Source organism: Natator depressus, chromosome 4 (genome assembly GCF_965152275.1).
Source record: "Natator depressus isolate rNatDep1 chromosome 4, rNatDep2.hap1, whole genome shotgun sequence".
Taxonomy (NCBI): Eukaryota; Metazoa; Chordata; order Testudines; family Cheloniidae; genus Natator; species Natator depressus.
The window spans coordinates 2515983-2770166 of record NC_134237.1 but is presented as its reverse complement, the minus strand read 5'-3'; the positions used below and the strand labels follow the sequence as shown (position 1 = coordinate 2770166).

Here is a 254184-nt window from a genome sequence, read left to right as displayed (position 1 = left end):
TATATATGTAACCCTTCTGCCAGGCTGAGTTGACAGCTGCAAGGGCCAGGTTCAGTACATAGGGATTCCCTTTCAACAATACAATGCAAAACTGGCTTGAGCCCCCACCCAGTGACCTGGGAAAATTACACACACACCCCTGGGTGCCTCAAAGAGGCAATACTTTCCCTCTCACAAGCACAGAGTCTCGGTATAGCAAAAATCTTTAATAACATGAGGTAAACAACTCAGCATTAAATTGGGAAAACACCACAGCTAGGGTTCATAAACACAAACCATGAACCAGAAGACCCACCCCACAAGCAGATTGGGCTGTGTCCTTTCCCTTCGGTTCTTGAGTCCAGCAACCCAAAAGTCACCCCTCCCACAGTTTCTGTCCCTGGTCAGTGGAGCCCGCAGAGTGGTTCTTGAGTCCAACAACCCAACAGTCACCCCTCCCACAGTTTCTGTCCCTGGTCAGTGCAGCCCCCCCAGAGTTCAGCATTTCATCTGCAGAGTTTACCTCCCAGGTTGTGTGGAAGGGAGGGGGAGGTATGGGGGCACCTTACATGCTCCGCTGTTTATGTTAACGGCCAATTGCCACGCCTCTCTCTGGGGTTCTGCTGCAATCTTCACCACCAGCCGCGCCTCCCCGCCAGCCATCCTGCTGGTGGCTCACTAATATGTCTTCAGGCCCCCCCCACTTAACACAGCTCTCTGTGATTTCACCTCTTAGGAACTTTAGCAATAATGCTTAGACCTAGATATCAATGATTTCAGCTCTGCAGCATGTAACAAGACTCCTAATAGAGTCAAAATTAGCTCTGTTATTACACCATGGAATAGAGGAGAAGTCAAGGTAGTGTTTAAGGCCCACCCCACCAGATACAAATACCTATCCCCAACCTTTCTCAATTGCCTAGCAAGTGCTACTTAGTTGAGGGTGGGTCCCTCTGTCATAAAATGCCCTGTACAGTTCTACTGTCCTTGATTCACATCACCAGGATAACAACCCTTTATTACTTCTGCCCCAATAACAAAGAGCCTGGGGATCCCACAGCAGCCGAAGTGACCATTTGGGCAAGCGGTCCCATCATGCTAGGCAGGGTGGGTGTGCCCTTGTAAACAAGATCAGCCCCTGAAGTCCTTTTCCACAGCTCACCACCAGATGTCAGGGTAGAGCCCGTTCTGACTAGACAGACTAGTGTTTTGCAGGTGAACATAGTTTGTTACCAAATTGTTTACTTGGTCCATGTGGGGCTAGGTCCTATGGCCTTTGCTCATACGAGCAGTTCCACTGAAAACAACAGGAATAATCACACGAGTAAGGGCTGTGCCACTGGTTAATAGAACTGGCCTGATAACTGCCTCTGAAACATTCAGCCTGATTCCTTCCATCCTGCCTTTGCTGGCAGCTCCCTCAGCCTGCAGGAAATGTTCCCGGTGCCTGTGAGGAGAACTTGAGGGCAGCTGAAATTGGCCTGCTTGCATGCAGCGCAAGAGGGCTTTATCTGCTCTGCAGGCCACCAGTTTCAGAGTGGCCCAGGGCTCTGTGGTTGCTCAGGTTTTCAGCAACCTTTTAAAGACACAGGCAGGTTTTTACATGTTGCAGCATGAACCGGATACCCATGTTATGCCAGTTTATGATTGCTTCTCAATGACAATAGCTGCCTCAAAGATCAAACCGGGTGCTGGGCCAGGGTCACTGCTCCGGTAATTAAGCGGCATTGGGGAAAATCCATGGGGAAGCTGACCACTGCAGCAGCCAGTAAGAGTGGTCTCTTGCTTCGAGGACTCCCTTTCTGATAGGCTGATCCCCAAGTGATAGCGACTCCTCAGAAATGCCCAAAGCTGGGTGTTCTTATCCTTCTCTTGTAGAAGTGGAAATGAAGACCCGGAGTAGAGAAGTGATGTGTCCAAGTTCACAGTGAGTCGGGACAGTGTTGGCAAAAGAACCCTGGTCTCCTGGCACTTAGTTTCCTGTTTCTAGCTCTTGCATGTGGTCCCTCCCAGTTCAATGTTAAAGATTTCAGGGCTTGAAAACCCCACTTGCCCAGGGTGTGTTGGGCTCTGTCCTGGGTGCATGCCATCAACCTCTGCAGAGTTGCCACCTTCATTTAAAAAGGGCATGGAGAGGTGGGGGTGGAAAGTTCTTACGGTTGCAAAGGATCCTTTTCCAGTAATGTCTTCACAAGCCTGCAGAGATGACTCCAGCATCCCCACTGCTCTTAGGGGAGAGGCTGCTGCTGCTCCTACTGTCACTGGCTGAAGTAGGGTGTCCTGGGGGGACCCAGCCACCCCACCTGAGATCTGGGGGTTGTGAGCCCCATCTGCTGTCACTCCAGGAGAGGGCTTTGCTATAGAGTCCTCTTCTGGAGTGGGAGGAGGGTCCCCATGCCCATAGCTCTGTTCTCAGGGGGTTGTGTCTGGGGACATACCCCCATAGAAGACACCTTGGTGAGGGTGGCAGGAAAGGGGCTTTCCAGCACTGGTCCCAGACTGGATGGGATCTTCCTCTGCTTCAGCCCAGTGATCTTGGGCTTGGGAGGGTGGGCTGGGTTCCAGACCAGGAGGAGGGAAACCTCAGCTCTGTGCCCTTGCCCTGCCATGTCCAATGTAGGGCCAGAGTAAACTGAGTAGAAGGGACCTGTGGGGTCCCATGGCTGTGAGGCACCACACTACCACCTTCCCTGAGCATGAGGGAGCCTCGTCTGGGCCTGCTGTTGATAGGGTTGCCAGGTGTCTGGTTTTCAACCAGAACATCTGATCGAAAAGGGACTTGGCAGCTCTGGTCAGCACTGCTGACCGGGCCATCAAAAGTCCAGTTGGAGCGGGGCTGGCAGGCTCCCTGACTGGGTCAGCGTGGCTCCAGGGAAGTGGCTGGCATGTCACTCTGGCTCCCAGGCATAAACTGGCTTCTCAGCTCCTATTGTCTGGGAACCAGGGCCAATGGGAGCTGTGGGGGCAGTGCCTATAGGCGCGGGCAGTGCGCAGAGCCCCTTGGCCACGTCTCTGCCTAGGAGCTGGAGAGACATGCTGGCCGCTTCCTGGGAGCCACCTGAGGTCAGTGCCACCCAGGACCCACACTCTGAACCCCGTCCTAAACCCCAACCCCCTGCCTCAGCCATGAGCCCCCTTCTACACCCTAACTCCCTCCTAGAGCTCACACCCCTTGCCCCAGCTCTAAGACCCCTCCCACACCCTAATTACCTCCTGGATCCCCCACCCCCTCCCGTGCCCCACCCCCTGTCCAAGCCCTGAGCCCCCTCCCACACTCTGAACCCCTTGTCCCTAGCCCAAAGCCCACACCCCCAGTCCAGAGCCTGTACCCCCTTCTATACCCCAACCCCCTGCCTCAGCCTGGACCCCCTTCCTACACTCCAAACCCCTCGGCCCCACACCCCAGCCCGGAGCCCCCTCCTGCATCCCAAACCCCTCATCCCCAGCCCCAACCCAGAGCCCGCATCCCCAGCCAGAGCCCTGACTCCCTCATGCAACCTAACCCTCTGCTTCAGTCTGGCATCCCCTCCCACATTCCAAACCCCTCTGCCCCAGCCCAGGAGTACCTTCCTGTACCCCAAACCCTCATCCACATGCCTAGCTGGAGCCCTCACCCCCTCCTGCACCCCAAACTCCTGACCCAGCCTGTTAAAAATGAGCGAGTGAGTAATGGTTGGGAAGAACAAGTAACGGAGGGAGGGGAGATGGCATGAGTGGGGGCGGGGCCTCAGAGAAGAGGTAGAGCAGGAGCAGGGCCCCAAAAAGGGGCAGGGCAGGGCACCGGGCAAGGATGTTAGGTCTTCTGTGATTAGAAAGTTGGCAACCCTAGCTGTTGTTCAGTTCTCCGAAGACAGCAAACACACTGCCTTCCAGGCCACCGCAGGCTCCATTGATATGCTGCAGGTTAGCAACAGGCACCCCCAACTTGAGGCCTCTGAGCATCACCCTGGAGTGCCCAGCCCCTGGGCCACTGGAAATCCACAGATTTGCTGCTTCCAAAGAAACAGGAAAGCCCAGCTTCCCCCGTTCCACCCCACTCACTGCACTGCCGAACACACAGCGCTCTGACCTGTTTCTAGAGGAATCGAGCATAAGTGTATTTCACAAAGCACATGGATTCAGGGGTTGGAAACAAAGGGGTACATAGCAAATAAAACCATAACAGGCAGTCTAGAGCATAGACTTATTAACGAGTTACACCAATGGCTAATCCAGTACTGCTCATCCAGCGTCCTGGCAGCACGTGGTGCTTAGGCTGACCGGGACCTTCCTTTCACGAGACATGCAAGCTGTCCGTTTGCATCCCAGGTGACAGCTTCAGGTGTCCCTTTGCACTCCAAGATATACAAAACCAACCCTTTGTCTTTATGACTGGGCTGGACACCCCCTGCTGTTTGTTTCTGCCTGTAGATTTCCTCATCGCAATTTGCACCTGGCTCTATATGCACATAGGTGTACTGTATGAAGCCTACAATACACCAATGGCCAGACAGGGAGACAGGTGTTGGTTCCCTCTGCGTAAATGGAACAGTGTCAATGTATGTCACCTCTTGGTGACCTGCCTGAACTCCCAGTATGGCCACATAACTCCTTAAGTATTAGCTGTACAGCCGTTCTGCAATGATTATGGCACCCAGCAGGCTATTGGCTCTCAGTAGAGACCTCACATGCCATTCTTTGGTGAACTATTGTGCAGCTGTCAGACCCAGAGAGTTCCTGTAGTAACCCATGAACCCTCCATGCCCTCTGCCAGTTGGCATCAAGGGGCACCTGGGTCCCAGCCTCTCCCCCATAATTGTTTTATTTAGGGGCCAGAAGTAGCCTTGCATTAATTAGTGGCTCAGAGTGCAGTTAGTGAGAGGCTATTTTTTAGCATGTTCACACATGATTAGCAAGAATATATCTCAAGGGCAGACAGGTCGTGCAGGAAGGGGAGTGACACTATACATATCAGAAAGTGTAGAATCAAATGAAGTAAAAATCTTAAATGAACCAAACTGTACCATAGAATCTCTAGGATAGTAATCCCATGCTCTAATAATAAGAATATAGCAGTAGGGATACATTACTGATCACCTGACCAGGACGGTGATAGTGATTGTGAAATATTCAGGGAGATTAGAGAGGCTATTAAAAAAACCCACTCAACAATAATGTGGGATTTCAACTATCCCCATATTGACTGGGTACATATCACCTCAGGGCAGGATGCAGAGATAAAATTTCTTGACTCTTTAAATGACATCTTCTTGGAGCAACTAGTCCTGGAGAGGGAATTATTGATTTAGTCCTAACTGGAGCACAGGATCCAGAAGCTGGAAATGGGCGGCAGGGGATGGATCACTTGATGATTCCCTGTTCTGTTCATTCCCTCTGGGGCACCTGGCATTGGCAACTGTCGGAAGACAGGATACTTAGTCTGACGCAGTATGGCTATTCTGATGACTATTAAAACTCTGATGTTAAATTTCAGAAGATAAGGCCCAAGGGGACAAATAAGAATATGCCAGCACAGCAGGGTATAAAACCAGAACGTACTATGAGTATTTTAAAATGTACACAAAGCAAACTATGCAGGAAGAGATCAATAGTTTCAGTAGAAGTGTTTGTAGCGATGCCAGTTTGGTAATGCAGCCTCTGCTTTCAGAGTAGTTTGTAAAAGGTCATTTTCTGGTTCCTCTCAAACTGCGGTGGGTTTGTTATCAGATGATGTTAACAGACACAGGCCCTTGGGAGTAAGAGGAAACGACCATCAAACTTCTGACAGAGACAGGCACGGCTCCTTTTAGCTGCTGTGCCATTTATCTGACTGAAGACTGAAAAACCACTGCCCTCCCTAAGGATATGCAGAGCTTGACTGGCTTGACTTCAGAGCATTATTTGAGCTAAAAAAGAAGTGTGGTTTGAGCAGAGACTTAACTAAGACAGCTTGAGTTCCAACATCAGCTCCGACACTGATTCCCACCCTGGGGACTGGGCAAGCCCTAACTCCTTCGCCTCTGTGAAAATGAGCATAAGATTTGCCTGTCTCCCAGCAGCACTGTGAGGGGTTAATGTTTGCAAAATGTGAGGGAGATGAGCAGCAGTAAATGTCATTGAAAGTCCTATAGGAAACTGCAGGGTAACAGTTGCTATTATGTTTCTAATGCTCCGGTCACTGGCCGAATTTTGATATGCAGGGAAAGTCATAAGGCTCTAAACACTGGATTTACACACTGCATATTTATAAGGTGCCCATCACCTTGACTGGTGGGCCCCTACTTCATAAAGTGACATGAACATTCCCCATCTTACAGTACTTTGAGTACAAATTGAATTCTCTAAGAATTTACACATCAATCCACTAATTTGAGTTCCAATTAATTAAAAATGTGTCCTTTAAGGAATTAAGCACTCTGTTTCAGGCCTTTTTGTTGTTCCAAATGATGTTAATAATGGCAAACAGACTTCAGATTCCCATACAAATTCCATACTCCAATTTTTTGAAAAATGCCATGTGAGAACAAAAAATCTTTCCCTTGTATTTTAATTGGTGTCAGAGCCAGATGGCATTCTGCATGTTTGCTCTCTGGGATGTGGCCCCTTTCAAATATCATGCCTGAGTCACATTCCATTCCCCAAAAGCCAGATTAAGATAGCAAATGTGAGTCCTACAGAGTGGGGGCTGGGAAGGGGGAAATGAAGGGGGGAAGCCCCCTTCTGATTGGCTGTCTGCCTCACCTCCTTCAGGGGCAGGACAATGGTAATGATGCTGGTTCTGGCGGGACTCAACTGAGGGTGCCAATTCAGGACAAATTGCTTAAAGCAGGGCAGTTACAGCCCAAGACTGGGGTTTTTCCACCTCTAAGGCAAACCAAAGCAGCCAAACAGAGAGGACTTTGGTTTTACCCCACGGGCCAACCACAGATCACACAAGCAATTCCCGTAGACACTCCAGTTTCCCAGTATCCCCACCAGCGCAACTCGTTATGGGGACAAATGGTTATGAAAACCAATACCCCAGTAAAAGAAAAAAGGTACTCTAGAAGATCCCAAAGGACCAAGCCCCAGACCCAGGTCAATATACAAATCAGATCTTACCCACAAATCACGCTGTTGCCAATCCTTTAGAAACTAAAATCTAAAGGTTTATTCATAAAAGGGAAAAGACATAGATGATAACTAGAATTGGTTAAAGGGAATCAATGACATACAGTAATGGCAAAGTTCTTGGTTCAGGCTTGTAGCAGTGATGGAATAAACTGCAGGTTCAAATCAAGTCTCTGGAGAGCATCGCCAGCTGGGATGGGTCATTCAGTCCTTGGTTCAAAGCTTCTGTGTAGCAAAGTTCCTCCAGAGGTATGAAGCAGGATTGAAGACAAGATGGAGATGAGGCATCAGCCTTTTATAGTCTCTTGCCATGTGGTGCTTTGTTCCAAAGGCAAGCCGTCCATCACATGGCATGGAAAAACCTCAGAGTTCTGTCCACAGGCATGTCCCTGCACACCTTGCTGAGTCACAAGGCGTGTCTACCTTCTCTCAATGGGTCACTTGTGTAGCTGATGGACCTTAATGGGCTCATGAAGCAGGCTAGGCAGAGCCAACACCAACGTGTCTGGGGTGTCACCCAGAAGCCTAGCATAAATTTGAAATACAGACGGTATAGAGCCAATACTTATGACTTTAAATACAAAAAATGATACATGCATACAGATAGCAAAATCATAACCAGCAAACCATAACTTTTTCTTAGACACCTTGACACCCCCTTTATATAAGATTTGGTGCCACTACAGAACCTTGGTTGCAACAATGTCCTATACAGTCCCAGATTATGTCAATAATGTCACAGCAACCAATCAGAGCTCAATCTCCCCCTCCTCCCCTCTGCCCTCCTGTGAGCAATGGGTTGTCTCCTCTGCCACCGCCCCTCTCCTGCAGCTATAGCACATCCCTGGAGGGGAGTAGCCTGGAAGGGGAGCTACATCCCCCCAGGGTTGGGAGGGGTGCTGAGTGTGAGGTGGAGGAGCTGGGGGGTCAGAACTGGTGGGGGCTGGATGGGACAGAATTGGGGTCAGGTGGGGGCTGGACTGGTGGAAGGTGAAGACAGAACTGATGGGGGTTGGGGGGAAAGAACTGATTTGGAGACTAGGGGCAGAGGATTGATTTGGAGGTTGGGGGGCAGAATTCATTGCTGGACAGGGGATGGGCAGATGTGGGGGTGAGAACTCCTGCAGCGGGGGCCAAATCCTCATAGCCAATTTGATTTGGGAGCCTGGGCAGCACTAACACACTCTCTTTCTGGGGACGGGCAGGGGCCATTCACCAGTCGCAGACAGACTGAAAAAACAACAGAATCTCTTTGTAAATAACCACAGTTTTGGGGGCCAGTCTTCTGATGCGTTAGTGTCTGACTCATTTATTTTTGATGTCTTGAGGTTGGCAGTATTCTGAGTGGGAAGACTATTTTGGGAATGAGAAGAAATGATTAATTATTAATTGCTTGTCATCCCAAAATATTATTCTCAAGTGCGTGTCACTTTCTCCACTGAGCATACTTTTGTCCAGCATTCTTATATTTAGCGTTAATGTTAGTTTCCACTAATGTTAATTCTGCCACAAAAGACAGATCAGGCTCTAACATTAGCCAGCGTGGTTTTTTGATTTGAACCCTAATAGCCCCATTTGGAATTGGCTCATGAATATGCAAGAATTCATCTGGAGACAATACGGTGGTGTTCCTCAAAATATGTAAAGGCATCAAGGTGTGCCACAGCAGAGAAAAGGTGGGGAGCCACTGCTCTATCTTAACAGTTGTCAACGTTCCTCCCCCACTCTGAACTCTAGGGTACAGATGTGGGGACCTGCATGAAAACCTCCTAAGCTTACTTTCACCAGCTTAGGTTAAAACTTCCCCAAGGTACAAATTAATTTTATCCTTTGACCCTGGATTTCCACTGCCAACACCAAACTTTAACTGGGTTTACTGGGAAACGTAGTTTGGACACGTCTTTCCCCCCAAAATCCTCCCAACCCTTGCACCCACTTCCTGGGGAAGGTTTGGTAAAAATCCTCACCAATTTGCATAGGTGACCACAGACCCAAACCCTTGGATCTGAGAACAATGAAAAAGCATTCAGTTTTCTTACAAGAAGACTTTTAATAGAAGTAAAGGAATCACCTCTGTAAAATCAGGATGGTAGATACCTTACAGGGTAGTTAGATTCAAAACATAGAGAATCCCTCTAGGCAAAACCTTAAGTTACAAAAAAGGTACACAGACAGGAATAGTCATTCTATTCAGCACAGTTCTTTTCTTAGCCATTTAAAGAAATCATAATCTAACACATACCTAGCTAGATTACTTACTAAAAGTTCTAAGACTCCATTCCTGTTCTATCCCCGGCAAAAGCAGCATACAGACAGACACAGACCCTTTGTTTGTCTCCCTCGTCCCAGCTTTTGAAAGTATCTTGTCTCCTCATTGGTCATTTTGGTCAGATGCCAGCGAGGTTACCTTTAGCTTCTTAACCCTTTACAGGTGAGAGGAGTTTTCCTCTGGCCAGGAGGGATTTTAAAGGGGTTTACCCTTCCCTTTATATTTATGACAGGCATCAAGGTGTGCCATGGCAGAGAAAAGGTGGGGAGCCGCTGCTCTATCTTAACAGTTGTGGTCTGACGATTGCGGTGGTACGTACTTGTTGCAGTAAGACGTACTTGCTTGCTTTGTTACAGAAAATTATGTAGATAGTCTTTAGTCTGTAAACTTAAGATGTAAGAAAACTGTTGTAATCATTCCACGTTCCAAAGATACTTGCTATAGCTCTCCCTCGCATAAAACTCTGGCAGTGTAACAATTTTCTCTAAGAAAGAGTGAAAGTGATGAATACACAAGAGGGCCAGGAGAAGATGGAACATCCAGATTCATTTAACCCTATTCCCAGAATGGTGTAAAGATAAGGAAATAACAGGGCTGGAAAATGGAACTGGCAGGGGCTCTAAAGGATAAGGAGGGAGGCCAGGAGGGATAGCTCAGTGGTTTGAGCATTGGCCTGCTAAACCCGGGGTTGTAAGTTTAATCTTTGAGGGGGCCATTTGGGATCTGGGGCAAAAATTGGGGATTGGTCCTGCTTTGAGCAGGGGGTTGGACTAGATGACCTCCTGAGGTCCCTTCCAACCCTGATATTCTATGATTCTATGATGCATCTGAGAAGATCTCCTGCAGTCTGACATGAGAGGAGTTATTTGTCAGGTATGATAAACAAAGCAGTTCTGGTGAAAAAGATAGTCAAATCTTCGAGATAGGTGTACCAGGGGCATCAGAAGAACACAAATAAATCTCCATGGAATACTTGCAAGTGCAGGACATCTAACAAATTTCTCAGATCCATGTTTCTTCTTCTCTGAAAAGTGCATATTCAGCGACAACCCCCATTTACACTCTCTGTCAGAACTAGCGGCCAGGTTCTCCACTAGAGTGCGCCAGCCTAGCGCCATTCAGATCAATGGAGCTAGGCTGAGTTCCACTAGCTGAGGATCTGGATCTAGAACTTGACCATGAAAACACTGTATTAAAAACCTTCCATTTATGGTACAAAGTCAATTATACTTCTTAATTGAAAGGTGTCTATAGGAGTGATTCATAGATTTACATAAGAGTACCCTGTGGTGAGAATCTCAGTGTTATACTTTTTTTGTGTGGGTGGGGAGGGGAGGATGAAAATATTTTGGCTCTTTGATCAGCAGGCTTCTTGTGGGAAGACTGAACATCATTTTATATTCATAACAGTGTAAGTGTTCGTAGCCCCCCCATAAAGTCTGGTACAGGGCGATTTATATTATTCCTTTATGCAGTTAAGCAACAACCTTGGTCTAGGACACTTCTGGGGACCTGGTTCATTAGGAGGTGTGTGTGCCTACGAGAACAAAAAACCTAGACAATACTATGAGTGTTCAGTTTAGCAGTTATCTTTATAGTTTCGCCAGTGACTGCCTGTCATAGTAAACTCCATTCTGGAGGCATTAAATTGCCTTTGTGAGCTAAGAGGGAACTGTAGAGAGTCTAAAACATTTCAACACAAGGCAGCTAATCTACAACAGGGGCTCTCAGCCTTTCCAGATGACTGTGCCCCTTTCAGCAGTCTGAGCTGTCTTGCCTACCCCCAAGTTTCACCTCACTAAAAACTACTTGCTTACAAAATCAGACATACAAATACAGACATGTCACAGCCCATTGTTACTGACAAATTGCTGACTTTTCATTTTTACTGTATAATTCTAAAATAAATCACTTGGAATATAAATATTGTGCAGACAAACAAACAATCCCCCCTCCCAACCCGAATTCATAGAGGTCATGCAGGGCATCAATTATTAAAGTGACTAACTAGATAAATAAGTGAGAAATGGCCTTTGAGTATTGGGACTAATATATACTAAACTGCAAAAGTAATTTGTGTGACCAGACATCCTCATATTTTTCCAAGCATTTCTGTCAGAGAGCGTCATTTTTTCCATTAATGCAATAGCAGAGAGCTCACTAAGCCAGCCTGTGCATGAGGGAGGAATTGCAGATTTCCAATTTCTCAGAATAACTCTTCTGGCTACTAAAATTAGTTACTGCAAGTTCCATTTCTTAATGTTAACACTGACTCATCCAGCACCCTAAAACACACAAGCTTGGAGAAGGAAAGACAGAGAGCACTGACTATGAATGCAGAACACATGCATGTTTGACAGGTATAGAGATTACTGAGGTGCAGAAGGTTGACATGTAGCTATTTGCATCTCAGACATTCACAGTGTGTCGCCAATCTTGCCTTAAACAAACGTTCTGGAGTCCAGTAGCACCTGGTTAATGTCTTGCTCTGGAAGACTCGCAAGGAGAAAGCAGTTGAAGGATCTTTCACATGAAGCCAGATTCCTCCCAAGTTTCTGTTTTGACATTAAGGCAAGTTCTTTTTTCCATTTTGCTTTGCAACAGACTGAGGGGGTAATGCGAAGCATTAAGCCACCGAGAAATAATTCCTGCAAAGTGACTTTTGTTCCCATATTTCTTATTGATGAATCCTTGAGCACAGCAGCTGAAAGAAGGAACCGTGAGACAGCGGTAGCTGATATTTGTCACACATGTAATTGATGGAGGCCAGTCTATCATCTTGTATTACATCTTTAATTTTTGTGAATTCTTTCTCTATCCAAATTGTCCTTGGCCTTGATCCTGAGGCACGGGTTATCCCAAAGTGGTACGAGAAGATAATTAGTAAGATCGGATGCTGTAATCATCGTATCGCGTTGCAGGATGCCCCACGTAGATGCAAAGACTGGATTTTTCCTTAAGGTGTGGGTAGCCTCTTAAGGTATATAACAGAAGAGAGGGAACCAAATGGCACAGCTAAGCTTTTTTCCATCTCAAACCCAGCCAGAATGTATGCAGAACTACTGGATGGGAACCACCTTACAGGGCACAACATTTGGAATGCTAGATAACAGATACAAATCTGGCAATCCCATGCCTCCAGTTGCCCAAGATTTTTAAGGATCTTGTATGACAAGCAAGGCTGTTTTTATCCCATATAAATTGCATACTAAGCCTATTGATTTCAGCAAAGAGGAGGGGAGAGGCCTTGAAAGGCAATAGGCTAATGATGTGAGTTGTTTTTGGGAAGATATCATGTTGGCTACTTCTATTCTCCCCAGTAAATAGAAGGAGGAGATGCCACGTCTCTACATCCTTGAAAATTTCTTTTAATAGATAGTCCATATTTATAGAAACAATTTTGGGAAGATTAGGACAAATTTTAACACCTACATAAGTTATTTCCTTGCATATTTGAAATGGAAAAATGCTGAAACTGGTCCTTTGGATATATCCATTGCTTGTGATTTGTTCAAGTTACTGCAAAAACCACAGATCTTTCCAAAAATACCTGCTACATTCAATAATGGTGGGAGTGATGAGGACAGAGTCTTCCACAGACACCCTCCCCCCAAAGTTTTTCCAAATAGAACTACAGTGTTCCACAGCAGAAAGAGGCCTTCAATCTACCACAGACATTCAACTTCTGGCACCAACAGATCACTGGCTCTAATTGTTCAGGAACTTCTCTACCTTGCTGTGTAATGGGGTCTCTTTGAGCTGGATGGATCCCACACTAGGAGCACATGCACCCCAGGCACGGGAGATCAGTCTTTGAACAGCAGGGTGTGCTGGGCTGTGCCTGCATTGGGCATGTTCTTGTGCCCCCCCACAGGAACAAAGGGATCCCTCAGTTCCCTCATTCATTCAGAAGCCTAGATAAAGGGGACTCCATAAAGGCCAGACTATAGGGTAGGTTGTGGATCCACTCCGAGAACCACAGTTACTCTAAGGTGAGTAACCTTTCTTCAAGTCCGTGGTTCCCACAGCTGTACGCATGCAATGCACAGTGGGTACCATTGGCAGGGGCAGAGCTGTCCCCATGGCAGCTACCAGGAGCTGCAGCACTTGACGTCCATTACCCGCTCAGGTCTGGCCCCACCGCCCCTCCCCAGTTCTGACAGAGGGGTCATGGGCCCAAACCTGAGCAGCACTGCAACCCCTATGCACCAGATCACAATGCTGCTCATTCAGTCCTGGCCCTGCTGCCCCCACATCATGACGGAAGGACCCGGGGCCAAACCTGAGCTGGCAGGGAGGTAGCCAGGGCTGCTTCTCCTTGCCCCTGCCATGGGGCTGGATCCTGCACAAGGGCTCACCTGGGGGTCTGGATGGCATTGCTGCACTTCCAGCAGCCTGTGTCCCCTCCACTCTACCAAAAGGATTTGCTAAGTGTCAGCCCCAAGACCTACTTCAAGGACGAGGTGCTGCGGTGAGAGTCTGAGTGAGGGACCCGGCTGGGAGAGGGGCAGTGGGGCGCCCTGAAGGGCGAGCAGAGGCAGACATGACAGGCTCTGCCTAGGCCCCAGTGATGGGTCTCGGTGTGTGATTCTGTTTTGTTTCCTTGCTCTGGACAGGATTTTGTTGGAGAAGAAACTTTGGGCTGGAACCCGGAGGCATCATGCATTGTGCGTACTAGGTGAAAAATTTCTGGGGGTGTCCCTGTTCAATTCTGCAGCTGTGTGGTTCCAACTCTAGGAGACTGACAAGCAGAGCCCGTCTGGAACGTGGGATTGAGAAGTCCCTCCTGACTGTCACTAACTAAACGATTGTAATGCTGACCTACCAAGCTTGGCATCTGCTCATGCGGCCAGATCAAGGGCCCATTGCTTAGAGGAAATAAGGGAATTACTCCACGTAGCTACCTTGCAAATTCCAAATATTGGGATGCTGCTTCAGCTTTAGTATGTGGAGGGAGAGGTATATCTGCCATTTGATAGCAAACCGTATACCCTACATAGCCCTTTTTGATATTCTCTGGGACAAGATGGCTTGACCCTTAGAAGCGCCCAGGATGGCAATAAAAAGACAGAACAAAACTCCCTCTCTCGGTAATATAACAAGGCCTTTGAAATGGGTGAGGTGTGGATTTTATCTCCTGGAGAGGAATGGGGTTGGGAAAGGAAACAGGTCATTTAAGAGGTTGGCTGAAGGAAAGGCTGATTTGGATAGAGCTAAGCAGGCCATTGCCATGCTGGAGATGAATGCACTGGAGCTCTAAAATGAGAGCTCTGGTCTGTAGCACATGAGAGAGACGTTCGCCTGACCTGTAAGAGCTGAGAGAGGAAGGGTCCCTGCTGGATGGAGGAGAAAAGGTGTGTCCTGGTGATGGAGATGAGGAGTAGCCACAGAGAGGGGGTGCCGACTTTTGAAGCTACGTTAGTACCAAAAATGCGAGAACACACAGCAGTGCCGAGCGTAGAGACGCAGTGCCTATGGCAGTGCTGCAGACGTGGTTACAGAACCAGCAGGTGCCAGCACAGGGGTTGATGCTGATGCCAGTACTGATGTTGGCATCTGCCATTTGTGAGCATTTTCAGGCACAGGCACTACCTCAGGCTTGTGCTTGCCCAGGGCCAAGTCAGAGACTGAGCCAGACTCACTTGCCAGTTAGGTGAGCAGGCTTAGTGACTTGTTTCCCAGATGGTCAAGGTTTGGGCCTCTCCTTATGGGAAGAGGAGGACCTGTACCCATAATCATGCCTGTCCCTGGTCTGGGATGTCCACTGATTCAGGGAGCAGGTGGTACTGGTCTTTGGTGCTGCACTGGTGGTCGGTACTGAGGCAGTCTTCTGTGCCAGATCTTTGCCTGACAATACCAAGGATTTTTAGGTGATACTGACCCTGGGAACACAAACTGGCTGGCAGAGACTTAGCAGGGGGCACATGATACAGAGGCACATTGGTGCTAGCTAGCAAAGGGTTTGCTATTCTGTGTCAGCAACGCGTATCAGGCCTGACAAACTCACTCACCCAATACACTGCTTTCATAGTGCTTATCCACAAAGTGTCTTGTAAGGTATCAAATGAAAGCCAATGACATGCTGCTCATTAATATCATTGTACAATGTATTTATTGACACTATATAAGAAATTGTGCAAAACAATTGCAATATGTATACAATCTGTAACAAGGCAGCGTGGACAAGCCAAGTTTTCTGCCAGCCAAAGCATGTCTATGCCTCTATTGCTATCTCAGATGTAAATTAAGCATTGTAAAGCCAACACAATGGACACCCTATTTGCATGTGAAGTCAGCAGGAAAACAGGTTGACAGGAGATGTGAATACACTGGAGAACAAGTACTAGGGGAGAAAAGTCTTAGGTTGGGGGTTCATTTCAACGGGTTTACTGGACTGTAAGAGGAAGGCAAATGGACTCCCCTTTATCCATCACTGGGAACAAAAAGGACAGCAGTTTTTGTATCCATGAGCAGTGGATCCCAGCCAGGGGTGTTCGTGACAGTGCAAGGAAGTGTTAGAAAGGTGAGAAGCTGCTTTAGACAAGGATTTTAGCCTGTTAGGTTTTGACTCTAAGAAGTGTGCTATACCGTTTGTTTTACACATAAACAGTTGTTTCCACTTCTTGTCCTTATTCACTAGGTCTTAAAGCTTCTCCTTAGATAATAGTGAAACAGTCGTAAGTTTACTAACGTATTTCAGAGCTACACTCTGCTGACCCATATCCAGCCTCTCATCCACTGTAATCCCCAGGTCCTTTTCCGCAGAACTGCTGCTTAGCCAGTCGGTCCCCAGCCTGTAGCGGTGCCTGGGATTCTTCTGTCCTAAGTGCAGGACTCTGCACTTGTCCTTGTTGAACCTCATCAGATTTCTTTTGGCCCAATCCTCCAATTTGTCTAGGTCACTCTGCACCCTAGCCCTATTCTCCAGAGTATCTACCTCTCCCCACAGCTTAGTGTCATCTGCGAACTTGCTGAGGGTGCAATCCATCCCATCATCCAGATCATTAATGAAGATGTTGAACAAAACTGGTCCCAGGACCGACCCCTGGGGCACTCTGCTTGATACCAGCTGCCAACTAGACATCGAGCCGTTGATCACTATCTGTTGAACCTGACAATCTAGCCAGCTTTCCATCCACCTTATAGTCCATTCATCCAATCCATACTTTTTTAACTTGCTGGCAAGAATACTGTGGGAGATCCTATCGAAAGCTTTGCTAAAGTCAAGATATATCACATCCACCGCTTTCCCCATATCCACAGAGCCAGTTATCTCATCATAGAAAGTTGGTCAGGCATGACCTGCCCTTGGTGAATCCATGTTGACTGTTCCTGATCACCTTCCTCTCCTCCAAGTGCTTCAAAATGGATTTCTTGAGGACACGCTCCATGATTTTGCCAGGGACTGAAGTGAGGCTGACCGGTCTGTAGTTCCCTGGGTTCTTTTTCTTTCCTTTTTTAAATATGGGCACTATATTTGCCTTTTTCCAATCATCCGGGACCTCCCCTAATCACTATGAATTTTCAAAGATAATGGCCAATGGCTCTGCAAGCACATCAGCCAACTCTCGCAGCATCCTCGGATGCATTAGATCTGGATCCATGGACTTGTACATGTCCAGCTTTTCTAAATAGTCCTTAACCTGTTCTTTCACCACTGAGAGCTGCTCACCTCCTCTCCATACTGTGTTGCCCAGTGCAGCAGTCTGGGAGCTGACCTTATCTGTGAAGACCGAGGCAAAAAAAGCATTGAGTACTTCAGCTTTTTCCACATCATCTGGCACTATGTTGCCTCCCACATTCAGTAATGGTCCCACACTTTCCCTGACCACCCTCTTGCAAAACTGCTTCATGTGAAGGGCAGGTGGCAGTGAGGTGCCTCAAATTTGGAGGAGCAGAAGAGGGTAGATCTGCCTTGGAAGCTGATGCTTCCTCTTGAGGGTCTGAAGTTCACCTCACACTGTTTGAGGCAATATAGCTTCAAATGGGTGTCCCTGGAGTTGTTCTTACTCAAAACCACTGACACATGGCTCTTATCAAGACAAGACAGACAGCAGCTGTGGCCATAAAGGGGTGGAATTAAACTGGCATAGGACAGAGGTTTAAGCCAGAGGGCTTCAACTCTGTCATGGTTTTAGTAGACTCACTGTTGGTACCCCACCCCAACTGCTGGCATAGCCATTCTTTCCTCTGTAGCACCCCCGCCGCTAGTCACTCTCGTCCTGTGATGATCCACCTCATCTCAGGACTTGGCCCTCTGGCCAGGTCACATTTTAGTCCCAGCTCATCCATAGTAATAAATGTACAAAAGTTTTCCCAGACGTGAAGAGTAAGCTCAAAAGCTTGCCTCTCTCACCAACTGCAGTTGGTCCAATAAGAGATATTAGAGAGACCAGGTTGGAGACGTAAAAGTACAAGAGTCAAAAAATGCCCTGATGAAAAAGATCCTCTGACCCCTCTTGGACTATTCCTCATCCTCCCCATAAGATTTAGTCCTCTGCCCTGCTCTGGGCTCCATAATTCTTACACTGGGCTTCTATGCCCCTTTCTCAGTGCTGGTAGGAGAATCCAGGCACACCTCTGCTCCGAGTTCTGGACTAGGGACCCTGTATGAAATAGCTATGTCTGCTCCTTCATACACATTGCTGTTTCCCTGTGCTGCTTCTTACCTCCGAGCCCCTTGTTCTGCTTCGCTACAGTCTGAGCATAACACAGCCTCTGCTCTGGGTCCCAAGCCTTGGGCTTCTCCCTAGGTCCTCACAGCTCCATTCTCTGCTGGAATGCTGGCCCTTCACCATGGCTTCTTTCCAGGGCCCATCACAGGGATTGATTCTGTCCCTGTGACCTCCTTCTGTCTGCCTTCCCCAGGCTCTTCCCAGAGAGGGAACTCCCTACCTCCTCTCTCCTGCATCTTCCCTATTTTTATGAAAAATCTTCCCTATCCTTATTTTATGAAAGTGACCCAGCTCCTCTCCAGTTGGGTCTAACAGCAAATCAAGCCTGACACACTAGGTGCAGTCAGGTGAGCTAACTCAGCTCTCAGACACGTAACTCTTTATCCACCTATATGGAGCAAACACCCCAGCAAGGAGGATAGAGGTGCCAAGGGACAAATTTAGTTTAGATTGTTCGGTTTTCTTGGTATGACCAGAACAACATAATAAAAGAGGCTAATATTTTGAGGGGAATTACCCCTAACTAATACTCTAGAAGTAGATTGGGTTAAGGGTAATGCAAGGACTCCACTTGTTCTGTTTAGCTGCCATCAGTGGTAAGAGGGAACGAAGGGATGGTTGCAGCTGCTCTGTTCTTTGTGCTTTTGGGTGGCGTGGGTGGAACTAGAACATTCAGGACACTGCTATTCAAAAGCTTCTGAGCTTGGATACATGGGGCTCAGGTCAACTTAGAGTGGAAGCCACACTGACACATATTCGAAGAACTTATTTTCATTGGTCTGAATTTTTGTTCCTTATTCATTAACAAGGTTCCCACTTCTAGGGTATGAAACTATTTAATAATCATCCTATATAACTAATGTTACAGTTTAACAGTAGAAATCTTGGTAAGACAACATCTAACTAAAAAAAAACAAAAAACACTTTTAATCCTTCTGTGCAACCAAGTAACATTCTGAAACAGCTAACTTACTAGTTTATGCCTAGACTCTGCACTGGAATTGGCTATCATCTTCCTGAGCCCAGGAAGAGTCTCATTAAAGTGAATGGACACCCCAATGATGCTCTATGCTAGCAGTTCCTGATACAGCATCAGGGGCTTAGACTGTAATATGTTCCCCTCTGGGGCTAAAGTTATAATATTTTAACATCAGTATCATAAGACATCACTAAGGTGGAAATGCATTAAGCTGAAGTTCTTATTTGATAATAGTAAGAATTGAATGTGGGGAATGTTAAGCTGGCACTTTGCTTTTGCTACTGACTAATGCAGAAATAACAAGATATTTTATTCAAAGTAAGATGGAGTCATACATCAAAGTGAAAAGCGTGCATAAGTAGTTTGCAGTGTGTAGACTGATAAAAGCTAAAAATAGGTGTGGTATAAAACTTATTGACAATTAAAAGCTGTGGCTTTCAACAACAGAATCAAATGGTTACAAAACAAGTTTAAGCATTGTGGGCAGCAGGTAAGCTGTATTCCCGCTAGGGCCCACACACCACCAAGAAGAATCTGTATTGCAAATTCAGTGTGGAAAAGACAGTCCCCTGCCTATAGCAGCCAGCCAAGATCTCAGGGGAGGTAAAAGTTGTTTGTAACTAGAACAAGTTATCCTGGCTTTTTAATTAAAAAATAAAATAAAAAAACTTCATACCAGTGACTTTGCATTGGTAGGGGACGATGTGGAACATACAGCACGCTTAGAAATTTGGTCTTCTAAGTAAAATTATGCCACACCTAGGGAGGTTAGACACATGGATGGTGCAGCAATGGTGTAGTATAACCTGCAAGATCCCCACATACCAAGCTGCCTCAGCTGCTCTATGAAGTAACCATGCCATCTCAGACAAATTCTACATAGATAATAAAATCAAATTAGATTCAGAAATCTTCAATAGTGTAGTATCTTCCAAAGAAAAAGGAAATATAGACTATGAGAATATAAATGAATCTTACAGGTACATTCATAAACTTGACTACTACTTTAATAAAATAATGGTACTATGTCTATTCAAAAGTGGTATAAGAGCAAAATAGGCATTTTATTTAATCAGACTAAACTACACACAGACAGCAAATTTAAGACACTGTTTCCTCTTCAATCTGGCTTTCCTCTGTTCCATGTTCAAGTTTAATACTACCGTATTAGCAGTATCCCTTCCAGCGAATTTTGACATCCCTCCTATTTTCCCTGTAACCAGAACAAAAAAAAAAAAAAAAAAACATTAGAAGATAGATTCTAATAGAGTGGCAAACAAAACACACTTTCCACAGTGGAATTGTCTTCAGCTTCTTTCTACATCTTACAAGTAGAATCACATTCAGTGATGTTTTCAGCAAATCTTACTGCAAAACTACAATATAAAGTTTTATACATCATGCTTAAATGACTTATTAGAGAACACCTTATTTTTGAATCTGTCATCCATGCAAGACTTGGTAACAGTTTATAAACCTGAGGAGTTTTAACTTGTGATAGAGAAAGCTTAAAATGAATGCCAAAATGTCAGTAATCCAAGAATATTATCTTGTAGGACAGGCTCACACTCCCTGCAAAGTATCAGAGGGGTAGCCATGTTAGTCTGTATCCACAAAAACAGGGAGGAGTCCAGTGGCACCTTAAAAACCTAACATTTATTTGGGCAGGTTTCAGAGTAGCAGCCGTGTTAGTCTGTATTTGCAAAAAGAAAAGGAGTACTTGTGGCACCTTAGAGACTAACCAATTTATTTGAGCATAAGCTTTCATGAGCTACAGCATCTGATGAAGTGAGCTGTAGCTCACGAAAGCTTATGCTCAAATAAATTGGTTAGTCTCTAAGGTGCCACAGGTACTCCATTTATTTGGGCATAAGCTTTCATGGGTAAAAACCCACTTCTTCAGATGCATCGAGTGAAAAGAACCAAATTTAAACCTTACAAAACTGCCTGGCCTCATCCAAAAAACCACTGGAGAACGGTGGTGGCGGGGGTACATCTTCTGAACAGTGCATTCCCATTTTAGGAGGTCGTTTCTCCCCGTCCCCTGCCTCTTTTACACTTGTATCCCTCTTCAGCATTTTGAAGGGAGCAAACCAGGGAATGCAAAGTTAAGATCTAACAGAGTTTTGTTTTGGGGTACGATATTAAATTTGCTTTGTTTACAAATCAAGTTTTTCTGACTGCACTGAAAATGAGAAGAATTAGAAGCTGGACTTTTTTTCCCACCTCTTAAAGTGATGAGGTTTTACAATTGGAACTGGCAATTGTGTCGAAAAAGCAGAGCAGACCCTAGCTTCCATTTTGACAAGAGTAAAAACTTGTTTTAGTTAGTAAACAGGTGTAAGTGAGATACAAGGAATAGGTGTTTCTGTATAGTAACTTTCCTGACCATAACCACACTTTAGTACAATGTTGATTATAGTTTTTACAAATAATTTGTTCAACTATTCATATTGGTTAAAAAATACAAAGATCCATAGTGAATACAAGATGGAGTTTCTATTATGGCCTCTCTACCACAACAGAATCAAGCCATCTGTAGAACATCGAGATTTATTTTACTCATCATAGCAGTCAAATGGAAGATGCTCATCCTTACTTTTGAGGAATTCATGTTACAAATGGCTGAATCAGAAATCTTTTTATCTGAAAGTAACAGAGCCACTTACTGAGCTGAAATGATGATCAACTTTTCTAACATTAGTATCGGTTTATGAATACTATAAACAAAAAGTTCCAACCAAAGACACAGGGACTTCTTCTAAGTTACATTAAGGTCACTTTAGACATCTCTGGCTGTTTAAAAAAAGCCTTATTGCAGCACCACACCAATGTAAAGGGGCTTTAGTGCAAATGAAAATAAGATCCCTAGAGTTTAGAAAATGAAAGATTAGCCACTGCCATCATACAACTCTCATCTGAGCACCCATTTAAGAATAAACCAGGCCCAAACTTGCTCAGTTTAAAAAAAAAAAAAAAAAAAAGCACAAACCTGGATTTTATGGTTAAAAGAGAGCACTGAGTGTAAAGAGATCTGGGATGTATCCCTGGTTCTGTTGCAAACTTCCTGTAAAATAATGGGCTTGCCAAGCAATCTCCATGCGTCAATTTCCCATTCTGTCAAATCTCTTTATCTTACAAGGGTACTTGCAGCTTAAAAGTATTGTTTGCAAAGCTTTTGTAGATCTTCTGATAGATGATACAACAGAACTGCAAAGCAGCCATTCATTGCAGTCAGAATACTATCTCTAGTTGCAACTTACTAACTCCTATTTCTTATTCAAATAGGATGTACTTACCTATCTGCTAAGTCATTTCAGCCACTTAAGATATACCAGTCACTGTAAACAACTTACAAACTACTATACAGACATTAAGTTAAATTAAGCAAAGTTGAGGTTGGCAGGTAACTAGTGCAGGAGAAAGCACAATAAGCAGAGCTCACATGGACGAAAAGTCAAGCAACAAACATGTCAGAGGGTATACAAGCTTCCTGTATGAAAGTAAGAGCTCTTCCCACTGTTCTCCTTCCTGAGAAACTGGGAAGATTTGGACACTGCACTCTTCTGAAATTAAGTGACTACTGCATATATCCATAACTGTTTTTTCAAAGCTAAACAAGGGAAGTATGAATAAACATACTGATGAATAAGGATTTCAAAGTCAAAAGTTTTAAAACAAAGTCATTCAAACAATCAGTGTGCTACAAAGCAGCCAAGTAAGCAAACTGCCAAATGGGTTGTAATGAAACTTAAAAAAAAATCCACTTTCAAGCTGATACCCATGAATCTTCAGTCCAAAAGACATTTTTGAGCATTTCATAAGCCATCAAATATGAGGGTTTAAGGTACCATTTCATTTATATGAAGTGTCAATCCCATAATGCACACACAAAACCATATAAAAATTACACATGAGCAGTATACATCACTAGATACCATAAATTACTTCTTAATAGACACAGGGAAAGTAATCAGGACTTTGCTTAGAAACTTCTTTTGGATTTCTCTGTACCCTTACAAGATAGGGTGCTGTGCAGTGACCTATTTATGAATCTCAATTTCATCTATTTAGAACTACGTTGGAACTAAGTGGTAAACAGGAGAAAATTTTCATTAAGTATTAAAGTTGAGACAACATGCAGACAATACAGAAGGGAAACAAATTTCCTTTAAGATATTCACTGTATGAGTACTGGTATCAGGGTAGATTTGATTTAAATCACTAATCATTGGGAGGGTTTTGTTTTTTTTTTTAAATCATGGATTTTTATCCACCGTGACTTGTATTGATAGTATGTCTTGAGTAGACATATCAGAGCTAGCTTTAATCTAGCTCGCTCAGGTCCCAGACTAGTGAAGCTGTGTCAGCACTCACTTCAGCATGGGATAGGCCTGCAAGTAGTTATCCAGTGTTCCAGGTGGCCTTGTAGAGTCCATGCTGAAGTATGCCCTGCTGCAGCTTCACTGTTTTGGGACCAAAGCTAACTACTCGAGCAGCAATCACATTGTGATTTCAGTATAGACGGTATGAAGTGGGACAAAATATTTCCCCCCTCAACCATAGGCAATGCATGGTCATGTTCCTCCTCCCCCCCCCCCAAGTTTTCTGCTTGGCCCACAAGGGGAGGGGGGGGAGGAAGAGGTGCTTTGTCCTTCTCTCACTGGGCCTGCCCCTGGCACGCTCAGCCCCTGTCCCTGGCAGCCAGGCCTGTGTGGGGAGCAGAAAGGGTGGGACCAGCTGCTTTCCACGTGGGCTGCTCTGGGTCGCAGCGGCTGCCTGCAAGAGAGCCTGGCTGAGGTGGTGGCCTGCCCGGCCCCCTCTACTCCCTGCCCAGGCCTGGCTGCTAGGGACAGGGGCTGAGTGAGCCAGAAGCGTGCCGGGGGGGGTGGGGAGGGGAGAGGGGCTCTCTCTCAGGCAGCCACCATGCTGCACAGAGTCAGTGACCCAGGCTACCTTCAGCTGCTGTGAGAAGTGGCTCCCTCCCACTCCCCACCCAGGCCTGGCTGCCAGGAAGAGCAGCTGAACATGCTGGGGGAAGGGGGGTGGGGGGAAGAGAGGCACAACAGGAGAAGGAAAAAGCCCCGCCCCCCCCCCCAATGGTAATTCCGGTGGGGTGGGGAGAGCACAGGAGCTCCAGGCTGGGCTCAGGGCGAGGATGACACCGGGCACAGGAGACATGTGGGGCAGTCACATCTTCCCCTTTAGATTGTGCCCTTCCAGTATCAGGAGGCACGAGTCATCTATGCCCTCAACATTCGTCACTCAACCATTTTCCCTGCATAAGAAACTATGAAAGGTTTAAGTCTAGAGCCCCAAAAAAAGATTATAGTAAAAGCACCTCTGAGGCTGGGATAGCTTCATCCCACTCCCTCTTGGGGGATACCTTTCATGTTCTATAGGTCCCTGATTCTATGATGAGCTGGTAGGGTGTTGGGTCTTATCAAGCAGTGAGCAGGAGTTATGTAGCACAACAGAATAAAATTCCCACAAGCCACTAGTTTTGCAGGATACATAAGTGAGTGTGCAGCATCCGTGGCTAACAGAATCCAAACTATATCATTTCCATGTGACACCATAAAAAGTGTGCTATAGGAGATCAATATTTGAGGAAATACTCCTACACATACAGTTTAAGAAGTGTGAGAGAGCTGAAGTCTGTTTCAGTAACGCAGCCTGGAAAATGAAAAAGAGTCACTACTTTATGTGAAAAGTTTGTCATACTTCAGACAAAAAAAAGATAGGATGTGTCCAAGTTGCACAATTACCTGTTTGAAAGGCAAAGTGCACACTCATTTGGATAAGTGTGCCCATCAGTCCCACAAACTGGGTTAAAGTTCTTTGGACATCCAGGCAAACCATACAAGTAGCATTTTGGCTAGAGAGGAAACAAACTTATGAAACAGTCTAGGATAAGCAACTCCAAAACAGCATTTTGGAAACCTTTAAGCAATTTAATTGAATTTTTTTTTGGATTAAGCAATTTAACAAATCCTGCCATCTTCCAATGGCATACCAATGTACTTATATACAAAATAAAAATCAACATTTCATAAAAATTTGTGGAGGAGTTGTGAGATATTGCATCACTTTCCTAGTTATGTGGAAATGTATCACTTCAGGCTTCACATACTAACTGCTCCCTACCATTACTTAGCTAAATACTTATATTGCTTAACAGTCAAGGGGACCTTAGTCATCATTGCTAAAAAAGGAGTGTTTTTTAACCTTGGGATAACTAACGCACGGCAGCTCTCCCAAAATAGAAGTACAGTGAAGACAAAAGGTTTTAGTTTTTGCACAAAATAAACTCAGAGGTCAACCCAAGTTGGGTGTGTAAGGCTGGCCTCCACAAATTTACCTCCTGGTAAAACTGAAGTGCTTTGTCTTCACTGTGTGTTTACCTCAGGATCATTCATGCACTTCAGTTACCCTGAAAGATTAAAAAAGCCACCACAGCATTTTTCAGAGTAACAGCCGTGTTAGTCTGTATTCGCAAAAAGAAAAGGAGTACTTGTGGCACCTTAGAGACTAACCAATTTATCTGAGCATGAGCTTTCGTGAGCTACAGCTCACTTCATCGGATGAAGTGAGCTGTAGCTCATGAAAGCTCATGCTCAAATAAATTGGTTAGTCTCTAAGGTGCCACAAGTACTCCTTTTCTTTTCACAGCATTTTTAGCAGTGAAGACATGGTCACTTAACAAATCAACAGCGTACTGTAAGATGGAATCCATTCAAAATCACGTTTGCATAACATTTTAGGGCCAGAATAGGAGGTTTTATAGTGAGAATAAGCTATCTGGAGCTAGTTATCTTGCTATAAAATCCTACGCTTAAATTGTTAGTCAACACAGCTATGTTGGCCAGGGATGTGAGAAAGCCCCATGCTACATATCCCGTGCTGACCTAACCCCGGCTGTGGGCAGAGCTAGGGCAGTGGAGAACGTTTCCAGCAGCCTAGCGGCTGTGGCCCAGGGAGATGGTCTTCCTACACCAACGGGAAACCCCCCTGCAGGCGCAGGCCGTGTCTGCATTTCAGGTTACGCTGCCATGGCTACCACGCAGTAACTAGTGTAGACATATCCCTAGTTGAAGCATCAGCTACCCCGCTGTAAAATCTTCATCCTGAGGTGGCTAGCGGGGGTCAAGCTCCGGTGGGAAGAGGGGGACGCGGAGCACTGACTACAGCGAAGGACGCAGCTGCCGGCCTGGTCTCCGCCAGGGTTACAACGCGCGGCGGCTGAGGGGCCTGGGGAGCCAGACAACCCCCGCCGGCCCAGGCGGCCGGGGCGGAGGGCAGCCTCGACGGAAACGCCGCCGCACAGAGCCCGCAAGGCGGCGAGACCCCCAGCCGGCCGGGCCAGCTGGCGGCCCGCGGGGCCGGGCCAGGGGCTGCCCGCGCCGCAGCCGGGGAAGGCCCCACGCGCTGGCTCCCCAGCCCGGGCTCCCTGGGACGGAAAGGGGGGGGGACACCCGGGGCTTGCCCTGTGCCGGGGGGATGGGCACGGGCCCCTGCCGCTGCCCGCAGACACCCGCCGGGGGATGGTGCCAGGGCGGGGCGCTGGGAGGGGGGCAGGGTGCTGCGGGACCCGGCGCGGCAGTGCGGGGCGCTGGGGACCCGGGGGTGTTGGGCGGTGCCGCGGGCTGCCCCGGCCCCACTCACCCAGGCGGCGGCGGCGGCCCGCGCGGGCGGCGGCAGGAGAATCCCTGCGAGGAAAGAGGAGCGCAGTGTTACCATGGCAACAGCAAACCCCCCCGCGCCCGCGCCCGCCCGGCCGGCCGGTACCTGCCAGCGCCCCGCACAGCAGCAGCAGAGCTGTCGCGCGCACGACGCGACACCGCACCCCCATCTCCGCACCCAGCGGCCGGCGCCGCGGGCCGCCCGCTTATAGGGCACGTGCCCCCTCGCGTCACAACCCGCCCGGCCCACCCTGCACCACTGACCACGCCCCCGGAGACGACCCCCCCCCCCCGCACCCGGGGGATGTGGGCAGGGTCAGTGGTGCCCATGGGAGTGAGGAGAGGAGGTGGGGCACCTGTGGGGGAGGTGGCTCCTGTGGGGTAGAGGGGCTGGGATACCAGTTGGGGTGGGGTGCTGGCTCCAATAGGAGTGGGGGGATGGTGGCACCTGTGGGTGGGGGGATGGTACAATGGGAATGGGGGGTGGCTCCTGTGGGAGCAGTCCATAGGGCAAGGAGCCAGCAGGGACCTTGCTGCCGAGCTCAGCTTTCCCCCCAGGCTGGCTTGGGTAGAGGCATCCTGGTGCACCACCCCACAAAATTCAGTGACTCCCTTTGTGAGAGATGCCAGCTGTCCAAGTTCTTATACAGTCCCTAGCACCTCCCAGCCATCAGTGCAGCCGGCCTCCTCGCACCCCACGAGGCAAGAAGGCACGGTGCCCATTTTACAGAGCGTAAGCTGAGGCACAGAGCACATGACATTACATGCCTAAGCTCACAACAGGGAAACTGTGGCCAAGCCAGGAACTGAACCAAGCTCTTCTGCATCCAAGTCCATACAGCATGGTCCTGCACTGCCTCTCTTCTGAGCAGGAGATGGTGGTAGCTGCTCAATGCTGTGACAAGTGTGACATTTTATTATAGGCAGGACTGCTAGCACCACTCATTATTAAGGTTGCTTCCCATTATAAGGTCCTGTTTTCAGTTGTATGCAACAGGGGTGGCCAAATTTTCTGAGCCACATATGACAATCTTCAGAAGTTTGAGAGTTGGGGCTCACCTGCCAGGGCTTCAGCCACACAGGAGGCGCCTGCTGGGGGTCAGGGCTTCAGCCTCACGCCTGCTGAAGCCCCGAGCCCTGTCAGCCATGCCCTGTGGGACTGAAGCCCTGAGAACCCGTCCCCTGCTGGGCAAAAGCCCCAAGCCCCACCACCCCACCATAGGGCAGAAGCCCCAAGCTCTCCCCTCCCGCCTATTCTGGTAGGCAGAGAGTGTGTGTGTGTGTTGGGGGGGAAGTGGGGAGCTCCATGAGCTGCACTTTAACGGTAAAAGAGCTGCAGTTTGGCCACCCTGGTATATAACTTTGCCAAACTTTAACTATTTGGGCTGAAATTTTCCATGCCTCAGGCTATATTTTTTTCTGAAAATTTTCAGCCAAAACAGTTCATCCGTATCTGAGAATGAGGCTAAAATTCTTTGAGAAGCTCTATATCCTCATGCTTTGGAACAGAGGCTTGAAATTTGGCAGGGTGTGGCCTTTGTGTCAGACATGTGTCTTTTGCCAGCCTCATGACAATCCACCCATATTTGGCCAAATTATAAGCTTCTGAAAAATTTCAATTTGCACATGCTCAGTAGAGGTTTCTTAGAGTTTAACCGCGAAATTTCCTGAGGATTCCATCTGCACTGCACCTTCTTTAGCCCAGGGCTGAGCAAGTATTCTGCTGTAATTGCTGCTTTGGGCTGCTGTGAGCCATTCCAGGCAGTGTTTTCCCCAGGAATTGAAATTAGGGAGGGTGTTTGAATTTACAGGGGAGGGTGTCAGGGCCGATGAGGGGTGAGACCATGAGGGTGAAGGTGGGCTGTATGGCACCCTAGTAAAAACTGAAAAATGTTTCATGACCATTTTATTAGATTTAACTCAAGTTAAAATCACACAAATTAACAAGACTTCTATTAAGCACTACATCTACATCCTTCTTGGTTTCTTGTTAATGAACTTCTCGAATGCAATGCGTTCATCTTTCATGGCTTCTCATGTGTCCGGTACTTCCATTCCTTCAACTGATATGCTCATTAGTTCATTCACATGATCAGTCAGAAGGCGACTTCTTTCAAAACACAAAATTCTATTCAATGATGAAAAAGAATGCTCAACTGTAGCTGTTGTGACTGGGAGTAGCAAGAGATGAATTCCTACTTCTTTCATCCCAGGAAACATAACACAAAGATCCGGTCGAGCCACTAGTGATGATAAAAAAGAAGTTGAAGTCAAATCTTCATTCATTCATGGTATGATATTCCACGCTGTGTTCAAATTCTCCATTCTGTCCTGAGCACATGGCAGCCCCATTGCTGGAGTGCCTCACTCCACTCAACTGTTGGTGTTTTATAGGACAGGGATCTGTAAAAGCTACGTAGAGGTTGAGTAGAATCTAGAAGTCGCTGTTGTAGATTTTTAAGACTCAAGTCTGTGTACTTTTTCAGTTGTCTTAACAAACACTTCTTGTCCTCTTCACTTAAGGATTCAATATAAATGCCTTCATTAGTCAACTTCTGGACTGAAGTCTTTGCTTCTTCCAGTACTTTTTCAACGGATAGCTCTCTGATTGATCCAAATGTAGCTTCTATTGCTGGAGAAAGATCTACTACTGTTGTAGCAGATGCCTGGATGGCATTGTTTAATGACCCAAGTGGTTTCAACAGTAAACTTACAAGAGAGATAATGGCAATAGTCTTCTCTGAACGTAGTAGCAAAAGTAATCCACCAGCCTCACTACTTAGATCCATCTCATCTTGGTAGATACTTTCCAAAGCCAGTAATAATGGCTGGAGTAATTTTAAGACAACAGCCAAGGATTGCTGATGAAAAAGCCAGCGGGTTTTCCCAGGTTGGACTAATTTGAACTTCAGTCCCAGTGTATCTTCTATATTTTCCAAGATATTCAGTCTTTTTGGACTCTTGCTGAAAAAAGAATATAATGAAGACATTAAATTTATAGCCTTTTTAATGTCTTTTGAAGATTCTGCAGCTCATACTAGTGCTAGTTGGAGTAGGTGGCCTCTGCAGTGTATATTGGAGAGATTAGAGTTACACTTTTCTCTGAGCAAAGCTTGTACTGCACCATGTCTTCCAGAGAAGTTTGCAGCTCCATCAAATGCACAAACAACCATCTGTTTGGGGTCCAATTGACCAGCATTTAACTCTTCTAAGATGTGGGTTGTCACAGATGCAGCCGATGTGTTTTCTGTAACTTGAACATCTAGAAATGCATCTACTGGCCTACCACTGACATCAAGATAACATATACAGTGACTTAATACTTGATGCCCATTTGCATCGGTGCATTCTTCAGCCATGTATGCAAATTTTTTGAACATGGTGAGAGAGTTCTTCACTTTTTCAACTGTTGAGTCTTTCACTGTTGCACCGCATGCTTCTAGCCAGTCAGTTGAATGCTGACCACACTGAATGCTGATGAACTGAATGCTGATCACAAGGGAATGACATACCAGAGCAGTGTTGTTGTAGCCAAGTAGGATATTAGAAAGAGAAGGTGAGTGAGGTAATATCTTTTATTGGGCCAACTTCTGTGTGGCTTGAAAGCTTGTGGCACCTTAGAGACTAACCAATTTATTTGAGCATGAGCTTTCGTGAGCTACAGCTCACTTCATCGGATGCATACTGTGGAAATTGCAGAAGACATTATTATATACACAGACACCATGAAACAATACCTCCTCCCACCCCACTGTCCTGCTGGTAATAGCTTATCTAAAGTGATCATCAAGATGGGCCATCCGATGAAGTGAGCTGTAGCTCACGAAAGCTCATGCTCAAATAAATTGGTTAGTCTCTAAGGTGCCACAAGTACTCCTTTTCTTTTTGCGAATACAAACTAACATGGCTGTTACTCTGAAGCTTGAAAGCTTGTCACTCTCCCCAACAGAAGTTGGTCCAATAAAAGATATTACCTCCCCTACCTTGTCTCTCTGATACCAGAGCTTCCTCCTTCAGCCACCATGGTAAGAAATACCTGCCAAGCCCTGAGCAGTGACTTTGCCCAAAGGCTAGATACATACAGGCAATTCTGTGGCAGTGCATTTATTTCTGCACAGGGCTTGGTGTTTTCCAAGATAAAATAAAGTTCAAGTCTCCGCTGCAGTATTCCTTATGGACATGTGCATTAATACTGGTATGCTACCAGAATCCTAGAGCTATCCACTACATCCAGTCTATCTAGGTTTAATACCATGCCCATCACTGTGGACCTAATTTAGGAGGAAAAGTTTTCATAGTAATGAGCCGGAAAGGTCCCTTTGATCAGTTGATCCATTATCACAAAATCCAGAGTTGATAAACTTGCAAGAAACAGAAATATGTGAAAGTGTAGAAATTTATAGTGAAGATAACTGAACTACCATAGCTGCCCATATAGCTAAGCCCTGAGGCAATAAAAAAATCTATAATATAGCTTCATTTTATCAGATGCTGCAAAAATTAGAACACATTAATCTTAATCATTCAGTGGGTGTGCCAATTCCAGGTGCCTTTATGGTTGTACATGATCTATAGACAACAAAATGGACATTACGTTCCTGATCAGACAAATAGCACAACCAGTTCTGATCTTCATAAAATACTGGCTCCAGCTAGATCTTGAAGGTATTCAGCTCCTCCCAGATTCAGGCTCTGTGATTCCATGCACCAGCCAAGTGTATCTCAGTTAACCCATCCACAGAATGAGTGTTATAGTACTTCTCTACCCCACAAAGGGCTGCTGTGAGAGTTAAGGGCTAGAGCCACAAGGGTGGCTTAGGCTTAGTGTTGCAGACCCTAAGTTTAGGCACCTGACCACCTGTGGAATCCAGGAGTTAGGTGCCCAGGTTCCCTATACAATACATGGGGAGAGTTAGGCACCTGAGAATAGGATCCACAAAAGCCAGCTGAGTGGAGAGCCACCTAAGCTAACCAATAAGAAATGCTGAGGAGATGGATGTGGCCTAAGCCTTGCCCCTCAAAGGGATTTAGGTACTTAAGTCTGGATTGGAGGGTGGTGCCCATCTCCACTCAGGAGTCACAGCTGTGAACCCTCTGCTGGAGTTAGATGCCTAAACCCTCTCTCCCTAGGGTAGGTAACATGGTAGTATCCCCCTTACACACTTTAGCCCAGTGGTTAGGAAGACCCAGGTTCAGTTCCCTCGTTTGCCTGACTTGGAGCAGGGATTAGAACCCATGTCTCAGGAAAGTGCCCTGGGCCATGGGATATTCTGGGATGCAGCATGCCCCAGCTCTCTTGTTGAAGACATTCCAGTTTGTCCAATTAAATTGTCACTGGCCAGAGTTCAAGGGCCTGTTCTAGTTTCTGTTTTATTATGAGTGGAATGGCTTCAACAGGACAGACTGAAAATTCACCCACCCCAGAATACCCTGTAGCCCAGTGGTTAGAGTCCTACCTGGGAGACCTGTGCTCTGATCCTTGCTCCGAAGCAGGCGGGTGTGGGAATAAAACCTGGGTCTCCCACATCCTGGGTGGTGAAAGCTTTAACAACTTGCTATAAGAGAGCTAGCACCCCCTCTATCTATCTTTTAGGCAGGACCTGATTCAGCAGATGTGCTTTAAGACAGCCTCTGAGAACACCTGCCAGATCAGGCCTAGCCCATGGAGACAGGCAAAGGAATGCCTAATCTGAGAGTGCTGCTGGAATTTAGGCGTGAGTTAGGGCAGCTCTATCGAAGCCCACTGGCAGATTTTTAGGCACCTGGGGACAGGAGATTTGTTGGCAGAAATGTAGGTGTAATACCGCCAGACCCCAGTCGTCGGTGGGCAAGATCGAACCTGGGACCTCTGGAGCTTAGTGCAGGAGCCTCGACCACATGAGCTAAATGCCAACTGCTTGTTAGCTAAGGCTGTAGAGCAGATCATTTTCTCTCTCTCTAAGTGGTCTCAGTGCCACTAGATGGGACACACCACCACACCCAGGAGGTGTGTGGGTTATAGAGGCACTGAGGGACTTTAGGACTTCAGGCACTACAGGGTTAGGCAGCAGCTGAATGGGGGTTGTGAGGCTCTATATTTTGAATTTAGCTGCCTAAAGTGGAAGTTTGAACTTAAATCCTTTTGTGGATTTAGCCCAAAGTGTTTGTAAAGTGCTTTGGGCATGATGAAAGGTACTATACAGGCACACATTATTACTATGAACACACAAGAATTGGGTGGTTTTTGCCATGCCATTTCATACCCTGTTGTTGCACAGACACAGACATTTATGCTGTTATTTTTCTTTCAGAATGAAACCATTCCGAGTTGCAAGAGAGCTAAGAAGCCTCATTGACAAGTCAAAGTCCATGAGAGCAGCATTTCTTATTTAAACAAATCCTCTGTGAAGAAAAGGTTGAAATACCTTTCGAGGTAGCCTGATACATAGTTGTTTTCAAAATACTGGCTTGAAGAGCAGTCAGTATTGAGTTCCTCCACTTATCTATGTACTAAAACAGTCAAGAATGTTAATTGGCTGTGTCCCAGTAAACCATTTATTCCAGCATTCAACAGAGACTCTTTGTAGACAAACTATCAGTGACTGTCTCTCACAATTTCAGCAGACCTTTCCCTGTGCGGGTATTAATCCTTTCATGCCAGGAGTTAGAATTTCCAGTGCTACATGTTGACAGTCTTATTTATGGTTAAATGTAAGGTCAGTAAACAATTTAAAGCAAAAGCAAAGTTGTCTATTAACTACTTTTCAGTCCACTTAAATGTGCACTTTTCTGAGTGGCTTTGTTGGCATATTTATTCGAGATTCACATGATGTGTCGGCTGGAGGAGTTGAGAAATATCTATCTGCTAGTTGCCCATGTAAAGTTAGATTGGCTTAATTCAAAGTACTGAAATATAAGCCTATATTTCTCTGGAGACCAATGCTTTGATGTCTTCAGCTTTTATAGTAACACAAAACAGCTTCCACTCTATTGTAAGATAAGATTAGAATTGTGTTAATTCTTTGGTTCCAGGATCAGGTCATAAATGACATCCATTTTTTTCAGGTTCTTTAAAGTTTAAAACAAAACATTTTTTCTTATGCACACAAGGAATTATGAGTTTGTTAAAAGGCATCATGATACAACAGCCATAACTCTGACCCATGGACTGTTTTTTAAAAAACTATATTTTTGTTATTCTGATTTTCAGAATTTAATTAAATATTTTCCTTTAAGATATACTGCTAAGTGGGAAGCTTTATCAGCTAATAAAAATATTAAATAATATTTAATTTTTATCAAAGTATTTATAAAGTACTTATAATTGCTTAAGAACATGTTATATGTAATTTAATCAGAAAGGTACTCCTGTTCATTACATTGTTTATGAAGAAACTGTAAATGCTGTATTCAGATCAGCAGATATTTATGTGTGTGCAGTTAGCAGAAAATATCTTAATTAGGACAGATAATTAAGACCATATGCGACTTAAAACCCTATTAAGACTCTGATCTTTCATGCGCCTACACAGGTGCTTAACTTTATTGACTGCAGTGGCACTACATGCAGGTATGTAGCTAAACTCATGTGTCACTGTTTGCAGGATTGGGATGTAAGTGTAAGAATGGTTCATAAGCTGGAAACAAATCATTTTAGGCTTCTGCCTGTTTTCTCCCAAGTAACATACATAAATAAGAAAACAATACAAAATACACTATATTAGCAGCACATTTGAATTAAGACAGCAAACATACAGCTATTGCTTTCAGTGATTCAGTAACAGATCAGACTTGCACTAAGCAAGATATCCCACTCCCAGCAAAATAGGCAAAAAATGGCACACATTAAATCTGAATGTCAAAATTGCTTCAAAGAGACCATCCATATTATCAATTATTCATTGGGATTTTACCCCCACTAGGTGTCTCCCTAGACAGCATAATGGTTGTGTGCACACATGTGATCCCACAAAGACCTTTCAGGGAAATACAACTAAACTGGTTTTTATCAGGAGTTTCCTTACACCCCCGCTTCCCAGTGATCAACTAGTTACATGCACATAGTGTTGCCAATTTAGTCATTGATTGGAAATTTGAATTGAAATTGAAACATTAATACACACTTTAAAAGCATATACAGCGTATGATAAAATACTTGTACCTGAAAAAGTATACTAGGTTAGTGTAGTGAGGCCTTATTGGCATTTCTGGGAGGCAGGTGGACATAAGCCTGCTCCCTTCTAAAGGCCCTTCCTCCAGCCATGTAGGAGGATCCACTGGACCCAGGAACCAACTGAATTGGGGGGACAACTAATGAATAACAGGGACAGAAGTGGGAGTCATAGGTTCAGAACTAGGGATCAGAGGGGGATACTGAGCAGAGAACCCCGGACAGCGCCCACTGCTCCTCAAAGCTGTCTAGGGAGCCAGTGGACGCCGCCCACAGGAACTCTGCCTGGATGCGTGAGACCAGGGAGGTGAGAGAGGCTGTCATGGTCACCAAGTGGTGATCTGAGAATGGGACTGGCTGAATGCAGGAGGAGTGGGCCTGTGCCAGATGGAAACATGATAGATAAACGCAGTTCAACCGGAAGTGGCGTGACCTGTCGACCTCCACCCGGACATAGATAAAGGTGGTATTCTCATCTGGCTGGTAGTTGCGCCAGACATCCACCAGGAAGTGATGATCGATGATCTCCCTGAGGACACCTGTGGCAGCCTGGCTGCTCTCGAGCCCTGAGCAATCCCAGCCCTCAAGGATGGTATTAAAATCCCTGACCAGGACTAGGCACTTGCGAGGATCCAAGATGTCAAGGAAGGTGGATGCCTGCTGATAAAAATGCACCCACTCCAGGCGTGCATTCGGGGCGTAGACATTGACTAGATTCAATGTCAGCCCCTCCACACAAGCCAGGATATGCAGCAAGCAACCCGGCATGACCTCAGAGACCCCCAGCACCTCAGGCCACAAGTTGGGGGAAACAGGGTGGTCACCCCAGCCAAATGAGTGCTAAGGTGGCTAAAGTACACTCCGTCCCACCACTCCAGCCGCCAGCTAGCCTCGACGGCTGGAGCCATGTGGGTCTCCTGCAGGAAGATCACAGAGTACCTCCCTTCTTGGAGGAAAGAGAGCACCTGGCTCCTGCGGAGACCCACCCTACAGCCCCTGGTGTTCAAGGTGGCAAAGATGATCTGTCTCATAGTGAGGGCTGGGGAGGATCCTCGCGGGCAGAGGTGTCGGCAGCCCCCAGTGGGCCTCACAACAATCCGTGACCAACCGCCAAAGCCAGCAGGGAGTCACGGAAGTTGTGGGCCTGCTGGTAGGCCATGATGTCCTGCCTCTTGGTCCCCCTCCCCCCTTCAAAATGGCCCTCACTGCCTGGAAGACGAGATGGAAGTCCCCCCAGCGCTGGGGAGCGAGCTGAACCTTAACCCATGGCTTCAAGGATTTCCAACGGAAAGCAGTCCAGCTCATCACGCAGCTCAGCGGGGGACGGGGTCATGGACCTGCTGCTGTCCTCCAGCTGGGCCCCTGTGATAGTCCCACAGCCCATGGAGACAGGCAAACAGGGGCAGACCCCCGGTGCACCACACAACCCCTCTCCATCTCTGGCAGGGGAGGGGGCGGTGGAGGGAAGAGAGCAGCCCCTAAAGGGTCAGGGATGGGAGGCACAAAAACTGCCCCCTGAGGGTTGTCCGAGGACAGGGGAAACAAAACAACCCTGGGGGTGGTAGCAGCAATATGGGGGGAGGGAGGCAAAGGAGGTGGGCAATGCATCACCGGGGTCAGGGCTGGGGTCAGGGCCAGGGTCAGGGCCAGGAATGGAGGCAGGAGCAAGGGAAGGGTCAAAGGTGGGAGCGGGATCCCCAACAGTTATGTCACCAGGGTGTGACACCTCTCAACCGGATTCAGGGGCTGAAGGGGTGGGTATGGGAAGCGGGCCCTCACCGCTGCCAGCCCTGGGCACTTCAACAAGCTCAGTGTCCTCAGCCATGGCATTGGGCATGGTGGCATTAGCAGCAGGGCCCCCAACCGGGAGGGAGGCTGCCACCCTGCCTCAGAAAGGGGCACACCCAAGGACTCGGGGCCTGGCCACTCAGCACTGGCCATCGCCACCAGGGGCTCGGCAGCCATGAGCCGGGTGCCATCTGAGATCAGGCAGATGGACGAACCCAGGGGCGCTCCAAGGTCAAGAGCGGGGGCAGCAGCCTGGGGAAAGAGGAGGAAAGGGCGGCGTGAGCAAGCCGCCGCCCAGATCGAGGCCCACTGGCAAAGGGTCGCCCTCTCCCTAGGCAATTGGGGTCAGACCCAGGGCCTCGATCTTCCCAAAGATGGAGGTGAAGTCACCCTCCCCACCACCACTCCAGAGTCCTCCCTGCCAGCAACCGAGGCAGCAATTGCCTCAGCACCAAAGGGGGCACAGGTGAAAAAGGGGCTGGGAGGGCTCCATCCGAGGCCTCTCCTGGGAGAGGCTCCGAGAGGGGGGAGGTCCTGCCCTCCCCTCCGCTGCCAAGGCTTTCCCAGCCAGCTCCACCTGTTGGGTTCTATCATGGGGCACGGCGGAAGGCTTGGCAGCAGCAGCCCCCAAAATGGTCTTGCCTCCCACCCTCCGCAACAAGGGGGAAGTTCTGAGCCTGAGCCTTCCTTTTGCTGCGCTTCCCCTGCACAAGTACCCAGCCCTCCAAGGTGGCGGTGGAGGGCTGGCCAGCAGGGGCAGGGCCGGGGGGCAAGGGCGATGGTTCCATAGGTTGGGGAAGCAAGCGGGAGACAGTGGGGGGAAGGGAACCTCCCCCAGGGTGGGCCCTCTCTCCCATGGGCCCTGCCAGACTACACATGATGGAGGTCAGGTGCACCAGGTCATCTGGGCACGATGGGGGGGCTGCCCCCAAGGCTCAAGTGGGATCAATTGCAGAAGGAGGAGGGGCAGCTACGGGGGCTGTGCCACCATTTTCGCTAGAGATGGCAGGGCCGGCACCCTCCCGGGTCTCAGGCGCCACTCCATGCCGGGCCAGGGGACAGTCCCTCTGGACGTGCCCCATTGCCCGGCAGAGGTAACACCGGACCTCCCCTGAGGAGTAGTGCACCTGGTAGTGGGCCCCATGGTAGGGCTCTAAAAAGGACCCCTGGAGCACCACCCCATCACATGCTGCCAGCAGCAGTTGGAGTTGGACCTGCCAGTGAAGGACAGGACGTGATAGAGAGTGGGGTCCTTGCAGCCCAGTGGGAGAGGGCTGATAATGGAAATGGGCTTCCCCAGAGTGGAGGGGAAGGGAGAAAGGTCAGCGTTGGGCACAAAGGGAGGGATGGAGGTAAAAACCACCCATACACCCAGGTCCTCAAGGGGCTCAATGGGTACATATATGCCCCCCCGCCGCCAGGCCCTGCTCCATCGCCTCCTGGGCAGCGGCCTCCAATGTCAAGAAGATGATCTTCTTGTACATTTGGAGGCCACCACCATGGCTCCCACCATCGGTGCCAACGTCCATACGTAGGTCTCCATGTGGGGTGAGGCAGACACTAGGAGGCAATGGATGCCATGCTTCCTGGTCAGGGTGGGGAAGGGACCCCAGCCACCAGGGATGGAGCTGGCGGCAGCGGTCAGGGAAGACGATATGGCAGTGCATGGAGGGGCTGCAGCCACCTGGGCATATGCTCTGGGGGCCACAGGTGGAACGCCCTCAGAGCTGGGGGGGGGAAACAGCAGGATTGGGAGGGGTGCTGCAGCAGATGACAGGGCCACGGCGGGGTGCACTATGTTGGTGCATATCAACACTGAAATCTGTGCGAGAAGTTGGGAGACTTGGGCATGGTCAGGGGCTGGTCACTTGGCTTCACCTGCCAACTGCAGTACTTCGGAACAGGTTTGCCTTGTGTACCTACAAAACCAAAAAGGACAGGTAAGGGTCAGTTACCGTGGCTTTAATTACACTCATTCCTGTTCGACCGTAGTATAGCTCAGCAGCCAAGGGGATGCAGTCAGGGAATAGTGTTTAAACACTAAAGAGTAGTGACTGCTTCCAGTGGCCAGGGTACTACGCCCTAAGCAACGGGAGGTGCATTGTAGAAGCATGCTTTGGTGGTTTTGCTGTTCAGTTCCAGCTGTGCACATGTACCCTTAGGGGCCTGAAGTGCTGATTGCCAGGTTGCTTTCTTAACCTGACATAAGAAACATCCTCAGAGGAACTGGCTTTAGACTAGTTTAGGCGACAGAGGCCTTGACAGTTCACTACAGCAGTAGACTCAGGACTGCACATGGATGCTGCATGTCCAATAAGCCCAGTCAGCCTGCGTTCCAGGCCCTGACCAGGAATAGCAGCAATGCTGTGTAAGGCTTGAACCAGGTATGAAAATTCATCTTCCATACCAGGAAGAAATTTGGATAGGGAATGTTTAGATAGACACAATCAGGTTTATTTCGGCTTGTGGATCTCTTCTGTGCTAACCCCAGATGCTTTTGTTTGCTTGTAACCTTTAAGCTGAACCCCCAAGAAAGCTATTTTCGGTGCTTGAGTTTTGGAATTGCTCTTTTAAAATCTAGCATAAGCCTAAGTTCTAGATGTAATTATCTCTTTTTTGTTTTAATAAACTTTACCTTTTTAAAGAACAGGATTGGATTTTTGGTGTCTTAAGGGGTTTGTGCATGTTCTTTGATTAGCTGGTAGCCGCAGCTAGTTTCCTTTGTTTTTTTTCCTCAGCTCTTCCCCAAAGGGGGGTGTGAAACAGCTTGAGGGTACCCCACAGGGAGGAATTCCCAAGCTCTCCTTCCTGGGTTAAAAGGGTTTTTTTCTTTTGCATTTGGGTGGTGGCAATGTTTACCAAACCAAGGTCAGAGAAAAGCTGTAACCTTGGGAGTGTAATACAAGCCCAGAGTGGCAAGCATTAGCTTTAAAAATCCTTGCAGGCCCCCTGTAGCAAAGTCAAGACTCACCGGTGCAGTGCCTCCTGCTGGTCATCTTGGAAATTAGCTCTTTTCCAGCATACGGAGCACCCTCTGCAGGCCAGTGTCTCACCTACCACTGGCCCCATGTCCCAGTGCCCTTTCCCTTGGGGTCCTGCCCCCAGCAGTAACCCACAATCTGGGTCTCCCCTCCTAGGGGAACCCCAACCCTCTATCCCCACCTTGCCTCAGTGGCTACTGCCAGTCATTATCTAGCCCCCACTCACTGGGGCAGACTGCAGTCTGTAAACCACTCATCACTGGCAAGGGGGGTTTGGACCTGCTGCCTTTCCCTGCAGCCCAGTACCTCTCTTTAGGCCTTGCACAAGGCCTGCATTCTGGGGACTTGCCAGGCTGGAGCTCCTCTTGCCTTTCCCCAGCACTACTCTACCTCTAGTACCCTACTCCCAGGTCCTTCTCTCTCCACTGCTAGAGAGATACTAACCCAGCTCCTGGCTCACAGCCCTTTTATAGGCTCAGCTGTGGCCTGATTGGGGCGTGGCCCCAGCTGTGGCTGCTTCCCCAATCAGCCTGGCCTTTCACAGGAGCGGGGTAACTGCTCCGCTACACCCCCACTTCTGCACTCAGAGTGACAGAGTGGGGATTCAGCCTTGACAGAGCTTTTGGGAACTACAGGACCAGAAAGGCTCTCTAAGTTTAGAAAAAGAGGGAAGAACATTGGCGCAACAGTCGCCCAAAGCATAGCTACATTAGGGTTAGACGGAAGTCTCACCTGCTAGAGGTCCATGAGTCAAGTGGATTAGTGGAGGCAGCTGGGATTTTGGGAGAAGGAAGAGAAGCTTATGTGCATCTGGGATGCTCTAATACAGGGTCATTGCTCCAATAATGGGGCAATGAATGGAGGCACTGGTCAGTCTAGGGCAGAGGTTCCCAAATTTTTCTTATTGCCCACCCCCTTCCAGAGTTACCAGTTGCTGACGTACTCCTACCTTTCTCATCACTGATGCCTTGTGTGTTCTTCTTAACACACCTGTCTTTAGACATCTGCTCATATTTCACTGTTATGTGCAGATAGTTATAGTGCGACGTATACAACCGGAAAAAAAAAAAAAGACACAACCCTGACTAAGATCTGAGCTCAGTTAGACCGGACAATTGCTGAGCAACTGAACCCCGCCATATGGTGACTGAGGTGTATGTCAGCGTCTGTGTTCTTTTTGGGACATCTTGAAGTAAATTAAAAACTGTATTTTAAACAACAAATGCACACAGTTTTAAAGCTTTGGCTGAGTAATCTAGTATAAAAATGCAGTAAATAAAATAAAATCCACCATTATACAATTTTCCCCCTCATTCTTCCCAGAGATGGCTTGCATACCTTCAGGGGTATACACACAGTTTGGGAATCCCTGGTTTAGGGGACTTCTTGGAAGAGTTCTTTACAAACAGACTTTTGAAGGGAAGGTTGTTGTAGGAGAGAGAACAGACAAATGCTCCTAGTTCCCACAAAACAAGCCATGGCCCTCTTCATAAAAGAGAAGGAAAGGAAAGGAAAGCCTGGTAGCTACTACAGAAGTGTTCGCTGTCTCTACAGGGAGCGCCTTGCATGCTCTGTACTCTTATCCCAAGCTAGTAACTACTATCTGCCAACTGCAAAGCTGTTAATGCAGCTGCCATGTTGAGCAGAGGAAGGGGCACTGAAGAGAAAACCATCCTCCTCCCCCCCCCTCCTTAGGTACTGAGGCTATTGGGGGGTTTGTTGATAAAATATTGCACAAGCACCACTAGCTATGGAAGGCAACTGGCTTTGAAACCTGACCACTCATTTTCTTCACAGGTTGTCCTAAAAAGGAGAGAACCCCATGAGACTGATATGGAGGAGGAGCAGTTTATGCTCATCCAAAACCTGTGTTCTCTCTGGAGTTATGTGTTACATCAGGCCTGAAAAGTCATCCTCAGCCCTTTCTATTTCACAAGATAGTTAAGCTTTGTTTCCAGGTAGATTTTGTGCCCCAATACACTTTAGACATGCCATTTGGCATGGTTCCAGAAACATGCTGTTAAGAACATGGAAAATCTGTTTTGGTGGATATCTCTACCTTGGTCTATTCGATGATGGTCATGCTGTCTGCTACATGGTGCACAGATCTGACTCAGGGCTTGGCTACACTTGCGAGTTACAGCGCATTAAAGGAGCCCCAGGCGACTAGCTCACTACCCGTCCACACTGGCAAGGCAGGTAGAGCGCTCTGACTCCGCGGCTGGTCTGCTCCTGGTAATCCACCTCGGGAGTGGAATAACGCTCGTTGCGCCCCCACTGGAGTGCCGCGGCGCCAGTGTGGACGCCCTGGTCCTATAGTGCGCTCTGATCGGCCTCCAGAAGTGTCCCACAATGCCTGTGCTAGCCACTTTGGTCATCACTTTGAACTCTACTGCCCTGCCCTCAGGTGACCAACTGACAGACCCGCCCTTTAAATTCTCTGGGAATTTTGAAAATCCCCTTCCTGTTTGCTCAGCCAGGCGTGGAGTGCTCTCAGCAAATCTTTCCAGGGGACCATGCCTCCAAGTGCCAGGTTATCCCCAGTATGGAGCAATGGCGAGGTGCTGGACCTCATCAGTGTTTTGGGGGAGGAAGCTGTCCAGTCCCAGCTGCGCTCCAGCCGTAGGAATTACGATACCATCGGGCAGATATCAGGGGACATGATGGAAAGGGGCCATGACCGGGATGCACTTCAGTGCAGGGTTAAAGTGAAGGAGCTGTGGAATGCCTACCGCAAAGCCCGTGAGGCAAACAACTGCTCCGGTGCTGCCCCCATGACCTGCCATTTCTACAAAGAGCTGGACGTGATACTTGGGGCCGACCCCATCTCCACTCTGAGGACCACCATGGACACTTCAGAGCCCAGTTCAACAAGGCAGGAGGAGGAGGAGCAAAGCGGGAGCGAGGGTGCTGAGGCAGAGGAAGACACCCTGGAATCCCTAGATGCATGCAGCCAGGAGCTGCTCTCAAGCCAGGAGGAAAGTAGCCAGTCGCGGCTGCTGGTGTTTGGGGAAGGACAAACACCAGAGGAGGTTCCTGGTAGGCGGCTTTTAGTTTGGGAAGGAAGTTATTCGGTGCGGGCTGTTGGGGCGAGGAGAGTTAGGGATGCATGCATGCCTAGATGCAGAATAAGGAGTTGATGTGCTCTCTCACATCGTGGTAATCGGCCTCAGCGATCTCTTCAAAGGTCTCATTCAGAACTTGGGCAATGCGCTTGTGCAGGTTCCTCGGGAGAGCCACTGTGATCCTTGTCCCAGTAAGGCTAACTTGTCCACGCCACTGTGCCGTGAGGGGCGGGGGGACCATTGCTGCACACAGGCAAGCTGCATATAGGTCAGGGCGGAAGCCGCATTGCAGTAGAAGACCCTCCCTTGCTTCCCAGGTCACCCTCAGCAGCGAGATATCTTCCAGGACGAACTCCTGTGGAAAATGTGGGGACAGTGTTCAGTATAGGGGCCCCCTGCCGCTGTTGGCTCTCCCCAAGGCACAGAAACCCAGCGGACAGTACAGCCGTGAAACAATCAGTCATGCTTGACCCTGTGCTTACTCACCATTTTGGGGCTCCTGTGGGTTCTGTGCGCTTGCTTTGGGACGGGCAAATTATGCTATTGTGTAGATTGTGCTTGCCCTTAAGTATGGGGGAATCATTGCTCTGTCTGGTGTGAACAATGCTGCCTCTGTTAAGTGTTGCATTTTGCCTTTACAGATGCAACCTTGAGATCTCAGCCGTCCGTGTTATCACAAGCCGAAAGACTCCAAAACATCAGAAAGAGGCCACGTAGAAGCCAGGAAGACATGTTGCATGAAGTAATGCAGCATTCAAGTAATGAAAATCAAAAAGTGCAGGAGTGGCGGGACAGTGAAAGGAGGAAAAAAGCGCGGTGCTCCAGCAGCAAAGCACGGATCGACTGATAAGCATAACAGAGTGCCAAATGGACTAGATCCAGGTGCTCGTAGCCATGCAGGCGGAACACTACTGTGCCTGACCCCCCTCCTGCAGCCCTTGTCCCAGAAGTCTTTCCCTTGTGGCCCCATGTCACCTCCAACCCACTTTCCCCAACATCCGGGTTCTTACCGCCACCAGCTGCCTCCAACACCTGTAGCTTCACCACCCAGCCCTGAAAACTACGACCCTTACCCTCTGCACTCAACTCCCATCACCATGCAGTATAGCCATCCTGAAGTGTAGCACTCATTGCACAGCACTCCAGACAGGAAGGCTGAGTATGATAACAGGACATACGCAAATCTGTGATTGTACCGTTCCCCACCCCACCCCCTTGCCCTTTCTGTTTCCCAAGCAGTTGTGTTTCTTTTCAATAAATGGATTTTTTGGCTTTGAAAACATTCTTTATTATTGCATAAAGTAAAAGATACCTTAGCCCAGGAAAGAAACAGGCACTGCAAGTCAGCATAGCGAACACAGATTCCTACTAACATTGGAACCACTGCACTTCACTCCCGTGCAGGGCACCAGACATTATTGGTGGCTTTCAGCCTCAAATTGCTCCCTCAAAGCATCCCTAATCCTTGCAGCCCCACACTGGGCCCCCTAATAGCCCTGCTCTCTGGCTGTTCAAATTCAGCCTCCAGGTGTTGAACCTCCGAGTTCCATGCCTGAGCGAATCGTTCACCCTTCCCTTCACAAATGTTATGGAGGGTACAGCAAGCAGCTATAATAGTGGGGATGCTGTCATCGGCCAGGTCCAGCTTCCCATACAGAGAGCGCCAGCGGCCCTTTAAATGTCCAAAAGCACACTCCACAGTCATTCTGCACCGGCTCAGCCTGTTGTTGAACTGCTCCTTGCTGCTGTCAAGTCTTCCTGTGTAGGGTTTCATGAGCCATGGCATTAAAGGGTAAGCGGGGTCTCCAAGGATCACAATGGGCATTTCGACTTCCCCTACGGTGATCTTCTGGTCTGGGAAAAAAGTCCGAGCTTGCAGCTTCCTGAACAGGCCAGTGTTCCGGAAGATGCTTGCGTCATGCACCTTTCCGGGCCAGCCTGCATTAATGTCAATGAAACACCCACGGTGATCCACAAGTGCCTGGAGAACCATAGAGAAATACCCCTTCCTATTAACGTACTCGGAGGCTAAGTGGGCTGGTGCCAGAATTGGAATATGTGTGCCATCTATCCCCCTGCCACAGTTAGGGAAACACATTTGTGCAAAGCCATCCACAGTGTCATGCATGTTACCCGGAGTCACGGTCCTTCTAAGCAGGATGCGATTAATGGCCCTGCAAACTTGCATCAACACAATTCCAATGGTCGACTTCCCCACTCCAAACTGCTTAGCGACCGATCGGTAGCTGTCTGGAGTTGCCAGTTTCCAGATTGCAATAGCCACCCACTTCTCCACCATCAGGGCAGCTCTCAATCTCGTGTCCTTGCGCCGCAGGGTGGGGGTGAGCTCCTCACACAGTCCCATGAAAGTGGCTTTTCTCATCTGAAAGTTTTGCAGCCACTGCTCGACATCCCAGACGTGCATGATGATGTGATCCCACCACTCAGTGCTTGTTTCCCGAGCCCAAAAGCAGCGTTCCACGGTGGTGAGCATGTCCGTGAATGCCACAAGCAAACTCGTGTCATATGCGTTACTCGAGTCGATATCATTGTCGGAGCCCTCACTGTCACTTTGGATCACAAGGAATAACTCGACTGCCAAACGTGACGTGCTGGCGAGACCTGTCAGCGTACTCCTCAGCAGTTCGGGCTCTATTCCCGCAGACCGAAAGGGAAGACAGAGCGCGCAGTACAAAAAACGTTGAAAGATGGCGCCAAATGTGGGCGGAAGCACAGGGATTGCTGGGATGCGAAGAAGTGCATCATGGGGCATGGGGACAAGACCCGGAATGCCTTGCATCCTCTGCCCCTTTCCCACAAGCCACAGCTCCAGAATGGGAAGAGGTGCCCTGTGGGACAGCTGCCCATAATGCATTGCTCCCAATGCCGCTGCAAGTGCAGCAAATGTGGCCACGCCAGTGCGCTTGTTCCTGTCAGTGTGGACAGACGGCAGCGCTTTCCCTACTGCACTCTCCGAAGGCAGGGTTAACGCAACTCGCTCTACATCCACAAGTGTAGCCATGCCCTCAGATCCAGGTAGAGTTACATCTGCAAGAAGGCAGATAATGGCTGTAGACAGCTCATCACCAACACTAAAACACTAAAGAACTTGGAAATGGTTAAAAGCCTCAGTCCTGAACCTATGGGGAAGTGGAGGGTCTGGAGACTAAGGCCTTGTCTACAGTGAATTTAATGCAGATTAAGGTAAGTGTGAATTTAAAGCAGAGTAGCTATTCCTCATTAACTCCCTGTGTGAGTGCTCTTATCCTGGATTAACCCAATCCACTTCCAAAGTGGATTACAGTACTACGGAATAAAAGGCCTCATTCCAGAAATAAGAGCATCCACACACGGAGTCATAGTTACCCTGTACAGAGAAGCCCTGAGAAGCAACTGTAACTCAGGGCTATGCCTGCACTGCCCCACAGTTTGGACTGCAGGGATGTGGTTTTGCATCCCTGCCCATCCTGGCTAGTAGCCTATCCTTAATGAATTTATCTAGTTCTTTTTTTGAACCCTGTTATAGTTTCGGCCTTCGCAACATCCTCTGGCAAAGAGTGTCACAGGTTGCCTGAGAGTTGTGTGAAGAAATACCTCCTTTTGGTTGTTTTAAACCTGCTGACTATTAATTTCATTTGGTGACCCCTAGTTCTTGTGTAATGTGGAGTAAACAACACTTCCTTATTTACTTTCCAGCCCATTCCACCCCTCCCCTGAGTGTGCAGCTGATCTTGGCGGTCAGGAGGCGCAGAGAGTGACGGGGGAGGCGCTGATTTGTGGGGCCCGCCAGTGGGTGGGAGGTGCTGGGGGGAAGGAGGGAGCTGATGGGAGGGCTACTGGTGGGTGCTCAACACCCACTAATTTTTCCCCATGGGTGCTCCAGCCCCGGATCACCCACGGAGTCAGCGCCTATGGAGGGGGCTGTCTCTGCCCAGGAGGGAATGGAAGGGTGGGATCCAGGTTACTAACACTCAGTAAGATGCCATCCACAATAAACATATTTTAATCTCTGCTCCAATTAACATTTGAGCCATAGGCGTGGGCAATACTTACTGTAAATGAGAAAAGGACATTCTACCGACAGGACAAGGGGATTATTAGCACAAGAATCAAAGTAGATTACTGGCTCCCTAATAACATACCACCAAAATCTACTCCTGGAGTAAGCAAAGGAGAAAAATTCAGGTGACTATGTGGCAAATGGATAAAATATGTTTTAATAAAAATTTCAGCTTGAAAAATGATACACGAGTAACTTTTTTTCCTCACTAACCAAGAATGACTGCTGGCCTATTGTTTACTTTTCCTGAGAACAGAAACACGTCAGATTTTGATGAATAAGCTATACTTGTATAGGGCGTGTAATACCATATCATCCAACCAGAGCTCAGAACCATCCCCAAAGAAATACATTGATTTCTAATGTCACAGCCAATACTGATACTTACCCTACTCACGTTGTAAGGGCGCTCTGAAGATTCACTTCCAATTGAAGAGCACAGACTGTTGTGAAACAGATGTAACTATTAACGATGATGAATAATGTATCATCACATATGTTTGCTAAAGGGAGGTCCAATGTATCACTGAATGTCAAAGTGCAATAGAAATGAATTACACTGACTCTGCCATAAAACAGTGAAAACCATTCGGAGTTTAATCATCCAGCAGACACTTCCCAGTATGCCAGATTAAAGCAATGGAAATATAACCTCTATATGGGACCAGAAGAACTGGTGTGCTGAAAACTGTGTGTTCTCTTCTTCATCATCCTCTGGTAGGAAGCAGCATATTAGAGAGTATTTGTATTGTGATAGCACCAAGGACCTCGGAGTACTGGTTGATCACAGGATGACTATGAGCTGCCAATGTGATGTGGCCATGAAAAAAGCTAATGCGGTCTTGGGATGCATCAGGAGAGGTATTTCCAGTAGGGATAAGGAGGTGTTAGGACCATTATACAAGGCACTGGTGAGACCTCATCTGGAATACTGTGTGCAGTTCTGGTCTCCCATGTTTAAGAAACATGAATTCAAACCGGAACTGGTACAGAGAAGGGCTACTAGGATGATCCGAGGAATGGAAAACCTGTCTTATGAAAGGAGACTCAAGGAGCTTGGCTTGCTTAGCCTAACCAAAAGAAGGCTGAGAGGCGATATGATTGCTCTCTATAAATACACCAGAGGGATAAATACCAGGGCGGGAGAGGAATTATTTAAGCTCAGTACCAATGTGGACACAAGAACAAATGGATATAAACTGGCCATCAGGAAGTTTAGACTGGAAATTAGACAAAGGTTTCTAACCATCAGAGGAGTGAAGTTCTGGAACAGCCTTCCAAGGGAAGCAGTGGGGGAAAAAGACATATCTGGCTTCAAGACTAAGCTTGATAAGTTTATGGTAGGGATGATATGATGGGATATCCTAATTTTGGCAATTAATTGATCTTCAACTATTAGCAGTAGATAAGCCCGATGGCCTGTGATGGGATGTTAGATGGGGTGGGATCTGAGTTACTACAGAGAATTCTTTCCTGGGTGTCTGGCTGGTGAGTCTTGCCCACATGCTCAGGGTTTAGCTGATCGCCATATTTGGGGTCGGGAAGGAATTTTCCTCCAGGGCAGATTGGCAGAGGCTCTGGGGGTTTTTCGCATTCCTCTGCAGCGTGGGGCACGGGTCACTTGCTGGAGGATTCTCTGCACCTTGAAGTCTTTAAACCACGATTTGAGGACTTCAATAGCTCAGACATAGGTTAGAGTTTTGTTACAGGAGTGGGTGGGTGAGATTCTGTGGCCTGCGTTGTGCAGGAGGTCAGACTAGACGATCATAATGGTCCCTTCTGACCTTCAAGTCTATGATTCTATGATTCTAAGGAGAGCCAGTTGTGGCCCAGGACCCCATTGTGCTAGGCACCGTACAGACACAGGGCAAAAAGAGGGTCCCCACCCGCAGAGGATTGATAGTCTAAGCAGAAAATAGAGTTGAGATTTAAAACTGGTAATAATAATAATATTTTGCAGTTAAAATGCCAGGCACACTGGGGAAGAGCAATAGTAATGCGGCCAAAATTATGTTCTAAGGTAAACAATTATTAAAATGCGCCCTACATACAGATTTGGGTCCTTGATTTTATCGGATGAATGTTCCCACATCCAGGTGTGAACTTTCAGTCTCACTGCTCTGTGGACTCCCAGAGGAGCTCTGTTTGTGGGATAACCCCAGGGGCACTTCTTGTTGCTTTGTTAGCAATTCCTTCAACTCTGTTATTCCATGTAGAACAAGGTTGCTAATGGGGAGTGAAGGAACCTCTCAAGGTTTAGGGGGAAGATTTGCAACCACCTCTGGGGTGGGGCGCAAGGGCTGTTTTTACAGGGGTCCCTCACCCGCCTGGTGCAGATAGGCAGATGCCTCTGGGGTAGGGTGTGGGGATTGTTTATAGAGATGTGAGGGCCCCCCAAAAAACGCAAACTGCTTTGGGAAAAAAACTTTTAATGTTTTTTTCTGAAGCCTGGTATGGGAAAAATTGAAAAGAAAATGGCATATGAAATATTTTCTCTCAAGAAGCAGTAGAAGAAATTTTAGAGTAATGTTTAAAATATCATTGTTACTGCTGCCCCTCACCCCTTCGAAATGTTTTCTACTAATAACTAATCAGTATTTAAAATGAATAAAATGTTTCCTTAGAAACATGAGTTTCTTCTGCCTGCATCATAGTGTCAGGTCAGGTCTATCTACACACCATTTCTGAGCCCACAGTATACAACCTTCCTTGCTGTTCACAAAAACATGGATAAGAACGGCCATACAGGGTCAGACCAAAGGTCCCTCTAGCCCATATCCTGTCCTCTGACAGTGGCCAGTGCCAGGTGCCCCAGAGGGAATGACCAGACAGGAAACATCAAGTGATCCATCCCCTGTTGCCCATTCCCATTTGTCAACATTTTATATTTTTTCCTGTTTGCCAACTGTAATGACACAGCCTCTGGCGGGACACTACTGAGAGTATCAATTCAGGACAAATTGCTTAGAGCAGGGCAGTCACAGCCCCAGGCTGGTGGTTCTCCACCTCTAAGCCACACCAAGCCAGCCAAACAGAAGTCATACCAGCAATTCCTTCAGATACTCCAGTTCCCTTGTATCACCAGCACCACTGCTTATAGGGATGAATGGTTATTGTCATAAATATAAAGGGAAGGGTAACCACCTTTCTGTATACAGAACTATAAAATCCCTCCTGGCCCGAGGCAAAACCCCTTCACCTGTAAAGGGTTAAGAAGCTAAGATAACCTCGTTGGCACCTGACCAAAATGACCAATGGGGAGACAAGATACTTTCAAAGCTGGAGCCGGGGGGGGGGGGACGGACAAAGGGTCTGTCTGTCTGTGTGATGCTTTTGCCAGGAACAGAACAGGAATGGAGTATTAGAACTTGTTAGTAAGTAATCTAGCTAGAAATGCGTTAGATTTCCTTCTGTTTAAATGGCTGGTAAATAAACTGTGCTGAATGGAATGTATATTCCTGTTTTTGTGTCTTTTTGTAACTTAAGGTTTTGCCTAGAGGGATTCTCTATGTTTTGACTCTGATTACCCTGTAAGGTAACCATCCTGATTTTACAGAGGTGATTCTTTTACTTTTTCTTTAATTAAAATTCTTCTTTTAAGATCCTGATTGCTTTTTCATTCTTCTTAAGATCCAAGGGTTTGGGTCTGTGTTCACCTATGCAAATTGGTGAGGATTTTTATCAAGCCTTCCCCAGGAAAGGGGGTATAGGGCTTAGGGGGATATTTTGGGGGGAAGACGTCTCCAAGTGGGCTCTTTCCCTGTTCTTTGTTTAACACGCTTGGTGGTGGCAGCATACGGTTCAAGGACAAGGCAAAGTTTGTACCCTGAGGAAGTTTTTAACCTAAACTGGTAAGAATAAGCTTAGGGGGTCTTTCATGCAGGTCCCCACATCTGTACCCTAGAGTTCAGAGTAGGGAAGGAACCTTGACAGTTATGAAAATCAATACCCCAGTAAAAGAAAAAAGGTTCTCCTGATTCCAAAGGACCAAGCTCCAGACCCACGTCAATATACAAGTTAGATCTTACCCACAAATCATGCTGTTGCCAATCCTTTAGAATCTAAAATATAAAGGTTTATTCATAAAAGAAAGAAATATAGATGAGAGTTAAAATTGGTTAAATGGAATCAAATACATACAAGAAAGGCAAAGGTCTTGGTTCAGGCTTGTAGCAGTGATGGAATAAACTGCAGGCTTAAATCAAGTCTCTGGAATACATCCACAGATTTGGATGAGTCGTTCAACTGTCTAAGCAGCAGTTCTGCAGAAAAGGTCCTGGGGATTACAGTGGACGAGAAGCTGGATATGAGTCAGCAGTGTGCCTTCACAGGGGCCGGTGTTCTTCAAAATCTTTATTAATGATCTGGATCATGGGATTAATTGCACTCTCTATACTGTCACAGTTCATGTCAATAACATCACACCAACATACAAAAAAAACCCAAACAAACAAACCAAACGCCCCCGCCCCCCCGCACCACCACCATTTAAGTACCTTATTGTGCAGCTGCAACTCCAGCCCTAATACTAGGTATTTTTGTCATTATTATTTGAATCAAAACTAATTAACCTATATTTAGTTCATAAATACACCAAGCAGGCCTTTCGTATGTTCTAACTATGTATACTATGTCTCATTCTTAAAGAAGTAAAGAAAGTTTAATTTCAATAAGCAAGTAACTACTGCAGATATTTTAATTTTTCCCAACATTTCCATTTTGCCCAAAAGCAGGAAAGAATGTTTTTCCCAAGCCTTCAAAGTTTCCAGCTATTTTACATCCCTAGGTATTTATATGGGAATTTCTTGCCCAGCACTGAGATGCAGCTGCCTCTGGGGTAGGGCGCAGGGGCTGTTTAACAGCCAAACAGCATGCCACACAAGCCTTTTGGCCAGGAAGTGAAAGATAATCCTGCTTCCAGCTGAAACTGTAGGGAACATTTAGAATCATCCCAGTGGGGATTCAGCCAGGACACCAGGGTTACAGCTCCCCCTGTGGGGGAAGCTGCCTGGGGATCGCTAATGAACACAATGGGGTCTCTATCAGGGTCCCTTCTGGGGGTGTCATTCCCTTGTCTTCGCCCCAGGAGGGGGCACCTTAGGGCTTCGGCAAAACATGTTTCCCTCAGTCTCCTACAGGTGTAACCCTCTGGGGCTCAAACTGCCCCAGAGCCCTGTCCCATGCCCCGCAGAACATAGATCATTGCCCACCTCCTCAGTCCCCAATTCTGTATCCCAACTCACCAGCGCTCAGACTCACCTGCATCTTCCTCAGTAACAACTGCCTATAGGTTGCCAACTGTCTAATGGCACAAACCCAAACACTTTCTCTGCCCCCTTCTCCAAGGCCCTGCCCCTTCTCCGAGGTCCTGCCCCCTGCTCATTCCATCCCCCCTCCCTCCGTTGCTCGCTGTCCTCCACCCTCACTCACTTTCACTGGACTGGGGCAGGGGTTTGGAGTGCAAGAAAGGACGTGGGCTCTGGGCTGGGGGGTGAGGCCAAGGGGTTCAGAGTGTGGGAGGGGGCTGAACCTGGGGCAGGGGTTTGAGGTGCAAGAGGGGATGTGGGCTCTTTGAGGGAGTTTGGGTGTGGGGGAGCTCAGGGGTGGGGCAGGGGTTGGGGCACAGGAGGGGGTTCAGGGTGCCGGTTCTGGGAGGGAGTTTGGGTGCTGGAGGGGGTTCAGCACTGGGGCAGAGGTTTGGGGTGCAAGAGCAGGAGTGGGCTCTGAGAGGGAATTAGTGTGGAGGATTGGGGTTGGGTTGCAGGAGGGGGTGTGGCCTCTGGGCTGGGGGGTGTGGCCAAGGGTTTCGGAGTGTGGGAGGGGGCTGAGCCTGGGGCAGGGGGTTGGGGTGCAGGACAAGGTGCAGGCTCTGAGAAGGAGTTAGGGTGTGGGAGGGGGTTCTGACCTGGGGCAGGGGGTTGAAGTGTGGGAGGTGGTGAGGGGTGCAGGCTCTGCGAGGGAGTTTGGGTGCAGAACGGGACTCAGGGCTAGGTCAGGGGGTTGGGACGCAGGAGAGGGTTCGGGGTGCGTGCTCCAGCCGGGTGGCGCTTACCTTGGGTGGCTCCCAGAAGCGGCCGGCATGTCCCTCCGGCTCCTAAGCTCAGGGGCAGCCAGATGGCTGTGTGCTGCCCTTGCCTCCAGGCACTGCCCCCGCAGCTCCCATTGGCTGCTGTTCCCAGCCAATTGGGAGCTGTGGAATCAGTGCTCAGGCAGTATGCAGAGACCCCCCTGGCCACACCTCTTCCTAGGAGGCAGAGGGATGTGCCAGCCACTTCCAGGAGCCACACAGAGCCAGGGCAGGTAGGGAGCCTGCCTTAGCCCCGCAGCACCACTGACTGGACTTTGGCCTATTAAAATCTGCTGGATGACTTTCAGTAGCCATCGGGAGAGTGAAGCCGATTCCGGGAGGGTTGGCAACCATCTACTAAGGACACCCAAGTGCCTTCCTTGGGCTCGCACTCTTACTCCACAGCATGCTGGGAGTTGTAGTCTTCTGCTTCCTGCCCCAGTTGGTGCAGAGGGGCTGAGCTGTTAGTGTGGGATGGAGGAGGTGGCAAAGTCCCATCCCTATCTGAACTCCTACCTCTGCAGCCCCTGGGAGGAAGCAACAGCCTTTCCCAGAGGCCAAAAGAGCACCCAGGGTAGGGTTTTGTTTAATTTTAAATCACAGAAGGTTATTAGTTTGCCTTATACAAGGAGCTGTATTCCTTAAAAACCCACCCACCAAGATGGACCTGACTGAGGGGACCTGTTTTCTGCACCTACCAGCTCTGTTTTAGATAATTTTTTAAACCAATGTAGTTAAACTGGTGTAACTTCTTTGTATAGACCAGACCTTAGGCACTGGCAGCATGTGTGTAAGTAGATGTAAGGGAGCCTAAATTAGTAGAAGGGGGTCTGACACCATCCTATGCACCACTTCTGAATCTGGTCCTATGTGTTTGGAGCATGTTGGGAGCCACATCTCTTAAATATGGCATTTGCTTGACTCGGGGTTAGAGCCAGGGTGATTTGCCCTATGTGGGCATGGTGTTTACCTGGGAAGAGGGTTGTTTCTGTTGTCCCTTGTGGCATTGTAGACTGATTTAGCTTTCATTCTATAATGCCCTAGATACCACTGTGACATGAATCTCAGGATGAGGAAAGGCAGGGTTTTTTTCTCTAGTTAGATACATTTTTTAACTTCACAAAATATGTTGGTCCTATCAATAATCTCTACACATGACATGGAATTTATAAAACATAGTTGCTAAAGATCTTCAGCCCAGGAAGCCTATAGAAAGCCTGCAGCAAAGTGCATGTTCTTCTGGGGCTCCGATGGTGACATTTATTTGGAATAAGTGCTCCCCCAGCGTTCAACTGCAGCACTGTATGACTAACTGGGTAATGCATCCGATGAAGGGGGCTGTAGCTCATGAAAGCTTATGCTCAAATAAATTGGTTAGTCTCTAAGGTGCCACAAGTCCTCCTTTTCTTTTTGGGTAAAAAGAGATGCAGCACTGTAGACATTGCAGATTGGAATCTAAATAATAGAGTTAAAATGGAAGGGGGAGGGGATTGTTACAGCTAAATTCTGGCAGCCCCTCAGGTGTTCCTGTTGACTCCAGTGAAGTAGCATGGTGTGCAAGATGGTGCAGAGTTTGACCCAACACATGCAAAAAGTATTATATGATGTTGGCATCTCCAAACCTCTCCTGCAAATGCATTGCTCAGATGGTTACATACAAAAAAGGATTGGTCACAAGAGGTCTGGCTTCAATCCCCAGCTCATGGTAAAGTCTTGATCCTGGCTCAACTTTACGCATTTGACTAGTCCTACCCATTTCAAAAGGGTTAAGGGTGGGTACAACCATACTCCTTTCCCGCACACTTTGGCTGTTTAGACCCCAATCCTGCAAACAGTTATGCTCAGGTTTAACTCCATGCATGTGAGTAGCCCCGCTGAAGTCACTCATGTGCTTACAGTTGGGCATGTATATAAGTATGAGCAGGATTGTGACCTTATACTGTGAACTCTTCTGGGCAGAGACTGTTTCTTACTATCTGTATGTATAACACCTGGCACTCTGAGGGCTTCATCTCAGACAGGACCTCTGGGTGCTACTGTAATACTGCTGGTTATACAAATCATCATCATCGTCACTGTTAGTATTTAAACAGGCATACAATTCACCAAACAAAATTTTACTTTGTTCAATATTTCTAACAACGCATCAAATTATTTATTTAAAAATAGCTTAAAATGTAGAAAAAAACATACAATGACTCAGTAGCAGAGGCTGCAAGAAATAGTTCTAGACCAGTCAAAGGTGCAAAATAAATGGCAAGGGTTTAATTTTTTTTTCAAAGACTAAAATAAAGAATTGGAAATATAATAAAATACAACTTGCAAACATTTTTGAATACCCAGAACTCTCTTTTTACCCTCGTATTAGGAATAAAAAATAACAGACACAATAAAATTGGATTTATTTTTAGTTACTTTAGAATTTTGCAATCAGGATTGGAAAAAAAATCCTAGAAAAAAAATGATTGGTGTATTTGAATTACAACTCGATACATGTCTGAAAAACTGAAACGCTTGCTTCAAACATAAAAGCTTCAAAATTACTCTGGAGCCTTCATAAGCAATCTCATTTAATGTGTGCCTCTCCGTTCCCACACGGTGCATAAGGATGAGTTATTCTGAGTAACCCAGAAATGAACTATAACGAGCATCATGTGTGATAGCAGTAGGAAGGAACAAGACATTACATAAGCTGCAGTGGATAGCATGAACCAGACCTAAATTCCAGTGAAAGCTCCTTTCAAGAAATTCTCCTCTTTAAATTCTTTTAAAAAACGATTCTTGAAACATTATCATCATTTTATATCTGCTGTTTTCAGATTAAACTGAAAACTGGAATCCTTTATTCCTAGAAAAATGAAATGTTACCGAGAGTCAAATCTTTCCATAATAATACTTTTTAGAAGTATTAGTAAGGTTCGTAGACTTTTGTGTCCTTTGGCTCATAGATACACTTTTAGGGATGGGATTTTCAAAATCACTCAGGATTGGCCCAACTCTGTTGTTCCCATTGACTTAAAGGGCAGTTTCTCTACTGAAGACCTGGGGTGAAATCCTGGCCACATTTACATGAATGGTAAAACCGCCACTGAAATCAACTGGAGCAGTTAGGCCAACACCGAGCACTCTTGAACACAGACACACACTCCCATAAAGTACTCCTAAATAGAGATGTTCTCACCAGACTACAGTAAAAGCTGTGTTATCCAGCATTTTATTAAACGGAAAGCTCTATTAACTGGCATTTCTGATATCTCTCAATACTATTCTTCAATCTAGTAACTGGGACTAGCATACTGCCCAGGAGGTTGTGCAATTGCACATTCTGAACTCTACTTTTATGCAAAAGAGACAAAAGACAAGTAAACAAGCTGATATCAGGGATTTATTCAAAAAAGCAGCTTCCAGGGTGTGTCATAGGGTCAGTACCGATTCAGCCCAATCTCCTACACCTGCTACATCTACGATGATAATTGATGTTGAGAATGATGACCCTGAGGCACTGCAAGATCCAGAAAAGCCTTCTGAATCATCAAAGAAAGATTAAATTATATTCAATATCGTTTTAGTGTTGTGTATTTTTAGTGACCTGGGCGTATGCCATGTGCTGCCCATAGTAATATGTAGTGTCAAGAAAACTTTACCTGTATACACTTAAGTGCTTCAAGAAACCAACCACACTGCAGTGCAGGACTACTACTGGATTGGTGAGTACCTGTCTACTATTTTATACTTTATTCATTTTACTGTATTCTAATTCTTTGAAAATTGGTATTTCATTGGTAAGTATAACTCTTAGTTAACCAGAATTTGTGACTAACCAGCACCCCCCATGTCCCCAACATGCTGGATCACAAAGCTTTTACTGTATTTTTATGAGTGCAGGGGACTGGACTAGGTGACCTCTCGAGGTCCCTTATAGTTCTATGATTCTATATTGGTTCTGAAAGAAAGGAAACTTACATAATGGCTCAGATTTCTCTCTTAATTCACCCCATTGCAGCAGGCCGTCCAGCTTGCATAGACATCAGTTGAACGGACACTTAGAATACAGGATGGTCTTACATTTAATAGGAGCTAAAATATCTAGGCACAACAGGTGAATTGGGACACAAAATCTAGGGCAATGGTAGTGAGAAAAGAAAAAGATCTATTCGATCATTGAGCCATTTCCTTGTTCGGGCAGGATATAACCCTTCAATAAAGGATGTATCAACTTTTAAACCAGGGGTCAGCAACCTATGGCAGGCGTGCCAAAGACGGCACGCGAGCCCATTTTTAATGGCACGCTGCTGAAAATCCTGCCCTGCCCTGCCTGGCCCGCTCTTCTCCGCCCCCGGCCCCCTCCCGCGGGGGCAGGGGGCAAGGCAAGGGGCAGAAGCTTGGTCCTGCCGGCTCCCCTTCCTCTTCCCGCAGTGTGCTGGGTGCCTGCCCCTCCTCCTCCTCCTCTCCTCCCTCCCTGCTGGCTGATCAGCTGATGGCCCTTGCGAGGGGGTGGGGGAGGAGTGGGGTCACATACTCGCTGCTCCCTGCGGAGGCAGAGAAGAAGCAGGGGCAGGGCCTTGCGGGGGGGGGGTGGAAGCGGGGCATACTCCCTACAGCCCACTGCCGTGAGCACCCCACGACCCCAGCCAACACCCCCAGCCCTCTGCCCTGACCCCCTCTCACACACACCCAGCCCTCTGCCCTGAGCCCTGGAGCCCCGCACACCTCCCAGGCCCCTGCCCTGAGCCCTGTACCCCCCTCACACACACCCAGCCCTCTGCTTGACTCCTTCACCCCCCTCACAACCCCAGCCCTGACTCTGGCACCCCCACACGTACCTAGGCCCCCCACACCTCATGCCCTGACACCTGCACCCCCCTCACAGGCCCCCAGCCCTCTGCCCTGACTCTTGCACCCCCCCAGATACCCAGCCCCCCACACCCCATGCACCCCCCACATCCTGACTCTTGCATCCCCCACATCCCCATCCCCACCCTGAGCACCAAACGGGAGCTCCTGCACCCCCCCACACACATTCCCACCTGCACCCCTCCCACCAAATGGGAACTGCCCAGGTAAGCACTCCACATCCAAACCTCCTGTCCCAACCCTGAGCCCGCTCCCGCATTCTAGCTCCTGGCCAAACCCTGCACCGCAACCCCCAGCCTGCTCCTTCACCCCCAGCCCTGTGCTCAGTGCACTCCCACCCTCAGCTCAGTGCAGAGAGAGAGGAAGAGAATGGGCCAGAACCAGGGAGAAGGTAGGTACCCACTCTATGTGGGCAGGGCCGGGACCCCAGACCGGCAGTGGGCTGAGCAAGTCCAGCAGCCGGGATCCCGGCTGGCAGGAGCTGGCAGATGGAACCCCTGAGTGGAAGCGGGCTGAGCCGCTCAGCCCACTGCCGGTCTGGGGTCCCGGGCGCCAGCCCCGCTCAGCCCGCTGCCGGTCTGGGGTTCTGGCTGTCAGCCCCTTGCCAGCTGGGGTCCCGGCCGCAGGCCCCACTCAGCCCACTGCTGGCCTAGGTGAACAGAACCCCAGACCAGCAGCGGGCTGAGTGGGCCGGCGGCATAAGATCAACATTTTAATTTAATTTTAAATTAAGCTTCTTAAACATTTTGAAAACCTTGCTTATTTTACAATACAACAATAGTTTAGTTATATAATATATAGACTTTTTAATAGGGAGAGAGATCTTCTAAAAAACGTTAAAATGTATTACCGGCACGTGAAACCTTACATTAAAGTGAATAAATGAAGACTTGGCACACCACTTCTGAAAGGTTGCCAACCCCTGTTTTAAACTGATAAGAACAGATTTTAAAAGTTTATTAAAGCTAATGTTTAAAATCAAATTTACACAAGTTAAGAGGGAAGGTATTGTACATCTGGGGTCAGGCTTGAGTTTTGAGGGATTACAAGTATTGGTTACAAGATTCACGGGATACATACATAGCACATAACCAGCATAGACCCAGATCGGGTTGTGGGAGTTTTTAAAACGTCTGTGGATAAGTGGTCTCGGGTACGCCACCCACTGAATGTATTTAGAGTCCGAGTCAGTATTGGTGTAGTGAATAAATACATGGGTGGGGTTCATCAGGGGAGGAAGTGGGTTATTTCCCTGACTGGTGTTCTCGATTACTCAACCTGGTACTGACGGTGTCCCATCATGTGTAGATGTCTCTGGACCACCTGATGTGTGGGACACTTTTATCTTTGCCAAATAACATCTCCATTTCCTGGCTTTTTTGTTTTAAGCCAGATCTCTACTGATATTTTAAAGGCACAAGCTAAAATCATGTTTGTTTTTTTTCTCTCTTCAAAACACGGGCATTGACTTGAAAATCACAAATATATTTTAAAGCACACTAGTTGAAAAATCAGTTCATCCTTGGAAGCGTTGGCACCAGAACAGGACACAGTATCGAATACTGGTCGCACTGATGCCATATATGGTGGTAATACCACCTCGTGGTTCCTATTCAATATTCTCCTGTTTATTCATCCAAGGATCACATTTGCTATCTTAGTTACGGCACCACATGGGGAGCTCATGGTCAACTGCTTTCCATCATAACTCCTAAGTCCTCTTCTGAGCCACTGTTTTCCAGAATGCAGTCCTCTTTCCATGGCCTACACTTTTGGTTCTTAGATTTATGAACTTACAGTTAGCCCACCTTACCATATGATCCAGATCTCTCTGTATGACTGATCTGTCCTTCTCACTATTTACCATTCTATCAATCTGTGTGACAGCTCCTAACTTTCCCAGAAATGATTTTATATATTCTTCCAGATCAGTGGTGCCAACTCCACATGGCAGGAAGTTGCCAGAGAAGCCCTGGAAAGTCACTAGATGTTGCTAGTTAAGCATTCAAAAAGCATCAAAAATGTCACACAACAAAATGTCCACAGAATTCAATGGCGAATTCTCTGTCTATATCAACCTGTGCTGGGCAAGAGGCCACTCCCAGCTGCTGAGCAGAAAGCAGCGGCAGTGCCGGGCGCTCCCTCTCCGGCTGGATTGTCTGGGCAGCTGAGTTTATTTTGTTATCACTGACGGGCTCTGTTGGTGTCTCTTAGTTGGGAGGGGACTGGCAAGTGGTTTCTGGTTGTCCTAGTTACACGGGGCAGGGCTGGGGTCCCCCTTACTTCTTAACCTGGCACTGGGCTGCCTGGGTGGTGGGTGAACCCCTAGCATGGGGAGGTGGGTAGCTCCCCAGCCCCGCCCCTTCCACTTGAGGTCCTGCCCCGTCTGCGCCCACTGGAGCCCAGCCGCCACTGTAGCCGCTGGCCCCTGCCCAGTGCCCCCAGCCCCCCCCCCCGCACTGTGGCTGTTGGCCCCTGCTCCAGGTTAGCGCCCCCCAAAGCGCTGGGCAGCGTGGCCCAGCCTCCCCAGGTCATGCTGCCCGGCCTGACCCCTGGACGGCTGGCCTCCCTCGCCCCAGCACTTAGTGGGCAGGCAGGCAAGCAGCTTGGCCAGAATGCCTCCAGCCTCGGGCAGGCGTCGTGGCCAGAGTGCCCCCAGCTCCAGCGCTGGGCAGGCAGCAAGGCCCCAGCGCCAGGAGGATGAGCGGTGTGGGGCGGCCCCCAGGGTGCACCCCGGCCCCCAGCGTGCCTGCTCCAGGGAACAGCAGGCAGGATGGAGCCTGGGGGTGGAGCATGGGTGGGGGGACGTCAGGCTGTTTGGGAAGGCAACGTCTTCCCGTGCCTATGGTACCCGCCGCCCATGCTGGGCTGCCCCTCTAGCTCTGCCGTCAGGGCTCTGCTCCCTGGGGGTGCAGCCTAGATTCCCTTAGACCAAACTGCCCCTCTTGGGCAGCGAGGAATGAGTTCCACAGGAGCGTTTTCTTCAGGCAATGGCTGCTCTGGGGGAGGCAGGTTCACTTTGCCCAGGACAGCTCATCCCCATAGAGGCTAAGGGAATCTGGGCCATGCCCCCAGAGAGCAGAACCCCAAAGGGAGGGCTGGAGGGGCAGCCAAATGTCAGCCCTGCCCTGTGTAACCAGGACAGCCAGAAAGCCCTTGCCAGCCCCCTACCAGCCGAGAGGTGCCAACAGAACTGGTCAGTGATAACAAAATAAACTCAGCTGCCAAGACCATCCAGCCGGAGAGGAAGCGCCCAGCATTGCTGCTGCTGCTTTCTGCTCAGCAGCTTGGAGTGTCCTCTTGCTAGAGCAGGGTGAGCGCAGGAGGTAGTAATAGGGGCAGGTTCAGCAGAGTCCCAAGGACTCACTCACAAGCCAGCTTCTCCTTGGAGAGGGATTTTGATCAGTTAATGTTTCAGCGGACAAAGGCTCAAAGATCTGTTGACAAATAAGAACATAAGAATGGCCACACTGAGTCAGACCAAAGGTCCATCTAGCCCAGTATCCGATCTTCTGATAGTGGCCAATGCCAGGTGCCCCAGAGGGAATGAACAGAACAGGACAATGATCAAGTGATCCATCCCCTGTCACCCATTCCCAGCTTCTGGCAAACAGAGGCTAGGGACACCATCCCTGCCCACCCTGGCTAATAGTCTTTGATGGACCTATCCTCCATGAATTTATCTAGTTCTTTTTTGAACCCTGTTATAGTCTTGGCCTTCACAACATCCTCTGGAAACCGGTTCCACAGGTTGACTGTGCGTTGTGTAAAGAAATGCTTCCTTTTGTTTGTTTTACACCTGCTGCCTATTAATTTCATTTGGTGACCCCTAGTTCTTGTGTTATGAGAAGGAGTAAATAACACTTCCTTATTTACTTTCTCCACACCAGTCATGATTTTATAGACCTCTGTCATATCCCCCCTTAGTTGTCTCTTTTCCAAGCTGAAACGTCCCAGTCTTATTAATCTCTCCTCATACGGAAGCCATTCTATATCCCTAACCATTTTTGTTGCCTTTTTCTGAACATTTTCCAACTCCAGTATATCTTTTTTGAGATGGGGCGACCACATCTGCACGCAGTATTCAAGATGTGGAGGTACCATGGCTTTATATAGAGGCAATAGGATATTTTCTGTCTTATTATCTATCCCTTTCTTAATGATTCCCAACGTTCTGTTTGCTTTTTTGACTGCTGCTGCACATTGAGTGGATATTTTCAGAGAACTATCCACAATGACTCCCAGATCTCTTTCTTGAGTGGTAACAGCTAATTTAGACCCCATCATTATATATATGTGGCAAAAGTCACTCTCCCACCCCTAGCAGTTGGGGTGCAGAGAAAGTGACAGCCTGATTCTACAACCCCTGTGTTTCAAAGTGGGATTTTCCCCCTTGTTATGTTGCATGTGAATCTTACTGTCCTGTATGAACACTGTGTGTACCCCAGTTTCCCTGTGTGCTGCACCAAAGCCTAGGTGGTGGGAATTGGGTGTGTGACTATTGTTGGGGCCCTCAGGGCAGGTGAGACTGCTCCAGCTGTCTGCAGGTAAGCTATGGCCGCTGCCCTTCCTAACCTGAGAACCAGAGGGGGGATGCGACCAGGTGACACCTTGCCTGGGAAGTAGGACAAAGACCGAAGGAGGAGCAATGGGCATGTCAGAGCCCAGGCAGCAGGGTCCAGGGCAGTCTGCCATGCGGGGCTGCAGGAGAGGGGAGTCCAGGGTGTCTGGGGTTCTCCTAAGATGGACTTGGCTGAAAATCACTGATTTCTGTGCTATGGTGTGCTCCTGTGGACTAACAAACCTTCGGTTTTAGTCGCTGGCTGAGAGTCATGGCTGACTGCGGAATTGGGGCGCAGGGCGCGCTGGCTTCCTCAGGAGCCCTGCCCAGCCCAGGCGGGCTCGCTGCGGGAAGCGCACGGTGACACCGGGATGCTGAAGGCGCTGAGCTCAGACCCGGGAGGCCCGAAGCCGGACAGGCGCCGGCCCTGAAGACACTGCGCTCAGAGCAGGGAGGCTCGCTCAACCAGAGCCCTGACCGGCCTCATTCAGCGCAGTTCCCGAGCATCGCCGGGGGGCTCCCTGACACTGCCTAAGTCCAGGGGACCAAGGCTGCGCCGTGAACCCAACAGCCTGGCGCCCCCGGCCGAGGCGCTCGCTGAGGAGACCGCAGGCGGCGGCGCTGCTTTGCAGGCAGGCTCCTCAGCCCGGGAAGGGGGCGGGGCGCCGGATCCCGAGCAGCTGGGGCGCGGGGCGCCGGGGCGGCCGGGGTGCGGGAGGCTGAGCCCGGGCTGGGGTGAAGGAGGCGGGAGGGGCGCAGCTCCCAGGGCCGGGGGACGGGGGCGGCGATTGGGGCCCGGCCCATGTCCCGCCTCCGGCAGGGGGCGGGCCGGCCTGGGCCCCTCCCCCGGCGGGGCGGCGCAGCGCGGCGCGGCGCGCCCCTCTCCCGGAGCCGGCCGGGCGCGGAGCATGGGGCTGGCGGCTGCCGAGGCGCCGGCGGGCTGGGGAGGGCCCGGCCCGGCGGCGAGAGGGGGCTGCGCCGAGCGCTCCGCGGCCAGGCCCGGCCGGTAGGGCAGCCGCACTCCCGCCCCGGCGGGCCATGGCCGAGCCCGAGCCCCCCGCGGCGGCCCGGCGGTGGCGAGACGCCGCCCTGCGCGCACGGAAGCTGCGGAGCAACCTGCGGCAGCTGAGCCTGGGCCCGCGCGAGGAGCCGGAGCCCGCCGGGCCGCCCGCGCCGCGCCGCCCGCCGCTGCCCGCCGGGCCGGGCGAGCCGGCGGCGCTGAGCCTGAGCGGGCGCGGCCTGGAGGAGCTGCCCGAGGGGCTGGGCGCCGCGCTGGGCGGCCTGCGCGTCCTCAGCCTGCGCAGGAACCGCCTGTCCCGGCTCCCCGCCGCGCTGCGCCACCTGGGCCGCCTGGCCGAGCTCGACCTCAGCCACAACCGGCTGGGCGGCCTGGGCGACGGCGAGGCGCTGGCGCCGCTGCGGGAGCTGCGCAAGCTGAGCCTGAGCCACAACCAGCTGGGCGCGGACGGCGCGGCGCTGCCCGGGCGGCTGGGCGCGCTGCGGCGGCTGGAGGAGCTGGACCTGAGCTTCAACCGCCTGCGCCGCCTGCCCGAGGCGCTGGGCCGCCTGCCGCGGCTGCGCTCGCTGGACGTGGACCACAACCAGCTGCCCGCCTTCCCGGCGCCGCTGTTGGAGCTGGGCGCGCTGGAGGAGCTGGACTGCTCCGGTAACCGGCAGCTGCGCGTGCTGCCCGAGGGCATCGCCGCCTTGCGCTGCCTCAAGATCCTGTGGCTGAGCGGCACGGGGCTGGGCGCGCTGCCCGAGGGGCTGTGCCAGCTGGGCGCCCTGGAGAGCCTCATGCTGGATGGGAACCAGCTGCGGGTCCTGCCCCCCGGCTTCGGCCGCCTGCAGCGCCTCAAGATGCTGAACCTCTCCTCCAACCTGCTGGGTGAGTTCCCTGAGGCCGTGCTCGCCCTGCCCAGCCTGGAGGAGCTCTACCTGAGCCGCAACCAGCTCCCCTTGCTGCCTGCCCGCCTCTGCCAGCTGCACCAGCTCCGCACCCTCTGGTTGGACAACAACCGGATCCGCTACCTGCCCGACTCCATTGTGCAGCTGCACAGCCTGGAGGAACTCGTGCTGCAGGGCAACCAGATCGCCATCCTGCCCGAGGGCTTTGGGCAGCTCTCCCGGGTCACCCTCTGGAAGATCAAGGACAACCCGCTCATTCAGCCCCCTTACGAGGTTTGCATGAAGGGCATCCCCTACATTGCTGCTTACCAGCAGGAGTTGGCCCACTCCCAGCCTGCTCTCAAGCCCCGGCTCAAGCTGGTCCTCATGGGCCTGAAGGATGCTGGCAAGACCTTGCTGAGAAGGTGCCTGATGGAGGAGGAGAGGCAGAGAGACTCTCCCCTGGCTGCAGCTGGCAAAGATGGTGGGAGAACCCAGCAGCAACAAGACATCACTCTGGGCCTGACTCCTGAAGGTGGTGGGAAAATACAGCTAGGACACAGCCCCATCACTGAGCCCCGAGATGCTTCGACTTCAAAAGGCTCCTCGGTAGGACATACCTGCATTGAGCAGCAGGACCCATGGCTGTCCCCGTCCCTTAAAGTTGCTGGGAAAATCAAGTTAGAGCACCAGGACGTCTGCCCGTCTCCATCCCCAAAAGTTAATGGGGAAGCCCAGATAGGACACTTCCCCATGCTGCTGGAGCGAGATGCCACCCTAACGCCATTGGTAGCAGGCCTGACCGGCACCAGACAGGGTATCGAGGTGACGGACTGGACGGCAGATGCAGAGAGGGGTCTGACCTTCATTGTGTATGAGCTGGCGGGTGACCCTAGCTACGACGTGATCCAATCCTTCTTCCTTTCGCCGGGAGCCTTGTATGTGCTGGTGGTGAACCTGAGTGCCTACACCCCACATTGCTTCTACTCTGCAGTGGGCTACTTCCTGCACTGGCTAGGTGCCAAAGTGCCCCATGCTGTAGTGTGCATGGTGGGCACGCATGCTGACCTGTGTGCTGAGCGGGAACTGGAGGAGAAGTGCCTGGACATCCACCACCAAATTGCCCTTCAGGAGAAGCGGGATGCCGAGGGACTCCAGAGCTTGGCCCAGCAGGTGGACAATGCCCTGGGACAGGACTTTGACCTGCGTTGCTCCAGCCCCCACACTGCCTTCTATGGGGTTTCAGACAAGAACCTGCGGCGCAAGAAGGCCCAGTTCCAGTATCTGCTCAACCACCGGCTGCAGATCCTCTCGCCGGTGCTGCCCATTAGCTGCCAGGACCACTACCAGGTGCGCCGCCTGCGGGACAAGCTTCTGTCAGTAGCTGAGCACCGGGACATCTTCCCAAACCTGCACCGGGTGCTACCCAAGTCCTGGCAGGTGCTGGAAGAGCTGCACTTCCAGCCGCAGGCTCAGCAACTGTGGCTCAGCTGGTGGGATTCGGCACGGCTGGGCTTGCAGGCGGGCCTGACCGAGGACCGACTCCAGAGCGCCCTGTCCTATCTGCATGAAAGTGGCAAGCTCCTGTACTTCGAGGAGCATCTGACTCTGCGGGAGTACGTATTCCACAATCTGCCTGGGCTCATTGACATCCTCAATGTCTTCTGCCAGCGGGACACCACGGTGCTGCTCCAGAAACTGCTCAGTGACACCCATATAGATGAACTGAGAACCACCCAGCTCCACCACTATGTGGAAGGGTTCCTGCTGCATGGGCTTCTTCCTGCCCATGTTATCCGCCTACTTCTCAAACCCCATATCCAGAGCCGGGAGGACCTGCAGCTTATCCTGGAGCTGCTGGAGAAAATGGGGCTCTGCTACTGCATCAATAAGCCCAAATGCAAACCCCTGAATGGGGCCACTGCCTGGTACAAGTTCCCCTGCTATGTGAAGAACGAGGTGCCCCATGCAGAGGCATGGATTAATGGTACCAACCTGAGCGGACAGTCTCTTGTCATTGAACAGTTGCAGATCGAATACACCTTCCCCTTCATTTTCCCATCTGGGTTATTTGCACGCTACAGTGTCCAGATTAACAGCCATGTGGTTCAGCGGTCCGATGGCAAATACCAGATTTATGCCTACAGGGGGAAGGTACCTGTGGTGGTGAGTTACAGGCCTGCTAGGAGCACTCAGCAGCCAGATACTCTGTCTATTGCTAGTCACGCATCTCTACCAAATATATGGACAGCCTGGCAAGCTATTACCCCCTTAGTGGAAGAACTGAATGTACTGCTTCAAGAATGGCCAGGTCTGTACTACACTGTGCACGTCCTCTGTTCCAAGTGCCTTAAAAGAGGATCGCCAAACCCATACGCTTTTCCAGGTAAGGTGCGATTCAGCTTGGCTTTAGCAGCCTTTACATGATTTCAATATCACTCATTCTTCCAGAGCACTGGTTTTCAAAGCTGTTTGGTTTTTGGGTAACTTTTTGGGGGTAATTCTCTTCCCAGCCTAATTCCATCCCTTCCCTACAACTACAGTACGTGGTTACATGAGGGAACATTAGTATGGTCTGAACGAAACAGGATCAAAGTAAACTTAATTTGAGGTGTGCGGCTGCTGCATGGTCATATTTCCCTTTGTCCCCTCTTTTCTAGCTGTATGGTCTATTTTTGTCCCTCAGGGTAGGGTCTTCAGGGAGTAAGACTTAACCCCCAAGTTGCCTGTGCTCCCTACTCTGCATTTTTGTGTTCACATTTTATTGCTTCCCCTTCACTTTGGGGCTTTCTGTAACTCAGTTGTGTTTGAATTTACATACTCAAAAAAACAAAAAAGGAAGCTATGAATGCAAAGAAGGTTTTTATTTAATTGATTTTTTTGTTTAAAAAAAGCCTTCAGAAAACCTCAAATTCCTGTCTAGATCTAGGAGGAATAGTCACTTCCTGAATACTGAAGGGTGCTTCATCATCTTTGTTAAGCAGCTCTGCAGACCACCTAGAAGTGAGTCTCAGACCTTGGTTTGAGAGCCATTGTTTGGAGAATAACTCCGAAACATTTTTTAAAACAAATTTTCATTGATGCTTTAAAATATATGTGAAACTTTAAAACAGGGGTGGGCAAACTTTTTGGACTGAGGGCCACATTGGGCTTGCGCAACTGTATGGAGGGCCAGGCAGGGAAGGCTGTGCCTCCCCGTACAGCCTGGCTCCCGCCCCCTATCCATCCCCTCCCACTTCCCACCCCCCTCAGAACCCCCAACCCATCCGACCCCCTGCCCCTAACTGCCCCCCGGGACCCCACCCCCCTCAGAACCCTCCTGCTCCCTGTCCCCTGACTGCCACGACCCCATCCACACCCTTGCCCCAACTGCTCCCTGGGACCCTATCCAACTCCCCCTGCTCCCTGTCCCCTGACTGCTCCTCGGGACCCGACTGCCCCTTATCCAACCCCCCCGCTCCCCACCCCCTTACCATGCTGGAGCCAGCCACGCTGCCAGGCTGCCCGACAGGAGCGGTGGGTCAGAACGCTGCCCGCGCAGCGGCATGACTGCGGGAGAGGGGGACAGCGGGGGAGGGGCTGGGGGCCAGCCTCCCTTGCTGGGAGCTCAGGGGCCGGGCAGGACGGTCCCGTGGGTCATAGTTTGCCCACCTCTGCTTTAAAACCAGTGTTTGAAAGAGGTGATAGTTATCACAATAGTACATATCTAGGTAATGGAAATTTTCAGATGGCCTCTGGTTTAGATTCTGTTCCATTTAGTACGTATGCAGATGCTGCTATCTCACTTCATAGAACTGTTGCCACCTTTGCTACTGCAGCCTCAAAGAGAACCAGAAAAGGATGCATTAGCAATCGTGCATATGCTGGCATAAAATCAAAGTAAACTCTCGACCTTAAGCAATGCTCTGAGATTTCTTGCTCTCTTCCCCCCTCCCACAATAATGAAAGTACTTTGCAATATATTTTATTTATAAAGATTTTTAATTGGAAAGGAGGTGGAATAGTACTTAAACTGAGGATAGTGGGGCTGCTGCTTCAGCTCATGTGGTATAATGTGGACAACTTAAACATTTCTTAAGCTCTTCAAAGCAGAGAGCTGCTCGTTGTGTCCCAGCCTATGTCCTGGCACAGTCACTTACATCTCTGACTCAGTGTATTATTAAGTTATGTAAGTGACTGAAGGGAGAGCGTGAGCTTCCATTTCTGTGAGCCGTTGATAGCTATTTAAATATGACGTGCATACCTGGACTTGTGTGGACACACAATACAGTTTTCCTTGACTGCTGACCAATCTGGTGTTTACACTAAATTGAATTAATTAAAAGCAAAGCAAAAAAATTAACTGCAAAAAACATAAGTAAAATGCACAAATAACAGCTGTAAGCACTGCCTGCATCTCGGTCTGGTGGGTGTTCGCTAACCCTCCCCCATGATCCATCCTGGTCCCTGCTTGGGCCAGCAGTGATAATTCCTGGGCTGTAACTGTAGTGTTGATAAATGGAGAACTACGCTTCCAGCACTTATCAGGTGAACTAAATGCATCTAAAAATCAAGTACAAAGGAAAACCTCTCTCTCTCTCTCTCTCTCTCAATATTGGCAACAGGTGTTGAGTACTCTCCATCAACCTGAGTGGGAGGCATAACAAAACCCCCTCTCAGACCTAAAAAATCCCTTTTCCTCTTTGTGTCTCCTGAAATTGTTGCACTCTGATTTTTCCCCGACTTCTTTTTCTTTTGTAGCTGTGTGAAAGAGTGCATTAATTGAAATCTCAGTTGGAATCTGTATGTGTACGCAAGAAACTCGCATCAGTAATACTGATAAATTGTGTGTGTTACTCTTTTGTGTGAATGCTTTGACTAGTTAAAAGGTTGCTTGGAATGGCTCCTGTATGTTCATAGAATCTGTTGCAACTCTAAGAGGATTTAGATATTGTAAGTGAAATACTTTCTTCTACTTGGAAAACTTTAACAGGATCAGTCTTTAGTTTGAAATAGATTAAAAATATTTGAAATTTGTATCGTATGAACCAGAAAGACTGAGAGATATGGCAGCTTTTTGTTCAGTTAAGAATTATTACAAGGCAAAAGAGTATTCCACACTCTGTAGGTTAAAACGTAATTTTGGACACCCAAGAAAACAGTATGTCCAGATTTTCAAAATTGCCCAAAGCCAGGATCCAGGGTTATTTGATTTTCAAAAAGCTATGCACCTGGCAGGGCCCATTGACTCAAAGCTTCTACTTTTTTTAAAGAAGTTGGTCTCTGCGTTTTACTACAGAGGTTGTAATGTGTGTGTTCTTTTTCTTCTGATTGTGTGAAATGATATGCTGTCGACAAAATTCAAGTATTGTTTTCTTAAAAGTTGACTTATCAAAGTCAGCTGCATTGCTGTAGTGTGTCTGGTGAAGACCCTCTGTGCAGTGGGAGAGAGCTCTCCCCTCGGCATAAACTCCACCTCCATGGGAGGCAGTAGCTGTGTTGGTCGGAGAAGCTCTCCTGCTGACATAGCGCTGTCCACATCGGTGCTTAGGCTGGTGTAACTTATGTCTCTCAGGGGTATGGATTATACCAAAGTAAGCTGTAGTGGAGACCAAGTCTTAGTTTGTGTCATTTGGGGGGGTTACTTTGCTAACCTTTGTCAGACATCAAAGAATTAAAATTATGTGTTTGCTTTTGGAGAGTATTTGTGAGAATGTCTGATTTAATATCTTATTTTTGATTTGGTTTTGTTCCATTGTTCTCAAAGTGGGGAAGTCTTGTGCTGGTCTTGGTTGAATCTCAGCCAGCTGGCATTCATCCAAGCTGCAGTTTATGTAGGATACTTCTACATATTTTGGGGTGGGTTTCCAAACCCTTAATGAGGGTTTAAGTGGCATGGAGGAGCTTATGGGGACTCTCTAAGTTTCACTACTGGAAAGCAGTCTGTGTTTTTGCATATTAAGCTGACGTTTCAAGTCCACATTAATACAGCCCAAGACTGTCTCAGATTGGCAGTTATATCAGGTGCAGAGAACTGGTCAAACACGGTAGTGGGGGGACAGATGTCGGCCAAATTTTCATGGAGGGGAAAAAAACCTAGCTAGGATACAGAAAGCAAAGAACAGGATGAAATGGTCAACTTTCATCATGGCCAAAGGTAAGCAGAAGCTTCTTCGGGATACTGTGTGCAGTATTGGTCACCTCATCTTGAAAAGGCTATTATAGAACTGGAAGAGCTCAGAGAAGAGGGGTGAGAATGAATAAGGGCCTGGGAAAACTTTCCCATGAAGAGAGATTGAAAAGACTGGGATTGTTCTTAGACAGTAAATGAATGAGAAGGGGACAGGATAAATGTACCTACAATAATGAAATGTCTTCTAGAAAAGATAGATCAGGAACTTTTGGTCTTCGTGTCTCCGATCACAAGAACAAGGGGACGTGCCATGAAATTAAAATTAAAAGGGGACGTGCCATGAAATTTGGGAAATTCAAAACTGAGAAAAAGGAAATACTTTTTCACGCATGATGTGAGCTCACTGCTACCTGAAGTCATCTGGAATTGCCACGCTGGATCAGACCCATGTTTTCCAAGATGCTCAGTGCCTAGGAGCTCCTGCTGTTCTCAGGTGGGTGAAGGGGAGAACTCTCTGTCATTCTCAGTGGGAGCTGCTGGAAGCTGAGCTCTCCTGAAGACTTAGCACCAGGTGACTCATGTTGAAGTTCACTTTGAAAATTGGAGTTGGTTCTGAATGAAACCCCAATATCGGGTGTCAACATGCTCTCCTTTATTTATTATTAAATTCTAGACTGCTGTTTTTCATAGACCCAGTTGCTCTGCAGCAACATTTCCTGTAATAGAGCTTGAGTCTAGCATGTGGCAGCATTTACATAGCCTGCCGTGGGCTTTTTTCTTGCCTTATTTTAAAGATAGCTGCTGTAGCTGTTTTGTCCTAGACATGCATTCTTCTAAAGGATGTTATTTGTCTTAATGGAGCAAGAGGTCAATCTCATCTAAATCTGTGGGGCAAGGCTTACTTTTATATAACCACGGGGTGTTTAAGGGTTAGACTGTGGAAAGTCACGGATCAAGCTGAATCAGTTCTGTTGAGTTGGGTTAAGAGGATAGAAGATTAGCTGTAAAATGTAAGTAAACTGTAAAACTCTAGTGCTGTTTGTTAAATGTGTCCAGGTTTTCCCTACTATTGAATGTTGGGTTTGGATCATGTAGTTTGCTATAAATAATGGGATACAAACTACTCTGTTTTCCCCAAAGACTTAAATCAGATCTACAGGAAAAAAGCCAAAATGCCCACCACAAACTGTACATACATACTATGAATTTCACGTTTCGTTGAGGATGCCCAGCACCTGGGATGGATGATGTATTTTTGTTCTATATTTAATAACTCTAAATGAAATATTACAAAGAGGAGAAAATTGGGGAAGCCCACATAATTTATGGGAGAGATTGTCAGAAAGGCAGAGATCAGTTAGGTCCCCAGCTTTTGCAGGGTGGATCGATTTGAATCAGCAAGCAGAAAAGCTTGATTTAGATCATTGATTTTAATCATGTTTTGCACTTGTACATTTTAGTTTTTTTCTAAAGAAAGTTTGATTCTCCTTGGTTACCATTAAAACATGTTATTTGCAACTAAATATAAACTTTACACTACAGGGTGGTTCTTTTTGCTGATCAGGAGGATATGCTAGATCTACATTTATTTTAAGCAATTAAATAGCTTAACTTACTATGATTCATCTTAATGTTTATATTTTTACATTAGAAAATGGTGAACAATGCATTTCTTATTTACTAGATTAATTTTTTTATTTATAATTTATGAAGCCCTATTTGGATGGAAAATAAAATTCCACTAAAAATACACAACCAGCATTTTATTTTTTTGTTAAAATTACTCCAAAGTGTGCTTGCTCGCACGCTCTCATGCTCTCTAGGAAAAAAACTTGATCAAAACATATGTTTTGCATTTAAAACTAGTTGATTTATTAAGCAAGGAAAATATCTGTAGCTAATGAATTGAACTAATTGTTTCTGATCCCCATGTCCTTCAAGATTTTAGAGCTAGTAGAATTTATCCTCCTATAGTTTATTCAGATTTCCTGCTTTTTCATCTCCAGATTGGTTTCTTAACTTTGAATGAACTAGCTGAATAAACTGAAATGAAGCAAATACTCTCTCTGCAGCCACAGAAGAGGCTACTGCTGTCAAAAGCTGGTGTAGCCCTTCAGCAAGCTCTGGTTCCAGGTGCTTAGCCCGAGACTTCCACCAGTTCAGTGGTCTGACTTTCTTTAAAACGGGACAGCAAACATTAATATTATTTTTATATTTATTTTAAATTATTTTAATAAGTTACAATAAATGTAGGCATTAGTATAGATTGTCATAATTTCAAGTCTGAAATAAATTTATTTCAAAAAAAGTAAACCTGTGTTTAAATTAAAAAATTGGATTTTTGATTTAAATCAGATTTTGTTCAGTTAAAAAAATATCAGTATTTGTTCATGCTGCCAGCTGGCACTAAAAGTCGCTGGGAGGAAGAACTACTGGTTGCTACCTCTTTTCAGGGTTGAGGCCCAGATTATCCATGTTAAAGGTGTCTCTGTTGAGCTTACACCACAGGGAATGGAAAATGCAGATGAACTTGCTGCATGTGTTGGCAGAAATGTACAAGTTATTTGTAAAAATACTGATACTTTTTAGAAAGCGACCCCTTGGTTAAAGTTACTGTGCCAAGCACTTCATGGATTCCTTGATACAGTGGAACTTCAGGGTTACGAACACTTCGGGAATGGTGGTTGTTTGTAGCTCTGAAATGTTTGTAACTCTGAATAAAATGTTATGGCTGTTCTTTCAAATGTTTACAACAGATCATTGACTTAATACAAGCTTTGAAACTTTCCTATGCAGAAGAAAAATGCTTTTTTTAACCATCTTAATTTAAATGAAATAAGCATAGAAACAGTTTCCTTACCTTTTCAATTACCTTTTTTAAACTTTCCCTTTATTTTTTTAGTAGTTTATATTTAACACACTACAGTACTGTGTGCTTTTTTTTATTTGACTCTGCTGCTGCTGACTGTATACTTCCAGTTCCAAATGAGGTGCGTGGTTGACTGCTCGGTTCGTAACTCTGGTCTTCGTAGCAACCTGCAGCCTGTCAGGGTAATCCGCTGGCGGGCTGCAGGACAGTTTGTTTACATTGACCGTCCGCAGGTATGGCTGTCCGCTGTTCGCCGTTCCTGGCCAATGGAAGCTGCGGGAAGTGGCAGCCAGCACGTCCCTGTGGCCCGCGCCACTTCCCGCAGCTCCCATTGGCCAGGAACGGTGAACCGCAGACACTGGGAGCTGCGGACACTGGGAGCTGCAGGCGGCTGTGCCTGTGGACAGTCAATGTAAACAAATGGTCTCATGGCCCGCCAGTGGATTACCCTGATGGGCTGCAGGTTGCCCCACCATTGTTCTACTGTATTGTTTTTTTTCTTTTCTGAGTGCCTGCTCATGTCCATCCAATGCTAGGTGTGTGCGCACTCATGTGCACGGTGGCCGGAGGTTTTTCCCCTTAGCAGTATTGTAGGGCCAGCTCTGGAGCCCTCTGGAGTCCCGCGCTCATGCACTGCTATATGGGGCGCTGCTGACCCCCACTCCCTCTTACCACCAGTGATGGTGGCTGGAACACTCCTTGCTCTTGCAAGTGGCCTTAGTGTTGTTTCTGGACTCTGAGTTGTTTCCTGTAAATAGTTGAATAGTTAGTTATCTGTTGTTTGACCTGCCCTCCATCCCTGCTGTTGGAGCAAGAAGAAACCGAGAGGGCGTGGGACTGATGCCACCCCATATACTGACACATGAGTGTGAGACTCCAAAGGGTGCCAGAGCCAGCCCTATGGATATTGCGAAGGGAAAAACCTCCTGCTGCTATGCACGTCGGTGTGCGCATTCCTAGCATGGAATGGACATGAGCAACACATCTCGAAGAACACCAGTTACTGAAAGGTAGGTAACGGTCTTTGATAAAATGTTACTGAAGCACTAGGAAACTTGCCAACATATTAAAAGTTCCCAGTGCAACAATTATTACACATTTAAGCTGTTTGGAGTTTCTGATGAGCTTAATGCTGATTACTGATTGGGTAAAAATCCTGTAACAACTGTGTAGAAAAGCAGTAGTTCAATAAAACTTTTCTTTATGTAAAGGAGAGAAGATTGGTAGGCTGGAAATGTGGCCTATCCTTTTTCATGTTGGCGCAGAGTCTGTGCCCTTTTAATGCAAATAACGCTTGATTTTTTTAAATTAATTTCTAAAAATAAATGCTGTAAAACCCTTATTTCCCTCTCCTCCCTCCCACCCCTTTTCTTAAAATGTTTGGGTAGCCTCAATTCACAAATAACACTTCAGTAAGTAATCCACATGTCTGCGTGTGATGAAAGCAAATTGTCAAGGAAGGGACTATACAGTATTATAAATTACAGTTAGGAAAAAAGTTTTTAAACAATAAGGAAAGCTTACAATTATTATACTTTAAGGAATCATGGGTAAACAATATAAAATGGGTTTATTAATTCAGCAAAGTTTCCCTTAATCTTGTCAGCTGGTGGTCTTTGGGCCAGCGTGGCAGGATATGACATTCCTTGTAGACCGTCATCTCTTGCTGTAGGCCCTTATGATGATTCCCCAGCTCCGTGACGTGTGTTCGGTTGAATGGATCTTTCAGTTTGGCTAGTGAAGCAAAACAGAATTCTGTGCCTTTATTTCATTACTTTTTAGACTTGCGGAAATTTTGTTTGTGCAGGAAGTGACCTGTAAAAGGGATGCACTGCTCTGAATTGGTCTTTGTTTTCTGTTACATAAATGTTAATTAACAACCACCTTTCTGAGTTTATTTTGTTGATGTAAAGCTTGTGTAGATTTTTGCTTTATGGATTAGATTGACTGCATTCATATTAAGACTTGTTTCTGCTGTGTTTCATCATCTCTGCTAATGAGTCTTGTGAACTGTCTGGAGACACTGTTCTGTAGTAAGAAGAACAGGAGTACTTGTTTCAGAGTAGCAGCCATGTTAGTCTGTATCTGCAAAAAGAAAAGGAGGACTTGTGGCACCTTAGAGACTAACACATTTATTTGCGCATAAGCTTTCATGAGCTACAGCCCACTTCATCGGATGCATAGAATGGAACATATAGTAAGATATATACACACACATACAGATAAGTTGGAAGTTACTCTGAAACCTGACAATTTGTATGGTAGCAGTCGTGTTAGTCTGTATCTGCAAAAAGAAAAGGAGGACTTGTGGTACCTTAGAGACTAACCAATTTATTTGAGCATAAGCTTTCATGAGCGAAAGCTTATGCTCAAATAAATTGGTTAGTCTCTAAGGTGCCACAAGTCCTCCTTTTCTTTTTGCGCATACTAATTGTGAGAGGCTAATTAGATAAAATGAGCTATTATCAGCAGGAGAAAAAAACTTTTGTAGTGATAATCAAGATGGCCCATTTAGACAGTTGTCAAGAAGGTGTGAGGATACTTAACATGGGGAAATAGATTCAATATGTGTAATGACCCAGCCACTCCCAGTCTCTATTCAAACCCAAGTTAATTGTATCTAGTTTGCATGTCTGTAGTGATCTCCATCTTTTACCAGGTGTATCAGAATCTTGTATTGTCTGCTTGGTTTAAAAACTTGATGATTTGTAGTTCTAGTGGTGTTAATTTACATTGTTAGGGTACAATTCAGTAGGCTTAGTGTGATTAGAACCACATGTCTTCAACATGCATGCCATTGGCAACAGTATGAGTGGAATTGCATTTGAGACTGGGTGTTTTTTCTAAAAGGATCTGCTCTAGGAATTATTTTGGGAAAGGTGTGTGCCTGTGTTTATACAGGAATCTATGAATAATCTGCTCGTGCAGAGCAAGAGTAACTTGTAACGTAAGCTACAGCGAAAAGGTTCAAATTTCTTTAAACATCACTGGTTTTGTGAAAAATTCTTTGAAGAGATGTTTGTTTTTAGCATTAAAGATAATAACCCTGTGTGTATCTCTTCCAGCGGAAGATACTGTTAATACTGTCAGAATCATTGTGGAGTGTTACTCTGAATAGTGGGAGCAAAAGGCAAGGGAGAAGTGTGAGGGAAATAGAGGACTAGAGAGAGTGGTGAGGTGACATGAGGAACAGACAGTAGGTCAAATGACCTTGTATGGCAGCGACTCATTGGTATTGGAAATCCAATTCTCACTGCGTAACCAAGCAAGAGCTGCTTTCCACCTAAGCCAAGACACATTGGGAACTGATCTGAGCTATATCACTTCAGACACAGCTGTTCTCTTCCACTTTCTGCTGTTTGTCAGATCTGAGCTTAGAAAGATGTTGAAATGCCACTTAAAGAGCAGTGTGGCTTTGTGGATTTGAGTTGGGCATTGGATGCTCTCAAGTGCTAATCTGCCAGAGTTATGTAGCCTTCATCTGTGTCTGATTCCCCATCTGTAAAGTGGGGATGATCATTCTTACCTATCTCACTGGAGGATAATCTAATGCATGTTTGTATGGTGCTTTGCAAATGTAAACAGCTGTGCAACAATATGGACAATACAGGTCTAACATTCAGGCAGTGTCTTGTGCTCTGCAGTCTCCTTGATGCTGGAGTATTAAGCAGCTATCCGCTTACAGTAGCTTGGCCTGTGCTCTAGTCAGGACTCTGGTTAATGACAGCACAGACTAACTGGCTGTCACTTACTTCCTTCTGGCTCATTACTGGGAAAAATTAAGAGAGAGAGAGTAGTCAATCAAACAAGTTCTTGGTCCTGTTTTTTTATTTGATTTTTCTGTTATGATTGGAGTCTGAATGCAGAAAAATAACTACATTTGTCTAATGAAAATAGTTTTTTGGATTAAATATAAGAAAATTACATATCTCCCATCCCCACTTCCCACCGAGAGAATTAAGAGAACTAACTGAAGTCAAATAGCTATTTGAATGGGTCTGTTGGCCCAGGTGAGCTTACAGGATACCGATTAAGGGCTATGCTATTTTCAGTCTGTTTTTGTCATCTGATTACAGAAAGGAGAGCGAAATCCTACAAAAAACACGGTGGATAAAAATCAATGATTTTTTTAAATAAAAAAAATTGGATTTTTTTAATAAAATGCTAAAGATAGGTTTTTAATTAAGATACATTATAGTTCAAAGATATCTCATCATTGAATAGAGATTATAAATTCTAATTCAAAAGTATAAGACAATATATTAATGTAATGTTTAAGAAAAGTTTTGTAAATGAGTTCCAATAGTTCATGGGTTAGGGACCCAATTTTATGGGGTTCCAGGGGCTTCTGTATAGATTATTTAGGTTAATCTTTCTATCTACCCAATGGGACTCAGTGCTCAGACTAGACGGTACCATCAGAGATGCTTAGTTGTGCAGTTCTCAAACTGTGGATTTATCTCTCCAGAGATGATATCCTTGTTAACAGCAAAAATGTTTTTAAATAAATAATATATAGAGGTGAGAAATAACAGACCTCAACCCTGTTGTCCCTCTGCAAATTTGTGTACACAGAGTCAATCCCTTACCTCTCTCTAAAAGTGCAAAGTTTCAGAAAGTTCAATGAATAGAAGATTGTTGGGGGTGGAATAGATCTGGACAAGGAGAAGAAGTCAGGAGATAAATGTGAGAGGGGAGGGACAGGCAGTAGAAACAAAAGTGAAGTGTTTGAGCAGCATTTTCCAGAATTCTTGAGGTCTTTCTGAGTATAGCCTTCATTGATTTGAGATCTACCATACCATTCTCTCACTAGAAAGGAAACCTATCATGGCAGCAGGCTGTAAAAGAAACCGAGTTTGGGAATAAGAACCATTCAAGAAATATGTTTGCTGATGATGTTTTAAAGAAAGTCATACCAGTGAACTGGTGGAACAAACAGGAATATGAAGGTGAAGAGACTGAGTTAGCTGCAGAAGCTAATATTTTAAGTTTCTCATGTTGACCTGGCTGACATAGTCAATTTAATTTCTTTTAACTTCATTTAACTATTTTAGGTAAATACAGTTTTAACAAATACAAACCTGATTTTAAAAAACTTGAATGTTTAACTAAATTCAAAAATTCATATTGTTGTTTTGTTAAAATGTTATATGTTTGCTGTTGAAGAAAAAAATCCAGAATACGTAACGTTGTTTTAGTTAAATAAAACAATTTAAATGTCTGTCTGGAGATGTTCTCCTCCTAATACAGCATGGCAAGAAAATCCTCCAAATATTAATGATAGTTCACCTCCCAATGACTTCATAAATATCTGCATAAATATCATTAACCTTTGGTAAATGAAATGACCAAACAATCATTCATTTTCTGATATAGCTGTAAAACTAATCTGAAAAGTTTTCAAAATAAATCACTTTAAAATGTATAGTGTGTACCTTCTAAAAATGAAACCTACGTCTGTCTCTGAGTTGTGAACAATATGTACTAAGGTTATAACAACCAACAAGAATGCGCTTTTATGTAGAAATCCATGATTAAATCAAGGCTTCCTGAGTAGTGATTTAAATCACATCCACCCTGACAAAAAGCTTAATGGAGTCCTAAAAATATCATGTAAATGTACAAGCAAACCAACCACCTTGGTACCTTGGGGTTTGCGGCTAGGTATGAATATTTCTCTTTTTAAGAAAATTATGTAACTGGTTTGAAGCACTTCCGACCATAGTGCACTTTACTATAAACAAAGGACCTGATTTTAATTTAAGGAGTCAGTCATTGGAATTTGATGGGATTGTAATATGGCAGATTAATGTGAATTTACCAATGATCCTTCTTTGATTTAAAGGAGAATAAAGAGAATTAGATAAAACAGAGCTGATTCCTGGTTAATGCCTCCAATAAGAAATTAATGATCAAAATCATGGTCTTTAGCTTTACAACAAAGAGTAGGTGAAGAATTTCTAACAGAATGGGCATTTGGAAATGGGCTATGGGAGACTATTAATGTCCTTCCTTCAGCAGGACTCCTGAAGTTGTTAAAGGTAGGGCATGCAAACCAGGATGCAATCACCATGATGCTTTAGGCTCATCAAGATGAAGGCAAGAACTGTGGGAATATAGGTGGGTCTATGAGCATTCAGTGCTGCCATGTGTGTGAATTCAAGTTTATTTTCTGTAGCTGAGCAGTAGTCTCTCTCCAGTGGGGTTATGTTTTTGATATCTTTTATCCAATCAGACTCCGAGGGTGGCTGGCTGAGTTTCCATTGTATGGTAATTCTACATTGTGCCAGGAGTGCAAACCTTTTCTTGCATTTGTGTCTCGGATTTGGTGAGACTGTAGTGGGGACAGGGTCTTGGAATGAAAGGCTTGTTCAGACTTCCACACCTGTTTGTTTCCTGTGCATTTCTAAAACGTCTGGCTGTGAACATGAGGAGACTTGGCATCCTTCAAAGGACTACCTTGAAGTACTACTAAGTACCACTTGGCACATACCTACTGCATCTGGTGATGCTAGCTTTTTGAGGACTGGACTAAAATGTTGCTTACGTTTCAGGGGTGTTGGGTGACGGGGGCACCTAACCTGTGTGTCATATAAAGATGTATACCCCAAAACCGTGGACTTCGTAATTCCTTGACTCCACAGGCCAACTGTGGAAAATGAGTAGGCTTAGGATCACCGCTCACAGCTGTGGAAATGCTACCCAAAGCCCATCAGATACACCTCATGTAAAATGCAGACTGCGATTGGTACGCAAGACTGACCAGAGACTGGCAGAGCCCCAAGGTTGTTCAGATGGTATTCTGCACATTTCTAGACTTTATAATGCTATTTAGGGTATAAGTGTAACCTTAACTTCAGACAACCATTACAAAGCTGAAAGTCTGTTGAGAGCTCCAAATGTCACTTAAGTAAATGATAATTAAGTTGGAGTTCAGGTTATGCGTTTGGTGAGATTTTTCTTTTGGTCTGGAAGCAGACTTCATACGGTGTAGATAACGGCGTCTATTTGGAACTTTTTTTGTTAAGTAGGAGCTCTCCTTATGCACGCCAGAGAGCTGATAGTGCAAGTGTGAACATCTTCTCATTGTGAAGTGATGAGGCTTCATAGATCTGATGCTAGGAGGGCATTATGATGATCTGTTCTGACCTTCTGCATAGCACAAGGCATGGAGTTTCACTTGGTGACTTGTGCATCAAGGCCAGTAACTCCTGGGCGAGCTACAGAGTTTCTTTCTAAAAAAGCAGCCAAACTTGATTTGGAGGTCTTAAGTGAAAGAGAGTCAGCCACATCTTTGGTAGATTGTTCCAGTGGTTAATTACTCTCACTGTGGAAAACAAACACGTCCGTTCGAATTTGTCTAGCTTCAGCTTGCAGCCATTTGGATGTAATGCTGGCCTCAGTGTTCATTAATTCAGATAACTTGGCACTGTTGATTTTAGTTTGAAGTAAATCGTTTAGTTCAGATGATGCCATGCTTTGACAAAGCTCTACTTAATGGGATTTCACTATTAACTCACCCTATTATAGTACATCTGTCTAAACTTGCCTTGTAGCTACAGTCTTGTAACTTCTTGGTACCATTCACAAGATGGCACTTTGTGAGTCGCTGTCTGTTATAACGAAATGGCTGTGCCACGGATGAGGGACCCAAAGCTACCCTGACGCTTTTCTGTCTTATTTTGTTAAGAGGTTTCAGAGTCCCACCAACTAGACGTGTAATAGGAAGGAAATAATTATCAAGAACCATCATGGTGGGATGGGGCCAAGGGGAAATTCCAGGAATATAAAAATTGCTTTGATTATAAAATTCATGCCAAATGTAACTAACACAAACTGGACATTGGGGCACCTAATGTGAGCATTATTCTTCTATAATTGCTCTTTAGGACTTTCACCGTGTAACTGGCTGACTACTAAGGGAAACGTTTTTCCGTCAGGTGCGCATCCTGTGGCTCAGCGTGCTCCGTGGTGTGGTGACAAAGATGTCTGTTACTAACAGTACTCTCTTACTGTACTGAGTGAGCATTAGACTGCAGTGTGACACAGATCATGCTGCCATGAAGCTGCGCATGTTGTTAATGTGTTTCATTAAAAATGTACCAGCCCTGATTTCCCCAGCAGCATTTATCTTAAGGATTGGCCTGGGCCGAAAAGGAGTGTTCCAACTTGCTTGGTTTCAGAGGAGCAGCCGTGTTAGTCTGTATTCGCAAAAAGAAAAGGAGGACTTGTGGCACTTTAGAGACTAACCAATTTATTTGAGCATAAGCTTTCGTGAGTGGTATTTTCCACTGAATGCATCCGATGAAGTGAGCTGTAGCTCACGAAAGCTTATGCTCAAATAAATTGGTTAGTCTCTAAGGTGCCACAGGTACTCCTTTTCTTTTTGCTGACTTGCTTGGTTATTTCACTGGTATCTTTTTTTCTATGCAGCATGAAAATCCCTCATGGAAGCAAAGAATAGCTCTCACTCTGCTTCAGCAGTTTAAAAAATGTCAGAGTTCCCATTTTGGGCAGTTACCTGGTTCAGCGTGTTGCAGAGTAGTGAGTAGTTTCCCCACCCCCTCCACAGCACTGGGACCAGTTATACTGATCAAAGTTTAAAATCTAGAAAAGGAGCAGACTGGGTGTCTCATGAGATGAGGGCCTAGCCTCATGATGCTCAGTGAAACACTCAGAGATCTGCACAAATATGAAAGAAGAATGTGAAGTCCAATAATAAGAATAAATCGAATGAAGTAAGGGCACCATTCTACTTCATAGGGTACTGGAAATGCTAAGTATGGAGTTCAGGAAGCTGATTGTCCCTTTTAAGAAGGGAGCATTGAGGGGGAGTGAAGAGTCTTCCCTGTAGAAGAGGAGGGGTTCGGCTCGCCTCACCTCACCTGTAGATCTCAGGAGAGCTGCTGAAGGTCCGGGCTTTTAGCAGAGAGATTCTTGGTGGGAGAAAGGGGCTCAGAGCATGGAAGGGGAGTAAGGTGTTTCTTGACGGATCAGCATTCACTTACTCATGTATTTTCTGTATGGTTGAGGTGGGCAGCACTGCAGAAAATGCCCAGTCCCTCCTGCCCTGTATAGTCTGAACTTCATGGAGCTCCTGTTGATGACTTTCTGCTGGCATGGCTCATGGCAGAAGAGAGGGCCATGTCCTGGAGTTGGCACTCATGCCTTTCCCGTGCCCACTCCAGATCAGTCCCCTTCCATGTGTGTAGGTGGAGGGATGGGCCTGAGCCAGTGTTTTAGACTTTCTGTGCAGCCATGATCCTTTGAACTCTGCAAATTCCAGGTCCCCATAGCCTGGGCTCCTGGGTGTTTGCAGGGACAGTCAGTTGCAAACAAACATTGCCATGAGAGCTGCAGACCTGAAACGTAGAACTGCCAGGAGAAGACCAAGGTGGCAGAAGTGTCTACACCATTCTCACGAGCGGGATTCATTGAGCGCTAAGGGCACTGTAATCCGTTCCAGCAGCTGTCCAGAGAACTGCAGCAGGGGAAGGGCGGAATACCTCTGTCTCCTGCAAGGAGAATAGTCCTGCAGCTGGCGTTGTGGTGGAAGATGGGCTTTGCTGGGTGGCCTGGGGCTGTCTGCATGTTCATTTCTGCTTGTGCAGAGCAGAGGGGCACATTTTCCTTTTGAATTTCAGTATTGTACTCTGCCTCTGCACTGGCAGTTCTGGGCTATCAGGGAAAGCGTCCCCCCGGATGGATGTTTCAGGAATTTGCCTTTAGTGTAGGTTTTCAGAGTTGTATAACCAGCACGCAGCTCAGTCACAGCCTATCGGATGTGTGTTCTGGCCAGGTTTCCCCCGCTTCCCCTGCAACCCCTCCTCCCCCGAGCTTTGAAATGCCTCATGGTGTAGGGTTTGTGCATGGCGGTGCAGTGAGCATCTACTGAAGGGCTTGGTTGGTGCAGTGCTCCAGGAGTAGCCTGGTGGAGATGTGACTTGAAGTGCAATTAGGGCAGCTAAGATGTCAAATCATGTACAGGGATAGTCACTCCTGCATTTACACTCCAAGTAAGCACAATGGTTAGTGCATATTAATTGCAGAGGAGAAATACTGAATAGTCCCTGTAGCTTGAATGCACGAAAGGAGTTAGAGAGGCAGGATGGGTGAGGTAGTATCTTTTATTGGACCAACGTCTGTTAGAGAGACAAGATGGTTCAGTGAAAGCTGTTGCCTTCACCACCTTGTCTCTCTAATATTCTGGGACCCACATGGCTACAACACCACTGCAAACAAAAGGAGTTAGGCATTGTGATTGTCAGTGTCATAGTGCCTAGAAAATCACTGTAATTCACAAAGGATGAGTTAGGTGCCTAAGCTCCTATACAATGAATGGGGGAAAGAGGTGTCTTAGATTGAGAGTGACAAAAGCCAGCATCTGCGTGGGGAGCTGCTTAAGGTAGACAGTGAGAGATGGCAACGAGGGGGTGGGTGCGAAGCCCTGCCCCTCTGTTGGTGTTAGGTTCCTTAGGCACATCCCTCTGCTTGGGATTCTCAGCTGCAAACTCTCCCTTGGCGGTAGGCGCCTACCCTGTTGGCAAGAAGCTGGGAGGAGGAAGAGCTCCTGCAGAACTTCTGGCGCAGTGCGTAGGGCACTCACCTAGAATGTGAGAGAGTCCCATCTCTAGTCCTCCATTGCTGAAACAGAGCTCTGTCTCCTCTCGGGGCGGGCTCGAACCATGGGGCTATGAGAGAGACGGATGTGGGGCTCCCTTGGTCTCTCCTATTGAAGCTGTTGCACTGTGGATAAATAATCAGTGATTGGAGCGGGGCACTGGATCCTGGGGTTCCTACCTGCCAGGTGAATGCTGCAACCCCCAGGCTGTGGAGTCATTCTATAGCTGTGTGCTCTGTCTTTTAAAGAGTAATTTGGGCCAGAGAATTTGTGAATTGCTTTGGGGCTTAGGTGGGAAATAGCTACCCAAGTGCCTAGAGGGAGGCAGCAGCGTGCATGCTTGGAGGCAGAAGCGTGGGTGCTGAGGAGACTTTTACTGCACAAACGTAGGTGCCAAATGAGTTTAAGTGCCTACAGGATTCAGCAAGAGTTATATGCATCACAGTGGTCCCTAGACTGGGGTTTAGGCACCCACCTCCTTCTGTGCATTACCACTAGAGATAAGTGTACAGTAGCACAGATGCTGTGTGCTAAATGGGGTTATTACAGTTCAAATCAGAAAATGTTTAGAGCCCTAATGTATTAGATTCTTTGTAAATTAAGGTCTGAATAGCAAGGAAGACAGCACACTTATGAGTAAAGGGGCGTTGGAATGGCTGCCATAGGCAGCAATCATCTCATCGTTACCCTGTGCTCCCCTGTCTGTTGTGTTGTGCTCCTCATGTTAGAGGACTTTCCCTTCGCCCCCTCCCCTGGTTCATGTTACGGAGACAGAAAAGAGAAGACCAGAAGTGTGAAGTGCAGGCAATGCGGTGTTTATTGGCATTACTTTCCAGCAAGCATGTGTCCCATAACTCTGACGTCACAGAGACTTGTTTCCCAGTATCCCTTTCCCAGCTCTGATGCCACAGAGTGTTTATCCCTCCCCCCCGCTTCCCAGCTCTGACGCCGCAGAGCCTTGCCCTGTGTCCCCATTTCCCCCATTCCCATTTCCTCCCCCTTAGCAAGCCCAAATATACCTACAATGCATGCCCTCAGTCCCACCCCACACAACTTATGGTCATGTTCCATTTTGGAGAGTTGTGAGTCCAGGGTCTTCGTTCCACCTCTTTTGTATCCTATGGGAGGGGTGAGGAGTGAGGTGGTGCTACGGTCAGGGACAGGCATTTCTTTGGCGTTTTAGTGTTTTATACCTTCCACCCCAATCCGCCATTGTCCCTCCCGGCTGGTTGCTTGACCTTGCCTTGAGAGAAGAGTCAGGCAGCCTTCCAGTGTATTCCCAAATATTAAACTCCTACCATAGCCTGTAACACTTTTTAGTTCCATCTCTTATCTCTCTTCACCCCCATCTGCTTGTGGGCAGATGTAACACACAGTGTCTTTGTCCTTTTGTTTACACATATTCGTATACGAGATAAGAGTATCAAAAAGTCAAACCCAAAATTCTATCTCAGGCTGACAAACAAGCCTATATACTAACACTGCCCAGCGCGAGGTGGCCCGGAGATGCAGATAATAAGTGGAGAAATCTTCCTGCTTTCCCCTGTCACAACTTAGCTGAATGAGCACGCTAGGAGAATGTAACTGGGCTTAGGTGAATGGCAATGAGGGAGGCAATTCACCATATGGGAACCAAATCTTCTATTCTGGTGTGTCCATGGTGCAGCCTTTTGGAGCTGAGTGCAACAGATAGATTCTGCACTCAGAGACGCCTACCACCAGCCCAGACCCTGAACACCGGTAATTCAGAGTGTTCGTTGTATATGTTTACAAACCATTGACAGATTGCATGGTGGTTAATTGGTGTCAAACTATGGAGAACCTTAAGCTGTTAAAATATGAGAGGAGTCTGACAGATATGACTGCTTCCTTCAGTGTTCTTGAAAGACCCTGTTGTGTTAAGTTTATGTATTATTGTGGGCCAGGATTGTGTGTAACTTCTCTAAGGGGGAGATGTGATAAATGACCATATTGAAAATGTGCCAGTCGAGTATGGACTTTGGGACAATAAGTGTTAAGAGGATTCTCCATAGGGATTCCCCAGGAAAGTTAATGCACATTCCCCCCGCTCTGGTTATGTAAAAACCAAGCCTTTTGAAGCTCTGCTCTGAGAGAGCCGTTATCTGCTGATCACTTGTTACACAATGCCAAGATCAAATTGCCCAAGGAGCATAAAGAAATAGCTGTTCTGCCCAGCCTTGGTTCTGGTTGTGGTCGCAGATGGATGTGAACTTTGTAACCACAGGGAAAACCCACTTACGATTGTGAAAGACTACAACATAGGGCACTGGTAGGTTTCAGTTTAGTGTGACCTCTGGTAAGCTTTTCAGCATGCATGTAGGTTCTTCTGCAATTAAAATGTGTTTTCTGTGTAATGTTTTCACCTTAAGAATATGTGTGCTTGCTCAGAAGGAGCTGTGTAGTAACTTTTAACTGCAGGCAATACACTGTTTCATGTCCTCAGAGAAAGCCAGGCTGTTTAGGGGCTATCCGTGTAGATCAGGGAGCTGTGCAGCCTTAAAACCCCCAGTGGGGAGGAGGAGAGATGCGGATCTCCGCACGGCAGAGGTGACGGCTGGGAACTGGGAGCCTAGAGTAGGTGCCCGTGGTGGACCATGGAGTGGGAATACAGGGGCAGTTGCCCTAACCTGTGACAGTCCTTCTCTCGTTCTCCCTCCTCACTGTGTGCCTGAGGTCTGGTGTCCACCCCACACAAGGCCTGAGTGGCAAAAGGGCCAATTAACCTGTGACGGGCTGCCCCGGGAAGAGAGTCAGGGCTGAGAAGACCTAGTGGATGATGAAGCCCTGCAGGGGCAGGCAGAGCAAATATAAAACCCAGAAGTGTAGAGCAGGCAGGGGCTGCAGGGAGGAGATCTGCAGTCGTTTCATAAAGAGCAGGGAGTTGGCTAGATACAAGGAGGTCTAGGGGAGAATAACCCCTGGGATCCTACCTTGTACTATAGACTCTGGCAAGAACCTGAGTGGGGTGAAGTAGCCACAGGGAGTAGAGGAAGCTCCAGTGGTAACCCGGGGGGAGGCCCAGAAGATAGGGAAGAAAGGTAGGAAAGAGTCCAGGGAAAAACGACAAGGTTAGAGCTTAAGCAGACCGTGGTTTCTGGGTTTAGGGTTCCTGGGCTGGAATCTGGAGAAATGGGTGGGTCTGGGTTCCCCTGCCTGCCACCGGGAAAGTGGCACAGACTGGCCAGTGGGTTGGAAGGCTGAGTCTGCAGATCGTGCTTGGCTGGTAGGCCTTTGTTATCCCGGAAGGGGGGGGCTGTAGTGCCTGGCTGGAAGGCTGTGTCACAAAGAGAGAGTAACCTGAGAGCATAGAAAGAGACCGACCACAGGGCGAGCAACCGAAGGAGGGGGCATAATCCCCTTAATCTGGGGAGAGCTAATCCCCAGATGAGCCACATGAGGGCGCCCCAGGGGCGAGTAGTAAACCCCATGAGAGTGCCATTGTCTCTTGTGAATGATCCCATGTTGGTGTCACTCTAGGTTATTCATTAATATATCAAGTGATCAGTCAAAGATAGGAGTCAGATGATCACTACTGCACAAAGAAGTCACGATCTGGAGAACCCAGATTTTTATAGGAAGTACAGGATGATGTGTGGGAAATTTCAGTGACTTCATCTGAAGTGGGATTTTACTTGCATACCCTGGTGAGCTTTATATTGCCTTTAGATTAAATATACTGCTCTAGGAAAGCTTCTAATTGAGTGTGAAAGACAACTGGTCCAACCTGAACTAGCTTGCAGGATGAAATAGTTGTCTGAAAAAGTTTGCGTGTTACAGCAGGAAGCAAAAGAGTGTAATGTTCCATTTGAATTCCCTCTCCAAGCTGCATTGTTGTTTTCTCAGTCTTACAATGATGGATTTTTAAAGCAGAGCACCAGTCAAAACTGAAGTACTGAACCATGGCATTCAGTGACAAATATCCAAAGACAAGAGGCTGCAGAAAGCACCAGGACTAATTAAAAAATATTATATAAGTGGACAGGTTTTCATGTCTCTCTTATTGCAAATCTGTGTTTTCCTTTAGCACAAGCTGATGTTGTCCAGTTGAGAGAGATTCGAGACTCATTTCAGGAGCAGCATATATTCTAGCCACAGAAAACACCTAGATAAACCCAGTCCATTGGGATACAGGTGGCTACAGTAGGGAAATGATCTAACAGAGCACAACCACATTGCTGCTTCTGAGATTGTGTATTCTGATGTGTGCAGTATTTTGACACTTGGCAGCTGAATGTAGTTTGGGAAAGCACTAAAAGAGATAGCAACATCCTCTAGTAGCAAGCAATAACTAATTTCTGTCAGTGTGTTTGGGGGGGGAAGAGGGGTACGAGGGCTTCAGCTCATACCAGTGCTTGCGTTAGCATGGTCCCAAGTTGCGTGGCAGTGCTGCATCAAAGAATCATTACACTAGAGTCTACCCTGACTCCCACCAGGGAAATTTAAGGATCTTTAAAGAGCATACTTAAAAAAAAAAAAAATACCTTGGTGCCTTTGCCAACAATTCATCTTCCAGTACCAAGGATTCTCAGGTCCAAGGTTCTGGGAGCGTTCGTACCGAGTGCAGGCAGAATAGCAACTATTTGCCTTCACATTATCTCTCGCTGCCAGACTCAAACTCCTGGGAAACTTGAGGCGATACATAGGAGTAGTAAAATACTGTATAAGATAGGAACACTCAAGGACCAGTCAAGGCTCCAATTCAGTTTGTCTTTCATCCACTAATTACTTCATTTAATGTATGAAAATTAGGTGAATTATTCTAATATGCAAGATTGGCTATGAACCATCTGAGAGTTGGGAAAGCACTTGGCCCAGACATAGTGCTCATCTGGGAGCGACTTGGATTCTCAGTGTGTTTTAATGCTTGTGATTAATGGAAGCACTTCTGAATACAGGCTTCTTGAATCTCGTAGCTTACAGTTACATTATGGGTTCCTGAGTGTTGGGAGTTCCCCATCTACTCCTGTGCTGGGTCTGTGTCTGAAGAACTTGTTCAGATTGGTGCTTTGGTCATCTGGGTGCTGATGAGAATAGAGCAAACATTTCCAGAGCTGGAGTAGTTTTAGCTGTTCTTGCTCACGGCAGCGATTGCTGGAAGGAGTGGGGGAGAGGTCACTAATGGCTCAGGGTGTGCCTCACTATGTATTTGGGGTTCCTTTGCACTTGTGGGGAGCAGGCAAAGGGATTGAGAGAGACAGAGATGAAGAGGGAAGGAAATAGACAAAGTTGCAAAGGGAGAAAGACAGGGAGGTATGAAGGGCAGAAGTATGGACTAGAGTAGCCAGGAGTCTCTCCTCCTGCCCCTGAACTCCTGGGTGGCTGTTTTGGCTTTGTGAGGGACACAGTGTGCTGCCAACCTCTGAGCTGCAGTCTGCGGTGGTAGCAGAGTTTAGAGGGAATGATTTGTCGGGTTATTTTCTGGATGGGTGAGGAGGGATCATTTGGGGGAAGGGATAGCTCAGTGGTTTGAGCATTGGCCTTTTAAACCCAGGGTTGTGAGTTCAATCCTTGAGGGGGCCATTTAGGGATCTGGGGAAAAAATTGGGGATTGGTCCTGCTTTGAGGAGGGGGTTGGACTAGATGATCTCCTGAGGTGTCTTCCAACCCTGATATTCTAGGATTCTATGAATCTTGTTAACGAGGCAAATACAAACCTCTTTCAGACCAGTTCATCAGTTCTGGTCTGTCTCTCCCTATGTACGAATAGCAACCTCACGCTTTTCCCAAACTCATCTTCCCTGCCTTGCATGGAAGGTCAGCAGCTGGAATTCTGATCCAGTATGCCAAGCTGAACCAGTTCTAAGCTAACAGATGATCTTACTTTGATGGTGAAACCTTGGAACAGCATGCAGAAATAATCAGTATGTGACAAAAATAGAGTTCAGGGGATCTTGATTTCCAGTTCTGAAATAGGGCTGTGTGTTGAGCTCCAGGGAGTTGTCATAGGGCTTTTCAACCTTGCCATGTAGTTTTTTAGCCTATTTTCTGACTATAGTAGTGCATTAGGAGCACTGCATTTGCGTTAAGAAAAGGAGGGCTTGTGGCACCTTAGAGACTAACAAATCTATTTGAGCATAAGCTTTCATGAGCTACAGCTCACTTCATCGGATGCATTCACTGGAAAATACAGTGGGGAGATACAGCTCATAAAAGCTTATGCCCAAATAAATTTGTTAGTCTCTAAGGTGCCACGAGTACTCCTTTTCTTTTTGCGGATACAGAATAACACGGCTGCTACTCTGAAACCTGCATTTGCGTTGTAATGATGGTTCATCACTACTATATCCTTACAGATAGGTAATGTGTGTGTATACTGCAGTGTGTCTGGTGACATGACTATGTTAGATGCTGCAGATATTCTCACCAGAGAATTTCACTGAAGTCCTAGATCAAGAATTTGCAAACTTGTTGAATTGCCTCATTGACTTAGCATATTCGCACTGTGTTAGAACTTCGTGGCAAGAACTGTGTGTTTCCTAAGTGCTAAGACTGTTTGGAAAATCAGTATAGGTGTGACGGGAGGGAGATTCTGAGCCTTAGTGTGCCAGAAAAGGGAGATTCTTGATGAGCATCTTTGCCTGACCTTCTCTCTCTTCTCCTCCTCCTCCTCCTCCCCCCGCCAAACCTGGCTTTGTGCATGGCGGAAGTGAAAGAGAGCTTGTAGCTAGAGCGGCTCAGTACTGCAGGCTGTGCCCTCGATACGGCCTTGCAGTGCAGGACGTAGAGCAGTTGCTAGGGTGCCAAGCAATCTCTGAAGAAAAGGAGGAAACTCAGGAGTGAGAGAACCATTTCTTTAGATCAGTAATTGTTACAGAAAACACAGGTAGATACAGAACCAGTCATTTGCAATAAAGAACTGTCTCCTTTCATGCTGCTTCTGTTCTAGCAGTTACTTCAGCTTTTTCATAACCACCATATAAAAAGGGAAAACAGTAATGCAAGACGTGGCCATCCTAAAGCCTATTGGGCCAAGTTTATTTCTGGTTTAAATCTGCTGAAGGGCTGAAATTGGCTCTTATGTCTTTATAAAAACTGATGTTTTGCAAACATTATCCTAATTTGTATTTGTTCTCTTAACTAACTGTGTCAAGGATGCTGTGCTTGTGTGGGCAAAACATTCCTTGCCTACGTCGTCCGTTGCGGCTGGGCGTGGACGTCAAAGGGCGCTGTGCCCATACGCGCCCTACAGCATTTGGCCCTGAATTATTTTGTATATTTGATTAACTAAAATTTGAAGTCTTCCTGTGGGAGAATAGAAAGTAATTTTTTTTTCTTTTTCTTCCACAAATCTACCTAGAGCCCTTTCTTCTTTTGAAGGTGCCTTTTATTCTTAACTTTTTCCTTGGCCTTTGTGAAGTAAACTACTCGTTCCTCCCCCAGCAGAAGGCTGCCTTCTGGAGAGCCTAATGCATTATATTTAGTTTCTCTCTAGACACTCTGAATATATATAACATTAAGAACATTTTGCCAAACAAGGCAAGATCATGCAAGTGTTAGAAATTGCAACACAGCACTGTGATAAAGTTCTTTAGGCTGAAGTAGTGTTGACTAAACAGCCTTTGGTCAGAGCAGACATTTTGCTGTTTTCGTTGTTCGTGTGATTTTTGATTTAGTGTTGTCTACCTGTCCTTTTAATGGAATAAATCAGTGTTGGGACAGAATGTTATCTCTTTGTACAATTCAGGTGTTCAGCATAGCACTGTTGAGGACTGGAGCATTGGCTTCAAAAAGAACATAAGAATGACCATACTGGGTCAGACCAAAGGTCCATCAAGCCCAGTATCCTGTCCTCTGACAGTGGTCAATGGTAGGTGCCCCAAAAGGAATGAACAGACAGGTTATCATCAAGTGATCCATGCCCTGTCACCCAATCCCAGCTTCTGGCAAACCGAGGCTAGGGACACCATTCCTGTCCATCCTGGCTAATAGGTCCATCAATGGCTATCTTCCATGAATCTACCTAGCTCCCTTTTGAACCCTGTTATAGTATTGGCCTTCACAACACCCTCTGGCAAGGAGTTCCAGAGGTTGACAGTGCGTTGCATGAAAAAATACTTTCTTGTGTTTGTTTTAAACCTGCTCCCTATTTATTTCATTTGGTGGCCCCTTGTTGTTGTATTATGAGAAGGAGTAAATAACACTTCCTTATTTACTTTCTCTGTACCACTCATGATTTTATAGACCTCTATCATATCCCCCTGTAGTCGCCTCTTTTCATACTGTGGTAAAGGTGAAGTGGAGTTGTCTGTACGTTACAATTTCTCTCACTTTAAAATACCCACACTCGCACCCCAGGTGATGGATACCAGGCTGACAGCACTGGGAATGCCAGGCCTCTCTCCCTAGCCTACGTGCAGCTCTGGCAGCAGGAGTACTGCAAGCGTTCCCTGCCTGCTTGCTTCTGATGTGGAAGAACTCCCTCTAGAGCGTGTTATTACATGCTTTACATTTCAGAGTAGCAGCCGTGTTAGTCTGTATTCGCAAAAAGAAAAGGAGGACTTGTGGCACCTTAGAGACTAACCAGTTTATCTGAGCATAAGCTTTCGTGAGCTACAGCTCACTTCATCGGATGCTTTACATTAGTGCCAAAGCTTCATAGATGTTCAGGTCAGAAGGGACCATTGTGATCGTCATCTAGCCTGCATAGCACAGGCCAGAGAATCCTGCTTAGGGATTCCTGCACCCAGCCCAATAACTTTGTGCTGAACTAGAGTGATCCCCACCAGGTTTGTGGTCCTGTTATGCCAGGCCGTCTACACACATGATCCTTTGCCTGAGAGTTTACAGTCTAGAGCAGTGGTTTTCAAACCGTGGGAATGTAAGGCACTGAGTCATGGCATCTCTGGTCAGCACTGCCGACCGGGCTGTTAAAAGCCGGTCAGGTCCGGCTCCTAGGATGGGGGGGGGGGCCCATGGGGCTCTGGGCACTGCCCCCACCCTGAGCACTGGCTCTGCAGTCCCATTGGCTTAACCCTGTCCTGTTGAGAATGCTGATGAGAATGTTGGGTGTTGGTGATAGGTTTTGGAAGCTTGTTGAGACCACGAACTCCTTTCACATTGGCTGTCAGTCAGCAGCTGGATGGTAGCAGCAAGGTCATTACTAACTTGGGTAGCTACACTGGCCTTCCAGAGATGATGGGCTCTGTAATCCATTACCAATATGCTGGACCACCCACTGCTCCAATGTGGCACCTAGTTCTCATTCTTCACTACAGTCCTTAGACTCTTAAAAAAGAGGAGGAATCCAGACTCTATCTAGGGGTACGTTCACCCAGCCAAAAAACCCCAAACCACCTGCGGCAGTGAGTCTGAGAGCCTGGGTCAACTGACTTGGGCTCGCAGATCTCAAGGTATGGGACTAAAAACAGCAGTGTAGAAGTTCTGGCTCAGGCTGGAGCCTGGGCTCTGAGACTCTTCCTCTTCTCTGGGTTTCAGAGCCCAGGCCCCACCCCGAGCCAAAACTTCTACACTGGTAGTTTTAGGCCTGTAGCGTAAGCTCAAGTCAGTTGACCCAGGCTCTGAGACACAGTGCAACAGTTTGTTTGTAGTACAGACATAACCTGTAAAGGGTCTGGCTGCACTGTAACAGACTACTGGGTTGTACGTGGGTCTGCTCTTTGGAACATATACAGCACACAGAATCCCCCTCTGAGCTTTCATGTAGACACTTGGATTGAGAATTGTTTGAAAAATTGTGGCTATTAGATGTCTGAGAAAACATGAACTTGTGTTTTTGTTTTAGTCTCTGTCGTGCTTTATCCTTAGTTGTGTAATGCCTGAGTCAGTTAATCTGCTCGTCAGCACCAAAAGATTTAAAACTCCTATAATCAGAAATTTTTTTAAAAAATAAAGCTTTGCCTTGCTTGGAACACTGCCCTCTCAGTCCTGTAGTTAAACAGAGACTAGGCTGGCAGGCAGAGGCAGATGTGGCAGAGTGAGATCACGGGGGAAAAGGATTACTATGCTTAGTACCTGGGCAAGCAGTGATGTAGTTATAAAATGTGGTGTTAGCATAGGCATTGCCATCCCAGGTCAGATCTGAGGTCCATCTAGTCCTGTATCTAACGGGCCAAACGCTTCAAAGAACGGTGCAAAGAACCTGTAGATGCATGTGGGAGTTAGGTGTCTTGGCTTTTCAAAATCTTCCCCTTAACCTGCCCATAGGAAGGGGTGGGTTGTTCCTAACCCGTCAGGTCGTGGCTGGCTCGTGCTCTGAAGCATGAGGGCTTATATTGCTGTTTATTAAAATCCTGTCTAAAATAACTTGGATATTCTCATGAATTCCTTCCAGTGGGCATTCCCATGAGTTTGGCAACATTGAATTTCATCTGACGTGCTGGCTGTTCACCTACTGTGGTTAGGTCCCTCTGAAGTTCTTACCAACCTAGGTAATTGTCATCTGCAAACTTTGTAGCTTCCTTGCTTACCCCTCTTTTTAAGATCATTACTATATTAAATGATTCCTGTTGACCACTTATTCCTACTTCCGGTTTTCCCCCGGGGCTGTTTCTGTTTAGTGACATTACTTTGCCTCTTAGCCCATGACTACTTGGTTTCTAGTGGTGGTACTACTTTCCTTTGCAGTGGCTGGTTGGTTAGACCCTATCCTAGCCTGTCCATCTAGCTGTTTTATCATTTTAATTTGATTATTTCCACCGGTTTACTGGATCATGAAGTAAGATTAACCGGCCTGTAGTTCCTAGGGTCATCCACAGTGTCTCCTACACAGATAGCAAATGTTGTGCTGACCTCTGGTGTCACTCATTTTAATAAGACTGCATATTTTTGTTGGTAGCTTAGCCCCTTTAAGATTGTTCAGAATTCTTTGAACAGACTCCCCAGGACTGGGTGGCAATTAATCAGCTTGTTCAATCCCCTCTCAACATGTCAGCCTGACGGTATCTTATCAATACTACTTACACAGAGTTGACCCAGGGTCGGTATGTCTGTAACCTTTTCTGTGTTGAAGACAGATTCAGAGATCTCATTCAGCCTCTTTGCAATGGCCAGACCCCCTTAACTGCTCCTGTCACTCTGCAGTGGTCCAGCAGGCCCACCAGTTCTTTCACTGGCTCCTGCTTCTGATACACTGATAGCATTGCTTGTTCATTTTTATGCCTTTGGCTCTTCCAACGCTGAGTCTCCTAATTTCCATCTGACATTTTACCTGCCTTTGCTAAGGCTTTTTTTTCTTGACTTCATTTGGGCTGGATTTCTAGTTTCTGGAGGATTTTTGTTTGTGTCATAATCTTTTGATTCTAACCATTTAATCATTAGGGTTTTTCCCTTGCCTTTCAGTTTCCTCTGTTTGCTTAGGGTGTGCATACCTTCTGGGACTCTATCCCAGCATGCTTAGGGAGCCTCAGTGCTGAATCTAATGTCTAACATTAGGTGGTTTGACTTTTTTCTTTTTCTGTATTCACATCCTGCTTTCTAAAGTTTCATGTCTCTAATATCCAGTCAATAAACTGTCTGTACTGGGAGTTTCATGAGTTAGTCCTGTGTGTGGATTTTGATGATGTTGTATGTGAAAGGAGAAAGGAAGAACCTAACTCTATACAGCCAGCCAGACTAATTCTGACTGACTTCCATATGTCTGGTTGGGAAGGAATTCGCCCCCCGTTCCCGGTCAGATGGGCAGTGATCTGGGGGAGGGGGTTTCGTCTTCCTCTGCAGCATGGATTGTCACTTGCCAGGATTATCTGGGTACATCTCATTTAATCCTTTCCCTGCCATTGTGGGAGCCTCAGGCGTTGGTGACACCTTGGTCTCTTCTGTTCCTGGCCAGTGGCACAGTTATGGGCTCTAGTACTCTTGGAGGCTGCAGTATGCTGGTCTAGTCTGGGTTGTTGGTTTTAGTGTGCTGGTGCTGGGGGATGGCCCGTGGCCTACATGAGGTCAGGCTAGATGATCTGGTGTTCCCTTCTGGCCTGAAACTCTGACTACTGAACGAATTCACTTCCTGATCCCTGGAGCTGAGGCTGGGCTGATGTGTCACCGCTTCAGGGCTAGTGTATTGCCTGGGGAAATTTACTCTTGACCCAAACTTGGACCATCGAGGCCAGCAACTGAGCAAAGTAGAAATGGATTGAGTCCATTGGCCCTGAGTGGGAGGTAGAGACTTCATGGTTAGCCATCAGAAATAAATGAACCTCAGCCAGCCACAAAATAAACAAAGTTTGCTTAGTTAGTTTCCTGACCTCCTTAAGAACTAGCCATTGAGCTAAAACCTTCGTGGAGTTAGGGGGGCTGAGGGCAGAGAAGGCCAGCAGCAGTTTATGTGGGTGGGGCAAGTTACCAGCATTAGCACAGGATGGAGTGCAGAAAGTATTGCTGATTGCCAAGTAGCTCATGTGTAGGCACTGGGCAACAAACTGGAAGAAGCTAAAGATAGGGAAGCTTGGGTTTCTGTGGTTGCTTTCCCTGAAAGTTGCTGTCAATGGGAGGCTGAGGTGATAAAGTAGAGAGGATGAGATTTATGCTTTAGACATCAAGGAAAAGCCTAGGGAAAGGAGAATCTATAGAGAAGGGACAGACTCCATCTTAACCAGATGTGAACCAGCGAGCTGGCGGCAAATACTAGTTAATTCTGATGGAGGAGAGCTGGTAGGTCCAGAGGAGTACTAGGGTAGACAATGAGACCCGCACGTGAGAGCGGGTGCCTGCAGGCACAACATAGAACAATGTGTCCCGTAGCAAGTTGTGACAGTCATTGTGGTAAAGATTGTAAAGATAAAATATGGGTAGGATCTGAAGAGAAACACTCAAATGAAAGAGTTCCATTCAATTTCATCACATAATGGTAGACCATTTAAAAAGGGACAGTTTTTTAAAGTGCTTATATACAAATGCTAGAAGTCAACATTGGGTGAAATACAGTGCCTTGTATTAAATGAGGATATTGATATTATAATGATAGGTGTATCACAGAAACTTGGTGGAATGAGGTAATCAATGAGAGTCATACCAGAGTACAAAATATATCGGAAAGACAGAACAGGTCATGCTGGTGGGGGAGTGGCACTATACGTGAAAGAGAGCATGGAGTCAAATGAAGTAAAAATCTTAAGTGAACCAAACTGTATCATAGAATCTCTACGGATAGTAATTCCAGCTTGAATAATAAGAATGTAGCAGTAGGGGTATACTACGAGCACCTGACCAGGATGGTGATAGTGACTGTGAAATGCTCAGGGAGATTAGAGAGGCTATAAAAATAAAAAACTCAATACTAATGGAGGATTTAAACTTTCCCCATATTGGCTGGGTACACGTCACTTCAGGGCGGGATGCAGAGATAAGTTTCTTGACACCTTAAATGACTGCTTCTTAGGGTATGGCTACACTTGCAGATGTAGAGCACTTTGAGTTAAACCAGCCTTCGTAGAGCACAGTAGGGAAATCGCTGCAGCGTGTCCACACTGACAGCTACAAGCGCACTGGCGTGGCCACATTAGCAGCTCTTGCAACAGCCACAGAGAGCAGTGCATTGTGGTAGCTATCCCAGTATGCAAGTGGCTGCAACTTGCTTTTCAAATGGGGGGGTGGGGTGGAGTGGAGTGGAGCGTGACAGGGAGTGTGTTGTGTGTATGTGGGGAGAGAGAGAGTGGGTTTTTGGGGGGCTGAGAGCATGTCAGCATGCTGTCTTGTAAGTTCAGACAGCAGCAGACCCCCACCCCACCTCTCTCTCTCACACACCATTCCACACTAATGGTTGCTTTGTCTCAGAGCAGATAAGAATGCCGGCCTTCAGAAACGGAGCTTTCAGAGGGCATATCCGCATTCCTACAGCGAGCTCAAAACAATGAGAAGAGTGGCCATTTGACTTAAGGGGATTATGGGACGTTTCCGGAGGCTGATCAGAGCGCAGAAATGCAACACCTTTTTCGCACTGGTGCCCAGGCGTTTCAGCCAAGGCGCAACAAGCGTTAATCTTCTCGCCGAGGTGGATTACCAAGAGTGCTCTAGCCATGGAGTCAGCGCGCTCTACGTGCCTTGCCAGTGTGGATAGGTACTGAGCTAGGGCGCCCGGGGCTGCTTTAATGTGCTGTAACTCGCAAGTGTAGCCAAGCCCTTAGAGTAGGTAAGACCTGGAACCCACAAGAGGAGAAGCAATTCTTGATTTATTCTTAAGTGGAGCACAGGATCTGGTCCAAGAGGTGAATATAGCTGGACCACTTGGTAATAGTGACCATAATATAATTAAATTTAACATCCCTGTGGCGGGGAAAACCACCATAGCAGCCCAGTGTGGTAGTATTTAATTTCAGAAAGGGGAACTACACAAAAATGAGAGAGTTAGTTAAACAGAAATTAAAAGGCAAGCTGCATGGAAATTTTTTAAAGACACCATAATAGAGCCTCAACTTGAATGTGTACCCCAAATTAAAAAAAGTGTCTCCCCAAAAAGAGCTACTGTGGCTAAACAACAAAGTAAAAGAAGCAGTGAGAGGTAAAAGACATCCTTTAATCCGTGGAAGTTAAATCCTATTGAGGAAAATAGAAAGGAGCATAAACTCTGGCAAATGAAGTGTAAAAATATAATTAGGAAGGTCAAAAAAGAATTTGAAGAACAGCTAGCCAAAGACTCAAAAAGTTATAGCAAATAAATTTTTAAGTACATCAGGGAGCCTGTGGGGCCACTGGATAATCGAAATGCTAAAGGAGCACTCAAGGATAAGGCCATTGCAGAGAAAAGAAATGAATTCTTTGCGTTGGTCTTCACGGCTGAGGATGAGGGAGATTTCCAAACCTGAGCCATTTTTGTTAGGTGACAAATCTGAGGAACTGTCCCAGATTGAGGTGTCATTAGAGGTTTTGGAACAAACTGATAAACCAGACAGTAATGCCTCACCAGGACCAGGTGGTATACGCCTGAGATTTCTGAAGTAACTCAAATGTGAAATTGCAGAACTGCTAACTGTGATATGTAACCTATCATTTAGATCAGCTTCTGCACCAGATGACGCCAATTTTTTAAAAAGGCTCCAGAGGCAATCTTGGCAACCTGTGGAACTCATTGCCAGAGGATGTTGTGAAGGCCAAGACTAATAACTAGGTTCAGAAAATAACTAGGTAAATTCATGGAGGATAGGTCCATCAGAGGCTATTAGCCAGGATGGGCAGGGTTGGTGTCCCTAGCCTCTGTTTGCCAGAAGCTGGGAATGGGCGACAGAGGATGGATCACCTGGTGATTACCTGTTCTGATCATTCCCTCTGGGACACCTGGCATTTGCCACTGTTGGAAGACAGGGTACTGGGCTAGATAGACCTTTGGTCTGACCCAGTATGGCCGTTCTTATGGTGGCCAGCAGAAGAAGCAGTCACCTAGAAAAGTGAAAAGAAAAGGAGTACTTGTGGCACCTTAGAGACTAACCAATTTATTTGAGCATGAGCTTTCGTGAGCTACAGCTCACTTCATTGGATGCATACTGTGGAAACTGCAGAAGACATTATATACACAGAGACCATGAAACAATATGGTCTCTGTGTATATAATGTCTTCTGCAGTTTCCACAGTATGCATCCAATGAAGTGAGCTGTAGCTCACGAAAGCTCATGCTCAAATAAATTGGTTAGTCTCTAAGGTGCCACAAGTACTCCTTTTCTTTTTGCGAATACAGACTAACACGGCTGTTACTCTGAAACCTAGAAAAGTGAGTCATTACAAACAGACTTCTCAATGACCCTTATCTATGCATGCTGCCTCTATAGCCTATGGCGCTGGAACCTTCGCTCCAGCTTGAGAGGCGGGTCAAGATCTGCAGCTCCAGTTGTAGCACTGTCTCCCAAAGTGAGTAGGGCCAGCTAGGCAGCTCTTTTTATCCGGGTGACTTAGAATCCTAGAATATCAGGGTTGGAAGGGACCTCAGGAGGTCATCTAGTCCAACTCCCTGCTCAAAGCAGGACCAATCCCCAATTTTTGCCCCAGATCCCAAATGGCCCCCTCAAGGATTGAACTCACAACCCTGGGTTTAGCAGGCCAATGCTCAAACCACTGAGCTATCCCTCCCCCCATGAACACATGAGCATTGTGTTCTCTTCCATTTCCACCTTCTGGCAGGACTGTGGTATTTGCTCTGTGGGCTGCCACAGAGAGATTTAACACAGGGATTCTCAAACTGTGGGTTGGGACCCCTCAGGGGGTCGTGAAGTTATTCTATAGGGGGTTGCAAGCTGTCAGCCTCCACCTCAATCCCTGCTTTGCATCCAGCATATATAATAGTGTTAAATATTTTAAAAAGTGTTTTTAATTTATAATGGGTGTTGCACTCAGAGTGAAAAGGGTCATCAGTACAAAAGTTTGAGAACCATTAATTTAACGGGTAAGGAATTCTGCAGCATAAGAGGAGAGACTCCTTGGTTTAGTTCCAAATAGCCAACAGGATTGAGTTCTGAAAGTCTCTATGGTTGATCCACTACATAATGCTCTTCCTTGAATAATTCAGCTGCTTATCACCTTCCCAGGGTAATCGTCCTCTGCACTGGCACTTGGACGCTAAACCTCAAAGGGGGGGGGGGGGCGGCTTTTAAAATGAGGAAGATAGAAACAGCTTGAAGGGAGAAGTTGGCAAGCAAAAATCCACACAATCAGCAGGGAAGCGTCTTAAGAATGCTGTATTGGTGCTAAGGGGGAATGTGTAGAAAGAAGCAAATCCAAACATGCTTGCATGAAAGTTCATGACTTTATTTAGCTACAAAAATGTCCCTCTAAAAATGGATCTCCTGTCTAAATGACGCTAATAAAACATGCAGGCAAAATATAAAATAGAGGGTGAGACAGTTTGAAGAACAAATCATATAGCTATAAAGCCAGGCTAAGTTTTGAATAAATACAGGAATCCCATAGGAGAGATGGGGACCCTTAAGCCAGGAGGGTGGAAGGGGCACAATCAGAAGATAAGGAGCTAAATGATTCTTTGGCATCAGATTTCACCTGCCTTGGAGGCTGATGAATTATTTACTGCTCTCGAGGTTATTCTTCTGGTAATGAGGATGAGATGCCGTAGGAGACAGAGATCTTAAAGCAAAAGAAAAAAAATTGCATTAAGTGACCCAGAACAGATGGCCTTTATCTGAGAATTCTGGAGGAACTACAGAGCAAAGTAGCTTAGCTACTGTCTAAAATTACATAACTTATTGATTTAAAAACAGCTTCTGTCTCAGAAGAGTGAAAAGTGGCCATAACTTTCAGGTTTTTTGTTTTTAATCAGTCAAAAGTGAGTAAGATGTTACCTTGTAAAGTCAAGGTAATAAAGAATAATGCAGGAAATATGAAAATGCCGTTCTAAATAACTGCTACATCATTGGCCTGACTACAGAGCTTGGTTTTAGTCACCTCATCTTAAGAGACATCAGAAATGGAAACGTCTAGAGAAGGACAGTGAATTGATTGGAAACATTGGGGTTTAGGGCTTCAGCACAAAAAGGGATTTAAAAGATTAGGTCTGTTCCCTTTGGAAAGGGGACAAATAGGAGGAGATATTTTATAAGCTTTTTAAAACAATGCTGGTATTAGAGGACAAATAGAATGAAGCTATTTACCCTTTCTTTCAATACAAGACTAGCAGTTTGTTTATGAAATTAAAAGGCAACAGGCAAAAGAAGGAAATGCTTTCAAACAGAAGATACCAGGCCAGGTTTTAAAAAGAGCTCCTCTGTCCGGGAACTGCCTGGTGCTGAGCTCTTGGGGAAATCTGCCACCTTAACCTGTCTGCGAGGAGAGCGGTGTAGCATAGTAGTGCACAGTTGATCGTGGAGTCTCACTGGTGTGAACAGGAGAGTTGGACTAAATCCTGCCCTGCCTCGTGATGGGGTACGTCGAGTGTAACCCCATGTATTTCAGCGGTTCTACTCTGCATCGGCAGCTGTGGCACTGAGAGGAGAGTGTGGGGGGATGGCTCAATTTCCACAGTCACAAAATGGGGCGGTGATAGTTGCCTGTTCTTGCACAGTCCAACAGGATACGTTCCACAAAGGGCTGTACGGGTAAAGGGGTTCTGTAGATGTGTGTGCAGTGCCTAGCTTGTCTCACGGTGAGAGTAGTACCATGTGTACTGCAGAGCCACCTTCCGTCTAGAAAAAAGAGAGCCACATAGGGAGACAGTGCGGGAGAGACTCTAGGCTTGACATAGGCTTGGTACAGGAGTTCGGAAGGGACATGGAGCAAGATTCACCTCTCTGATTCTCATGTATCTCTTCTGGCCCATCAGCATAAGTTAGAGCAGCTTAGGGAATGCCTGTACTGCGCACTCTTTTTTCAGAGGAATGTCGACATGGGCAGCAGGTGGAGCCTCGCTTTGGGGAGGCTAGACCCCGGCTCCACCCCTCTGCCAATGCCCTCCTCATGGCTGGAGTCCCGAGACCCTCTGCACCTCCCCCCACAACTGCAGGAGCCCCAGGCTGGCGAAGCCCGGAGCCCGCCCCCCTCCCCCCCACCTTCCCGGCTCTGCTCCCCTCCCCTTCCTCCCCCCCAGGAGGAGCCCAACCCCCCTGCCTGGAGTAGCCCGGGGCTGGCTGAAGCCATGCTGTGCCTCCCCTCCCTGGACCCATCCCACACAGGGGAAAAGCATCTGTTAGAAGATACTTTTGATATGCCCCATGCAGGTTCCAGGGCAGCTGAGGGTGTCTCCCCAGCCACCCCGGAACCTGCATGGGGCATAATAAAGCAAAAACTTCACTGCCAAACCCCGCAATTGGGGGTCCGGCAGCTGCGGCAGTGCTGGAGGAGGCAGAGCCTCCTCTGGCCTATTATTCTCGTCGCCCATGAATGCATAGTACATACACTACATACCCCTCCCCTCTCCTTCCCTCCTCCCATGAGCATAAATAGCAGTGTAGGTGGTGAGGCACTGCTTAGGCAAGTAAAGACACTCCTGAGCCTGTGGGTATGTACCCAAGTAAATATCCACAGAACTCTCTACTTGCCGAAGCCTTGCCGCCTCATCTACACTGGTATTTTTAGCAGTGTAGTGTCCTGCTGCTGGATTCTTTCCTCATTGCAAGGAAAGGCTCCTGCGATGGGGAGGTGCCGGAGCCTTTCTCCTCTGCCTCCCTCCTGCCACAGCCTTTCACTGACACATGTAGCTATGCAACGCAGGGTGGATGTAGCCTGTTTTTCACTGCGGTGTGTAGCTATTCATACCCTACATGCTGCCGAAAAAGATTTGCAGCATAGATGTAGCCTTAGATGCAGCATAGATGTAGTCTGTGAAGTGGTGTAGTGTGGGCATGCCCTACCCAATCCCTATGCTGGATTGGGAGAGAGGCATCTGGCATAGAAGCCAGCTGTGCCCCTACACTTAGAGGAATTCTGTACATTTTTAATTCAGCTTGTTGGGAACAGTTATGGAGAGATGCCTCATTCTCTGCATACGCTGATTACTGTACGGTAGTGCCTTGACAAGTCAGGTTTAAAGAGAGATCTGTGACGAGACAAGGGATCCATGCTGCTATGCCCTCTCTGCTTTAGAGGAGGGACATTAATTCAGTACAGTAATTCAGTACATTAAGTTCCTTTTTGCACTTAAATTTTACATTTGAGAAGATTCTGAGCAAGTGAAGAAGGCAAGTTAGAATTCCATTCTGTTTCTGTAGGGGTTGAGGTCTTGATCCAGCAAGTTCCTTCTCTCTCTAAGTTGTTGGAGAACCGGACACTTGGCTTGTAAACTTTTCAGGATAGGCTCTTGTCGTCTCATGTCTGCCTATGCATAATTCTGCTGCTGCAGAAATAACTATAGAGTGCGCTATTCAGATATGGTGTTGCTGAGTAACTAGTTGAAATGTCAGAAGACTTGATAGAAAAAATGAAGGCATGAATTCAGTCTGAGTCATTCAACAGTAGGTTCTGTTACTACAGATACAAATAGGAAACTGGGAAACTGACTAGACAAAGTGATAACAAATGCACAAAATAAACTCAATTTTTTTCTCTACTTTTTCAGTTAAGTGGTCATTTTAGGTGTCACTTCTAAAAGTTTAGACAGAACTTTTACATTCTTTTGTGTCCCTCTAAGTTGGGCAAAAAGATCAACTGATAATGAGGGGAAAGAATTTTCTTACTGTTATCAAGCAGATTGGCTGCATATTCTACTGCCTAGTCTGTACAAATCTTAATATATTCAGTTAAAACCCTGAATATAGCTTTAAGATGGACCAAAATAGCTTTAAAGTGACATACATAATATAGTTATATAAATTAGAGAAAAGTGAACACAATGCTATTCAGTAAAGCCAGGACAACCGTGAATTTTAGGAAAACCCCAGTCTGACGGATCAATTGCTTACTAAACACATTTAAGCTTTGGAATGGCCCTGCAGCAAAGGCCATTGCTATAGAGCCAAGTTATCTTATTCAGGGAAAAGTTTATTTAGTCACAAGAAAAACTGTTCAAGTGTGCGTGCGTGTGCTCACCCCTTCTGTCGAAAGCCAGGTAATTAAAAATTAAGGCAACATCACTGTGGAGAGAGAAAAGATTCCGACAAGCAAATTAATGAGAAGCTGTTAAGCTTAAATTTAAATATTCTCTTTTGTGTCATAACCTCAGTGTGCCTTAAATGTGTGTAAGTAAAATAAATACATTGGAGCTCTGTCACGCCATCTGGAGTGGCTCACGACTGAGTGTGCCTACCTCCGGGGCAGGCTGTCAAAAGCACGGCAGAGACCCCAAACTGGTGGTTATGTTCTATAATTAGATTTCACTAAGGGCATGGCTACACTGTGAACTTCAAAGCTCTGTCACAGGAGCGCTCCCACAGCAGCGCTTTGAAGTGCGAGTGTGGTCGCGCGCGAGCACTGGGAGAGTGCTGGTAATCCACCTCCACGAGGGGATTAGCTCCGAGCGCTGGGAGCATAGCTCCGAGCGCTGGGAGCCTGTTTACACTAGCGCTTTAAAGCGCTCTGACTTGCTGCGCTTGGGGGGTGATTTTTCACACCCCTGAGCTGGCAAATTGGAGCGCTATAAAATGTAAGTGTAGCCAAGCCCTAAGCCAGTAATAGACGTGAGCTCCTAAAGTACCAGCATAGTCTTCTAATGGAGCCATAGACACTCATAGATCCCTTAGGCTGGATTGTCTATCTTGTCACCCAGGCAAGCTGGACGATGTGATCAGTGGTCACTTACACCAAAAATCATGAATATTCCAGGTTACTCCCAGTTCCAAGAGATCAGTCAGTCACCCAGGTCAGTTTGCATCCTAGATTGCACACGAAAGCCACTGCTGGTGCTTAGTAAACTAACTAGTTAGCTAAGAAAAAGGAATGAGAGTTATTGAGAGGTTAAATCAGGTAAAATATGTATACAGGTGAGTCAGTCTATAATTCCAAATGGTAGCAGAGATATAGTAATCTGCCAGTTTCCCAAAAGTCTCTCAGGGCTACCCAGAATAACTCTGGGGATATCCATAGTCTTGTTCAGTTATTCTGCCCTGTTAGTATCCAAACAGTCCAGAGATGAAGAATTTTCCCTTGTGTCCATACTGGGGATGTTGATTAATCGCAATTAACTCACACAATTAACTCAAAAAAATTCATTGTGATTAATCACTGTTTTAATCACACTGTTAAACAATAGAATACCCCAATTGAAATGTATTAAATATATTGGATGTTTTTCTACATTTTCCAATATATTGATTTCATTTACAACACAGAATGCAAAGTGTACAGTGCTCACTTTATTATTTTTTATTACAAATATTTGCACTGTAAAAATGATGAACAAAAGAAATAGTATTTTTCAGTTCACCTCATATTAGAACTATAGTGCAATCTCTTTATCGTGAAAGTGCAATTTACAAATGTAGATTTATTTATTTATTTTTTTGGTTACATAACTGCACTCAAAAACAAAACAATGTAAAACTTTAGAGCTTACAAGTCCACTTAGTCCTACTTCTTGTTCAGCCAATTGCTCAGACAAACAAGTTGGTTTATATTTGCAGAAGATAACGTTGCCCGATTCTTATTTACAACGTCACCTGAAAGTCAGGACAGATGTTTGCATGGCACTTCTGTAGCTGGCATTGCAAGGTATTTATGTGCCAGATATGCTAAACATTCATCTGCCCCTTCATGCTTCTGCCACCATTCCAGAAGACATGCTTCCATGCTGATGACACTTGTTAAAAAAATAATACATTAATTAAATTTGTGACTGAACTCTTTGGGGGAGAATTGTATGTCCCCTGCTCTGTTTTACCCACATTCTGCCATATATTTCATGTTATAGCAGTCTCGGATGATGACCCAGCACATGTTGTTCGTTTTAAGAACACTTTCACTGCAGATTTGGCAAAACACAAAGAAGGTACCGATGTGAGATTTCTAAAGATAGCTACAGCACTCAACCCAAGGTTTAAGAATCTGAAGTGCCTTCCAAAATCTGAGAGGGCCAAGGTGTGGAGCAGACTTTCAGAAGTCAGAGCAACATTCCGATGCAGAAACTACAGAACCCTAACCACCAAAAAAAAAAATCAACCTTCTGCTGGTAGCATCTGACTCAGATGATGAAAATGGACATGCGTCGGTCTGCACTGTTTGGATCATTATCGAGCAGAACCCGTCATCAACATGGATGCATGTCCTCTGGAATGGTGATTGAAGCATGAAGGGACAGATAAATCTTTTGCGCATCTGGCATGTAAATACCTTGCAACACCATGTGAACGCCTGTTCTCACTTTCAGGTGATATTGTAAACAAGAAACAGGCAACATTATCTCCTTCAAATGTAAACAAACTTGTTTGTCTGACAGGTTTCAGAGTAACAGCCGTGTTAGTCTGTATTCGGAAAAAGAAAAGGAGTACTTGTGGCACCTTAGAGACTAACCAATTTATTTGAGCATGAGCTTTCGTGAGCTATAGCTCACTTCATCGGATGCATACCGTGGTAATAAGCTATTACCAGCAGGAGAGTGGGGTGGGAGGAGGTATATTTTCATGCTTTGTTTGTATATAAAAAGATCTTTTACACTTTCCACGGTATGCATCCGATGAAGTGAGCTATAGCTCATGAAAGCTTATGCTCAAATAAATTGGTTAGTCTCGAAGGTGCCACAAGTCCTCCTTTTCTTTTTGTTTGTCTGAGCAATTGGCTAAACAAGAAGTAGGATTGAGTGGTCTTGTAGGTGCTAAAGTTTTACATTGTTTTGTTTTTGAGTGCAGTTACTTTTTGTACATAATTCTACATTGGTAAGTTCAGCTTTCATGATAGAGACTGGGCTACAGTAGTTTTATTAGGTGAATTGAAAAAATACTGTTTTGTTTTTTACAGTGCAAATGTAATCAAACATAAATATAAAGTGAACACTATATGCTTTGTATTCGGTGTTGTACAGTAACTCCTCACTTAATGTTGTAGTTATGTTTCTGAAAAGTGCGACTTTATGCGAAACGATGTTAAGCAAATCCAATTTCCCCATAAGAATTAATGTAAATAGGGGGGGTTAGGTTCCAGGGAAATTTTTTTCACCAGACAAAATACATTATATACATACACAATATAAGTTTTAAACTATTTTAAGCAAACAGTTTAATATTGTACACAGCAATGAATGATTGTGAAGCTTGGTAGAGGTGGTGGAGTAAGAGGGTGGGATATTTCCCAGGGAATGCCTTGCTGCTAAATGATGAACTAGCACTCAGCTGAGCCCTCAAGGGTTAATACGCTATTGTTAATGTAGCCTCACACTTTACAAGGCAGCATGGACTGACGCAGGAGGGAGGAAACAACAGATGCAGGGCAGTAGCTGCAAATACTTCCCTGCAAAAACTGAACATGATGATGAGCCCACGCGATCCAGCTGGAGCGCACCACTCCCTCCTCCTGATGGCACATGCACGGCTGCACAGGTGTTGACTCTTCAAAGTGCTGGGGGGGTGCGTGCATGAGTGAGATTGACAGAGAGAGAGTGAGGTATTATTGCCCCTTTAAGTGCTTAACCCCACTTCAACTACGTTGCCCTTTTAAGCAGATCAGCCAGTTCAGACAGGAAGCAACAGCTTCCAGCAAGCTCCCTCCTTTCTGTCCCTGAGCCCTGTCCCCCTCCTCTGCTTTGTGGAGAGGGGGTACGGAGCAGGGGGCGGGGAAGAGCAGGGGGACATCCTGATATCAGCACCCCTTGCCCCCCCTCCCAGCAAGCAGGAAGTTCCTGGGAGCAGCTCCAAGGCAGAGGGCAGGGCAGGGGCAGCACGGCAGTGGGGGGAGGGACAGCTGAACTGCTGCTGAGCAGCTGCCCAGCCACAGACCTTACAGGGAATTTAGGGGAGCTGATGGGGTGAGGGGGGAGGGAGCTGCCAGTCCCCTGGTTCCAATCCCCACAAGGGGGGGGCTGCTCTTCCAGAGACTCCTGCAAGCTGTGGACAAAGCAGGCAGCTTCCAAAGGGCATTATAAGGGAGCATTGTGCAACTTTAAATGTGCCTGTTCCCTGCTTGATCAGCAACGTGACAACGTTAACCGAGGAGTTATTGCAATTGAAATCAATATATTTGAAAATGTGGACAACATCCAAAACCATTTAAATAAATGGTATTCTATTATTGTTTAACAGTGTGATTAATTAATTTTTTTTAATCACATGACAGCCCTAGTCCATACTTATAGCTGCTTCTCACAAACAAGCTGCCTCAGCTCTTTCTTTGAAGCGGGGAGAGAGGAGCACATTTAGAGTCTTTGATCTCTGATCCTCACACACAATGATCACTTGCTGTCAAATGTGCAAAAAATAGCCCTTTCCAGTTAAAGTTCATTTGAGTTACACAAGGCTTCTTTCTCATTTGATGGTTTATTTTAGTTACAGGGGTATATACAATGTAAATGTTTGCTATTACTTTATAACAGGGTACAGATAAGTGAAAACAATGCATGCAGAGACTCATTAGTTTTCATGAATTTTAAACACCAACAACATTCTTGTACGTTTAAGAATAACTTTGATCTATACTAGTACGCAAGGGAATTGGCCTGCCTCCCAGCTGAGCATTTTGTAACATTCAGTGAGGCCTGAGGTTTTGGCCTGAGTTGGCACCTCATCTGCCAGTGTCACAATCATATTTTCAACAGCATAACTATTTGAGGTTATTTGTGAATGCTTCTCGTTCATGATCAAACTTGTGTCTAGCAAGTAACGCCATTGTTAATTAAAACTTTCTGTGAGTTTCATAGAAGAAATGTCTCAGGAGTTTGCATCACTGTTCTCAGTTTAGAAGAGGTAGGGATGCAACCTTGGCTGTGCCCATTTATTGTATAAGAGTAGAAGTCCATTGGATTCTTAGTCACTGAGGACTTAAGGGACGCTTTGAAACAGTTTCTTAACCCAGCTCTTGTTCAGTGGGTTCTCCTTGTGTCAAAATGCTTGAGTGCATTGTCACTGCCATAGGGGTTTCTGTATGGTACAAAATGTGTCCAAACCCAGTTGCCAAGAGTCAAGTTAGATGGCGAGTTGCTGACCCTGACTAACCCCTCTGCCTAGACCACGGCAAATCGTGTTGGCTAATTCAACTTCTAATAACACAATAGCATTTTGTAATGCAGACCATTTTCCATGAGTGGTAACTGATGCAGCATTCCTACAGTCCCAAAGAAAGGCTAGGTACATGCACTAAGATCTGGAGACTGCATTGTCTGGGGATTATGCATTGTGTGGGAAATCTGGATTCATAGTTAATGTGAGTTAAGTATTTGGATTGGCTGCATGCAGAAATGTCCAACATGCAGGTGGAGGGTAATGTGTTGAGTAGTTTGTGTTTTGTCTTTGGTGGGTGACTAAGTAGCAGCATCGTGAGAGTCCATCAGCTTGTTCTTGCGGGTTGGCCTTGTTCTGATTCTTTGTCTTGGCAGATTCTGAGCTAATGGTGTCTAGGGTAGGGAAGTAACCCAGATGCAGATTCTAGGCACGGTTACTCTGTTGCCTGTTTCTGTTTGGGGATGATTGTTTTCACTGAGCCTGCTAGATTAGACTGTAACGCCAACAGTGCCCATTTAACTTCAGCTAACATGGTTCTGAAATGTTAATGAATTACGTTATTGCACAACCAAGTTATGGAAAATGGATTATAATACAGCACTCTCCACTGTGCCAGCCACAAGGATCTGTTTATGGCTGGACTGGTTGGTACAAGAAGGCTGCACAGCATCATCTGAGCAGCTTGCAAGGTATCCAGTGACTTTGGAGGAATGATAAGCCACTTCTGGAAGGGTTCTCCCTTTGGAAAAATTAGAGTATGTAACACACCTGGAGCACCCAAAGGCTTAAACCACGCCCCCGCTTCCCCTCCCCCTCCCCCCCCCCCAAGAAAAGCACCATCCATTATTATTTGTATTGCTGTAGCACCTAGGAGCCCCAGGATCCCGTTGCACTAGGTGCTGCACAAACAGCAGAAATGTGATCCCTGCCCTGAAGAGCTTAAAATCTGTCTATTCCAGTGGTCCCCAAACTGTAGGGGTGCGTGGGCGAACGTTCAGGCAGGCGCGTGGTGGGTCCCAGGCCAGCCTCCACAAGGGATGGGGAGGCAGTGCCACCTACCCCCCCTCTGCTCCCAGGCCAGCTCTGCCTCTAGCCCCAGCTCCTCCCCCACCCCCAGTTCTGCCCCCAGCTCTGCCTTCAGCCCAAGTGCCTCTGCAGTAGTGGAGTGGGGGGTGGACAGATTCCATGACTGGTAAGGGGGAGGGGGGGCTGAAAGGAAAAGTGTGGGCCCCACTGGTGTATTCACTACAGCCAGGTCTCCCAGTCATCTCTCTGACACAGTTGTGTACCCCAAGGGATAGTGTGTCATTTACTGTAACACGTAGTTTCATAGACTATTCAATGCCAATGTAAATATATTGAACTTGCTGCTCCACCCTCGTTGGTTGGCCTTTTCCCCCTCAGTGCACTCACTCCCTTTTTTCTTTCCTCCTGTGTCTGCTAGCCTCTTTCCATCTGTCACCTGTGGGATTTTCAGCTCTCCTGATTTTTCCCTCTTTTTAACTCCCTTGCCACCTTATGCTGTGTGCTTCTGCCTCTCCAGTCATTCCCCTTTCCCCCCTTGTTCCCTTCAGTCTTCCACCCCCAAATCTGGTTACTCCAGTCATGCATTTCCTTGTGCCTGCCAACTTGCTTTCCTTCAGAGGGGCAGGGGCTGCAGGAGTTGCCCTGCTTGGGAAGGGGGTGAATACAAGGAGGAGACAGGTGAAGGTTGGGAGGCTCGCAGGATGGGGGAGAGGCCTAAGGATCCACTCTGCTGGGCTAGGAGACCCAAAGAGCTGCTGCAGCCTTTGGGTGAGGGCTGCATCGCTCAGAAGAACAGTTCATGCAGGTGGCTATGGGGGCACTGTCCTAGCACAGTAGTGCCCCAGCAGGGAGCACTGCAGTCTGCGCTTGCATACAGTGGTGGGAGGGAAGGCAACACACAGGGAGCTGTCCCACTGGGTGTTGGGCAGCCTAGCCTGAGCCGGAATTGTACAATTCTGCTAGCCTGCTAGAGGTGTCTTAAAAAGACACAGCTTTAATATTCATTAAATCTCCTAGAAACTGAGTACTTTTAAAAAGTGATTGAGCTGCTTCTGTTAGACATGAAATATCAGGTCTTGTGGCTCATTGAACTGTCTGTGCGTAAAAGAAACGGCTGAGCTAAAACCGGTCTCAGCCACCCTGCAAAGGAGTTGGAACTCCTGAAGTTGGGGGAAGTTCTCATCTCTGGTCAGTCTGTGTGATTGGAAGGAAGGAATGCGGATCATGGAATGGAGACGTGCAGCATGTGTTGGAGAGCTGCGTGCTCTAGATGTAGCTAATTCCACACGCTAGTAGGCCTGTCTAATAGACTATGGGTTTTAGTGAAGGTGTGCTTGGAGAGAGTACTGTCTGGATTTACATGGAGATAGAAAGCTCTTTATCACAGATTTCAAGACTAAACCCGGCGTCTACGTCAGAACTCCCTTCGTGAGGGAGGGTGTTGCCCTAGGAATTTCCAAATCAACCCTGGCTGACGCTGACTGTGTGGGAATAGCATGTTTTTGCCTTCTCAATCTTAATCTGGAGATAGGGTCCCTTGGGGGTGGGATCCAGAATATTCAGGGTGGGGGGCAGTCCAGCAGCAAAGCGTGGAGTAAGGAAAGTTGCATGATTTGAAGACCCCCAATACAGATATGGTCCTGTAACTTTGTGTGAAGTAGTGGGTCTGTGGAAACCACACACGCTCTGATACTGCTCTCAGAGTGGCTGTTAGTGAACCTGAGCACCATGGGAAACTGTGTTGGCATCCAAGGGCAATGGTAAATGGTAGCTAATGGTAAAGTTCAGCTGGGTGGACTCTTGTGTTTTACAGTCAGAATTGTTAGTTTTCATTATGGGCAGTCTGTTTCCCTTTTATGTGTGAAAAATATTCTTATGAGCCAGTTACATATATATTGTGTGTGTTTCATTTCATAAACACCCTTGTTGCTTTTTCAGGTTTTTACCTCCTTTTCTTTTGTCTTGGGAGAGGGGACAGGTGTGCAGTTTTTGTTTTTGTCTCCTCCCTTCTCCCCCTCCCCACCCCAATTGGGGATGATCACAATCCCCTTCGCCCGCACCAGATAACTCTGGAAAATGAACTGCTGAGTCTGGGGATAGCACATAAATGCTCTTAACATTTAATGTTTCATGAGAAATGTGAAATAGCAAAGTAAACCTACTGGCAGTGCAGGTAGCTGCGTTTGGATTAGTAAAAGGAAATTAAGTAGGCATCTGTTACACTTCATGAAACAAGTGGCTCATACAGAGACACATCAGGTTTGGCTGGTACTGGTCATGTGATGCACAGGCAACTTAGACCTCGTTACCACCTCTGCATCTCTTCCTTTGTCATTACCATGAGCGAAGCGGTTTGGGGGCAGTCCAGGATCGCGAAGGCTTGTTTTGCCCAGATTAAGTTGAAAGTCTGAGTGCCAAGCGAGGAGAGGCCTCGAGTGCAGAACTCAGATGACTCATAAATAGGGTGTGGAGAGCACTGCAACCTTCTGGGGTTTCTTTACGCTATCCTTTCAGTTGCCCCTGACCTAAATTAATAGCTCAATGCATGACTTGGGAAATATTTTTTAAATGTTGTCTTAAAGGTGAAAATTCTCTCTCTGAAAAAGCATTTTTGTCTGCATTGCTCATCACTGAGAACTGGGCAGCTAAAGCCATCCCCACACTGCACTGCATAACGTGAGCACCCAGTACCAGCCCCAGTTAGAGGGAGACTGCTTTTTTTTTCCTGTCATTGTCTTGTTTTGTTATCGGAAGATAGAGCTCTCTCGTCATCCTAACCTCTCCTGAAGAAAGGTGAATTACTATCCAGATGAAGACGTGGTTTGTTAAACTTAATTAAAATCTTGGATTCAAATGAGAATTGAATTCTAAGCTAAGTATTCAGAATTCTTTCCCATATAATAGCAAAGTAATAACAGGGTTTGCTCCGAGTTCTGGGCGAAATCTGAGGGCTAGTCTACACTGGCAACACGAAAGGGCTGTCACGGCAGCGCTTTAAAGTGGCTTGTGTAGTCACGGCAGTCACTCTCAAAAAACCACCTCCACCAGAGAGCACCTCCCACTGCTGGTGCACTGTCTACCCTGGCGCTTTATAGTGCTGAAACTTGCTGTGCTCAAGAGATTTTTTTTTTTTTTTTTTTCACACCCCTGAGCGGGCAAGTTGTAGCACTGTAAACTGCCAGTGTAGACAAGTCCTGAGAGATTGCTGGTGTGGTTGTGTGGAGGACTTTCCACTGTGCTTTGCAAGTGTGAATAATGGAGAGCTTTCTCTGTAGTTAAACAATAAGAGAATACAGTATTTATTGAGTGCATTTTAAAAAAAATCACATTGGGAGTCAGGACTGTTAGCATCTGTATGTGCCATACAAACAAAGAATTAACCACTGCATCTTACATGAATATATGGTTCTCCCAGTTACCTTTAAATAGGTGGCTTCTTATCACGTAGCTTTCGTTAGATGTTTATTCATCAAATTTTGTTCATGAAAATTAGTAGATGCAACCTAAAATCAGAATTAGTATTTTAAACATTTTCTATAATTCGGCTGATTATTTTAGCACTAGTTTCAGCAGCTGATTCTAATATACAGTCATGTACGTTTTCCTGAATTTCCTTAGTGTAAGGAGGGAGCATGGACTGTCCCAAATAATCCAGCTCAGGGATGCCCAGCATTGTGCCTGAGATTTCTCCAGTTTTAATGTTTGTATTCCATTGCTTTTCAGGGGACGGGAAAAAACCTGCATTTAGAGCTGTTAGGAATGCATAATTGACCAAAGTATAATGGATTGCATGCAAACCATTGGGATCTGGCAATAAGGGGGAGAGAGAGAGAGCAGTGATTTCAGGATTGGAGCCATTATCTTTGCAGCCCACCGAAAGTGGGGGAGGGGGGATGTTTAACTCTTAGCAAGAATGGAAAGCCCTTTAATTCACTCAGCAGCAACAGAGGCTCAGCCCACCCCAAGCGGGTGAGTGGGGGAAGGGCGCATACTTTCTGAATGAAGGGCAGGGGAGGGGGTCTAGGGCTTTGTCAGCATGGCCGAGAACACAGACTGCTGAGGTGGAGAGTTAAACTTTGTACTTGGCATCTTGTTTTACTCTTGGTCTGGAGGTGGGGACTGACTTTTTGAATGCAGCTTAGACTCAGCTCTACCTGAATGTGGTAATAGCTGAGGGAGGACTCCAGCCCTGTATGAGGGTGGTGTGACTGGGGCTATACTGCTGGAGGTGTCCCAGGGAATGCAAGCCAACCCAGCCCATGTTCGTCCTGGAACTCCCAGCTCATGCACTGCAGAGGGAGCCCCACCAGTTTGTGAGTGTGCACCCCTCTTGCCCCTGCCACATTCAGTTGGCTTTTCTGTTTGCTTTGGTATGTCCTCTCGCCATGCTCTCCTCCATGAGGCTAAAGCGGTCTTGTGCAATGTCTGGGCTCCCCACCTGCATTCTGCCACGCCCTTGTGTAGGGTGTGTGCTGGAGAAGTTTGGCTCGTGGTGCTGTTCTGTTTAATGCAGTGCAGGCATAGGTAAGAGTCTCCCATTTATGTGTCAGATGTGGTCAGTCGCGCTGGGGCATGATGTCTTTTTAAATGAATTTTAGCACTTGACACACTCTTCTCTATCTCCCTATCCCAATTCGCAGAAAAATAACTTGCCAGTTGACCATTTAAAGACATCATGGTTCTCTGTGTAAAAGGAATACGGGTAACTGCGTTCTGCCTATCTGTATTACTCACGCAGTTTCAGTAGGAATGGTCTGCTACTCGTCCTGTCCTGGGTGCTCCACGCTGGAGGTGGCTGCATTTCTGTGTTAGATTATATTAAATGATCCTTTTGTGTGCTAATGAATCTGCAAGGCAGGGTGGATAAAAATCAATGTTTTAAAAGAAATTATTTTTTTATTTTTGTTTAAATTACAATATGTTTAAACAGTTATTTTGAAAAAAAAATGAAATCTGAATTTAAAACAATTAGTTAAAGCTGAATTTATTATAATCTCTTAAAACATTTAAATAAAAAATAAACTTTGTTAAATCCGTGAGCCTCTGTCAGAAACTTGAGTTAAAAGGCTGCTTTTCTGTATAAAGAGAGAATTGGGGGAAAACATCTAACTTTGGAGGTCAAGCTTTATAAATATGGCACAATAGGTCATGTGCTGTGTTAAGGGCTTGATCCTGTGGGGGGACCCAGGGGCTGTGCTCTTCGGAGCAAGAGGCTGGAAAAGTCATCAGAGATATTGGGACCTGGCCTCTGACTCTAGGAGACGTCGTCATTTAGCTCATCAGAATCATCCACTGAGCCCACCTGGGTGGTCTCATACTCCTGTTTTATAGCTTCTCCCCATCTGAGCTCTGATTTTCTCAGTTCTGAAATTATGAATATTTATGACTCCACCCATCATTCACCATTTTCTGACATATTAAAAATGTACAGTTAATAAGAATCTGAAAATATTAAGGTATATGATTGCTTAAATAAATGTATATAGTTGTAGTGGACCCTCCTAGGTAGCAAAAAGATGCACCAAATCTAGTGTAAAGGCTCTAGTTAGTTGTAAATCAGCATGTTTTAATGGTTAGATCACCTAATGACAATGCACCGTTTTTAGAAATGAACTGAAATACAAATGGAGAAGTTGATTTTAAATTGAGGCTTTTCACTTTAAATCAGTCCACCCAAAGTGCTTTGGAATCATTTTGAATGGAAAGCACTGTATAAAGGGGAGACCACTGTACCTACAAACTAAAAATATTAAGGAAAATCCAACAAGTGATTGTGTCAGAGTCAGGAATACCTGTAAAGCCAATTATACAGCTTGCTAGAAGATGGACCCCAAACTTGTCAGCACTTAATAAATCACTCATCCAGCTCCGTTTAGCTATTATGGGCCAGTCACGTTCTTACATTTTGAGGGTTTTTTTCGTTCCAGAGAGTTGGGGGTAGTTTGGCATGGGCTGCAGTTAAATCAGTTTGTTGTGTGTTAGGAAAAGTGAGAACCCTTTTAGGTCCAAATAGAATAGTGCCCTTTCGGGCATGTATAGTTTCTGGTAGCATGAAAGAAATACACATTCAGACTTGCATCTTATGAAGAGGGCATCTGTGGTAAGAATAGAAAAATCCTCAGTGTTCTTCTCTTAGCTTCTGGCAGTTCTCCAGATGGTCTGGAAAAGTACTGTTGATGCTGGCCTTCCAGCCATGCAGTGTTCAAACTGTATCACCTCTTTGCGCAATAATGCAGTGGTTTCATCCCAGAGCAAGGAGGTAATAGTCCTTCCCCAGGTGGCTAAGAAAACATCACACCTACCGTGCTATAGCAAGAGAGATGTAGGGTAAAATTTTCAAAAGTCCCATCTCAGAGATGGCTGGAGAGCCGAACTGTCAGTACCTTTTAATGTCACCTTGTCCCCTAAAACGCGTGCTTTTTAAAACTTTACCCATAGACAAATTGGAGGATAATTCTGAGAACAACAAGAAGAGCAAGTTGGGCTGCTGGGAATGTGTGGTGAATGAGGGATTGCAAGGACCAAATATGAAGACACAAGGTGGAAATGTAGGATTACTACTTGTTCTGGCATTAAATAGGCAAGTTAATTCTTTCAGGCTGGCATTTGGCATGTCTGCTCTCATGTCTGGAGTGTTTTGTGCCTCATTTCACAGATGGTCATGTGTCTGGTTTTGAGTTATTGTGATCCTGCATTAGCATCACCTGATTTAATAGCTGCACATGTGCTGTGGAAACTGCAAAGGGAAATAATTAAACGTAGGATGCACATCTTTCCAGAGTAGGGACCACAGTGCCGCTGTTCAGCACGAGCATGGTGCTGCGTGGGCATGCTCTGGAGATGGCTGCTTCGAGTTGAGTGCTGAATGCACATGAACCAGCCGCGCTGCTCTTCCTGTTCCTCTGGCACTGGGAGGGCAGGATTAGCCAGAGCTCTGTAGTGTTGGCGCCAGGGGTAGTGCTGCAGGGCACGGTGTTACAGAGAGCAGTGAGGGGGATCAATAATAAAATAGGGGCTCTTCACAGAGCTGGGTTTTTTGTATTGAAAGCTTTTGTTCAAAAAAGGCCTGTGTGATAAATTCTTGATGTTACTGCAATTTTCTATTTTCATGACATTTTCCTCCATATTTTTACCAAAACGTTTACCCAAACCATTATAAAACCTCTTTGTTCACCAAAAACTGTTTTCTTACAGAGATTTGGATTTTTAGTAAACAAAACTTGTGTAAAAATTCAGTGTTATGCAAAATTTCATGAAAAACAGAAATCTGTTTTGACCCTGGGGAAATGGGAACAATGTCAAAACCTCAGTTTTCCAAGACAGACTGTGGTTTTTTCAACCAGCTCTAGTTGTTAACTTTCTGTTCTCTTCTTTCCCCATCTTTTTTTGTTTTTGCTTTTATTTCAATCCTAGTAGCAGTAAAAATGAAGGTACAATAACTGATCCCTTTGGCTGGCAGGGTTGCTTTGTGGTTAGTTGGTAGCATCCTGGGGTGCTGTCGCCCTTGGGGTTTTGTCGATGACTCTGGCGGGTTCCCAAGTAGCTCTCTCACAGCCAGCTAGAAGTGAGAGATGCAGAAAAGGGGGCAGATGCCCCCTTGATTCAATGGCTTAGTCAGATACAACAGAAGGGGCAGAGTAGAGCTTAAATCTCCCCTAGGCTGTAGCCCCATAGCAGATACAGAGCTGAGTCAGTACTTGGGGGGTAATTACCTCTAAGTACAGATCTGTAAGTTCTCCTAGATGGAGTCACGCATAGTGGGTGCCCCATGCCTCCTGCTTATTGTTGCTTATCATGTAAGCTGCAGGCCCCTGCTAGCTGCAGCCTGGCTCTCTGCTTCCCAGCCAGTGTCCCTAACCCAGATTGTAGGATGTTGCCGGCTGTGCTGGATTGCAAATGTGAGGGCAGGCTCTGCTGAGGGAGGGGAAGGAAAGCCAGCATGCTTAGCTGATGGGCTGCACTGCCATGTATCTCTACATAGCAAAGGGGAGAGGGAGAGGGATAGCTCAGTGGTTTGAGCATTGGCCTGCTAAACCCAGGGTTGTGAGTTCAATCCTTGAGGGGGCCATTTAGGGATCTGGGGCAAAAATTGGGGATTGGTCCTGCTTTGAGCAGGGGGTTGGACTAGATGACCTCCTGAGGTCCCTTCCAACCCTGATATTCTATGAAAACCCGAATGCTGCCAATAAAATAGAGGTTAGCAACCATGTTAATAATGTAAAGTTTGGTACCAGTGGGTTTAGGAGGACAGTGCTGCTCTGGTGCTTAGCACTAGTGCCCTGGAGTGATGGCTAACCCTTGCCCTCCTGCAGAGTTGTCATGGAGGAGTGCTGTGGCATGAGTGTGCAGTAATGCAGTTAGGGTTGCCATCTTTCCAATTGCACAAAACAGAACCGTGTCCAACCTCCTGCTCTGCCCCTTCTCTGAAGCCCAGCCCCCCTCCCTCACTTTCACTGGGCTGGGGCAGTGAAGTGGGATGCGGTAGGCAGTGTGGGGTCCAGCTGGGGTTGTGGGCGCTGGGGTGGGGCCGGGATGAGGGTTTTGGAGTGTAGGAGGGGCCTCCGGGCTGGGGCCAAGGGGTTTGGCATGAGGGAGGGGGCTCAGGGCTGGGGCAGGGGTTTGGAGTGTGGGAGGGAGTGCGGGGTCTGGGAGGGAGTTGAGGGGGGAGGGGGTTCTGACCTGGGGCAGGGAGTTTGCGATGCTGGCTCCAGCCGGGCAGCGCTTACCTCAGGCTGCTCCCGGAAGCAACTGACATGTGCGACAGAGGCATGCCAGGCAGCTCCCATTGGCCGCAGTTCCAGGCCAATGGGAGCTGCGGAGCTGGTGTTTAGGGTGGAGGCAGCGCGTGGAACCTCCCCGGCTGCCCCTGAGCCTAGGAGCCAGACATGTCGTCCATTCTGGGATCTGCGTGACGTCAGACAGGCAGGGAGCCTGCGTTAGCCCCACTCTGCTGCCCGCTGGACTTCTAATGGCCCGGTCAGCAGTGCTAACCAGAGCTGTCAGGGTCCCTTTTCTACCAGGTGATCTGGTTGAAAACTGGATGCCTGGCAGCCCTAGATGCAGTCGTAGAGGGGCAAATGCACACAGGCAGCTGGGTGGGACAAGCGCTGTGCTCTGGGGTGGTACTGCTGGCAGCACAGCTGGTACCTTGGGCTCGTGGCTGGCACAAGGCCCCCGAGCAGGAGACTCAAAGGGAATTAGAGATCAGATCACGGCACCAGTCGTGTCTTGATTCCCTACCTGACAATATGTTCCAGAACCTTTAGGAGAGAGGGGCTGGGAACTGAAACCACACAGGGCTCTCATAGACACCTCCTTCCTGCCGTCAGCTTGTGTGTTCCCCAGGGAAGTCATTACACTAGTCCCAGTGATGACAGCAATTGCCCTACAGTAGTTAATGCAAGCCTTGGCGCCCGTGTGTGCAGACACATGAGAGAGAACATTAAACAGGTTGGGGGCTCTTTTAATGTTTGCATAAGCAGGAGAGGGTGTCTAAGAGGTAAGTCCTTGGGTACACATCTTTCAGCTCTTGGTGTCTTGCACTCTAGGGCTTGCTAGGCAAAGGAGGCATTGATTTTTAAACTGTTTGGTTTTTAAACCTTTTCGGTCCACGCACACGCTCTTACTGATTTAGGTGCTCAGGGGTTTTTTTTAAGAAGGTCTTTTTAGTTCAGTCCTTTGCCATGAAATGTATAATGCTGAGAGACAGCACTCCCCTTGCACTCTGCACTCTCAAAACAGCATCATTACATTTTTAAACATTGTATTGCTTTAACTATTTTGATTAAGAGCGTGCAAATGGACCGGTGATTATGTCTGCTTCTTGTGACAGACAAGTACCTTCCTTGATGGGCTTTATTCACAGCAATCCTTCTGGGGAATGATGCTAGGAAGTCCCAGCCTTAGGCTGCCTTATGTTAGAACATTGGTTCCCAAACTGGGGTTCACAAAATGTTACAGGGACTTCTCGGGGAAAAAAAATCCCTAATGGCGGACAGAGCTGTCCCTAGGGCCAGCAGCCCAGAGCCCCTGGACTTCCAAGAGCTAAGCAGATCAAAGCAAGCATTTCTGTCACACTGAGGAGATTTAAACTTCAAGACTCCTTATAAGAAATGGAAAGGGAGGTGGATATTTTTTGCTGTTTTAAAAATTAAATAGGTTACTAGTATTGTTTTTAAAATTATTGTGAAGAACAAGTTTAAGCTTTGTTGTAACGTGCGTTGTTTGCCTGGACTGCTCAAGACCTGAATGTTTGTGTAGGAGGAACTCTTTGAGCTGGCTTCTTAAATACCTTCATGCTGTTTCACATCTGATACTCCTTGGTGAAACCTAGGAGCCTTGTCTTATAACAGGCTTATTCAAAGTGATACAAGCTACGAAAGTGAGATCTTGGAAGAGTGTTGCCATTTTCATCATGTAATAAAAATACTGTAATTATAAATAACAATTAATAATAAATAGTGTGTAATAAGCATGTCATAAAAACAAATTTTATATTTCCAAGATCACTGCTTTTATAATTTATACTCAGGTAAAGGAGAAAATCCCTGGAAATATTCATTTTTAGGAGCAGGTTTGCGAGACTTGACATTTAGTCAAAGGGGTTGACAGGTTGTTGAAGTTTGGGAACCACTGTGTTAGAGGAAGAACCAGTGCTCTGTCTGAAGTGTTGGGAATCCAACAGTTTAATGGTAGAGCTTCTCTTTCTGCTGTTTGTTTTTGTGTTCATGCTGACTTCTTTTAAGAGCCTTGAATCACGACTGTTGCACGCACTGTACAAATATGTCTGTTTGGTGCATATTTGGTGCTGTTGCTAGTCTGCTTGTGGTGGTTGTTTTAGGTCTCTGTTGACCATGCAGTTGCACTAAGTCAGTGGTCTCCAAACTTTACACTCCCAAGATCACTTTTTGAATTTAAGGGCAACCCAGGATCTGCCCTGCCCCTCTCACTCCATCCCCCCTCTCTCTGTCGCTCACTCTCCACCACCCTCACTCACTTTCACCAGGCTGGGGTAGGGGGTTGGGCTTTGGGAGGGGGTGTGGGCTCTGGGCTGGGGTCAAGGGGTTCACAGTGTGGGAAGGGGTTCTGGGCTGAGCCTGGAGCAGGGGGTTGAGTGCAGGAGGGGGTGAGGGGTGCAAGCTCTGGGAGGGAGTTTGGGTGCAGGAGGGGGCTCCAGGCTGGGGCACAGTGTTGGGATGCAGGAGGGAGTACAGGGTGCGAGCTCTGGGAAGGGGGTCAGGGCTGGGGCTTGGGTTGAGGAGGGGGTAAGGGGTACTGGGCTCCAGGAGGGGGCTCGGGGCTGGGGGTTGAGGTGTGGCCTCCCACCGGGCAGCACTTACTTCCGGCAGCTCCCGGTGTGTGGTGCAGCGTGGCTGCCCCTAAGGCAGGCTCCCTGCCTACCCTGGCCCCACGCTACTCCCAAAAGGGGCCAGTGCACCCCTGAAGCCCCTGGGGGAGGTGGCGAGGGGTATGTGGCTCCGCTTGCTGCCCCTCTTTGCAAGCACTGCCTCCGCAGCTCCCATTGGCCGCAGCTCCCCGTTCCCGGCCAATAGGCGCTGCCGGGGCGGTACTTGCAGGCAGGAGCAGCGTGTGAAGGGAGATCCCTGCGCCCCTCAGGGCCGTGCTGGCTGCTTCCAAGAGCAGTGTGGGATCCTTAGCGGCAGCCCCACTGCACCACCAGCGATCCCAATCGACTGGGAGATCCTCTAGGGTCAACCGCGATTGACCAGTTGGTGACCACTGCACTAAATATACAGCCTCAGAAGTACCACTTTAAAAGGGGACTTCAGTCATAATGATCCTTCCGTGGGAGAGACCAGGCACCTCATGCAGATGGGAGCAGCTCTGCACAGTACCCACAAGTTACTGTGACATTACATTTGTGCTCAGAAATTCAGTTCGTTAAATAATGTAACTGTGAGCATGAAATTTCACTGCTGTCTGAAATGCCTTTCTTTTAAAAAAAGGGGGAAAGTGTCTAGGTTCCCATTATGGAAAGTTTTTAAAATTGTCTGCAATTCTACATGCTCCGAAGTGCAAATAACTGACCTGCTTTTCAGAAGTGCTAAGCATCCAACAGCGCTCATTAAGGTCAATGGGATTACTCGGGTGTCTGCAGGACTGGGGCCTCAATGAACAAGACTAGCAGTAGATAGGAGGCAGGAAGTCTGTATATCCCCATTTTTGCAGATGGTATCACTGAGGCACAGACAGACATGGCAAAGTATTTTCTGTGGGGGAAAAAAGGGGAAATTCTAGGTAACCTGGAGGGATCTGGAAGAGGGGTGGATGTGGGAAATAGGAAAAGAGAGTGATGGGGAGGAGGGGGTTTGCAATGATTATAGAGACCAGTAGGAAGAAGCGAAGGCAAAGCAATGAATCCCTTTTAAGGATTTCAGTGGTTACAACAATTGATTTCTACAAATTTATGACCTTTTTGCCATCTTCGGTGCTCTAAATCAAAAAGAGGTGAAATATGTCAAGGATCATTTCTGTTAGATGCTAAATACAATTGCATTTGAGCTGACAGCTTGTGCTGCACCATTCATGGAATAGTAACAAGAAAAGGTCTAGTTTTAGTAATGGAAATACTGCCAAAAGTAATCACATTATAAACTGCCATATGTTAATATAATAGTGTGCTGTATCAAAGTGTGGTATTCCATGTACAGAATACTTAATAGCATTTAGGAGAGATCGTGTGACAGCAGAATATGCTTAAGAAAGATGTGTGTAAATTAGATTGTATTCCTAACGGAATGAATGAAATGATTGTTTCTCTAAAGATGCTACTAATGCCTGATAAGTTGGTGTCTTTGATTACAGAATCTTTCAGCTAATGGCTTGCTAGCCTATTTGTGGATTTCGGTTTCAGAACTAGTGGCAGAATTAGCAGTTATAGCCAGTTCTACGTATGTTTCCATGCAGTATATGCAGGTGTATAACATTGTGGGGGGGTGCGCTGTGTGTCTGTGGATGAAAAATGTGTTTTAAAAATAGTCTAACTGTAAGCTCCTGAGTTACATTACTTTCAGAAGCCATTTTGATCTATATGGAAACTAAATTTCGGCAATTTTATTTGACTTCATATTTTTTCTTTCTACCACAGAAATTCACCTGAAAGTAGAACAGCAGTTTGTGAACTCTCAGCCCATACATTATGCATGATATCACTATGTGGGCTGGAGCTGGAGAAGGCAGTCATGGCTCTGATGTGGAAGGCCTTAATGACTTACTGATTTGTTTTCAGCGTGCTGCTCACATCTCTAACACTGGGACTGGGTAGAACCATCATTTCTGTTCAATTTTTAGCAGCTGACTGCTTTTTCCGGTGATAAACTGCTTGAAATAATTGGCTAGCATGAGGTGGATTTTTCTACTAGTGGGAGGTTTGTCTGTGAATAGGACAGTTCTTTATCTTTACCTCCTCCGGTGCTTGTTTGCGTGGTTATAATGCTCTGTGTTTGGTGCTCACTGTAATTTCTGTTAACGCATGCGGAAATCGATCTTGCATATTTGGGGGCGGGGTTGTAAAAATCAACTCTTGTAGGCATGCTCCTACAACTGATAAGAAAACATAAATTTACATGAAACAGCTACGTGTGTAGAATAGCACTCTTTGACCGATGTGAGCACGTCCCATATCCTGTCCACATACATAGTATGGAGACTTAAACCCGGTTAAGTGGAGTTAAAATCCAGGGTATTTGCTGGGAGGAGTAGTTCAGAAGTACTCCTCAAGTTGCCAGGATGAGAAAGTCATTCCACAGATTTCTATCTTAAAACAACTTTTATGTGCGTTCCTGCCATGTCCTCCCTCACCCTAGTTTGCTGGGCCCTGCTCTGATTAATATCTTGGCGTGCACTGTGCTGTAACGCACATCAGTCACCAAGTTCTGGCAGAGCCTTGGCTGCAGGGAGTAGGTGGAGGGCACTACTGTGCAGTTCTACAAATATTTTACATCCTATGAAATGATGCCAGCTCTAGAAAACTGTACAATTTTGCTGGGAAGAGACCTCCATGTTAGGAGGAGTTCGTTGACTGCCTCCATGCAGCGCCAGAATTTGGTTGATATGACCTCATGAGTGCAGTCACTCACAGCAGGAACCAGCGATCTGGCTTTAATGTGCTTGAAGATAGATTTTTTTTTTTTTTTTAATTTACTACAACCCCAGTTGGTGACGAGTCTAAAGGATTATAAGTGATGGCTTACCTCCTTTACTCCGAGCATGCTGGTGCCCTAAAAGCAAGATTCAAATCCATGCCCCACAAATGCTTCAGTAGTCAATGAAATTTTACAAAAACTGATTTCTACTCATTGAAGAACAAATCCTTCAGTTCAGTATTGTCCATGTTTACTCACAACCAAATATTATTCAAGGGAAAAGCAGGAAGCATAGGCTTGCTTGGGTAGAATCTATGTAAGCCTAACTCTTGTGCACAGTATTGTGAGGAGTATATTAAAAATGCATAACCACCAGCGCAAAGGGAGTTCTCCCATGGGATGTTTGGAGGAACAAGCTTGCCTGTGTAGAGACAGTCATTGAGAGTATGTCTGCACTGCAATAAAAACCCTGTGGCACAGAGTCTGAGCTCGGTTCAGTTGGTTTGGGCTTGTGGGGCTTGGGCTGCAAAGCTAAAATCTGCAGTGTAAACATTGGGGCTGGAGTCTTTGCTGGGTTTCAGAGCCCAGGCTCCAGCATGAGCCTGAACGTCTACACTGCAGCGTTTAGCCCCGCAAGCCTGAACCAGCTGACCTGGGTCAGCCATAGGTCTTTTATTGCAGAGTAGACATATGCTGAGGGCTTATGTCGGTATAACTTAATGTCGCTCAGGGGTGTGAATAAGCCACCCCCCTGAGTGACGTAAATTATACTGACCTAAGTGCTGGTGTGGACAGCGCTGAGTCAGCGGGAGAGCTGCTCTGACCAACATAGGTGATGCAGCTTGCGGAGGTGATTTTATTATGCCGACGGGAGAGCTCTCTCCTGTCAGCATAGGGTGTCTCCGCCAACGTGCTACAGCGTCATCGATGGAGCTGCACCGCTGTAGCGCTTACAGAATCATAGAATATCAGGGTTGGAAGGGACCTCAGGAGGTCATCTAGTCCAACCCCCTGCTCAAAGCAGGACCAATCCACAACTAAATCATCCCAGCCAGGGCTTTGTCAAGCTGGGCCTTAAAAACCTCTAAGGATGAAGATTCCACCAGCTCCCTAACCCATTCTAGTGCTTCACCACCCTCCTAGTGAAATAGTTCTTCCTAATATCCAACCTAAACTTCCCCCACTGCCACTCGAGACCGCTGCTCCTTGTTCTGTCATCTGCCATCACTGAGAACAGCCGAGCTCCATCCTCTTTGGAACCCCCCTTCAGGTAGTTGAAGACTGCTATCAAATCCCCCCTCACTTTTCTCTTTTGCAGACTAAATAACCCCAGTTCCCTCTGCCTCTCCTCGTAAGTCATGTGCCCCAGCCGCCTAATCATTTTCGTTGCTCTCCGCTGGACTCTCTCCAATTTGTCCACACCCTTTCTGTAGCGGGGGGACCAAAACTGGACTCAATACTCCAGGTGTGGCCTTACTAGTTCCAAAGAGAGGGGAATAATCATTTCCCTTGCTTTGAGCAGAGACTAGCCCTGAGATGCAAATGTTTAATAAGCAGCACCTGTCATGCCAGCCTTCCATGATCTCTGCTGTGATGAAACCTAAGATTCAAGTAGTCCAGACAGGGAAGAGTCTTGGGAGCCTGAATCATAGAATATCAGGGTTGGAAGGGACCTCAGGAGGTCATCTAGTCCAACTCCCTGCTCACAGCAGGACCAATCCCCAACTAAATCATCCCAGCCAGGGCTTTGTCAAGCCTGACCTTAAAAACTTCTAAGGAAGGAGATTCCATCATCTCTCTAGGTAACCCATTCCAGTGTTTCACCACCCTCCTAGTGAAAAAATTTTTTTCTTAATATCCAACCTAAACCTCCCCCACTGCAACTTGAGACCATTACTCCTTGTTCTGTCATCTGCTACCACTGAGAACAGTCTAGATCCATCCTCTTTGGAACCCCCTTTCAGGTAGTTGAAAGCAGCTCTTAAATCCCCCCCTCATTCTTCTCTTCCACAGACTAAACAATCCCAGTTCCCTCAGCCTCTCCTCATAAGTCATGTTTTCCAGTCCCCTAATCATTTTTGTTGCCCTCCGCTGGACTCTTTCCAATTTTTCCACATCCTTCTTGTAGTGTGGGGCCCAAAACTGGACACAGTACTCCAGATGAGGCCTCACCAATGTCGAATAGAGGGGAACGATCACGTCCCTCGGTCTGCTGGCAATGCCCCTACTTATATAGCCTAAAATGCCATTGGCCTTCTTGGCAACAAGGGCACACTGTTGACTCATATCCAGCTTCTCGTCCACTGTAACCCCTAGGTCCTTTTCTGCAGAACTGCTGCCTAGCCACTCGGTCCCTAGTCTGTAGCGGTGCATGAGATTCTTCTGTCCGAAGTGCAGGACTCTGCACTTGTCCTTGTTGAACCTCATCAGATTTCTTTTGGCCCAATCCTCTAATTTGTCTAGGGCCCTCTGTATTCTATCCCTACCCTGCATAGATTAAAAAAAGAAACGAACATGAAATCATCAACTTTATTTTTTTTATAGGTTTCAGAGTAGCTGCCGTGTTAGTCTGTATCTGCAAAAAGAAAAGGAGGACTTGTGGCACCTTAGAGACTAACAAATTTATTTGAGCATAAGCTTTTGTGAGCTGCAGCTCACTTCATCGGATGCATTCAGTGGAAAATTCAGTGGTATTTTCCACTGAATGCATCCAATGAAGTGAGCTGCAGCTCACGAAAGCTTATGCTCAAATAAATTTGTTAGTCTCTAAAGTGCCACAAGTGCTCCTTTTCTTTCTTTCTTTTTTTTTTTTTTTCCTAGTGGCTTTAATAAGATTTTTTTTTCCTTACACTTTGCAGTTAAACAGCCTCTTACAACCACTAACCTGGTCTTAAAAGCATACAGAACAATATAAGCCGTGAGGGTGTATAAAATTAGTCATCCTATCTCTTTAGGTTATTCTCCAAATATAGGAATATTTCCCTGTTTATTGCTTTACTTGATCTGGTGCACATCTTACAAGAAGCTTCCGCACAGTGGGATGATATCAGCACTTGTCTGGTCATTGGTGTGGTGACTCCAATGCTTACCTCCTGGGTCACGTTCGTTGTCTTAGCTAGGAGCAGCCGCACTAAGGAATCTGGGGCCTGGCCTCTCCAGTGCATCCCATTCTCTGTGGCTGTTCTTGGGGGCCAAGCCTTATTGAGGTATGTAATTTATAACGGAGAGCTCAGAATGGGAGGAAAAGTGCTTCTCTCGTGTCATCTCTTTGCAGGGCTTTAGAGAGAGTGAGAGAGAAAATGAGATGTGATGCCAGTGCTGCAGATCTTGCAGTCTGCGTCAGAATCAGAAAATCAACAACAGGTAGTGGTGGGGGAGGATACGGGGAGGGGAGGGTACCGGGGGGCGGGGAGATGAGGTGGGACAAGCAAAGGTAGCATGGGCTGCATTATACTGTATAAGATGCTCCTGAATTCTGATATTTGAAGAACTGCCGTTTAAGGTGGGATGAGGGCGCCATGCTCTAATGGGGCAAGGCGGAAGAGGGCAGAGGAGTGTGGAGCCTAGGAGAATGGGCAAAGGGGGGTTGTTCCGAACCTAGGGATCAGCATGTAGAAAGCACAGAGGTGAATGTGGGTGGAGGAGCAGGAGATCAGTGGGCAGAGCGAGGGAGGGATGGGATATAGGCAGGCAGAGCTGTGCAGAACAGTAAGTGGAGATGAGGTAGAACTTCATGCAGTTTCAGGGGGCCCATTGGCGGGTGTATGTCCACACGTGTGACATGGTTAGTGTGTCTGGAGGGTGAAACTCCTCTAGCTGAAGAACACTGCATGGAGTGAAGAAAGGCGTGTGTGAGCTGTCTTGGCAAAAGAACCAGTGTGTCCCCCATAGGCTTCGACGGTGGGTCACCCTCTATGCTTTGTGGGCTGCACGCACTTGCCATGAAATCCTTTTGAAAGCTGTTGATTAGGGATAGTGTTGCTGCTGCTGAAGGCCAACTTTTTAAAAGCCGTTTAATGGTGGCAGAAGAATATCATGTAAAGGGCAGCGTCTTACCTTGGCTTATCTGCTAGTGCAAAATCAGAACAGCCCTGTACTGTAAGTGTTAACTGTTGAAGTTGTGTAGTGGTGGTTTGATCCTTTTGTAGGATGCTGGGCATTAGCTGTTTGCAAGCCATGTGTCATAGTGTAATCTGAATTCTGACTTCAGAAGATTCAGTATAATATTTAGAAATAAGTGCTTCTGTTTTCCTGTGTGTTCTGAACAAAGCTACCGCTGTGTAGTACAGCTTTTAAGGCAAGCCATTTTCTTAGGTCAAATTTTTCCACCCTGGGTGCCTAAATGTAGGTTCCTGAATCCATATTTCGGCACCCCAATAAAAATGACTTGATTTTCAGAGGAGCCCAGTGATCCCAGCTGGAACCCCAACTTTTGTTGATGTTAATGAGAGCGACAGGTACTCAACATTCTCTGACAACCGAGTTGCTTCTATGTAGGTGTCAAATCTGGATTCAGTAGGCGAACTTTAGGCACCCTGGTTTGGAAAACTTGACTTTTTTTTTTTCTTTTAAACTTGTTGAGCATAATTTATGCAAATCCAGATAAGAAATGTGAGATCATAAATGACCCACATTTCTATTGCTATCATTTATCAGTATCTAGGAAGAACGTTCTCAAACAGTGCACAGAGGTTTTATCTGGGGCTCCCCATAATAAAAACAATCTTTACCTCATTTCACAGTTTTAGAGATGAGGAAAAGAAGTGTAGTGACTTTCCTTGGATCACACAGCAAGTCACAGGTCATGGGGAGATTAATCCACCAATCTCCTGACCCCTCTTCTAAGTGCCCTATCTATGGGACCCCACTATTTCCTCAGTGATTGTTTGGCTAAGCACCTATTTGTCTCTTTGATAGTTCACCTGCAAGATCCCCCAACCGATCAGTACTTTTGTAAAGATGCAAAGTAATCTGTGACATGTAGTATCATGGCTGTGACCCAGTGGTAGCTTGATGTTTACTTATATAAAACCATAGATGTGTACATAGCTGTACAATGGGGAGAATGTGCTGAACAGATCCCTGTGGAAAAGAATTTATAATCTGATGACACAAAAGGGTAAGTACAATACAGAATAAATGGCATAGGGAACTTCGTGCTGTTTGGTGTTTCTCTGGAAATCAGTAGCATGTGTGTGTTGGGGGAAGGTGGGGACTTATGTAGATTTCCCACACCATCTGTAAACTCTACTTTTTGGAAGCATTTCACTTGTCAATTCACCTTTTCCTGTTTGTAAACTTTCTGTGTACTAGAGACCACCAAATGGAGGCGGCTGGCTGGCTGGCTCAGGTGCCAGGATGCAGTAATTTAATGTTCTTGCCAATACGCAATTTTCATTGTTGGAACATGTTTTCCTCTTAACCGTGGCCAATCAGAGGTTTGTGGCATTTTATGGGTATCTTATTTGACTCTGTGATATGCCCTCTTCAGATACATGGCATAGCAGTTACAATGGGTCTAACCTTTTTTGTTTTTCATTTCTTTCCTTAAATTAGAAGAAGATATCTTTCTTTGAGAGGGTAGCAAGCCTTGTGGATAGTGGGAAGCAGTAAACGTGGTATATCTTGACTTTAGGGAGGAGGTGAGCAGCCCTCAGTGGTGAAAGAACAGGTTAAGGACTATTTAGAAAAGCTGGACATGCACAAGTCCATGGGTCCAGATCTAATGCATCCAAGGATGCTAAGGGAGTTGGCTGATATGATTGCAGAGCCATTGGCCCTTATCTTTGAAAACTCATGGCGATTGGGGGAGGTCTCGGATGATTGGAAAAAGGCAAATATAGTGCCCTATCTTTAAAAAAGGGAAGAAGGAGGCTCTGGGGAACTACAGGCCAGTCAGCCTCACCTCAGTCCCTGGAAAAATCATGGAGCAGGTCCTCGAGGAATCCATTTTGAAGCACTTGGAGGAGAGGAAGGTGATCAGGAACAGTCAACATGGATTCACCAAGGGCAAGTCATGCCTGACTAACCTGATTGCCTTCTCTGATGAGAGAACTGGCTCTGTGGATATGGGGAAAGCGGTAGACGTGATGTATCTTGACTTTAGCAAAGCTTTTGATATTGTCTCCCACAGTATTCTTGCCAGCAAGTTAAAAAAATTTTCTATCCACCTTATAGTCCATTCATCCAATCCATACTGACTAGACTGTCAGGCTCAACCGGTAGTGATCAACAGTTCGCTTGATGCCGGCTGCCAACTAGATATCGGAGTGCCCCAGGGGTTGGTCCTGGGGCTGGTTTTGTTCAACATCGTCATTAATGATCTGGATGATGGGATGGGTTGCACTCTCAGCAAATTTGCGGATGACACTAAGCTGTGGGGAGTGGTAGATAAGCTGGAGGGTAGGGATAGGGTCTAGAGTGACCTAGACAAATTGGAGGATTGGGCCAAAAGAAATCTGAGGTTCAACCAGGACAAGTGCAGAGTCCTGCACTTAGGATGGAAGACTCCCATGCACTGCTACAGGCTGGGGACTGACTGGCTAAGTGGTAGTTCTGCAGAAAAGGACCTGGCGTTTACAGTGGACTAGAAGCTGAATATGAGTCAACTGTTTGCGCTTGTTGCCAAGAAGGCTAACGGCATATTGGGCTGCATTAGTAGGAGCATTGCCAGCAGATCGAGGGAAGTGATTATTCCTCTCTTTGGCACTTGTGAGGCCACATCTGGAGTACTGCGTCCAGTTTTGGGTCCCTCACTACAGAAAGGATGTGGACAAATTGGAGAGTCCAGAAGAGGGCAATGAAAATGATTAGGGGGCTGGGACACATGACTTATGAGGAGAGGCTGAGGGAACTGGGGTTATTTAGTTTGCAGAAGAGAAGAGTGGGGGGATTTGATAGGAACCTTCAACTACCTGAAGGGAGGTTCCAAAGAAGATGGATCTAGACTGTTCTCAGTAGTGGCAGATGACAGAACAAGAAGCAATGGTGTCAAGTTGCAGTGTGGGATGCCTAGGTTGGATATTAGGAAGCACTATTTCAGTAGGAGGGTGGTGAAGCACTGAAATGGGTTACCTCAGGAGCTGGTGGAATCTCCATCCTTAGAGGTTTTTAAGGCCCGGCTTGACAAAGCCCTGGCTGGGATGATTTAGTTGGTGTTGGTCCTGCTTTGAGCAAGGGATTGGACTAAATCACCTCCTGAGGTCTCTTCCAACCCTAATCTTCTTTGATTCTGTTATTTGTAAAGCTTTTGATAGTGTCTTGCATGACCTTCTGATAAACAAACAAGGGAAATGCAACCTAGATGGAGCTACTATAAGGTGTGCGCAAAACTGGTTAGAAAACCATTCCCAGACAGTAGTTATCAGTGGTTCACAGTCATGATGGAAGGGCATAAAAAGTCGGGTCCCATAGGGATCTGTTCTGGGTCCGGTTCTGTTCAAGATCTTCATCAGTGATTTAGATAATGGCATAGAAGGTACACTTATAAAGTTTGTGGCCAATACCAAGCTGGGAGGGGCTGCAAGTGCTTTGGAGGATAGGATTAAAATTCAAAATGATCTGGACAAACTGGAGAAATGGTCTGAAATAAATAGGATGAAATTCAATAAGGACAAATGCAAAGTACTCCACTTAGGAAGGAACAATCAGTTGCACACATACAACATGGGAAATGACTGCCTAGGAAGGAGTACTGTGGAAAGGGATCTGGGGGTCATAGTGGATCACAAGCTAAATATGAGTCAACAGTGTAATGCTGTTGCAAAAAAAGCAAACATCATTCTGAGATGTATTAGGAGTGTTGTAAGCAAGACACAAGACACAATTCTTCTGTTCTACTCTGCTCTGATTAGGCCTCAACTCGAGTATTGTGTCCAGTTCTGGGTGCCATATTTCAGGAAGGATGTGGACAAATTGGAGAAAGTCCAGAGAAGAGTGACAAAAATGATTAAAGGTCTAGAACACATGGCCTATGAGGGAAGATTGAAAAAAATGGGGTTGTTTAGCCTGGAAAAAGGAAGACTGAGAGGGACAAAACAGTTTTCAAGTATGTAAAAGATTGTTACAAGGAGGATGGAGAAAAAATAATTTTTCTTAACCTTTGAGGACAGGACAAGAAGCAAGTGGGCTTAAGTTGCAGCAAGGGAGGTTTAGGTTGGGCATTAGGAAAAACTTCCTAACTGTCACAGTGGTTAAGCACTGGAATAAATTGCCTAGGGAGGTTGTGGAATCTGTCATTGGAGATTTTTTAGAGCAGGTTAGACAAACACTTGTCAGGGGTGGGCAAACTTTTTGCCCAAAGGCCACATCTGGGAATAGAAATTGTATGGCGGGCCATGAATGCTCACAAAATTGGGGTTGGGGTGTGGGCGGGGGTGAGAACTCTGGTTGGGGGTGCGGGCTCTGTGGTGGGGCCAGAAATGAAGAGTTCAGGGTGCGGGAGGGAGCTCCGGGCTGGGGCGGGGAGGTGGGGGCTCCGGCTGGGGATGAGGCGCTTCGGGTGTAGGAGGGTGCTCCAGGCTGCGACCATGGAGTTTGGAGGGCAGAAAGGGGATCAGGGCTGGGGCAGGGGGTTGGGGTGCAGGCTCCGGCTGAGGGTACAGACTCTGTGGGTGGGACTGGGAATGAGAGGTTTGTGGTGCAGGGGGTGCTCCGGCCTGGGATTGAGGGGTTTGGAGGGCAGGAGGGGGATCAGGGCTGGGGTTGGGGTTTGGGGGGAGGTTCAGGGGTGCAGGCTCCAGGTGGCGCTTACCTCAAGTGGCTCATGGAAGCAGCAGTATGTCCCTTCTCCAACTCCTACGCGGAGGTGTCACCAGGCGACTCTGCACATTGCCCCACATGCTGCCTCATCCACAGGCACCACCCCTGCAGGTCCCATTGGCCAGCTCCCAATGAGAGCTGCAGGTGCAGCACTTGGGGTGGAGGCAGTATGCAGAGTGGAGCCCCCTGGATACCCCTATGCATAGGAGTCGGAGGGGAGCCACGTGGAGCAGCCCCAGGCCCTGCTTCTTGGTTGGCGCGCCAGACAGGGGCCATGCCCCAGACCCTGGGTGCTCCCCAACAGGAACTTGAGGGCCGGATGTGACCTGCGGGCCGTAGTTTGCCCACCCCGATCTAGCTAATACTTAGTCCTGTCATGAGTGCAGGGGATTGGACTAGATGACCTTTCAAGGTCCCTTCCAGTTCTACGATTCTATGATTCTAAGTTGCAAGTATACAATCCTGAGTGAAATAAAGGCTTGGTGCTTGCCTGCAAGCCTTTTTTCAGGCCATTCACCAAAACCAAAAATTCTTAGTTAGTTCTGTAGAGCAACACAGAAAACATGTTAAATTTATAACATACCACTTTGTTGCTTGTCAAATTGAATAGCATCAACTTCAACAATTTAAATTTTTTAACATCCTACACTGCAGTTCAGGTTCATCAGGTAATGGGCTAAATCTGTAACAAGCAACATCTTTTAACCTATAGAGGCTAGTATTTTCCAGACTGCAACCTACATAAATGGTTCTAGGGTCTGCAGTATATAGGACTGCAGCCTCCCACCAGGCTGAATTATACTGTAAAACAAGCTTTCGCATGAACAGCGAAAACAGTTGCAGTGAGAGTTGTATTTCTGGGGCATACACTCTCAACAGTAATCATAGGGATTCAGCTGCATGAGGCATACTAATGACAATGGGGAGTAATAGGCCTCATTATGTAGGGTATTAAAACTGTATTCCTAAATTTATAGCATTCAAAATGTCTCCCTTTCTCGGCTCCTTTGTTGTGTGTTTTACTTACTGCAAGAATCTCCTAAGCATGGTCTGTTCCCAGCAATTGTTTCTGCTGTGAACAAGGGGGAGGTCAGTGCCCTGACTAGAAGGGCTGGCAATCTAAAAACACGAGCAAAGAACATAGGAATGGCCATACTGGGTCAGACCAAAGGTCCATCAAGCCCAGTATCCTGTCTTCTGACAGTGGCCAATGGCAGGTGCCCCAAAGGGAATGAACAAACAGGTAATCCTCGCCCTGTCACCCAATCCCAGCTTCTGGCAAACAGAGGCTAGGGACACCATTCCTGCCCATCCTGGCTAATAGCCATTGATGGACCTATCTTCCATGAATCTATATAGCTCCATTTTGAACCCCATTATAGTATTGGCCTTCACAGCACCCTCTGGCAAGGAGTTCCAGAGGCTGACAGTGCGTTGTGTGAAAAAATACTTTCTTGTGTTCGTTTTAAACCCGCTACCTATTAATTTCATTTGGGTGGCCCCTTGTTCTTGTATTATGAGAAGGAGTAAACAACACTTCCTTATTTGCTTTTTCTATACCACTCAGGATTTTATAGACCTCTATGATATCCCCCTTTAGTCGCCTCTTTTCCAAGCTGAAAAGTCCCAGTCTTATTAATCTCTCCTCATATGGAAGCCGTTCTATACCCCTAATCATTTTTGTTGCCCTGTTCTGAACCTTTTCCAATTCCAATATATCTTTTTTGAGATGGGGCGACCACATCTGCACGCAGTATTCAAGATGTGGGTGTACCGTGGATTTAAATAGAGGCAATATATTTTCTGTCTTATTATCTATCCCTTTCTTGATGATTCCCAACATTCTGTTCACTTTTTTGACTGCCACTGCACATTGAGTGGATGATTTCAGAGACCTATCCACAGTGACTCCCAAGATCTTTCTGAGTGGTAACAGCTAATTTAGACCCCATCATTGTATATGTATAGTTAAGATTGTTTTCCAACGTGCATTACTTTCCATTTATCAACATTAAATTTCATCTGCCATTTTGTTGTCCAGTCACCCAGTTTTGTGAGATCCTTTTGTAGCTCTTCACAGTCTGCAGTCTGTATAGACTGTATAGGCCATACACAGAGGGGGTGTGGCTGTGCTAAGATGAATTGGAGGGCTGTTAGTGGCTGTTGTTCCAGAGGCTGTTCTGGGCACAGGGAGATGTAAGAGAGCATCAGATGGGATGGGTCAAGGAGATGATTGGGGTTAGGGTGCTAAAGTGCACAAAGTGTGGGTTCTGTCTCCCGGGCTGCCTTAGGATTGCAGTGTGATAGCCTCTCTGTGCCTCAGTGTCCCATCTGTGAAATGCAAAACAATTAGAAGGCTCATTTCATTAATGCTGCCAAAATGACAGAACTGGGTGTGAAGCCCTGCACATCCTTGGCATGGGCTTTGAAGTGCCACACTCGTTCAGTCACCTAAGTAACAATAGTGGAGATTAAAGCACTTCTAGGGCTGCGTTCAGTGCTTGGAATGTGTGACTGTCGACCTTCAGTGTGATGGCTCACTAGCTTTCTTGGTGATCTCCGGTCTGTCTGTGTGGTCTTCATTTTAGAGGAGCTGGGACAGAAAATTCTTCTTTGAGATGTTTTGTCTGTGTGGATCCTGCTCATGGTGTACATGAATCTGGTAAGTCCAAGGGGCTTGCACACCAGAGGCGCACATGCACCTTGAGTGGGATCTGCACAGGCAAAACGTCTCAAAGAACTAGTTAGTTACTGTAAAGCAAGTAACCATTCTTTGTGTCACACAAACTCAGCAGAACCCACTCAAACCTCTCCCAAATAGATGTCTGCTGCTTCTGCAATATCGTAGGTGGTAAGGTGCCAAGCAGTATATTAATTATTAGGGCTGTTGATTAATAGCAGTTAACTCACGCAATTAACTGAAAAAAATTAATCGCGATTAAAAAAAATTTATCGCCATTAATCGCAGTTTTAATCGCACTGTTATATAGAATACCAATTGAAATGTATTAAAAATTTGGATCTTTTTCTACATTTTCATAGATATTGTATTCTCTGTTGTAATTGAAATCAAAGTGTGTATTATTTTTGATTACAAATATTTGCACTGTAAAAATGATAAACAAAAGAAATATCATAAATATCTTGCGATGCCAGCTACAACAGTGCCATGCGAACGCCTGTTCTCACTTTCAGGTGACGTTGTAAACAAGAGGCGGGCAGCGTTATCTTCTGCAAATGTAAACAAACTTGTTTGTCTGAGTGATTGGCTGAACAAGAAGTAGGACTGGGTGGACTGGGAGGCTCTAAAGTTTTACATTTTTATTTTTGAATGCAGGTTTTTTTGTACATAATTCTACATTTGTAAGTTGAACTTTCATGATAAAGAGATTGCACTACAGTACTTTTATTAAGTGAATTGAAAAATACTATTTCTTTTGTTTTTTACAGTGCAAATACTTGTAACAAAAATAAATATAAAGTGAGCACTGTACACTTTGCATTCTGTGTTGTAATTGAAATCAGTATATTTGAAAATGTAGAAAATGTCCAAAAATATTTAAATGGTGTACTATTATTGTTTAACAGTGCGATTAATTGCGATTAATTTTTTTAAATCACTTGACAGCCCCACTAATTATAAATGAAAATGAAACTTTTTCTTGGAAATATAAAATTGAAATCTTTCCTATTTCCACAAATGCATGCGTCTAGTGGAACGGTAAGCTAAAGCAGTGAATGCATGGATTCATATATGGCTTATGTCAAAGCTGAAAATGAGTTCAGTGGTTTCATAGTCAGTCTTCATTTATATCACAGACACTGCTGTGCAATTGTGTGTGATTCAGTTTCTGCTTGGGAGGCTTGGGGCCAGGACAGCAGTGATGATGCATGGCAAAGTTCAGGTGCGTTAGCAGAGTTCTGTGATGGTAGTCTTGTGTATTACCCATTTTCTGTTTGCGAAGAGGAACATTTTCAAAAGCACCTAAATCCCATTTGCAAAAGTGATTTTGGCTTTCACTGAGACTTAAGCTCCTAAATACCTAAGTTGCATTTTAAAATGAGATGTAAGCTTCTAAGTCACTTGTGTGCTTTTGAAAATGTTACCTAAATCTCCTGTTACCTCTGTTCCTGTTAAGAAATTTAATTAATTCCTAGAAATCGATCATTTTCATTTTTATAAAGAATCTAATTAATCCTCACTGTTCAAGACAGCATTTTACCCAACAATCTTTAAGGTCAAAGCTTTAATTTACTCTCTGTATATTACTGTTAAGAGGAAAGCTGTTCTGAGAATAGAAAAATATGTCGGTGAATGTTTTATGTATGTGCTTGTTGCAGTATGATTCTTCGGGGGGGTAGGAGGGGAAGTTTCCAATAACGAGCGTGTGACATGCTGCTGAAAGAATGCACCATCAAAATACAGAGTGACTGGTTAAACATTTTAGCCAGCAAAAGCCTGGGTTTCTTTTTTCTTGTGCTTTGAGAGAGGAGGGGCATGTTCACTCCAAGTGACCCTCTCTTGACACTGCTGCCCCACGAAGCATGTCTAATCCGTCGCCAAGTGACAGGAACTTTATGCCACAGAACAGGAAAATGGCGTGTGTTTCCTTTCTTAGGTGGGTTTATATTTATATAACCCTTGGCACCAAACAACCAGCCAAGTGGCAGACTCGGAACTGGAACGAGGGAGAGGGAAAAACCCTCATGGAAACAAACGAGAACAGAATAATCCCTCCAGGAAGAGGGGGCTGCTCAGACTGTGTAGGATTTTATGATTAAAAAACCCCAAATAAACATGCATGCCAGCGGTCTGGTTTTACTGAATAGTAGCACGGTAAATTACTTCATCCCATCCCACCAGTCCTGCTTCCTACAGAAAGATTTTTATATCAGTATTTTCTCCAGCTCAAAGAACATCACAACTCTAAACAGAAATGGTAAGGAATTGAAATACTAAAGAGTTACACTTGAGTGGGGTCCTAAAATTGTTTTAACATTAAATAGACTTTAAAAGTTCTTTGTCAGCAAAGAATTTGTGTCAAGCCTCCATTTTGGTATGACACAAACTTCCATTTTGGTCCAACACAAGCATTCTTTCTCAGCAGAAACGAGCTGTCATCAGGAAGACAAACAGAAAGGAAAGTAGTGCTTTGGTGGAAAAGCAGCAAAGTATGCTGTCGGATGTGTGTGTGTCCAATCAGTAGGGGAGAGATGGGGAAAAAATAAACTACAAATTAGTTAATAGTATAGGTGTGTAGACTTTAAAAAATGAGTGTGTGCATGTGTGAAGGTAGAGAGAATCTCTGCTGAGGGGAGCACTGTAAGGGTGAGTTTTTGCATACATAATAATGAACATAACTGCTATGCTGCTGCTATTAAAATCACACCATAGCCATTGGTCACACGTGCTGGAGAAGGTAACTGTTTCTTCGAGTGCTTGCTCATCTCGATTCCACTGTAGGTGTGTGCCCCCCATGTGCACAGTTGTTGGAGATTTCTGCCTTAGTGGTATCCGTAGGGCCAGCTGTGGTGCCTTCTGGAGTGATGCGCTCATATCAAGCGCCACCAGCCCCTACGCACTCTCAGTTCCTTCTTATCGCCCATGACGGTTGGGTTGGAGCACCTGGTCTTGCATCGCAAGGGCATTAGCGGTTCTTCACTGTTCAGATAGTTCTCCTTCGGTATTTAGTCAGTGATTACTTAGCTGTTACGTGTTTTAGTAATAGTTTAGTACTTTGTTCCAGAGCAGGGCATGCCCCGTTCCCCAGACTTCAAGCCCTGTTCTGAGTGCAGCTGGCCGATGCCCATCAGTGACCCTCACGATAGCTGTTTAAAGTGTCTGGGGGAATCCCATAGAAAAGACAAGTGCCAGATCTGCAAAAACTTCCGTCCCCGGACTCAGAAAGAGCAAGACATTTGGTTGAGAGCTCTCCTCATGGAGGCTGCTCTGAGACTGGCACTGGAGCCCTCGCACTCAGACTCCACACCTGGCACTTCAGCTTGCAGTGCACTGCTGGCACCGGAATCTGCCTGGCACCGTTCCCCCTCACCGGTACTGAAGAAGTGGTCTAAGTCGACTGGTCTGCAGGTAATGCACCGGAAGGGAACTTTGGGCAAAGGACCTGTGTTAGGCCTTGTGTCCGCCACTGTGGTCAGACCTCCTAGCCCAGCCAGGGACCCGACTCCAACTCGGGAGAGTTGCAGGGGGTCCCAGCCCATCGCAGGACTATCTGCACCCAAAGCTGGCCCGGCGGCCAAAGAACAGTTAGGCCAACTGGCACTACAGGCACCTGGCTTCATGGTGGATCCAGCCAAGACACCGGTACCGACAATCCAGCCAGTTATTGGACCACCCCCTAAGGCAGTAGAGCGTCTGCGGACCGCAGGCATCGTTCCCCTTCGCTGCAGCCAGGACTCTGGCACCACAGTCTCAGGCTCTGGCCAGGAGGCCCAGGTCTCTGACTCCATGGTCCCCACTGACAAGACATGGGACCGCAGAGTCGCGACGCTGATCCCCGTACTCATGGTACTGTGAAACCTCCCTCCAGAGATCGCCAAGACGCCAATCACTATCGCCTCACAAGTCTCCCAAGCTTCGATCCCCTACTGGATTCTGGTTGCGGCACCGGTCACCGGGGCCCCGGGACGGTTCTGCGGGCAGGTGCCGGTCCTCGCCTTCCCTGCACCGGTTGCCGAGTAGGATCAGTTGACAAGCTCAGGTTTCGACAGCCCTGCCTTGGTCACCAGAAGGGCAGTGGTCAGGGTTGGAGGGCCGGTTCAGCCCTTCCCCCGTATAGGGCGAATAGTCTCCTAGCCGGGAACCCGCCAAAGTGCCTGCGGCACCAGCACAGGGTCAAGGGCAACGGCCCCCCCAGTGGCAGTACTGGAACCTGTGGTGTGTGCCTGTTACGCCGGCACTGTACTCCCACTGCTCCTCCCTGGCTGCATCAGACAACCTGCGGCCAGTGCGGCTGGCACCAGCGTCGGAGCGTGGTGCCGTCTGACGTGGGAGCTTCGCGGCAGTCTCTAGTGGCTGCAGAGTGGTCCCCAATTGAGCAAGAGGATGCTCCCCACCCTCCAGCGGTGCAGTTGTCCTCATCATCCCCGGATGAGGCAGTGGCGGGGCCCTCGCAAACCAATAGCCCCCCCGTGGACTTCAGTGAACACCAAGCCCTGCTCAAGAGGGTGGCGGCCAACCTGTATTCGGAGGTTGAGGAGCTAGCTGAGAAGTCCAATGACTTCTTCAGTGTCATCCCCTCCTCCGCCCCAGCCCAGGCCTCACGGCCCATCCACCCAGGGGTCCTAAAGGTCGCCAAGACTGTATGGCAGAAGCCATCTTCCATTCCGCCCACATCTAAGAAGGTGGAAAAGAAGTACTACATCCCCACAAAAGGGTTTGAATACCTGTACACGCACCCTCCTGACGGTGGTCGCCTCTGCAATAACCATGAGGCACAGCTCCTGGTTACAGACCTCCGGGCTGTCCCTGGAGATGCAGTCCACCCTCCAGGACTTCCCTTTTAAGGGAACGGGGCTATTCTCAGAGCTTACTGATGGAAGGCTCCATGGCCTTAAGGAGTCCCAGGCTACCCTTCACACCTTGGGTCTCCATACGCCTCAGCAGGCCAGAAAGCCATTCCGCCCACTGCTCCTCCGCTTTCATTAAGGTCTTGGGGGGGTACCCCTTGGGCCGGCTCCTACAAAAAGGACAGACACAAGGATTTTAAGCGGTGCCACCCATCATGATCTCGTCCCCCTGCCCAGCCTGGTCCTTCCAGGGACCAAGGCAGCCAGAAGCAGGCATTTTGAGGGTGCGCCCGAGGACGACACCCCAGTCAATTCACCGAATCCGCTTCCTGTCCTCCTCAACCGCCTCCGCCCTTTCCAGTCGGCCTGCTACCGTATCACCTCTGACTGCTTGGTGCTCGACACAGTTTGGGGCTATATCCTACAATTTATAGCCAACCAGCCCTTCCAGCCTCCTTCCCGGTCCCTCTTCAGGGACCCTTTTCATGAGCAGCTCCTTGTCCAGGAGGTCGAAAACCTCCTGCGGCTGGTAGCAGTGGAAGAGGTTCCTCAGAACATGGACGGAAGAGGATTCTACTTCTGCTATTTTCTAATTCTGAAGGCAAAAGGGGACCTCAGACCTATTCTAGACCTCAACAAGTCTCTCAAAGAGGTTGAAATTTTGCATGGTCTCCCTAACCTCCATCATTCCATCCCTGGATCCGGCAGACTGGTACGCCGCCCTCAATTTAAAGGCCGCGTATTTCCATATTCCCGGGTACTGGCATTTACTCTGTTTCATGTTGGGCCAGCACCACTTCCAATTCACGGCCTTTTGGTCTCTCGTTGGCCCCGAGAGTATTCACAAAGTGTATAGTGCCAGTGGTCACTTACCTACGACATCAGGGAGTCCAAATCTACCTGTACCTTAACGACTGGTTGATAAAGGATCAGTCCCCGGATCAGTTGCAGAGGCATCTCAATCTGGTCTGTTCCACCTATTGTGACCAGGGCGGTACTGTACTCCACTCAGGTCAGGGTCTTCCTCCCCGAGACTCTGTTCCAGGCCATGGTGGACCTCATTTTGTTTCTGCGAGCGCACCTGCTCACCGCTGCCCACATGTGCCTGAGGCTGTTGGGCCACATGGCGGCATGCATGGCTGGTGTCGGTCTATGTCCCCAACTGGCACAGCATGGTAACGATTCCAGACCACGTACTGTCGTCTCTAACCTGGTGGCAAGATCCCGCGTTGGTGCTGGTGAGAGTCCCGTTCGCGGCCCCAGTCTCGTTAGTGACTCTCATCTCTGATGCTTCGGACTTGGGTTGGGGAGCCCACCTGGGCTATCTCAGTACTCAAGGTTGTTGATCCAGTCAAGACTGGTCCCTGCACATCAACGTCCGGGAGCTCAGGGCGGTTCGCCTAGCTTGCCAAGCCTTTCTGCTTCACATACAAGGCATGGTGGTTCAGGTCACGATGGACAACATGGCCATAGTCTTCTATATCAACAGGCAGGGTGGAGCCAGGTTGTCTGCCCTCTGCCAGGAAGCCCTCCGGCTCTGGAACTTCTGTCTGCAGCACGACATCAATCTTGTGATTGCTCACTGCCCAGGGGCCAGGAATGCTTGGGTGGACCGCCTCAGCAGGACATTCTCATCTCGCCGTGAGTGGTCCCTTCACCCGGAGGTGGTCAGTTCCATCCTCCACAAGTGGGGAACTCCCTGGGTGGACCTATTCGCATCCAGGCAGAACAGGAAATGCCACGTTTTCTGCTCAATTCGTGGCATGGACAAAGGATCCCTGTCATAGAATCATAGAATATCAGGGTTGGAAGGGACCCCAGAAGGTCATCTAGTCCAACCCCCTGCTCGAAGCAGGACCAATCCCCAACTAAATCATCCCAGCCAGGGCTTTGTCAAGCCTGACCTTAAAAACCTCTAAGGAAGGAGATTCTACCACCTCCCTAGGTAACGCATTCCAGTGTTTCACCATCCTCTTAGTGAAAAAGTTTTTCCTAATATCCAATCTAAACCTCCCCCATTGCAACTTGAGACCATTACTCCTCGTTCTGTCATCTGCTACCATTGAGAACAGTCTAGAGCCATCCTCTTTGGAACCCCCTTTCAGGTAGTTGAAAGCAGCTATCAAATCCCCCCTCATTCTTCTCTTCTGCAGACTAAACAATCCCAGCTCCCTCAGCCTCTCTTCATAAGTCATGTGCTCTAGACCCCTAATCATTTTTGTTGCCCTTCGCTGGACTCTCTCCAATTTATCCACATCCTTCTTGTAGTGTGGGGCCCAAAACTGGACACAGTACTCCAGATGAGGCCTCACCAGTGTCGAATAGAGGGGAACGATCACATCCCTCGATCTGCTCGCTATGCCCCTACTTATACATCCCAAAATGCCATTGGCCTTCTTGGCAACAAGGGCACACTGTTGACTCATATCCAGCTTCTCGTCCACTGTCACCCCTAGGTCCTTTTCCGCAGAACTGCTGCCTAGCCATTCGGTCCCTAGTCTGTAGCGGTGCATTGGATTCTTCCATCCTAAGTGCAGGACCCTGCACTTATCCTTATTGAACCTCATCAGATTTCTTTTGGCCCAATCCTCCAATTTGTCTAGGTCCTGTCGGATGCCTTCCTGCTCCCGTGGTCAGGGGCTTTGATATACGCCTTCCCTCTGGTGCCCTTGCTACCCAGAGTCCTCATGAAAATCAAACAGGACAGGGTGAAGGTCAGCCTCATAGCGCCGACGTGGCCATGCCAACACTGGTTCAGCACTGTGCTGGACCTCTCGGTGGTGACTCCATTCCAGATGCTTCTCAGGGCAGACCTGTTGCCCCAGAATCACGGCAGTCTCCTGCACCCGAACCTGGCAGCGCTACATCTGAGGGCTTAACTGCTGCGTGGCTAAACGCACAGGAGCAGCGGTGCTCAGCCGAGGTCCAGCAAGTCCTACTGGGAAGTAGAAAGCCCTCCACCAGAGCGACCTACCTGGTCAAATGGATGCGGTTCACCTACTGGACCGTGGATAAAGGTGTCCGTCCCAAGTGAGCTTTGCTGCAGCTCATGCTAGACTACCTCCTGCGTCTCAAGCTCCAGGGCTTGTCCCTCTCATCAATCAATGTCCATTTAGGGGCCATCTCAGCCTTCCAGCGGCCATTCGAAGGCAGGACGGTTTTCACTCAGGATATCATGGCCGGATTCCTTAAGGGTCTGGAGCACCTCTATCCGCATGTCAAAGATACAGTTCCTCTGTGGGACTTGAATCTGGTGCTGTCACAACTCATGGGTCCCCCCCTTCGAGCGTCTGGCTTCTTGCTCTTTCCTCCTCCTCTCCTGGAAGGTCACATTCCTGGTCACTGTGTCATCAGCCCTCTGAGTATCCGAGATTCAGGCACTCACCTCAGAACCACCTTCCACAGTCTTTTACAAGGACAAGGTCCAGCTCAGATCGCACCCGGCGTTCCTTCCCAAGGTAGTCTCTCAGTTTCATTCGAGCCAGGACATTTACTAACCAGTCTTCTTTCCAAAGCTGCACAAGTTGGAAGAGGAGCATAGGCTGCATGCCCTGGATGTCTGGAGGGCTCTGGCCTTCTACATTGACAGGACCAAGCCATTCCATAAGTTGACACAATTGTTTGTCGCTCTGGCTGACAGGATCAAGGGTTGCTCTGTATCTGTTCAAAGGATTTCCTCCTGGATCACTGCCTGCATTCTCTTCTGCTATGATCAAGTGAAGATGCTGCCCCGGCGATCGTCACCGCCCACTCTACAAGGGCGCAAGCCTCTTCGGCAGCCTTTATGGCCCAAGTGCCTATCCCTATCCAGGACATCTGTAGAGTGGTCACCTGGTTGTCTGATCATACCTTTACATCCCACTATGCACTTACCCAGCAGGCCTGGGACGATGCTGGCTTCAGTAGTACTGCAAGCCGCTAAGCTGTGAACTCTGAGCCCAGCTCTGTGGATACTGCTTGTGAGTCACTTAGAATGGAATCGACATGAGCAAGAACTCGAAGAAGAAAAAAATGGTTACCTACCTTTTCATAACTAGTGTTCTTGGCGCTGTGTTGCTCATGTCCATTCTATGACCCGCTCTCCTACCCCTCTGTACTGCCGCATGAGCACGCCACTTCAGAGGGTGCCGCAGCCAGCCCTACGGATACTGCGAAGGCAGAAATCTCCGACTGCACGTGGGTGCGCACGCGCATACTTACCATAGAATGGACATGAGCAACACATCTTGAAGAACAACAGTTACGAAAAGGTATGTAACTGTTTTTTGTGTCTGTTTTCCCAGGTAGAGTCCTAGCCTGCTGTATGAGATGTAACTGCGATTCACACGTCCATCTAAGGCCTGGTTTACACTGCCAAGTTTTTTTGCCAAAAGGCAGCTTTTGGCGCTGAAACAGCAGAGGTGTACCCACTGCAAAGCCACTGCTTGCGATGAAACTCCTCAGTTGCAACGCGGTAGTAAAACCACCTCCACAAGAGGGTAAGGCTTTCTGGGTAGAGGCTTTAGCGCCCCAAGTGCCAGGGTAAACACCTTGATTGCTTTTATTGCTGCAATTGGCCTTTGGAGGTGTCCCACAAAACCTGCAGTGACCACTCTGCTGCTTGTTTTGAACTCAGCAGGCATGCGCTCCTCCCCTTTGAAAGCTCCGTTCTGACTGCTGATCTGCTGTGCTACTCTGCAACGGGAAACAAATCATTAACATGGGATGCTCTTGCTCTCTCCACACTAGGAACACAGAGGCAGGCAGGCTGGGGTGGATGTGTGTGAGACAGAGAGCCTCTGTGCTGTGCAGAGCCAGGGAGGGGGGCAGGGTGGTGGTGTCTGATGTTGGGGTTTTCCCCTGCCTCAGGACTGGTTGCTTCCAGCAGGGTAGCTGTCTGAACTTACAAGACAGCATGCCGACATACTCTCCTCCTTCCCCCCGCCTCACGCTCCCCCCCCACACTTCAGTTGAAAAGCAGCTGTCAATCTAGTAGGATGCCCATGGGACAATGTGATTGAGAAACCTGCATCATGTGATGCGGTACCTGCCCGATAAGGTATTGCAAACCCTTCCCAAAGCACCGCACGTCCAGTTGCAGGGTGATAGCTACCACAGTGCACTGCTATCTGTGTTGATGCAAGAGCTGTTAGTGTGGATGCGTTCCAGCAACACAAGGAGCACAGTGTGGACACGCAACAGAGGTACCAATTTATAGTTAACTGTACTCTCCATTCGGTAAGTCCCTCCTTAAGGGTTGTTAACATGGGAGAGTTACTTTTCAAACCAGCAAGTTGAAAATTGGTCCTCAAGCTCAAGCACAGGGAGCAGTCATTCTGTGCTCAGCTGCGCTCTTCTTCGAGTGACGGCCCCAGTTGTATTCAATGGAAGGTTATGCACATGTGCCCAAAGCTGGAGCTTTTCAAAATAGAAATGTCCATTGGGCTATGCATGTGCCCTTGTACTGCCTTATGGTTTTGACTGAGGGGATGGGGGTGGGGACAGATCAACCGCGCCTTCAGTTCCTTCTCTCAGCCGCATGGACTGAGTCGCAGCTCTCGTCCCTTGTGACACATCTCGGTACTGGATTATGCCGAAGATGCCGGGTTTCACGATCTGTGCTTCCTGCCCTCACTCGTTTTTGATTAGCAATGAGCACCAGCGCCGTCTGTACTCCTGGGGGGAAGCCCATGTTGTGTCCCGGTGCAGTATCTGCCTCTTGTACCTGGAGGCCGGGCTCTCCATCTTGAGAAGCACCTCAAGGAGGTTGCCCTGAGGCCGCAGTAGATCCTGGACAAGGACCCCCATGTACATCAGCTTGAGCAATCCAGGAGTGCCCCTCCTATTGCGGAGCTCCAGTCCAGTTCCACTGGTACCAGCACTATCAACGCTGTGCTAGGCCTAGACATGAGGCAAGGAAGCGTGCGCATAAGTATGGCAGTAAGTCTTCCTCAAGGCTCAAGAAAGATGACTCATAATCCATGAGTTCCAGCCACGGAGAAGTGGTGCGTTCCAAGGCCCACAAACATGACAAAACGTTGCACCATGTGCCAGATCTGCTAGTCCTGGTGCCTGAGCAGCATATCCGTTTTGCACCAGTTCAGCCGAAGTCCTGTGAATCGTCTGTTCCGATGCAGCTTCCCATTCTGGTTCCCTCCATGGACTGTGTGCGGTTGACATGAATCTGCCTCTGAACCTCATGAGTTGTTTCATGAACTGTTTGCCCTGGACGAGGTGAGGTCTCCGTGGGCATCTTTGCTAACTTGGGAATGCTCATCTGCAGCGTGAGACGTTCTCTCGAGCGGCAGGAAGGAATCCATGAGGCAATTCTATCAAGGCAACTGGAAATGTTTCACCTCCTTGGGACCAAGAGAAAGGCCTTCCTCATAGGCCATAAGTCCGTATGCTCTTGGGCTGTCTTTTGTCTCTGAAAGAGTTGGGGCTTGCTCTGAGCTCCATCAAGGTGCATGTAGTGGCCATGAGTGCTTTCCACTCCCCTGTGGAGGGGCACTCGGTTTTCACTCACCCATTGACTGTTCTATTGTGGAAGGGCCTTATGTGGACATATCCTCCCAATCCTCACAGCATTGATGAGGTTGCCCTTCGAGCTCCTGGCCTCCTGCTCCCTTTCTCTTCTCTCCATGAAGGTCGCTTTCCTGGGAGCTATTACCTCTGCAAGAAGGGTTGGTGAACTAGGGGCCTTTCACCACATTCCGTAAGGACAAACTTTCCATGCATTTACAACCAAGTTTTCTGCCAAACATGGTTTCCAACTCTACATTTACCTGTCTTTTTTCCGAAGCAACACACCTTAGAAGAGCAACGACATCTTTACTCCCTCGATGTCCATAGGACCCTAGTCTTTTACCTGTAGAGGACGAGGCCATTCTGGAAGTCTCCGAGGCTATTCGTTGCCATAGCGGAAACAAATAAGGTCCACGCTATCGCCACTCAGTGGATTTCCAAGTGGGTTTGGGGTGCATTATACTCTACTATCAGTTAACTATCAGTCTCATCCCTGTGGGATGTGGGCCCACTCTATGGGAGCGCGAGCATCAACTACTGCCGCACTTACTGACATAAGAGCACCAAGGTCCATCTAGCCAGTATCCTGTCTTCTGACAGTGGACAATGCCAGGTGCCCCAGATGGAATGAACAGAACAAGGAATCATCAAGAGATTCGTTCTGTTGCTCATTCCCAGCTTCTGGCAAACAGAGGCTAGGGACACCATCCCTGCCTACCCTGGCTAATAGCCTTTGATGGATCTATCCTCCATGAATTTATCTAGGTTTTTTTTTAAACCCTGTTATAATCTTTTTTTTAAAAGGCGAACATTTATTGAATACTCAATCATAAAGGACATTATTTTTATTCATTGAACAAACTAAAGAAACTAAAACTTAACTAAACTTAATTTTTTTAAAATTAACAACTACACTTTGCTTAAAAAATACAAACTTACAAAATGAGACACAAAATACCAAATTTTTGCTGTCGTGCTATCCAGGCATATACAAAGATACAGTCAATTTTCACGATCTTATCTTTAACCAGATAATGAGCTAAGCCAAATTGACCAAAGCAGATTAACGTTTCTTCATCTTCCTGTCCTAGAGAATGAGACATCGCTCATCAGGTGTTATGGACTTAAATTCCTCAATCACATCATTGTAATTAACTGACGAAGTAATTAACAATGTACAAAATCATGAAAAGAAAAGGAGTACTTGTGGCACCTTAGAGACTAACCAGTTTATTTAAGCATAAGCTTTCGTGAGCTACAGCTCACTTCATCGGATGCATACTGTGGAAAGTGTAGAAGATGAGTCTAGGCGCTGTTGGGACATTGTACTTCTTAGTTTGTCTTTTACATGTGCTAGTTTCAAAAAGGCTTTCACATGAACAGCTTGTAACAGGTAAGCCTGCAAAGCGTTGAATAAGTTTGTAAAAGGCCTGGAACATGGAAGACGGATCAGATTCCTTTAGCCTATCAAGCCACTCTCTGGTGGTGTTCGTAATGCTACCTGTAGGAACAGATCCGTCATAACCCCGAAACAAACTGACTTCAGCTTCCAACTCATCCAAGGACACTTTAAATATTTTGGCAACGATTCTCATATTGTCCCTGCCAATGTCTAAGCTCAGCAGTTTTCCCATTGCAGTCACAATTTTACAAGTCTCCTGTTCAAATCGCTGGTCAGTGCTGGTAATCATTGAGTCTAGGAGTGGGTAAAATGAAGTTATTCTCTCCTGCTCCTCTTTTGTATCAAAGTGACGCTGGGACTCAAACGCGTCATCAATACGAGTGGACGTTTTTCTCTTCTTAACTGGAGGAATCAATATATCATTCTCTGCACACATTTTCACACTGTCATTGAAAATAGATTGAAAATATTCTGGGCCACTTCTCATCGCAGCCAAAGAGTTACACAAGCTTTTCACCCCTGTCATTGCAGTAAGTAAGTTGAGATCTGGAGCTTGAAGAGCCTTACTCACTTTTACGACCATCTGGAGAATAGAGTGCATCATGTGAAGGGTAAAGATGAACTTGAATGAATTTAGTTCATGGATAAGGCCCCTGGCTTTTATTTTAGCGTCAGCAAGGCAAATTGTTTCTATAATCTCATGTAAAGCTTGTAAAATGGTGGAGTAATGTTTTACCTCAGTCACTGCTTCTGCTCTGCATGCCCATCTTTTGTTTGACAGGAACTTCAAAGTCTTCAGCTGGGATCCTACTTCTTGTGAAATCTTCTCCGTTACTGCACATCGCACAGGATTCCCCTCCGTGAAGGCATAAAGAGTCTGAATAACACCAAAAAAATCAGACAGTTCTGTTTTGTTTACTTGAAGTGCGTGCATCTACTAGGATAAGGTTCAATCAATGCACATAGAGTATTTCACTGTTTCTTTCTTTACATTTCATTTGAACTCCCGCCGTACATCCAGACATAGTAGATGCGCCATCAAAACAGGCAGACGTCACTGATGACCAGTCAATTTTAAAAATGCCAAGGACGTCATTTAACTGGTCAAAAATAGACTGAGCATCAACTGTTAATAGTCTCTGAACAGACACAAAATGGTCAACTGGACTATGTTTTTCATTGTCAAAATACCGCACCGCAATGGACATCTGTTCATGGTGTCCACAGTCAGTAGTGTCGTCGGCAATTATTGAGACCATTTTTCCATTTAGTGAAGACACAATCTTTTGTTGCACAAGGTTGTGCAAGGCTACAATTAAATCATTTTGGATGCGATTACTCAGAGAGGTAGCGTTTCGAGGAGATTGTTGCACATGCTTTGCCATTATGGGATCATATTTTTGGAGCATATTGACAAGGTTTAGAAATAAACGTTTCTCACAAGTGTCACCTTTTCACTGTGACCCCTGAATGGTCTCCCACCTTTCGCCAAACACAGACCAATGTCAATCAGTCGCTCCATTACACTTCGGTTATGGCACCGTTCTTCTTCTTGTTTAGACAGATAAGCCTGCTTGCCCTCATCCAACAATAAATACATCAATAGGTTTCCCTTCGTTAAAACTTGACCATGAAGAACAGCTCAACACATGAGATTTTGACACTTGGTGATTTTTTAAAACATTTTTTAGCCCTATTCCAGTTTCTGAATCCCTTATCAATAAATGCTGGATCAGTGTGACCTTTGTTTGCTGCATCATTAGAGGAGAAGAAACGGCAGTAAAAGCAAAATGCTGCGTCCTTTCATGGGCTATATTCTAACCACCTATAATTTTCATACCAATCGGACTGAAAACTTCTTTGTTTATTCCCTATTTTACTTCTAGGAAACATGCTCAATCTAGGCTGATAAGGACCTCTAGATAACCGAGACTGGTGTTCTAATCTATTTTTTGGAATATCACAGACCGGGTCATCAGATGGAATGTTTGATGGCTTTGAATAGGAACTACAGTGACCTGAACTAGGAGGCAAAGTCTGTTTCTGTTGGTCATTACTCAGTTTATGGCACGCACTGGAACTGGTGGCGGCATTATCTTCATGTAATTTCTTAACCGAGGAGTCCGAGGTATTTTCGCTACGATCAGCACATTCATTATAATTCAGTTTGTCTGTTCCTTTCCTTATCTTAACAACGAACCGATCCATATTTTAAAATTAAAAGGGGGTATCATACGATTGAATTCAAACATAAAGCCACGGGCTTGTTGTGCTATTTCAGTAGAGTACACGCGACAAAGATTACAGACACTGTAGACACTGCGCTGGGCACACCTGACGTGGCCGCTTATATAGGTCAAAGAATTTTTTAGAATAGTAGTCGGAGGGGAGGGGAGGACCAATGGTAATGCAGCGCCGCAGTAGAGGGGGCGCATGCTGCGAGCAAATGCGGGCTTTCCTATACATTTCTACAACATCTAGATTACGCAATTCAGCGCTTATTGCATTGTACAACATGCAAAACTAAAAGAGCATATCATGCAATTAAATTAAAACACAACCTCAGGGTTGGGACAGGAGGTTTGGGTGTGGAGTGCTTACCTGGGCAGCTCCCATTTGGTGGGAGGGATGGAGGTGGGAATGTGGGGGTGGGGGATGCAGGAGCTCCCGTTTGGTGCTCAGGGTGGGAATGTGGAGGGGGTGCAAGAGTCAGGGCATGGGGTGTGGGGGGGGGCTGGGTATGTGTGAGGGGGTCCAGGAGTCAGGGCAGGGGGCTGGGGGTGTGTGAGGAGGGTGCAGGAGTCAGGGCAGAGGGCTGGGAGTGTATGTGTGGGGGGTGTAGGGATCAATGCAGGGGGCTGGAAGCATCCCTACGACCCTAGCCCACACCCCCTGCCCAGAGCGGCTCACGGCAGGGGGCTGGAGGGGATATGCCCTGATTCCACTCCTCTTCCCCAAGGCCCCATCCCCACCTCTTCTCTGCCTCCTCTCCCCCCGGAGCAGCGAGGGCACTGTGGCTCCTCTTCTCCCCCTCCTGCCCTCGCAAGGGTCATCAGCTGATGGGTGGCAGGGAGGGAGAGGAGGAGGGACAGGAACCCAGCACGCTGGGGGAAGAGGCGTGGGGGCGAACTTGCCTGCCCTGCAGCAGCAGCCGCCAGGGCCAAGCTTCTTCACCCTGCCCCCGCGGGGGTGGGACAGGGCAGAAAAGAGCGGGCTGGGGCGGGCAGGATTTTTAAAGGCACGCTGCTGCCTGCCGGGTTCCCAGCCCCGCTCAGCCCGCTGCTGGCCTGGGTTCAGCAGTGTGCTGAGCGGGGCCGACAGCTGAGACCCGGCAGGCATCAGCGTGCCATTAAAAATTGGCTCACATGCCGTCTTTGGCACCCGTGCCATAGGTTGCTGACCCCTGCATTAGGGTGTGCCTGGGCACACCCCATACACACGCCTATGGGCTTGGCCTTCACAACATCTTCTGGCAAGGAGTTGACTGCATTGTGTGAAAAAATACTTCTTTTTGTTTGTTTTAAACCTGCTGCCTATTAATTTCATTTGGTGACCCCTGGTTCTTGTGTTATGAGAAGGAGTAAATAGCATTTCGTTCTTTATTTTCTCCACACCAGTCATGATTTTATAGACCTCTATCCTATCCCCCCTTAGTCGTCTCTTTTCCAAGCTGAAAAGTCCCAGTCTTATTCAACTCTCCTTATATGGCAGACACTCCATTGCCCTAATAATTTTTGTTGCCCTTTTCTGAATCTTTTCCAATTCCAATATATCTTTTTTGAGCTGGGGCGACCACATCGGCACGCAGTATTCAAGATGTGGGCGTACCATGGATTTATATAGAGGCAATATATTTTCTGTCTTATTAACTATCCCTTTCTTAATGGTTCCCAGCATTGTGTTCGCTTTTTTGGCTGTCGCTGCACATTGAGTGGATGTTTTCATAGAACTATCCACAATGACTCCCAGATCTTTCTTGAGTGGTAACAGCTAATTTAGACCCCATCATTTTATATGAATAGTTGGGATTATGTTTTCCAGTCTGCATTACTTTGCATTTATCAACATTGAATTTCATCTACCATTTTGTTGCCCAGTCACCCAGTTTTGAGAGATCCTTTTATAGATCTTTGCAGTCTGCTTGGGACTTAACCATCTTGAGTATCATAGAATATCAGGGTTGGAAGGTACCTCAGGAGGTCATCTAGTCCAACGCCCTGCTCAAAGCAGGACCAATCCCCAACTAAATCATCCCAGCCAGGGCTTTCTCAAGCCTGACCTTAAAGACCTCTAAGGAAGGAGATTCCACCACCTCCCCAGGTAATCCATTCCAGTTCTTCACCACCCTCCTAGTGAAATAGTTTTTCCTCATATCCAACCTAAACCTCTCCCACTGCAACTTGAGACCATTACTCTTTGTTCTGTCACATCACCACTAAGAAAAGCCTAGCTCCATCCTCTTTGGAACCCCCCTTCAGGTAGTTGAAGGCTGCTATCAAATCCCACCTCATTCTTCTCTTCTGCAGACTAAACAATCCCAGTTCCCTCAGCCTCTCCTCATAAGTCATGTGTTCCAGCCCCCTAATCATTTTTGTTGCCCTCCGCTGGACTCTTTCCAATTTGTCCACATCCTTCTTGTAGTGTGGGGCCCAAAACTGGACACAGTACTCCTGATGAGGCCTCACCAATGTCGAATAGAGGGGAACGATCACGTCCCTCGATCTGCTCGCTATGCTACTACTTATACATCCCAAAATGCCATTGGCCTTCTTGGCAACAAGGGCACACTGCTGACTCATATCCAGCTTCTCGTCCACTGTAACCCTTAGGTCCTTTTCCGCAGAACTGCTGCCGAGCCACTTGGTCCCTAGTCTGTAGTCATTTAAGGTGTCAAGAAACATGATCTCTGCATCCTGTCCTGAGGTGATATGCACCCAGTTAATATGGGTACAGCTAAAATCCCCCATTATTACTGAGATTTTTATTTTAACAGCCTCTCTAATCTCCCTGAGTATTTCACAATCACTATCGCCATCCTGGTCAGGTCGTCGGTAATATACCCCTACTGCTATATTCTTATTATTAGAGCATGGAATTACTATCCTAGAGATTCTGTGGTACAGTTTGGTTCATTCAAGATTTTTACTTCATTTGATTCTATACTTGCTTTCACGTATAGTGCCACTCCCCCACCAGCACGACCTGTTCTGTCCTTCCGATATATTTTGTACCCTGGTATTACTTTGCCCCATTGATTATCCTCATTCCACCGAGTTTCTGTGGTGCCTGTTATATCAATATCCTCATTTAATACAAGGCACTCTAGTTTACCCATCTTATTATTTAGACTTCTAGCACTGGTATATAAGCACTTTAAAAACATGTCACTTTTTAGCTGTCTCCCATTACGTGATAGAATTGAATGAGACTTTTGTTTATTTGACTGTTTCTCATCAGATCCTACCTGTATTTTATCATCTTCCATCCCCTCCTCCTTACTAGGACATAGACAGTCTCCATGAGTAGATCCTCCCCAAGGGATGTCTCTGTCCGAACCGCGTGCTCCTCAGCACTGGTCGGCTTTCCCCCTGCCCTGAGTTTAAAAACTGGTCTATGATCTTTTTAATTTTAAGTACCAACAATCTGGTTCCATTTTGGTTTAGGTGGAGCCTATCCTTCCTGTATAGGCTCCCGCTTTCCCAAAAGCTTCCCCAGTTCCTAATAAATCCAAACCCCTACACCATCATCTCATCCACACATTGAGACCCCGCAGTTCTGCCTGTCTAACGGGCCCTGCTCGTGACATGCCTCTTAAGACATACTCACCTTCTCTCCCCATTATGCCCTGGTGCGTGACTCTGTGACGAATGCTTTGTTCAGTGCAGCATTTCTCCATTCCATGGTTCCATCATCTTCCTCGCACCCTCCTCCTATCTGGGTACTGCTTGTTAAATCACCCTCAGTGGAATGCAGTAGAGACCCTCACTCGAGGAAGAGGAGGTTACTTACCTGTAACTGGAGGCTCTTGGAGATATTTGGTCCCTACCTGTATTCCAGTTCCACCCTCTTTCCTCTCTGCTGTGGATCTGGTTGATTTGCAGTAGAGAAGTAACTGATGGTGCAGTTGGTCTGCCTCACCCTTTGTCACCTCGGTCAAAAACATGAGGCAGTACAAGGCTGCGTGTGCGGAACGATGGACACTACTACTTTTAAAAGCTCCGGCTCTGGGTGCATGCACATAACCCTCCATGGAATGCAGATAAGGGCCACACATTTCGAAGAACCTCCAGTTACAGGTAAGTAACCCACTTTTCGCTGCACATTCATGGGCAATTGCAGTTTCTTGAAAGCATGTGGGTATTAGTCTAGTAGAGAGAAGGAACTCAATTTATTTGAAACCCACTGGAGCACCTTTTAAAACTTGCACTTGTACAGAGAGAACTGCTATAGGAAAGAAAGAGAAACCACTTCTGTCGACTTTGCTTGAATCCTCTAAACCAACGGTTCTCAACCGGGGGTCCATGGCCCCCTGGGGGAACGTGAACACTTTCAAGGGGGCCGCGGGGCCCCACAGCTGAAACCCAGAGCCTGAACCATAGCGCCCCCTGTGCTGAAGCCGGGAGGCGTGGAGCTGAAGCCCTGATCCCCGGCACCGCTCACAGGGCAGAAGCCCAGAGCCCATGGGCAAAGTTGGGGACGTGGAGGGCGTTCCCCCCACAAACTGCAGCGCAAGAGCACAGTGGTCCTGAGGGTAGCGCCACACCTTCCCCCGTCTCCTCTCCCCTGCTCCCTGGCCAGGTCGCAGGCAGGGCGCTGAAGCCAGAGCCAGGCAGTGCCGGGCATCTGGTGCCATGGAGCAGGCACCAGCAGCGTTCCCTCATCTCCTGCTGGTGCTGGGAGTTGAAGCTGCTCCTCAGTTCCCAGCACCCTTTGCTCCCGCAGAGGCAGCCAGTAAGAGTCACACAGGTGGAGAGACCCGGCTCCGTGGCTGGCAGACCCCTCCGGGAACGGGGACCGCAGGGGAGCCTTCCCATCTCACAGCCCCTAATACCCTTCTCCCTGCACCCTGGCTATGCCCTCCCTGAGGCTACCCCCTGCCTGCATGCAGTCCCTAGCTACCCCCCCCCCTGCACACTGAGTTACACTTCCTGCCCGCACAGAACCCCAGCTACCCTCTGCCTGCACCGTAAGCTATCCCCTGCCCTCACACAGCCCCTAGCTACCCCTCCCTGCATCCTGAGCTACCCCCTGCCCACGCACAGCCCCTAGCTGCTACTCTCCCTGCCTCCTGAGCTACCCCCTGCCCACGCACAGCCCCTAGCTGCTACTCTCCCTGCACCCTGAGCGACCCCCCCACCCGCACACAACCCCAGCTACCCTCTGCCTGCACCCTGAGCTACCCCCTGCCCACGCACAGCCCCTAGCTGCTACTCTCCCTGCATCCTGAGCTACCCCCTGCCCACGCACAGCCCCTAGCTGCTACTCTCCCTGCACCCTGAGCGACCCCCCCACCCGCACAGAACCCCAGCTACCCTCTGCCTGCACCGTAAGCTATCCCCTGCCCTCACACAGCCCCTAGCTACCCCTCCCTGCACCCTGAGCTACCCCCTGCCCACGCACAGCCCCTAGCTGCTACTCTCCCTGCACCCTGAGCTACCCCCTGCCCACGCACAGCCCCTAGCTGCTACTCTCCCTGCACCCTGAGCGACCCCCCCACCCGCGCACAGCCCCTAGCTGCTACTCTCCCTGCACCCTGAGCGACCCCCCCACCCGCACACAACCCCAGCTACCCTCTGCCTGCACCCTGAGCTACCCCCTGCCCATGCACAGCCCCTAGCTACCCCTCCCTGCATCCTGAGCTAGCCCCTGCCCTCACACAGCCCCTAGCTGCTACTCTCCCTGCACCCTGAGCGACCCCCTGCCCACACACAGCCCCTAGCTGACCCCCTGCCCGCGCACATCCCCTAGCTACTGCCTCCTGCACCCTGAGCTACTCCCGTGCCTGCACACATCCCCTAGCTACCTGGCTGTTTTCAAATTTTTGAACTAAGCCCCCCTTTTCAGTTACAATTTTTGGTTGCAGCCTCCTCTTCCCCCACCCAGACAGGCTTGGTGGCCTGCTTAGGTGAGTTGGGGGTGGATTTGGTGCTCCCTCCCTAGACACCCCCCCCCCCATGCAGAGGTGGTTTGAGCCCCGCTGGCCCCTGCCCCCCCAAATAGAAGTCAAACTACGCCTATGCCCAAGGCCCCTGCTCCAAGGCCCCCCCCACCCCTGCTGGGCCCTGGAGTTTTTATAGCATGTGGAGGGGGTCTTCTGAGAGAAAACGGTTGAGAACCCCTGCTCTGTACCTGACCTGATTTCCTGCTGGCTCTGAGAACATCTACACTCTGTGTTAGAGCTTGTACCACTGCGAACAGCGTTGCAGCTGCCCCGGTGCTGGAAAACGGGTCTGGAATTGTCGTGCAGGGTGCACGTTAGTATGTTCTAGTTTATAGCCTGGTTAACCTCGGACTTTTCATTCGTATAATTGGCGGCACAGTTTTAGAATTAACTTTTAATTTCAAATAGAAGGTAATGTTCTTCTGTTCCAGGAAAGTGGGTGCACCTTAAAAGCAACTAACGTTTTTGAAGATAAAATGTAGGTGAGAGACTTATGTAAATACTCTATTAACTTGAATTTAACTGGTCACTATACAGACTGCTAGGGAAACATTTGAATTAGCAGCTGTTTGTTAGGATGATAGAAGAGAAGGGAAGAGTCCCGATAGATCATATCAAACTCAGGGTGCACATGTGTGCTTTCTACTGCACTTTGCTAGCCACGCTGGTTTTTCAAGCAATGAACTGAAATTTACAAGAATCCTGCTTTGATTGTTTTTTAAAGACCAAGAATTTTGTACATCTCCTTGCTCACAAAAATGGAGAAGATAACCACAACAGAAAAAAAATGCGGTAAGAACAGCGCTAAATTTCACTGTGCTTATTGTGGAGTCACTGCCAATGCAGTTGTTCTGTTTGGCTTTTATGGGTGGGGGGTATCTTTTGTAATAGGATTTTTTTTTAAACTTAACAGCAAGATTTATCAGCAGAATGCTTTGGATAAATTTATTCTTGGGATCAGATGGCTCGGGGTTGGTAATGGGAACATGTCAGCACATCGTTGCTGCTTAGCAAATGAGAATAGTTGATAACATCATGTGGATGATGTCAGTGTCACAGTTCAGAGCGACTGCGCCTGCGTCGTCCGTCCACCCCCTTCCACCCCCCCACCCACCCCCCCGTGGTCCGGCCAGGCACCCGCTCTAGGCTCCTGGCTTCTCAAGCGAGTGGATAAAACAATCAGTGGTGGTGGTTTTTTTATTTAAATTATTTTTTTAATCTGTTTTGAAATAAAAGCTGAATTTAATACAAAATGTGTATATACTACTTATAATTTCTTAAAACATTTAAATAAAAAAACTAAATATGCTGAATCCACGAGCTTCTATCAAAATCTTTGACTTAAATGCCGCTTATCTATATAAAGAATCAGAAAAAAATCTGACTTTTGAGGTCAAGCTTTATAAATATGGCACAATAAATCCTGGACTGTGTTAATGGCTTTTTGTAGTAAAAATAAATTTGATATGCTGTTTTGTGTGTATAATTAAAATTCCAGTTATCATGCTACTGCAGCTTGACCCAAATCATGAGCAAAAAGTTAATTAACTGGTAAATAAGCAATATATCACTTACCGTTTTCTAACATACTAAAGCGTATGATTAGGAAGAATCTGAAAATGTTAAGCTATATAATTCCTTAAACAAATGTATATAGTTGTAGTGGACCCTCCTAGGTAGCAAAAAGATACACCAAATTTAGCGTAAAGGCTCCAGTTGTAAATCAGCATGTTTTAATGGCTAGATCAAGTTGTGAGAGTGCTTTTTAGAAACTGAAGTACAAATGGAAAAGTTGATTAACATCAGTGATTTAAATTGAGGCTTTCCACTTGGGTATTTAAATCAATCCACCCTGCTCTCCTGCCATCACCTCTCTTGCACAGAGGCCTGCCTCTTTCTGCCTCCGGACTGGGTTTTCCCAGGCTGCACAGTTCCCTGCCTATACTGTATATTCTCCAGCAAGTCAGGCTGCCTCAGCCAGCCTGCTTTGCCTCCTCCTCACAGGCTGTCCCAGGCAGATGCTTGAGATGAAAGTGGCGTCATCCCTGGCATATTAGAAGATACCTGCTTGTGGCTTCGCAGCGCGGCCATCATTTCTGCTTTCTCAGTTTGTGGAGGGTCTTTGCATATCTCAGTGCTTTCAAATGAGTCATCCCGCCAACTCTGCCACGGTGAGCGTCTGTCTGGACACAACAGCCTGTCTGCCTTGCCAGTAAACTCCTTGGGACTCTGCCAGTCTAACCCTTGTCTTGCAGGTAGCCACCAGCAAATCCCAATTCTCGAGTCCCTCAGATACCCCCCTGCAGTGTCCCTTTCACTGGACAGTCACAGAAATTGTGCCTTTCCTCCAAGGAAATGGCGCACACATCAGCCTGTTAGGTTAGCTGACGACTCAAGCTTTCATTCAGAATAGCAGCACTAAGATGGTTTGGTAAGAAAACAAGAATAAATGTATTAACAAGGAGATTTAAGTGATATTAAGCAAGAGAAAAAGAGACAGGTCTGGTTACAAACAACCAAACCAGCTTTCTAGTGACTGAACCGTGATCTTAGCAAGTTACAATCTTTGTCTGAGCAATTTTCTCATTTACCTCATGTTACCAGCATCTCCAGCCCTCCAGGTCAGAAGACCCAGTGTTCACAGAATGAGAGGGTGCTGTTCCCTTTGTTCTCTAAGCAATGAGTAACTAAAATGTCCTTTTTTTTCTCTGCCTCAAGAGCCAGAAACACTCTGACCCACAGCCTGATAGCTTGTTGGCTTTGTTTACCTATATGTAAATATACTTTCATTGTTCTCTGCCAGTAACTAAGGCAAGATGGGTAAGGTAATGTTTTTTTATTGGGCCAATTTCTGTTGGTGAAAGAAGCAAGCGTTCAAGCTACACAGTGCTCTTCCTCAGGTCACACCAGTCAGAGAGGTGAATCCAGACTCCTTTGTCAGGCTTCGTGTACTCACTGCCTCCCAAACGTATTCTAAGAACATATTTCCAGCCCACCCACAAGCTCTTGAATACCACCTGTACATACCTCACGCAGTGACTTCTGAGACCAGTGTGTGATGGGTTTACATGTGATACCTGACATGACAACAGAAAGTGGGGGGGTAGTGAGTGTGTCGGGCCTGACATGAGTTACAGTATGGTGGGCCCTCTGCCAGCTGGCATTGAGCCGCTCTGAGGGTCACAAGTGTTGCAGACAACACACATTCAAGCCAATAAAAGAAACTATTCAACAAGCTGAGAGAGATCTCCCTGAACTCCAGCAAGGATTCTGGCTGGTGATTAATCTCTCAGACCCCACCGAAAGGTTTTTCTGTGGTTACAAGCACATAACCACTTGGCTCAGAACAAGCACCCCAGGAATCTGAGGGTCACTTCTTTATACCATTTTTGGGCCTTTGATCTTGTCCTCGTGTAACAGCTGATCAGCAGCCAGTGGACCCTTCCTAAGGGCAAAGATTCAGAAGGCTGAGTTCTTGCATAGCTGGAAGGGGTCTGTGTGCATACACCGAGAGATTTCCTGGGACACCCACTTCACTTTGAAAGTTCCTTCTAGCTTGGCCTTTTGTTTCAAGTAGCCCTTTGACGCTCTTACTGTTTCCCAGGGTTTACATCAGTCATGTCTCCCTAGAGATGTTGTATCCAAGGGGTGGCCAAACTGCAGCTTTTACAATTAAAGTGTGGCTTGCCAAGGGCCCCTTCCCCCATTCTCTGCCTACCAGACTGGGGAGGGAGAGCTCAGGGCTTCCACCCTGCGGTAGGGTGGTGGGGTTAGGAATAACTTCTGTGCAGCAGGGAGGGGTGTCTCAGGGCTTCAGCCCCAAAACCCTTCTTCCCACAAAGCTGAAGCCCTGAGCCCTGACTCTCAAACTTCTGAAGATTGTCATATGTGGCTCAGAGGGTCAGTAAGTTTGGCCATCCCTGTTATATACAAACCCATAATAATACATAAAAACACTGACGTTTTTAATACAACAAACTCCTAAGATACTTGAACCTAATTCAGTTAGGTTTGTCCAGGATATGGCAGGAAATTGCCATCTTGGTCCATCAGTACTTCACTTCTGATCTAGGTCAGTAGTAACTTGCTTGTTACCGTCTGACAGGTGGCCTTGTAAGATGAGCTGGTAATCCCAGTCCTGTTGCTGGCGTACAATTGTCTGACTTACACACACACACAACCCTCAGCATTGGGACAGTTGGCATCTTTGTCAGCAGTCTGGGCAAACGGGCAAAGTGCTTAGTGGATGCTGATGTACCTTATCGCTGGTAAAACGGTCACCTCCACATCACAGTGGAGACATTGTCAAGTAGGATGGGTACTTGCAGTGCTGATGTCTGCACGATATCGCTATAGTGCTCTCAGTCCAACATCTCTCATTACTAGGCAACTGTTAATGGTGTATTGCATCTGTGGCCTGAAACCTGTGACCGTAGTCATGCTTTGGATAATCATTACTGTGTGAAGGAAACCTGAATTAGACATGACTATTCTGAAATAGTTTAATGCCAAGTTTTACCCTGGGCTGTGAATCAGACTTTTCTTGGTCAGGAGCAATGCCCAGGAAGAGAACACTACAGTAGGATGGCATGATGTGAACTTTTAGACTTGAAATCACTCAGCTATCACTCCTAGTTTAGAGAAGCTAGAGAGGTTACAAATGAGAGCCGTGCTGTGGGAAGGCTATTTGCACAAGCTAAAGACTAAAGGTGAGGCTTGGAAAATAAGTAAGAGTTGTCTCCTAATGGAGATGGGCAAACCTCCAGAGATGTGACTTTTTGTTCTATTTCTGATTTAGCCTTCCTGTCGCGCTCTTCTCTCTCTCCCCCCCCCACCCCCATTTACTTAATGTGTAAGCAAGTGCATGTGTCATTCCCAGCCTATTGTTCTTAACTGGACATTTAAGAGAGCCTGCTATGGGCTCTTCTTGTTCTCTCTCTTCTCACTTGAATGATCATCAATGTCTGTGGTGTTGTTTAATGGGCTGGTTACAAATGGTGAAACCCAGCTCACTGTCCCAGCGGTTGCTCCCAGAGATGGGAGTAGAGGGGTTAAACCTGAGGGTCCCAAAAACTTCCATACCACAGACCACATCTTAATAGAGAGCATCGCCTGGCCAACTGCCCTCCCAGTCACCATGGCATGGGCTGCTGCCGTGAGCAATCAGGTAAGGTTCCACTGGCATCAGCAGCTGTTGCTTACATGGAAAAGTAAAATGAGGGACATTATTTAATGTATTTTTAGCTGCTTTTAATGTGATTTAGCAGCTGAAAATGCAGAGTAACTGGCACCCTGTGATCAGCCAGCTCTCCTAGAACAGCAGTTCCCTGCAGACCACTGGTACTCCCTGGGCCAGTTTGGGAACTGCAGTTCTAGATGCAAGTGCAGACCATGGTTCCAGATAGGGGTGTTAAATGGTGCATCCCTGAGGATTAAGGGACATTGCTACAACAGCTCTTTATTCCAGGATCAAACACTCAGGGCTTGGTCCATTTGTCTCTTCACTTATATCTTCGTCACATGACTGTAGCTGGTGCAGGGCCCTCCCTTGACTTCTCTGTGATTTGGGGTGTCAGGAACTGGCTAATCAGGAGTAGCTTTTTATCAAACAAATGAACTTGACTGACTCATGGCATAGTTGCTGAAGGGAGCCCTGGTGAATGGGTCAGCTGTAGAAACGCACCACCACTGCCCCTCAGCAGGCAGCTGCGGCATGCTCTTGTATTTGCTTAATTCCGTAAGGCCCAATGCAGAAGATGGGTACTTTGTGCAAAGGTCAAAGTAAGAGGCCCACGTTCTGCCTTGGAATGCACCCCTGGAACTCCCATTGACTGCATGGAAGGTTGTGCAGGAGCCTCTGGGAGCAGGATTTGACACACAGCATTTTGCTCTAATGGGAGCGTAGGACATGTACTCCAGCCAGCAAACAAAGAGCCAGCAGCCTGGTGCAGCATGATCTCTGAGCTAGAGAGCAGCAGCCCCTGGGAATGTTGCATCCCCAAATCTAAATTTTTAATGAAGCTCAAATTTGGCCACTGCTGGTTTATGCAAAGGAATAGAGTCTCCATCGGATAGTCATAGAATCCCTTTAGCTAGATTTGTACGGACTTATTCCATGATAGGGTAATCTCTCTATGTGGGGTGGGGGTGGCGGGTTAGAGTACCAATCACTGTACTGCATAGACACAAATAATAGGGGGATGACTGTAGCTCTCTCCACTGATCTGCCAGCTGGTTTACTGACACCTGCAATTCATATAGTGTATGCAGAGCTTTGTTGGAAGGTAAATTTCAGATCTCATCTGCCCTTGAATCCTAATTAGGAACACCTACTCTGCAGTCCTTGCCTCATTAGACTCTAGAGACCCACTTCAATTTGCCGTGTCTAGCTAAAGATTTTTGGAGTCCGTCTGTGGTGATGCAGGTTAGGGGAGCGGGGTGTAATGGCAGATGTTGCCTTTGTCTGGAGAAACATTATTCCAGCTATAATCACCATCAGATGAGAATTTTGTTGGGTTGAAAAATAAAATTCCTTATAGAACTTTTATGACATTGGTCTTAGGTGCCTCCCTTATGAGTCTTTGTGAAATGAGCTGTCTTGTGAATATGGCTGTGATGCTCAATGTCTCTCTCTCTCTCTCTCTCTCTCAGGAGAATTGCTGAGTCAGCCTAGACCAGAGGGAGTGACGGAGATCGTCTGCCCCAGGAATGGCAGCGAGCGAGTCAATGTTGCACTGGTTTACCCCCCCACCCCGACAGTCATCAGCCCTTGTTCCAAGTGAGCTCTGAGAGACGCACGGACCCCCAATTTCAGTACATGCCAAAAACCCTACATAAGACAAGCCCTTGCTAAGCATTTTTGAAAACTAGCCACCACAGAGCCCAGGGACTGTTCTAATTATTAGTGGGATGTGGACATCCCATTCTCAGAATAAAGGTACAGTAAAGCAAAATCCTCTGTTTGTTTTGCTGAATGAAGGAAATGTTTGACTAACTGGTGATTTTTCTTTGAGTGCTGGTCTGTGCGCATATTCCATGTATGGGTACACATGCGCACTGTCCTCCCATGCCCAGAGAATTTAACAAGCAGTGTCCTTTGGCGCAGTAGATACCCTCAACTTGGGAGCACGAGGAGATCAGAGGCAGTGCGCGTAGATGCCACCTCAGTTCCTTCTAACCACCACATGTCCTGAGTCGGAATCCAGTGTCTTCTCTTTCTTCAGCTTTTCAGAAAACCTATAAATAAAATGGTTGGTGAATAATTGTTCTTTTTAGCTTAGTACAGTGTTAGTTCTAGAGTAGTTTGTTTCCCTGGACCAAGGACTTCTTCCCCATGGTCTGGGACTATGACCAGAGTCCCATGCTTCAAAAACTGCATCTCCCGCCCTAGATCCTTTTCCGCCAGTGACAAATAGCAATGCTGCCTCTACTGTTTGGGTGAGATGCATATTTTGTCGCTTGTTTCTACTGAGAAATCACAAAGCCCTTCAGCTTTGCCTTAGGAATGCTTGATGAAGAAGGCCATGAGGCCCTTCTCTGATCCAGCCAGGGAGACACCCATGTACTTTGGCCTCAACAAATGAGCAGCGCCCTTATGAGCACATGCTTAGGAATGGAGTCCTCCAGGGCTTCCCACAAAAGTAAGGGGCACTCATGGGCACAAGGACAGACGCCATCAGTGACTGTCCATAAGAGATGTGCTCCTTCCCTGAGCCCATTGAGGTCAGGCAAACCCTTACATATCCTAAAGAACCAGTTCTGACGGACAAAACAAAAACCCACAACAAAAACAAAAAAACAAACCACACACAACCCAGGCTTGAGGGTAAAGCATATAGGAAGAAGAATGCACTTGTGATTCTGGCACTGAAACATAAAGACAGCCACCTGCTGGTTCTGTCCACAACGGTCCAGACTCTGATACTGACTTACCTCCCCAAAGACCTCATCGTGCCCAGGAATGTACCCGTACTGTTGGTGCCGACCATCTGAACTCCCCGTGCATTGGGACATACTCAGACCTACAACGCACCAGAGGATACCTTTCTCCCCTATCCACAGTCTCCCCTCTTCTCTGGCCCAACCCTCCTGAGGACATTATTAGACCAGAGGACGATAGTACATTGTTGTCCCAGGAACCATCTCACTTACAACCATCAGGCAGCATTGACCTGGTGCTGCCAGCTCTGCCATTCCAACAGGAGCAATATTCAGATTCAGGTGAATCTGATGAGCTGGCTCCTCCTTCATTCTCTCACGCACACACCCCCACCCCCCGAGACAGCCAAGCCCAAACAGGCAATCCAGGACTTACAGTTGCTACCTTTATAGTCGTGACTTTCCTAGGGACTGATGGTTTCCCATGCCACAGGGTCCCCCTTAAACAGTTGGCCCCTCTTTCTGGCCTTACTGGGGACTGTAGGATCCTGATAGCAGATGCCTGGGACTCTCCCAGGAGACTTTCCACCCTTCTCCTTCTCACCCACAGCCAGATTCATTGGTGTATGAGGAGGAAGAGGTTGTTGAACCAGAACCACAGGCACAGACAGTCCTGATGGGAATCTCCTTCTCTTCCCCATCCCCACTGGACAATCATCAGCAATACCACAACTTGTGTGAAGAGTGGCTAATTGTCTCTAGATACCTCTGGAGGAAACCCAAGGCCCACACCAACTGTTAGACATTCTGTAGCCTCAGGGCCCAAGTAAGGTGGTCCTCCCAGTTAATGAGGCCATATTGGAACTAGTAAGATTGGCACACCCCATCATCCTGTACTCCCACACCTCTGAGGGCCAACAGGCACTTTTTGGTCCCACCAAAGGGAGGCAAATTTTTATTCTCCCACCCTGCTCCAGACTCTGGCGGTACAGGTTACTACAGAAAGGACTAGGTCACTATACCTAGGGACCATCCCGTCACACAAAGGCTTCAGGAGACCGGACCTCCTGGGGAGAAAGGTCTTCTTTGTGGGCTTGCAATTCCGCATAACCAAAGTACAACTTCAACAACTACTCTAGGCTGGTGGCCTTTCAGGACAAACTTTCCCCGGGTGACAGAGCCCAATTCCTGTCCTTACTAAAGGAGGGCAAGTTGGTGGCAAAAATGGCTGTTTGGGCTGCAGCTGATGCAGTGGATAGAGCATTAACAAGCTTGGTCACTGGTATTGTTGTGAGGAGGGATTCTTGGTTGCAATCCTTGGGATTTCCCAGGGACGTGCAGAATACTATCCAAGATCTTCCCTTTGACAAGTTGAACCTCCTCAATGAAAAAATTGATGACTCTCTTTATTCGTCAGAGGACTTGATGTCTGCCCTCTGCTCCTTGGGGTTCTGCCCACCAACCCCAAGAGGGAAGCACTAGAGGCAGACCTATAAATCAAGACCTCCTCCTCCTCCTCGTGCTTTCTACTACCAGCATCCTGCTGAGGCTCCATGCAAGCAACAGAAGACTGAGAGGCCCTGCTTTTAAGCCCCCTCTACCATCTCAACCATTACCCATTCCCAGCCCACTGCTAGGAACCACTTTTGACATCTTAGTCGAGACCCAAATGCCATCTCTGATGCCACCTACCCTTTTTTCCATCACCTTTTGGGGCCATCTTACTCTTTTCACCTGGAACTGGGAGCTAATCACGACAACTGGTTGGGTTTGTGGAGATTATCCATCAGGGATACTCCATAGAGTTCCTCCCCTTCCCTCCGCACAAGCCCCTTTCCGCTCCCTCTTTGGGGACCAGTCTCACTAGATGACCATTCAGCAGGAAGTAGAATTCCTGTTATACTGAGGGGAAATAGAACACATCCTACCTCAGTATCAAGGAAGAAGGTTCTAGTGTCCATATTTCCTAGTCCCTAAAAACACGGAGGGTAGAGACCCAATCTGGATCTTTAGCACTTCAGCATCTTCATTGGAAAGTCAAAATAAAGGATGGTTACGTTGGCATCAATAGAGGAAATATGGGCCATAGCTCTCAACATGGATGTATATTTTCATATAGATATTCACCCTTGCCACAGGAGGCTCATATAGTTCATGGTGGGTAAGGAACACTTCTAATTCCGGGTCCTCCCGTTTGGACTAGTGGTAGCACCCAGAGTGTTTATGAAAGATTTTTTTCTGTGGTGGCAGCACAGGTGAGATGTCAGGGCCATACAGTTTTTCTGTATCTGGATGCCTGGCTCCTTTTAGGACCCTCTCGGCTGAAGATCGCATCAGCTATTCAATTCCTCATTCTGCGTCTCACAGCACTGGGGGTTTGCGTGAACAGAGAAAAATCCATTTTATCCCTCATGAAGCCAACAAAATTTATTGAACTCTTTCTGCAAGAGCCTTCCTCCCCGCAGAAAGGTTTCAAATGATATGCAACCTGATTTATTTGATTTCCCACAGACCAAATGCTACAGTGAGAATGTGCATTTTGCTGCTAGGCCATGTGGCAGCGTGTTCTAATGTGACACACTTTGCTAGACTTCATCTATGTTGCCTACAGGCCTGGCTCAACTCAGTCTACTCACCCAACAAGGACCACATCAACTCCAGGGTTCCCACCAGGATCATTGCCTCCTTTGTTTGATGGTCAAACCCTGAAAAGGTACACTCCTCTGCTCCCTTTCTCTACTCCCGCTCCCTGTGCCACCATCCATGAAAGTGGCATTGTGGCCATCGCTTTGGCCAGGACGGTCAACAAATTGGGAGCCCTCATGGCAGATCCTCCCTTTATGGTATTTCAGAAAGACAAGGTATCCCTTTGCCTTCACCCTGAATTTCTTCCCAGGCTAGTCTCTGAATTTCACCTTAACCAGTGTATTCACTTACCTCTCTCTTTTCCCAAACTCCACACTTCTCCCAAAGAGAAGAGACTTTACTCCCTTGACGTCGGGCATTCACTGGCTTTTTACCTGCAAAGAACTAAACCCATCAGAAAGTCACCAAGGCACTCTATCATGATAACTGAGAGATCCCGAGATCAAGCTATTGTGATGGGATCCCCAGGGTGCAGCCTGGGACTTCTGGGACCACTGTACCTCCTGAACTCTCTCCAGCCTGGGCTGTCTCTCATAATGCCTCGCTAGTGACCAGCAGCAAACTGCTCCAGGAGCTGTCATCACTCAGCACAACAGCATGTGAAGCCCCACACCCAGCTAGATTGCATGAATGCTCCCAGAGCCACTCATGAATCACACAAGGAAAGGCACCACAGCCAAATCCCCCCAGCTCCCAGCACTGTACCCCAGGAATATACCGTCTTGCACTGCGCAAGACGAGCAGTGCGCGTTTATTAATTGGTTCACCAATTCATCAATGGAAAGTGGATATACACCAGCCTTTGTCAATCCTGAGCAGATTTGCCACACGCTTCATACAACCTCACTGGTAAAGGTAAACAGTTAAACAAATTTATTGACCACAAAAGATAGATTTTAAGTGATTTTAAGTGATAGGCAAAAAGTCAGAGTTAGTTACCGAAAGAAATAAAATACAAGCATGCAGTCTAAACTCTCAACCCTATTAGACTGGGAAACATCTAGATTAAGCAGTTTCCTCACCCCACTGGATATTGCAGTCCTTAATATACAGGTTTGTTCCTTAAACCTGGGCCGATATCCTCTGCTGGAATCTTGTCTTCTTCTCAGTGTCTTAGTTGCTTGCAGTGTAGGTGGGGGCAGGAGAAGAGGCCAAACATATGGCCACTCTGTCTGTTTTATACCCTCAGTTCATGTGCTTGGAAAACACAAGTCCAAGCATGACTGGGGGCATTGCTGAGTCTCCAAGCAAGGTTGAACAATTCCCTGGTGTGGCCTCATGCAGGTGAGTCATTGCATGGTAGCTCCCTTGGTGGACAATGGCTGTTGATGGGTTGTTCAACACCCCGCTCGGGTGTTGGTTACTTTTCTTGCTGTTGCCTCTGGGGAGCTAGTATTTGGCTGATTCCCCAATTTACAGCTTGTATTAGTGACCACCATACAACACAATTCTCATAACTTCATATGCATTAATGATACACATCTATGGATAGAGAAATGACTTTCAGCAGATCATAACCTTTCCCCTGATACCTTACAAGTCATGCTTTAAATGTAAGATCACAATTATATAAAAATGAGGAATATGGGGGTTCCAGGACGCTCCCCCAAGGTGTAGAATGTCACAGTTATATTGTCTCAAAGGATTTCTAGGTGGGTTTCTGGCTGCTTATCAAGTGCTACATGCTAGCTCACATTTCGCCTCCCGGAGGCATAATAGCACACTCCACGAGAGCACTGGCCGCCATGGTAGCATCCCTGCAGGAAGTCTCAATGCAGGACATATGCAGAGCAGCTACCTGGAGTTCCAGACACACATTTGCTATACATTACGCACTAGTCCAGACCTCTACTACAAATGCAGCAGTGGGATCTGCAGTAGTGCACGCATCTTTGTTGCTGGCTTTCTTGCTTCCACCTCCAGTCTGAGGACTGCTTGCCAATCACCCATGCATGGAATACATGTAGGGACCAGCTCTTGAAGAAGAAATGGAGGTTGCTGACTGTAATGGGAAGTTCTTTGAGATGTGTTGTCCCTCTTTGTATTCCATGACCCGCCCTCCATCCCCTCTGCTTCAGCTCTGTTTAAATTCGCAGGAAGAGGAACTGAGGGGGCATCGACTTGCACTGCCTCTTGTACCCTTGTTCGGGAGCATGAGGAGATCTACTGTGCGTGCGCGGACCAACTGATGCTGCTTGTTACAATGTCTCGACTTGGGCGCATAGGGCACATGCCTGCCCATGCATGGAATACAGATAGGGACCACACATCACTTGATAGAAAGGTCCAGGTTTTAAAATGGTGTCTTTGCTTCTCTGGATGCAGTGGGGCAGAGGTTCCCAAACCTTTTGCTGAGTCCCTCTTCAGAGATTCATGTTTCATGTGTGCCCCCTCGTGGGGAGGGGTGTGCTCTATAACAGTAGCAGACAAAGATGTGCAAAGAATGTCAGCTGGGTACGTGGCCAGCTGTTCTCATTTTGGGTACCAACTTTGGTGTTCTTTCCTGCTTTTAGATCCTCAGTGGTCTCGTTCACCGTCTGAAACTAGTTCTGAGCACAGTTTGCCCTTGTTTCCCTGCAATGGGCCAACTGTGTTTAAAGCAGCTTGGGAGAGGGGGGAAGCTGTGTTGAGTTGTGTGTTAATGCAGTTTTCAAACACAGCTCTGTCTGTAGACCTTTCATCTCCTGAAGCCCCTGAACCACACCTCCTTTTGTTTGTTTGACACTGTTAGATCTCGGAAGCAAATACATTTCTATCCTCAAACTAAACAGTTTGAGATGGAACACAAACACTGTAAGGCTTGTCCCTCAAATATTCAGTCTGCCCTAGGCAGCATCTAACACTCATGCCCCAGTCCATAGTAGCTGTGGTGGTGACTCATTTGCCAGCAAACCTATGACAAAAGAAGCACTGTCTGTTCTGAAAAAGAGCCATTTTATTTAGACTGAGTACTCACCATGTTTGGCAACTGGAAGAAAACAGAATGTGTATTAATCTGTTCATGATGAACACTATAAGCCATGAAAGACTGCTGCTACGTGACAGTTTCTTTGTCCTTCTCTCCTCCAGATGAATGACAATGCTAGTGCTAAAGGTTTTATATCGGGCGGCGTGTGAAACCGTGGTGTGGCTGAAGGATCTGTAGGGCTACTGTCTCTCTTGGGTTTGGAGTCCTGCCTTTACAGCGAGACCAGACTTTGGAACTCTGAACTATTTGCAGTGGGAACAGAGCTAAGCGTGTCTCTCCGGAGATACCCTTGAGAACTGAAGTGTACAGCGCAATCTGAGGGTCACTGATGACCAGATGTGACGTGAAACAATAGTCTTGCAGCAATCAGATGGCATCATTAATGGCCGGAGATGAAACACTGGGATTGAAATTCTATTGACCCTTTGGTTACCTGCTGTGCACCCATTTGGACCTGTTGATGAATGTAAAAATGTTCTCAGGACTGTTTCATTCAGATGTAACTGAAGAAAAGTCAGCTGAGACTTGCTGTTGTGGAGCTTCCTGGAGTTGCTCCCATACAGGTGAGTGTTTGGGGTTGCATCAGTCACAAGTTTCAGTGGGGTTTGACAGCGTGCATGTAGCTATCGGATCACTTTAAAAGCAGACCGGTAGAGCAGGCCAGTGGGATCTGGCTCCTCTTCACCATAGCACTCTGTGGCACACATGTTCCTCCCATAATTTGGTGGAGGGATGGACTGGGGCAGCTTGTTAATAGAGTTTCACATGGTATGAATTCCAGTAACAAAATTACTGTCCCGGACAGTTAACTGCAGATGCCTTTTTTAACTATGAGGTTGTAAATGTACGTGAACTTAATTCACTCGCGAGTGGATTTCACATATCGAAGGTTGAGATGGAATAAGAGGACAGTTCAGCTCTGGGCTGGCATGTGCTAGGTTATAGTTGACACATGATGCTTGGTCTATAGCAGGTTGAGTTTAGGAGCAACTGAACTGCCGCTGACCAATCAGCTACGTGTTTTAAGTCCCTGACGTGCTGGTGCTGCACAAACCCCCACGCTGTCTGTATGTATCCTCCTTTCTGTGGCATTTGTAAGAGGAATAGTCTGTAAACCTTGAACTGAAGTTCTTTAAATATCAGCCAGATCTGTTACTTTGAATCCTCTCCTAAATTCATGATGGTGTAGAGCTAGGACGTTATCCTAACCCTTCCCATTCAAACAACACTCACTGGTACGGGGCTAGGAAGATGCCCCTGCCCTTCTCAGTTCCACCTGCTCTCTTACGAGATGAATCCTCCATTCACTACTGGTCCCCACCAAACTCCGAGCGCTGGCTGGACATTCCATCGGAAAGGACTGGTTTGGTGGGATCGGAATGTGCTGCAGGAACAGGCTGATTCCACCAGCACTTGTGCTGGGCACCAGGCAGGCAGACTGGCCACTGGGGCTCCCTTGTTCTCCGCAGCTCACCTGGTGGGCTTCCCAGACTATCAGCTCCTTCTGCTACCGCAGAGCAGGTGATTCCAGGGAGCACATTTTGTTTTGGAAACACTGAAGTGGTGCCACTGAGGGAAATGTCAGTATTTCCAAAGCAAAAAATTTAGGAATTTCATCCCCACAAAAAATTCAAGTTTTGTGGCTTTTTGTCCTGATTCGGGATGATACTTTCCCTCAAACTCAATTTTTTTGCAGAACAGAAATCCCATCTCCTGGCTGGCATTACAGAACTGCTTTTATGAGTATCAGTGTTCACTGGCTCTAAGCCCAACCTCATTACATGACTGGCTGCAGCTGAGTTAATATCTACAGTGTCCTTCTAAGAGACAAGCACTCTTCCCCCTCACCTCCAAGTCATGTCTGTGCCCCATGCAGGCTCAGTTAATATTGATGCCACACCCCGTTGCAGTGAATGCAATGTGCCACTCCACACCCCCATCCAGTGAATACTGGCCATCCGCTCCTCCACACTGCTAACATTGGCTGCCCTCTCCCAGTGAATGCTGATTTCCCCTGTCTTCCCTGTCCCTGCAAGGACTAGGGGTGGCAGGAGTATGGAGGAAGCTGCTGGGCAGTACATTGTTCATGGATGGCAGGGGGCAGTAGCCTCTCTGAAAAAGGCAGCTCTCTTTCTTCCCTCCCAGTTCTCTCCTTGCTTCTGGGAGGGGAGGGCAGAGCTGAAGCAGGAGCCACCTTGTCCCATCCAGGGGAAGCCAAGTCAGTGGGGGTGGGACACAACTCCAGGGCAGAAGAAGATTTTAGTTGGTTAGGTCTCTCTCTGTATGTGCTGGACCCTTAAAGAAAAGGAGGACTTATGGCACCTTAGAGACGAACAAATTTATCTGAGCATAAGCTTTCGTGAGCTACAGTTCACTTCATAGGATGCATTCAATGGAAAATACAGTGAGGAGATTTATATACACAGAGAACATGAAACAATTACTCCTTTTCTTTTTGCGAATACAGACTAACACGGCTGCTACTCTGAGATCTTTAAAGGGCCATCCCAGGGGGTGGGGTAGACTGACCACTAGGTGCTACTACCCCATCTTACATGGGCTAACATAGGGGAGAACACCACCACAGCCGGCTTAATATGACTGACTCCACTCCCTCCAAAGGGCCCTGTCAGTCACCTTTTAAGGCAGACAACTCTTGGGCTTCTTACTGCTCCTCTCCTCCTCCTCAGCGTGCAGATGTGTTGAGAAAAGCAACTGCAAAAGTGCCACTTATTGGTCAGACACGTGTCCCTAGATTTCAGTGGCAAATGAGTGCCTTGCCTCTGGGTGAGTGAGATGGGTTCTCTTCCAGCTTGTGCATCACACACACTGGTCTAACCCTTCCGATTGCGGGTCTCTGGTGCTGACGATGGTTTACCAGGCAGAGTGCGTGGCTTTCGCTCCCCTGCAGGGCTGGCGGTTGGCTACCCACCACAGTGCTCAGACGCTGGGCATTTGGGGCAGACACATTGAAGCACAGTGAACGGGAAGCCCCACAATGCCATTTGCAGCCACTGATCAGAGCAGAACTACGCCCTTCCTGAGAACCCTTCCGGATGTGTCTCGCACATGGTGATCTGAGCTGCAGGCATGCTGCCGTCGCCCATGGCTGATAAATACTGAATGCGCCAGCTAGTATAAAGTTTCCTCTGCCCACATACTGCCTGGGTGCTCTGGTCGTGCACTGAGCATCAGGAGAGGTGATATCCAGAGCGCAGTTATAGCATCTCCTGGCCGGTGGAGCAGGGTATCGCAGCCGTTGGAGCTGTGTAAATGCTACAGATCTGTGCCCTCACTCCACTGCTGTTGGAGCCGGTGGAGCCAGCCTGGAGACCCTTTCTGGTTTGTAGGGGATGTGTAGGAATCCCTATTAGGCTGCACTGCCAGTGGCTCCCAGTGTAGCCACTGTGTGGGATTTAACTGGTGTGGCGTGCCTTACGTTAGCCCCTGTGCTGCTGTCCGATTTCCCCCATGGAGCAGGTACCTCAGCAAATCATGCTGGGGGAGGGAGATGGGGAGAGACGGAAGTCTTTCAGAAGCTGCAAGCATTGCTCTTTGGCACTAGAGTCAGGTCGTCTTATGTGAACTGGTCTGCTTGGCTCACCTATTCGGTTGCATGTGCCCAAACCCAGTTTAGTGTCTAGTAACATTACCCTTTACTGATCCCACTGTGGTAACTATGCTGATCTGATTGGTAGAAGATAATGCCAGGACAGGAAAGCTAATAGTAAAGCTAAAATGTGTGTTCGCTAGGAGGATGGGCTGCCTGGCAAAGTCTAAAGAGCAGGAGGGATCCTTTCGTGCTCAGAGATCCCCTGCAATTCTACATTTCCCCCACAAAGACCTGTTCAGACTCCTCCAAGTGCTGGCTTGGTTAATCTGCTGGGAACTGCCTCTCTCTGAATGTGGTTTCCTTATGTGTTCCTAGGAGGCAGACTCTAACAGAGTTCCCATCAGCCTCCTGCAGGGACTGCACAGAAGACTGGATGAATTCAGTCACTGTAGTGTGCCTGAGTATTGTGTCTGACAGGGACAGGCTAGGGATCAGCTGGATATTGACTGGAAGCTCTTAAAATTCACTGAGGCTTTCTGGAGAGGAAAAAACACTGTTGCCTTGTGATGAGACCTAGATACTTTTGAAAGCTCTTCTCCCCGTTCCTCTGGGTGTGCTGCCAGATATGACACTTTGCTACCCAGAGCAAAGTGCTGGTTCCTGTTCCTGGTGGGCCACTAGGGGGTGGTCTGGCCTGCGGGGGCTGCAACTGCCATCTTACAGCTGAAGAGTCCTACACTGTGTGTGCTGGGCTCTGGCCATCTATTGCCAACGGGTGAGGTGGAAAAAGGAAGTAGCAGTTTCTCACTAGGCAGGACGCACAGCTCCACTAGTGTAATGGAGTCCTAGGAGCTATCTCGGGAGGGGAGGGGCCGGGGCCGGGGCTGGGGCCGATTCACCCTGCCCTGCCTTTGGTGCAGCCACTTACAGCAATGCAGAGCAGGTGTGACATGCCACCAGCTTAGGAAAGTGGGGAGAATCAGGCCTTCACGCTCCCTTTGTCACTGCTAAGAGAGGGCTGGCTGCTGCGCGAACCCTTCTGCATTTTAACCCCAGACAAATGCATGGTGTCCTCCTGAAAACTTTGCTCAGCGGGAGCCTGCTCCTGTAAACAAGGAACCGGACTTGATCATTGAAGTCCCTCGACAGAATTCCTGCCTGGCTGGGAACTGGAGCTCCCTTGGGGTCTGCACTGCCAGTCGTGTGTCCCTACTCGGCAAACTGCACAGTGGCCTGAAAGCTGCCAGGCTGGGCTTGTCCTTCGGGAGCTGGGCTGGAAAAGTGCACACTCCCCGTTCTCGGGCACCTTTGGAACCAGATCTGTTGGTGTGGGCACACGTGGCAGGAGTGTCAAACTCACCAGCTGCTGTGGAGCACTCACATGTGCAGTCGCTGCTCCACAGAGGGAGCCACGGAGTGCAGTCACGTTGTGTAGCGAGCTGGTAACAGCCTGAAGAAGAGCAGTCTACCAGGGCTATTCAGCCACAGACATGAGCTCAGGGCTTGGAGGAGCCCATGGCTCCAAGTGCCTTCAGCTTCTGCAGCCCATAAGGGCCTGCTTCCTGCTCATGAGGGCTGTACCCCTGCGGTTCCTAAGGGAAACTCGCAGCAGCGTTCTGTGCGGGACGTGGTGCAGAACTGCCTTCCTGAGGCTGCTGGCAGATGGCTCCAGCACTGCTACTCATGTTGGCACTTCCTGAAGCTGTGAGCAGCAGTAACATCACCGAGAATAGGGGCAGCCTCACTCTGCTGCTTGGCAAAGCTGTGAGTAGCATCAAAGACAGACCTGCGAGCTGTGTTGGGGGAGCAGAGTGACAGCGGACCCCTTGCCTGCATTGTCAGCTGTCAGGTCCCCACAGCAGTTTTGGGCCCCACACTACAAGAAGGATGTGGAAAAATTGGAAAGAGTCCAGCGGAGGGCAACAATCATGATTAGGGGACTGGAACACGACTTATGAGGAGAGGCTGAGGGAACTGGGATTGTTTAGTCTGCAGAAGAGAAGAATGAGGGGGGATTTGATAGCTGCTTTCAACTACCTGAAAGGCGGTTCCAAAGAGGATGGCTCTAGACTGTTCTCAGTGGTAGCTGATGAGAGAACAAGGAGTAATGGTCTCAAGTTGCAGTGGGGGGAGGTTTAGGTTGGATATTAGGAAAAACTTTTTCACTAGGAGGATGGTAAAACACTGGAATGCGTTACCTAGGGAGGTGGTGGAATCTCCTTCCTTAGAAGTCTTTAAGATCAGGCTTGACAAAGCCCTGGCTGGGATGATTTAATTGGGGATCCGTGCTGCTTTGAGCAGGGGGTTGGACTAGATGACCTCCTGAGGTCCCTTCCAACCCTGATATTCTATGATTCTATGATCAAGAACCCACCGAAGGCTGACCCCAAAGACCCCTGCACAGGCTCCAGGAACAGGATCATAGTGGGGTTGAGGGGACCCTTCCCCACAGCTCTGGGGAGGGATTGGCTTCCCACCTGGATGTTTCCTGTGGAGAAGGATGTGGGGCGGGGGAACGGGGACTTGGTGGGAAGAGAAGAGAGCAAACATAATAGGAGCTGGGGAATGAGGCCAGGAGCTGGGAATGGACAGAAGCTGGGAATGGACGATGGGATGGATCACTTGATGATTAGCTGTTCTGTTCATTCCCTCTGGGGCACCTGGCATTGGCCACTGTTGGAAGACAGGACACTGGGCTAGATGGACCTTTTGATCTGACCCAGTATGGCCGTCCTGTTCTAGGACAGGGAACCACTCTGCATAGCTCAGAGTCTGCGGGATTGGGAGCGTTGCCCTAAAACCGAGTGCGCTCTCTCCCTTGTGCTAACCGTGGTGCTTTCCATGGTTTTGTTTTGGAGCATTTTAGGCTCATCCTGGCCTATCAAACAACAAAGATCAGGTGGGATCGGTGACCCCTGAAATAACCGGATACCAGAAAGAGCAGTTCAGCACTACTGAGATGTGGACTCGCTGTGAGAACCAGGAAGGGGTTGTCACTAGGAAGCTATTTGGAGAAGAAAAATGTAGGCTGACCTCGACCCTCCGTGTCTGATCAAATAGTCAGTGAGCCACCTGGGCGCTGGAGGCCACTGCACTGCTCAGCACGAATGTAAAATGCACTGATCATGTGCGTGGCCAGGGGAGTGCTGGTCTGCTGAGCAGCTCCAGCCAGCTTGATTGAAGAGGTTTTTTTTATAGTAGTAAAAATGATTTCTCTGTAGCATTTGAAGTGCTGATCCAGAAGGTAAAGCTGCTACGCTACACTCCTCAAGCTGCAGTTTAAACACGTCTGTGCTGTGGAAGGTAATCGGTATGTTGTGATTTTTCCACTGAAGTCCAGAAACCTCGGTTGCAAGGGTTTCCTGAGGTGTTCCTACAGAGACAACGGCTGAGTCGGCACGCCATGGCAGCACCCCACACTGAGTTACTCCTGCGGGACTTCTGTGCCAAAAAAATAAAAATTCTGCACACTATTTTAAAATTCTCAAAAATCTGCATACAGTATTTGTCAAAATAACGCAATGTCATCACACTATTTTCAGTTCTTTGCTGACAAGTATTTTGAAATAAATTACCAAAATAATTGAAAATGATGTGATTATATTGACAAATAAAATATGCAGAATTTTGCAGAATCTTAAAACCTTTAATTTTTTGGCACACTTTTTAAATTTTGGTTTAGAATTCCCTCAAGAGTACCAGGTTTTATGTGGAGCAACCAGGGTGTGGGCAGCTCGGTGTGGGGGAGGGGATCTGGATGCACAGGGGTGCAGGGGGAATGGAACTCTGCAGGGGAGTCCAGGTGAAGGTAGTTAGGGCTCAGCAGGGGGGTCTGGGAGTGGGGGGCTCCCAATGCATGGGGTGAGTCTCTGGAGGGTGGGGATTTGGGTGTGGGGAGGTCTGGGTACAGGAGGCTCCTGATGCAGGGGTGAGGCTCAGCATGGTGGGAATTCGGTTGGAGGCTGCAAGGGGCTCCCAATGCAGGGAGGCCTCATGGGGGGGGTTCTGGGTGTGGGGAGGGGGGTCTAGATGCACGGGGGTTGGGTGGACAGGGGGAGAAGCTCCCTGTACAGGGACTGCTCCCCCCTGGCTGAGGAGTGATGGGGCCAGGAAATGGCGGGAGAATCACTGTACGGGGAGTTGCTCCCCCTGTCTGCCCAACGCCCATGCATCTGGACTCTTCCCCCCACTGACTTGTCTCTCCCGCAGCTGCTCCAGGTTCCCGAACCGATGTGTCTGCACTGCCAGGGAGGGGTGAGTGAGTGTCACGGAGTCACCGGATCAATGCTCTGGAACTACTCCATATGAAGCCATTCTGGACTCTGTGGGAGCCTCCTCTCTCTGAGCATATTGTCACCAGGGCAAGAAGCTTCCACAGCTTCGACCTTCCTGGGTCTGACCTTGGAGCATTCAGCATCCCCTTCCTCCACGTGCACTTCCCATAGCGAGTCCATCTGGCCGGGGCTCCTGGGAAAGCCAGAGGGCCCTGCACCCCAACTGTGCAGTCAGACGTGACTCTCAGCCAGCCGGTAAAACAGAAGGTTTATTAGTTGACAGAAACACAGCGTAGAACAGAACTTGTTAGCACAGAAATCAGTGACTTTCATCCAAGTCCATCTTGGGGGTGGAGAGCCCAGAGCTAAGGCTCTGGCCGTCCCCCAAATCACCTGAGATTGACTTGCTTCCAGCTGCTTGTCCATTGCCCTGCCCGTTGCTCCTCCTCCTCCGGCCTTTGTCTCGCTTTCCAGGCCAAGAGTCACTGGTCACATCCCCCTCCTGGGTCTCAGTTTATGAAGGGGACAGCCATGGCATCCATGCAGGCAGCTGGAGCAGCCACCGCATAATTCACGCACCCTTATTCCCACCACCTAGACACTGGTGCAATACACAGGGAAACTGAGGCACACACAGCATTCATGCAGAACAGTAAGACTCACATCGGCTCACATACAACATAAGGAAAAATCCCTGCTTCATCACAGTGAGCACTGGGAAAGCTTCTCTTTGCTTCCCCACAGAAACCATTTTTCTGCAAGGAAGCGAAGAGAATCAGTGGGGGGACATGTTTCTGTGCGTGCGCAGTGGTGCAGAATCCCCCCAGGAGTACTGAGTGCCCCTGTGGCTGAGAGCTCGAGACATGTTACAGAGCCACGAGGCACACACTGAAATGGGAAGGCCTTGCCTTCCTCCCTTGTCAGGAATAGTTTGGTGTTTGTTCCCATGAACTGTGCCACGGCTGGTGCTGGTCAGGTTTGGATGAATACTGAGTCCTCAGCTTCTCTGGAAGTCCCATACTTAAACCCGAGCTTGAGCTGCAAAGACCTGTGCACTCACAAGTCGGGAACACAGGCACTCACAGATGGAGCTGTGGATTGGACCAATCTCTAGTCATGACCAGTCGAAGCCCTACAAGCCAGAGTCAGTGGGCAGTGTGTAGCTGGCTTCTTTTCTTTCTTTTCATTATTTTAACTGTAAACAAATTTAGTTAGCTTCTTTACAATAGCTTAACTATTTGAGTGATCTTATCAGCAACAGCTAGTGTGTATTAGGTGTTGGCAAAACCTTTCCAACATGAGAGGGCTGGGAATGCTAGTCTGGGCTAAGAACTGCCTACCTCTGGTTTTGGGGAAAACCTCCAAATCCTCTGGCTCAATAAAAAGGAGGTTTCTCCAGGAGCAGAATGGCTTGGGGACAGCGCTCTGTTGACACAGTAATTTAATCTACATAAACTTGTCTTTTCAGGTTAACGTTGAAACCTTCTCCAGTGATGGTCTACTTAGCGCTATCGTAAAACCCACCAGTGAACTAAATTCACCTGCAAATGTTGGGGGAGTGGGAGGACACAGATGTTCAAAGGGGCATAGAGACAAGGCCAGCCTTACGGGTTGCATGTTCTCCAGCTGTTGGAGCTCAGTGTCACTGCTTGGAGGGGGCAGGAGAGGCACAGAATGCCCACATGGATATAGGCTTTGTTTGGGCCCAGCGCTGGGGCTGGATAAATAGCAAGGATCTCCCATCATTTACCACATTTGGAAACATTCTCCTGTTCTCTTCACTGCCACTGATGTGTCTCTCTCTCTATATTTTCCCCAGAGGAAGAAACTAGTGATTTGTTGCTGTGATGTTAAGTGAGGAAAAGAAAACCCTGGACTTGAATCTCTTTCCCAGCTGGAAGACCGTTTCCTGATAACTCGGCGTGACCTATGGACACACTAACAAGAAGAGTTCAGATGTTTTCAAGGAATAAATGCCGTGGCTTGGTAAAGCAGAACTGAGTAAATGTTCTACACCTGAACCTTAGAATCATGATCATCCTCCAAGGAAGAGCTGCTTGACAAACGAACTGTGTGAGCGGCTTCTCAGGGATTCTGTTTGCTGTACACAAATAGCCATAATGTTGGGATTGATGGCAGTATTTAGAGCACTCCAGTTTGTTTCTATTTCATGTGGAAGCGGGATCATTCACCTGAAGTTCACTGCTGTTCATTAACTGGTGTGGAACAATGTGGTTTGTCTTTATTTTTGTAATGTGCAAAACCATTTAATTTTCTACACAGTTTAAAGCTTCTAGCATTAGTGACCACTGGGTGCAATATTCTGCTTGGTAGCCCTGCCAAATAGTCCGTGGGTTCTTGGTTTGTTGTCGATATGTTCAAGTATCTATCACTGTTCTTGTGTCCCACACACACTATGTTAGCTCACCAAGTACACTCCAGACTGTCACTATTGAGCAGCTCACAGGAGTGGCTGCTTCTGGGGACGTTCTCCCCTCTCCGCGGTGAGGATATGCTGCCTGATGTTAATCATCCCTGTCTCTCTTCACTTCCAAGAAACCCAAAAGAACCCCCCAGCCTGAGGCAGAACAAGGCAGCCAGAAGATACTAGTTTGGGAATACCTTCACTTCCAAGTGCCATGCTTCAACCCAGCACAATGGCAAGGAGCAGGGGGCCTAGGCATTCAATGAAAATAATCTGTGACTAATCACAGGCCAAGCATCAGTGAAATTGGTGTCGCTGACCTCGTAATGGAGGAGATGGTGCTAAGGTGGGCAGGGAAACATACATTTTCAGCCGGCATGCACACCCCTCACTGTCATACTATGCTTGGGAGTTAATGAACTGTTGTAATCAAGCCAGCATTCTCAACCAGAGAGCAGAATATTGTGCTCACTAACCTGTTGCCAGTCTTCAGGTTGCTGTCTGATCTGTGTTCTACATAAATAGCACAGTTCAGAAGGGCAAACCAATAAATCATTTACCCTTGGGGCAACAATGGGAGGCAGACAGCACCATTATTCTTTGGGATGTGACCAGTAGCATCTTATATTGCATTTGAAAGCAGAATCCCAGCACTGAAGAGGCAGTTCCAGTTAAATGAAGCTCAAATGCAGCAGTCACTCTACTTGCTTACTTTGTGTGTTGACAGAAAATGTGCATAACTACATGTACGTAATCAGTGAGAGCATGGAAAGGTGGGAACTCTGTCAGTGGATTTTACTTTACATGTCTTGTATAGTGAGAAGTCTGGAGTATTCTTGCAGTACTGGATTGTTGCTGGACCACATACATCCCTGTTGTAACTGCATTGATACCTTTTGGAGTTCTTACCAGAGAGAAGTTTGGCTTCATAGCCCCATTTTCCGCTGACTGCTTAGGCTAAGGTCAGGGTTGGGCTGACTAGTCCCTTTTCAACGTGCATTGTTCTCTCCAGGTTCAGCCTTTGTTAAACGCTTTAGGACTCCGTTTTAAATCTGAATACAGCTGAAGTCTAAGAATTAATTAAGGTTAACCAGGTTTGTCTGTACTGCAGGCTCTGAAGGCAGCTCAGGGTTTGTGCAACAGGAGTCAGAACCGAAGGAGATGGTTTCCCTTGGGCAGTCCTCCCGTGTAACTGTAAACCTTAAAAGTAAAGGCAGGTGTATGTGTTCAGCTTCTCTGGGGACATGCGCATGCCTGGTCCCTGCTATAGGGTTTCTGCTCAATGGGGGTCATACCAGCGTGAATTTTTTTTGTGTGCTGTTACCTAAACCTGCCCAAGTGGCAAAGCCTGTGCCCAGGTGTGACAGGCGCTGTGCTGGCGGGGTGCAGGAGATGTGTGAGAATGGCTGAAGAAACAAACAATTGGAAATGCTCCTTCGCTGGGCAGGAACATTCACCCTCTGTGCAGGAAGCTCCTTTCTGTCTCATCACCTGGGAGCTTTACAGCCAGGCTCCCAGGGAGCTCAGCTGCTGCAGCCCCAGGCTGGATCCTGTTGGGACAGCATCACTGAAAGACCTGTGTCAGGCTCTTCAGGAAAAGGTCAAAGTTCTACTCCAGTAAGCACAAGAGCAACGATTCTGACCAGGCAGGTCCCCCCAGGCCAGAAACTTCTCCTTGAGGCTGTTCTGTCTTCTGCTTGTGCCTCTTGTGGTAGAAAAGCCAGTTCCCAAGTTTGTGTCAAGGCACTGCCCACGTGTTTTTCCTTCCTGAAAAGGTTCACTTGCTTCTGTGGGACCTGTCCTTGTGATTTGCACTCTTGCAAGAACAGCAAGTGGTGGTGGTGTAAAGCTGATGCTGCAGCTACAGTTATCCATTAATCTCCATAACTGGGCAGAAATTTAAAAAATATCCTCGCCAAAAAGATTGAAAATAAATCTGATCTTAACTTGAAACAAAGCAAAACTCTTCCCATTCATTTAACTCATCTCAGAATTTCCATCACTCCCCCCCCCCCCCCAAAATTGATTTTTGGCTTTGAAGACCCAGGGCCTAGTTATGTTTTTGAACTATGAACATAGAAGATTGATTCACACCCTACATAACTGGGATTTGATGGTGGAGCCAGAGGCTGAGTACTAATTACTGTGGTAAAATTCAAATTCAGATAGATCATATAACTCAACAGACCGCAAACACTTGTTCTGTAACAGCATGTGTGGGCCTCTGGAGCTCCCATAGTCCCTGTTCCTATATCTAAATACTAGAGAACATAGAAACTCCACCTCTTTTTGTTGCTGTTTCTCCAAATGGCACTCACTCACAGTAAGTGTAGAGAGATTGTCTGCACGTACAATGTCTAAAACTTGAGCTCTACTGAAGGAGACATCAGAGCCACAAAGAATGGGAGGGATAGATTAATAATCAATGAGGTGTTCAGGCAGAGGCACCTGGTAATTGCTGATATGAGGGGGGCACAATTTTTAAAGGTTCTGGTGGTCTGCAGGTAATCAAGAGACAAAGGAGTTTTGATTTCTAGAGCTACTTTTGATGTCATGATTTGCAATACTATGTAATAGCAGATGAAGACATTTCTAAAAGAGAGCTACACAACTCTGAAGCAGCTCTGGATTGTACTGGCATATTATCAGTTCGAAGCAGTTCTCAACCAGGGGTGCATGTACGCAGATGTCTTCCAGGGGGTACATCAGCTCATCTAGATATTTGCCTAGTTTTACAGCAGGCGACATAAAAAGCACTAGCGAAGTCCGTACAAAGTGAAATTTCATACAGACAATGGCTTGTTTATACTGCTGTATATACAGTATAGGTGTTTCTCAACCTGGGGGTGGTGGGATGGGTTTCAGGGGTTGGAAGTGCCAGGCTGGCAAGCAGGGGCCCCGTGAAGTTGAGAGACGTGCTGAAGCCTGAGCCCTGCTGCCCGTGGCTGAAAGGGATTCAATAGTCTGGAACGGTTGAGAGCCGCTGATTTGAAGAACAGAGATATTTGCAAACAATCCTTTTCGAGCTCTTGTGATAATAACTGCCCCCAATAATTATGTCAGGAATCTGTTCTAATGTAACTATATCAAATTATTTTGCCTCTCCATTTGAATCCATTCACTCTTGTGGGTTTACAAGGAGACCTGAGCTCTCTCGGTCATCACAGGTACCAGAAATCTCTTGCTAACCCTCCTGGTGGCTGTGATGTCTCTTCTGGCAGCTGTAGTATCAAAGAATGCTGAATGTATGGCATCATTAGCAAACCTGGAAAAACAGATTTCGTAGCAGGAGAATAGTGGTTTGAAAGGTTTTTTGGAAAGTAGAGAGAGCACAGAAATCTCTGTTAATCGCATGTGCCTACGCTAATTAACAGTGACATTCGAGGCGGGTTTCTGAGCTTTCCTGCAATTCAATTCTCTCTCTACCGTTAATTTCTAACTAGAGATGGACCCTGAAAGTAGGACACAGAATCTAAACCACTGAGAACCACAAGGAAGGTCAGCTCTAGATTTCAACTTCACAGCTCAGGTTTATTTTATGATGGGCTAGTTCAGAACCCCAAATCCCAACCCTCTTTGTGAAGCGGGTGGGTTTGGATCTGAAGTTTAAGAACTGGAATTTGGATCAAAGCTTCACAACTGACCCCCTTTTGCTATTAACATTACAAAGTTTAAGAGTGTGACTTTCCAGTTCTTATTGTTTATTATAATATATGCTAACATTAAGGCCCCAATCCAGCAAACTTGTAAGCATATGTTCAATTATAAGCAGCGGCATGGTCCATTGACATCAATGGACCTGCTCAAGTGCTTGGACTTCCCATGTAAGTTCACTGCTGGCTTAGTGCCTTCAGAAACAAGGAAATAAAACATCAGTCACAGTTGCAGGGGAACTGCACTTGTATTCTCCCCACCTCCCTATCACTCCTGGCCCCTGCTGCCTCTGCACCCGCCACCCCTTGGCCCTGCTGCCCCCCCATCTCTCCTCTGGCCCCCTGCTGCCCCCCCTTCCCCCACCCCTGCCATTGCCCTAACCTCCCTTCTGCAGCCTCCCGTGCTAGGCAGGCTCCACGGCTGAGCTGTTGTATCTGCAGCTGCTACCAGCCCGGTCTCGATCCCTGCTCCCGGCACCACTTAGCAGGGCTTAGTGAGAGCGCTCAGGGCTGGTGCCTTTCCCAGACACGTTCCTCTCCCCCACGCTGACCCCATGTCCCACCCTGGCAGGAATTAGGGGCGGGGGCAGGTGCTTCCGCAGCGGGAGAGCGAAGGCTATGGAATGAAGGTCCTGGGACACACGTCCTCTCCTCGCTGCCCTGGCTTGTGAAGGCCGGGCTGCCCGTGTTCCCAGCCTGGCGCGCTCTGAGGCACTAGCAGGACTTCTGAGCCAGCCCCCGAAGCAGTGGTGCCAACTCCACATGGCAGGAAGTTGCCAGAGAAGCCCTGGAAAGTCACTAGATGTTGCTAGTTAAGCATTCAAAAGGCATCAAAAATGTCACACAACAAAATGTCCACAGAACTCAATGGCGAATTCTCTGTCTATATCAACCTGTGCTGGGCGAGAGGCCAATCCCAGCTGCTGAGCAGAAAGCAGCAGAAGTGCTGGGTGGTCCCTCTCCGGCTGGATCGTCTTGGCAGCTGAGTTTCTCATAGAATCATAGAATATCAGGGTTGGAAGGGACCTCAGGAGGTCATCTAGTCCAACCCCCTGATCAAAGCAGGACCAATTCCCAACTAACTCATCCCAGCCAGGGCTTTCTCAAGCCTGACCTTAAAAATATCTAAGGAAGGAGATTCCACCACCTCCCTAGGTAATGCATTCCAGTGTTTCACCACCCTCCTAGTGAAAAAGTTTTTCCTAATATCCAACCGAAACCTCCCTCACTGCAACTTGAGACCATTACTCGTTCTGTCATCTGCCACCACTGAGAACAGTCTAGATCCATCCTCTTTGGAACCCCCTTTCAGGTAGTTGAAAGCAGCTATCAAATCCCTCCTCATTCTTCTCTTCCGCAGACTAAACAATCCCAGTTCCCTCAGCCTTTCCTCATAAGTCATGTGTTCCAGTCCCCTAATCATTTTTGTTGCCCTCCGCTGGATGTTTTCCAATTTTTCCACATCTTTCTTGTAGTGTGGAGCCCAAAACTGGACACAGTACTCCAGATGAGGCCTCACCAATGTCGAATAGAGGGGAACAATCACGTCCCTCGATCTGCTGGCAATGCCCCTACTTATACATCCCAAAATGCCATTGGTCTTCTTGGCAACAAGGGCACACTGTTGACTCATATCCAGCTTCTCGTCCACTGTATCCCCTAGGTCCTTTTCTGCAGAACTGCTGCCGAGCCATTCGGTCCCTAGTCTGTAGCAGTGCATGGGATTTTTCCATCCTAAGTGCAGGACTCTGCACTTGTCCTTGTTGAACCTCATCAGATTTCTTTTGGCCCAATCCTCTAATTTGTCTAGGCCCTCTGTATCCTATCCCTACCCTCCAGCGTATCTACCTCTCCTCCCAGTTTAGTGTCATCTGCAAACTTGCTGAGGGTGCAATCCACACCATCCTCCAGATCATTTATGAAAATATTGAACAAAACCAGCCCGAGGACTGACCCTTGGGGCACTCCACTTGATACCGGCTGCCAACTAGACATGGCACTGATCACTACCCGTTGAGCCCGACAATCTAGCCAGCTTTCTATCCACCTTATAGTCCATTCATCCAGCCCATACTTCTTTAACTTGCTGGCAAGAATACTGTGGGAGACCGTGTCAAAAGCTTTGCTAAAGTCAAGGAACAACACATCCACTGCTTTCCCTTCATCCACAGAGCCAGTTATCTCGTCATAGAAGGCAATTAGATTAGTCAAGCATGACTTGCCCTTGGTGAATCCATGCTGACTGTTTCTGACCACTTTCCTCTCCTCTAATTGCTTCAGAATTGATTCCTTGAGGACCTGCTTCATGATTTTTCCAGGGACCGAGGTGAGGCTGACTGGCCTGTAGTTCCCAGGATCCTCCTCCTTCCCTTTTTCAAAGATGGGCACCACATTAGCCTTTTTCCAGTATTCCGGGACCTCCCCCGATCACCATGAGTTTTCAAAGATAATGGCCAATGGCTCTGCAATCACATCCGCCAACTCCTTTAGCACTCTTGGATGCAGCGCATCCGGCCCCATGGACTTGTGCTCGTCCAGCTTTTCTAAATAGTCCCGAACCACTTCTTCCTTCACAGAGGGCTGGTCACCTCCTCCACATGCTGTGCTGCCCAGTGCAATAGTCTGGGAGCTGACCTTGTTCGTGAAGACAGGCAAAAAAAGCATTGAGTACTTTAGCTTTTTCCACATCCTCTGTCACTAGATTGCCTCCCTCATTCAGTAAGGGGCCCACACTTTCCTTGACTCTTTTCTTGTTACTAACATACCTGAAGAAACCCTTCTTGTTACTCTTAACATCTCTTGCTAGCTGACTTCAGGTGTAATTTGGCCTTCCTGATTTCACTCCTGCATGCCCGAGCAATATTTTTATACTCTTCCCTGGTCATTTGTTCAATCTTCCACTTCTTGTAAGCTTCTTTTTTGTGTTTAAGATCAGCAAGGATTTCACTGTTAAGCCAAGCTGGTCGCCTGCCATATTTACTGTTCTTTCTACACATTGGGATGGTTTGTCCCTGTAACCTCAATAAGGATTCTTTAAAATACAGCCAGCTCTCCTGGACTCCTTTCCCCCTCATGTTATTCTCCCAGGGGATCCTGCCCATCAGTTCCCTGAGGGAGTCAAAGTCTGCTTTTCTGATATCCAGGATCCGTATTCTGCTGCTCTCCTTTCTTCCCTGTGTCAGGATCCTGAACTCGACTATCTCATGGTCACTGCCTCCCATGCTGGTGTCTCTCGGCTGGTAGGGGGCTGGCAAGGGGTTTCTGGCTCTCCTGGTTATATGGGGCAGGGCGGGATCCCCCTCCAATCTCCCCTGCGGAGTTCTGCTCCCTGGGGGCCCAGATTCTCTTAGACTCCCTGAGATTCCCTCTTGGGCAGCGTGGAATGAGCCTTTTCTCTGTAGGAGCTTTTTCTCCAGGCAACAGCTGCTCTGGGGGAGACAGGTTCTCTCTGCCCAAGGCAACTCATCCCTGCAGGAGCTAAGGGAATCTGGGCTGTGCCCCCAGGGAGAAGAGTCCCGAAGGGAGGGCTGGAGGGGCAGCCAAATGCAAGGATAAGAAGGAGGGGGGGATCCCAGTCTTGCAGGGGGAATCGGAGGGGCACCCAGTGCAGGGATGGGGATGGGGCTCTGGCATCCCCAGCACCCGCTGTCTGCAGGGGGAATTGGAGGGGGACCTTGTGCAGGGATGGGGACGGGGGTCTGCCACCCACAGCACCCTCCTTCTGCAGGGAGCACGTGGGGCAGGAAGCTAAAGGGTGGCACAATTATGGCCAGAATAAATGTTTTCAGAGGCATTTACCAGACTGGGTCAGCCTCCCTCTGCAGTTTGTCCTAGGCATCGAGCCAGGGCAGAGACTCCAAACTGTGATGGGTACTGGAAGCCTGGCTGGGTGAACTTCACCGATGTGGGCTGTCATCTAAATTCCAGCTGTTGGTGGCTTGCCGCCTCATGGCCTGGGCACGTCCCTTCCCATTTGGGGCTGCAGTGACCTCCTGCCCTCCTCCTGGGGAAGAAATGACATCCGATAGGGATGTGGGGCAGCAGATGCAAACAGGCAGAGCCATACCATGTGACCAGCCAGCTCGCCATTGACAACCTGCAAGTGCCCCAGGGGCCACTGGTGATCTGTGGAAGGCAGCATGGCCCAGTGGTTAGACACTAGCCTGGAACTGGAGACCTAGGGTCACTTTCCATCTCACCACAGACTCTTGCCCAAGGTCACATAGTCACTTACATCTCTGGTCCCAGTGGCATCTCCCTCATAGGTGTTGTAAGGCACTCAGAGACAACAGCAAGCGGGGACACACCGACACCTTGGTGTCTAGATGGATTACATCTTGGGAGCCAATGATGTGTCACGTCAGGAGGGAAGGTGTACACGTCCTGTTGCTCCGAAGAGCCTGTCCCATGCTCTGCGCTCCCTGGCTTGGTTCTGCAGGGGCTGTAGACTTCCCCTGACCCTGCAGCCGCAGTTCCTGGCAGTTTCATCCTATAAAGTGCAAGCCAGGCCGCCAGCCCAGCGTGAAGTGAGGGTGGCATATGCTGCTTTTCTCCTGCCAGCAGGAGATCAGGCGGGCTGTCAAATACAGGTCAGTTGCTCCTAATTCACGACCAGACTTTTACAAGGCTTAATGTATAAACAGCAAGATTATGTAGGAGAAATGGTTAACTAAATGTTACTGACTGGTTTAGGGAGACATTTGTGCTGAGATCACAGACTTGGAAAGCAATGCTCAGGCAATAATATAGAGGTGTTTCTGGTTCTAGAAACCTGTTCTTGCCACCCATGGGCCCCTTAGGATAGCCCTGTGTGCCTCTGATTCCCCAAACCCCGGTGCCTGGGGGTGATGACATCTCTCGTAGACTTTTGACCTTTGTTTCCCTCTTTGGAATGGAGGGAACAGTAGCATTATTTTCTCTTCCTGCTTCTCACTTCCTATGTTAGAGTCAATCCCAGGCACTAAATGGCTAGAAGAGCAACGGCATCAGCAATAAAAATCTGGGCAGGAAAAAGGTAACGTTTAGAGAAAGCATGAGCTCCAGGCACCTAGAAAGGTACCTCCAGTCTCCACTGGGCTTTGGGCGTTTGGTAACGAGTCTGGGTCTAGCTACCAGGCTTGGAATTAGGTTCTGGCTTCAGCCAGCTAGATTAGATTAGTGAGTTCTGTCCTGGTGCAGCTGGCTCGGAGGCAGAGCTGTGGTTAAAGCAGGAACGCACCGGTAGAGGATAACATGCTGGATGTTATGTACTCCTGGATAAACTCCCTGTCACACAGACTGGAATCCTCACATTTTGAGGGGCCCTGCCCAATGGCAGTAAAGAGGGAGCTACAGGCATCTGACTGAATTTGTAACAGAAATAGATTAATCCATTAAGATAATTCACATCAATTGATAATACCCTGCCATGGCTTTTTGGAACTGCCACTTTCAACCGCTCAGGTTCCAGGCCTAAAGATGTTTCTCTCATGGTGGGAGCAGGGCCGGATTAACCTTTGGTGGGCCTGGTGCCAAACATATTTGTGGGGCCCCCCCCGTGGGGGAAATGGAGCAGGGGGCGGGGGGTGTCGGTCCCCAGAGTGAGGAGCCAGTCGGGCAATATGGCATGGCAGGGGCAGCCCCGCTCCGCCCAGTGCAGGGCACTATTTACAAACCAGCAGTTGCCGGATGCACGATGGCCCACCCAGCCCTGTGCTGCCAGCGTGCCCCTTCCCCTCGGGGGTGGGCCCATGCCATGCCACACAGCCCCCCTGCCCAACACCAGAACAACCCCCCCCCCCGATTCCCTATGGCCAAAGCCCCTCCGGACCCGCTATGCCCAGCGCCTCCCCCCCAGACCCTGCCACAAATGCACAGCACCCAGCACACCACCACAGATCCCCCACTCCCTTGTGCCCCAACACACAGCCCAGCACACCCCCACCTGCCCCGGCCAGGCCCTCTAGAGACCTACTCCCCCAAGCCCTGCCTCCCGGCCCCACTTACTGGCCCTGCTGGGAGTTGACTGTGTCTGCTGGGCTGAACCGCCAGTGCAGCCAGAGCTGGACCTGGGGCGGGGAATCACTCCGGCCCCTCGGAAGTGGCATGATCAGCTAGGCCAGGGCCTGCCCCTGCCGGGCTCTGTCAGGACCCATTTGCCTGGAGGGGCCCAGACGAGCCCCCCCCACCCAACTGCCCTCCCCCAACCGGCCGAGACTGGCCAGGCTTCTGCATCAGTCCCAGGCAGCTCAGCTCCAGGGAGACAAATGGGGCCCCACAGGCCTGCAGCTGGAGATGCACTGGGGTCCGGCCAGGAGGCAGAGAGAAGCTGGCAGGGGGGCCACGGGGTGGAGAGGAGCCCTTGGCTGGCTGGTGAGCAGGCTGAGAGGAGCAAATGATGGGCGGGGGTGGGGAGCCAGCGGGGTCTCGGGGCTCAGTGCACGCGGAGCAGGCCGCGGCCCCTTCTGAGCCTGGGCCTGGCTCCATGGAGCCACTGGCGCCATTGTAAACCCGGCACTGGGTGGGAGAGATCTGGTTAAGGCACAGCAAGGGGTACACACATGATGCCAGTCCCTATGCAGCTGTTCTCTGTAAGTGGGAAGCAGGAGGTAGATGGGGAACAGTGCACATCTCTTATTGCTGTTAGTAATGATCTAGAGCTGTCAGCAGGTAAGAGTGGGATTCCTTAGAGACCCTACCCCTTTCAGAGAGGGGCTTCTGTCTTGGCAAGGATGGGTCCTCGCTATGCATAGTGGGAATTCCCCTCTCTTGGGATTTGATTTAGGAGCAGTCTTTCCTTTGTGCTAAGGAATGACGAGTGACACACAATGGAGGCGGACACCTGGCTAACTTACCGAACCTTCAGGGAAGACCAGTCCCAAAGAGATCTCTGGGAAAAGGATGGACAGATGAACATTCTTGCAACCCAGAATCAGTGGCTGGTTTTGCCCCCTTTGCTCTCCACACATCTGGACTAAGAGGCTGAGTGGTCTTCTGGGGCACAGCAAAGGGTGTAGGCAGGTGATCCTCATGGCATCCCACATTCATGGAATCATAGAATATCAGGGTTGGAAGGGACCTCAGGAGGTCATCTAGTCCAACCCCCTGCTCAAAGCAGGACCAATCCCCAACTAAATCATCCCAGCTAGGGCTTTGTCAAGCCTGACCTTAAAAACCTCTAAGGAAGGAGATTCCACCACCTCCATGGGTAACCCATTCCAGTGTTTCACCACCCTCCTAGTGAAAAAGTTTTTCCTAATATCCAACCTAAACCTCCCCCACTGCAACTTGAGATCATTACCATTACTGTCCTGCTGTGAGGGACCTGCAGCCAGAGGGTGCTTCCCTCTCCCTACCCCCAGCCTCCCAGTAAACATGATTCCCAGACCAAGCTTTCTGCTGTCTCCATGTGGATTTATTAATAAAACATTTCCATGGCAATCATGACACATGGTGCAATAATTTTCAACTTCTCTGCAAAAATATTATCCTCCAGCTCTTCCAAGCAGCTGTTTGAGTCACCTGGGACATTTCCTGTGTGTTTGTGTGTTTTGCTCGCAGGTGCTGGATTGAGAGCCTATCCGTTCACTGAACAAGCACAGCCTGGGCAGTGGGCATTTGCCAGTCAACGTACATGCTGATTTGCTTCAACCTACTGTGGAGCTACCCGCCTTGGGCAGGTCAGTGCTCAGTCTAACTGGCTACTTCACCTCTGTGGAAGCCTGTCCAGCAGGAACTGGATGGAGGCACCAACTCATTTCATAGGCCACAGAGCAGAAGTCAAATGTAAGAACATCTGGTCACTACCAATCTATGTTGAAAGGTTTCAGCTAACATTGCAAGGCTGCAGCTTGGCTTTCAGTGATACCGTGATGGGATGTTGCTGGGAAGACGTCTATCAGGCCCTTGAAAGATCATGGCAGCTCCAAAGATGTGGTGCGCCAAAAGAAGAGCCTTTCTGCTGCGATTATACCAGACTTCAGCTAACTAGTCTGCTGGCCCCAGCCAGGTGTCATGCACTGATATGGCTTCAGAAGCTAGCTCACGACCCTGGGGCCCCCACAGGTCCCGCCTTTTTTGCAGGGACAAATTGAAAAAGTGTGGGGCAAGTCTTGCAGCAATGGTTCCTAACAGGATGATCTTACCCTTCACTACCCTCCATTGAGCGCTATTGTGAATGGACACTGTGGCCCAGAGAACTTTGTGGCTTAAATCTTGAATTCAGTTTTCCCGACTAAACTCTCTTACGCCATTAAAAAAAAAAGTCTGCTTCTGCTAGCTGCACCTGGAGCCATCTGTTCACTCTGAGTTACGCGTTCAGCTGAACAGTGCCCTACTCCACCCTGAGTCAGGTGACAAAACTGAGGGGACTAACGTTGCTTAGCGAAAGTCTCCAAAACCCAGAAATGGGGGTGGAGGGAAGGCTGCTCACCCTAAAGGCCCTTATCTGGTCACATCTTATTGTCTGCTCACATCTCACGTGTTGGAAGGTCTTTGTCTGGTATCTTCTCCCGCTCGTGGCCTCATGTTCCATTCTCATGTCCTTTCCTTTCTATGCCACAATCTCTACCTCATTTCTTGCAAAGGCACTTCTGAAGGAAAGAAAAGGAGTACTTGTGGCACCTTAGAGACTTAACCAATTTATTTGAGCATAAGCTTTCGTGAGCTACAGCTCACTTCATCGGATGCATACTGTGGAAAGTACATAAGATCTTTTTATACACACAAACCATGAAAAAATGGGTGTTTACCACTACAAAAGGTTTTCTCTCCCCCACCCCACTCTCCTGCTGGAAATAGCTTATCTAAAGTTACCACTCTCCTTACAATGTGTATGATGATCAAGGTGGGCCATTTCCAGCACAAATCCAGGGTTTAACAAGAACGTCTGAGGGGGGCGGGGGGGTAGGAAAAAACAAGGGGAAATAGGTTACCTCGCATAATGACTTAGCCACTCCCAGTCTCTATTCAAGCCTAAGTTAATAGTATCCAATTTGCAAATGAAGGGAAGCTATTTCCCTGCCAGATTTCCATTTCCTGTCTCAGCCACTGGAGTGCTAGAGCTGTTCAAAGAGAGGTTGGAGAACTGTTTTATTGTTAGCGTTAATCTCACACCCGCAGCTGGACAACCCAGTTTTCTCAAACTTGGGAGGGTGGGGGGGAGTGCTCAGGAAAAGACCAGACCTGGGAAGCTAATAGTTCTGGAAAGTTATAAGTAGCTGAAAGTGATGTGTTGGGATCGACATGGGGATAGTACCTGTTCTGTAGCTGTGGCACCTTAGAGACTAACCAATTTATTTGGGTATAAGCTTTCGTGGGCTAAAACCCACTTCATCGGATACGTGCTGTGGAAAATACTGTATTTTCCACAGCATGCATCTGAAGATGTGGGTTTTAGCCCACAAAAGCTTATGCCCAAATAAATGTGTTAGTCTCTAAGGTGCCACACGTCCTCCTCGTTTTTTTTGCTGATACAGACTAACACGGCTGCCGCTCTGAAGCCTGTTCTGTAGTTGTCATTGCTGCTGCTAGAACAGACACTTGGACAAGTCTCCATTTGTACTGGAGGCTTTCCCTACCACTCCACCACAGTGATCATTACTGCTAATAACCTGGCCTCTACATCCTGTTACACATCTGGACATTTCACCAGGCCAGTCCTCCTTGAGTCCGTCACTTCTCCTACACAAGCCTTGCAGCCACAGCATCATTTGTGCCTCATTGTCTCAACATGCTCCTCTGGGCAAGCCAGGGTGGCAGCTGTGCTGCCGGCTCCTCCCCCTGCCCGGGGGCTAGGAAGCTCGGCAGAGTGGAACCTCACACCAGTGTCTGGCTGTTGTCTTGAAGGATTAGTTGACCAGCCTCCCAGAGCTCCCTTTCACTCTGAAATGCGATGTGCTCCCCAGAGGCGCCAGGTGTCCCCCAGAACAGTAAGTGAACTGGCTGGATGAGCTATGCAAACACCTGTCCATCTCCTGTGCCGCCAGCCAGTGTCACTCGCTGAAATGTTCCACAGAACTTGGGTGGATCCCTCCCTCAGCTGGGGCTGGAGGCGGCTTGGTGGCTTCCCCGGCCAACAGCAGTTCCGGAGAATGGAGCTGTGGTGAGGCCAGACCCTGGAATGGGGAACTCCCAAGGTCACCGGGTGATGGAGCCAAGTCATGAGCCTGGTCTGCCAGCGTACGCGCCAGCTCCCCGCAGTGCAGTAAAGGCCCCACAGTGTGGTCGTATCCGCCTGATTTTCATGCCCTTTCGCCGGCAGGCTGTTTGTTCCATGTGCCTCCAGTGACACCTACTGAGTTAACAGGCACTAGCAAACAGCAGGTTTTACTCACTAGCAGGCCTGCTTTTTAATTGTCTTTTCTGCTCCGAATCCTCCCAAAGACCCAGGCAAGTCCCTTCCAAATCTGTTTCTCCTTGATAACAAATATGCAAGCCCTGCTGTAGTGGGTCACTCTGGGGCATCTAGGCTGTGGCGGCTCTATGTATATAACTTTGGTTATGTTTGCAAAGGTTGGGGCATGGATCCCAGCTGACTTCCCAATCCAACCCATTTACTCCTGAGGGCATTGTGCAGCAAAATATTAAAAATTCTGCACCAAAAAAAAAAGTAAAATTCTGCGCACAATATTTTAAAATTCTGCAAATTGTATTTGTCAAATAAATGTGGAGGCTCCAGCATGGCATTGGGGAGCACAGGCCACCAGCTGCACATAGGTGGGAGATCACTGTACAGACCCTGACTCAGCGGTGAGGCTGCACCCAAGCCTGACACAGTGCAAGGACTGGGCCTGCCCCAGAAACACCCCGGGGCCCTGCCCCTCCATGCCAGGTGCACCAGGTGTGGGCAGGCAGGCTCAGCAAGGCAGGATCCAGGCGTGGAGGAGCTTAGTGTGGGGGGATCCATGCGTGGGTTCAGAGGGTTCTGCATGGGGCAATCTGTGTTTGGGCGGCTCAGTGGGGGATCTGGGTATGGGGGGATCTGGATGCACAGGGGCTTGTTGGGGGGTTCTGGGTGCAACGGTAATGGGACTCTGCAGGGGGGTCCAGGTGAATGCAGCTGGTTGGGGCTCAGCAGGGTTGGGTGTGGAGGGGATAGAGCTCTGCACGGGGGGTCTGGGTGTGGGGGGCTCAGTGGGGGGGGTCCAGATGCTGGGGGGAGTGGGACTCAGTGGGGTGGGGATCCAGGTTGGGGTTCGGTGGAGTGGGGATCCGGGTGTGGGTGGCTCGTCCCTGTGGTCCAGGTGCAGGGGGAATGGGCTCCTCGTGGGGTTCTGAGTGCAGGGGAGTGAGGCTTGGTGGGAGAGTCTGGGTATGAGGGGGTCTGGATACACAGGGGTTGGGCAGATGGGGCAGCAGCTCCATGTATAGGTATCCCTCCCGCTGCAGCTGAGGAACGATGGGTGCAGGAAGCAGGAGGGGGGTTGCAGAGCTTCCTGCAGCCAGGGGAGAAATCCTTCCCCAGCCTGGCAGGATGCAGCAGAGCACAGACACTGCTGTGTCTGATGCAGACCAGAGTGCTACCCACACATTGGTGAGTCTGCAGCCCCACAGTGAAGAGGGAGGGGAGAGCTGTACTCCCCATGATAGGCACGGGGAGGACAAGCCCACCTCCTCACCCCTTGCTCTGGGATCATCTGCAAAAGAGGCAGTGAACCCACCTCCGCTGGCCAGCCAGTCCCAGGAGCAGTGCTTGCAGGCTGGTGTGCATGCCTGCCTTGTGACAGTGCCCAGAACCCAGCCAGAGCCGCCCATGGTTCCTTCACACGGTGCCTGCGGTGGGACTGGCATGCGTCAGGTGGAGCCGCTCCACAAGGGCGTTCTCAGCCCCTTCCCTAGCGCTAGTGTGGGAAGGAGCAATAAGTAGCAGCTGCATGTGACTTCTGAGAAGTGTCTCCATCTCTCTCTGCGGCAGGGCAATTCCCACCCAGCCTTCCCACACTCACACCACAACACCTGCCAATAGCCCAGCTGGCCTGGGTCTCAGCAGTGTGACAAAAGCAGTCACGCCCTTCCTCCGGTGACAGCCCATTGGCACACACTGTCTGTCTCCGGCTGCAGCGATGCCAACTCCTGACCACTGTACCTGACTCCCATGCCCTTCGGTGGTCCCCTCTCATCTCGGCTAAGGTTCCCGAATCTCGGCCAGTCCACCTCCCCATGGACAGCTGTCACTCTTCCCTCAGTACCAGCATGTGGCCCAGCTGGTCCCCCAGTGCTCCAGACCAGTCACACAGGGAAACACAGCGACCCAAGCAAAGGGACCATCAGACTGTCTCTAGCTCTCTGGGGTTTTCTCTCCTCCTCCGGCCAGCCAGGATATTCCCCCTTTCTTCCCTCCCACTTCACAAAGGGCAGCCACTCTATTCCCCGGGAGCCCCTCCCTGACAAGTCGCTCTACCATCCTGCATCCAAAGAGTGGGGGAGGATTTTGTCTCAGGCTGGTGCCAGCTCCCCGGGTGGGGGGGCTCCTGGGACCTGTCTGCCCCATGGGGCTGCTCCTGTTGCTGGCCTGTGAGTGGAGGATCTTCCCTTGGCAGAGCAGTTCTCACACCTGCCGTGCCCAGGCCCACCTGCCAGAGGGGCTGAGCACCCCCACACGTGGGGAGCCCGGCTCATCGTTGCCATGTAGACCCGGGAGATCCTTGTTACCAACAGTGTCCTTTCCCTCCTGGGCCTTCAGGGTCCTTTCCCTACTGCGCCCCCCAGGGCAGGGCTGACACAGGAGAGGTGGGACTCGAGAGGAGAAGAGACGAATGCCCCGGGCGCTGTCCCCTGTGGAGGGCAGCAGGAAGGGGGCCAAGCTCCCGTCTGCCCCCGCCAACCCCAGGAGTAACAGGACAAGGTGGTGCTGCCTGCTGGGCAGGCGCGAGATGAGAGCCCAGCCCAGAGCGGGAGCGAGGCCTGCCTGTGTGCGCCTGCTCTGGCTCCAGACAAGCGCCTCCAGCAGGCTTGCCACCCCCGGGGGCTCCCGTTGTGAGGGCGAAGTGCGGAGTCCCCGCTGGGCTGCAAACAGCTCGGGGCTCGCCAGCTCCGGCCTGTGCCCCCCTCGCATTCTTTGACCGCGTTGCTGCACAGTGGGCAGGCTGGCAGCCGCGGCGAGGAGCCCAACGCAGCGCGAGGGGAGCAGCGGCCTCTCCCTGATCTTCACAGAACTCTTTGGAGTTGATGGCTACCCTTGGAGATTTCCGAGACTCCCGACCGGGCCAGCTGCTCCGCCGAGAGCAGTGGGATGTGCTGCTCCCCTGACAGCCTGCCCTAGTTTGTTGTGGGCCATTACACAAGAGAGCTCTGGTAACATTTCTTCTAGTCACAATGTTCTCCTTATATGTTAGAGGGTCCCTATGTGGTGCAATGCAGAGGGACAGGATGCAGCACTTCCAGGGTCTCTGACAAACATGATCTCCAAGTGCAAGCTTGCCAACCTGTGAAACTATGTCTACTCCATGTCTCCCTGAGATGATGGAAGAAAATGGGAATGAAGCCAGCAGCCCTTAGGAGACTCCAACTAGTAAAGGAGACTGCAACACAGCTCCTGCAACACAGCTCCTTTCAGCCATCATCTGACCTATCCCCTCCGCTTCTACACTGGCTCCCCATAGAACAGTGAGGCAAATTCAAGATCTCGGTCACTGTCTTCAAGCGGTTCCATGGCGTATCTAAAAGAGTCTAAAGCTGCAGGATGCAGGCTGCGGTTGACAGCTCTGCTCTTCAGGCACCATGGTACTCTTCAGTAGGGTAAAACTATGCAAGAGACAGAGCTTTCTCAGGTGCCAGTCTGAGATGGTGGAATGAACTCCTCCAGGTGATAAGAACCATCACAAACCTCCTCACTTTCCCCTCGGATTACCAGGTGCACGGTGCCAACTTGCCTTCTCTAATGCAAACACAGAGCAGCGTGGACATGTAAACAAAACAAAACCTTCCAAAATCATGCCCTACATTGCACACACAATTCTGTCCCTGGGAAGGTGATGAGAGAAAACCCCACACAGTAGAGATGTTAGTCATTGGCATAATGCACAACTGGAAAGCATTCCAATACTATAGTGATGAGAGCAGGATAAGAACTAATATGGGATAGAATAGAACTGCAGACAAACAACTGTCCTGAATGTGACCCTGTTCGCAGGGACTGTCTGCTAGTACTGCCTAGGATGTGACTTGCTTTTCAAATATCTTTTTGCTTTGAAGCTTGAAAGAGCTGTATGGTATCATTAATTGTCACTCTTGGACAGAGCGTGCCAACCTTACTCGAGTGGTCCTACTGATTTCAGTGAAAATACAATAGAATACAAAAAATACAGTAGGATACAACTCAATGGGTGACGTCCTCACTTCATTGAAGTCAATGGCAGTACTCCCCCCAAAAATAAATGTGTTAGGCTCTTTAACCATGTCTAGTCCCTTAAGCTGGTTGTGCCAGTCTTGTTCCGAATCTCACTTTTGGAGTGAGGGAATACTCAACGTGAGCAGCATGGCAGTCAGGTTAGATACCTGTATGTGAACAGAGCACTGTTAAAAACCAGACTGTAAAACTGTGCGAAGCGGAGTGCCCAGGGAAGTGCACATGCCATGTCTAGCTTGCCAATATTCTAAACGAATGCTGTGAATGGGGCACTGAACAACACTCCATGTGTGGAAGGCCGGTGCTTTCAAACGAAGGTAGGCAACTAAATCCATATGTAGCCACCTAACTAGAAGGGACCTAATTGGGTGGTGAGTATGTGTGACTTGTGTTGAAGGCCAGAGGAGTTAGGTACCTAACTTAAACATTCAGTTTTGAAGGTGTCAGCCTTAAAGATGAGCCTTGTGTTAACTCAAGAACATAAGAACGGCCATACTGGGTCAGACCAAAGGTCCATCTAGCCCAGTATCCTGTCTTCTGACAGTGGCCAGTGCCAGACACTTCAAAGGGAATGAACAGAGTAGGGCAATTTATTGAGTAATCCATCCCTTGTCATCCAGTCCCAGCTTCTAGCAGCCAGAAGCTGAGGGAAACCCAGAGCATGGGGTCGCATCCCTGACCATCTTCTCTAATAGCCATTGATGGCCCTACCTCCAAGAGCTTATCTAATTCTTTTTTTAACTCATTTATAGTTTTGGCCTTCGCAGCTTCCCCTGGCAACAAGTTCCACAGTACACTGTGTGAAGAAATACTTCCCTGTGTTTGTTTTAAATTATTAATTTCACTGGGTGACCCCTGGTACTTGTGTTATGTGAAAAGAGGTAAACAGTATTTCCTTATTCACTTTCTCCAGTCAAAATTTTATAGACCTATCATATCCCCCATGAGTCGTCTCTAGTCTGAGCTGAACAGTCCATCGTCTTAATCTCTCTTCATACAGAAGCTGTTCCATACCCCTCATCATTTTTGTTGCCCTTTTCTGCACCTTTTCCAATTCTAATATGTTTTATTTGGGATGAGGTTACCAGAACTGCACACTGTATTCAAGATGTATTCAAGATGGGCATGCCATGGATTTATACAGTGGCTTTATGATATTTTCTGTTTTATTATCTATCCCTTTCCTAATAGCTGCTAAAATTCTGTTAGCCCTTTTGACTGCCGCTGCACATTGAGTGAATGTTTTCAGAGAACTATCCACAGTGACACCAAGATCTCTTTCTTGAGTGGTAACAGCTAATTTAGACCCCATCATTTTATATGTATAATTGGAATTATGTTGTCCAATGTGCATTACTTTGCATTTCTCAACACTAAATTTCATCTGCCATTTTGTTGCTTGTCACCCAGTTTTGTGAGATCCCTTTTGTAACTCTTCACAGTCTGCTTTGGACTTAACTATCTTGGGTAATTTTTGTATTATCTGCAAACTTTTGCACCTCACAGTTTCCCCCTTTTCCCAGATCTTTTATGTAGCTCTTGAGCAACACTGATCCCAGTACAGACCCCTGGGGTTCTGGAGGACACCGTTATTTATCTCTCTCCATTGTGAAAATTGGCCCTCTGTTCCTACCCTTTGTTTCCTATCTTTTAACCAGTTACCAATCCATGAGAGGACCTTCCCTCTTATCCCACGACTGCTTACTTTGCTTAAGAGCCTTTGGTGTAGGACCTTGTCAAAGGCTTTCTGAAAGTCCAAGTACACCATATCCAGTAGATCACCCTTCTCCACATGTTTTTTGGCCCGCTCAAAGAATTCTAACAGATTGCTAAAGCATGATTTCCTTTTACAAAAGCCATGTGACTCTTCTCCAACGTAACGTATTCATCTGTGTGTCTGATAATTCTGTTCTTTTATTATAGTATTTAGTTGTCGTCCGTCATGTGATGTAATTGAATGGGACTCTTTTGTTTCACTGTTTCTCTTCAGTTCCTACCTGTATTTTATCAACTTCTAGCCTCTCCTCTTTACTAGGATATGGAGTATCCCCTTTCATAGAATCATAGAATATCAGGGTTGGAAGGGACCTCAGGAGGTCATCTAGTCCAACCCCCTGCTCAAAGCAGGACCAATCCCCAACTAGATCATCCCAACCAGGGCTTTGTCAAGCATGACCTTAAAAACTTCTAAGGAAGGAGATTCCACCACCTCCCTAGGTAACGCATTCCAGTGTTTCACCACTCTCCTAGTGAAAAAGATTTTTCTAATATCCAACCGAAACCTCCCCCACTGCAACTTGAGACCATTACTCCTTGTTCTGTCATCTGCTACCACTGAGAACAGTCTAGATCCATCCTCTTTGGAACCCCCTTTCAGGTAGTTGAAAGCAGCTATCAAATCCCCCCTCATTCTTCTCTTCCGCAGACTAAACAATCCCAGTTCCCTCAGCCTCTCCTCATAAGTCATGTGTTCCAGTCCCCTAATCATTTTTGTTGCCCTCTGCTGAATGTTTTCCAATTTTTCCAAATCCTTCTTGTAGTGTGGAGCCCAAAACTGGACACAGTACTACAGATGAGGCCTCACCAATGTCGAATAGAGGGGAACGATCACGTCCCTCGATCTGCTGGCAATGCCCCTACTTATACATCCCAAAATGCCATTGCCTTCTTGTCAACAAGGGCACACTGTTGACTCATATCCAGCTTCTCGTCCACTGTAACCCCTAGGTCCTTTTCTGCAGAACTGCTGCCTAGCCATTCGGTCCCTAGTCTGTAGCGGTGCATGAGATTCTTCCGTCCTAAGTGCAGGACTCTGCACTTGTCCTTGTTGAACCTCATCAGATTTCTTTTGGCCCAATCCTCTAATTTGTCTAGGGCCCTCTGTATCCTACCCCTACCCTCCGGCGTATCTACCTCTCCTCCCAGTTTAGTGTCATCTGCAAACTTGCTGAGGGTGCAATCCACACCATCCTCCAGATCATTTATGAAGATATTGAACAAAACCAGCCCAAGGACCGACCCTTGGGGCACTCCACTTGATACCGGCTGCCAACTAGACATGGAGCCATTGATCACTACCCGTTGAGCCCGACAATCTAGCCAGCTTTCTATCCACCTTATAGTCCATTCATCCAGCCCATACTTCTTTAATTTGCTGGCAAGAATACTGTGGGAGACCATATCAAAAGCTTTGCTAAAGTCAAGGAACAACACTGCTTTCCCCTCATCCACAGAGCCAATTATCTTGACATAGAAGGCAATTAGATTAGTCAGGCATGACTTGCCCTTGGTGAATCCATGCTGACTGTTCCTGATCACTTTCCTCTCCTCTAAGTGCTTCAGAATTGATTCCTTGAGGACCTGCTCCATGATTTTTCCAGGGACTGAGGTGAGGCTGACTGGCCTGTAGTTCCCAGGATCCTCCTTCTTCCCTTTTTTAAAGATGGGCACTACATTAGCCTTTTTCCAGTCGTCCGGGACTTCCCCGGATCGCCATGAGTTTTCAAAGATAATGGCCAATGGCTCTGCAATCACATCAGCCAACTCCTTTCGCACTCTCGGATGCAGCGCATCCGGCCCCATGGACTTGTGATCGTCCAGCTTTTCTAAATAGTCCCGAACCACTTCTTTCTCCACAGAGGGCTGGTCACCTCCTCCCCATGCTGTGCTGCCCAGTGCAGTAGTCTGGGAGCTGACCTTGTTCGTGAAGACAGAGGCAAAAAAAGCATTGAGTACATTAGCTTTTTCCACATCCTCTGTCACTAGGTTGCCTCCCTCATTCAGTAAGGGGCCCACGCTTCCCTTTAATAAATCTTCCCCTAAGGGATGTGTCTGTCCAAATCATGTGTTTCTCTGCATGTGTTGGCTTTTAGTTTGAAAACTCCTCTAAACTCCTCTACAACCTTTGTACCTGTACATGCCAGCAATTGAATTCTGTTTTGGTAGAGCCTGTTTTTCCTGTATAGGCTCCTCCTATTCCAAAAGGTTCTGCAGTTCCTAATCAACCTAAATCCCCCTCTTCCCTCCACCATTGTTTCATCCACGGAGGGAGACCTTGCGGTTCTGCCTGTCTAAGGGTGTGTATGAAGGCTGCTCTCTCCAGGTGCCGATATTACACACTTATAAAATAGGCATTAAAAAAGTGGCGTATTTATATAGCCCTAACTTGGTGACAGAGATGAGCAATAATCACTTAGATTAACAAACCCCTAATGGAACCTGAAAGGGACACTATTAAAAACAATCTGGAGTGAGCTAGGGAAATCTCAGCAAATTCCTCAAATTGGCTGTGCTAAAATAACTGCAGCTTTCCCACAGAGTCACACACAATTATGCACAGACTTCTTGCTGCCAGACCACATGGGCTGGCCCCAGAAAGGCCTCTCCAAATGACCCTGTCCTCCAACAAATGCTGGGGTCCTCGCTCACATTCCTACAATGAATATCCTCAGGAGCCACAGGGCAGCTGGTGGGGAGAGATTTGTCGGCTCCCCAGCTCTGCGAATGACCTGATTTCATAGTCACCTAGTTGGCTGAGCTCGCCCGGGCTCTAGCCCTCATCAGCGTGTCTGACGCACGTTTGGCCCAGCTCTAGTTTGGAAATCCTCAAACCATTGCTCCAGCTTGTAGGTTCCCCACTGTGTTTCACAGGCGGTTCTAAATTTTGCATGGAGGTGAGTGGGGAAGCCTAGTGTGTCCAGAGAAATTGTTGCCTTGGATAATGGGAGGCGATATGGAAGCCAGTTTGAATATGCTTCCAAAAAGGCAGCTACTTTGTACCCAACAATTGCTGTTTGTTTGAGTCTATACGTGGGAGTGAGCATTCTGTTCTCCCGGGGCTGTAACCCAGTGAATATCTGCATGGGACTATTTCATACTTCTCCAATCTGATCAGGCTTACTCTTTGAGACCCCTATCCCCTTCCAGAGACACCTCAAAAAGTACATGACATCTTCAGTAAGGGAGGCCCCTAGAATCCAAACCACAAGGCACTAGCCCAGAAATACAAATGTGGGGCGACTGGGCGTGGGGCCTCACCCAGAAGAGATCCAAGGAGTTTTTAATGGGTGAAGTCATTTCATAACATTTGGTCAGGGCTGGGTTTCATAGGAATCTCCAGTAGCTGAAAGTTAGCTCAGACCATTGGGATGAGTAGTCGGTTCCCGAAAGTTAAGAAAAATGCATCTCATTAATTTTGCCAGCTACCCGTGGACAGTGGGATCTGAGCACATAACAGGAGCCAGAACCGTAAGCGCCTTGCCAGGGGCATGAAACACAATAATTTTATTGGCCATGTTCTTATCTTTATATAAGACATTCTTATCTGGGTGCAGCACCTCAATGGGTTGCTGATGGGCCTATGGCAAATACTGGAGCAGAAGCAGGTGTTCACTTTCCAGCTGATATGATTATTTGTAATGAATAGGATGGGCAACGGTCGTGTTTACCCACAATCGAGACTGTGAGCTCAGCTTGGACCCATTATGTAATAAAGCATGTGAATGGGTTCAAAGAGGTGAACCAAGGGAGGTCACCGATTCTGGACGGTGCATGACATTCCATCGTGGTGGGTGATGGGACAGCTCAGCACAGGGAACAGGGGCAAGGGAATAAATGTGTCCCCCAGCAGCCCTGCGTGTGTGTTTGCCGTGTGGAGCTGTGTAAGGGCTCAGCCCTCCTGTTCCCACCTGCCCTCTCTATGGACAGCAGGGGCGGTGCTGTTCGACCGCCCTGGATCCTGCAGGGGGGAGGTGGGGCAGAGTTCCCTTTTCCCCTGGAAGGAAGGAGGGCTGGAATCAGCAGGCTCCCCCCTTCCCTGCTCTATCCCTAGCGGGAGGGATAGCTCAGTGGTTTGAGCATTAGCCTGCTAAACCCAGGGTTATGAGTTCAATCCTGGAGGGGGCCATTTAGGGATCTGGGGCAAAAATTGGGGATTGCTCCTACTTTGAGCAGGGGGTTAGACTAGATGACTTCCTGAGGTCCCTTCCAACCCTGATATTCTATGATCTCCCTGCAGGAAGGAGGAAGCTGGTAAGAGACTGCCCACGGGACAATTCCTCTCTGCCATTTGGTGCTTTCCCCTGCTGGCAGGGCAGGCCTGGAGCCCCCTGGACTCCCAGCAGGGCACCAGTGCCCCCGGCAGCCCCACTGATTTTCATTAGAGGCAGGAAGGGCCAAGCTCCCCCCAAACCCAGGGGAGGTAATGGAGTGGACCCCTTGGGGAACTGCCCTCCCTAGTGATGAAATTGCAGGTGATTGAGTGCTCTGAGCATGGAGGCCTGTTTCGCTCTGTGAGAGCACTTTTGTCACCACACAATGGATGAGCTGGGCTTTGCCGTGGAGCATCTGCTTCTTGATGTATTTCAGCCAGCCCTTCCCCGTCACCAGCATTGTCTGCTCAATGTCTCCTCAACGGTGCCAGCCCTGAGCCGTCCCAATCGCACATCAGGCCCACAAATCCCAGGGGTTTTAACAATACGAACTGTGGGGTGTGTCTCCTGGCTGCCTGGTGCTGCAGCCTGCAGGGGTCATGGTGTCAAGCTTTTCTTTACAAGCACAGGGAGCTAGAACCTTTTCTTGGAAGCTGAAATCTGGAATTCTTATGTAATCCCATGGCTCCAGTAGCTGGGCCTTTAAGAAAAACATCAACTATTGCAAGACTTACAATAAGATCAGGAGAGTTGGCAACAGTAGAGTGCGTAGTTTACAGTCTGCCTCTTACAGCTAGGGATATGTCTGAGTGGCAGGGGGAGCGTGACTACCATTTTCAGGCAGTGGCTGCCTGTGAGCCCAGCTGTCTGTTCATCCAGCCTAGGGGAGTCAATGTATCTGTGAATTATTTTTTCTCCTGGAGTAGTTCCAAGTAGGGTGTTTTGCAATTGTCCCACATTGAGGCTAGCTCGGTTATTCTTGTGCTGCTAATACAATGGTATGTGCTCTTGCTCCTGCAGTGAACACGTATTATTGTGGGTACCTGATCTCTTTGTCAGTAGCTCGGCTTTGCTATCAGTGTTCTACTTTGGCTAGGCAGGTGCAGTAAGTAAATGAATCCCTCATTTGTCAGTTTTGACATTACCTTAATGATCATGTAGGCGAAAATGCCCTAGAATGGATTAAACGTAGGGCAGGCTGAGTATAGTTATTTCTGGGATATGCCCTCTTCAGTCTGGTCATCACATGGGGGCACTCACCAAACTCAGCATTGCTAAAAGTCTTCCTGTGTGTAGTGAAGCAGCATGGCCTCCCTCCAGCACAGAGGGGTTAACCCCGCCTTGGGGGGTTCAGCTCACCCCACTCCCTCACAGGAAGTGCAGTGCAGGGAAGGCAGTATAAGGGCAAGGCCCTGCTAATCAGTTGGCCTGGACCAGATTAGGAGGCAGACCTCCATCCCAGGTAGCTGAGCCCTCAGCTGAGCCTGCAACCGGCAGCAGGGAGGAAAGGTGACCCACTGTCCCAGGAGCCAGACAACCCCGGAGAGAAACAAGTGGAAGGGCTGCCTGATCAGGAGGCTGAGAGCCAGGTCCCAGCAGGGATGGAGCAGCACCTGCTGGAGCTGGTAGGAAGACGGAGAGGGAAACAAGACTTGGGTCTGATGGTACTGCCAGGATGCAAGGTAGCAACCACACTAGGGTGAACATCCATCCCTAATTAGGCGGGACAGTCCCAGAATGTACATTTCAAGTCCCAGTCCCAGGCTGAATGACTCTGGGACAACATTTGTCCCAGATTCCCTGTGGCACTGCTCCATGCCTGCCCAAGGCTCAAGGGCAGCACCAGCCTCTTGGTGGGGGCGGGAGCGGGCTGAGGTGGGCCTTAGCCCCCCCCCCTTGCCACAAGGCCATGCCTCCTGCTCCTCTCCCCCCACCAAGGCCCCACCCAGGACAGATGGAGGGTCCAGGGCTCCCCACAATGGCCTGGCTCCCTGGGCAGCTCTTACCACTGCCGAGCTCCGGCTTCTGGCCTGGCCAGGGGGCAGGGCCTCAGGGGGAAAGGAGGAGCAAGGATGGGGCCAAGAAGGGGCGGGGCTCCTGCATGTGTCCTATTTTTGCATTTCAAAAAGATGGTCCCCCTAGACTGCATGTTTTCCCGCTGACCCTGTGGCAGAGTCACACACCACTTCTAGGGCCCCGGGCTGGAGCAGGGTGGGCCCGGGTCCACCTACCTCTAGCCCCATATGCAGATCTGGGTGTGCTCTGACTTTTAGACCAGTGGCTGGAAATGCTATCTGTTTGTTTGTTCAGCCCTCATCTTAGGAAGCCTGAGCCATCAACTCTTATTGGCTGCTCCAGCCAGGAGGCCGGAGCCCATGAAGGTTTAAGTGCTCAGCCCTCACCCTCGGAGGCCCACGATATAGACTGCCTGTTAACATGCTGAACCTGCACCAGGTAGGTTGAACTATCATTTGAGAGCCACCTACAGCTTCATCTGGTGTTTGTCCCAAACCCCCATGCCGCCACAGGGGGCACCCTGGCCTGGAGATGCAGCAATCTTATATTGTGTTAGTCTTCTCTCTTGTTAGACTGAGCATCTTCCACATGGATTCTAGGTAGGGTGACCAGACAGCAAGTGTAAAAAATCAGGACAGGGGGTGGGGGTGCCTATATAAGAAAATAGGTGCCTATATAAGATATAATATATATATATATATATAATAGGTGCCTATATAAGAAAAAGCCCCCAAAATTGGGACTGTCCCTATAAAATCGAGACATCTAGTCACCCTAATTCTAGGCAGCTTTAATGCCTACTGGGGGTTTGCTCAGCCTAAGCCATGGTCACTGGGGGCCATCACTGATTTTTGTCCCAGATGTCACCAGTTTCCAAGAGTTTTGCTGTGAGGCACTGTTTTTGTCCAGAAAAGGCAAGGTGGTTTGCTGTTGATGTCAGTGGGAAGAGGGGCTGGCTTCAGGCATTTATCTGTAGCATTAGCACCCGATACTGCAAAGTATGGCTCAATCAGGGCAAACTGAAAAGAATAGGGTAGACGATTCCCAAAATTGGTGGTTTATTCCAATAATTAGAGCCACCAAGTCAGTAACAAAACAGCTTCTGCAATACCTTACTGGTTACCAAGAAGCTAAAATACGGTTCCCCTTAAGCAATCCATCCTTTGGCTCCCAACCAGGCAACCAAGTCTAATATGGTGAGGATTACATAAAATCTTATTCACTAATATAAAGTTCTACCAATCCCAAAAGATTGGGCACATTACCCACCACGAAATCAATGTATATTTCAGATCTTACCCAAATACACACTTACAGCCAATTCTTATGAACTAAACTAAGATACATTAAAAAAGAAAAGAGTTACTATGGTTAAAAGATCATTATACTTACAGATATGAATAAAGTTCTTACGTCAGTTTCATAGTAGAAATGGTGAGCTGCTGATTTGCAAAAGTCCTTCCAGAATCAATTCAATCGGTTATAGTTCAACAGGCCAGTGGTTCTCAACCTTTCCAGACAACTGTACCCCTTTCAGGAGTCTGATTTTCTTGCGTACCCCCAAGTTTCATCTCACTTAAATACTACTTGCCTACAAAATCAGACATAAAAATACAAAAGTGACACAGCACACTGTTACTGACAAATTGCTTACTTTTACCATATAATTATAAAATAAATCAATTGGAATATAACTACTGTACTTACATTTCAGTGTAAGGTATATAGAGCAGTATAAACAACTCATTGTATGAAATTTTCATTTGTTCTGACTTTGCTAGTGCTTTTTATGTAGCCTGTTGTAAAACTAGACAAATATCTAGACGAGTTGATGTACCCCCTGGAAGACCTGTGTACCCCCAGGCTACATGTAACCCTGGTTGAGAACCACTGCAAGTGCTCAAACTCTTCCATGAGAATTAGCGATGGACCTGGAGATCTAAATCTTGTGATTTAAACTGCCCCTGACAAAGTTCAAGTAGATCTGAGATGATAAGGATCAAGCCCTAGAGTTCTTTTACAGTTCTCTAGCAGATTGTGAGAGCCTCTTGACAGCAGACACCACAGCACGGATCTCTTGGATGAAGAATAGGTAACATACATTGTTGCTTTGAAGTAAGTCTCTGTTTCCTAGGCACACACCGGTAACTAGCTGCATTCATTAGCATAAGGTAATTAACCATTCAAGCAGTTCATAAACAGTTTACCACAAACTTCAAAGAGATATATAGACAATGATATTATTACACCCAAGTTTCATCTAAAGTTAACATTCCTTTTTGATCTCTGAATCAATAGAATATAGTAACAGACATTACAGTTAGGAACTGAAGTTTAGCATCTACAAGCTAATTGGATCACATTGTTAATCTTCTAATAAGCAAAAAGAACAAGGAGTACTTGTGGCACCTTAGAGACTAACAAATTTATTTGAACATAAGCTTTCGTGGGCTAAAACCCACTTCATTGGATGCAAGCAGTGGGAAATGCAGTAGAAAGATATATCTATACACAGAGAACATGAAAAAATGGGTGTTGCCATACATCATGAATAGGTCGGAATATGAACAAGAGGCTGCTAGGCAGCTCTCTAACTCCACATTCTACAGACCATTACCCTCTGATCCCACTGAGGATTACCAAAAGAAACTACACCATCTGCTCAGGAAACTCCCTGAAGAAGCACAGGAACAAATCTGCACAGACACACCCCTAGAACCCCGACCAGGGGTATTCTATCTGCTACCCAAGATCTATAAACCTGGAAATCCTGGATGCCCCATCATCTCAGGCATTGGCACCCTGACAGCAGGATTATCTGGCTACGTGGACTCTCTCTTCAGGCTCTACGCTACCAGCACTCCTAGCTTTCTTTGAGACACCACTGACTTCCTGAGAAAACGACAATCTATTGGTGATCTTCCAGAAAACACCATCCTGGCCACTATGGATGTAGAAGCCCTCTACACCAACATTCCACAGAAAGATGGACTACAAGCCGTCAGGAACACTATCCCCGATAATGTCACAGCAAACCTGGTGGCTGAACTTTGTGACTTTGTCCTCACCCATAACTATTTCACATTTGGAGACAATGTATACCTTCAAATCAGCAGCACTGCTATGGGTACCCGCATGGCCCCACAGTATGCCAACATTTTTATGGCTGACTTAGAATAACACTTCCTCAGCTCTCGTCCCCTAACGCCCCTACTCTACTTGTGCTACATTGATGACATCTTCATGATCTGGACCCATGGAAAAGAAGCCCTTGAGGAATTCCACCATGATTTCAACAATTTCCAACCCACCATCATAGAATCATGGAATACCAGGGTTGGAAGGGTCCTCAGGAGGTCATCTAGTCCAACCCCCTGCTCAAAGCAGGACCAATCCCCAACTAAATCATCAACCTCAGCCTGGACCAGTCCACACAAGAGATCCACTTCCTGGACACTACAGTGCTAATAAGCGATGGTCACATAAACACCACCCTATACCGGAAACCTACTGACTGCTATACTTACCTACATGCCTCCAGCTTTCATCCAGACCACATCACATGATCCATTGTCTACAATCAAGCTCTACAATACAACCACATTTGCTCCAACCCCTCAGACAGAGACAAACACCTACAAGATCTCCATTAAGCGTTCTTACAACTACAATACCCACCTGCTGAAGTGAAGAAACAGATTGACAGAGCCAGAAGAGTACCCCAAAGTCACTGACTACAGGACAGGTCCAACAACAAAAGTAACAGAACGCCACTAGCCATCACCTTCAGCCCCCAACTAAAACCTCTCTAGCGCATCGTCAAGGATCTACAACCTATCCTGAAGGACGACCCATCACTCTCACAGATCTTGGGAGACAGGCCTGCCCCCCAACCTGAAGCAAATACTCACCAGCAACCACACACCACACAACAGACACACTAACCCAGGAACCTATCCTTGCAACAAAGGCCGTTGCCAACTGTGTCCACATATCTATTCAGGGGACACCATCATAGGGCCTAATCACAACAGCCACACTATCGGAGGCTCGTTCACCTGCTCATCTACCAATGCGATATATTCCATCATGTGCCAGCAATGCCCCTCTGCCATGTACATTGGCCAAACCGGACAGTCTCTACGCAAAAGAATAAATGGACACAAATCAGACGTCAAGAATTATAACATTCAAAAACCAGTTGGAGACTGGATTATAGACCTAAAAGTCGCAATATTACAACAAAAAAACTTCAAAAACAGACTCCAACAAGAGACTGCTGAATTGGAATTAATTTGCAAACTGGACACCATTAAATTAGGCTTGAATAAAGACTGGGAGTGGATGGGTCATTACACAAAGTAAAACTATTTCCCCATGCTTATTCCCCCCCCGCCCCTCCCCCAGTTACGCTCACCTTCTTGTCAATTGTTGGAAATAGGCCATCCTGATTATCACTACAAAACGTTTTTTTCTCCTGCTGATAATAGCTCACCTTAATTGATCACTCTCATTTTAGTGTGTATGGCAACAGCCATTTTTTCATGTTCTCTGTGTCTTTATATATCTTCCTACTGTATTTTCCAGTGGATTCATCCGATGAAGTGGGTTTTAGCCCACGAAAGCTTATGTTCAAATAAATTTGTTAGTCTCTAAAGTGCCACAAGGACTCCTCGTTCTTTTTGCTGATACAGACTAACACGGCTACCACTCTGAAACCTAACAAGATAAAGGTAAACACAGACAAATACAATTGGTACTGACAAAACTGGTTGTTTCAGGGAGCCCTAACTCTCCTGTTTGGAATCCTAATAATTTTTGTACGTTTTCAGTTACTTTCCTGTTGTATCCAAAATTGTGTCAGGCATGCTACACAGATAGCTGCCCCAAACCAGAGTGCTAATTTGATGATTTTAAATATCACTGATGAACAAAGAGACAAAGAACGATTGATATGTGGAACCCAGTCATTGTTGGTAATTGCGTAGCTTGACCAAAAGGAGGGATTGTGAAAGTAGAATGAATTATATTGAAATTATAAATCATTAAAGAAATGCTGCTTGAAAGATTTGTTGAAATATAGTTGTTAGGAAGAGAAACATTAAGGAGTGTGAGACAATGGGCCTCAAACTAATTAACTTAGAGCTCCTACTGAGCTAGGAGATTGGTAAATGTTAGTATGCAAATAAGATATGTATGTATATTTGTCAGTTTCTGCTTCCTTTTGTCTCCTACGTTAAATTGGCTTTGGCTTATCTGTATAAATAAGTTAGCAAAGCGCTTTGCCAATGCACCCAGATATATATGAGCCTTCTGCAAAAGCTCAAGCTAACTTATTTATACAGATAAGCCAAAGGGTGGGCACTGGTGGAGGCCCTGCAGACTGAGAAGCTGGAGAGAGGACATAGGAATAGTGCAGGGACTGGCATGGACTCAAAGGGAGGACATTTTTGAAGAGGGTAGAAATGGAAGGCCATGTATGTAGGCGGTTTTGGGAGGCCAGCACTGAAACTCCCCTTATATTTCCCACTGCACAGCTCCGACCCACTTCCATCCCCCCCCCCCCCCGATTCTCCTGCACTGCGCTGACCTCCCCTTTCCCCTCGAAGCAGCAGCATTCAGGGAAGCCTGGAGCCCCTTCCCCACAGCTGGCGGAGGTCACATGTGGAAGGACAGGAGTTCTGGGTTCCTTCCCCCAGCAAGAAGCAGCGGAGGGAAGGGGAACCCTGGAGCACTCCCCTTCGGCTTGGTGCAGTAGCCATGAAGACTAATTGTAAAGGCTAGGGGTATTTGTAGATAAGGGGTAGGGGCACTCCACTCCACCCCGAATGTTACTGAAAGGAAGATGCCCAACTTTCCCTCTCTTTGTAGTTTTGCTGTTTTCTGAGTTCCCAGGGAGCAAATGTTCCTTTGAGGATGAGCCCCTATTCAGAGAGAGATTGTGGAAGAATAGTTTTTGGAAACCCAGTTCTTCAATGCTCTAGTCACAAGAACAGTGTTTGGGGGTCCCTTCCGCTGATAGGGGTCGTTGTCTAGGGCTGCACTGGTCCCTCAGAACTCAGTAGCTGTGTCAGAGCACAGCCCTAAGGGGCAAAGGTTGGCCAAGGGGTAGAATTCCCACCATGACCCTCCCAAGCACAGCACAGCCCCTACCCTTCTCCAGTGCCCTCCCAGCCCCCCCCTCACTGCTCCAACCTCCCACATACTCCCCCATCACTGCCACGACAGACAAAAACTACTCCACCTCGTCCACCACACGCACACCCTACCAACTCCGCCCTCCTCCTTACTTCTCTGTGACCCTTGTGAACTTGGAGAGGTCATGGGGCTGTGATGGGGTGTTAGCCGATGGCCAGGGATGTTTGGTGAGGTGCCAGCTATGCCCGTTTATACCATCCGTGACTTTAACCGCTAGGACGCACTGTCCCTTCGCGGCGGGCAGCCCGGGCTAGGCTGACGGATGCCCCAAGGTCCTAACCACCCGTGACTTTAACTGCTAGAGCTCAGAGCTCCTTCGCAGCGGGCAGTCAACACTGACTGACAGGTGCCCCAATGGCAGCACTAAGAGCCTCTCCACACCCGTGACTTTAACTGCTAGAGCTCAGAGCTCCTTCGCAGCGGGCAGTCAGGATTGACTGACAGGTGCCCCAAGAGTTTGCCCCGTGGAGGCGGCACAGCTCAACGCTAGGCTCTTAGTACTCTCACCTAATGGCCAGGCTTTATAGCCAAAACGGCTGAGGTTCTTTAATTGTGTTGGCTGCTTTACAGTAAACCAGAGAAACAAGTCAGGCTTATGCACAAATGGTTACCAAAATTTATTAAACTAGATTCTAATCATGTGGTTACAAAATTGCTAGTGCCTACTTATTTAAGTGTAGAGATGTTACACACACAAACAAGTTACAAAACTGAAGCTACAATCCCAAAGAAAGAAAACAAAGTATAGAGCTCTATTTCAAAATATGTGTACACTAAAGATAGGAGATCAGGTGTGGGTGCTTCTTACCCTCCTTGCATCTCTCGATTCCAGCGGTGCCACGCCAGGATCGGTCACTCAATTCCGCGGAAAGATGAATAAAGGACAAGGCTTAGGGACCCTCTTAGCTGCAGAAGCCTTGGGAGGCTGTCACTTATCTGACCAGCAGATAGATAGTGAAAAGCACTCAAAAATCATGGTGCTGTAGGTCCCCTACTTATACCTCTGTACTCCTTTATTCTCTTTCTCCTTTCTATGCTAAATTGGGGCTGGTCTGTCGGGGTGACGCCAGCTCTCGCAAGAGTAGTTCACACTTGCAAGGGAGAAACAATACGTTTCGACTACTGGACACTTCTTTTATCAGGGTAAATATTTTCCCACCTAGGATGTTGGGGTGTGTGCATCATGCTGTTTTAGTAGGGGCTAAGAGCCATGTCTGTCACAGCGCCTCTGCCTGCTGTGAGCCTAATCGTTGTATACGTTCCCAGAGGCACATTGTCGCAGCACACCTGTGCTTCTCACAGCTTCAAAGGCTGTGCTGGAGTGCCCTGGTGGTTTGGCTCCCGTGTGTTTCCAGCAATGCTGGTCGGTGGGGGGGGGGGGGGGGGGGCTGGCTGTCTGGCTACATTCCACCCCCTGATGCACCACACTACATCCCAGATTGCAAGGTGGCGGTGATGCCAGCACCTCTTGCCCTCCTTGGGGAAATCTAGAAATACCCAACAACCAAATTAGAGGATGAGGGTTCGCGGAATTGGTTAGGATCCCTTTTTAGCTCTAGGTATCTGATTTGTGTGGAGGAAAGAGCAGTTTGAATCAAATGCTTCATAATACATAAAGTTACACAAAAAACAATTACAATAATTAAAATGGTTAAAACAGTATTTACAACTGAATGTAAAAACGGGGAGAGGGAAAATCCCAAGTGTATCCCGTTACATATTCCACAGGCCGTCCCCAAACAGTGCGATGCCATTGTCCCACCCCCCCGAGTCAATGTGAGGGTTGGTGGTGTACCATGCTGGTGGTCCCCACCGAAAGATGTCGCTTTTGTTCCACCAATCATTTGGGCTGAGTGGTACAAATTCAATTCCCAGTCCATTGGTTGAATTTAGCAAGGTGCACATCCAGCAATTTGTAGCACCAGCAGCTGAGGCGATGGTTTGGATTGCTCCCCGAAGAGGATGTTCTGGTATTGCCAAGGTGACTGGAGCCAACAGAAGGATCATGAGGGCTTGCAGGAACATATCTCTGGTGGGTCGTGGTCTAGCTAAAAAACTTATTTTAAAACCAAAAGCAAAAATTACACCTGCTATTATAAGTAATGGCAAATATATCAACAGTCCATAGTAGTCTCTAGTGATCAAACAGGTCTGCTGCACGGTCCATTTTGCTGACAGGCTAGCTGGCAGGTTGCTCGGAACCATGGGACCATTCCTGCAATAAATCACATGGTCAGCCGGTCTTGGATGCGATCCAAGCCTCTGTAATGGTTATTAGCCTTTTATCAGCATTTAAGGCACTCCATACACCTTTCTCTTTATAGGCGTGCAAAACGCAGGTAAAGGTTCCCAGGGCTGGGTGTTTAATCACAACAGTGTCTCCGGGAGCATACTTGGAACTGTGCAGTGGTGTTCTGGCAGGGGAGATAGCTTTCCCTGTAGGGAAGAATCCCCTGCTGATTGGACTTCCTGTAGGAGTCTGTCTGTTGTTTAATCTCTGCACCACTTCGTCCAGTCTGTCTCCCCATGTGCCATCAGTAGGCTTCAAGTGATTCTTTAGCAACCCATTCCAGCGCTCGACCATGCCATTAGATTGAGGTCGATATGGAAGGTGGAAGGTCCATTGGACTCCATGGTTAAGGGTCCATTCCCTTACAAGTTTATTCTTAAAATGCGAACCATTATCTGATTGGATTTCTTGAGGCATTGGGACAATTGCTGTTAAGCGGTTTAGTCCCATAATTGTGGACAACCCTGTTGCCAATTGGGTTGGATATGCAAAACCAATCCCTGAAACAATTTCTACCCCAGTCAAGATGTATTTCCACCTCTGCCTTGTAGTGGGCAGCGGTCCGACATAGTCGACCTGCCAGGTTGCCCATAGTGTTTTCCCATCTCTTAGCCTGGCAAACCTTTGTCCTTCTGCTATATGTTTTCTAGTTTCAGCACAAATAGCGCAGGCTTGCACCAGGTCTCTAGCCTGTCTGTGGGTGATAGGCCACCCCCTGATATGTGCTTGCCGCACTAACTCATCACTTCCTGTGTGTCCTAAATTATCATGTAACCATGAATATAAGCGTTCCCATTCTACTTGTGTGGTAAAGAGCTGGGCAGCTGCATCGGCTAAATTGTTTAACTGTGCAGCTGGGGTATTATTCCTCTGATGAGCTGAGACATGTCCTATAGACAGGGGTTGTTGCAGGGCATGCTGATATAACCACTTCCAGTATTCCAGTCCCCATACTGGTTTACCTCCTATTTCCCAGTGGTTATTTTTCCAGTTAGTGATCCACTGAGTGGCACCTGCCCATACCGCATAGGAGTCCGTATATACTGCGGTGGCTCCTGCTTCACAGGCCAGTTTAATTGCAGCCAATTCTGCAAGTTGTGCTGACCCATCAATTTCAGCAGTTAGGGGTGCTGCAGAGGTGTCTGCAGGCACTGCTGCAGCTTTTCCCTTCCATTTTCCTTTTACCAGCCTGGCACTGCCATCAGTGAACCATACTCCCTCAGGCTTAGAAGGATCAAATGGGGCAGCATCCTTAATAGGAGACTGCTGTGGAGGTAGGCGGTATTCATCAGGCATTCCTACTTTCCATAGGGATTCCTGAATCATAGTGGGGTTTTGTGCAGTGTCTGCACTACCTACCCTGTGGTGTATGTAAAGTGCCCATCTTTGGATAGTCATTTTTTGTGCTACACCAGGTGGTAACTCTTTCCCTTCCAATATAGGTTTAATGATTGGAAGAGGAGTGTGAATTGTGATGTCCTTATCCTGAGTTAATTCCTCAGTTTCTCTCAAGGCTGCGTAAGCTGCCAGAAGCACCTTCTCATAAGGCGTGTAGTTAGCCTGTGACCCTTGCCATGACTTGGAACCAAACTGAATTGGTCGTCTGGGAGCAGTGTCACTTTCTTGCCAGAGAGCATAAGACATTCCAGTGGCTCCCACAATTAGGTACAAATGGAATGGGGCTTCAGGATGTATGGGACCCAGAGCCTGATAGGTGTGTATCTCCCCTATCAGTTGCCTGAGGGCTTCCTCATGGGCAGGAGCCCATTCCCAGGCAGCACTTTTCTTTAACAAATTGTACAATGGTCTGGCTATAATGGCAAAGCCAGGTACATGTTTTCTCCAAAACCCCAGGGTTCCCAAAATCTGTCTCAATTGATCTTTACTTTCAGGGGAGGGTGCCTGATTTAGCTCTTGCACAGTGTCATTAGGCACAGACCTCCTACCTCCCATCCATACAGTACCTAAGAATTTTATCTCTTGGGAGGGACCTTGGCATTTCTCAGCTGGTAACTCTAAATTAAGGGCTTCTAGTGCTTCTTTGATTTGATTCATAGCCTCCTGTACCTCTTCTGAGGTTTTCCCACCTATTAAGATGTCATCAATGTATTGCACAGTTTGTACATTGGGTGGCAGTATAAGGTCATCTAGGACCTTTGCCAGTGCCCCATGGCAAATAGTGGGTGAGTGTTTAAACCCTTGTGGCATTCGGGTAAAAGTGTATTGTACACCTTTCCAAGTAAAAGCAAATCTTTCCTGGTCAGCTGGTTGCAAAGGGACCATGAAGAACATGTCCTTTACATCTAATACTGCTAGCCAAGGTTTATCCCAGGTTTGTATGGTGTTTACAATATCTGTTATGCTAGGGACTGCTGCAGTTAATGGTCCAGTGTTACTGTTTAGCTTCCTATAGTGAGTCTCCATTTGCCATTTGGCTTCTTGATGGGCCACACAGGAGAATTAAAGCGAGAGTGGGTACGAATTAAAATTCCTCGCTGTTCCAAATCTTTGATCAGGTCAGTAACAGGGCTTATGGCCTCAGCTGGGACATTATACTGCTTTATGTTTGTTACTGTTGAGGGCGGGAGAGCAGGCGCACTGCTAAGTAAGTTTACAGAATAGTGGGGAGGGCTTTCCTCTTCCAGGTGGGTGGCATGAGGAACAGAACTGACTCCAAAAGCCCATCTTTCCCCATTAATCCTTCCCTTCTTTCCTCTTAAAACGTCCATGCCCAGTATGTTGGCATTGCCCAAAATCACCTCATATTTTCGGGGCTGATGGTGGGGTTGCAATGGGATATCCAGTTTTATCTTAACTAATGGGTAAGTTATGGTACTGCCATTTACTCCTGTAACAAGTACCTGCTTTCGGCCAGTAAGTGGCAAGCCCTGAAAACTTTCTCGCTTAATCATGGACATTTGAGCCCCTGTGTCCATTAAGAAAGGAATAATGTGTTTGTCATTTACAGTTACATGTATCCGGGGGTCTTTTGCTGTTGTTTTCTCCTCTTTGGATTTAAGCTGGTTTATTAGGAGAGGAAATTGACCCCCGCAAGCTAGTTTCCCTGCTCTGGTAACTCTTGCAGTTGCTGCAGCAATGGAGTATACAGAGTGTCTGTAGGTGGGGGGGGAGGAGAGAGCTGCAGAGGTGCACTGGGAGTAGCATTAGTTGTCTCCCAGTCAGCTCTTTTGAAGGTGGTGAATAATTTTAGCCGCTCTGTGGGCAGTCCATTTATCACATCTCTGGGATAACCTAAAGCCAGACATTGTCTCCACAACTTGGCTCTAAGCTCCTTTTCCTCCTGGGTTGGCTCTCGCTTGTTTTTATGTCCTTTAGATGGTGCCCCCTTGTTTCCCTGAAGGGAACGCATCTTAGCTTTGCCTGTCAGTGCTCTGATGTCTCCGAATTCTCTAAAGTATGACACCAGAAGGTTTAGCAGTGCCCGAAAGGTACTGTTATGTGCTGCAGCTTCTGTTCTAAGGGACAGTGCCATAGCCCTATGGTTACTCGGAGCTCCCTTAAGCAGGGGTCTGAGATCATCTACATTTACCTGACCCTCCCATGGACTTTCATAGGTTAACTCTTGAGGGTTTTGGCCAAGCATGCTAATGACAGCCACAGTTAATAGAGCTGCTTTTACCTCATCTATGTTGGTCCAGTGCATTACTGTGGGTTCATCTCGGTCTGCTGGGTAAATTCCTCTTGCCCATCGACAAGCCAGAGACCAAAGTGTTTTAGGGGTGTTCCCCTCTGAATGTTCCAGGAATATTCTTGCACCTAAGTTAAGGCGCTCAGTTTCTTGGGCTGTCAGGCGTATATATCCACCCCCAGTGTCCCAGAGGCGGACCAGCCACTCTATTATACCTTCCTCAGGCTTTTTAGCAAAATCTCCCTGGATTGTTTTTAACTCCATGGGAGTATATTGGCGGGTGGTAATTTTGGTAAAGTGTGTTGGAGCTTTATTCCCTTCTCCCTTTTTACCTCCCCTCTTTGTTTTTGAAGAGGTGGATGGATCATTGTCATCCCCTTCTTCATCCTGCTCTGCCCCACTCAAATTTCCCTCATGTTCTTCTGATTTGTGCTGTGTGATAGCTGGTCTTAATTTTACAGAGGGACCTTCCTCCTCAGAGGAGGGGGACTCATCTGCTGAATCCCAAATATCTCCATCCCATTCCTCAGGGTCTAGCCAGAGAGCAGTCTCAACTTTAGCCCGATTGATTCTGTGTGTTTTAGTCTCCAGCTTTTCCCTTCGTTCTATCCCTTCTTTCTCAATTAAGGGAAGTAATCTTTTCTGAAGATGTTCCATATCCCTATTCAGTGTTCTTACTCTGGTATCTAAATTCTGGCATTCCTTGCGCAGTGTGTCCCTTTCCTGTTGTAGCCTATTAAATTCTATTGCCAGACTATGATAATCCTTACAGGCAGCTTGCCAAATGTTAGTAAGCAGCCATATACAAGCACCTTTTCCTTTCCCTTTCTTCATCTTGCAGGCAGTTCTCCAGTTACAGAAATGCTGCCAGATCTCTGCTGGTTTTCCCCAATATTTCTCCAGCAGTTCTTTGCTCCACAGAGGATTTCCCCATCCCTCTTGGGTCAAACTTTTCTCTAGCTCAGGGAATTCTGTGGTGTTTATCATGACTGGTTTCATTGTGTTACTGTAGTGCAGCCTATAACACAATCCTGTTTGTGACGCCAAATCTGTTAGCCGATGGCCAGGGATGTTTGGTGAGGTGCCAGCTATGCCCGTTTATACCATCCGTGACTTTAACCGCTAGGACGCACTGTCCCTTCGCGGCGGGCAGCCCGGGCTAGGCTGACGAATGCCCCAAGGTCCTAACCACCCGTGACTTTAACTGCTAGAGCTCAGAGCTCCTTCGCAGCGGGCAGTCAACACTGACTGACAGGTGCCCCAATGGCAGCACTAAGAGCCTCTCCACACCCGTGACTTTAACTGCTAGAGCTCAGAGCTCCTTCGCAGCGGGCAGTCAGGATTGACTGACAGGCGCCCCAAGAGTTTGCCCCGTGGAGGCGGCACAGCTCAACGCTAGGCTCTTAGTACTCTCACCTAATGGCCAGGCTTTATAGCCAAAACGGCTGAGGTTCTTTAATTGTGTTGGCTGCTTTACAGTAAACCAGAGAAACAAGTCAGGCTTATGCACAAATGGTTACCAAAATTTATTAAACTAGATTCTAATCATGTGGTTACAAAATTGCTAGTGCCTACTTATTTAAGTGTAGAGATGTTACACACACAAACAAGTTACAAAACTGAAGCTACAATCCCAAAGAAAGAAAACAAAAAGTACTCCTTTTCTTTTTTCTTTTTACGAATACAGACTAACACGGCTGTTACTCTAAAACAAAGTATAGAGCTCTATTTCAAAATATGTGTACACTAAAGATAGGAGATCAGGTGTGGGTGCTTCTTACCCTCCTTGCATCTCTCGATTCCAGCGGTGCCAAGCCAGGATCGGTCACTCAATTCCGCAGAAAGACGAATAAGGGACAAGGCTTAGGGACCCTCTTAGCTGCAGAAGCCTTGGGAGGCTGTCACTTATCTGACTAGCAGATAGATAGTGAAAAGCACTCAAAAATCATGGTGCTGTAGGTCCCCTACTTATACCTCTGTACTCCTTTATTCTCTTTCTCCTTTCTATGCTAAATTGGGGCTGGTCTGTTGGGGTGACGCCAGCTCTCGCAAGAGTAGTTCACACTTGCAAGGGAGAAACAATAAGTTTCGACTACTGGACACTTCTTTTATCAGGGTAAATATTTTCCCACCTAGGATGTTGGTGTGTGTGCATCATGCTGTTTTAGTAGGGGCTAAGAGCCATGTCTGTCACAGCGCCTCTGCCTGCTGTGAGCCTAATCGTTGTATACGTTCCCAGAGGCACATTGTCGCAGCACACCTGTGCTTCTCACAGCTTCAAAGGCTGTGCTGGAGTGCCCTGGTGTTTTGGCTCCCGTGTGTTTCCAGCAATGCTGGTTTGGGGGAGGGGGGGGGGGCTGGCTGTCTGGCTACATGGGGGCATGTACCAGGAGGAGAGAGCAGGAGCATGGTGATGTGGAGTGCCTAGCCCAGATCCAAACTACCAGGTTTCGATTTGTGGAGTCCCTTCCCCTACTGCAAGGGTTCTAGTGTGGGTCAGAACCCCGAAGTGGGTAATAAGAAAAGGAAGACTTGTGGCACCTTAGAGACTAACAAATTTATTTGAGCATAAGCTTTCGTGAGCTACAGCTCACTTCATCGGATGCATTCATGAATGCGTATGAATGCATCCGATGAAGTGAGCTGTAGCTCATGAAAGCTTATGCTCAAACAAATTTGTTAGTCTCTAAGGTGCCACAAGTCCTCCTTTTCTTTTTGCGGATACAGACTAACACGGCTGCTACTCTAAAAAGTGGGTAATGGGGTCACCAGGGCTGGCTTGGACTTGCTGGGGTCCAGGGCCAAAGCCTGAGGGCTTCAGCCCCGCGTGGCCAGGCTCAGGTTATAGGCCCCTTGCCTGGGGCTGAAGCCCTTGGGCTTTGGGGAGGTGGGGCTTTAACTCTCCCTGCCCCCGTCGGGGTGGCAAGGCTTGGGCAGGCTCAGGCTTCGGTCCCCACCTCCTGGGGTCTTGTAGTAATTTTTGTCAGAAGGGGGTTGGGGTGCAATAACGTGTGAGAACCCCTGCCCTAGTCCATGGGAAAGGAACTATTCTCAGCCATCAAAGTCATATGAGGCTTAGTGAGGTGTGAAGTGGCCAGTTCATCTCATTAAAATATTCTCCTCTGAAGGAGAATGCCCATGGAGATGAATGCAGCCTGGAACAATGGCACTGAGAGGTATGAACAGCTTCATTCATCTCAGAGTGTGTTTTCATCCCTCCTTCTGTGGTGCCAGTAGTGCTGGGCTTGTACTGTGCACTGAGCCTGCCTGTTCTCAGCGGAACATTTTGCCTCTTTCCTGCTCCAGCCTCTGGACTATGAACATATACTAATGGGAGCATTCAAACCAAGGGACTGAGAGCTTTAAGGTAATCTGGAGCCTTCATAGTTCCTTGATCCTAACCCTAACCCTCAGAAGCATACCAGCTCTTACTATTTCTTTGGCTCAATGCCAGAATTGGTAAAGGGGGGGACCAACCCTTCGCCCTCTTTTGGTGCGTTCAGGTGTAAAGCTGCACGTTTACACAAGCTGTGATAATTCTATGCACAGGTGGTGAAACCTGCTAAGTCCAGGGCCAGGTCTACCCGATAAACTTACATCACTATAACCAGGTTGCTCAGGGGCGGGAAACCCCTCAGCCACGCAGTTAAGGGTGCAGAGGGCACCGCGCCGGCCGGAGGGCTTCTCCCAGGCACACAGGCAGAAGAATGCCCGGGGCCCGCTCGCCCGGCCCGGGCGTGACTGACGGGCCGCTCTAACCGCCCGCCGTTTCAGCCACCCGCGGCTGGCCGCGCTGCCTTCCCCCGCCGCCCGCCCTGGCTGGCCAGGCAGGCGCTGCACCGCTCCCGGGTGGCCACAGGCCGTTCCCAGGTTGGGGCGCCGCCGAGGCCTGCCCCGGCCGGGCTGCGGCGCGTCCCGGGGAGCGCAGGAGAACGCGCGAGGGCCGGAGGTGACAGGGCCACGGGGCAGAGCCTCCAGCGCCCGCTGCTCCCCAAGGGGCCGGCGGGCACCGCCCAGGGTCGCCCCGGCGACTCCCACACAGCCACCGGGTGCAAGCCCGCGAAACGCCGCCGGCGCCGCGCCCGCCCCTGCCGGCACGCGCCCGCCCGCCCATCATCCCCCGCCCGGAGAGGCGGGGCTGCGTGGCGACGTGCCCGTGCCACGAGGGAGCGGCCGCTCCGCCTCTTCCCAGCGCCGAGAGCGGCGCGGCAGGCGGCCTGGCGAGCGGCGGGGCGATGGAGGAGCAGAAGGAGAACCGGCCGCAGGGAGCCCGCAATGAGGCGCTAGCGCGCGCAGAGCGGCCCGCCCTCCCCAGCCACACCCCGGTCAGTGTCGCTCGCGCGCGGGGAACCCTCGCGACCGCCTGGCCCAACGGGCCTGACCGCCGTCACGTGACGCCGCAACGGCTGTGACTGGCCGCAGCAGCCATAGCCCCCGTTCAGTGGGGTGGGCTCTCTTCCCGCTTCCCAGCGTGGGTGCCCTGCACCGTCACGCCGTGTGTGTGTGTGTGTGCGTGCGCGCGCGCGCGGCGGGATACTTTCCTGCCCTCAGGCCGTGTGTGTGTGCGCGCGCGCGCGCGCGCGCGCGGGGTGCCCTGCGCCGGCACGCCGTGTGTGTTGTGGGTCTGCCCGCGCGCCTGCTGGGGCACAGGGTTTCCTCCCATGCCGCACTGCGTGTGTCTGCTCGGGGAAAGGCCCGTGGTCCTCCCGTCCTTCCCACCAGCTGCTCCGGGCCCTGGCCACGAAGGAGAGCAGTGCTGCTCTCAGCCCAGCCCTGGGCTGGCAAAGAGCGGCTAGGGCCCAGTGGCGGCGCTGAACACCCCAAAAGGCACGTGGAGAGCCTTGGCGAACACTTGATCCCTGTTTGCTGAGCTCCCGTCAACAGTCTTTGCCCCTGAAGAATTATTCTAGTTAAGTGATAACGCCAGGAGGCTTTTGCTGTGTTTTTGTGGAGCAGTTCACTATGATGATGAGCTTAGTCCAGACGACAGGGATGTAGCTACAGTACATAGCCCTGTAGTGTGGATGCAGACTCCAGTAATGGAAGCGGCTTTTCTATCGCTGTAGAAACACCAGCTCCCCAGGCGACGGTCGCTAGGTAATAGAAGTGTTCTTCCATTGACCTAGCTGTGTCTGCACAGGGCTTAGGTCAGGTTAGTTATGATGCTCAGGAGGCTGTGGATTTTTCATACCCCTGAGCGCTGTACGTATGTCAACCTAAGTTTTTTAAGTGTAGACCAGGCCTTGAAACCCTTCCAAAGTTAACCTGGGAAAGGGCACTTATACCAGAATAAGTGTGTCCCTCTCAGGGACTTACGCCAGTATAACTATAGTGCTTTAAAGTCATTCCATACTTTTTACTGGTATAAGTTCTGTATGTAAACACACGCTTACAAAACTCTAGTTATTACCTCTAGAAACTCAGATTTCTGGATAAACAGTCTTCGGGCTTGGCTACACTTGCGAGTTACAGTGCATTAAAGGAGCCCCGGGCGCACTGGCGCACTAGCTCGCTACCCGTCCACACTGGCAAGGCACGTAGAGCACTCTGACTCCGCGGCTGGTCTGCTCCACCTCGGCAAGCGAATAACATTTTGGGCGCCCCCACGGGAGCACCGCGGTGCCAGTGTGGACACCCTGGTCTGTTACAGCACTCTGATCAGCCTCCAGAAGTGTCCCACAATGCCTGTTCTAGCCACTCTGGTCATCACTTTGAACTCTACTGCCCTGCCCTCAGGTGATCAACCGTCAGAATTCTTTAAATTCTCTGGGAATTTTGAAAATCCTCTTCCTGTTTGCTCAGCCAGGCGTGGAGTGCTCTCAGTGAATCTTTCCAGCTGACCATGCCTCCAAGCGCCAGGCAATTCCCAGTATGGAACAATGGCGAGGTGCTGGACCTCACCGGTGTTTGGGAGGAGGAAGCTGTCCAGTCGCAGCTGTGCTCCAGCTGTAGGAATTACGATACCATCAGGCAGATATCAAGGGACATGATGAAAAGGGGCCATGACCGGGATGCACTGCAGTGCAGGGTTAAAGTGAAGGAGCTGTGGAATGTCTACCGCAAAGCCCGCGAGGCAAACAGCCGCTCCGGTGCTGCCCACATGACCTGCTGTTTCTACAAAGAGCTGGACGTGATACTTTAGGCCGACCCCACCTCCACTCTGAGTATCACCATGGACACTTCAGAGCCCAGTTCAACAAGGCGGGAGGAGGAGCAGCAGCAAAGCGGGAGCGAGGGTGCTGAGGCGGAGGAAGACACCCCGGAATCCCGAGATGCATGCAGCCAGGAGCTGCTCTCAAGCCAGGAGGAAAGTAGCCAGTCGCGGCTGCCGGTGTTTGGGGAAGGACAAACACCAGAGGAGGTTCCCGGTAAGGGACTTTTGTTTTGGGAAGGAAGTTGTTTGGTGCGGGCTGTTGGTGCGAGGAGGGTTAGGGATGCATGCATGCCTAGATGCAGAATAGGGCGTTGATGTGCTCTCTCACATCGTAGTAATCGGCCTCAGTGATCTCTCTTCAAAGGTCTCATGCAGAAGCTGGGTAATGCGCTTGCACAGGTTTCTCAGGAGAACCACTGTTGTCCTCATCCCAGTAAGGCTAACTGGTCCACGCCACTGTGCCGTGGGGGGCGGGGGGACCATTGCTGCACACAGGCAAGCTGCATACGGGCCAGGGCGGAATCTGCATTGCAGTAGAAGACCCTCCCTTGCTTCCCAGGTCACCCTCAGCAGCGAGATATCTTTCAGGACGAACTCCTGTGGAAAATGTGGGGACAGTGTTCAGTATAGGGGCCCCCTGCCGCTGTTGGCTCTCCCCAAGGCACAGAAACCCAGAGGACAGTACAGCCGTGAAATAATCAGTCACGCTTGACCCTGTGCTTACTCACCATTTTGGGGCTCCTGTGGGTTCTGTGCACTCGTTTTGGGACGGGCAAATTATGCTATTGTGTAGACTGTGTTTACCCTTAAGTATGGGGGAATCATTGCTCTGTCTGGTGTGAACAATGCTGCCTCTGTTAAGTGTTGCATTTTGCCTTTACAGATGCAACCTTGAGATCTCAACTGTCCCTGTTATCACCAGCCGAAAGACTCCAAAACATCAGAAAGAGGCCATGTAGAAGCAAGGAAGACGTTACATGAAGTAATGCAGCATTCAAGTAATGAAAATCAAAAAGTAAAGGAGTGGCAGGACAGTGAAAGGAGGATTCACCAGCAGAATGAGGAGCACCGGCACAAAAGCGCGGTGCTCCGGCAGCAAAGCACGGATCGACTGATAAGCATAATAGAGCGCCAAATGGACTAGATCCAGGTGCTCATAGCCATGCAGGCGGAACACTACTGTGCCTGACCCCCCTCCTGCAGCCCTTGTCCCAGAAGTCTTTCCCTTGTGACCCCATGTCACCTCCAACCCACTTTCCCCAACATCCGGGTTCTTAACCGCCACCAGCTGCCTCCAACACCTGTAGCTTCACCACCCAGCCCTGAAAACTACGACCTTTACCCTCTGCACTGAACTCCCATCACCATGCAGTATAGCCATCCTGAAGTGTAGCACTCATTGCACAGCACTCCAGACAGGAAGGCTGAGTATGATAACAGGACATACGCAAATCTGTGATTGTACCGTTCCCCACCCCACCCCCTTGCCCTTTCTGTTTCCCAAGCAGTTGTGTTTCTTTTCGATAAATGAATTTTTTGGCTTTGAAAACATTCTTTATTATTGCATTAACTAAAAGATACTTTAGCCAAGGAAAGCAACAGGCCCTGCAAGTCAGTGTATCATACATAGCAGACACAGATTCCTACTAACATTGGAACCACTGCACTTCACTCCCGTGCAGGGCACCAGACATTACTGGTGGCTTTCAGCTTCAAATTGCTCCCTCAATGCATCCCTAATCCTTGCAGCTCCTCTCTGGCTGTTCAAATTCAGCCTCCGGGTGTTGAACTTTCGAGTTCCATGCCTGAGTGAATTGTTCACCCTTCCCGTCACAAATGTTATGGAGGGTACAGCAGGTGGATATAACTGCGGGGATTCTGTCATCGGCCAGGTCCAGCTTCCCATACAAAGAGCACTAGCGGCCCTTTAAACGGCCAGAAGCACACTCCACCATCATTCTGCACTGGCTCAGCCTGTTGCTGAACCGCTCCTTGCTGCTGTCAAGGCTCCCTGTGTAGGGTTTCATGAGCCCCGGCATTAAAGGACAAGCTGGGTCTCCAAGGATCGCAATGGGCATTTCGACTTCCCCTACGGTGGTCTGGGAAAAAAGTCCCGGCTTGCAGCTTCCTGAAGAGGCAAAGTTCCAAAAGATGTGTGCGTCATGCACCTTTCTGGACCAGACTGCATTAATGTCCATGAAACGCCCACGGTGATCCACAACCGCCTGGAGAACCACAGAGAAATACCCCTTCTGATTAACGTACTCGGAGGCTAGGTGGGCTGGTGCCAGAATTGGAATATGTGTGCAATCTATCACCCCTCCGCAGTTAGGGAAACACATTTGTGCAAAGCCATCCACAGTGTCATGCACGTTACCCGGAGTCACGGTTCTTCTAAGCAGGATGCGATTAATGGCCCTGCAAACTTGCATCAACACGATTCCAACAGTCGACTTCCCTACTCCAAACTGGTTAGCAACCGATCGGTAGCTGTCTGGAGTTGCCAACTTCCAGTTTGCAATAGCCACCCACTTCTCCCCCACCAGGGCAGTTCTCAATCTCGTGTCCTTGCGCCGCAGTGTGGGGGTGAGCTCCTCACACAGTCCCATGAAAGTGGCTTTTCTCATCTGAAAGTTTTGCAGCCACTGCTCGACATCCCAGACTTGCATGACGATGTGATCCCACCACTCAGTGCTTGTTTCCCGAGCCCAAAAGCAGCGTTCCACGGTGGTGAGCATGTCCGTGAATGCCACAAGCAAACTCATGTCATATGCGTTACTCAAGTCGATATCATTGTCGGAGCCCTCACTGTCACTTTGGATCATAAGGAATAACTCGACTGCCAAATGTGACGTGCTGGCGAGACCCATCAGCATACTCCTCAGCAGTTCGGGCTCTATTCCCGCAGACCAAAAGAGAAGACAGAGCGCGCAGTACAAAAAACATTGCAAGGTGGCGCCAAATGTGGGCGGAAGCACGGGGATTGCTGGGATGCGAACCGATGCATCATGGGGCATTTGGACAGGACCCGGAATGCCTTGCACCCTCTGCCCCCTTCCCACAAGCCACAGCTCCAGAATGGGAAGAGGTGCCCTGTGGGACAGCTGCCAATAATGCATTGCTCCCAATGCCGCTGCAAGTGCAGCAAATGTGGCCACACCAGTGCGCTTGTTCCTGTCAGTGGACAGACTGCAGCGCTTTCCCTACTGCGCTCTCCGAAGGCAGGTTTAACTCAAAGCGCTCTACATCCGCAAGTGTAGCCATGCCCTTACAGTGTTAAGCCACTTCTCTGGCTTTTAAAAACTCATTTGCTCACATGTTTTAACCCAGTGATGCTCAGGGTGAGGCTTGTGAACTGCAAGTGGCTCTTTAATGTGTCTCTTGCAGCTCTTTGCCGCACATGATGTTAAAACAATGTGATTTAATTATTAACCAATCTAAGTTAGGATGCTTTTACTTTTTGTTAACCAATTGTAGTTGATAAAATAATAATACTTGGTCATTTTGCTGTGAGAATAGTATATATAATATAAATAGCAAATGAAACAATGAATTCACACTACTGTGGCTCTTTTGGGTAACGCTGATTGCTAATTTGGCTCCTGAACCACTGGGGTCTGAGTATCACTGTTTCAACTATTGGCTTTTAAACACTGGCAAAGACAGGATTTAACACTTTTTTAAAAAAAAAGATCAACCTTTAGGGGAGATGTCAGTGATTGGGACTCTGGATAGAGACATGGATGAGGAAGTCAGGTTGATCTGTCATGTGTGGATCTTGGAGAGCCAGTGTGTGAAGGAAAACCTACTTCTGTCCCCAGATAGGCTGCTCAATGGCAGTCTGCTAGCTAGGCTGTGACCCTCACATGTAGGAGCCAGATAATGTGAAAATCCCACTGATTTCATTTTACCAAACTAAAAAGTACGTGTGTGTGGGATTGGACTTGCAGGCAGTGAGTATTGCAGAAGCCCATATATTACGTATGATCTTCATTGTACCTGGGATTATCACCCTTCATGAATGTGAAATTATATCAAAAAGAGTTGTTAAATAAATAAAATAAGAAGGGTAAAACAGTAACCAAGACAAAGAACATCTCATATACAATAGCCAGCTTTATAGCTGTAAACAGGGACCCCTCAGCCTTAAGTCTGATGGGAGGGCTGCTCTGTTAACAGGTGTTGATGGGGGTGGGAGGGAGTGTCAGCAGGCCGTGAGCTGACAAGGAAAGCTGTAACTTGGTGCCCAGAGAGAGTGGGGAGGGGCCACTGAGGCTAAATCATGTCTACCTAGGGGCTCATGGGGAAAGCCATAAGTAATACAATGTCCTTGTAGGTACTGTAGGTTAAAAATAACAGATTCTCTAAGATCTGTGCACTGTTTGAGCAAAATATATCATATTTTGTTTTGGAGAAAATGCTCCTGTGTCACTGCATATTGTTACTGGCTACAAGCCCCTGGAGGAGAACTTTTGTCAGGGTCCAAGTCTGGTTGGCCTGCTATGTGACGTAGTTGGCAATATGGGAGGTGTAACCCAAGAGACCTATTGGAGAGTGGTTGGATTAAGTGGTGTACTTGGGGAACTGGAAAAAGTGTCTCAGACGGCACAGTCTGCACCTGGACTGTGATACCATGGTGAGAGGTGTAGGACAACTAGCTGTCCATGAGTTCATGCTGATAGAATAGCTCGCCAAAATATTAAGCCTACAGCCATTGTTTCTTGTCACTGCAGTTAGGAAACTTGGGAATTGCCATGTTGAATCAGGCCTGTGGTCTAAATAGTGAAATATCCTGTTTCTGGCAATGTCCCACCATCAGATGCTTCAGTCGGATCATCTGCCTCCCAGGGAAGTCACCTCCTGATCACTAGTAGTTAGAGATCAGTTTAAGTCCGAAGCACAATGTTTTATATCCCTTCCAAAACTCTTAAAAATACATATTATTGTAACTAGTCTTTCTTTTTATATAGGTCAACGTCCATTCCCTCAGATACTTGTTAAATTAGGCTAGTCTTGCTTTTTGAAGGAAGTTGATGACGAGAATGTATTTAAATAAAAAAAAAAATTCTTTACATAAGTGCTGTGTGATTAGTGACAGTCTTTGCTAAGGCAGAGACCTGCATGTATATTTAAAAAAAATAAAATAAAAAACAAGAAAATATGGATAATGTTCCAAAACAGTGGTCCCAAATCCTGCAGTTTATCCGATAGAGTAGTTACTAATGTGTTTTGGGCTGAGTATTCTGCAGTAAATATTTTATTTTTTTTATCCAACCCCCCTGTTTTTTTCAACAGGCCCTAAGCCTGGCACATTCTTTCAGCTAAAACATTTTATGCTTTCATTTCTATACGATTGATTTACCTTTTGTAAAATGTATTCAAACTTTGGTTCTGTGTTGTTTAAAATGTCTTCCCTGTTAACCCCAGCCACTAGCTTTCATTGAAGAGCAGTCACCTAACTATTTAGAAACAATTTCATATTTTACATAAAGAAATCAGTCAGTGATTGTCATTTTTATAATGTTTTTATTGTGTATTTCTCGAGTGCTATCCATACTGTCCCAGGGATTTGGGTTGTGAACTGACCTAGGTGAATTCCCCAGCCTATTCCTGAAGTGTCTTTTATCCACAGGAGATGATGGAGTTGGAGTGAAGTGGATGCCTTTGAAAACATGTTCTGGTTTAGACAGTGTTTCTCAATAGGAGAGCACAGCTTGCAGGGTGTATGGAGATCCATGCAATTGAGCTGGGGCTGATGAACTGTTCTTGGCCAAGTTTGCAGTGATCTTAGCCATTTTTTACTAGAGCAGTAATGTTATGTGCATGAATGCTAACAGTCCAAAGTAAAATCAGAGAGTTGTCTCATGGTTTTACCTGAAACTCAGGGATCATTTTGAGCATGGTCTGGAATCTGTCCTTTGGGAGATAGCTTTAGAAGATTTGTAATCCAGGACTGCTCCATAAACTCCACTGCTTACGCAGTGATGAAAATGAACTTTTCAAGTTTGTCTTATGCCCAATGATGGGAAAGTCCTGATGCTGTCCTGAAAGCATATTTCATCTTTTGGGATAAATAATCTCTGATTAACCAGTCAGTGAAATATGGATATCCACACATAAATATCAGGTCTTCTGGAGTGGGCTGACACTGCTGCCAGAAACTTCATGAACACTTTTGGGGTGCGGTGAGTTCAAATGGCAGGATCCATTGCTGTTGGTGTTAGTCTCTTGCAGAATGTGATGTATTTCTGATGAGCTGGGTGGATTATAATATGGAAGGACGCATCCTTCACATCAAAACTCTGCAAAGCCTCAAAGAGAAATGTGATCTGAGCTAATGCACCAAGGGTGTACACTTCACCTGCAGGGGGAATCAAAACACTTAGTAACATGAATTAAGTGCCAGTGCAAGATGCTGGCCTGTCTGACAGCTCTGATGACTGATATCCTCTCTAGAATGGCATAGAAAATAGGATGGCAAGCTTAAATATTACTCTGTCCATGTGCTTGAGCTGGGAGAACCATCTGTAGAAATGAGGAGTGATGGCAGCTTGTAGATTCTTTCAAACTTGACAATCAGAGAAAACTTCAGAAAAGGTTACAATGCATCATGTGTACAAAAATGCAGAATAGTTTCTGGGGTGAAATAGCCTTTAGTATAGATGACCACCTAGATACAATGATTTAAAGTGAGTTGTGGTAGAATTAAATTTGATTTTGCAGCTCCTTTCCTGAACAGAATGACTATAAAACTTAGTTGTCATATTGACTTTATACACTATTACACATTTGCCAGCAAATCTTGGTCAAAACTAGTATAGAAACTCTTATATTTTCCCTTATCCAGCTAAGCCTTTGACAGCTCACGTTTCTAGGAGGAGTGGCACTTTCATTATGCTTAAGTGTGACAGATGTCTGCTCCCACTTTCTTTCCCCATTGGTATGTCATACTAGGGATGTAAATATCGTTAAAAAAGTTAACTGTTTAAAGGATTAAAATTATATTGTTGAACTGGTTAATCGATTCAAGGGAGAGGGCCTGGGACTGCTTTGGCCCACTCGCCCGGCTGGGGCTGGGGCTGTTCCAGTCGGTCCGGGGGTTAACGGTTAGGGTGGGTTAATGGTAAGTCTAATGCTTACCTTTTAACATTTAATATTTTACATCCCTATGTCATACCAAAAAACAATTTTAAATCCCAGTCTCTTCTTTTTTCTACCATCTGTGTATTGCAAAGATATATGATGGAAAGGAGACAGGATGGCCTTTCAAAACTGATACAGTAGTTGGCATATTGATGTATTTTTAGCTATATAAACCAATACATACTATCTGTGAGGAAAATTGCATGAGGCTACATTGAGTTTTGGTGATGGAGGTATGTGACAGTTGTAATTACTTAACTTCCATTTTAGCTTTTTTAAACTAATTGCAGACTTTTTCTTCTAGGGCAAGCAGCGTTGTAGACTTGATGGCGAAGAAAATAATGGACAACATTGCACTTCCAGTTCAAGTGATTACAGTGACCCAGTGTACAAAGAAATTGCTGTGACCAATGGTTACATTAATAGAATGAGTAGAGATGAGCTCAGAGCTAAACTTGCAGAATTCAAACTTGAAACCAGGTAAGATTTAGTTATAAGCCTGTTAATCATTTCTGAGAAGGACTGCCATGGCATTTTCTTGGTTCCATTTGTAAAATTGCTGTAGTAAAGTAGGGAAAGTCTTCTATAATCTGAATATTAATTTTAAAAATATTTATTTTAAGATTTTCTATAATCCCATCTCCATAGTATCTAAGTGGTAAATGTAGCCTCTATTATCAGACAGTATTTTTTAAAAAAAGAGACTCTTGGTGAGACCCACACATAGTTGTGTAAAGCCAGCAGGTATAGCACATTTTGCTGAATAACCCTTGTTCCCATAACAGTGCTGTCCTAATCAGTGATGTTTATTCATAAATTAGATAGAAAGATCATGTAAATTATAAGGTTCTTAAGATATGTTTTCTGTCATCTTTTCAAAGAAAAAGAACTGTAGTAATTTTAAGGATTCTAAAATAATCTTTCAAAACATTCAGCATTTAGTAAACTAATTTAAAATGTACTTATTATTTATATTGTAATACTACCTAGGGATCCCAATCATAATAAGGCCCCATTGTACTAGGCATTGAACAAACACAGATTAAGAAACAGCCCCTGCCACGAAGAGATTATAATCTAAATAGAGAAGATAAAGTGTTGCAGGGAGGGTATATAACATACAATCAAGTGAACAATGTGATGTTTTGCTGGCATCCTGTTGGTTCTGTGCCGTGTGTATGGTGTGGGGGGGAGTGTTTGGTTTTTTTGTTTGTTTGTTTTAAATGAGGCTGTGCTGGAAGGGAATTAGTTAAACAAAGCGTGAAAGGGACAGGTGATAGGGGAACACAGAAGACAGGTGGAGTGAGGCTGAAGAGAGAGAAAGTTTAGAGTAAAAAGTGAAAAAAGCAACCAGACTCTGAAAAAATCATTACTGTCCAAAAGTCCCAGCTGCTGCTGCTTTTCTCTGCTCCTGTTGGCTGTATTGCTGGGTGGCTCTCCCTCAACAGTTTTTGTTCCCCAGTGTTACATGGTTAGGGCCCATGGACCTTGGAGTGAGGAGGTCTCCCCTACACAGTTCAGGGTTCGGGAGTACTGAGAGGGATAACACCAACTGTGGCTTGGTTCTCCTACCTCTCTCTCCCTAATGGTGCTACTGCACCTACTTGCTTCTGCTGCTGCCAACAGATATTGCCTGGATATTATCTTTTAAATTGCGCTCCATAAAGAGGATCTTTGAGGCTCTTGAAAAGTACAAAACATAAAGTATGCTTAATTTTGGAAGGCAGGAAAACTGAAAAATGTTAATGACGGTGTTATTAATTGTATTGCTTTTCTATTTTAAAGATCACTTGTAAAGGAAATTTTTTTAAATTGAATTTTTTTCTTTATGACAGAGGGTTGAAAGGATTTTTTAAAGGGTTGTTTTCTGCTTGCTTACTACTTTTTGAAATACATGGAATGTAAAGTTTGTCTTTCCTGATTTTGCTGGAGGACCTCCAGGTGATTTCAGTGATATTTACTGTGAGATCTAGCACTGTAATTAAAGGGGTGAAGGTACTGAATCTTAAAAAAAAAAAATTAAAGAATTCCATTATCCAAATAGTAATTAGTCATTCACGTTAAAAGGTGTTAATGAAAAAAAACAAATTTTAAAGTCTGACTAAAAAAATCCCTTTCCTTCTGAAATAGTGAACTTTAACTCTCTTGACTCTTGTGATTTCATCACTTAATTACAGGTTTCAGAGTAGCAGCCGTGTTAGTCTGTATTTGCAAAAAGAAAAGGAGTACTAGTGGCACCTTAGAGACTAACCAATTTATTTGAGCATAAGAAGGTATTTTCCACTGAATGCATCCGATGAAGTGAGTGTAGCTCACGAAAGCTTATGCTCAGATAAATTGGTTAGTCTCTAAGGTGCCACTAGTACTCCTTTTCTAATTAAGTGATAAGTTCTTCAGACACTGTAGAGTCTTCCGGCTAAGATAAGATCTGAATTCCTAACTTAAAAAGAAAAAAGGAGGAGGAAAAACATTGTAAACAATCAAAAAAAAGAAAAAAGAAAGCACAAGACTAATTATTTTCTTTTGCACATTATCTTTAAATCTCTGTTTATGTGGAACCAGTGATGCATTATCTGACATAACTGGCGGCAGGATGTGTCAGCATTTCCAATATATACTTTCAATTTCAGGGGTCTTTTAAATTCGCTGCAGAATTTTTGACTCTGAAGATCCGTATTGAAGTAACTACTCTGAAAAGTGGTTTTCTGAAAGTGGTATCATTGGGTCTCAGTGGCTTCTAGTGCACAGCTGTAGTCTTTTATTTCTTTCCTAACTGCCAGCTCTGCAAAACTAACGTGGAATTTAAAAGTCAAGCTTTTTTTTTTTTTTTCTGGCTTATGCATCACCAACAAAGATTCTACAGTCAGAACAATCTGTTGATGCAAAAAGAAAAGGAGTACTTATGGCACCTTAGAGACTAACCAATTTATCTGAGCATAAGCTTTCGTGAGCTACAGCTCACTTCATTGGAATAGTTGAAGTTTCGGGAAACAAAACAATTTTTTTTTTTTTTTAATTTTGAGAAATACACTAGAGGCATTTGTCAGTGACAGTGGATTCTCTTACCCCCTCAGTGTGGATGACCAGGGAAGTACACAGAACAATAAACAGAAGAATATATACAGCTTTCAAAATCAATAAGGTCTTTGGTATAAAGAAAAGGACATATGAGTCTAAAGTAAAAAGACTGGCTAACCTAGTGAGGTGGGCTTTAAACTTGGTTAGAAGGGTCAGGTGACCAAAGCCCACAGGTAAGTCAAGAACATGGAAACCTAGGGGAAGGTTTGGAATTTGGGGGGAAGCATGGGCTGTTATAGCAGGGATAAAGGAGAGACAAGACAGAATGGGGCGGGAGGGGGGAAATCAAATCAGTATTTTAGATGTCTGTATACTAATGCTAGAAGTATGGGGAATAAGCAGGAAGAACTCAAAATGTTCGTAAATAAGCACAACTATGACATAGTTGGCATCGCAGAGACCTGGTGGGATAATATGCATGACTGGAATATTGATATAGAAGGGTACAGTTTGCTCAGGAAGGACTGGCAGGGGAAAAAGGGGAGGAGCTGTTGCCTTATATATTAAAAATGTATATACTTGGACTGAGGTTAAGATGGAAATAGGAGAAAGACTTGTTGAATGTCTCTGTGTAAGGATAAAAGGGGTGAAGAAACAAGGGTGATGTCCTGGTAGGGATCTACTACAGACCACCTAACCACCTACGACACTTGTTTCATCTACAGTGGGCAGGGAGAACAGCACACATCACATGCTGAGCCTCAGCCAATCACTGATTTTACTGTTCAAGCTTTCTGATTGGCTCACGTCCCCGGGCTCAGCCAATCAAAAACAAGCAGCAAGGCTACCTGGCAACAAGCTAGCCTGGCCGTGGAAGCCAATCAAACAAGAGACTGCAAGGGACCCCCTTCCAGCTCCATTCATTATAATACGACTACAAAGTTATTTACAAGCAACTCGATAAAAAGCAAGCCCAGTTCTGCATAGTATGTTGCTGGCATTCTGAGCAGCTGCCTGCCTTGTTGCCTGCCTCCCTGGCTGTCTGCCCAGCCTGTCTCCCAACATTGAACACATTGCATCTGTGAATAGGGGCATATCCAACACGTACAGCTGCTACAGAGAAATTTACAAGGAGAAGAGGAGAACATCTGTCCAAACTTCCTTGGACACTTTAAGACTGCAAGAAGACTCCAGAGAAACCTGCAGCCCAGGCTTCAGAGAAGCCCCCAGCCAAGAGCCCTTCAAAAAGTTCTGGAAAGTCAAAGCATATGTGATTAGTCATCTATAATTCATTTAGTACACTTATTTGGGTTATTGTGGTGAAAATAGTGCATCAAGCCTTGGTTCAGGAACCAGTCCCCCCTTTAAAATCATTGATTCCTATGGGAAAAGCAGTTTCGACTTACGTTTCAACTTACAACGCAATTCTGAGGAACGAATTGTTTTGTAAGTCTGAGATTCCCTGTACTGCGTCCCCGCCAGAGGGGTAGACTTCCTCTTCTCCAACTGGCCTCCTAATTCCTTTGTGGTCAACACCACTAATCAACGCGGAAAACAACAACAGTTTAGGTCAGTGGTCTCCAACCTTTTTACGCCCAAGATCACTTTTTGAATCTAAGGGCAACCCAAGATCTAACCCGCCCCTTCCCCAAAGCCCCGCACCCTCCCTCTCTCCCCCCCACCCCACCTCGGTCGCTCACTCTACCCCACCCTCACTCACTTTCACCAGGCTGGGGCAAGGGGTTGGGGTTCGGGAGCAGGTGCGGGCTCTTGGTTGGGGCCGAGGGGTTCACAGTGTGGGAGGGGGCTCTGGGCTGAGCCTGGGGCAGGGGGCTGGGGTGGAGGAGGGGGTGAGGGGTGCAAGCTCTAGGAGGGAGTTTGGGTGCAGGAGGGGGCTCCGGGCTGGAGCACAGTGTTAGGGTGCAGAAGGGGGTACAGGGTGCTGGCTCTGGGAGGAGGGTCAGGGCTGGGGCAGGGTGTTGGGGTGCAGGAGGGGGTATGGGGTGCTGGCTCTGGGAGAGGGCTGGGGTAGAGGGTTGGGGGACAGGATGGGGGCAGGGTGCTGGCTCTGGGAGGGGTTGCAGGGGTGGGGCTTGGGGTGCAGGAGGGGGTTCAGGGTGCAAAAGGGGGCATGGGGTGCTGCCTCTGGGAGGGGGCTCAGGGCTGGGACTTGGGGTTCAGGAGGGAGTTTGGGGTGCAGGAGGGGGTTTCGGATGCTGGCTCTGGGAGGGGGCTCAGGGTGGGGTTTGGGGTGCAGGAGGGGGTTTGGGGTGCTGGCTCTGGGAGAGGGCTCAAGGATGGAGGTTGGGGTGCGGCCTTCTGCCAGGCAGCACTTACCTCTGGCGGCTCCTGATTGGTGGTGGGCGCAGCGAGGCCAAGGCAGGCTCCCTGCTTACCCTGGCCCCACACTGCTCCTGGAAGGGGCCAACGCGCACCTGGGGGACGTGGCTCCGTGCACTGCCCCTCTCTGCAAGCACTGCCCCTGCAGCTCTCCCAGCCAATGGGAACTGCGGGGGCCGTGCTTGCAGGCAGGAGCAGCGTGTGGAGGGAGAACCCCAGACGCGGGGTGGTGCTGGCCACTTTTGGGAGCAGTGTGGGGCCGGGGTAGGGAGGGAGTCTGCCTTAGCAGCAGCCACACTACACTGCCAGAGATCACGATCAACTGGGAGATCCTCTAAGATCTACCAGTCGAGTGCGATCGACTGGTTGGTGATCACAGGTTTAGATCGACCCCACAGGACAAGGAACACACAAGGATCGACCTCTTCGGACAAAAAGTTTACTCCTTGGTGACGCTACAATTTAGATTTCAGAGCGGTAGCCGTGTTAGTCTGTATCAGCAAAAACAATGAGGAGTCACCTTGTGGCACCCTAGAGACTAACAAATTTATTTGAGCATAAGCTTTCGTGGTCTAAAACCTACTTCATCAGATGCATGGAGTGAAAAATACAGTAAGCAAATAAATTTCTCTAAGATGCCACAAGGACTCCTTGTTGTTTTTACAATTCAGAGTCACCAACTAGTCTGCTTTATTAGCTAAATATGGTTATGATAAATATGATGAGCTCTTTCACTGAGGAGCTTCCAGAAGAGAAACAAACACGTTTTAAGGCTATTCTAAATGAGAGCCAACTTGTTGCTTGAACAGCCCTCCAAGCATCCTGGGACGTAGCAGATACGACAGCTATAACCATGGCCACAGCCATGGTTATGCAGCAAGCACCCTGGTTACAATCCTTTGGCATACCTGAAGAACTCCAAACCAAAGCCAAAGACCTACTTTTCGACCGAGAGAAACTATTTTAAACCAAGACGGATAAGGTGCTCCACTTGATGAAAGATTCTGGAGCCACTCTTCTCACTTTGGGGATCTACACTCCACCTGCAAAGAGAAGACGATACCAGCCTTATCAGAGGAACAGAGATTCCTCATCCAATCGACAGCAACAGAGGCAGTATGAGAACCAAAGATGATAACGTTGGCAGTCACAGAGACCACCTCAGTCTCAACCCTTGACATCTCAAACGGCTGCACCCAAACAACAATTTTGAAGTTTTTGTCTAGGGTCTGAACAACCTCCTTCACCCAATCTGTCCCCATGCTTTGGTCATCGCCTTCGCCCATTCTGTCATATCTGTGCGTCAATAACCACGGACCAATGGGTGTTAGAGATCATACAGTCAGGCTATACCATCCATTTGGGGATGGGATAGCTCAGTGGTTTGAGCATCGGCCTGCTAAACCCAGGGTTGTGAGTTCAATCCTTGAGGGGGCCCTTTAGGGATCTGGGGCAAAAATGGGGGATTGGTCCTGCTTTGAGCAGGGGGTTGGACTAGATGACCTCCTGAGGTCCCTTCCAACCCTGATATTCTATGATTCTCTGATCCCTTTTACCTCCCACCCCCCTACCTTACCCCCATCCCCGTCCATCTTCAGGGACCCTTCTCACAAGCACCTGTTAAGACAAGAAGTTGATCATCTTCTACTACTAGGTGCCATAGAACGTGTGCCTTCGCAATATGGGGGGAAGGGGTTTTACTCCCACTACTTCTTGACCCAGAAGAAGAATAGGGGATGGAGACCTATGCTGGACCTCAGGAAGCTCAACAAGTTTGTACGAACTCAAATGTTCAAGATAGTCATACTGAGTATGATACTTCCAGCACTGCAAAAGGGGGACTGGTTTTCAGCCCTCGACCTCCAAGATGCTTATTTTCATATTACTATAGAATCATAGAATATCAGGGTTGGAAGGGACCTCAGGAGGTCATCTAGTCCAACCCCCTGCTCAAAGCAGGACCGATCCCCAATTAAATCATCCCAGCCAGGGCTTTGTCAAGCCTGACCTTAAAAACTTCTAAGGAAGGAGATTCCACCACCTCCCTAGGTAACGCATTCCAGGGTTTTACCACCCTCCTAGTGAAAAAGTTTTTCCTAATATCCAACCTAAATCTCCCCCACTGCAACTTGAGACCATTACTCCTTGTTCTGTCATCTGCTACCACTGAGAACAGTCTAGAGCCATCCTCTTTGGAACCCGCTTTCAGGAAGTTGAAAGCAGTTATCAAATCCCCCCTCATTCTTCTCTTCCGTAGACTAAACATCCCCAGTTCCCTCAGCCTCTCCTCGTAAGCCATGTGTTCCAGTCCCCTAATCATTTTTGTTGCCCTCCGCTGGACGTTTTCCAATTTTTCCACATCCTTCTTGTAGTGTGGGGCCCAAAACTGGACACAGTACTCCAGATGAGGCCTCACCAGTGTCGAATAGAGGGGAACGATCACATCCCTCGATCTGCTGGCAATGCCCCTACTTATACATCCCAAAATGCCATTGGCCTTCTTGTCAACAAGGGCACACTGTTGACTCATATCCAGCTTCTCGTCCACTGTAACCCCTCGGTCCTTTTCTGCAGAACTGCTGCCTAGCCATTCGGTCCCTAGTCTGTAGCGGTGCATGGGATTCTTCTGTCCGAAGTGCAGGACTCTGCACTTGTCCTTGTTGAACTTCATCAGATTTCTTTTGGCCCAATCCTCCAATTTGTCTAGGGCCCTCTGTATCCTGTCCCTACCCTCCAGCGTATCTACCTCTCCTCCCAGTTTAGTGTCATCTGCAAACTTGCTGAGGGTGCAATCCACACCATCCTCCAGATCATTTATGAAGATATTGAACAAAACCAGCCCAAGGACTGACCCTTTGGGCACTCCACTTGATACCGGCTGCCAACTAGACATGGAGCCATTGATCACTACCCGTTGAGCCCGACAATCTAGCCAGCTTTCTATCCACCTTATAGTCCATTCATCCAGCCCATACTTCTTTCATTTGCTGGCAAGAATACTGTGGGAGACCGTATCAAAAGCTTTGCTAAAGTCAAAGAACAACACTGCTTTCCCCTCATCCACAGAGCCAATTATCTTGTCATAGAAGGCAATTAGATTAGTCAGGCATGACTTGCCCTTGGTGAATCCATGCTGACTGTTCCTGATCACTTTCCTCTCCTCTAAGTGCTTCAGAATTGATTCCTTGAGGACCTGCTCCATGATTTTTCCAGGGACTGAGGTGAGGCTGACTGGCCTGTAGTTCCCAGGATCCTCCTTCTTCCCTTTTTTAAAGATGGGCACTACATTAGCCTTTTTCTAGTTGTCCGGGACTTCCCCGGATCGCCATGAGTTTTCAGAGATAATGGCCAATGGCTCTGCAATCACATCCGCCAACTCCTTTAGCACTCTCGGATGCAACACATCCGGCCCCATGGACTTGTGCTCGTCCAGCTTTTCTAAATAGTCCCGAACCACTTCTTTCTCCACAGAGGGCTGGTCACCTTCTCCCCACGCTGTGCTGCCCAGTGCAGTAGTCTGGGAGCTGACCTTGTTCGTGAAGACAGAGGCAAAAAAAGCATTGAGTACATTAGCTTTTTCCACATCCTCTGTCACTAGGTTGCCTCCCTCATTCAGTAAGGGGCCCACACTTTCCTTGACTTTCTTCTTGTTGCTAGCATACCTGAAGAAACCCTTCTTGTTACTCTTAACATCTCTTGCTAGCTGCAACTCCAGGTGTGATTTGGCCTTCCTGATTTCACTCCTGCATGCCCGAGCAATATTTTTATACTCATCCCTGGTCATTTGTCCAATCTTCCACTTCTTGTCAGCTTCTTTTTTGTATTTAAGATCAGCAAGGATGTCACTGTTAAGCCAAGCCGGTCGCCTGCCATATTTACTATTCTTTCTACACATCGGGATGGTTTGTCCCTGTAACCTCAATAAGGATTCTTTAAAATACAGCCAGCTCACAGAGAATACACCCCGCTCACAGAGAATACCTGCGGTTCACAGTAGGACAAGAACACGTCCAGTACAGAGCACTACCATTCAGCCTAGCCGCTGCACCAAGGCTTTTCTTCAAAACCGTACTGGTAGTAGCAGCATATCTACGCAAACAAGGGATATTGCTCTTCCCATACCTGGACCATTGGCTTCTCAAAGGCCCAACTTGGCAAGAAGCACTGGACACAGTCCAGACAACGATCACCCTATTCAGGGATCTAGGGCTACAGAAAAATAAAAGAAAATCTACCCTAATCCCTGTTCAGCAGCTGGACTTCATTGGGGCACATCTCAACACCATAGAGGCCAAAGCATCCCTACCACAGCACAGATTCACAACACTGATAAACCATATCTCAGAGGTCAGAGTCAGCCCCCAAACACTGGCCTATACAGGTCTGCAACTGCTCGGACACATAGCAGCCACAGTGTTTGTGGTGCAACAGCAAGACCACATATGCGTTGCCTACAGGGCTGTTGACCTCTTGATTTGTAACATGGCAGTTCTCAGCTAGCAACTCCCCGTACAATGGTTTTAAAAATAATTTTATTAGAAAATAAAAGCTCTCTCTAGTTTTTAACCTTCTGCCATTATAAACATTATCCAAATTAAAAAGAACAGGAGTACTTTTGGCACCTTAGAGACTAACAAATTTATTAGAGCATAAGCTTTCGTGGGCTACAGCCCACTTCATCGGATGCATAGAATGGAACATATAGTAAGAAGATATAGATAGATATATATATATATACACACACATACAGATAAGTTGGAAGTTACCATACAAACTGTGAGAGTTAAGATAAGCTATTATCAGCAACAGAAAAGCTTCAAAAACAGACTCCAAGGAGAAACTGCTGAGCTTGAATTAATATGCAAACTAGATACCACTAACTTGGGTTTGAATAGAGACTGGGAGTGGCTGGGTCATTACACGTATTGAATCTATTTCCCCATGTTAAGTATCCTCACGCCTTCTTGTCAACTGTCTAAATGGGCCATCTTGATTATCACTACAAAAGTTTTTTTTCTCCTGCTGATAATAGCGCATCTTAACTAATTAGCCTCTTACAGTTTGTATGGTAACTTCCAAGTTATCTGTATGTATATATATATCTTCTTACTATATGTTCCATTCTATGCATCCGTTGAAGTGGGCTGTAGCCCATGAAAGCTTATGCTCAAATAAATTGGTTAGTCTCTCAGGTGCCACGAGTCCTCCTGTTCTTTTTGTGGATACAGACTAACAAGGCTGCTGCTCTGAAACCTGTTATTATCCAAATTGCCACTGACTTCAAGGGTACAGGATCACAGCATTAAGGTTTTTCAAAATACTGAAAAGTAAATCATTCTACTTTAGGATCATATAGCTGTTTTGAAGATAAAACTAGATTGCATAGTGACTTTGTGCATCATTTATGACTCTGTTTTGAATAAGCAGAAGAAGTAGATTTGGCTTCATTTCTGGAGTGATGAAGCAGTTAATATGAACAAAATTGGATTGGAATGTGAGTTCTAATACCTTGTCTCATTCCTTTACAGGGGAGTGAAAGATGTACTGAAAAAGAGGTTGAAGAACTACTATAAGAAGCAGAAGCTGATGCAGGAGCCCACTAATGGAGACAGTTACTATGATTACATCTGTGTTATTGACTTTGAAGCAACCTGTGAAGAGGACAATCAGCCTGAATTTACACATGAAATAATTGAATTTCCTATTGTTTTATTAAATACTCGTACCCTAGAAATAGTAAGTGACCTACTTGCTTTGCCTCGTGTGCTCATTGCTTCAAAGAGTAGGAACTGATCAGTTTTTAAATAGTTACAGAACTTGGAGTTTAAAGGGACACAGCTAACATGAAATACAGCCAGTTTTTCTTTATTTAAAAGAGAGAGCGTCAGGAATGATATTTGCTTCTGCATTTTTTATTTTTTATTTTTTTTTAAAAAAGACCAGATTTGAAGTTGACCATGTTCCTTAAACAATTATACTTTGCATTTTTATATCTGGGTAATAAATTCACTACTTGGTTCTTCTGCCCTTGTTTGGTTTCACATTTTTAAAATGTCTGTTTTTCTCCAAAGTCCACGGAAACAGGAGAAACAGTGCTCTCAAATGCATAAAATAATTTTTTTTTCTTTTTTTCCCCTTAATTTTTTTTTTCTTCACCCAGTTATGGTAATCTTGGAGCTAGTCTATATTAGAAAACTTGTACTATTTGTAATTAAGTCAATTTAATATCAATCTAGTTTCACCACTGCACATTTTCTAAAATGGACGAGGTCTTAATTGTATGCTGAAAATTGTAGGCAGAAATGTGACTTAAGTAGATGTTGCTGTATCTTTGGGTATACCTCTGTCCAGTTCAACCAACAGTCATTTAGAGTAGAGTCCTCAAAATCTTCCCATGTTGACAACGTCCCTTAAGATCTTCTCTATCTTCAGAGAGACAAAACTAGAATAATACCTGGTGGTGTATATATATGGTGGTCTAGATCCTCAGAGTGGTGATCACTTAGCTACCTGATAGGATTGTATGCAGTTTAGTTAATAGTTCCTCATCTATAAAATAGGGATACTTAAAACAGATTAAGGGACTTGCTGAAGGCCTCACTGCCAATCAGAGCTAGGTTTAGGAGCCAGGAGTTCTTGGCTTCCGGCCCTGAGCTCAGTTCATTACACCAACTCCAAGATAGGCAGCATGTTCCTAAACATGGAGTTTTCTCCAGTTTGACTTTCTTATAGCGCTGGTCAGAGATTAATCAGTAGTGTTATGTCTTCACTGCAGAGTTAACTCAGATAATCAGCACCCAGGTTAGCTTAGCCTGAGTATAAGCAGCAACACTGCAAAGCCACACCTTCATTCAAACACTGCAAAGCCACTATACCTTCATTAGTGCTGCACTAACTGGGGTCCCATTTTTCTTTATGCTGTAGTAAGTTGAGCTGCTCTGATTCTTTCCCAGTGAATTGTGGGAGAACTTCTTTCCTTTTGGGCACACAAGTGGAATTTGGGGAAGGCACTGGAGTATTAACAACATTTTAATGGTTTAGCCTGCATTCTCACTGCAAAGTGGGTGGGTTACAAACCCAAATGAAATCCTCACTCCATCTTTAGCATGTACCCCAGGATGAACCAACCAGTTCAGGTTGAAAGCACCATTAATTTTGGGTCAGAGGTCTTTGTGTGTGGATGGACTCTGGATAAGGAGTAACACCTGAATAAGAGCCCAGGTTCACTCTGCAGTGAAGGCAAATGTTTGTTACCCTGTTGGGACCCCAGTGCATAATCTCTAAGGCCTGGACTACATTTAAAACCTTAGCTGCTATAGCTATGTTGTTACAGGTATGATTTTATTTATTTATTTTATTTATTTATTTATTTATTTTTACAACATAGCTACCAGTAAAACTCTAATATATATTCAGGAGTACTTGTGGCATCTTAGAGACTAACCAATTTATTTGAGCATAAGCTTTCGTGAGCATCCGATGAAGTGAGCTGTAGCTCACGAAAGCTTATGCTCAAATAAATTGGTTAGTCTCTAAGGTGCCACAAGTACTCCTTTTCTTTTTGTGAATACAGACTAACACGGCTGTTACTCTGAAATATATATTCAGTTATACTGGTATGAGCTTTCTTATACTGAGAGAATTGTATCCACACTAAAGAGTATTTTGGTACAGCTAACTGGTATAACTACACCAGCAAAACTGGCTAGGGTTGGTAAGGTGGTCTACTTCATATGGCCCTACAGAAGTTAGTTGTAACCAAAGATTAACTTTTGGGCTTTCCATTTGATGGTGTGCAAAAGAGAAAGGATCATGCGGTTAGCAGCATGCTGAAACCCAGCATATATATGCACCTCAGCTGATAGATATATCAGGAAGCTTTAGGAACAGAGGTCATCCAACAATCAAATCATATCACATCAGAGTGCAGCCCATGGCTTCCCTGTAAATTCAGTTGATGAAGGAAAACAAGCAACTCCTAGTCATCTATCAAAGATGACGCATGGAAGAAAATATATTTATGTGGATTTTATTTTTGATAAATGGTTTTTACCTTGGAACAGTATATCACAAAAATTTTGTAGTCATTTATTAATTGCATTATTGCAGTCCCATTTATTTGGTAAACTTCAAATGATGGACAATGGCTAATAAAGAGGGCTCAAATATGAATATTATCTGGCTGTTTGCTAGTTAACCATTCTTTTCAGGCACAAGGCTAAAATCCTATGAAATCTGACTTGTGATTGTATGTTTCTCCATGTCACTGTAAAACATTTGACTTTTTTATCTCCTCTTGTAGGAGGATACCTTTCAACAGTATGTGAAACCAGAGATTAATCCCCAGCTTTCAAACTTCTGCATCAATCTGACAGGAATCACTCAGGTAACATCTTCAATATCTATGAGTCCAGATACAGGTATGAATGGAAAGGTTACATTTTGTCAAGGTTTTTAGACTTAAGTTTCAGTGATTGATTTTAGGGCTTACCGGTACTTTCCTGATTTTTTCCCCTCCCTTCTCTGTCTCACCACTTAATTTCTTAGGCCTTGTCTACACTGCCACCTTACAGCGGTGAAACTTTCTCGCTCAGGGGTGTGAAAAAACACCCCCGAGCGATGCAAGTTTCACCGCTGTAAAGTGGCAGTGTAGACAGTGCACCAGCACTGGTAGCTATACCCCTCATGGGGGTGGGTTGGTTTTTTTTTCACAGCGCTGGGAGTGCTCTCTCTCAGCGCTGGTGCTGTGACTATACAGCCATGTTAAAGCCAAGAACTCATCATATTTTGACTAGTTTGGATTAGTTCAGGAATGATGTAATGAGCCAAGTTTCTCCACTTTACAAACCAGCTTAAAACTACTATGGACTGTTCTCAGTGTAGATGCTCAATCTGTTTTTGCTGTATAGACTGAGGTATTGTTTCTGATTTCTGTGTTCAGACCTCATGAGTGTGTACATTGATGAACATCAAAACTTGCTGCGCTCATAGCTGTGTTTTGGTTTTTGAGAGAAGGGAGTTTTCTGGTATCTGTTTTTACTTCCAACAATAAAGATTGTGCATTAGTGATAATTCCTCTCTAATGGCTGGACGTGGATCCTCTATAGCTGCCAGTTTCCTGCCAGCCCAAAGAATCTTAAATGGTTGCAAGATGAGTGGTAGTGGTTGTGGACTAGGAGACCCAGACTTCTGGGTTTTAGTTTAAGTTCTGTCACTGGCTAACTTCTTGACTTACTGCAAGTCACTTAAGTCCAGATTTTTAGAAGTATTGCAGTGTTGTTTTCAGTGTTGCAATGCCTAACTGATTTAGGAGCCTAAATTGACTGTCAATGGGATATAGGTTCCTAAGTGTCTAAATAACTTAGGCTGCTAAATCAACTAGGCATTTTAACAGTGAGTGCAGCAATCCCTCAGTATCTTTAAAAATCTGGGCTCTAAGGTCTGATTTTCATCCCCACCCTCCCATAGGTGGTAGTAATTGGATCTGTGAGTACTTACCACCTATGAAAATCAGGCCCTTAAGCTCTCTTTGTCTCTGAAACTGGGATAATGCGTAGCCACCTCAGAGGGGTTTTGTGAGCCCCTCTTTTGTTTAAATGTTTTTAGTTTGTTGGAAGTATGTAGTGTTAGTTCCTGTTTAACTGTAATGTCTTACACTACACATTTTCTTTTAGAAAACATACCTGACTTCTGTTTTTATGTATTCTCAGGACCACGTAGACAAAGCTGATGCATTTCCTCAGGTTCTACAAAATGTTGTAGAGTGGATGAGACAGAGAGAGCTGGGAACCAAGTATAGCTATACCATATTGACTGATGGGTATGTCTCGGAAAGCAGGGTGCAAAGTTTATATAGTAACCTTTCAAATGCATTTTAAAACTGCAAAGCAATTCTTAGATTAATCTACTTTTTGTAACCGGTATTGCCAAAATTAGAATATAACATTGGCCCTAAGAGCACACTAGAGTACTTTTTCATTTGGGCTATAGTTCTGAAAATGAAATTGAGTGGGAACTAAAGCTTGAATCCACTAGGTGGCACCAATTATTTTCCAGCATTCTCCTGGCTTATGTGAGCCCAAAATGAAAGCTTTATACACTTTTCAAATCCTTAATAAAATTAACAAATATGAATGCAAAATATAACGTGCAGTATTGAGGTTGTGTAGTTAGATTAAAAGTCATGAAAATATGAAAGTTGATGTTCTAGAAGCAATGTTAATGTTGGTTACATAATACATCTTATGCTTTACAGTACCATTACCTGTAATATGTGCTAATATTTAACAAGAAAACAGGAATAGAAAATGCTGTATACTACATGTTAGGAACAGTGGCCTAATGAATAGAACACTGGAGTTGGACTCAGGAGACGAGCATTCAGTTCCTGGCTCTGCACGGAATGTTCTTATGCTAGTCAGTCTACCCTGTGCCTCAGCTTCCTAGCAATGATAGTTCCTTATTTCACAAGGATTTTGTGAGAATAAAATACATTAATAATTTTGAGGTGCTCAGATACAATGGTGATGAGGACTATATAAGTTTCTAGATAGATGTGCAATGTAGACAACATAACATTGGTCTTGGAATCTTCACTTCTGCATCTCATGGAGTCACATATTTTAAGACCAGAAGGAACAATTATGATCATCTTGTCTGACCCGCATAGTGCAGGCCAGGGCACTACATCCAGTCAATTGTGTGTCTCTTTTTAACTGTGAAATTTTAACATTCTGTTAACTAACTTTGCAATCCCTTTTTTTTTTTTTTTTTTTAAATGAGATATAAGCAGGACAGGCAATTTTAAATGTTAAACTTAACATTATCCCAATCAGGCTTCATAGTGCACACCTTAGTGAGGTGAATGGTATCTGTCATGGGGTTCACTCTCTGCTGGAGGCGCCTCCTCCTGGCCATCCTCGGGATTAGCTCTGGCCAGGCATTGCACCTTCCTCCGGCAGGGGGGTCTCATGTCCTCCTCTTATCCTATGGCTCTCTCACTCCAGGAATCTCAGCCTTCTGGCCATGTGACTCAGCCTTCTGGCCATCTCACTATGTGGTTTCCTCTTCCAGGGAGGAGTGTAACAAAGTCTTTCCTGGACCAAATTGTCCCAGACAGTCCACTGTCCTCTGCCTGGTATTTGCCGCATCCCCAGTGGCTGGTAGGGGAACCTGGGCTATATCCGGTTAGCAGCCAAGTCTGCACTCCTATTCCTTGCTGTTATTCTCCTGAGTCTTCACATGCATACCTTCCTGGCTTTCCCCCTCTTGGGATTTGCCAAATTCCCAACTCCCTCCTCTCAGGGAGTGACTGCAGCCTACTTCCCTGCAGCTTCCTTCTGCTGCCAGCTACCTGGCTTTATATAGGCCCCAGGTGTTCCTGTCCAGCTGAGCTTGCTTCCAATTAGTTCCCTGCTCCTTGACTCCTCCTCCAGGTGCAGCCAGTGGAGTTAATTGGCCTGTCTGGCCATCTTAACCCCTTTCAGTCCTACGTGGGGTGGACACACCATCACAGTGTCCGAAACGAGCATGTTCTTATCTGGTAAACGTTTTCTGTTAGGCTGGGTTAACAAGGCAAGGGTATATCTTATGTTGTGATCACTGTATCATTGTCCCGGAAGAAGATAAACAAATGTATTCTATGAAAGTATGTAATTTAGAGAAAAGAGTAAAGAACCCTTTATCATGGGGTCAGCAAAATGATTTTCTCTGCCAGTGTCTTTTTCCTGTTCTGGGTATAAAGGTAGCCTTAAAATATATTTAAAAATGCTAATTTTCAGTGGGACACAATCTTTCTTTCCAAGTAAATTGTCCCAGTAGCAGCCCCTTCCCCTTCTAGACCCCCCTGTGTTATCCTGGAAGAATGTGCAAGGATGTCACAGAGAGGGCTGAGCTTATTTTGGGTCTAAGATTTTAGTAGGTGCCAGTGTCTTGCTCAGTAGTTGACTTCTTTTCAGTAACTTAACATTATTTTTATCTCCAAACCAAGAACAGGAATGGAAACATAATGGAAGTTTTTCACTAACTTTAAATGTAGTGTGTGCTGAGGAGGCTCCTACAACAGAATATTTACTTTTCATCCACAAATCTGACAGATTTAGAACTTAGTTGGGGAACTGGCCCTATTGATTTAAAAAAATATTTTGGGATCTTGAATGGTCACCTGTCATCAAATCGGTTTCATTACTTAATTCAGGAAAGTAACCTTCATAGGGTAAGCTTCAAATGTGTTCCTGAAGTGACTTTCACTCAAGGGGAGAAGATACAATAGGATTCCTTACCAGTCAGCTGTGTAGGTAGAAAACACACTTTTTGGGATGGATGTGCATGAGATTGGAAGGGTGACTGGCTTCAGAATGCAGAGTTGGAAATGCCTGGGGCCATGTCTACATCCTTCATGAGTGAGGATAATGTCCTAAAAATAAGAGTGCTTGCTTTAATGTCTGGAGTTGACTGGAGACAGTAGCCAACAAGTCCCTCTCTTTTGCTGATGTTATTTATTACGAGTGATAAAATTTTTCTCATGCACTATCTTTTCCCTCCTGTCCATTGTCCCAAAGAAAAGACAAAGAAAACTTGTGCTACAAGTTTGCTATGTTGAAAATGTTTCATATAATTGTCTCTTTTGCTCCCATTTAAGATTTGCTGTTAAAGTTTTGTCTTTACTTTTTCTCTCTCTCCTGCTTTTTCCCCCCAAGGTCTTGGGATATGAGTAAATTTCTGAATATCCAGTGCCGTATCAGCCGTATCAAATATCCATCTTTTGCCAAAAAGTGGATCAACATTCGCAAATCCTATGGAAACTTCTACAAGGTTTGAATTGATTGCAGATTCTCTGGGGAAAAATCAGTCTAAAGTTGGAATAAGTGAAGTCTTGCACACATATTTATGAAAATTATTTTTGTACTGTCCAGGGTCAGGCTGTAAGACCTTCCAGTTTGTATAATTTCAGTAGCATTTATTTAGGTCACAGGGCCTTAACAAAATGCTAATTTTGAGCACCCACAGCCTCTGTTGAATTCTTGAACATGAGACCACTGCTTAGGTGCTTAAATAAAGATATAAGACTTTAACTTTAGTGTCCTATCTTTGAAAATCGTGGCTCATGTTTTCACTGTTGCAACTTGAAGCAATCTTTTGTACAGTACTGGTGCTCCTGGAGCTATGTAGCTCTACCACACTGGAACTAGTTCACCCAGATGTGATCATGTTTAGTATTACTGTAGCAATTACTGCTTTATGTCTTCAAAAACCATACACTACAAAGAGCTAATCTCACAATTCCTATGTGAATTATAGTAGCTAAGCAGCATTATCCCCATTTTCTGAGACACAGTATCACAGGGGGCATGGAGAGGAAAGAGAGATTGCAAACTTGCCTAAAGTTGCAACAGATCACGCGGAGCTAGGATTAAAATCAGGAATATTTATCTCATTTACTGCTAGACCATGCTGCTGCTTTTTATCCTGATGGAGCTTAAGCTGCTATACTTGATCCTTTGGGGATCTAATGAACTCTGAGTTTAGCAGCCTGGTTAGGCTGTTCAAACCAGAATGGGGCCTGGCTTACCATCTGATTCCGACACGGCAGTGAAACTACTAGATTACGTAAAAGCCACTGTAAATCAATTTTGGAATTAATTTATCATTTCCACACAATTTCTTATCCAAAGAGGCTGCAGTGTTGTGATCATTTCAAACTTTTTTATAATCTCTTCCAAACTCCTCTTGAACATATCTAAAATAGTAGAAGATAGTAAAGATGTTATAATTAATGTTATGTTAAAAGTGTAATGAGTAACTTACTCTAATTTTCAGGGAGACAGTTGGATCTCGTATCTTACCTTTTTATTGAACTGGCATAGTACTACATCATTGTGAATGGGAAATATCCCACAACTTGCATGTATGATTTTTTTTATCCCTTTGAGGAACTTATCTATGTAACTGTCACTATCAGAGTTGCTTGTTGCCAGGTTTTGGCAAATACACAGAACACTGATAATGCTGGTGCTAAGTGGAAGGGCATCTACCTTCCAGTGCCCTGTACTTTGCAGGATTTTTTTTAAAGACCAAATTTCACGTTTTAAAGAAAATTAAGAATATTATGTATTTGCACTGCAACAGTGTCTTCTAGTAATTAGACAAGTGAAGGACTCAGAATCAGGACTCTGATGACACTGGTCTTCTGGGCTCTGTTGCTGGTGTGCCCTGTGCCTTGGACAAGTCACTTAAGCTTTGACTACACTAGGGAAATCTTTGCAAAAATTTCTCACCATTGCTAACACTGGTCACCAGCATTACTGATCACCCAAGTGTAGATGAGTCTCCAGTGTTTTGAAAATCTTCCCTCATGATGCTTCTAACTCCCTTGGGCATTTTTGAGAATCTGCTCCATGTCAGTTACCTGCTGCACTGAGCAGTGTCAGATAATACAGTGCTTGGAATACTGGTGGCAGTCTGTCTACCCATGTCTCCTACTGTTGCCACCACTGGCAAAACTGAACTAGAGTTGACAGTGGTGGGAAACTTTTGCAAAACTTTCCATAATCTAGACAATACTCTTCGCTGTGTGTCTTTGTCCTCATCTGTAAAAGGTGGATACTCCTTTGCTAGGTCACAGAGATGTTCTGAGGTTTGATTGTGTGCAGAGTGCTTTGAGTTATGAACCAAAAGTGGCACAGCAGTGCTAGGTAGTCGTAGACCCACTGCAGTATGAGAACTTATATAGGATAACGTAGAGTGTTTCATGCTGAGATATTTTTTGTCTGATTTCTTTAACATGGTTCATTTTCTTTGTCAGGTTCCCAGAAACCAGACCAAGCTAACAATCATGCTTGAAAAGCTGGGAATGAACTATGATGGGCGTCCTCATAGCGGACTTGATGACTCTAAGAACATTGCACGGATAGCTATACGTATGCTTCAGGATGGATGTGAGCTACGTGTGAATGAGAGAATGCATGGTGGGCAGCTAATGACTGTATCATCCTCTGCCCCAGTAGAGGGAGCCCCTGCTCCACAGATGCCCCGTTTTAGAAACTAGGCGTCGAAACATGCTGCATTATGGACCAATATTGAAGACTTAAGTTAGGAATTGTTAATAAATCTTATCACGTGGCCATTTCAGTGCACCAGTTCTGCAATGCAAAATCTAAAAGCACCTTAAACAACTGTCTCTGTTAAAATAAATGGGGGAGCATATGAACCTTGTTAATTAAAACTTGTGCGACAGCACTTTTCATGCTGATAATATTTTTGTAAGTCATCTTGGCACCTTTTCATACAAGGTTGATGTATAGTATGCTGGCAGGATGTTCAGATTTCTTTTTTGTGTGTGTGTAGAATAATTAATACAAAGTGTGGTTAGCCAGTGTGCCCTCTCCCTCTCCCGGCTCATAGGAAAGAGGATGGTTGTAGTAATGTTTAAAACACAATGTGCTGCAAGAGCTTTTAGCATCTTGACTACCCTTTGCACTTCCAGAAGAACTGTACAGTACCCTGACCAGACTGGCTTTATCTACTGTGCACATTTGATAGCAGCAGACAGCATTCTCTTTTTATGTAAGATAGGAAAGGTGGGGGCATTCTTTACTGTTTTAATTGCTTTTAAAGCATTGGAGAGGGGAAGGTCTTTTAAGGAATACAGTTGTCAGTTTCTGTCTCTTAAATAATTGAGTAGCGTTGGGTGTCAAAAAACTGTATTGAATAAAAAGCTTTCATACAGCTATTGGGATTTATTGATTTTTTTAATGTACATATAATCTGTCTGTAAAAAGGTTTTAATCTTCAGAATTTCATGTACTTCCAGATAATGGGTCCGCTTATTTCTTCTCTTCTCATTCCAAATCAGATTAAGTGTAGTTGTTTAATCCATACCAGTCACCAGGACTCTAAAGAAAGGGTGAAGTAAAAATACTTATAATATTTAACATAATGTAAAGTACGGCTTGGTATACTTGTAGTGTCACTTGGATATTCTGTAAAAACTGTTTTGTATGGCCAAAGAAACACCAACTGCATTTATGTAATGAGCCATACCAAACAGTCATGAAAATGTCAACCTTGATGTATTTTAAAGAAGCCTGATTGAGGGCACAGGAACAAACCATCCCGATGTGCAGAAAGAATAGCAAATATGGCAGGCGACCAGCTTGGCTTAACAGTGAAATCTTCGGTGAGCTTAAACTCAAAAAGGAAGTTTACAAGAAGTGAAAATTTGGACAGATGGCTAGGGAGGAGTATAAAAATATTGCTTGAGTGTAATCAGGAAGGCACGATTGGAGTTGCAGCTAGCAAGGGATGTGAAGGGTAACAAGAAGGGTTTCTACAGGTATGTTAGCAACAAGACAAAGGTCAGGGAAAGTGTGGGACCCTTAATGAATGGGGGAGGCAGCCTAGTGACAGAGGATGTGGAAAAAGCTGAAGTACTCAATGCTTTTTTTGCCTCGGTCTTCACAGACAAGGTCAGCTCCCAGACTGCTGCACTGGGCAAAACAGTATGGGGAGGAGGTGAGCAGCCCTCAGTGGAGAAAGAACAGGTTAAGGACTATTTAGAAAAGCTGGACGTGCACAAGTTGATGGGTCCAGATCTAGTGCATCCAAGGGTGCTGAGGGAGTTGGCTGATGTAATTGCAGAGCCACTGGCTATTATCTTTGAAAATTTGTGGTGATCAGGGGAGGTTCCGGACAATTGGAAAAAGGCAAATATAGTGCCCATATTTAAAAAAGGGAAGAAAGAGAATCTGGGGAACTACAGACCGGTCAGCCTCACGTCAGTCCCTGGCAAAATCATGGAGCATGTCCTCAAGGAATCCATTTTGAAGCACTTGGAGGAGAGGAAGGTGATCAGGAACAGTCAACATGGATTCACCAAGGGCAAGTCATGCCTGACCAACCTGATTGCATTCTGTGATGAGATAACTGGCTCTGTGGATTTGGGGAAAGCGGTGGATGTGATATATCTTGACTTTAGCAAGTCTTTTGATAGGGTCTCCCACAATATTCTTGCCAGCAAGTTAAAGCAGTATGGATTGGATGAATGGACTATAAGGTGGATAGAA

General features: G+C 47.2%; 3 protein-coding genes across 5 annotated transcripts; 2 read left to right on the top strand and 1 right to left on the bottom strand.

The window, feature by feature from the left end:
* Positions 1-13704: 13704 nt before the first annotated feature.
* Positions 13705-26911, bottom strand: SPINK2 (serine peptidase inhibitor Kazal type 2). The gene is made up of 4 exons (XM_074950258.1): positions 26780-26911; positions 26657-26700; positions 24760-24869; positions 13705-20204 (listed from the first exon to the last, which is right to left on the bottom strand). Exons 1-4 carry the CDS (start codon positions 26841-26843, stop codon positions 20159-20161), a joined length of 264 nt encoding a protein of 87 aa, XP_074806359.1. The 5' UTR covers positions 26844-26911; the 3' UTR covers positions 13705-20158.
* Positions 26912-63236: 36325 nt separating this feature from the next.
* On the top strand, positions 63237-180195 carry MFHAS1 (multifunctional ROCO family signaling regulator 1). 2 transcript variants are annotated; one of them, XM_074950257.1, is made up of 5 exons: positions 63237-66471; positions 163312-163597; positions 170254-170715; positions 177915-177959; positions 179799-180195. In XM_074950257.1, the coding sequence occupies exons 1-2, from the start codon at positions 63237-63239 to the stop codon at positions 163440-163442; spliced, it is 3366 nt and encodes a 1121-aa protein (XP_074806358.1). In that variant the 3' UTR covers positions 163443-163597; positions 170254-170715; positions 177915-177959; positions 179799-180195. The 2 variants fall into 2 exon arrangements, with proteins under 2 accessions (XP_074806358.1, XP_074806357.1); XM_074950256.1 differs by lacking the exon at positions 177915-177959.
* Positions 180196-222612: 42417 nt separating this feature from the next.
* ERI1 (exoribonuclease 1) lies at positions 222613-252812 on the top strand. Of its 2 annotated transcripts, none has more exons than XM_074949903.1 (7): positions 222613-222791; positions 232068-232243; positions 242650-242857; positions 245424-245507; positions 246832-246941; positions 249820-249934; positions 251925-252808. In XM_074949903.1, exons 1-7 carry the CDS (start codon positions 222702-222704, stop codon positions 252165-252167), a joined length of 1026 nt encoding a protein of 341 aa, XP_074806004.1. In that variant the 5' UTR covers positions 222613-222701; the 3' UTR covers positions 252168-252808. The 2 variants fall into 2 exon arrangements, with proteins under 2 accessions (XP_074806004.1, XP_074806003.1); XM_074949902.1 differs by lacking the exon at positions 222613-222791 and adding an exon at positions 226902-227841 and having other exon boundaries at positions 251925-252812.
* Positions 252813-254184: the final 1372 nt, after the last annotated feature.

Coding starts and splice junctions, on each gene's coding strand:
- SPINK2 (XM_074950258.1), bottom strand. CDS start 26,843: ATGGGGGTGCGGTGTCGCGTCGTGCGCGCGACAGCTCTGCTGCTGCTG. Junction 26,701..26,779: donor GCTGTGCGGGGCGCTGGCAG/GTACCGGCCGGC, acceptor CTTTCCTCGCAG/GGATTCTCCTGCCGCCGCCC. Junction 20,205..24,759: donor GCACTTTGCCTTTCAAACAG/GTAATTGTGCAA, acceptor TTCTGGTTACAG/GGAAAATAGGAGGGATGTCA.
- MFHAS1 (XM_074950256.1), top strand. CDS start 63,237: ATGGCCGAGCCCGAGCCCCCCGCGGCGGCCCGGCGGTGGCGAGACGCC. Junction 66,472..163,311: donor AAACCCATACGCTTTTCCAG/GTAAGGTGCGAT, acceptor TCTCTCTCTCAG/GAGAATTGCTGAGTCAGCCT.
- ERI1 (XM_074949902.1), top strand. CDS start 227,629: ATGGGGCATTTGGACAGGACCCGGAATGCCTTGCACCCTCTGCCCCCT. Junction 242,858..245,423: donor ATACTCGTACCCTAGAAATA/GTAAGTGACCTA, acceptor CTCCTCTTGTAG/GAGGATACCTTTCAACAGTA. Junction 245,508..246,831: donor ATCTGACAGGAATCACTCAG/GTAACATCTTCA, acceptor ATGTATTCTCAG/GACCACGTAGACAAAGCTGA.